At 43.9% G+C, this 250,233-nt stretch overlaps 5 protein-coding genes, 1 non-coding gene and 1 pseudogene across 21 annotated transcripts in view; 3 read left to right on the plus strand and 4 right to left on the minus strand.

Moving 5' to 3' along the window:
- Nucleotides 1-20,812: 20,812 nt before the first annotated feature.
- Nucleotides 20,813-23,845, plus strand: LOC124045346 (annotated as a pseudogene).
- A 2,303-nt stretch (nucleotides 23,846-26,148) lies between these two features.
- Nucleotides 26,149-26,231, plus strand: trnal-uaa. Its single transcript has one exon. It is a non-coding gene; the product is annotated as a tRNA-Leu (tRNA).
- A 12,720-nt stretch (nucleotides 26,232-38,951) lies between these two features.
- On the plus strand, nucleotides 38,952-45,262 carry ddo (D-aspartate oxidase). Of its 3 annotated transcripts, none has more exons than XM_046367377.1 (7): nucleotides 38,952-39,090; nucleotides 41,826-42,009; nucleotides 43,156-43,264; nucleotides 43,481-43,657; nucleotides 43,845-44,004; nucleotides 44,116-44,210; nucleotides 44,418-45,262. In XM_046367377.1, exons 2-7 carry the CDS (start codon nucleotides 41,835-41,837, stop codon nucleotides 44,746-44,748), a joined length of 1,047 nt encoding a protein of 348 aa, XP_046223333.1. In that variant the 5' UTR covers nucleotides 38,952-39,090; nucleotides 41,826-41,834; the 3' UTR covers nucleotides 44,749-45,262. The 3 variants fall into 3 exon arrangements, with proteins under 3 accessions (XP_046223333.1, XP_046223331.1, XP_046223332.1); XM_046367375.1 differs by lacking the exon at nucleotides 38,952-39,090 and adding an exon at nucleotides 39,458-39,702 and having other exon boundaries at nucleotides 41,823-42,009; XM_046367376.1 differs by lacking the exon at nucleotides 38,952-39,090 and adding an exon at nucleotides 39,460-39,702.
- Nucleotides 45,263-45,275: 13 nt separating this feature from the next.
- On the minus strand, nucleotides 45,276-148,183 carry sash1b (SAM and SH3 domain containing 1b). Of its 7 annotated transcripts, none has more exons than XM_046367380.1 (19): nucleotides 146,821-148,183; nucleotides 68,957-69,091; nucleotides 66,625-66,675; nucleotides 66,072-66,127; nucleotides 64,292-64,329; nucleotides 63,431-63,520; nucleotides 63,014-63,129; nucleotides 61,525-61,626; nucleotides 54,884-55,016; nucleotides 54,296-54,580; nucleotides 53,851-54,065; nucleotides 53,391-53,465; nucleotides 53,118-53,264; nucleotides 52,790-52,928; nucleotides 52,415-52,584; nucleotides 52,131-52,337; nucleotides 48,479-48,629; nucleotides 48,280-48,390; nucleotides 45,276-46,422 (listed from the first exon to the last, which is right to left on the minus strand). In XM_046367380.1, the coding sequence occupies exons 1-19, from the start codon at nucleotides 147,397-147,399 to the stop codon at nucleotides 46,322-46,324; spliced, it is 2,901 nt and encodes a 966-aa protein (XP_046223336.1). In that variant the 5' UTR covers nucleotides 147,400-148,183; the 3' UTR covers nucleotides 45,276-46,321. The 7 variants fall into 7 exon arrangements, with proteins under 7 accessions (XP_046223336.1, XP_046223337.1, XP_046223334.1 ...); XM_046367381.1 differs by having other exon boundaries at nucleotides 53,941-54,065; nucleotides 54,884-55,019; XM_046367378.1 differs by having other exon boundaries at nucleotides 54,884-55,019; nucleotides 146,821-148,182.
- A 3,011-nt stretch (nucleotides 148,184-151,194) lies between these two features.
- LOC124046974 lies at nucleotides 151,195-157,279 on the minus strand. The gene is made up of 3 exons (XM_046367725.1): nucleotides 157,178-157,279; nucleotides 154,601-155,178; nucleotides 151,195-153,784 (listed from the first exon to the last, which is right to left on the minus strand). The coding sequence occupies exons 1-3, from the start codon at nucleotides 157,277-157,279 to the stop codon at nucleotides 153,379-153,381; spliced, it is 1,086 nt and encodes a 361-aa protein (XP_046223681.1). The 3' UTR covers nucleotides 151,195-153,378.
- Nucleotides 157,280-157,574: 295 nt separating this feature from the next.
- stxbp5b (syntaxin binding protein 5b (tomosyn)) lies at nucleotides 157,575-227,782 on the minus strand. 4 transcript variants are annotated; one of them, XM_046367386.1, is made up of 29 exons: nucleotides 227,046-227,782; nucleotides 226,192-226,289; nucleotides 213,771-213,852; nucleotides 212,994-213,094; nucleotides 212,538-212,672; nucleotides 211,763-211,826; nucleotides 211,541-211,624; nucleotides 187,452-187,575; nucleotides 187,168-187,246; nucleotides 186,913-187,067; nucleotides 185,167-185,239; nucleotides 184,800-184,947; nucleotides 184,611-184,678; nucleotides 182,911-182,951; nucleotides 182,309-182,535; nucleotides 176,339-176,526; nucleotides 175,947-176,072; nucleotides 170,129-170,280; nucleotides 167,517-167,606; nucleotides 166,619-166,684; nucleotides 166,396-166,455; nucleotides 166,226-166,273; nucleotides 164,406-164,456; nucleotides 163,042-163,281; nucleotides 162,204-162,555; nucleotides 161,917-162,082; nucleotides 158,679-158,790; nucleotides 158,210-158,430; nucleotides 157,575-157,960 (listed from the first exon to the last, which is right to left on the minus strand). In XM_046367386.1, the coding sequence occupies exons 1-29, from the start codon at nucleotides 227,181-227,183 to the stop codon at nucleotides 157,919-157,921; spliced, it is 3,531 nt and encodes a 1,176-aa protein (XP_046223342.1). In that variant the 5' UTR covers nucleotides 227,184-227,782; the 3' UTR covers nucleotides 157,575-157,918. The 4 variants fall into 4 exon arrangements, with proteins under 4 accessions (XP_046223342.1, XP_046223343.1, XP_046223344.1 ...); XM_046367387.1 differs by lacking the exon at nucleotides 167,517-167,606 and having other exon boundaries at nucleotides 227,046-227,781; XM_046367388.1 differs by lacking the exons at nucleotides 166,226-166,273; nucleotides 166,396-166,455.
- A 15,450-nt stretch (nucleotides 227,783-243,232) lies between these two features.
- Nucleotides 243,233-250,233, minus strand: part of LOC124046699 (metabotropic glutamate receptor 1-like) — a 44,566-nt gene continuing 37,565 nt past the window's right edge. For 4 of the 5 annotated variants that reach the window (XM_046367392.1, XM_046367394.1, XM_046367393.1 and 1 more), the window contains 3 exons: nucleotides 247,693-248,081; nucleotides 246,658-247,184; nucleotides 243,233-245,841 (listed from right to left, as the gene is read on the minus strand). In XM_046367392.1, the coding sequence (XP_046223348.1) occupies nucleotides 244,854-245,841; nucleotides 246,658-247,184; nucleotides 247,693-248,081 (1,904 nt within the window). In that variant the 3' untranslated portion in view covers nucleotides 243,233-244,853. The remainder of the gene's footprint in view (nucleotides 245,842-246,657; nucleotides 247,185-247,692; nucleotides 248,082-250,233) is intronic. The other variant, XM_046367395.1, reaches the window with a different exon arrangement.

Here is a 250,233-nt window from a genome sequence, read left to right on the forward strand (position 1 = left end):
AGACGGTGTGTACTGTATCAACATGTAGAGGGTTGGTACTGTATCAACATGTAGAGTGTTGGTACTGTATCAACATGTAGAGGGTGTGTACTGTATCAACATGTAGAGGGTTGGTACTGTATCAACATGTAGAGGGTTGGTACTGTACAACATGTAGAGGGTTGGTACTGTATCAACATGTAGAGGGTTGGTACTGTACAACATGTAGAGGGTTGGTACTGTACAACATGTAGAGGGTTGGTACTGTATCAACATGTAGAGGGTTTGTCCATGTAGAGGGTTTGTACTGTATCAACATGTAGAGGGTTGGTACATGTAGAGGGTGTGTACTGTATCAACATGTAGAGTGTTGGTACTGTACAACATGTAGAGGGTTTGTCCATGTAGAGGGTTTGTACTGTATCAACATGTAGAGGGTTGGTACATGTAGAGGGTGTGTACTGTATCAACATGTAGAGTGTTGGTACTGTACAACATGTAGAGGGTTTGTCCATGTAGAGTGTTGGTACTGTATCAACATGTAGAGGGTTTGTCCATGTAGAGGGTTTGTACTGTATCAACATGTAGAGGGTTGGTACATGTAGAGGGTGTGTACTGTATCAACATGTAGAGGGTTGGTACTGTATCAACATGTAGAGGGTTTGTCCATGTAGAGTGTTGGTACTGTACAACATGTAGAGTGTTGGTACTGTATCAACATGTAGAGGGTTGGTACTGTATCAACATGTAGAGGGTTGGTACTGTATCAACATGTAGAGGGTTTGTCCATGTAGAGTGTTGGTACTGTATCAACATGTAGAGGGTTGGTACTGTATCAACATGTAGAGGGTTTGTCCATGTAGAGGGTTTGTACTGTATCAACATGTAGAGTGTTGGTACTGTATCAACATGTAGAGGGTTTGTCCATGTAGAGGGTTGGTACTGTATCAACATGTAGAGTGTTTGTCCATGTAGAGGGTTGGTACTGTACAACATGTAGAGGGTTGGTACTGTATCAACATGTAGAGGGTTTGTACATGTAGAGGGTTGGTACTGTATCAACATGTAGAGGGTTGGTACTGTATCAACATGTAGAGGGTTGGTACTGTATCAACATTTAGAGGGTTGGTACTGTATCAACATGTAGAGGGTTGGTACTGTATCAACATGTAGAGGGTTTGTACTGTATCAACATGTAGAGGGTTGGTACTGTATCAACATGTAGAGTGTTGGTACTGTATCAACATGTAGAGGGTTTGTACTGTATCAACATGTAGAGGGTTGGTACTGTATCAACATGTAGAGGGTTGGTACTGTATCAACATGTAGAGGGTTTGTACTGTATCAACATGTAGAGGGTTTGTACTGTATCAACATGTAGAGGGTTTGTACTGTATCAACATGTAGAGGGTTGGTACTGTATCAACATGTAGAGTGTTGGTACTGTATCAACATGTAGAGGGTTTGTACTGTATCAACATGTAGAGGGTTGGTACTGTATCAACATGTAGAGGGTTGGTACTGTATCAACATGTAGAGGGTTTGTACTGTATCAACATGTAGAGGGTTTGTACTGTATCAACATGTAGAGGGTTTGTACTGTATCAACATGTAGAGGGTTGGTACTGTATCAACATGTAGAGGGTTGGTACTGTATCAACATGTAGAGGGTGTGTACTGTATCAACATGTAGAGGGTTTGTACATGTAGAGGGTTTGTACTGTATCAACATGTAGAGGGTTTGTACTGTATCAACATGTAGAAGGTTGGTACTGTATGAACAAGTTATGGGCCTTCGCTCTGTCAGCTACTCTTCAAAGATATATATTATTATTATCCTAAAACACTTGTGAATGTTTAGATGATCTCAATACGATTATTGTGTCTTCTGATCACAACAGACTTCTGTTCCAGACAGACGTACATTTTTAATTGAACCTTTATTTAACTAGGCATAACAGTTAAGAACAAATGACGGCCTACCCCGGCCAAACCCTACCCCGGCCAAACCCTAACGACGTTGTGTGCCGCCGTATGGGACATCCAATCACTGCCGGTTGTGATACAGCCTGTAATCGAACCAGGGTCTGTAGTGATGACTCTAGCACTGAGATGCAGTGCCTTAGACCACTGCACCACTCTCGTGACCATACATCAGACAAGGAAATTAAATTACAAGAGCAAGCAAATAATAGATTAAATCACCTCAGGACCAGTGATATATTCTATAATCTATAATTATATAAGTTTCCTGAAAGTAAACCAAATGAATTGCTTTTACTATAAATTGGATTTTGTAATCACAAGGGTGAAATGACTCAAGGTCAGATAATGGTCAGCGGAATCCATGAAAATGGAATGTAGGAAGATAAATCCGCTAAAGCAGTACAACTACAGCCTGAACTATTGAGCTCTCGTGAGGAGGGGTGATGGTGGCCTCTGATACAGAGGGTGAATCACACCTCCCTCTGCAACTGGATCCTGGACTTCCTGACGGGCCGCCCCCAGGTGGTGAGTGTAGGTAGCAACACATCTGCTACGCTGATCCTCAACACTGTTCTCTCTACTACCGCATGCCAAGCAGTACCGGAGTGCCACGTCTAGGACAAAAAGGCTTCTCAACAGCTTTTACCCCCAAGCCATAAGACTCCTGAACAGGTAATCAAATGGTTACCCAGACTACTTCCATTGTGTGCCCCCACCCCTCTTTTTATGCTGCTGCTACTCTCTGTCTATCATATATGCACAGTCACTTTAACTATACATTCATGTACATACTACCTCAATTGGGCCGACCAACCAGTGCTCCCACACATTGGCTAACCAGGCTATCTGCATTGTGTCCCACCCACCACCCGCCAAACCCTCTTTTATGCTACTGCTACTCTCTGTTCATCATATATGCATAGTCACTTTAACCATATCTACATGTACATACTACCTCAATCAGCCTGACTAACCGGTGTCTGTATGTAGCCTTGCTACCTTTATAGCCTCGCTACTGTATATAGCCTGTCTTTTTACTGTTGTTTTATTTCTTTACCTACCTATTGTTCACCTAATACATTTTTTTGCACTATTGGTTAGAGCCTGTAAGTAAGCATTTCACTGTAAGTTCTACACCTGTTGTATTCAGCGCACGTGACAAATAAACTTTTATTTGATTTGATTTGGAATTGTGTTTCCTTGATTCCTTTGTGTCCTCTCTCCTCGCCCTTTTTCTGAAAAGGCATTGAAGGAGAAGGTCAGAGGGGAGGAATCTTGGATTTTTAGAAGGATGTGAGGAGAGAGGACACAAAGGAATCAATAAAATACAATTGAGATTCACCCAGAGAAGAGATTTTAAAAATCCCACCAACTAGACAATCAACAGCTGAGACACAGTTCCACACATCACGGCTGTGGGCACAATATGACACATTCAATGGCTGAAACAATGTAACTATTTAAACTGTAATACAACATAGTATGTACCACTGCACAGCAGGCCAATGATGTTCGTTTTGTGGTCAGTGGTACTCAGTACCGTAGTAAAGTCATCTCTCATATAGACAACCTTATTTGAATGGAAAAGCACAAATGTGTAAAGTAATTTCTCATGATAAAATGGTAAACAAGCCCATGGGACCACTCAGTAAACATTAATGCCAAAATAACCTTCTTATTGTAGGAGAGGGTTGGGGTAAAGTGTCACTGAGAAACACAGCAGGTAACAGAGTTCACATGATCATAACAGAAAGGCTGATATCCCAGGGGAAAGGAATTGGATATCTAACACTCGTGATGCAGGACTCAGGAACACCGTTTCCATCAATCAATAACATCATCGGTATCATCTGACTGAAAATAACTAATCTGATTTGGATTAAACCACCAGAGTGCATGTCAGTTGATTAATGCAATTAGATTAATTTATGCTCCTTGAGATATTAGAAGTTGTGAAAGTGCAGAGGAGAGGAAAGGGAGGGGTAGGGGAGGGAGGGGGGAGAGGAGAGTAGGGAGATGAGAGAGAGGGAGGGGAGGAGAGGAAAAGGAGGGGGAGAGGGAGGGATGGAGGGGAGGAGGGAAAGGAGAAGAGAGGAGGAGAGGGATGGAGGGGAGAGAGAGGGAGAGGAGAGGAGAGGGAGGGGAGGAGGGCGGAGAGGAAAGGGAGGGGAAGAGGAGGGAGGGAGGGGGAGAGGAGAGGAGGAAAAGGAGGGGGAGGGAGGGGAGAAGAGGGATAGGGGGACGGGAGGGAGGGGGGGGAGAGAGGAGAGGAGGGAAGGGGGAAGGGAGGGAGGGGGGAGGAGAGGAGAGGGAGGAAAAGGGAGGGGGGAGGGAGGGGATTGAGGAGGGAGGGGGGAGGGGAGGGGGAGGGGGGAGGGAGGGGGGAGGGGGAGGAGAGGAGAGGGAGGGAGGAGAGGAGAGGAGGGTGGGGGACGGGAGGGGGGAGGAGGAGGGAGAGGAGAGGAGAGAGAGGAGAGGAGAGGAGAGGAGAGGAGAGGAGAGGAGAGGAGAGGAGAGGAGGAGGAGAGGAGGGAGGGGAGAGGAGGGAGAGGAGAGGGAGGAGGAGAGGAGGGAGGGGGAGAGGAGGGAGGGAGGGAGGAAGGGAGGAGAGGGAGGGAGGGAGGAGAGGAGGGAGAGGGGGATATGGGAGAGGAGGGGGGGGGGAGAGGAGGAGAGGGGGAGGGGAGGGAGGGAGGAGAGGAGGGAGGAGAGGAGAGGAGAGGAGAGGAGAGGAGAGGAGATGGAGGGGGATATGGGAGAGGAGGAGAGGAGAGGGATGGGAGGAGAGGGAGGGGGAATGGGAGAGGGAGGAGAGGGGAGAAGAGGAGGAGGGAGGGGGAGAGGGAGGAGAGGAGGGGGAGGGAGGGGTGAGAGGGAGGAGAGGAGAGGTGGGAGGGTGGAGAGGAGAGGATCTCTTTGTGCTCTTCCCAACTCCATTGCTCATTGGCATGACAAATGAGTGACAAGGAGTTTCTTGATAGCACAACCAGACTGGCACTCAGACTAGTTCAACATCTAGTTTTGATTTACATTTGGTTGAGTTGTTAACTAACGTGAATTCAATGTGAACTCAACAACAAAAAAATCTTCATGTAAATGGGTCTTTGTAAAAAATGGTTAAAAAGTTTGACGAAATGCCCTTACATTGATGAATTTTTCCCAAACTTTTTTCAAGTTGATTCCACGTCATCACATTGATTTTTGGGGTTGAAATTATGTGGAAACAACATTGATTCAACCAGTTTTGCCCAGTGGGCTGTGATTACATACATGGGTCTAGAAATGTTTCAGTCAATCCTGCTGATATCAATTGTCAGCAATGAGAAGTTAGTCCTGAAAAATACATCAACATTAACTTTGTTTTGAAATTACAGTTGAAAATGTAATTTAGCTTGAGGAAAAAGTTATGAATGCCACCCCTGTGCAGTTATGTAGACAAACAGTGCAATTAGTGCAACCAATGACAATAATGAGGGGTGTGTCATAATTGTTAAGTTAATTAGAATGAATTTAGTGAAACTGTTAAAAAAAAACAATAATTTACAGCACATTGAATATATTAGGCTATTGTTATCATATGGAAACATAATTAAATATTGTAGATAATATTTCACATTATATTTAGTTTCCTATTTTATACATTTTTGGGTTACATGCATCTTTTGGTTCAACCATAATGCATAATAAGCATCATCAACAGGCGGATCATATTGGCTGTTCGCTGATAAGCTGTACAAAGAATATATCCATTTATAAGACTTGTTCATGTTTTAAATTCCTCGGCGTACACATCACAGACAAACTATAATGGTCCACCCACACAGACAGTGTGGTGAAGAAGGCGCAACAGCGCATCTTCAACCTCAGGAAGCTGAAGAAATTTGGCTTGTCACCCAAAATCCTGACAAACTTTCACAGATGCACAATCGAGAGCATCCTGTCGGGCTGTATCACCGCCTGGTACGGCAACTGCACCGCCCTCAACCGCAAGGCTCTCCAGAGGGTAGTGAGGTCTGCACAACGCATCACCGGGGGCAAACTACCTGCCCTCCAGGACACCTACACCACCCGATGTCACAGGAAGGCCAAAAAGATCATCAAGGGCACCAACCACCCGAGCCACTGCCTGTTCATCCCGCTATCATCCAGAAGGTGAGGTCAGTACAGGTGCATCAAAGCAGGGACTGAGAGAATGGAAAACAGCTTCTATCTCAAGGCCATCAGACTGTTAAACAGCTTCTATCTCAAGGCCATCAGACTGTTAAACAGCTTCTATCTCAAGGCCATCAGACTGTTAAACAGCTTCTATCTCAAGGCCATCAGACTGTTAAACAGCTTCTATCTCAAGGCCATCAGACTGTTAAACAGCTTCTATCTCAAGGCCATCAGACTGTTAAACAGCTTCTATCTCAAGGCCATCAGACTGTTAAACAGCTTCTATCTCAAGGCCATCAGACTGTTAAACAGCAATGACTAACTGACTAACTGCTGCCTACATTGAGACCCAATCACTGTCCACTTGGATCACTAGTCACTTCATACAATGCCACTCTAAATAATACCACTTTAATATTAATAATGTTTACACATCTTACATTACTCATATCACATGTATGTAATGTATTTTATACCATCTATTGCACCTTGCCTATGCCACTCATCTCTATACCTACATGTACATATTCTCATTCACCCCTTTAGATTTGTGTGTATTAGGTAGGTGTTGGGGAATTGTTAGATTACTTGTTAGATATTACTGCACTGTCGGAACTAGAAGCACAAGCATTTCGCTACACTCACATTAACATCTGCTAACCATGTGCATGTGACCAATACCATTTTATTTTACTTTATTTGAGAAGGGCCTGAGAGCAAGGTCAATATTCAGACCACTAGGGGTCACTGTTTTTATATAGGTTATCCAGTAAGCCTCCCTTTGTAGTAGTAGGGTCTCAATTGACCTCCTCTTCTTGGTAGAGCAACATGCTCAATGCCTGTGTATTGGAGGGAAGAGATGGGATGGTTAGCTTCAACAAAGTGAGCTGCTACTGGACAGTCAATGTTCTAACAGCTGATTGAGCTGCGGTGTTCAGCTATGCGTTGTTTTAATTGTCTTTTTGTTTGTCCTATGTAGGCTTTCGCACATTTTTACAAATATTTTCATCATTGCAGCGTCAAGAGTTTTGTCCTTGTAACCTCCATTTTTTTTAGCATTGCTGTTGGCCACATATTTGTTTAACCCTGAATAACTGTCTATATGGTAGACCATTCTGGAGGGGAATGGGATGCATACTAGGGTATTGCGGTGTGTGGGCTTTGTGTATAAGTCTGTGTGTAATGAATGATCCATAAGTCCAGGTTTCTCTCTCATCAGTCTGCATGGTACATTAGAGTTATTCAGAGTTGTTGTTTAGAAGAGTTTGGAATTCATTCATTCATTCATTTCCTGCTGACTTTCTTCCCAGAGCACAAAGACATAGTCTATGTATCTCTTCCATAGGAGGATTTTAGAAAGTAGGGGGTGTGTCTCTGTTTTGTGAAGGAGTGCTTCCTCAAATTGTCCCACATACAGGTTTGCATAGTTGGGGGTCAAAGGGGAGCCCATGGCAACTTTGAAACAGATGTCCGTATTCAAATTAGTTGGAGCTGATTTGCTGGTGTTTTTACAGTCTTCATTTTGTTTGCTCAGAAAACTTGGGGGGCCAATAATATCACTGCCAGTTGGGGAACCCTGGTTTTAATGGTACAATTATTCTCTACACTCTACATTGCTTTTTTTGTAACATAAACTGAAATTAGGCAAACTATTACAAAATGTTCAACCAGGAAATGGTGGAGCGATTTCTGCATATTAAGTCGCTCTGGATAAGAGCGTCTGCTAAATGACTTAAATGTAAATGTAAATGTTAAGAACAGTCTCTTTTGGTAGGCCAATAATTACATACACAAAATACTGTTGCGATGGTAATCTATCTTCCCAAAACAAATAAACTAATTTATTCACTAAAGTCAGGGTCATTGTTAGGTCACCTGAGGTGCATTCAGTTCACTTGAACATTTGCTACGTTGCCGAATGGTTTGTACTGAACGTCACGTTTCCCCAAAACGTTCTGGTACTTTCTTGATCAGACCTTTTCTCCCATTTGTTGGATGTGGCAAAGTGTGGCTTGAAGCAACGAGTGACGTATTTAAAGGACAGTGGGAGGACGGGCTCATGGTAATGGTTGGAGCGGAATCAGAGTAATGGTAGCAAATACATTGATCACATGGTTTCCATTCCATTCGCTCCATTCCAGCCATTATTATGAGCTAGCCTCCCTTCAGCAGCCTCCACTGAAAACAGCTTCCAGTGAATAAAACATTGTTGCTATTTGGTCCGCTTGAACACAATCCTGGTCCAACTGAACACAATCCTGGTCCAACTGAACACAATCCTAGTCCAACTGAACACAATCCTGGTCCAACTGAACACAATCCTAGTCCAACTGAACACAATCCTGGTCCAACTGAACACAATCCTAGTCCAACTGAACACAATCCTAGTCCAACTGAACACAATCCTAGTCCAACTGAACACAATCCTGGTCCAACTGAACACAATCCTAGTCCAACTGAACACAATCCTGGTCCAACTGAACACAATCCTAGTCCAACTGAACACAATCCTGGTCCAACTGAACACAATCCTGGTCCAACTGAACACAATCCTAGTCCAACTGAACACAATCCTAGTCCAACTGAACACAATCCAGTCCAACTGAACACAATCCTGGTCCAACTGAACACAATCCTAGTCCAACTGAACACAATCCTGGTCCAACTGAACACAATCCTAGTCCAACTGAACACAATCCTGGTCCAACTGAACACAATCCTAGTCCAACTGAACACAATCCTGGTCCAACTGAACACAATCCTGGTCCAACTGAACACAATCCTAGTCCAACTGAACACAATCCTGGTCCAACTGAACACAATCCTAGTCCAACTGAACACAATCCTGGTCCAACTGAACACAATCCTAGTCCAACTGAACACAATCCTAGTCCAACTGAACACAATCGTGGTCCAACTGAACACAATCCTGGTCCAACTGAACACAATCCTAGTCCAACTGAACACAATCCTGGTCCCTGTTCCTGGAGAGCTACCCTCCTGTAGATTTTCACTCCAACCCCAGTTGTATCTTACCCGAATCAGTTTCAGTGGTGTTAAAATACTTTTAAGTACTACTTAAGTAGTTTTTTGGGGTATCTGTGTAACGGATGTGAAACGGTTAGCTTAGTTAGCGGTGGTGCGCGCTAAATAGCGTTTCAATCGGTGACGTCACTTGCTCTGATACCTTGAAGTAGTAGTTCCCCTTGCTCTGCAAGGGCCGCGGCTTTTGTGGAGCGATTGGTAACGATTCTTAGTGGGTGTCAGTTGTTGATGTGTGCAGATGGTCCCTGGTTCGCGCCCGGGTATGGGTGAGGGGACGGTCTAAAGTCATAGTGTTACATCTGTACATTACTATATATTTTTTTTACAACTTTTACTTTTACTCCACTACATTCCTAAAGATAATAATGTACTTTTTACAACATACATTTTCCATGACACACAAAAGTACTCGTTACATTTAGAATGCTCAAGCAGGACGGAATTATGGCACTGATCAATATAACACTTTGTCATCTCTACTGCATCTGATCTGGCGGACTCACAAAACACAGCTACTGTGTTTGCAAATTATGTCTGAGTTTTGGAGTGTGAGTTTTGGAGTGTGAGTTTTGGAGTGTGAGTTTTGGAGTGTGAGTTTTGGAGTGTGAGTTTTGGAGTGTGAGTTTTGGAGTGTGCCCCTTTCTGGCTGTAATTAAAAAATAATATGAAAATAGTGCTGTCTATTTTGCTTAATATAAGGAATTTGATGTACAGCGTTTACTTTTACTTTGTACTTTTACTTAAGTATGACAATTTAGTTTTTTTTGACTACTGTACTTAAATACATTTAAAACCAGATACTTTTATACTTTTACTCAAGTAGTATTTTACTGGGTAACTTTCACTTTTACTTGAGTCATTTTCTATTAAGTTATTTGTACTTTTACTCAAGTAGTATTTTACTGGGTAACTTTCACTTTTACTTGAGTAATTTTTGATTAAGTTATTTGTACTTTTACTCAAGTTTGATAATTGAGTACTTTTCCCACCACTGTTCAGTTGATCAACCAGCTAATTATTAGTAGAATCATGTGTGTAATCTAGGTGTGCTGGATAAGGAGGATTGGAGTGAAAACCAATAGCACTGGTTTTCACGCCAACCCAAATCTAGCACACCTAGATTACACACATGATTCTACTAATAATTAGCTGGTTGATCAACTGAATTGGGTTAGCTAGGACTGTAGCTCTTCAGGAACAGGGTTGGAGAGCCCTGGCCTAGAGTAACAAGTTGGAAGGGGATCACTTTTTTCTTAAACCTAAAGCTTGATAATAATAATAATAATATATGCCATTTAGCAGACGCTTTTATCCAAAGCGACTTACAGTCATGTGTGCATACATTCTACGTATGGGTGGTCCCGGGGATCGAACCCACAACCCTGGCGTTACAAAAAGGCATTCTGAAATAATACATAAACACATATTCATTAAGGTAGAAGGACCATGATATATGTTTTCTTCTTTGTTCTATTCCCAGCAATGGCTTCCTCCAGCATTGTCCCGCTGAAGAGCACTCCACTGCTCTATCTGTCTGGATGTGTTCACTGAGCCAGTCTCCACCCCATGTGGACACAATTACTGCAAGTCCTGTATCAGAGGATACTGGGATAGCACTGACCTGCGCCTGTGTCCACTGTGTAAAAATATCTTTGATAAGAGACCAGATTTCTTTGTCAATACTTTCATTTCTGAAATGGCTGCTCAGCTCAAGAAGTTAGCTCCAGTTGAAGCCACACCTATCACCCCGGGACAAACCCAAACCCTCTCCAAACCTGGAGCAGTGCCATGTGATGTCTGTACTAATAGGGAGCACATGGCCTTGAAGTCCTGACTTGTGTGTCTGGCCTCTTACTCACCTGGAGCCTCATCAGAAAGTGGCTTCCTTCAAGAAACACAAGCTGATTGACCCTGTTCATTAGATGATCCAGGAGTGACTAAAGAAGTTTAAGGAGATCAAACAGGCAGTAGAGCTCAACAAGAGACATACAGAGAGAGTGGTAGCAGACTGTGTGCAGGTCTTCACTGCTCTTGTGCGTTCCATTGAGAGAAGCCAGGCTGAGCTTATTGGGGTGGTTGAAGAGAAGCAGAAAGCAGCTGAGAAACAGGCTGAAGGGCTCATTGAATAGCTGGAGCATAAAATCCCTGAGTTACAGAGAAGAAGCACTGAGTTGGAGCAGCTCTCAGATATTGAGGACCACCACCACCTCCAGAGTTCTCCATCCCTCTGTAACACTGTTCCACCTACCAAGAACTGGTCTGAGATCATTTTTCACACATGTCTGGATGCGGGGGATGTAAGGAGAGCTGTGTCTCAGCCGGAGGAGACACTGAATAAAGAGATGGAGAAGTCTTCTGAAATCAAGTGGAAGGGGATGCAGCAGGGTGCAATGGATGTGACTCTACTATGAGATGCAGGTGAAAGGGAAGACTGTTTGGGCTTTAGAAGTGGCTAGAGAGTCCATCAACAGGAAGGGAGATACTCCGCTGAGCCCTGTAAATGGATACTTGACTGTGGGGCTGTCGAAATGAAATGGAGCTCACACAGAGTCTGGAGTCCCCCTCTCCCTGAGAGAGAAGCCCCAGAGGGTGGGGGTGTTTGTGGATTATGAGGAGGGTGAGGTCCCATATATACTCTTTCACTGGCTGCAACTTCACTGAGAGACTATCCACTCTTCTCTACAGCCTGTGATCCTTCTGGTGATAACTCAGCTCCACTTATCATCTCTCCCATCAAGTCTGAATGAGTTTAGGTAACAAGGAAATCAGTCTCGAGCAAGCACATAAATGTGCCTTAATTAGTGTTGATATTTGCGATAGAGACTATTAGCGTTAGTATCAGTTGATCAGTTTTTATAATGAAGAATCATTCTCGTCCAAATACTGCATATTACAATGTAAATTAAAACAAGTTACTTGTGAGTCTGTGATGTTTTGTTTTTCTCTTGCGTTACATATGACTACTCCTACATACCATTTATTTCTCCTCTCACTTCAAGGTGTGTATCCCTTTTCAAACGCACAGCATACAAAGATAGTTCAGATGGTGTAATGCTACTGATGATGAGCCTTCACCAAGATTAAAGCTCCTTGGACTTAACCAATCCAAGCTCTAGAACACAGGAGGCTGCTGAGGGGAGGACGGCTCATAATAATGTCTGGAACGGAGCAAATGGAATGGCATCAAACACCTGGAAACCATGTGTTTGATTTACTGGATACCATTCCACGAGCCCAGTCTTCCCAATTAAGGTGCCACTAACCTCCTGTGCTCTAGGATAACCTATAATGTCCCATACAGTAATCCATAAAGTAATGACTCACTCTGTCTCATGATTCTTAGTAGGACATTGTTGTTTTGGTAATCATCCCTATGAAGTCTACCTGCCACAACACATATAACAACACATGAGTGAAAACAGTATGAAAGCTGTCACGGTGGTATTACAGGAAGACTTATTAGTGCTCTTGACCTGAGGAAGGGGTTCCACTGGAACAGTGGAAGCCGTGTTTTGGACACAAATCATTTGTTTATTAAGACCTGGTTGAAATTAGGGTGATATGGGCAGACTGGAATCAATCTAAAAGGTCGGAGGTTAACAGTGAAATGTACAAAAGGCACTAAACATAATGTAATAGACGTCTTTCAAAACAATAGCTTTCAGATAGCATGTAGGCTTTGCCTGAAACCCACCCTCATTCCATGGAACCATGTAATGTGAGACAGTGACATGACTGGAATGTTGAGTATAGAATGGAATTGAACCTGGCCAATCAGAATAGCTCACCTGTTTCTTCCACTTTCATCACGGGACATATTTCACACAGTGACTTTAGCTGTGTTGGCAGATAGAGTATTATGCATTCTTGAGGACAGTTTACAGTGAAAGAGAAGGAAAGCAACCAAACATATTTGGCCACCATCCTTCATCATATTGAAAAGATAACCAAACTGAACTCATTCTGATTGAAATATGTTGATTTGGAATATTATTTTGACTATTCAAAGCAGGTCAAATGTTGAGTCCTAGAGTTACATGAGCACAGTCATTGCTTTCATTCAATGATTATTTGTGATCCCTTTCCTTCCTCTATATATTAGGCTACTGTGTGAAAAGGTATATGATAATAATCTTTGACAAATAACTTCTCACGTCTTGTTAGTAGTAATTTGCATGCTCATAATGTGTGTTAAAGAACTAAGTGTGTTAAATAGTATAAAAATGTGTTCATTTTGTGGTTAATTTGCATTAAAGCAACAATTTGCCTGTAGTAAGTAAGACAAGCTTAAGTACGCAGTAGTACTGTAAACTACTTTATCACTAACCTCAACCCATTGTCTCTAATGTTGTTAGATAATGTTGTTATGGTCTAATGTTGTTATGATCAGTCTAAGTCCACTGACATGGTCCTCTAATCAGATCACAGCAAAATCTAATGGTCATTCTACTTGAACAGAGCTTTGCTCAATCATGGTCTAAGTTATGGTCTAAGTTATGGTCTAATGGTTGTTATGGTCTAATGGTCTAATGTTGTTTGATCTAATGTTGGGAATATTCAGAGTCTAATGTTGTTATGGTCTAATGGAAACTTTCTGTTGATCTAATGTTGTTATGATCTAATTGTTAACCCTGAATATATGGGAATTAAATCAAATCAAAATCAAATCAAATTTATTTATATAATGGTCTAAGCTGTTATGGTCTAATGGTCTAATGTTGTTATGGTCTAATCAGCTGATATCTCAAAGTGCTGTACAGAAACCCAGCCTAAAACCCCAAACAGCAAACAATGCAGGTGTAAAAGCATTAACGGGAATAAAGGGGAATTAACAGGAATATATGCAAATGAAAATTAATACAATTTCAATGTAGATGTTTTTTGCATTGGATATATTTAACATTATACAGAGACAGAAACATAAACCTTTTACCTTCTTATAAGTAGACAGAATTGCAAATGAAAAAAAAAAGTTAGTTACGAATTTAACTTTAATTAAATGAGTTGACTGTTCACATGGAATGATTTCACTGAACAACAAAATAAAGGGAATATTGAATGATCCATCACATTTTTAAAAAATGTTTTCAACATACATCTGTAAAATGATAGTCTAGAAACTAAAGCTTTGGTTGTCTTCCTCTCAGGCTTCCATGTCTTCTCTCTGGACCTGCTCAATGTCCAGCTCTTGAATATCAGACTCTGAGGCCTCATCTGGGGTTATATCATTCCTGTTTGGCCCTGTCCGGGGGTATCATCGGATGGGGCCACAGTGTCTCCTGACCCCTCCTGTCTCAGCCTCCAGTATTTATGCTGCAGTAGTTTATGTGTCGGGGGGCTAGGGTCAGTTTGTTATATCTGGAGTACTTCTCCTGTCTTATCCAGTGTCCTGTGTGAATTTAAGTATCAACTGAGTCAAAAAAAACTTCTGATTCCAGGAAGACCACGAGCTGTTGTTATCGATAAGGTGTCTGATTTATAATTTTCACCTCAAATAGAAGTAGAGGGACTTTTGTCAGAGGTTGCTTGTGAGCACTGAGGGAACTTTATGAACTTGGCCAGATGATTCTGCATTTTTGTTGCATTCTTCACATATGATTTGGCACAGTGTTTGCAAATGTACACAGCTTTTACTTTTACATTAGCTGTAGTGAAATGTCTCCACACATCAGATAGTGCCTGTGGCATTTTCCTGTAAAGATTAGAAAATAAAATGTAAAAAAACAACAAATACAATTCCATGTACTAATAAATAGTTAAGCAGTTAGAGTAAAACAACTCCTTTGTAAGATAAATGTTTTAACATGTAATATGTATGGAAACAGGTGAAATAACACTCCTCAGTTAGCAGGCTCAAGCAAGCTAAAACCCACATGGTAGCAAAAACTTACTAGCAGAAATTGTTAACAAGTTAGAAATGATTTAAAACACACTTTGCTGTAGGCTACTATTTGCTAGTTAGCCGAAAATAATGTATGTCATAAAATATATTCACTGCAGCCAGTATTGTAATCAAAACTTACCAGAAAGCATGTAGTCCTTGATTTAGACAGTGTAGTAGTGTGGGCTCAATAGCATCTCATTAGTGTGTTAGATCTTGAGAATCAGCTGTGCATGTGATGGAATAATGCACAGTGCATGCAGAGGGTTGCAATACCATTCAATTGGGGATAGTTTAACCATAATATGCCACAAGACCTAGAATATCCTTATGTGTATCCCACAAAAAAAAGGTTCACTATTATAAGCTAATGTTTTTGATGAATTCAAATAAAATTCCCTAAATTCCCAGGCTTAACTTCCCACGGGAAATTTCCGGAATAAATTCTGAAAATTTACCAGAATGTTTCCCACCCTTTGAAACACTAAACATGAGGCATCAAAGCCAAAGGATGTAAATAATATTCAGAAATGCTGCAGATGGAAGGAAAGCAGTATGAAAATCTAGCAAAAAAATAATTAGACAACACATTCCATCCCATCTAGACAATTTCCTGGACAAAATGTTTTACAGTAATAGTGGAGGTATAAATTTGGCAGTAGAAAAACTAAACAGTATATTTGACTTCTCAGCTTCCCTATCAAATCTAAAAATATCAAGCAGACAAACTAAGAAAATGAACAACAATGACAAATGGTTTAATGAAGAATGCAAAAACCAAAGAAAGAAATTGAGAAACCTGTCCAACCAAAAACATAGAGACCCAGAAAACTTGAGCCTACGCCTTCACTATGGTGAATCACTAAGGTGAATCACTAAAACAATACAGAAATACACTATGGAAAAAGAAGGAACAGCACGTCAGAAATCGGCTCAATGTAATTGAAGAATCCATAGACTCTAACCACTTCTGGGAAAATTTGAAAATTCTAAGAAAAACAACAACACAAAGAATTATCTATCTAAAACGGAGATGGATGGATAAAACACTACTCCAATCTTTTGGGCTCTATAACAAATAACAAACAGCAAAAATAGATACAGTACCCAGGGCTCTACGCTGACCTTTTTTACAAGGAGCATGTGTGCGCCTAAGTTGAAAAATGTAGGAGGACAAAAATAAAGTTAGGAGCACAATTAAAAATGTAAAAAAATAATTTAAAAACAAGCCAGGTTCTTTGTAGTAATGGTGCAAGCATGACGGTCATGATTCTGAGCTCAGTGTATTTTCCACAGCATTTGGGGGGCAGCGGTATAGTGCAACAATATCATCTGGGTGATTTTATTTTATGCTCCTACATTAAAATTCAAGGTTGCACAGCAAAATACTCAGGCGCATATGCAAGTAAAAATGGTCGCACTGTAGAGCCCTGACAGTACCAGTCAACAGTTTAGACACATGTACTCATTCCAGGGTTTTTCTACATTGGAGAATAATAGTGAAGACATCAAAACTATAAAATGACACATATGGAATCATGTAACCTTTTTTTTAACAAATCAAAATATATTTTATATTTCAGATTCTTCAAAGAAGCCACCCTTTGCCTTGCTGATAGCTTTGCACAATCTTGGCATTCTCTCAACCAGCTTCATGCGGTAGTCAACTGGAACGCATTTCAATGAACAGGTACCTTGTTAAAAGTTAATTTGTGGAATTTCTTTCTTTCATAATACGTTTTAAATAGGGCAACTTTCTGTACACCACCCCTACCTTGTCCCTACCTTGTCACAACACAAATTATTGGCTCAAAGACCAAGTCCATATTATGGCAAGAACAGCTCAAATAAGCAAATAGAAACAACAACAATAGAAACAACATTACTTTAAGACATTAAGGTCAAGTCAATCTGGAATATTTCAAGAACTTTGAAAGTTTCTTCGAGTGCAGTCTCAAAAACCATCAAGCGCTATGATGAAACTGGCTCTCATTGTTATGCAGGTGAATGAGGACCCAAAAGCGACTTAACAGAAACAGAGTTTATTCCAGTCCAAACAGAAAACGACTAATCCTGAATTCTTAACAGGTAATGTCCAAACGGGGAATAACAGAAATCCTCTAGTCTGTAGAGAGGAATAACAGGAGAAGCGGCCACAGACTGCAGGTCGCTTCGGGTAGGCGCAGGCCGTAGCTGATTGAGACACCTGCTCACACGCAGCATCTGATGAAGGCAAAAACACGACAGGACGGAACAAGAACACAGTACAGCAAACAAGGATCCGACAAGGACAGAAGCAGAAACAGAGAGAGAAATAGGGACTTAATCAGAGGGCAAAATAGGGGACAGGTGTGAAAGAGTAAACAAGGTAGTTAGGACGAATGAGGAACAGCTGGGAGCAGGAACGGAATGATAGAGAGAGAGAGGGATAGAGAGAGGGAAAGAACCTAATAAGACCAGCAGGGGGAAACGAATAGAAGAGAAAGCACAGGGACAAGAGATGACAATATATGACAAAACATGACACTCATGTGGACCGCCACAAGCCCAAATAAATGCTACACCAAGATCAAGTAACAGACACATCTCAACATCAACTGTTCAGAGGTGACTGTGGGAATCAGGCCTTCGTGGTTGAATTGCTGCAAAGAAACCACTACTAAAGGACACCAACAATGAGAGACTTGAGCAATGGACAATAGACCAGTGGAAATCTGTCCTTTGGTCTGATGAGTCCAATTTGAGATTTTTGGTCCCAACAGCCATGTCTTTTTGAGATGCAGAATAATTGTTTTCTTTTTATTTGTTGTATTTAATCTTTATTTAACTAGGCAAGTCAATTAAGAACAAATTCTTATTTACAATGGCGGCCTAACCTGGACGACGCTGGGCCAATTGTGCGCCTCCCTATGGGACTCCCAATCATGGCCGGTTGTGAAACAGCCTGGAATCTAACCAGCGTCTGTAGTGACGCCTCTAGCATTGAGATGCAGCGCAACTCGGGAGTCCGTGATCAAATACAAATCCTAGAATCAACTATTAAAGACTACCAGAACCCACTGGATTCTCCAATTACATTGAATGAACTACAGGACAAAATATAAACCCTCCAAACCACAAAGGCCTGTGGGGTTGATGGTTTCCCAAATTAAATGATAAAATATATAGACCACAAATTCAAATTGGCTACACTTAAACTCTTTAACATCATCCTCAGCTCTGGCATCTTCCCCAATATTTGGAACCAAGGTCTGATCACTCTAATCCACAAAAGTGGAGACAAATTTGACCCCAATAACTACCAGGAGATATGCATCAACACCAACATTGGGAAATTCCTTTGCATTATCATTAACAGCAAACTCGTATATTTCCTCAGTGAAAACAATGTACTGAGCAAATGTCAAATTGTATTTTTACCTAATTACCGTACGACAGACCATGTATTCACCCTGCACACCCCAATTGACAAACAAACAAACCAAAACAAAAGCAAAATCTTCTCATACTTTGTTGATTTCAAAAAAGCTTTTGACTCAATTTGGCATGAGGGTCTGCTATACAAATTGATGAAAAGTGGTGTTTGGGGAAAAACATAATATGACATAATGAATCCATGTACACAAACAAGTGTGCGGTTAAAATTGGCAAAAAATGTATACGGTTTCTCTCTCTGTCTCCCACCTCACTCTCTCTCTCCCTGTCTCCCACCTCTATTTCTCTATTTCGCCACATCTCTCCCCTCACTAACTCCTCTCTCTCCCGGTCTCCCACCTCACTCTCTATTTCCCATCTCACTAACTTCTCTCTCCCCGTCTCCCATCTCACCCTCTCTCTCTCTCCCACCTCACTCTCTATTTCTCTCTCTCCAACCTCACTCTCTATTTCTCTCTCTCCCACCTCACTCTCTATTTCTCTATCTCCACCCTCTGTCTCCCACCTCAATCTCTCCCTTCGACTCCCATCTCACCCTCTCTATCTTTCTATCTGTCTCCCACCTCACTCTCTATTTCTCTCTCTCCCACCTCACTCTCGATTTCTCTCTCTCCCACCTCACTCTCGATTTCTCTCTCTCCCACCTCACTCTCTATTTCTCTCTCCCACCTCACTCTATTTCTCTCTCTCCCACCTCACTCTCTATTTCTCTCTCCCCCACCTCACTCTCTGTCTCCTACCTCACTCGCTGTCTCCTACCTCACGCTCTCCCTCTGTCTCCCACCACCCTCTGTCTCCCATCTCTATTTCTCTCTCTCTCCAGATGAAGGACAGATTCTGAAACTGCAGGATGCGTTAGATGAGCCTGGAGGAGGATGACATACCAACGGAACCTTCAACACTGTGGACCTGGATGACCTGTCTGCCCATACGGGCAGTGATCAGGCAGCAGCGACCCCTGACCTCGACCTGAAAAGCATTCTCCTGGAGACCCAGCATGTCTGACAGGAGATCCAATAGATCCAGGAAGACCGTGCCCAGCTCCCGGACCAGAACTACCACGTTTTGAACCACACATTGTCAGACGCCACCAGTGATGTGATCCGGGACGCCAACGGCATCGCAGCAGACATCAAGGCCAGAGGAGAGGCCTTCTTAGAGGCTACACAGGATGAACAGGGAGCTGGAGGTTCAGCGAGGTAGCATTGACCACGTGGTACACATTGCCCAGGAACAGTACACCAACCTGAGCACCACCTTCAGGGAGGTGATGTTCAGCTACAACGAGATGGAGCTGGTGCGCAGGGAGAACTGTAAGAGACAGATCCAGAGACGGATGAATATTGACTATCTTCAATGCCCTGGCTGATGGGAAGACGGCCCAGTCAGTGCTGATGCAGATCGCTAGTAGACACACAGAGCTGCTGGACCTGGAAAAAGGGATCCAGGGGGTTTAGGAGTTTTTTCTGAATGTGCCTATTCTGACAGAGGAACAGGGAGACCAACAACATGGAGACCAACGTACAAAAGACAGAGGCAAGTATCGAGGATGTCAGGGTTCAAATGGACAAAGCCAAGAGATATGACCAGAACAATCCCATAAATAAACTGTTCTGTGGCTGCTTTCCATGTTACAAATGATTGTATATCTGATACAATTGTGTATGTGATACATTGAGTATCTTGATTTGAACGTAAATTATACATTTATTTAAGAAAGAACACTTAAAAACAGCTTTGCAATGTCTGCAATGGGACAGGGAGGTACTATAGGTCTACAAATTAGGCCAGGTACACATAAACAACATGCAGAACCATTCCGAAGCATCAAATATCAATTTGTGATCCATCTCAAGATATCTACCCATAGAACAAGCATTTATTGGAAACAAACAGAAATAATTCAGAGACTGGAAGTGGCTCTGGAAATCACACCGTGGTGCGCAGCAATAGTGGACCTACCTTCATTGAAAATTCGCAACGGCCCACGCACTACCTATAGTATCATATCACACCAATATCATTTAAATATATGAGCGGTATAAAGTACAAAAACAACAATTAAATAGCTGGTGACATAAAACAACCACAAGGTGAAGTGACTAATGTTTCGAGAGTTTTCAATATGAAAACGTGATCATATTCTTCTGCTTGTTACACCTGCTACTGTTGCCATGAATAAACAGCGGTGGGGAACTCCCTCCCAGGGATGCATTTACTAGGAATCAAACGGAACCAAACGGGGAGGGAGCTACCTGAATATGTCCAATAAGAAACGTTTTGCCACGGGTTTCTACAGTTTGCCCCAATGAATATACCCAATAAATTAGGTAGTGGGCTGGTTCCTGGCAGACGCAGCTAGATGACAACACAAAGCATAAAGGGGAAATGATTCTCCGACTTTTTGTCTGTTCTGTTTGAATGCCTTTGTTCTTATAGGGAAGTCTACGGAGGAGATATCAGGTAACGTTTTTTCTGATTAAGTTTTACAATGATTCAGTCCTGTTGTAATGTTATCATAGAAGTACGAACGTTTGATGAGTTGAGTTTGGGTTGTTGTGAGCAAGTGAAATTGTGGGCAGCATTATTTAATTTGAATGTTAATTATTCCTTAGATGTAATGTGTTGCTCTCTGTTGCAATAAATACTGTCGCCAATATTCGTGTCGAGGTTACCTTCACATGTGCTTTGGCCAGACACTTTTGCCAAGTTCTGTTTCGGCACAAACAAACTTTACATTTTTAAAGAAACTGCTGACAGTAATTTTGCGTTCTCTGTTGTACTGTAACAGTAAAACACATGTAGCAACATGAAATATATTATAGAGCGCTGATTAGTCATAACCTACGCCTATAATTAAATGTCTGTAAAGGGTTAAAGGGAGGTAATTAAACGCCACACATTTGCTCATCCATGTCTTTCAGTGATCAAATTATTGTGAAAATCGTCACTTGTTTTGTTAGAAATATCCTGTGAGTCATTGGCCTGTAATCTAATACGAACTGGTGTGTGTGTGTGTGTGTGTGTGTGTGTGTGTGTGTGTGTGTGTGTGTGTGTGTGTGTGTGTGTGTGTGTGTGTACTAGGAAGTCTCCTCCGCCCAGTGTATGTTCACATTGTTCTATTGGTTTAGGGATGAGATCCTCAATAGGTGCCACTTCATTTCCTCTTGTAGGATGATAATTGCCTCCTTGTTTTCTCTGTTTTAAATCAGAAATATACTACTCTTAGTTTATGTAGCTAGCTTTTTGAGGAAACAAAATATCAACTTTACTTAAAGTTTCTTGTATAACCATGAAGAATTAACTGTATTGCTTGTGTATGATGCACTGCAATATAAATAGGATGGTGATTTGGAGATGACTTACTGCAGTAAACCTCAAACCTTTTCCTCCCATTCCAGGTAGTATGAGAGACAGACTAGTTGACCTGCAGGGGGTGGCCCCCACTCCTCCAGACACAGATGAAAGGGGTCAGGGTAGCGATGATGAGGGAGAGCTGGAGCAGCAGTCAGTGGTGTTTGAAAATGAAGATCGGATGGACAGCATCTTCACAGAAGCCCAGTCCATGAGGAAGGAGATTGCTCTGCTCCGGATGGAAGTGAAGCGCCTGGGCAAGCAAAACAGCAGATTCCTCACCTCTGTCCGGCGGATCAGCTCCATCAAACGAGACTCCAACACCCTGGCCAGGGGCATCAAGACCCGGGGGGAGGGCATCTACAGACGGCTGGAGAAGATCAGCATGCAGCACAAACAGCTGGAAGAAGAGAACGGGGCCAATTCTACCCTGGTCCGCATGGTGCGTTCTCAGTATGTTTCTCTCACCGGGGCCTTCCACCAGGCCATGTCTGAGTACAACCAAGCAGAGATGAGCCAGAGGGAGAACTGCAAGACCCGGATCCAACGCCAGGCAGAGATCATGGGCAAGGAGGTGACCGGTGAACAGATCGAGGAGATGGTCGAGACGGGGAAGTGGAATGTGTTCTCTGACAACCTCCTGACGGACGGGCGGACAGCACGCTCAGCGCTCACAGAGATCGAGAAGCGGCACAAGGAACTGTTGGAGCTGGAGAGTCGAATCAAGGACATCCATGAGCTGTTCTTCCAGATGGCTCTGCTGGTGGAGGACAGGGGGCCACGGTGGACAACATAGAGGCCAACGTGGCCGCCACTACAGACTTTGTGGGCAAGGCCCAGGTTCAGATCAAGAGGTGTGTGACGTACCAGAAGAAGAGCCTCTGTAGGAGAATGTTCTGTTGTTGTTTCCCTTGCTGCAACAAGTGAGACCGACAGAGACATCAGTGTTGTATTTCAAGTCACTCTTAGAAAAAGGTTTCTTCAAAGGGTTCTCCCATGGGTACAGCTGAAGACCGCTTTTGGGTTCTAGGTGGCACTTGTTTTTCTTCCTAAGTGTAGGCTGCCTTTTCCTATCAAGTGTTTTCATGGCCATGAAAATGTACTTGTTTACACAAGCCACCTGCATGTACTTGATGCTGAAGATTTTCAGATGTACAGTATGTTTGTTTCATACACTGATTGTACAAAACATTATTGATGTCACTTGTTATCCACTTCAATCAGTGTAGATGAATGGGAATAGACAGGTTAGAAGCGTTGATACATGGATTGTGTACGTGTGCCATTCAGAGGGTGAAAGGGCAAGACAAAAGATTTAAGTGCCTTTGAACGGGGTATGGTAGTAGGTGCCAGGTGCACTGGTTTGTGTGCCAAGAACTGCAACGCTGCTGTGTTTTTCCACACGTGTATCAACAATGGTCAACCACCCAAAGGTCATGAACTCTTTCTAGCCAACTTGACACAACTGTGGGCAGCATTGGAGTCAACATGGGCCAGCATCCCTGTGGAATGCTTTCGACACCTTGTAGAGTCCATGCCCCGATTGGCTTGAAGGCAGTTCTTCGGGCAAAAGGGGTGCAACTAAATATTAGGCTGGTGTTCCTAATGTTTTATGCACTCAGTGTGCATTTAAAAAAAATATGTATTTATACTGTTTTTGAATGTGACATTTTGTCATGCAGCCTTCACTTCCTCTCACTGTAGAAGACACAGTTGATATTAACGCCCTTGCCTAGCTGATGTTAGGAAAAAAGACTTGATATCTTGATGTCATACCGCAGACGCTAACATGCAAATGAATAGTGTGATGGGGTGTTCAATGTCTCTGTTGGAAAAAGCTATCTGATGCTACAGGCTTTCAGTTAAAATAATAGCGTGCAGTTCCAATGCTTGTTGCTCCCACTTAGATGCCCTGTAACTTTCAGCTGTATTGAATTTAGGATTTTACAAATTATTTATGTTTTATGAGGATATATATATAATTTTTTTAAATAAATAATAAATTCTGTATAATGGCCCTTATATTTGTTTTGTTGTTACATTTCAGTTCCTTTCTTTAGAATTTGAGACGTTGAGGAAACAAGAATATGCCTCTCAATGTAGTATATCGTCCTGTACAGTGACTTCAGAAAGTTTTCATACCCCTTAACTTATTCCACATTTTGTTGTTACAGCCTGAATTCAAAATGAATTAAATTGATATACTTTCTCATCCATCTACACCCTGCCCCATTTTTATGACAGTCAGAACATGTTTTTAGAGATTTGTGCAAATGTATTAAATAGAATGCAGAAATATCTCATTAACATAAGTATTCACACCCTTGAGTCAATACTTTTTAGAAGCACCTTTGACAGCGATTACAGCTTTGAGTTGTCTTGCACATCTGGATTTGAGGATTTTTCTTCCTAGCGTGCTAGCAGATACCCATAGACTTACTCACTGTGTTAATGCTAGTTAGTAGTTTTGCAAGCCAATGCTAACTTCCTTCATACTGGACACAAATGGTATGCACAAGTTCATCTGACTATGAGGAAGTAGATAAAGGGCCTCCCTGCCAAAATCCTGTAGTATTATTTTTAGAGGGGGAGAGGTGGTGACCAGCAAGTCTTTCCAAAGATGTTTAATGGGATTCAAGTCTTGGTTTTGGCCACTCAAGAACTCACATTCTTGATCTGATGCCATTCCAGTGTTGCTTAGGGTCATTGTATTGTTGGAATGTAAATCTTCCCACCAGTCTAAAGTTGTTTGAACTCTGAAGCAGGTTCTCATCAGGGATTTGTATTTGGCTGTATTCATTGTTCCCTCTATCCTTACCAGTCTCCCAGTCCCTGCTGCTGGAAAGCATCCCCATAGCATGATGCTGCCACCACCATGCTTCACAGTAGGGGTGGTGTTAGACAGGTGATGAGCTGTGCCTGGTTTTCTCCAGACATAACACTTTGCATTCAGGGCAAAGAGTAAAATGTGTGTCTCATCAGACCACAATATTTATCCTTAAGATCTGTCTTTCACGTGACTTTTTGCAAACTCCAGGTGTTTTTTTTTTTCTTATGAGTGGCCTTCTTGCCCAGTTTGATTGGACGGCCAGCTATGGTAGAGTCTGGGTAGTTCCATATTTTCTCAATTTCCCAGTGATGGGAGACCAATGTGCTCTTGGAAACTTTCAACACAACAAATAGTTTTCTACCCTCCCCCAGATATATGCCTCAACCCCATTCTATCTCAGAGATCTACAGACGGGTCCTTGGACTTCATTATATAGTTTCTGCTCTGACATGCACTGTCAACTGTACGACCTTATATAGACGGGTGTGTTTCTTTCTAAAAACATGTCCAAATGGCCGCAGGTCCAATCAAGTTGTAGTGAGCTCAGTATGAAGTGTCAGCAAAGGTATGTAAATACTTATGTAAATTCGATATTTCTGTATTTCATTTTCAATCAATTAGAAAACATTTCTACAAACATGTTTTCACTTATTGTGTGTAGATGGATGAAATTTAAAAAACATGTTGTTAATCTAATTTTAATTCAGGCCGTAACACAGCCAAATATGGAATAAGTCAAGGGACATGAATACTTTCTGAAGGCAAGGTATATGATCCAAGAGGCCATTGCTATTTTTACAGTGTCCAGAATGAGTTAAAAACAGAGTAATAGAGTCCTCCACAGATTGCAGTGACAATTTTTAACATCTGTGTTCCATCACCAGCAAACTCTAAATCAACCACTGCCCCTTCCCCATAGATATGTAACGGCCGTGTCCACGTACAAGGATTGTATGTGTAAACTGTATAGTAATAATTACACTAGTCTGGCTACAGTATATCAGTATAGGGGCTACAGTATATAATATATAGCACTAAATTCAATTCCACAATGCAATGTGTGCCTGATGTTTTAGAACGTGAACTGAAGCAATACATACAATGCTGCTGAAGCCTGTGTTTTTGGGATAGATATACTCTGTGTAGAACCCCGTTTAAATAGGCTTGGGCTAGGCTACGGGTAGGCTACCTCCCTCCTTGGTAGGCTAGTCACAAAGTTCTCACCAATGAAATAATTTCCTATATGTTGACTTTAGATCAAGAGAAAATAAGACAACTGTATAATTGACTATTAGTTTGATAGAACACATTGTCAAACGTCAGACGAGCTATCTGCTTTGATGATCACAGTGGTAGCCGCAGCGTAGACGTGATATCATTCGATTGTTGTTACGATGGATTGTTACATTGTTGCGGATAATAAAACAAAATAACATTTTGCAATATAATATATAACGTGTTATTTTGACATAATACTACGCCAACCAGGATGGCCGAGTGGTTAAGGCGTTGGACTTAAGATCCAATGGACATATGTCCGCGTGGGTTCGAACCCCACTCCTGGTATAGTGCATAACATTTTTATGAAATAGTTCAGCTTACTGATGTCAAGATGATTGTCAACGTTCACACGAATTTAAACGTACTACTTAATGTGCGGAAAATCTATCAACAAGCTGAAAGCTACAGCGTTTTGGATGACACGGCCGGACAGTAGATCAAGCCACGCCCCTCGACTGCAGAAAACACGCTAACAAACAAAAGTACCATACTATTATTCTCATTAATGTGCGCTGATGTAAGAGGTATTGGGTTTGAATTGTATTAGTTGGTACAGTTTAAAAAACAAAACAAAGCTGAACAATGCGTTTATTAGACCCCAGAATATATTATTGGATGACATGACTATCTTCTAAATAACTGACATGGTCCATGCACACAGACAGTGTGGTGAAGAAGGTGCAATAGCGCTTCTTCAACCTCAGGAGACTGAAAAAAAGTGGCTTGTCACCAAAAACCCTTACTAACTTTTACAGGTTCACATCACTGCCTGGTACTGCAACTCTCCCAAGGGTGGTGCGGTCTGCACAACGCATCACCGGGGGCAAACTACAACCCCCGATGTCACAGGAAGGCAAAAAAAGATCATCAATGACAATAACCACCTGAGCCACTACCTGTTCACCCCGGCGAGGTCAGTACAGGTGCATCAAAGCTGGGACAGAGAGATTTTTTAAAAACAGCTTCTATCTCAAGGCCATCAGATTGTTAAACAGCCACCACTAGCACAGAGATATCATTGGCCACTTTAATAAATGGAACACAAGTCACTTTAATAATGCCACTTTAAGAACATTTACATATCTCACATTTATTCATCTCATATGTATATACTGTATCCATCACTATCTATTCTTTACGATCTATTGCATTTTAGCCGCTCTGTCACTGCTCATCCATATATTTTATACTTATATATTCTCATCCCATTCCTTTACTAGAGTGTATGCATTAGGTTTTGTTGTGGAATTTGTTAGATATCACCTGTTAGATACTGCTGCACTGTCGGATTTAGTAGCATAAACATTTTGCTACACTTGCAATAACATCTGCTATCCATTTGTTTGTGACAAATAAAATAAATTATTTGATTTAACTATTTAACTATTTTATTGTAGCCTGAAATAATAGGTCAGTGAGCTTTAATTTATTGACATCGTGTGAGCCAGAAGATGTCAGTGTTACACAGAATAACCTTCTAGTTGGAATCATAGTTTCTCTACCTCAGACAGTGACATTTTAACATCAACATCCTGCTTTTACTGCATAACTTAACCATTGTGAGAAATGCCTTTTACATTCATTGTCCTGCCAACATGAATTTGAACTAAGGCAAAGTCAGTTATGTTGTGCCAGAAATGGTTCTCCAGTCAGCTCTGCTGTGCCCGTACATACAGCCTATGACTGGGCTAGCCCTGATACATGCCAGTTGACTGCTTTGCGGCGTCTACTTCGGCCACGTATCAGGGCTGGGCTACACTGGTGTCCTAATGTTACACCAGTAGCGGTAGGAGACCGTTCTCACCCATTCAGTCAGTTGTGCTGGGCCTAAACATTATATGGCTGGACTAGCCTGTATCTGGAAGGTCTGGCCCTGGATGTGGTGGCTGGGGATTTGTTCACTGGTCTGACTCATTGAGATGGGCTGGCTGCTCTGACTGTTGATGTGGATAGCCTGGGCCTGACCCTTCTGCTCTCTGGTCATCTGATCCAATATGGTGCCGTGGTCCTGGATGGGTGTCCCTTCGCAATCCGTGATAGTTTGCAAGCCCTGCCACACCCGACGAGTGTCAGTGCCGGTATAGTAGGTTTAGATCTCATTACAACACAGGGCGAGACCCAGATGCAGACACAGGAGGCAGATGGTTTGAATCTCTGATATTTATTAGAATACAAGGGGCAGGCAATAGGCAGGTTGAGGAGAACCAGAAGTTAATCAAATCCAAATTAAACTTTGTCACATGCACCGAATACATTAACCAGGTCAGAGTCCGAAAGGTACAGGGAGGGGGACAGGCAGGCTCGAGGTCAAGGCAGGCTGAATGGTCAGGCAGAATGGGCAGGCAGGTGGGCTCAGTGTCAGGGCAAGCAGAACAGCTCAGAACCCGGAGGGCTAGAAAACAGACTAGGAAAAACAGGAGTACAGAAAAACACGCTGGTAGGCTTGACAAGACAAACTGGGAACAGACAGAGAGAACACATGTATAAATACTCAGGGGAAAATGGGGGAGATGGGCGACACCTGGAGGGGGTTGGAGACGAGCACAAAGACAGGTGAAACAGATCAGGTTGGAGTGGAGACAAGCATAAAGACAGGTGAAACAGATCAGGGTGGAGTGGAGACAAGCACAAAGACAGGTGAAACAGATCAGGGTGGAGTGGAGACAAGCACAAAGACAGGTGAAACAGATCAGGGTGGAGTGGAGACAAGCACAAAGACAGGTGAAACAGATCAGGGTGGAGTGGAGACAAGCACAAAGACAGGTGAAACAGATCAGGGTGGAGTGGAGACAAGCACAAAGACAGGTGAAACAGATCAGGGTGGAGTGGAGACAAGCACAAAGACAGGTGAAACAGATCAGGGTGGAGTGGAGACAAGCACAAAGACAGGTGAAACAGATCAGGGTGGAGTGGAGACAAGCACAAAGACAGGTGAAACAGATCAGGGTGGAGTGGAGACAAGCACAAAGACAGGTGAAACAGATCAGGGTGGAGTGGAGACAAGCACAAAGACAGGTGAAACAGATCAGGGTGGAGTGGAGACAAGCACAAAGACAGGTGAAACAGATCAGGGTGGAGTGGAGACAAGCACAAAGACAGGTGAAACAGATCAGGGTGGAGTGGAGACAAGCACAAAGACAGGTGAAACAGATCAGGGTGGAGTGGAGACAAGCACAAAGACAGGTGAAACAGATCAGGGTGGAGTGGAGACAAGCACAAAGACAGGTGAAACAGATCAGGGTGGAGTGGAGACAAGCACAAAGACAGGTGAAACAGATCAGGGTGGAGTGGAGACAAGCACAAAGACAGGTGAAACAGATCAGGGTGGAGTGGAGACAAGCACAAAGACAGGTGAAACAGATCAGGGTGGAGTGGAGACAAGCACAAAGACAGGTGAAACAGATCAGGGTGGAGTGGAGACAAGCACAAAGACAGGTGAAACAGATCAGGGTGGAGTGGAGACAAGCACAAAGACAGGTGAAACAGATCAGGGTGGAGTGGAGACAAGCACAAAGACAGGTGAAACAGATCAGGGTGTGACAGATCTTTCTCCTTTATTGACGCTTTGGCTGTTTGATGGTTTGTCGGAGGGCGATTTCTTCTTAGTGGCCCGCTCCTTGAACATGGCAGTTCTAACCTTTAGCTCAGTGCGGTTGTTGCCTGTAATCCATGGGCTCTGGTTAGGATATGTACGTACGATCACTGTGTGGATTACTTTGTCGACTGATGTGGAAAACACCTCAATGCTATCGGATGAGTCCCCGGAACATATTACCAGTCTGTGCTAGCAAAACAGTCCTGTAGCTTAGCAACCGCTTCATTTGACCACTTCCATAATGAGCTGGTACTTCCTGTTTATGTTTTTGCTTATAAGCAGAAATCAGGAGGATAGAGTTATGGTCAGATTTGCCAAATGGAGAACGATGGAGATCTTTGTATGTTCTCTGTGTGTGACGTAAAGGTAATCTTCCTGTCAAGTGAGCACAGAACAAAAAATTGAGTCTAAAAATAGTATTGTATGCCGCTGCATAAATGATGTAATATGCCAGGGAGATATGTATACTGTAGCTAAGAAAGTAATACTAAGTGTATGGTGTGGAGTGAGCTGTTAGTAGCCCACGTGACTCACCCTAATAATTTGGCCCTTCATAACTTAGCCTACTGTTCTGACTTGGTGGTGCACATGTAGCCTATAGCCTGTTTTAAAGAAATGTAATCATTGAATATTGTAAGAGCTTTCAATGTCTGCTTTATATGCCTCCTTTATTCATCCTATGGGTTCCAACTTGGTTTACAAGGAGAATACTGAGCGAATGGCCCATGTTCTGAATTATGTTTCTGTACATTTCAAAAGTGCCAAACAAGTAGTTACATTGACTACGTCTGTCCTAGCTCGCTTATTAATGTCATTAAGCCAATGTAGGCTAAATATCCCAAGCAGAGCTAAAGCAACTTCCAGAGTGTCCGGCTCCTGGGCTTTGCGCTGGTGGTCACTGATTTGGGTGTCCTCGGCAGAACGGTGTTGCCATAACTAAGTGGTCACATATTGTTCTGGGTTTCACTGCGCAAGAGTAGAGGACCCGCAAGAGTAGAGGGGGGTCCGTGGAGTTTTATTAACGTGAAGGCAGACGCATGGTAAATTAGGATTTTTTCAATGCTCTGATTGGCCAAAGTGGTCAAGCCTCCGAAGCCCTCCGCAGTGCACACATGTAGCCGATATACACAGTGCCTTAAAAATATTTGCCCTCTTTCCGATTTTCTCTATTTTTGACACTGAACGTTATATTAGATAAAGGGAAGCCGAGTTTACAAAAAAACGAAAAAAAGTATATTTGATTTAATTAACAAAGTTACGCAACACCCAATTCGCCTGTGTTAAAAAAAATATATTGATGTGCATCAGTTCTAGCGTATTAATATGTTTTATAGAAAAAGGTGTCTCCATAATGAATCTAAATCGCCTACCTACATCTGGTAAAAAGGTGTGCCTCTCGCTTACGTGACTCTGTCAATAGCCGTAGTACTCGCTCAAGAAACACAAATATGGGGGGTGATAAGTGTCAGAATTAAGCTAATGATACCTCTCACCAAGTTACCTAACTTCTTCCTAGCAATAAAATACCGCCATGAGTTAACATGGACAATCAATGGAGACACGTTTTTTTCCTAAGGCATCAAACTGCCCGACGTGGTGTCAGTGTTATGCAGGTGAATGAGGACCCAAAAGCGACTTGGCGAAAACAGAGTTTTTAATCCAGTAAGAAACTTTACAAAACAAAAAGCATAATACTACTCGTAAAGACGAGAACAGACTGGAGACTTGATCGAGAACTGCAGGTTGCCTCGGGAAGGCACTTGAACCTAGCAGACTCAGACACCTGCTCACCACGCAGCATCTGAGGGAAACACGACACGACAGGGCAAAACATAGACACAGCACGGTGAATTATAGATGAGGATCCGACAGGGCAGGTACGGAAAACAAGGAGAGAAATAGGGACTCTAATCAGGGAAAAGGATCGGGAACAGGTGTGGGAAGACTAAATGATGATTAGGGGAATAGGAACAGCTGGGAGCAGGAACGGAACGATAGAGAGAAGAGAGAGCGAGAGAGTGAGAGAGGGAGGGGGAGAGAGAGGGATAGAAAGAGGGAAAGAACCTAATAAGACCAGCAGAGGGAAACGAATAGAAGGGGAAGCACAGGGACAAGACATGATAATTAATGACAAAACATGACAGTACCCCCCACTCACCGAGCGCCTCCTGGCGCACTCGAGGAGGAATCCTGGCGGCAACGGAGGAAATCATCAATGAGTGAACGGTCCAGCACGTCCCGAGACGGAACCCAACTCCTCTCCTCAGGACCGTAACCCTCCCAATCCACTAAGTATTGGTGACCCCGTCCCCGAGAACGCATGTCCATGATCTTATGTACCTTGTAAATAGGTGCGCTCTCGACAAGGACGGGAGGGGGAGGGAAGACGAACGGGGGTGCGAAGAAAGGGCTTGACACAGGAGACATGGAAGACAGGATGGACGCGACGAAGATGTCGCGGAAGAAGCAGTCGCACAGCGACAGGATTGACGACCTGGGAGACACGGAACGGACCAATGAACCGCGGAGTCAACTTACGAGAAGCTGTCGTAAGAGGAAGGTTGCGAGTGGAAAGCCACACTCTCTGGCCGCAACAATACCTTGGACTCTTAATCCTGCGTTTATTGGCGGCTCTCACAGTCTGTGCCCTGTAGCGGCAAAGTGCAGACCTCACCCTCCTCCAGGTGCGCTCACAACGTTGGACAAACGCTTGAGCGGAGGGAACGCTGGACTCGGCAAGCTGGGATGAGAACAGAGGAGGCTGGTAACCCAGACTACTCTGAAACGGAGATAACCCGGTAGAAGACGAAGGAAGCGAGTTGTGAGCGTATTCTGCCCAGGGGAGCTGTTCTGCCCAAGACGCAGGGTTTCTGAAAGAAAGGCTGCGTAGTATGCGACCAATCGTCTGATTGGCCTCTCTGCTTGACTGTTAGACTGGGGATGAAACCCGGAAGAGAGACTGACGGACGCACCAATCAAACGACAGAACTCCCTCCAAAACTGTGACGTGAATTGCGGACCTCTGTCTGAAACGGCGTCTAACGGGAGGCCATGAATTCTGAACACATTCTCGATAATGATTTGTGCCGTCTCCTTAGCGGAAGGAAGTTTAGCGAGGGGAATGAAATGTGCCGCCTTAGAGAACCTATCGACAACCGTAAGAATCACAGTCTTCCCCGCAGACAAAGGCAGACCGGTAATGAAGTCTAGGGCGATGTGAGACCATGGTCGAGAAGGAATGGGGAGCGGTCTGAGACGACCGGCAGGAGGAGAGTTACCCGACTTAGTCTGCGCGCAGTCCGAACAAGCAGCCACGAAACGGCGCGTGTCACGCTCCTGAGTCGGCCACCAAAAGCGCTGGCGAATAGACGCAAGAGTGCCTCGAACACCGGGATGACCAGCTAACTTGGCAGAGTGAGCCCACTGAAGAACAGCCAGACGAGTGGAAACAGGAACGAAAAGGAGGTTACTAGGACAAGCGCGCGGCGACGCAGTGTGCGTGAGTGCTTGCTTAACCTGTCTTTCAATTCCCCAGACTGTCAACCCGACAACACGCCCATAAGGAAGAATCCCCTCGGGATCAGTAGAAGCCACAGAAGAACTAAACAGACGGGATAAGGCATCAGGCTTGGTGTTCTTGCTACCCGGACGGTAAGAAATCACAAACTCGAAACGAGCGAAAAACAACGCCCAACGAGCTTGACGGGCATTAAGTCGTTTGGCAGAACGGATGTACTCAAGGTTCTTATGGTCTGTCCAAACGACAAAAGGAACGGTCGCCCCTCCAACCACTGTCGCCATTCGCCTAGGGCTAAGCGGATGGCGAGCAGTTCACGGTTACCCACATCATAGTTGCGCTCAGATGGCGACAGGCGATGAGAAAATAAGCGCAAGGATGAACCTTATCGTCAGACTGGAAGCGCTGGGATAGAATGGCTCCCACGCCTACCTCTGAAGCGTCAACCTCGACAATGAATTGTCTAGTGACGTCAGGAGTAACGAGGATAGGAGCGGACGTAAAACGTTCTTTTAGAAGATCAAAAGCTCCCTGGGCGGAACCGGACCACTTAAAACACGTCTTGACAGAAGTAAGAGCTGTGAGAGGGGCAGCAACTTGACCGAAATTACGAATGAAACGCCGATAGAAATTAGCGAAACCTAAAAAGCGCTGCAACTCGACACGTGACCTTGGAACGGGCCAATCACTGACAGCTTGGACCTTAGCGGAATCCATCTGAATGCCTTCAGCGGAAATAACGGAACCGAGAAAAGTAACGGAGGAGACATGAAAAGAGCACTTCTCAGCCTTTACGTAGAGACAATTCTCTAAAAGGCGCTGTAGAACACGTCGAACGTGCTGAACATGAATCTCGAGTGACGGTGAAAAAATCAGGATATCGTCAAGATAGACAAAAACAAAGATGTTCAGCATGTCTCTCAGAACATCATTAACTAATGCCTGAAAAACAGCTGGCGCATTGGCGAGACCAAACGGCAGAACCCGGTACTCAAAATGCCCTAACGGAGTGTTAAACGCCGTTTTCCACTCGTCCCCCTCTCTGATGCGCACGAGATGGTAAGCGTTACGAAGGTCCAACTTAGTAAAGCACCTGGCTCCCTGCAGAATCTCGAAGGCTGATGACATAAGGGGAAGCGGATAACGATTCTTAACCGTTATGTCATTCAGCCTCGATAATCCACGCAGGGGCGCAGAGTACCGTCCTTCTTCTTAACAAAAAGAACCCCGCCCGGCCGGAGAGGAAGAAGGCACTATGGTACCGGCGTCAAGAGACACAGATAAATAATCCTCGAGAGCCTTACGTTCGGGAGCCGACAGAGAGTATAGTCTACCCCGAGGAGGAGTGGTCCCCGGAAGGAGATCAATACTACAATCATACGACCGGTGAGGAGGAAGGGAGTTGGCTCGGGACCGACTGAAGACCGTGCGCAGATCATGATATTCCTCCGGCACTCCTGTCAAATCGCCAGGTTCCTCCTGAGAAGTGGGGACAGAAGAAATGGGAGGGATGGCAGACATTAAGCACTTCACATGACAAGATACGTTCCAGGATAGGATAGAATTACAAGACCAATTAATAGAAGGATTATGACATACTAGCCAGGGATGACCCAAAACAACAGGTGTGAAAGGTGAACGAAAAATCAAAAAAGAAATAGTCTCACTGTGGTTACCAGATACTGTGAGAGTTAAAGGTAGTGTCTCAAATCTGATACTGGGAAGATGACTACCATCTAAGGCAAACATGGGCGTAGGCTTGTCTAACTGTCTGAAAGGAATGTTATGTTTCCGAACCCATGCTTCGTCCATGAAACAACCCTCAGCCCCAGAGTCAATCAAGGCACTGCATGTAGCACCCGAACCGGTCCAGCGTAGATGGACCGACATAGTAGTACAAGATCTAGATGAAGAGACCTGAGTAGTAGCGCTCACCAGTAGCCCTCCGCTTACTGATGGGCTCTGGCCTCTTACTGGACATGAATTAACAAAATGTCCATCAAATCCGCAATAGAGGCACAGGCGGTTGGTGATCCTCCGTTCCCTCTCCTTAGTCGAGATGCGAATCCCTCCCAGCTGCATGGGCTCAGTCTCAGAGCCAGAGGAGGGAGATGGTTGCGATGCGGAGCAGGGAAACACCGTTGATGCGAGCTCTCTTCCACGAGCCTGGTGACGAAGATCTACCCGTCGTTCTATGCGGATGGCGAGAGCAATCAAAGAGTCCACACTGGAAGGAACCTCCCGAGAGAGAATCTCATCTTTGACCACTGTGTGGAGTCCCTCCAGAAAACGAGCGAGCAGCGCCGGCTCGTTCCAGTCACTAGAGGCAGCAAGAGTACGAAACTCTATAGAGTAATCCGTTATGGATCGATCACCTTGGCATAGGGAAGCCAGGACCCTAGAAGCCTCCCCACCAAAAACTGAACGGTCAAAAACCCGAATCATCTCCTCTTTAAAGTTCTGGTAATTGTTAGAACAATCAGCCCTTGCCTCCCAGATAGCTGTGCCCCACTCTCGGGCCCGGCCAGTAAGGAGTGAAATGACGTAAGCAACCCGAGCTCTCTCTCTAGAGTATGTGTTGGGTTGAGAGAGAACACAATCTCACACTGGGTGAGAAAGGAGCGGCACTCAGTGGGCTGCCCGGAGTAGCAAGGTGGGTTATTAACCCTAGGTTCTGGAGGCTCGGCAGGCCAGGAAGTAACAGGTGGCACGAGACGAAGACTCTGGAACTGTCCAGAGAGGTCGGAAACCTGAGCGGCCAGGCTCTCCACGGCATGGCGAGCAGCAGACAATTCCTGCTCGTGTCTGCCGAGCATGGCTCCTTGGATCTCGACGGCAGTGTTACGAGCCTCTGTAGTCGCTGGGTCCATTCCTTGGTCGGATCCTTCTGTTATGCAGGTGAATGAGGACCCAAAAGCGACTTGGCGAAAACAGAGTTTTTAATCCAGTAAGAAACTTTACAAAACAAAAAGCATAATACTACTCGTAAAGACGAGAACAGACTGGAGACTTGATCGAGAACTGCAGGTTGCCTCGGGAAGGCACTTGAACCTAGCAGACTCAGACACCTGCTCACCACGCAGCATCTGAGGGAAACACGACACGACAGGGCAAAACATAGACACAGCACGGTGAATTATAGATGAGGATCCGACAGGGCAGGTACGGAAAACAAGGAGAGAAATAGGGACTCTAATCAGGGAAAAGGATCGGGAACAGGTGTGGGAAGACTAAATGATGATTAGGGGAATAGGAACAGCTGGGAGCAGGAACGGAACGATAGAGAGAAGAGAGAGCGAGAGAGTGAGAGAGGGAGGGGGAGAGAGAGGGATAGAAAGAGGGAAAGAACCTAATAAGACCAGCAGAGGGAAACGAATAGAAGGGGAAGCACAGGGACAAGACATGATAATTAATGACAAAACATGACAGTCAGTTTGCTTGTAAGTTTATTGTGATGCCCTGGGTGCCCTGAAGCCTTCTTCACAACAATTGAACCGCTCTCCTTGAAGTTCTTGATGATCGATAAATGGTTGATTTAGGTGCAATCTTACTGGCAGCAATATCCTTGCCTGTGAAGCCCTTTTTGTGCAAAGCAATGATGATGGCACATGTTTCCTTGCAGGTAACCATGATTGACAGAGGAAGAACAATGATTCCAAGCACTACACTCCTTTTGAAGCTTCCAGTCTGTTATTCAAACTCAATCAGCATGACAGAGTGATCTCCAGCCTTGTCCTCGTCAACACTCACACCTGTGTTAACGAGAGAATCACTGACAAGATGTCAACTGGTCCTTTTGTGGCAGGGCTGAAATGCAGTGGAAATATTTTTGGGGGATTCAGTTCATTTGCATGGCAAAAAGGGACTTCGCAAATTAATGGCAATTTATCTGATCACTCTTCATAACATTCTGGAGTATATGCAAATTGCCACCATACAAACTGAGGCAGCAGACTGAAAATTAATGTGTCATATTCAAAACTTTTGGCCACGACTGTACATTTATTCACTCTGTGATAGGGTTGGATCCTACATGCTACTTTTATTGTCCTGTACATGGTTCAGTGCCTATAATTTAGGCTGTGTGTAGAATGAGGCATAAAGGAAATTACCTCTAATAAATTACTACTAGAATATAGCAATAAGGAAAACAGCATACAAATGTGGCTTGTGTATTAATTTGCCTATAACTAATCATAATTCCATTATTTTTACATTAAAAAGAGAATACTTCAAAATGAGAAGATCCTGCCATGGAAAAGACGACTGGGTGGCCATAAAGTGGAAATAACTCCCACCATGCAGCAGGACACCTTCAGCTGAGGAGTCTTTGTAATGCAGGTTTGATAGTTATATTTTCAATAATGAATGGTTAGCTGTTGTGACAATTATATAAAACAAAAAAATCTTATTTGTTGGTGTAGATGGCCAAGGAAGTTGCACAGAACTTCCCCAACATCCCCTCCCAAATTGATATGGAACCTTCAAAAACACATGGAGCAACTGCGAAAAGAAATAGCTGAGGATATACTAAAAATGTCTTGTATGGAATTACATTTAATTCAAAATAAATGTAAATTCAAAATAAATATGTAGTTGTGTGGGACGGCCATATGTTCAGATCATGCCTATGATTTCAGAGTTCAACAAAGTCAACAACTGCTTCATTTGTGCCACTGATAAAGAACCTGGATGTAGCCCAAAAAACAGACTGGGTTATTAACTTTATTTGACATGTTTATAATCTTTTGACAGCATGTAAGAAAATGTATGATATAACACAATGGATGGCTAATTCATCATACTGCGTTTGGTTTTGATTGAATGCAAACCAGGGACCTTCTGCACACATCAACAACAGTCACCCACGAAGCATCATTACCCATCGCTCCACAAAAGCTGCGGCCCTTGCAGAGCAAGGGGAACTACTACTTCAAGGTCTCAGAGCAAGTGACGTAACCGATTGAAACGCTATTTAGCGCGCACCACCGCTAACTAAGCTAGCCGTTTCACATCCGTTACACATGAACAGCAGAAAGAAAACCTTGCCGAATGGTGCGTTTAAAACAACTGGGAACTCAATCTCCGATTTCCTTGTGTTCAATAGAGCTGGGAACTCTGGAAAAAAAACTAGCTCCGACTTGGAAAAACATATTCCCAGTTGGACTTCGTGCTAGAAGGTCGAGGGTTCGAGACCTGTTCCCTGCCTGTTTCATTACATTAGTGTCAGAAGTGATCGGACCTTGTGTAACGGATGTGAAACGCTAGTTTAGTTAGCGGTGGTGCTCGCTAAATAGTGTTTCAATCGGTGATGTCACTTGCTCTGAGACCTTGAAGGAGTAGTTCCCTGCGGCTTTTGTGGAGCGATGGGTAACGATGCTTCGTGGGTGACTGTTGTTGGGCGAGGGGACGGTCTAAAGTTATACTGTTACACTTGCATCCACGACAATGCGTGTGCTTGACAGGTGTGCGCGTTCCTGTAAAACGTAATCCCAAATTAGCGCGAGGACGCGCTCTTTGAAAAGAGGGAGAAGTGCAACGACCCTGGGTTTATAAACGCGGATATCAACTGCAGTACGAGCATGCGTGTTTTCATTACAATACACACAAACTGTCGTCAAATGGGAAACATGTTTCTAGTAGTTACTACTGTCAAAGTCAACATGAGCAAAATTGTAATAATTCACGAAAAAATTGCTTTATGGTCTTAATTGAAGGTTAGGCACAAGGTTAGCAGTGTGTTTAATTAAGGTTAGGTTTAAAATCAGATTCTAAAATGATGAAACGGTAGAAATGGGCGGGGTTTGTGATTTTGTGGCTGTAGTAAACTAGTGACGACCAGCATGCGGAGCTGGGTTTATCATAGACCAACAAGTGTACGCACACCAACAGTAGTGGTCTTGGATATTGGACCGTTGGCTTTTATACTTGTCGAAGTCTCAGCGCAGCTCAAGTAATTTCTCCAACTGTCAACACCTTCAAATGAACATTGGACGTGTACCCGAGACGCGTTGGTTGGGAATTGTGGGGAGGTGCGTGTTCGGGCAGTAGTAAGCAGTAGGCTCCCTGGGGCGGCAGGGTAGCCTAGTGGTTAGAGCGTTGGACTAGTAACCGGAAAGTTACAAATTCATATCCCCGAGTTGACATAGTACAAATCTGTCGTTCTGCCCCTGAACACTGTTCCTAGGCCGACATTGAAATTAAGAATTTGTTCTTAACTGACTTGCCTAGTTAAATAAAGTATTGAGTGCCTTGTGGATTGTGGTCTCAGAGCCGCGTTCACGTGCTAGCCGTTACTCGGAAATGTTCGACTTGCTAACTGGTTGTCCATAAATGTCAGTCCTAGTTCCGACTGGTATTTCAAGGCAGTATGTGGCAATGGGACGCCGGGAAATTGCGTCTGTGGACTATGTATGAGTGTGCTTAAAATATCAGGCATGCGCAGCAGTGAGCCACTGATCATAATACGATCCCTTGTTGTTGTCTCGCAAACAACTGTTTTTGTAGTCACGTAATTGTTTGAAATTTAGTTCAGGTTCTTGTTTAATTGTAGGCGAATCTTTGTATTATAGGCGATATGATGTCTGCTCTCTAAGGTCAACTTGAAGAATGTTGGACAACCTTTTACAAGAGACATGCAGTCGGTTAGTAGCCTTTTTCTATGTCATAACTGTGTTTGTAGTTCTCCTACAGTACACTTTGAACACTATGGTTATTAACAGATGATTAAAAAAAATACTTCACCGCTTCATAGAGCATCAGTAGTTGGCTGGATGCAAACTCATAAAGGCACACGGGATTTATTTGAATCCTTTCAGGATTCCTCAGAGTAGGGTGGTTGCCTCTAGACTCTGATCTTGGGTCAGTTTTGCATTTCCCCCACTGCTGTTTTAAGGTTGGGGGAGGGGAACTGATCCTCTATCTGCACATCCCACAGATACAAACTAGCCCGATGGAGAATTCTATTACAGAATGATTTGGCTGTTCATTATGCAGAGTAGTAAGTTAGTTTGATACATTGTGACCTTGCACAGCCTGCAGGTAGGCCAAAACATTCGTTGGAGAAGTTCTGTTAGGCAATCATAATAGAATATGGGCAAATGGCAGTGTTTTATGTAAATGCCCTTAAGAAAAAATATTGTAGTCAGAATGCGGTATAACAGCAGTATCCTGCAATTACTGCATCCCAAATACCACAGGTGACTGGTTACTGAAGCTTCAAAGGGGTGATTATAATATTTTTCAACTTGCTCTATTTCACTTCAAAATCCCAAGCAGTGTTGGATACATTTAATCCAGATAAATCAAAATGTTGATTAAAAAAGGTTGAATGTTTAACACTTGAGTCAAGTGGAGTGGTTAGTGTATGTACAAATAACCCATTGTCATTTAATTGACATTAACCAACCAACGTATCCTTAAACTTTAGCCCCATGTTATATATATATATATAAATGTAACCTTTTAACTAGGCAAGTCAATAAAGAACAAATTCTTATTTACAATGATGGCCTTACCAAGAGGCAAAAGGCCTGATGCAGCGACATGGCTGGGATCAATAATAAACACGTAGGATTGGAACACTGCAATGCTGTTTCAGTTGTTCTTCCATCCCTTTCTCCCCCCACACCCTCCCCTTTATCCCCTACACCCTCCCCTTTCTCCCCCCACACCCTCCCCTTTATCCCCTACACCCTCCCCTTTCTCCCCTACACCCTCCCCTTTCTTCCCTACACCCTCCCCTAACCCGGACGACGCTGGACCAATTGTGAGCCACCTCATGGGCCTCCCAGTCGCACTGCGACACTTGCACTGCTATTTTGATATGGATTTTGCATTTGATCATACTCCCCTTCCTGTATCACCTGCAGGTGCTTTAACAAGGTAAACAGTGCCTTCGTAAACTAGTCAGACCCCTTGACTTTCCACATTTTGTTAGGTTACAACCTTGTTCTAAAATGGATTAAATTGAGGCCAAAGAGTTCAATCTTGGTTTCATCAAATCAGATAATCTTGTTACTCATGGTCAGAGTCTTTAGGTGCCTTTCTGGCTAATTCCAAGCGGGCTGGCATGTGCCTTTTCCTGAAGAGTGGCTTCTGTCTGGCCAGTCTACCATAAAGGCCTGATTGGTGGAGTGCTGCCTTCTATCTCCACATAGGAACTCCAGAGCTCTGTCAGAGTGACCATCAGGTTCTTGGTTACCTCCCTGACCAAGGCCCTTCTCCCCCAATTGCTTAGTTTGGCTGGGCGGCCAGGTCTAGGAAGAGTCTTGGTGGTTCAAAACTTCTTCCATTTAAGAATGATAGAGGCCACTGTGTTTTTGGGACCTTCAATGCTGCAGAAATGTTTTGGTACCCTTTCCCAGTTCTGTGCCTCGACACAATCCTGTCTCGGAGCTCTACTGACTATCCCTTTGACTTGTTTTTTTCTCTGACATGCACTTGTGGGACCTTTTATATAGACAGGTGTGTGCCTTTCCAAATCATGTCCAATCAAGTTCTAGAAACATCTCAAGGAGGATCAATGGAAACAGGATGCAACTGAGCTCAATTTCAAGTCTCATAGCAAAGGGTCTGAATACTTATGAGGTATTGTGAGTAGATTGCTGAGGAAATTATTTTGTTTAATCCATTTTAGAATAAGGCTGTAACATAACAAAATGTATAAAAAGTCAAGGGGTCTGAATACTTTCCGAAGGCACTGTATACACAGTATAACGCAGTACAAGTATTACAACTTTCCCTTATGACGTTTTTCTCCCAGCAGAATCATCCTATGATGAAGAGTATGACAGTCGTGGTGGTGGGTGGAGGTGTGGTTGGCTTCTCCACAGCTGTGTGCATCGCTGAGGCCCTCCCCTACTGCTCTGTGACCCTCATAGCCGACAGGTTTACCCCAGACACCACCAGCGACGTGGCTGCTGGGATCCTGATTTGCTCACCGTTCCCAGGTATGGGCATCTCTTTATCCAGTGAATTAAGTTCATGAACAGTCATTCTTTTTTTTCCTCCCTCCCTCCCCCTCTGTCCCTCTCCTCCCTTTCTCTCTCCCTTCCCACCTTTCCCTCTGCCTCCCTCCCATTCCCTTCCTCCATTCCACTCTCTCCATTCCTCCCTCCCTTCCTTCCTCTCCCCTTCTCCCTTCCTCCATTAATTCCTCACCCCCTCCATTCCTCACTCCCTCCAATTCCCCTCCATTCCTCTCGCCTCCCCCTCCATTCCTCTCGCCCCCCCCCCCCCCATTCCTCCATTCCTCTCGCCCCCCCTCCATTCCTCTCGCCACCCCCCTCCTCCATTTCTCTCGCCCCCCTCCATTCCTCTCGCCCCCTCCATTCCCCCCTCCATTCCTCTCGCCCCCCCCCTCCCATCGCCACCCCCCTCCACCCCCTCCTCCATTCCTCTCGCCACCCCCCCTCCCTCTCCATTCCCTCTCGCCCCCCCCCTCCATTCCTCTCGCCCCCCCCCTCCTCCATTCCTCTCGCCACCCCCCCCCATTCCTCTCGCCACCCCCCCCCATTCCTCTCGCCACCCCCCCATTCCTCTCGCCATTCCTCTCGCCCCCCCATTCCTCTCGCCACCCCCCCATTCCTCTCGCCACCCCCCCCATTCCTCTCGCCACCCCCATTCCCTCGCCACCCCCCCATTCCTCTCGCCACCCCCCATTCCTCTCGCCACCCCCCCCCCCCATTCCTCTCGCCCCCCCTCTTCCCTCGCCCCCCTCCATTCCTCTCGCCCCCCCCCCTCCTCCATTCCCTCTCCGCCCCCCCCTCCCCCCTCCTCCATTCCTCTCGCCCCCACCCTCCATTCCTCCCTCCCCCCCTCCATTCCTCTCGCCTCCCCCTCCTCCCTCCACCCCCTCCTCCATTCCTCTCCATTCCTCTCGCTCTCTCCCTCCATTCCTCCCCCTCCCCTCCATTTCTTCTCCCCTCCATTCCTCCCCCTCCTCCATTTTCTTTCCATTCCTCTCGCTCTCTCCCCTCCACCCCCTCCATTCCTCTCGCTCTCTCCCTACATTCTGCTCGCTCTCTCCCTACATTCCTCTCTCCCTCCCCCCCTTACATTCCCCTCTCCTGCTCTACATCCCTCTTTCCCCCCAGATATCCCTCTGGAACAGCAACAGAGGTGGTTCAAGGAGACGATTGATCACCTGCTGGCTATTGCCCAATCAGAACAGGCATCAGAGGCTGGGGTGTTGCTCAGCTCAGGGTAAGGATCCTCAACCATAAAGGAATGGATGCTGTATAGTGCACTATTTTTGACCGGAGCCAGAAGAAGTGCACTATAGGGAATAGGGTGCCATATGAAACACAAGTTACAGCCAGTTCAATAGTTCTGACATGTATTCATAAGTTCTACTGGTTGAAAATGCTCACCACTGTGAAGGGGTTTGGTTATAACTGGTATTGATAATATATTTTTTAGATGGCAAATACACAAGGAGCTCCCTGTGGATAAGGTGCCATTCTGGTCTGCATTTGTGCTGGGTTTCCGAATCATGACAGACCGTGAAATGAAACGGTTTCCTGATCACAAGTTTGGCCAGGCGTTCACCACAGTGAAATGTGAATGTTCCAACTACCTGCCATGGATGGAGAAGAGGTCAATTCTTGGTCTTAGCTTGTTTTTACTTCTATACTAGTCTTGTGTTAATCTCTTAACAGTTTTACTGTATCAAAAACATTAACAGCTACTCTATGTACTTCCTGAATTAAAATATAGATTGCTTTTGCTTTTTTTTCCTTAGTTTCAAATCTTTTATCACTGACTTTAAAAAGTGTTGTTTTAGGTTTAGAAAAGCAGGAGGCCAGGTTGTGAAGCAGAAAGTAAACGACCTCCAGGAACTAAGCAGCCAGGGATACGACGTCATCGTCAACTGCTCCGGTCTGGGCGCCAAGTCTCTAGTAGGGGACTCTCAGGTCTACCCTGTCAGGGGGCAGGTCCTCAAAGTGTGTACACACACACACACACACACACACACACACACACACACACACACAGCTTGTAAATAAGCATTTCATTGTGCTGTATATGACCATAAACGTCCATATGATTTGAAGGTCCAGGCCCCTTGGCTCCAACACTTCATCCGGGATGGGGAAGGGCAGTCATACATCTACCCAGGGATGCACAGTGTGACAGTGGGCGGCACCAGGCAAGTCAAGTTTATTAGAAAACAGAATTGCGTCATGAAATAAGATGCCCATTACCCAAGGAATGCTCTGGAAAAACACATTACATAATGATAATGTAGAAAGTGGGCTGCACGAATTACCACAAAACATCACGTTCACTACAAGTTCAGTCTGTATGCTCTGTAGAACAGAGACTTATCTTTTTGTGCGGCTGATTGGCTCTGTAGGCAGGTGGACGACTGGCGCCTGGAGGTTGACCCAGAGGACAGCCAGGACATCCTGGAGCGCTGTAGCAGCCTGGAGCCGTCCCTGAGCAGGGCCAGGGTCCTGGGGGAGTCTGTGGGGCTGAGACCCAGTAGGAATAACGTCCGGGTGGAGAGAGAGATGGTCCTCCTGGGGAGCCGACAGGTACCGGTGGTGCATAACTACGGCCATGGGGGCTGGGGGGTCAGTCTGAGCTGGGGTACAGCCCTGGAAGCACTGGGGCTGGTCAGGAAGTGTCTCCATGAGAGGCCCCCAGGGCCAGGCTGTGAACACTACGCAGATACTCTGCCATAGAAATAATTTCTGAATAATGTTGATATAATTACTTGATCTGCACTGTTTTTTCACACAATTAGTGATACCTGCTGGCATTGCACATTAATGAAATGAAAGCAATGCGATTTTGCTCACTTGATATGATGCAAATTATTTCATGAAATCTCCACAGTGAAAAGTTATTTTAATTGTCATCTGAATGTTATGGAAGATACCAAGATGAATGGTGCTTTTACACCTGCATTGTTTGCTGTTTGGGGTTTTAGGCTGGGTTTCTGTACAGCACTTTGAGATATCAGCTGATGTACGAAGGGCTATATAAATACATTTGATTTGATTTGAATGACATTGACTTTTCCGTTTTAGAAAAAGTGGCAAAACCCCCGAGAGAATGATATTTCAGACAAGAAATTGTTAATGGCTGAGGTAGAATAGTTAAAGTTACAGGGACTTGACATTTCACTAAGTATTGTCTTATGTTCAGATTTAATCAATTCTAACTTTACAGAAAAATAAAAATCAAAAGACCTTGTTTTTTGTATTCCTTTAATGACACTCAAATCTTAAAACAAATTCTGTCGTCCTCAGTCACAGTATTTCATATACAGTATTAACATAACTTACTGCTTGGCAATGTTCATACTAGTTTAGAATCAAACAGGGTTAAAGGTGAAATATGATAGGAAACCCAGTAAGCTGCAGTAAGATCTATTTTTGTCAGTTATCAGTCTGTGAACCTCCAGCTGTGGTCTTTGACACATCTGGTCCTTCTTAGTACTACCATAGTACTGTGTATGTGGTGAGAGCCCATTTATCTCGTCAGATATCTCCAGTCTTTCCTCCAGGATGGATCCCGACCTGACAGGTGTAGTTTTCCTTCCCACAGCAGGCTGAGTCCTTGTCGGCTTCAGACTAAGGAGGAGTGTCTGCACGGTCAGTCTGAGGTGCAGGTCTGGGTTGCTGCTTGTGTCATAACTATATACATTCTCCAAAGAGGTGCTGTCTAAAGACTAGTGTTCAGAGGCACAATCCTAGTCACTTGTCATTGCTGGGGGGTGATGATGCACATGGGTTTGGCAGGGAAGGCTTGGCAAAACAATGCTTGGGCCTACATCCCCGCGATGGAGAGGATACTAAGGTGTGTTAACCTGGGAACTTCTATGTTCAACTAACATACAAGACAGAACACTACAAGGTGTGTTGAGCAGTGGTTGTGAGGGTGGGTAGGGTCCTTCTGAGTGTCTTAGTAGGTGTGGTAGAGACTCTTGTGTAGGTTCTCCCTGCACCCCGGCCTTGGACATGGTGGTATGAGCTGGCTCTAGGTCTTCCAGGGTGTGTTCAGTGGTGTGGAGGCTCAGGTCTGAGTGGAGCTCCCCCAGGGAGAGGCAAGGCCGCATCAGCCCCAGGGCTGTGGGACTAGGCCTACCTCCCAGCCACAGCTCCTCACAGCTCCAGCTCCTCAGCGTGGCTCTGTGATGGCTCTGGCCCCGCTCTGGTCTCAGGTTGTAGCTGGTCATGGGGACTATTAGAGATGGTAAGGTAGAAGCCTGGTTCTCTGATCTGGTCTGTAGGGTGGTTTTGCTGGGTTGAGTCAGGGGAGGCTGAGGCTGGGGTTCTCTGGTGAAGGGAGGTGACTGGACTCACAACCTGACGAGGACCTGCTCATGGAAGATGTCTTCTTGCCCCTCCCTCCTGAAACAAACAGGCATTGTTAATGGATTAAGATGCCGGCCTTTTCAGAGGAGCTGAAATACATGGATGGAAACAGAACTGTAAAAAAAAGAAGCATTTCTTGTATTGTGAAAGCTGACAGGAATATGAAGCATAAGGTCCAGTAGAGATGACTGATAAGGGAAATAAGCAGGCAGACCGGTCTAGTAAACCACGGAGTAGTTTATTCCATTCTCGGGCTCTCACTATGCCAGTGGCACACTTTAGAACTGTTCGGTTAGAACGGTTATGTCCCAAATGGCGCCCCATTCCCCAATGTAGTAATCGCACCATGTAGTGCACTATTGGTCTTGATTAAAAGCAGTGTACTACATATGGAATAGGGTTCCATTTGGGACAGACAGATATACCAGTATAACTCCTAGCATCAGAAGAGCTATAGGAAGAGCTGAGCTGTATGTAACACTGATTTTAAGGTATCGTCAGTTATAACACACAGCTTATCTTATAAACATTTGTCTTTTTTCCCCCAGTCACAACTATGGTCTTTGGATGCGCCCACAATTAGTGTACAAAAATGTTGCGGCACCATTTTAACCAGTAAATATTTTTTATTTTTTTTACCCTTTGTCTCCCCAATTTCGTGATATGCAATTGGTAGTTACTCTTGTCCCATCGTTGTAACTTCCTGTACAGACTCGGGAGAGGCAAAGGTTGAAAGCCTTGTGTCCTCCGAAACACGACCCTGCCAAATCACACTGCTCGCTGAACCCGGAAGCAAGCTGCACCAATGTGTCGGAGGAAACACTGTCCAACTGGTGACCGTGTCAGCGTGCATGCGCCCACAGGAGTCGCGGCCAGCTGCGACACAGCCCGGGATCTTTAATTGAACCATTTACTAACTCTGAATCTTGCATTAAGCATGTCTGTCTTTATGCACATCATATTGTTCTACATTACATGATTCTGAACTAGAAAAATATACACACAAAAGCAGCACATCTTGAGAAATATACAGGTGTGGAAAGTCCTCGTCATAAACTCTCCACCAGGGCTGATGACATTCACAACAGCCTTCATATATCACTAATTTTAAAGACTAAAACCAAAGCAAATAACCACAATAAGAAAGGTACAGTTATCAAATAAAGCTTCCATAGTAAATATATGTAAGTAGTACTGAAGTCTTTTTTTTTTTACTACAGCAGTCATCATTTTCAGCCAATGCAAAGACAGATCTATTCCTGTGTAGGTCCAGAAGCAGCTCTACAGAACACATTGTACAGGTCTCTGGAGATAGTGGAGTGAGTGAGTGTAGGAGCATGAGAGTTAGCTCTCCTCTCCCTTCTACACAGGCAGAGCTAGATCGATACCCTCATCAGTTCTACTCTGTTTTGGTTGAATGAAAAAAAGAGCCAGAAGAACAGGGCCCGTATTAAAAAATAGTCTCAGAGTAGAAGTGCTGATCTAGGATCTGGTCCTCCCTGCTGTGTATTAAATCAGATCTAAATGTCAAAACTGATCCAATATCAGCAGTCCTACCCAGAGACACTGAATACAGGCCCAGATGACTAAAGATGCCTGCAGATGGAGGGAAGTAGAGTATAGAGTTGATGAGAAGAGCACTGTCTGATGATAAGAGAGTCCTTTACTCCCACGGTGCAGAGAAACAAAAGAAAGTCACATTGAAAAAAAATGAGCTATAGCAAAGTCTCTCTCAGGGGCCTTAGAACTCAGTTTGGAATGCTCAAGCTATGAGTGAAGAATGGAGCCCATGGCATCCCTTAGAGGATGAGGAGGCTGGAGAAGAGTCATGGCAGCAAGAAGTGGTTGAAGATGGGAAAGAGGAGAGTCAGAGTCGAGTCAGGCTGCCGTTACCATTCTCCAGGTTCTCATTGCTCTCATAACAGCCAGAGTCTCGTGGGAAGTCCCCCAGTAGGCCGCTATGGTCCAGTAACAGCTTCTCCTGAGAATCCTGGTCGCTGCTACCTGTAGGATACAACACCCCCAGCAGAGGGACATCAGTCATACAACAAATTGTGTTTGTGGGGGTATGTGTGGGGATGTGTGTACTAACCATCGTACTCCTGAATTAGCTCCACAGCGGTGAGCAGCACAGCTCTGTGTTGAGGGTCTCTGATGTTGAGCTCATCTAGATCTTCCTCTTCTAAAAGCTTCAAGGTGTCCAGGTCCTCATAGCCGTTAAACAGGAAGGTAGGCAGGTGCTCCTGGGGGAGGGGTGAGAAGGACAGAGGGGTGACAGGGTAGGGTTTGGTCACGTAGCCAACTTAAAATAAACATCAAAAGGAGGAGGAACTTAACAGCATTCAAGTGTGAACGTCTGTATATACAGTGCCTTGCGAAAGTATTCGGCCCCCTTGAACTTTGCAACCTTTTGCCACATTTCAGGCTTCAAAGATATAAAACTGTATTTTTTTGTGAAGAATCAACAACAAGTGGGACACAATCATGAAGTGGAACGACATTTATTGGATATTTCAAACTTTTTTAACAAATCAAAAACTGAAAAATTGGGTGTGCAAAATTATTCAGCCCCCTTACTTTGTAGTGCCACCTTTTGCTGCAAGTCGCTTGGGGTATGTCTATCAGTTTTGCACATCGAGAGACTGACATTTTTTCCCATTCCTCCTTGCAAAACAGCTTGAGCTCAGTGAGGTTGGATGGAGAGCATTTGTGAACAGCAGTTTTCAGTTCTTTCCACAGATTCTCGATTGGATTCAGGTCTGGACTTTGACTTGGCCATTCTGGATATGTTTATTTTTGAACCATTCCATGTAGATTTTACTTTATGTTTTGGATCATTGTCTTGTTGGAAGACAAATCTCCGTCCCAGTCTCAGGTCTTTTTCAGACTCCATCAAGTTCTCTTCCCATCAATTTTAACCATCTTCCCTGTCCCTGCTGACGAAAAGCAGGCCCAAACCATGATGCTGCCACCACCATGTTTGACAGTGGGGATGGTGTGTTCAGAGTGATGAGCTGTGTTGCTTTTACGCCAAACATAACGTTTTGCATTGTTGCCAAAAAGTTCAATTTTGGTTTCATCTGACCAGAGCACCTTCTTCCACATGTTTGGTGTGTCTCCCAGGTGGCTTGTGGCAAACTTTAAACAACACTTTTGATGGATATCTTTAAGAAATGGCTTTCTTCTTGCCACTCTTCCATAAAGGCCAGATTTGTGCAATATACGACTGATTGTTGTCCTATGGACAGAGTCTCTCACCTCAGCTGTAATTCTCTGCAGTTCATCCAGAGTGATCATGGGCCTCTTGGCTGCATCTCTGATCAGTCTTCTCCTTGTATGAGCTGAAAGTTTAGAGGGACGGCCAGGTCTTGGTAGATTTGCTGTGGTCTGATACTCCTTCCATTTCAATATTATCGCTTGCACGGTGCTCCTTGGGATGTTTAAAGCTTGGGAAATATTTTTGTATCCAAATCCGGCTTTAAACTTCTTCACAACAGTATCTCGGACCTGCCTGGTGTGTTCCTTGTTCTTCATGATGCTCTCTGCGCTTTTAACGGACCTCTGAGACTATCACAGTGCAGGTGCATTTATATGGAGACTTGATTACACACAGGTGGATTGTATTTATCATCATTAGTCATTTAGGTCAACATTGGATCATTCAGAGATCCTCACTGAACTTCTGGAGAGAGTTTGCTGCACTGAAAGTAAAGGGGCTGAATAATTTTGCACGCCCAATTTTTCAGTTTTTGATTTGTTAAAAAAGTTTGAAATATCCAATAAATGTCATTCCACTTCATGATTGTGTCCCACTTGTTGTTGATTCTTCACAAAAAAATACAGTTTTATATCTTTATGTTTGAAGCCTGAAATGTGGCAAAAGGTCGCAAAGTTCAAGGGGGCCGAATACTTTCTCAAGGCACTGTACATAGTCTAGTGCAAGTCGTCACTGTGACTTAGTCTAGACCAGTGGTTCCCCAACTTTTTATAGTCCAGTACCTCTTCAAACATTCAACCTCCAGCTGCGTACCCCCTCTAGCACCAGGGTCAGCGCACTCTCAAATGTAGTTTTTTTGCCATCATTGTAAGCCCGCCACACACACACTATACGAAACATTTATTAAAAATAAGAAGGAGAGTGAGTTTGTCACTTCCCACGAGCCAGGTTGTGACAAAGAGCTCTTATAGGACACAAATGTAATATAGGCACAAATGATAACAATCAATAATTTTGCTCTTTATTTAACCATCTTTTATCAAAAACTGTGAATAACTTACCATAGGTTAATGAGAAGGGTGTGAATAACTTACCATAGGTTAATGAGAAGGGTGTGAATAACTTACCATAGGTTAATGAGAAGGGTGTGCTTGAAAGGATACACATAACTCTGTTATGTGGTTGTATTGGAGAGTCTCAATTCATTTTCCACACACAGTCTGTGCCTGTATTTAGTTTCATGCTAGTGAGGGCTGAGAATCCACTCTCACATAGGTATGTGGTTGCGAAGGGCATCTGTGTGTTAACAGGGCGATTTGCCAAGGCAGGATACTCTGAGTGCAGCCCAATCCAGAGATCTGGCAGTGGCTTCTGATTAAATTACATTTTCACAGAACCGCTTGTTGCAATTTTTATGAGGCTCTCTTGTTCAGATATCGGTAAGTGGACTGGAGGCAAGGCATGAAAGGGCTAACGAATCCAGTGGTTTGTGTCATCCGTTTCATAAAAGTACCTGTGTAATTGTGTACCCAACTCACTCAGGTGCTTGGCTATATCACATTTGACATTGTCCGTAAGCTTGAGTTTGCACACAAATAAATCATATAAATGATGGAAAGACCTGTGTGACGTCCTTGTTAATGCAGACAGAAAAGAGCTCCAACTTCTTAATCATAGCCTCAATTTTGTCCCGCACATTGAATATAGTTGGAGAGTCCCTGTCATCCTAGATTCAGATCATTCAGGCGAGAAAAAACATCACCTAGATAGGCCAGTCGTGTTAGAAACTCGTCATCATGCAAGCGGTCAGACAAGTGAAAATTATGGTCATTAAAGAAAAAACTTTAAACTCGTCTCTCAATTTTAAAAAAAGTGTCAATACTTTGCCAATGATAACCTGCACACTTCTGTATGTTGTGAAAGCATTACATGTCGCTGCCGATATCATTACATAGTGCAGAAAATACACGAGAGTTCAGGGGCCTTGCTTTAACAAAGTTAACCATTTTCACTGTAGTGTAAAAAGTCTTTCAAACTGTCAGGCATTCCCTTGGCAGCAAGAGCCTCTCGGTGGATGCTGCAGTGACCAAAGTGGCGTCGGGAGCAAACTGCTTGCATGCGCATTACCACTCCACTATGTCTCCCTGTCATGGCTTTTGCGCCATCAGTCCAGATACCAACATGAGCAGCAGCTACGCTTGGCTACATGCGGACCGTTAGTGGAATTCCCACGAGAGAGTAACGGTTGATGTGATTGGATGTTAATTATTTGACAAGGCCACCTGATTTGACATTGTGTTGTTATTTTGCTGAACACTAGATGGTATAAAAATAAAAAAAATTCGGCGGTGAAACGAGGCTATATATTATTTATTAAAATGAAGAGTGAATTACATTTTTATTTGGCATCCCCCCCAACGGCATTGCGCATACCCCAGTTTCTGAATACCTGTACTACTAGTCATGACTGAGTTAGTCTAGTTCTAGTCATGACTATGAGTTAGTCTAGTAGAAGTAAAGTCATTACTTTGAGGTTGATGCGCGCCAGGAGTTCCTCTACAGAGGTGGGTTTGGGCTGCCCTCCCTTCCTCCTACGTCGGGTGTGTTTAGGTTTGTCTTCCTCCTCAGCCAGAACGTCCACGTAGATGAACTTAAACGTCCCCACCTTATTGTTCAGCAGGCCCATCCACGTCCCCATTGGAGGCTTGCTGATGATGTCAATGACATCCCCTCTCTGCAAATCAGGAACAGTCACTGTGATTCGTTCGTTTGGATAATGTGTGTGTACGTGCATGCGTACGTGCATTTTACCTTCAGTTTGAGAGAGTCAGTATCGTAGGGGCTGGGGGTGGAGTCCGTGTGCACCATGGCTCGACCACAGAAGGGTCCTCTGTAGGGAGGCTCATCCTCCTCTCCATCCTCAGACTTCACACTCCCTCTGTTGCTGTTAGAGGAGTCGGTGGTGCCCACCGTATGACCACCTGTAAACAATAAGAAATGAGAGGAGCCATTCAAATAATCTCTAAACCACATTGAGATCTATAGTAAATGAACATGCAGTTGGTAGGGGGCTAGAGTTTTCTGTTCTGCCTGCTGGCCACTGTAAATAACAGTTTCACTTTGGAATATATGACAAATGTGGACAACACAGACCCCCCCCCCTCCACACACACACACAGTACTTACTTATGGAGCTCTGTCCACTGAGGGAGCTCCTCAGGCTCTCCACTGACCCTCCAGCCTTCAGCTTGGGTTTCCCCAGAGAGTCGCTGTCTGTGAGGCTGTGGGGGGACTGGGGCCCTCTGGAAATAGCATCTGGGCTTGACTGGAGGGGGTTCAGAAACATGGTTATTACATGTTTACTAAATATTTAGTCCAGCTTAACCTCTTGATGATCATCATGAACCAATTTCAATTAATTGCCACCAGGGACACTAGCTAGAGAGTAGGTACGGTTTGACCACTGGAGCGTTTAGTATACATAGATAATTGAATTGCATAGAGTCTGACATACCTGCTCGGGGAGAGAGCAGTGGTATCTCTTGGAGATGTGCTTTCTCATGGTCTCTTTTACAGACTTCACTTTCTTGCCCAAAGAGATTTGAGGGTTTGTCGGTGGAGACTTGACTACATCTTTCACACTGGCATCCCCATCTTTAATCTAAAGTTAGTATTTGATTTGATTTGAGTATGCAGTGTGAGGAGACAGAAAAGCTTCATGAAACGAAGGTACTGAAAAACAAAAAAATACCAATTCAATGAATCAAATGAATATTAACCTACTTACAGTGAGGTCAGGGTCACTGTTGACCATGTGCAGGGACCGGTTGGTCAGATCAAATCCTCCAAAGCTACAGGTTCTCTGTGAAACAAAGGATGAAATCAATAAAATCACCTTATAAATATCACTTTCAAATGATAGACATATTGACAGGTTCATCAACCAAACATATAGGACTTTGTGGTTCTGTGTGAAGACAGTTTTGGACTGAGGGAACATCCAACCGCTCCTAGCCTGGTCCCAGATGCTAACTCAATTGCGGTCATTGTTGAGCCAAACATTAATATCAATAAGGAGTTGGCAAGGGAGCAGAACTAGACTAGTACCCAGGCTAGACTGGCCATGACTAAAGCTATAGACTACACAGTCCACACATAAAGGCTTGCGTCCCAAATGGCACCCCATTCCCTATATAGTGCACTACTATTGATGGTCGCCATTACCAAACCAGCTAAAGACTACTCACGCCATGGTAGCTGAGTGGGCTGAGTACTCTCCTGATCTCACCATCCGTGACCGACCGGGCCATCCTAGGTCCATCCCCTCTACCACCAACCTCTATCTCTGACATGGAGGAACCAGTACCGCCGGCCCCCGTCGCTCTCCCCTCTCCGCTGGGGCCAGTGTCCGGGTGGCTCCCTGGGCTACAGGCCGGGCTGGAGCACCTGGGGCTGGATCCTCCTATACCGGGTACAGGGAGAGAACATGCGCAACTCTTATCATCTTGCTTATACAAATGTAGTGTGCTAAAAATAGATCACATCAACAAAAAAAAAATGAAGAAAAAAAACATCCAGCACTGGGATATAAGTAGCAATTAAAAGCTTAGTTTTAATAATCTCATAGCAACACCACATCTGAAGAAAAACAATAATTTTCCTGAAGACAAATTGTGTGACTTGCTTCTTCACCTGTCTTACTGAAGGCCCTGAAGAGCTGCTGGCTGGTGATGGAGACTGTATCCAGACTGTGGGTGTGTGTGGCACTGCTGCAAGCGTCCAAGGAGGAGGAGGATGGGGAGGTGGTCAGGTTGTCGGAGTCTTGAAGGTCATAGGTCAGCTCGTTGTGCAGGGTGGAGGCCAGGGAGTCAACGTGGCGACACCCCCCAGACATAGGCTGTTTCTTCTCAACCCCAGAGTACAGGGGCAGAGAGGACATGGTATCACCCAGGATAGGCCCGTCCATGCTCAGAGATTCTGGGAGAGACAGGGGGGGTGGCAGGAGTAGTAAGGACAGGTTTGTGGCAGAGTCAGGGAATGTCAAGACAATGCGATGTGTAATGGATGACAACTCAACTTGTATTAGAAGTAGGTATTTTATTTTTCTCACACTAAGTGACCAACAAAACAGTTTTTTTGGTATAGTCTGTAGTTTATGTAAAGGCATCACATCTACGCCCTAATGGGACTTGTCCCAATCACATCTAATTTGAGATTCTTTATGTAATAAATAGCACTGTAGTTTAATAAATGAAAGACTACTGCAGTGATCCGTCTCACCCTCAGACCCAGGGTTCTTGGACTCGTCGATCCTGATGAGCTTCTTGCGCACCCTGCGACTGGAGGTGACCAGCTTATGGAGCCGTCTAAATGTCCCAGACTCCTCCTGTTCACTATCTGACTGCTCACACAACTGCTGGAGAAGAGAGGCGAACCAGGTTAGAAGGCCAGCAGCGGGGAACATGAGGAGACCCAGTTAGAGGTGGAGGGGGCGGGGACCCAGTTAGAGGTAGAGGGGGCTGGGACCCAGTTAGAGGTGGAGGGGGCGGGGACCCAGTTAGAGGTAGAGGGGGCGGGGACCCAGTTAGAGGTAGAGGGGGCGGGGACCCAGTTAGAGGTAGAGGGGGCGGGGACCCAGTTAGAGGTAGAGGGGGCGGGGACCCAGTTAGAGGTAGAGGGGGCGGGGACCCAGTTAGAGGTAGAGGGGGGCAGGGACCCAGTTAGAGGTAGAGGGGGCGGGGCGGGGACCCAGTTAGAGGTAGAGGGGGCGGGGACCCAGTTAGAGTAGAGGGGCGGGGACCCAGTTAGAGGTAGAGGGGGCGGGGACCCAGTTAGAGGTAGAGGGGCGGGGATCCAGTTAGAGGTAGAGGGGGCGGGGACCCAGTTAGAGGTAGAGGGGGCGGGGACCCAGTTAGAGGTAGAGGGGGCGGGGACCCAGTTAGAGGTAGAGGGGGCGGGGACCCAGTTAGAGGTAGAGGGGCGGGGACCCAGTTAGAGGTAGAGGGGCGGGGACCCAGTTAGAGGTAGAGGGGGCGGGGACCCAGTTAGAGGTAGAGGGGGCGGGGACCCAGTTAGAGGTAGAGGGGGCGGGGACCCAGTTAGAGGTAGAGGGGGCGGGGACCCAGTTAGAGGTAGAGGGGGCGGGGACCCAGTTAGAGGTAGAGGGGCGGGGACCCAGTTAGAGGTAGAGGGGGCGGGGACCCAGTTAGAGGTAGAGGGGGCGGGGACCCAGTTAGAGATAGAGTAGGGGCGGGGACCCAGTTAGATAGAGGGGCGGGGGTAGAGGTAGGGGTGGGGACCCAGATAGAGGTAGAGGGGGCGGGGACCCAGATAGAGGTAGAGGGGGCGGATGATAATAGTAGTCAGTAGTTCTCAAGCCTTGAAATCAGTGAAAATAATGTTTATTTGGCTTGCTTATAAAGTTTGTATAAGAACAATATTTCACCCTTTCTGGGAAATGCACAATAAAATGTTTTATTTAACTAGGCAAGTCAGTTAAGAACACATTCTTAATTACAATGACGGCCTAGGAACAGGGGGGTTAACTACCTTGTTCAGGGGCAGAATGAAAGAGGTTTACCTTGTCAGCTCAGGGATTCGATCTAGCAACCTTTTGGTTACTGGCCCAATGCTCTAACCACTAGGCAAACCTAACTAACTATTATTGTTGAGGTAGAGACCACATGCAGCATATGAGCTCAATATAAGTACTGATGGGTCAAACCGGAGTGTAGACTTGCAGTCGATGTAAAGGCATGGGTCAGGTACGGATCAGGCACGGGTTAGTCGATGCAAAGGCACAGGTCAGGTACGGGTCAGTTGATGTAAAGGCACGGGTCAGTCGATGTAAAGGCACTGGTCAGGTACGGGTCAGTCGATGTAAAGGCACGGATCAGGCACGGGTCAGTCGATGTAAAGGCACGGGTCATTCGATGTAAAGGCACTGGTTAGGCACGGGTCAGTCGATGTAAAGGCACGGGTCAGTCGATGTAAAGGCACTGGTTAGGCACGGGTCAGTCGATGTAAAGGTACGGGTCAGTTGATGTAAAGGCACGGGTCAGTCGATGTAAAGGCACGGGTCAGTCGATGTAAAGGCACTGGTCAGGTACGGGTCAGTCGATGTAAAGGCACGGGTCAGGCATGGGTCAGTCGATGTAAAGGCACGGGTCAGTCGATGTAAAGGCACGGGTTAGGTACGGGTCAGTCGATGTAAAGGCACGGGTCAGTCGATGTAAAGGTACGGGTCAGTTGATGTAAAGGCACGGGTCAGTCGATGTAAAGGCACGGGTCAGGCACGGGTCAGTCGATGTAAAGGCACTGGTCAGGCACGGGTCAGTCGATGTAAAGGCACGGGTCAGGTCAGGCACGGGTCAGTCGATGTAAAGGCACGGGTCAGTCGATGTAAAGGCACTGGTCAGGCATGGGTCAGTCGATGTAAAGGCACGGGTCAGGTAAGGGTCAGGCACGGGTCAGTCGATGTAAAGGCACTGGTCAGGCACGGGTCAGGTACGGGTCAGTCGATGTAAAGGCACTGGTCAGGCACAGGTCAGTCGATGTAAAGGCACGGGTCAGTCGATGTAAAGGCATGGCTCAGGTATGGGTCAGTCATGTAAAGGCACGGGTCAGTCGATAAAGGCACGGGTCAGTCGATGTAAAGGCACGGTCGGTAAAGGCACGGGTCAGGCACGGTCAGTCGATGTAAAGGCACGGGTCAGTCGATGTAAACGGGTCAGTCGATGTAAAGGTCACGGGTAAAGGTCGATGTAAAGGTCACGGGCAGTTGATGTAAAGGCACGGGTCAGTCGATGTAAAGGCACGGGTCAGGCACGGGTCAGTCGATGTAAAGGCAGTGGTCAGGCACGGGTCAGTCGATGTAAAGGCACGGGTCAGGTACGGGTCAGGCACGGGTCAGTCGATGTAAAGGCACGGGTCAGTCGATGTAAAGGCACTGGTCAGGCATGGGTCAGTCGATGTAAAGGCACGGGTCAGTCGATGTAAAGGCACGGGTCAGGTAAGGGTCAGGCACGGGTCAGTCGATGTAAAGGCACGGGTCAGGTACGGGTCAGGTACGGGTCAGTCGATGTAAAGGCACTGGTCAGGCACAGGTCAGTCGATGTAAAGGCACGGGTCAGTCGATGTAAAGGCATGGCTCAGGTATGGGTCAGTCGATGTAAAGGCACGGGTCAGTCGATGCAAAGGCACGGGTCAGTCGATGTAAAGGCACGGGTCAGTCGATGTAAAGGCACGGGTCAGGCACGGGTCAGTCGATGTAAAGGCACGGGTCAGGCATGGGTCAGTCGATGTAAAGGCACGGGTCAGTCGATGTAAAGGCACGGGTTAGGTACGGGTCAGTCGATGTAAAGGCACGGGTCAGTCGATGTAAAGGTACGGGTCAGTTGATGTAAAGGCACGGGTCAGTCGATGTAAAGGCACGGGTCAGGCACGGGTCAGTTGATGTAAAGGCAGTGGTCAGGCACGGGTCAGTCGATGTAAAGGCACTGGTCAGGTACGGGTCAGGCACAGGTCAGTCGATGTAAAGGCACGGGTCAGTCGATGTAAAGGCATGGCTCAGGTATGGGTCAGTCGATGTAAAGGCACGGGTCAGTCGATGCAAAGGCACGGGTCAGGTACGGGTCAGTCGATGTAAAGGCACGGGTCAGGTACGGATCAGGCACGGGTCTGGCACGGGTCAGTCGATGTAAAGGCACGGGTCAGGCACGGTTCAGTCGATGTAAAGGCACGGGTTAATCGATGTAAAGGCACGGGTCAGGCACTGACTAACAGTTGTGCGCCAGAAAACGAAAGGTTTGCAAACTGGAATTTCCCATGAAATGAATAGATGTCAGAGTAGGCCACAGCAGATAGAACGTATTTGGTCTCATATTTAGGATCTGTGGCATTGGTCAGAAAAAAACACATTTGCTCACAGTGGATCAACAGTTTATGTACTACACCACAGCTATAAGATCAGAAGCTTTTCCACATCTGTCTTTTTACATGCTCATGATGACATGTGCTAAAGCTAGCCATAGTTACAGAGAAATAAACCATACAGTGCCTTGGAAAAATATTCGGCCCCCTTGAACTTTGCGACCTTTTGCCACATTTCAGGCTTCAAACATAAAGATATAAAACTGTATTTTTTTTGTGAAGAATCAACAACAAGTGGGACACAATCATGAAGTGGTACGACATTTATTGGATATTTCAAACTTTTTTAACAAATCAAAAACTGAAAAATTGGGCGTGCAAAATTATTCAGCCCCCTTAAGTTAATACTTTGTAGCGCCACCTTTTGCTGCGATTACAGCTGTAAGTCGCTTGGGGTATGTCTCTATCAGTTTTGCACATCGAGAGACTGAAATTGTTTCCCATTCCTCCTTGCAAAACAGCTTGAGCTCAGTGAGGTTGGATGGAGAGCATTTGTGAACAGCAGTTTTCAGTTCTTTCCACAGATTCTCGATTGGATTGGACTTTGACTTGGCCATTCTAACACCTGGATATCTTTATTTTTGAACCATTCCATTGTAGATTTTGCTTTATGTTTTGGATCATTGTCTTGTTGGAAGACAAATCTCCGTCCCAGTCTCAGGTCTTTTGCAGACTCCATCAGGTTCTTCCAGAATGGTCCTGTATTTGGCTCCATCCATCTTCCCATCAATTTTAACCATCTTCCCTGTCCCTGCTGAAGAAAAGCAGGCCCAAACCATGATGCTGCCACCACCATGTTTGACAGTGGGGATGGTGTGTTCAGGGTGTTGCTTTTACGCCAAACATAACGTTTTGCATTGTTGCCAAAAAGTTCAATTTTGGTTTCATCTGACCAGAGCACCTTCTTCCACATGTTTGGTGTCTCCCAGGTGGCTTGTGGCAAACTTTAAACAACACTTTTTATGGATATCTTTAAGAAATGGCTTTCTTCTTGCCACTCTTCCATAAAGGCCAGATTTGTGCAATATACGACTGATTGTTATCCTATGGACAGAGTCTCCCACCTCAGCTGTAGATCTCTGCAGTTCATCCAGAGTGATCATGGGCCTCTTGGCTGCATCTCTGATCAGTCTTCTCCTTGTATGAGCTGAAAGTTTAGAAGGACGGCCAGTTCTTGGTAGATTTGCAGTGGTCTGATACTCCTTCCATTTCAATATTATCGCTTGCACAGTGCTCCTTGGGATGTTTAAAGCTTGGGAAATCTTTTTGTATCCAAATCCGGCTTTAAACTTCTTCACAACAGTATCTCGGACCTGCCTGGTGTGTTCCTTGTTCTTCATGATGCTCTCTGCGCTTTTAACGGACCACTGAGACCATCACAGTGCAGGTGCATTTATACGGAGACTTGATTACACACAGGTGGATTGTATTTATCATCATTAGTCATTTAGGTCAACATTGGATCATTCAGAGATCCTCACTGAACTTCTGGAGAGAGTTTGCTGCACTGAAAGTAAAGGCGCTGAATAATTTTGCACGCCCAATTTTTCAGTTTTTGTTTTGTTTAAAAAGTTTGAAATATCCAATAAATGTCGTTCCACTTCATGATTGTGTCCCACTTGTTGATTCTTCACAAAAATATACAGTTTTATATCTTTATGTTTGAAGCCTGAAATGTGGCAAAAGGTCGCAAAGTTCAAGGGGGCCGAATACTTTCGCAAGGCACTGTATGTAAAAGCTACAGCTAGCCATAGAGTTAGTAAGAAAGAAACCATATGTGAAAGCTACAATTGTGGACCAGAAATAGAAACCATAGCTATGATTTCTTAAAATATAGCCAAGCAGACATCTGACCACGAGCGCTAATCTTGTAATCTTGTCACAGCAGAGCGAGACTCTGGGTCTTGGTGAGCTGTGAGCACTTAATGTCCACCTCATTCACTGGTTTTATACTGGCTACATCATAGTATGCATAGCATCTTGAACCATTAAATATTATGCCTATTCTGCATAAGAGGTACAGCAACGTCTTGAGCACGCAGGTTTCATCTTGGTAAAAAGAAACGAGAGTTAAGATTCTAATGATTATGAGAGTAATTCTTTACAGCACTATAGTTGTGTAGTGCCGTTGTTCTTGAGTGTGCAAAGAAAGGGAATTGCGCACAATATAGTCTTACGTAATCACTGGAAGATTATGTTGATGTTAGAAGCCGCAGATACACGGAGCCAAGAACTAGCAGGAAAATAACCGATACCGCCAGGAACATCTGCCTCAATTTCAAAAGATCGATTCATAGAGAGCATGTGGTCAAAAAGAAGGGTAACAGTGAGAGGATGGATAGAACGACTGGAGAAATGACGAGAGAGAAACCGAATGAGGCCATCCAGATTCAATCTGAAATATGTTGGCTGGACCGGAACCCCCTAATCACTGCAACCCCCTAATCGCAACCATGCAGAAAAGAGCTGTGGCCGGCATAATGCAGCACAATAGGGGTTAGCAGGCGCTTTGACTGGGATGAATAGCGGTCTGCCTGGATGGCATGCCTTTTGGGAGAGGGTCTGGAGAGGGGGAGTAGGTTACAGGGGCCCGGTTCATGGAGAGAGGGAGAGAGGGGAGAAGGCGGGTGAGAGAGGGGAGAAGGAGGGTGAGAGAGGGGGGAGGGGAGAAGGCGGGTGAGAGGGGAGAAGGAGGGTGAGAGGGGAGAAGGAGGGTGAGAGAGGGGAGAGGAGGGTGAGAGAAGGAGGGTGAGTGAGGGGGAGGAGGGGGAGGAGGGTGAGAGGGAGGGAGGAAGGAGGGTGAGAGGGAGGGGAGGAAGGAGGGGAGAGGGGGATGGAGGGTTTGGGAGCGAGGGGTGGTGAGAGGGAGCGAGGGGGGGTGAGGGAGGGTGAGAGGGAGGGAGGGGGTACGGAGATACTCATACTATACATATCATAAACCAAAGAATAGAGAGCGACACTTATATCAACGAGTTTATATCAACACTTACATTGCTGGTGGAGGACTCATTCAAGGTCGGACTGGGAGCTTCAGACCATTCTGTAAGATCAGTCCTGCAGGTCTGTCTGCTCTGGGTCTCAAACTCCTTCAGCTGTGAGGAGGAGAGGAAAGGAGAGAGCAGGAGAGGGGAGAGGAAAGGAGAGATGAGGAAAGGAGATAGGGGAAAGGAAAGGAGAGAGGAGGAAAGGAAAGGAAAGGAGGAGGAGGAAAGGAAAGAGGAAGAGAGAGGAGGAAAGGAGAAAGAAGAGAGGAAAGGAGAAAGAAGAGAGGAGAGGAAGAAATTCAGTTTAAGCTAGTTATGTTTTTTTAAACATTTGGATGCATTTCAATCCACCACATCCGCGTTGAAAGGTGGCAGAGCGAGAGCGAAAATCGGTCTTCTCAGGAAAACACCTGTAGCATCGGAACGGTTCGACTTACAGGCGTCACTGGACTGAATGGAAGTCTGAAGGTAGTTTTGTGCCTACGCGGTACCTCGTTTAACCCCCTGCAGTACCTCGTTTAACCCCCTGCAGTACCTCGTTTAACCCCCTGCAGTACTACTTTGAAAACCCCTGCTATATAGTATACAGTATAGAGTATGACATACGGTTATCAATGATTTGTGACACCGTGATGGATGCTCCATGACGCCTTTACGGATGCTCCTCCAATGACGCCTTTACGGATGCTCCTCCAATGACGCCTTTACGGGTGCTCCATGATGCCTTTACGGGTGCTCCATGACGCCTTTACGGATGCTGCTCCAATGACGCCTTTACGGGTGCTCCATGACGCCTTTACGGGTGCTCCATGACGCCTTTACGGGTGCTCCATGACGCCTTTACGGGTGCTCCATGACGCCTTTACGGGTGCTCCATGACGCCTTTACGGGTGCTCCATGACGCCTTTACGGGTGCTCCATGACGCCTTTACGGGTGCTCCAATGACGCCTTTACGGGTGCTCCAATGACGCCTTTACGGGTGCTCCATGACGCCTTTACGGGTGCTCCATGACGCCTTTACGGGTGCTCCATGACGCCTTTACGGGTGCTCCATGACGCCTTTACGGGTGCTCCATGACGCCTTTACGGGTGCTCCAATGACGCCTTTACGGATGCTCCATGACACCTTTACGGGTGCTCCAATGACGCCTTTACAGGTGCTCCAATGACGACTTTACAGGTGCTCCAATGACGCCTTTACGGGTGCTCCAATGACGCCTTTACGGATGCTCCAATGACGCCTTTACGGATGCTCCATGACGCCTTTACGGATGCTCCATGACGCCTTTACGGGTGCTCCATGACGCCTTTACGGATGCTCCATGACGCCTTTACGGATGCTCCATGACGCCTTTACGGATGCTCCATGACGCCTTTACGGATGCTCCAACGACGCCTTTATAAGTTGTACTTTGTTTGAAGTGGGACCGTACATTCTGAGAAGAGAGTATGTGGAAGAAAACACAAACTGTAGGAAGACAGGAAGTGACATACCCTTGCGAGGGCCTCCTCCACGCTGATCATCTTCTCTTTCACCATCATCATCAGCTGGATACGCTCTTCATCACTCATAGTGATGTCACTGGCCACAAAGCCTATGTCCTCGCCGCCTGGGGAACAGCAGTATCATAGCAGTGGAGGGTTAGATAGCGGGACAGATAAGATAGAAAGCCGCTGCCCACCCAGGACATCATGCCTGTGTGGGATCGAATCCCAGTTCCACCTCTCGTCTCTACATTATCGCTTCTATCCGTCTTCCTTTCAATAAGCACATGGAAAATACTAAAGATACATTGAGACTAAGACTGTTTCAGTGGAGTGGGATGCTGTGCGGCTAGGACACAGTTTCCTGATTTGTGCGATCAGAAATATGTTGGGTAGAGAGAGAATATTTACAAAACAAAAACATACCTTTTGAGTTCTGACGCATGACATCTTTCTGCGACTTCCGAAAATTCTGCCAGAAAGACTTGTTTTTATGTCTCTTTTCATCCCATTTTCCTAAACAAGCACATACAGTAGGGCTGAATGAAACATGACATCCAATATAACATCAAATTGTAACTCAATTGTGATAAGAACAAAACTGCCTAAATTCAAATCTTCAAATGAGGTACTAGTTAATTTGTAATAACACAATAACAACCGTTACTGTGTATGTAGTTACACATACATTTCAGAGCCAGGCCCAGCCAATCAGTGTGAGTTTTCCCCCACAAAAGGGCTTTATTATAGACAGAAATACTCCTCAGTTTCATCAGCTGTCCGGGTGGCTGGTGTGAGACAATCCCGCAGGTTACGAAGCCAGATGGAGGTTCCTGGGCTGGCGTGGATACACGTGGTCTGTGGTTGTGAGGCCGGTTGGACCTACTGCCCAAGTCTCTAAAACGACGTTGTGGTGGCTTATGGTAGAGAAATTAACATTAAATTCTCTGGCAACAGCTTTGTCGGTTGGACGTACTGCCAAATTATCTAAAACGACCGCAGACCACATGTATTCCTGCAGTCAGCATGATAATTGCACGCTCCCTCAAAACTTGTGGCATTGTGTTGTGACACAATCGCACATTTTAGAGTGGCCTTTTATTGTCCCCAGCACAAGGTACACCTGTGTAATGATCATGCTGTTTAATCAGCTTCTTGGATATGCCACACCTGTCAGGTCGATGGATTATATTTTTGTTCAGTATATATGTGACCAAGTACACTATACCTCATAATATTTAGACCAATCAAATTACAGAACTGATGATTATTTAATTTTTTACTTACCCCCTGATCCATCATCAGATGATTTATGCATGGCCAACCTACAAATCAACCAAGAATCAAAAACAAAAAAACAACCCAAGAAATAGAAGATTCAGAGTCTGGTAAGATAACAGACAAATCTCACCTGTTTTCTGATGCAATTCTCTTCATTGCACTGCTGCTATCCTACTGTACCATCTTTGACAAAACACCAATTTATCCACAGTTCTCTCTCCAAGAATTACAGACGTGTACTGTCCCCCTCACAAACATGCACGGTCCCCAACAAACCAAACGTGCACTGTCCCCCTTACCACCAGGCCAGTATAGTGTTAGTGGGGACCGTTCCCAGTAGTCAGTCAGTCCAGATGGTAAAACATGCTGCTGGACAGAGGTCAGACCACAGTGGCTAGCTTAACAACAATAGGGGCTTTTCACACCCTGACTGCACTCAATGCAACATCGTCGCTCCTCACGTGGCCTTTGTTTCTCTCCCCACTCCCTCTCATTTTCCCTCGTCTCTCTCCTCTGACATCAGCTGATAGTTGTTGCTGATGCTACTGACACATTTCTACACGTGGCCACAAGGGGGCACCCTGCCTAGTCACTGCCAGCCCAGTACTCTACTACTAACCATGCTGACGGAAAGGTTGTAATCGAGGCTTGTGTTCTTCTGAAAGGAACCAACTCTCAGAGGTGGCTACCCAAGACCAGCATATTGTATGAAGTAATGTGACTTTGAGGTGACTTGGGCTTGATTTTTAGAGCACACTAACAGGAGGTACTACTTCTCCCATTGTTTTAGACTGGACAATGACAAAGCTAAGGTGTAAACAAACCTAAATCTTGTGTCGCCGACACCCCGCTGACTCAGTGTATAGTACCATGTTTACTCATGACCAAGATTCCTCCCTTATTCTGCTTTGTTTACAATATGACCATTCATCCTTCCAAACTCACAATCGGGGGATGGAGAGGAAGTGTTAAATTGGTTTACTAGTAGAGGAAGTGTTCCGTTGGTAGACTAGTAGGCGGAAGTGTACCTGGTCAAAAGTAGTGCACTAAATAGGGAATAGGGTGCTATTTAATAGGGGGCCATTTGACACGCACACTTGGAGAAGGTGTATGGAAGTGCTATGACTGTCCCACTCACTGTCCTACCTAAACCTGTCCTAACTTCAACAATTTATAGTTACGCAATAAGGCACGAGGGGGTGTGGTATATGGCCAGTATACCACGGCTTAGGGCTGTTCTTGGGCACAACACAACGCGGAGTGCCTGGATACAGTGCTTAGCCGTTGTATATTGGCAATATACCACAAACCCCCAAGGTGCCTTATTGCTATTATAAACTGCTTACCCACGTAATAAATGTTTTATTGTTTTGTCATACCCAATCAGCATTCAGGGCTCAAACCACCCTGTTTATAATAAGATAACTACCTCTAGGACAGGAAAACAATGTATGGAACTGCTATAACTGTCCTACTTCCACCAATTGAACTACATATAAGAACATAATAATAATATATATAATAATAATAATAATAATAATAATATATGCCATTTAGCAGACGCTTTTATCCAAAGCGACTTACAGTCATGTGTGCATACATTCTACGTATGGGTGGTCCCGGGGATCGAACCCACTACCCTGGCGTTACAAGCGCCATGCTCTACCAACTGAGCTACATTACAATATAGTCCACAATACACTCCACACAAAGGAGAGATGATGCCAGTGACAGATCTAGAATAACAACAGTTTAAGTGTTATATACAGCATCTCTATGGTCTTACCTTCTCTCAGTCTCGGGAGTGGACGCTGCGTTACTGCAACTCAGCCCTAGCGACTCCTGTAGAGAAGAGAACACTGGAGTCAGACAGGCAGGCAATGGAATCTGACAAACACACTTGGAGAACTACATTCTAGTGCACAGACAGGCAAGTTGGTTTGGAACTCCTAATGTGCATCTCATTGACCACAAAAGGCTACAGTAGACATTCCTCAGTCAAATTTTTTTAACCATTTTTCCAGGACACACATTATAACACCATGTATTACAAAATCACAAGGCCACAGTCTCCACTATAGACAGTGAAACGTGACTTTGTAGCATTAAAACAGCTCTCCTTGAGACCCCAATAACAGAGCAGTGTTCTGACTCACAGCTGCTCTATGATGTCTGTGATGCAGAGGGAATCCGTCCTCCCAGAGAGTAAACATACAATAGGGGAGGCGTGTGTGTCTGTACTCACTCACCTGGATCTGAGCTGGGGGAATCAGTCCTCCCAAAGAGTAAACATACAATAGGGGAGGGGCGTACGTCTGTGTGCGGGAACATTCACCCACCTGGATCTGAGAGCGAAGCTGCAGTGATGTCGGGGCTAAGTCCACCTTTTCCTGAAAACCCAGAAGGCACAAGTGAAGCAGTAAAAAATAGAACTATATCCAGAACCATCACACTGTACTGATGTTAAATACGTCACACTGTTACTGATGTTAAATAGTGATGAAGGACAACGTGTCACACTGTTACTGATGAAGGACAACGTGTCACACTGTTACTGATGAAGGACAACGTGTCACACTGTTACTGATGAAGGACAACGTGTCACACTGTTACTGATGTTAAATACAACGTCACACTGTTACTGATGAAGGACAACGTCACACTGTTACTGATGTTAAATACAACGTCACACTGTTACTGATGTTAAATACAACGTCACACTGTTACTGATGAAGGACAACGTCACACTGTTACTGATGTTAAATACAACGTCACACTGTTACTGATGAAGGACAACGTGTCACACTGTTACTGATGAAGGACAACGTGTCACACTGTTACTGATGAAGGACAACGTCACACTGTTACTGATGAAGGACAACGTCACACTGTTACTGATGAAGGACAACGTCACACTGTTACTGATGAAGGACAACGTCACACTGTTACGGATGAAGGACAACGTCACACTGTTACGGATGAAGGACAACGTCACACTGTTACTGATGAAGGACAACGTGTCACACTGTTACTGATGAAGGACAACGTGTCACACTGTTACTGATGTTAAATACAACGTGTCACACTGTTACTGATGTTAAATACAACGTCACACTGTTACTGATGAAGGACAACGTCACACTGTTACTGATGAAGGACAACGTCACACTGTTACTGATGAAGGACAACGTCACACTGTTACTGATGTTAAATACAACGTCACACTGTTACTGATGAAGGACAACGTGTCACACTGTTACGGATGAAGGACAACGTCACACTGTTACGGATGAAGGACAACGTCACACTGTTACTGATGAAGGACAACGTGTCACACTGTTACTGATGAAGGACAACGTGTCACACTGTTACTGATGTTAAATACAACGTCACACTGTTACTGATGAAGTACAACGTCACACTGTTACTGATGAAGGACAACGTCACACTGTTACTGATGTTAAATACAACATCACACTGTTACTGATGAAGGACAACGTCACACTGTTACTGATGAAGGACAACGTCACACTGTTACTGATGAAGGACAACGTCACACTGTACTGATGTTAAATACAACGTCACACTGTTACTGATGAAGGACAACGTGTCACACTGTTACTGATGAAGGACAACGTGTCACACTGTTACTGATGAAGGACAACGTGTCACACTGTTACTGATGAAGGACAACGTGTCACACTGTTACTGATGTTAAATACAACGTCACACTGTTACTGATGAAGGACAACATGTCACACTGTTACTGATGTTAAATACAACGTCACACTGTTACTGATGAAGGACAACGTCACACTGTTACTGATGAAGGACAACGTCACACTGTTACTGATGTTAAATACAACGTCACACTGTTACTGATGAAGGACAACGTCACACTGTTACTGATGAAGGACAACGTCACACTGTACTGATGTTAAATACAACGTCACACTGTTACTGATGAAGGACAACGTGTCACACTGTTACTGATGAAGGACAACGTGTCACACTGTTACTGATGAAGGACAACGTGTCACACTGTTACTGATGAAGGACAACGTGTCACACTGTTACTGATGAAGGACAACGTGTCACACTGTTACTGATGTTAAATACAACGTCACACTGTTACTGATGAAGGACAACGTGTCACACTGTTACTGATGAAGGACAACGTCACACTGTACTGATGTTAAATACAACGTCACACACTGTTACTGATGAAGGACAACGTGTCACACTGTTACTGATGAAGGACAACGTGTCACACTGTTACTGATGAAGGACAACGTGTCACACTGTTACTGATGAAGGACAACGTGTCACACTGTTACTGATGAAGGACAACGTGTCACACTGTTACTGATGAAGGACAACGTGTCACACTGTTACTGATGAAGGACAATGTGTCACACTGTTACTGATGAAGGACAACGTCACACTGTTACTGATGAAGGACAACGTCACACTGTTACTGATGAAGGACAACGTGTCACACTGTTACTGATGAAGGACAATATCACACTGTTACTGATGAAGGACAATATCACACTGTTACTGATGAAGGACAACATCACACTGTACTGATGTTAAATAGTGATGAAGAACAACATCCGATTGTAAAATTGCAACCGTTAGGTTAAACCTAATAAGTAGAATATTATTTACCATCGCTGATTGTGCATCTTGTACAACCTTGCGTTTCCTAATCTCCTCCATTCTGTCTTGGACGTCACTTAGAGAGGCACTGTAATAGTCAGAGTACTCCTGAGCCAAGTCCGCAAATGTTCCCAATGAGCCATCCTAGAGGAGAAGACATGGTCTGTATGAACAGAGATGAAGACCTACCTCATCACATAGTAAGGATCAACATATCACAGAGCAATAGAGGGCTGGCACAAGCTATCACATCACAGACCCGCATCCGGGGCATAGTACAACAGGAAAACAGTAGACAAGTAAACTGACCATTGTTTTGCGACATCAACATCAGATGTCGTAAAGTGCCGTGGTAGAGAACCGGGGGACTGTGGGAGACCAGGGGCCAGAAAGACTAGTGTGTGTGTGTGTGTGTGTGTGTCTGAGCTACTGGCTCTCCCTCTCCACCAGTAATACAATGCCTACACACTCTCCAGACCTCCTCAGGAGTCACCCCAGAAGCATTGTATGTACAGTCGTCTTTGACCTGACCACTGTCAACAGTATCAACTTTAGAAGTTTTTGTACAAGTACACAGCTCTTTGTACCAGAAATAACCAGGAATACTAGTGAGATGGCTTTTCCTCAATAGAAACCCAGGATCTCCAGACCTACAGAACACTGCAGAGACATCCTACTATTGTGTTCTTTAGTGCCCTTTGTTGTGTGGGCTGAAGAAAATTAAAAAGATAGGAAAAGGTTCAGGACTTTTGCAGACTCATCTCCTGCAAATGTCTTCAAAGTATTGTTGATGATTTTCCTCTCGCAAACTGGAAATACAAAATAAATAATATAGTGATATCTGTCCTGTCCTACATAGCCAGGCTGATACCATTTACTCTTACAACCCTGTTCCTCTCTGTAATCTGATATGACATTGTACTCTTCCTTTATGTTTACATGACATGGACTAGGTGAGGGCTTCATGGATATCGACTACGCTGCTGAATCACATGTTGATATCCCCATATCAGTACTGTTATGGGGACACTCACGAGTTTTCGCAGAGCTGCCTGGAGAACATGCTTAGTCACTGTTTTTCTTCCAAAGAGAAAATAATTATATGAAACATTGGCCAGATCAGCTGTAACCTTGAGCTTCTCACTGATAAGCAGTTTGTGCTGAAGAAGAATGTCTGAGTCAGTGAAATTAAACACCAGGGATGTATCCCAAAGTACACCTTATTCCCTTTATAGTGCACTACTTTTGACCAGGGCCTATAGGGTTCTGATCCAAAGGTGTACCCTATATAGGGAAAGAGGGTACAATTTGAGATGCATCACTGGTCTTTAATTTCACTGACTCAGACATTCTTCAATATTTCATATCATTATTTTCTCTTTGGAAGAAAAACAGTGATTAAACATGGTCCCCAGCTCTGCAAAAATTCTGAGGAATGCAAAGCTGACAAGCAGCTGCTGTTACAGTTGAAGTCAGAAGTTTACATACACTTAGGGTGTAGTCATTAAAACTTGTTTTTCAACCGCTCCACGTATGTCTTGTTAACAAACTGTAGTTTTGGCAAGTCATTTAGGACATCTACTTTGTGCATGACAAGTCATTTTTACAACAAATGTTTACAGATTATTTCACTTAATTCACTGTATTATAATTATTTCACATAATTCACTGTATCACAATTCCAGTGGATCAGAAGTTTACATGCACTAAGATGACTTTGCATTTAAACAGCTTGGAAAATTCCAGAAAATAATGTCATGGCTTTAGAAGCTTGGAGGTGTACCTGTGGATGTATTTCAAGGCCTACCTTCAAACTCAGTGCCTTTTTACTTGACATCATGGGAAAATCTAAAGAAATCAGCCAAGACCTCAGAAAATAATTGTAGACCTCCACAAGTCTGGTTCATCCTTGGGAGCAATTTCCAACCGTCTGAAGGTACCACGTTCATCTGTACAAACAATAGTACGCAAGTATAAACACCATGGGACCACGCAGCAATCATACTGCTCAGGAATGAGACGCGTTCTGTCTCCTGGAGATGAACGTACCTTGGTGCGAAAAGTGCAAATCAATCCCAGAACAACAGCAAAGGACCTTGTGAAGATACTGGATGAAACAGGTACGAAAGTATCTATATCCACAGTAAAACAAATCCGATAGAGGACTTTTTGATGTACAAAACACATTTTCTAAAACGACATTTGAGGCAACTTTTGGTAGAGAAATCAACATTCAATTCTTTGACGACAGCTCTGGTGGACATTCCTGCAGTCAGCATGCCAATTGCATGCTCCCTCAAAACTTCACATTTGTGGCATTGTGTTTTGTGAGAAGACTATACATTTTAGGAGTGGCCTTTTATTGTCCCTAGCATAAGGTGCACTTGTGTAATGATCATGTAGTTTTATCAGCTTCTTGATATGCCACACCTGTCAGGTGGATGGATTATCTTTGCAAAGGAGAAATGCTCACTAACATGGATATAAACAAATTTGTGCATCAAATCGGAAAGAATTCAGCTTTTTGTGTATATGGAACACTTCAGGGATCTTTCATTTCAGCTCATGAAACATGAGACCAACACTCTACATGTTGCATTAATATTTTTGTTCAGTATATATTATTTTTATTTATTTAAAAGGATAATGTAGTACTATAGTTTAATGTTAGACTTCAAAGTAATATTTCATGCAGTTAGCGGAAGTTCCTAACTGTACTGTATGTACAATATATCCTCTTTAGGATCACAAAGTCTTACATTACATGACATGTAACATCTAATGGGGCTGTTAATGTCATCAGCCAGAACATAATATTTATTTTTATTTGTCACATGCGCCGAGTACAACAGTTGCAGACCTTACAGTGAAATGCTACGATGCAAAAAAACGCGATCTCAGCCCCAAGAAGTTAACGAGATCGATATGACAACAGTCAGTGAAAGTGCAGGGTGCCAAATTCAAAACAACAGAAATCTCATAATTACAACTCCTCAATCATACAAGTATGTTATACCATTTTTAAAAAGGTAATCTCGTTGTTAATCCCACCACAGTGTCCGATTTCAAATAGGCTTTACAGCGAAAGCACCACAAACGATTATGTTAGGTCAGAGCCAAGTCACAGAAAAACACAGCCATTTTTCCAGCCAAAGAGTGGAGTCATAAAAATCAGAGAGAGATTAATTCTATCACTAACCGTTGATGATCTTTATCAGATGACACTCATAGCACTTCATGTTACACAATACATGTATGTTTTGTTCGATAAAGTTCATATTTATATAAAAAATTCTCAGTATACATTGGCACGTTATGTTCAGTAGTTCCAAAACATCCAGTGATTTTGCAGAGAGCCACATCAATTTTCAGACATACTCATTATAAATGTTGATGAAAACACAAGTGTTATGCATGGAACTTTAGATAATGCAACCGCTGTCAGATTTCAAAAAAGCTTTACGGAAAAAGCAAACCATACTGCACCATGAGTGAGTACTGCACTCAGAGACCCAACAAGCCAAAAAGATGTCCACTATATTGTGCAGTCAACAGAAGTCAGAAATAACATTATAAATATTCACTTACTTTTGATGATCTTCATCAGAATGCACGCCCAGGAATCCCAGTTCCACAATAAATGTTTGATTTGTTTGATAATGTCCATCATTTATGTCCAAATAACTACTTTTGTACGTTTGGTAAACAAATCCAAAGTCACGAAGGGCGTTCACTAGGAGCAGACGAAATGTCAAAAAGTTCCATTACAGTCCGTAGAAACAGGTTAAACGATGTATAGAATCAATATTTAGAATGTTTAACATAACACTTCAATAATGTTCCAACCGGAGAATTCCTTTGTCTGTAGAAAAGCAATGGAGCGCGAGCTACCTCTCATGTGAATGCGCGTGACCAGCTCGTGGCAATCTGCCAGACCACTGCCTCAGAGACCTTATGAGCCCCTCCTTTACAGTAGAAGCCTCAAACAAGTTTCTAAAGATGGTTGACATCTAGTGGAAGCCTTAGGAGGTGCAATATCCCACTGTATCTTCAATAGGGAATGAGTTGAAAAATCGACCAACCTCAGATTTCTCACTTCCTGGTTGGATTTTTTCTCAGGGTTTTGCCTGCCATATGAGTTCAGTTATACTCACAGACATCATTCAAAGAGTTTTAGAAACTTCGCTGTTTTCTATCCAAATAATATGCATTTATTAGCAACTGCGACTGTGGAGCAGGCAGTTTACTCTGGGCACCTTATTCATCCAAGCTACTCAATACTGCCCCCAGCCATAAGAAGTTTTAAGAGCCAATAAAACAACAGCCATTCTCTCCGGCGCCATCTTCCATATATCTCCTGTACTAAGCTATCCATACACTGCCGGTCAAAAGTTTTAGAACACCCACTCATGCAACGATTTTTCTTTATTTTTTTTTACTATTGTCTACATTGTAGAATAATAGTGAAGACATCAAAACTATGAAATAACACATGGAATCATGTGGTTAAAAAAAAGTGTTAAACAAATCAACATATATTTATATTTGAGATTCTTCGTTGCCTTGATGACAGCTTTGCACACTCTTGGCATTCAAATCAGATCAAATTTATTTATATAGCCCTTCGTACATCAGCTGATATCTCAAAGCGCTGTACAGAAACCCAGCCTAAAACCCCAAACAGCAAGCAATGCAGGTGTAGAAGCATTCTCTCAACCAGCTTCATGAGGTCGTCACCTGGAATGCAGTTCAATTAACAGGTGTGTCTTCTTAAAAGTATATTTGTGGAATTTCCCTAATGCATTTGAGCCATTCATTTGTGTTATGACAAGGTGGGGGAGGGGGAGGGTATACGGAGGATAGCCCTATTTGGTAAAATATCAAGTCTACAGTCGTGACAAAAAGTTTTGAGAATTACACAAATATTAATTTTCAAAGTCTGCTGCCTCAGTGTCTTTAGATATTTTTGTCAATGTTACTATGGAATACTGAAGTATAATTACAAGCATTTCATAAGTGTCAAAGGCTTTTATTGACAATTACATGAAGTTGATGCAAAGAGTCAAAATTTGCAGTGTTGACCCTTCTTTTTCAAGACCTCTGCAATCCGCCCTGGCATGCTGTGAGTTTGTCAGAATTTGTGGGTTTTTGTTTGTCCTCCTGCCACTTGAGGATTGATCAAGTTCTCAATGGGATTAAGGTCTGGGGAGTTTCCTGGCCATGGACCCAAAATATCAATGATTTGTTCTCCGAGCCACTAAGTAATCACTCTTGCCTTATGGCAAGGTGCTCCCTCATGCTGGAAAAGGCTTTGTTCGTCACCAAACTGTTCCTGGATGGTTGGGAGAAGTTGCTCTTGGAGGATGTGTTGGTACCATTCTTTATTCATGGCTGTGTTCTTAGTCAAAATTGTGAGTGAGCCCACTCCCTTGGCTGAGAAGCAACCCCACACATGAATGGTCTCAGGATGCTTTACTGTTGGCATGACACAGGACTGATGGTAGCGCTCACCTGGTCTTCTCTGGACAAGCTTTTTCACCGGATGCCCCAAACAATCGGAAAGGGGATTCAGAGAAAATGACTTTACCCCAGTCCTCAGTAGTCCAATCCCTGTACCTTTTGCAGAATATCAGTCTGTCCCTGATGTTTTTCCTGGAGAGAAGTAGCTTCTTTGCTGACCTTCTTGACACCAGGCCATCCTCCAAAAGTCTTCGCCTCACTATGCGTGCAGATGCACTCAGACATGCCTGCTGCCATTCCTGAGCAAGCTCTGTACTGGTGGTGCCCCGATCTCGCAGCTGAATCAACTTTAGGAGACGTCCTGGCGCTTGCTGGACGTTCTTGGGCGCCCTGAAGACTTCTTCACAACAATTGAACCGCTCACCTTGAAGTTCTTCATGATCTGATAAATGGTTGATTTAGGTGTAATCTTACTGGCAGCAATATCCTTGCCTGTGAAGCCCTTTTTGTGCAAAGCAATGATGACGGCACGTGTTTCCTTGCAGGAAATCATGGTTGACAGGAAGAACAATGATTCCAAGCACCACCCTCCGTTTGAAGCTTCCAGTCTGTTATTTGAACTCAATCAGCATGACAGAGTGATCTCCAGCCTTGTCCTCGTCAACACTCACACCTGTGTTAACGCGAGAATCACTGACATGTCAGCTGGTCCTTTTGTGGCAGGGCTAAAATGCAGTGGAAATGTTTTTTGGGGATTCAGTTCATTTGCATGGCAAAGAGGGACTTTGCAATTCATCTGATCACTCTCAAATTCTGGAGTATATGCAAATTGCCATCATACAAACTGGAGGACCAAAAAAGCCGATACCGATCAATTAGCCGCTTTACATTTTAAAAAATTATTTAAATAATGACAATTACAACAATAATGAATGAACACTTATTTGAACTTAATATAATACATCAATAAAATCAATTTAGCCTCAAGTAAAAAATTAAATGTTCAATTTGGTTTAAATAATGCAAAAACAAAGTGTTGGAGAAGAAAGCAAAAGTGCAATATGTGCTATGCAAGAAAGCTAACGTTTCAGTTCCTTGCTCAGAACATGAGAACATATGAAAGCTGGTGGTTCCTTTAAACATGAGTCTTCAATATTCCCAGGTGAGAACTTTTAGGTTGTAGTTATTCTAGGAATTATAGGACTATTTCCCTCTATACCATTTGTATTTCATTAACCTTTGACTATTGGATGTTCTTATAGGCACTTTAGTATTGCCAGTGAAACAGTATAGCTTCAGTCCCTCTAGTTAGCGCACGCTAACTAGCTAGCCATTTCACTTCGGTTACACCAGCCTCATCTCGGGAGTTGATAGGCTTGAAGTCAAACAGCGCAATGCTTGACGCACAACGAAGAGCTGCTGGCAAAACGCAACAATGTGCTGTTTGAATGAATGTTTATGCGCCTGCTTCTGCCTACCACCGCTCAGTCAGATACTTGTATGCCCAGTCAGATTATATGCAACGCAGGACACGCTAGATAATATCAACCATGTGTAGTTACCTAGTGAAACTAGTTAACTAATACAATTTGATTTGATTTGATTTAGTGATTATGATTGATTGTTTTTTATAAGATAAGTTTAAATGCTAGCTAGCAACTTACCTTGACTTACTGCATTCGCTTAACAGTCAGTCTCCTTGTGGAGTGCAACGAGAGAGAGGCAAGTCGTTATTGCGTTGGACAAGTTAACTGTACGGTTGCAAGATTGGATCCCCTGAGCTGACAAGATGAAAATCTGTCATTCTGCCCCTGAACAAAGCAGTTAACTCTCTGTTCCTAGGCCATCATTGAAAATAAGAATGTGTTCTTAACTGACTTGCCTAGTTAAATAAAGGTAGAAAAAAAACACTTTTTTTGTCTAATCGGTGCCCCAAAATACCGATTTCCGATTGTTATGAAAACTTGAAATTGGCCCTAATTAACCGGCCATTCCGATTAAATCAGTCGACATCTAATACAGCAGACTTTGTGAAAATTAATATTTGTGTCATTCTCAAAACTTTTGGCCACGACTGTAGAATATGGCAAGAACAGCCCAAATAAGCAAAGAGAAACGGTCCATTGCTTTCAGACATGAAGGTCGGTCAATACGGAAATATTTCAAGAACGTTGAAAGTTTATTCAAGTGCAGTCGTAAAAACGATCAAGCATTACGATGAAACTGGCTCTCACGAAGACCGCCACAGGAATGGAAGACCCAGAGTTACCTCTGCTGAAGAGGATAAGTTCATTAGCATTACCAGCCTCAGAAATTGCAGCCCAAATAAATGCTTCAGAGTCCAAGTAACAGACACATCAACATCAACTCTTCAGAAGAGTCTGTGTGAAATCAGGCCTTCATGGTCGAATTGCTGCAAAGAAACCACTACTAAAGACCACCAATAATAAGAAGAGACTTGCTTGGGCCAACAAACATGAGCAATAGACATTAGACCGGTGGAAATTTGTCCTTTGGTCTGGAGTCCAAATGTGAGATTTTTTGTTCCAACCGCCGTGTCTCTGTGAGACGCGGTGTGGTTGAATGGATGATCTCTGCATGTTTATTTCCCACCGTAATACATGGAGAACGAGGTGTTGTGCTGTGAGAGTGCTTTACTGGTGACAATGTCTGATTTATTTAGAATTCAAGGCACACTTAACCGGCATGGCTACCACAGCATTCTGCAGCGATACACCATCCCATCTGGATTGGATTTAGTGAGACTATCATTTGTTTTTCAACAGGACAATTACCCAATACACCTCCAGGCTGTGTAAGGGCTATTTTACCAAGAAGGAGAGTGATGGAGTGCTGCATCAGATGACCTGCCCTCCACAGTCCCCCGACCTCAGCCAAATTGAGATGGCTTGGGATGAGTCGGACCGCAGAGTGAAGGAAAAGCAGGCAACAGGTGCTCAGCGTGTGGGAATCCAAGACTGTTGGAAAAGCATTCCAGGTGAAGCTGGTTGAGAGAATGCCCAGATGGTGCAAAGCTGTCATCAAGGCGAAGTTTGGCTATTTGAAGAATCTCAAATAAAAAATATATTGAATTATTTAACTTTTTTGGTTACTACATGATTCCATGTGTTATTTCTTAGTTTTAATGTCTTCACTATTATTCTACAATGTAGAAAATAGTACAAATAAAATAAAACCCTTGAATGAGTAGATGTTCTAAAACTTTTGACCGGTCGTGTAAATCTCCCATACATGCTATACTCAACTGCCTCTTTACCCCAAACCTACAACCACAAAGCATGCAGACAACATAAATAAATCTGAAAATATTGCATCTGTTATTATGAATCATTTAAAAAGAGTATGCATCCCTCACACTAGCCATTTGAGTGGACTTAAAATGTATACTCTGCCTAACCTTATCTCTCTAAACTAAATCAGAAATGTTCAACACATTATGTTATAATGAATTTAAAAAGGGTATGTATTCTAGTGTCTTTTCCCCAAACAATCTTGAGTTGTGACCAGTAACTGAAGGCTCACTGGTCTCCTCCTTGTGGTATGATACTAACCCTAACCCTCGTGGTATGATGCTGTGACCAGTAACTGAAGGCTCACTGGTCTCCTCCTTGTGGTATGATACTAACCCTAACCCTCATGGTATGATGCTGTGACCAGTAACTGAAGGCTCACTGGTCTCCTCCTTGTGGTATGATACTAACCCTAACCCTCATGGTATGATGCTGTGACCAGTAACTGAAGGCTCACTGGTCTCCTCCTTGTGGTATGATAACCCTCGTGGTATGATGCTGTGACCAGTAACTAACCCTCGTGTATGATACTAACCCTAACCCTCGTGGTATGATGCTGTGACCAGTAACTGAAGGCTCACTGGTCTCCTCCTTGTGGTATGATACTAACCCTAACCCTCGTGGTATGATGCTGTGACTGACTGGCTCAAGTATCCAGAAAAAAAGAACCATTCATTCGGTTAAATGACATGATGCCCCGGAGGTCAGAAACAGTCAAATCTAGATGCTTGGCTGCATGCAACCCAAATGGTACCCCATTCCTTATGAAGTGTATTACTTTTCACCAGGGCCCTTTGACCAGTAGTGCACTATATAGGGAACAGGGTGCAATTTGGGACGCAGACCTTTTCATTTCAACCGTCGAGTTGAGAAATGAATGAACAAATGATCTAGACTGTTGTCCATTGAGAGGCATAGCAGTGTCAGACCACAGACAGATCGCCACTGCGTGCTTCTCATAAACATTCCATTGTGGGGTGACCACATGATATCTCATGCCTCCCAGCGCTTATTTTGCATGGTATGTTCAACACAACACGTCCTACGTCATTGTAAGCTGCTATGAAAAACAGCTGTCTTGATGTCTTCACTTCTATGAAAAATACCTTCTTACATTATTATGCTCGTGAATGTAATGGCCAGAGTTACACTCCCCATCCAAGATCCTGCTTAATACTTCACTTTGTATACAACCGTCTGATGCTCGTCAGTCAGAGTAGAGGGCACCTTTGTTACAGTATGACCCCCAGACAAACGGAACAGATGGGTTGCAGATGCCCTGTGCACGTCCTGACAGGGGGAATCTCCATTGAAACTACTGAACTATAGCATCAGTGCTTCTCTCCCTCTCTAAGCAGTAACTGAGGCAGTCCCCTGTAACAGGTCTCACCAGATCAGAGGAGTAAAGGACAGTCACATTACCAGTTGACAATTGGTCCGGAAGGTATCTGAAGACAAAACATCTTCCTCGTCTCGTGTCCTGAGGCCTCTGTATGTCTGGTGATAAGAGATCTGTCTTAAGGTGCTCCTTTCAGAAACAATGCTACAGTGGATAATTCACCTGACTGCTTATGGTGGAGCTGGAGCTATCTGGGGATGCTCTCACTAATACACACACTTCAGATAAAGCATTGCATATAACGGTCAAATATAGGCTTGAGCGGTATCCACATTTTTATATTGTCATACCATCCTCTCATCCTTGGATTTATGCCATTACCCGGTTTGGTACACAAGGGGGCAGAAAAGTACACAAAAACCACAGAAAAGCCCATTGCGTGTCTATTACCAGAATGCTAACAAAAATTCCACAAGTTATATAGAATTTACATCCACAACCATATGTAGGAGCTACTGAATGTCAAGATAGCAGTGGCAGCTGTACGGAGAGCTCATTGAAAGGGCTTTGTCTTTGACACGGCAAAGGTAACAATGATGCCCCGTCTAGTTATTAATTCAGCCACTTCGATGCAGTGCATTCGGGAAAGTATTCAGACCCCTTGACTTTTTCCACATTGTTAATTTACAGCCTTCTCTCAAATTGATTCAATTGTTTTTCCCTCATCAATCTACGCACAATACCCCATAATGACAAAGTGAAAACAGTTTTAGACATGTTTGCAAATGTATTAAAAATCAAAACAAATACCTTTACATAAGTATTCAGACCCGTTGCTATGAGATTTGAAAATTAGCTCAGGTGCATCCTGTTTCCATTGACCATCCTTGAGATGTCTCTACAACTTGATTGGAGTTCACCTGTGCTAAATTCAATTGGTTGAACATGATTTGGAAAGGCACACAATTGACAGTGCATGTCAGAGCAAAAACCAATCCATGAGGTCGAAGGAGTTGCCCGTAGAGCTCCGAGACAGGATTGTGTCAAGACAGATATGGGGAAGGGTACCAAAAAAATGTCTGCAGCATTGAAGATCCCCAAGAACACAGTGGCCTCCATCATTCTTAAATGGAAGAAGTTTGGAACCACCAAGACTCTTCCTAGAGCTGGCCGCCCGGCCAAACTGAGCAATCGGGGGAGAATAGCCTTGGTCAGGTGACGAAGAACCCAATGGTCACTCTGACAGAGCTCCAGAGTTCCTCTGTGGAGATGGGAGAACTTTGCAAAAGGACAACCATCTCTGCAGCACTCCACCAATCAGGCCTTTATGGTAGAGTGGCCAGACAGAAGCCACTCCTCAGTAAAAGGCACATCAGCCTGCTTGGAGTTTGCCAAAAGGAACGTAAAGGACTCTCAGACCATGAGAAACAAGATTCTCTGGTCTGATGAAACCAAGATTGAACTCTTTGACCTGAATGCCAAGCCTCATGTCTGGAGGAAACCTGGCACCATCCCTACGGTGAAGCATGGTGGTGGCAGAATCAGAACAGAGAGATCCTTGATGAAAACCTGCTCCAGAGCGCTCAGGACCTCAGACTGGGGGCGAAGGTTCACCTTCTAACAGGACAAGAACCCTAAGCACACAGCCAAGACAATGCAAGAGTCTCTAAAAATGTCCCAGCCAGAACCGGGACTTGAACCCGATCGAAAATCTATGGAGAAACCTGAAAATAGCTGTGCAGCAATACTTCCTATCCAACCTAAAAGAGCATGAGATGATCTGCAGAGAAGAATGGGTTAAACTCCCCAAATACAGGTGTGCCAAGCTTGTAGCGCCATACCCAAGAAAATGATGCTGTAATTGCTGTGCTTCAAAAGGGTCTGAATGTGATATTTCAGTTTTTTTTATACATCTGAAAAAATGTTGCTTTGTCTTTATGGGGTATTGTATGTAGATGGATAAAAAAATATATAATTTGAATCAATTTTAGAATAAGACTGTAAGGTAACAATGTGGAAAAAGTCAAGGGGTCTGAATATTTTCCAAATGCACTGTCACTAGCAAGTTAAACTTAGGGGTCATGTTCTGTGATTTTCACGCAGGAAAAATATATAAAATGCAAAAATATTGTTTTGTAAACACAGCTCTAAAATGCTTATTGTAATTTCTGCTCGGCAACAGACAAATTTTATGCTTCAGTTGCACTTCTCCACTCGGATGAGAATTCCCAAAGGGGCATTCTAACAGCAGGCAGCGCTCTGACTGACGGGTAGCTTCTTTTCGCGGTGTAGCCAGCCTAATTCTTTGTAAAAATGCAAGATTAACTTGAAGCAAAGAAAATTGAAATGTAGCTGGCTACAATCTTCCTATGACATGCTGTAAATTTTGTAAATTTTTAAATAAAAAAAACATAAAAAAATAATACATTCCATTGTTGTCATCTGATGAAAATGAAGCTATTTTCTGCCAGGTGTGTTGCACTGTGTATTTTCTGTGAAGGAAAACTACAGTTGCACGTCCCTGATCACTCTACCGAAGCAAAAAAAAACACTTGACTTTCAATATAAAACACGACCCCTGTAAATACACAGCTGGACTCACCTGCTCCTGCTTTCTCCCGTTGTGCTATTTAACAAACAAAACACACGTGACTGGCTCGTCTGCATAATGATGCTAAGTCATGTGACAGGTGAAATTAACACGATATGCTTTATCTCCTAACGTATTGCACAAGTTGACTGAAGATATTTACTTAAATTGATACAAATATTCACATTTATTGAACAACTTTAAAGAAATAGTTTCAACGGTATTGACAGTATTGAAAAACCATCCCGTGGCTATTTCCAAATATCTCGGTTTACCGCCAAAAGCTAGTCAAATAGGGGGCACTTATATTTGTCCTGTTTTACCCATGTACAACCTCTTAATCTGTACAATTATGGTAAAATGGACATTTTGTTTTTTTGCATATCCCTCCCCATGAGACACCCTCAGAAAGTGTGGTCATGGCCAGGGATCAACCATTATTAACGGAGACCCTGGAGCCATTAGGGTTAAGTGCCTTGCTCAAGAGCAGGGATCGAACAAGCAACCTTTCAGTTACTGGCCCAACGCTAACCACTAGGCTACCTGTCGCCAATATAGAGATATAAATCCGCACATCTCTTATCTCCTCAGATCGCTCCTCTATATCAATTCCTATTTCTGTGTCAATCATCTCAGCCTAATAAGAGTTAGCAAACACAGGCCTTCACATTCACTCCTTCAGTCGGACAACCATCAACCATTCAGCAGACACCCATTATGTGCAATAGGCCTGCTACAGTACATATCCCTTTGTCATGCATCAGCACAGTCTAACAATAGGGGACTGGGTCATATCATACATCATAGCTATCATGTCCATCACAACAATCTCTTAGCAGGGTCATACTGTACACACACACGGCTTGGTGAAAACAGGACGACACTAAAGGAACCAGAGACACAGCAAATAACAGCAGATCAATTATTATGATAAAACTTCTCCACAGCCACGAAAGAGGTCTATTATTACAGATCAACGTTGTTGATCCTATGAAAGAAGGCCAACATCAGCAAACCAACACTAAACTAACAGGCATTAGTTCACCAGGTCCTCCAGTTGAGCGTGAGGGTAACGGGAAAAGTAAAGATCTCTTACAATTCTCACCACAAGTTGGCAGCCTGTTTCTTATGTCTCCTCCTCTCCCCCTCCTCCTCCCCCCCCGGCTTGACAGGAGGAACGACAGTCCGGTTCCTCGTTGTCTTTTCAGACTTGACTGACTTACTCCTCAGAACACTCAGTGGAGAACAATGCAACTTCAACTGAAAGGAGGAGGAGTGTCCATCAAACAGAAATATAGCCAGGGGGCTGTGTGGGTAGGGCTGTGTGGGTAGGGCTGTGAGGGTAGGGCTGTGAGGGTAGGGCTGTGAGGGTAGGGCTGTGAGGGTAGGGCTGTGTGGGTAGGGCTGTGTGGGTAGGGCTGTGAGGGTAGGGCTGTGTGGGTAGGGCTGTGTGGGTAGGGCTGTGAGGGTAGGGGATGTGTGGGTAGGGCTGTGTGGGTAGGCCTGTGGGTAGGGCTGTGGGTAGGGCTGTGAGGGTAGGGCTGTGTGGGTAGGGCTGTGTGGGTAGGGCTGTGAGGGTAGGGCTGTGAGGGTAGGGCTGTGTGGGTAGGGCTGTGAGGGTAGGGCTGTGAGGGTAGGGCTGTGAGGGTAGGGCTGTGAGGGTAGGGCTGTGAGGGTAGGGCTGTGTGGGTAGGGCTGTGAGGGTAGGGCTGTGGGTAGGCCTGTGGGTAGGGCTGTGTGGGTAGGGCTGTGAGGGTAGGGCTGTGTGGGTAGGGCTGTGTGGGTAGGGCTGTGTGGGTAGGGCTGTGTGGGTAGGGCTGTGTGGGTAGGGCTGTGTGTTACCAGCTGGGTCTTTCTGCTCACTACCACACACACACACACTGACTAACTGTTCATTCATTAGATAACATAAACCACTCTCTGCTGAGTGTTAGGGTGTGTGTGTGTGTGTGTGTGTGTGTGTGTGTGTGTGTGTGTGTGTGTGTGTGTGTGTGTGTGTGTGTGTGTGTGTGTGTGTGTGTGTGTGTGTAACACACCGTTTCACAAGTTTGAACCACGAAAGTTTGTTCAAGCATGAATAAGGAATTGATACCACAAATAGGTGACGCTCAATGAGTATGGGGCTAAATCAACTCAGACACAGAAGGAGCAAGGTTTAGTGATGATCATTCAGCCCAACGTCTCACTGACTACCAGCAGAGGGCAGCAAAAGGCAAGTGAACTAGCCCATCCATACATTCTCCCCTTCTTGGTTCACAGGGTGAAGGAGACGGAGGGAATCCTAAAAAGTTCATTTATATTAGGTATTCTAACAAAAACATACTATCCATGATGACAAGGCATCCTGTGTCTTCATAAGATCTTGGACAATCTACTCATGATCAATATTTAACAAGGGTAGCCATCTGAAACTCCCAATCCTCCTAAAACAATCCTAATCAAATGAACGTGTACATGTAAACACAGTCCCATGACTCTGGAAATTAACAATAATGCCCCCCCCCCCCCCCATGGACTAAATTCAAAATGTTTTAACAGAACAAAAATGCAGCTCTTAGTCTGACCTTTGACTGGCCCCAATATAAGCCCACTCGCCCTAGTATGAGATTAGGGTGGTTAAATCCTGTGTCTGTCTCCTAATATTAACCTCATTGTCTCCAGTGTACAGAGCTATGGCAGGGCAGCCAGGAACACTATCATTAGATCAGTGGTAGTGCTTCTAGTGCAGGGGCAGATGGATGAGTGAGGTAGGTATGTGCTGCACCCCCCCCTGAGGGTGACTGGGGATGGACAGGAGGAGGAGGTGTGCTGTCTGTCTGGGTCTGCCAGTTCCTCCTGAATATGATCATAACAGACAGCTACACACATACACTGAGTACTCGTTCAATCTGACCTTGTTTGGAATCACATTACATTAAAAACGGCATCCCTCTCCTCCCAAGATGATTATAATTGTGGCTTTAAATTAAAGCTGCAATATGCAACTTTTTGGGTGGTCAAACCAAATTCATTCTCATATACTTGCTTTCAAAGTGGTAGATCTGTTCTGTGTGTGCTATTTCTATGCTTCTCGTTCCTAAATTTCGTTTTTGCGTCTTTTACTTTCGGTTTTGTACAACAGTTTCAGAAGAGCTGAAAATACAATGTTTTTGGTTATGGAAAATACATTTCACACCGGTTAAGATGGTACAATGATTCTCTACAATATACTTGTTTGTTTTGTCACATACTGAAATTAGGCGAACTATTATAATTTTAGCAACAAGCAAACATTTCTATTTCGTTTTTATATTTACGAAGTAAAACAATAACAATTTCCGCAACAACTAGGAGGATTGAAGCGCGAGGCTAAACTTCCCCACTAATGGTCCCGTTAAGGTCCCATTAGCTACCATGTTGTAGCAGTATGAAGCGCACATGTGCAGACACTCTGTGCAAAGTCTTGCATCAAACTCATCTCAAATGGGCCGTTCCTCTGCTCAGACGTAAGATCTGAGCAACACCTGGATAGGTATTTTAGGTATCAGCTAACCACATCAACGTGGTGTTCCCCTGAATTGATGTTGCATGCATCCACCAATGGTTGGGTGCCACGTCATTAACAGGTTTGTTAATGATTTTATTTCCGTTTACAAAATAGCTTCTTCATGATTCGTTTTGATTAGGTTTACTATAATAACCTTGGCTCCCACCCTCCTCTCTCCCCTTCAATCTTTCCTCCCACCATCTCCCCTTCCTTCCCTCTATTTATTGACCGACAATAGACCATCATTACCACACAGAAAGAACAGTAAACTAGACCTTCTAATGTTGAGACGTGTGCCACTGATGCTCTCTCCTGTATGAGCTTCCCCGCATAGAGACTGTTGCTACAAGGAAGTGGAAGAGGCTAAACTAAACCGATCGACCACATCAGAACGCCGCAGAGCGGGTGTCTGCTCAGACATTTATTATGTAATATAATTTATTTCTAAGATTCACGGATGAAACGTAACGGCGTTGTAAAGGATCTGAATGACACTTTAAAAGAGGATGGGAATAATCAGAACGAACGCCGAGCATTCATCTTTATCAGTAGGCTAACTGCCCTAGCCCAGGGGATTGGGACATTGACCTTAAATCCATTAGCAGGGACTTTCATAGCAGGCTGACAAACGTCCCCCCCCAAAAAAAAATCTCCAGACAAGAAGAGATCCCCTTTACAATTCAACAGCAAAGAGCTAGGGGGAGATGGGGAGAGACAGACAGTGAGAGATAGCAACCAAGAGGGAGTGATGAAAGAGACCGAGGGAGATGATCACCTTTTTTTTAAGATGGAGAGAGCAAGAGGGTGACAGGAGAGGGGGTCGTTTTCCCTCTATGGTTGAGGAGCCTGTCTGTCGATTGTTCCTGGCCCCTGAAGCATGTTTAATTCAGAGATTCTGAAATAATTGCATCCAGCTTCATGCATTGGTAATTAACCCACATGGCGTCTCCACATGACACACTCATCCCCATGTTGGCCACTACGTTTGACCAGGGAAGACATCAATCATGGAACATCATGATAGATTTTAGGACTGCTGAATGGGGTGGGAGAAAATGGATAAACATTTTCATAAAGATTCAATGACACCTGCATTGAATTAATAAATGATTGTGCTTTAAACATACAACATATTATACATTTGCTTCCTCTCGGTTGTAAAAAATAATGTCTGATTAGTCTCCAGTTGTCACAAACCACCTGTGAAGCAGAAGCAGTGGATCGGACAGTGAGGAGACAGACAGGATCTTCTGGTACCGGATGAGACGGGTTCAGGACCAATTGGCCAATAAACTTAATACAGAAAATAACAAACAGGACTTTGACAAATACTTGAATAAATCAAAGATATTCTCAGTATAAACTATTCCGGTAACAACCGTCTATAGCCAAACACAGGTGTAACTCTACTCTCGCCAACTTGTTACCTGCCCAGCCTGCTCTCGCCCAGGCAAAGGCCAACTGACCACCTAAATACTCTATCCAGGAACTCTCGGCCGCTATGAATGTCCCATCATGATAGCCCCAAAACACATATCTACCATAAATGCGTAATTTCCCATGGACATGTACCATAAAACAACAGTTTTACATAAACACCCACTTCAATAAATTGCACAATAATGCATCAGGTAGGTTAAATTAAATGATTATTCTCTACCAACACTTAAATCGTTATTCTAATAATATATTTCACAGTGCTAAAGCATGTATGTTTAAAATGGCCAGCTTTATACACAGTAGAAACCTGGTTAACAAGTGACATTGTTTTAGTAACTGGCGTGCACAACTAACAATTGACTTTGGCACCTTATGTCAATGTATGGTTGGCAAATGGAATGCGCAACCCTATACAACGTTCTCTTTTGTTTCAGGATTCTTGACTATACCTTGAATAGAAACAGAGTTTCTCCAACCAATCATTTGTTTCAGGATCACGGTCTATAAGTCACGGACATGCGCTCCATGACACCACCCCTCTGAAAGATGTGAGGCTCCCTTAAATATTACAGTGTATATGGCAACTGTGTACAATACAATTGTGTTTTATTTTCTAGTTTCTTAGCTACCAGACTCAAGATATTGCTCATAAATCCTCAAAAACTTTGAAATGACTGACTGTTCCTCATCAAAACTTCACTTACATTTTAGAGCCATTAAATGTGTGTTTGATACAAGCTGTGCCATACTTGGAGGAATATGACTTATAATTCATGACTAATTATTACATTTTCAAAGTATTTCTGCTTAAATCCTTTTGGTTTAACCATTCTGCATTATTCAGGTTAAGATGATTTTTTCATAACCTGGTCACTGAGTTATATCTTATCCAGCTCGTTTGGAAACATCATGTTCCTCATTTATGCATGTATGTGAAGCACCATCTGCACAGCATTTCACTCTATGAAATGTGCCACATAAATAACATTTAAATTGGATTTGATCATGGAAATATGAAACGGAATGCATCTCACTGAATCCTCCTTTGAGCCTCAATCTCAACCAACACTAACTGGACACATAGCAGGAGACTGGTGTGGCGTCTGTGCATTCAGGTGGCTGAACACAAATTGACAGGGCTGGGAAACGTTGTCATGAGGGTGTTAAAACCACTCCATGTGTGAGCTGCCCACATAGAGAGTAAGGCTAGATATTGACTGAAAGAATCAATGGGATTCCCGGTGCATATTGAAATCGCTACAACAGTATTCTGTTCTCTTATTTCTTCTGCATGATGTTCTGCCCTTTGCCAATGTGCTCAGAATTATTTTTAAGCGTACAAAATATGCCGGTTTCAATGAGCATGAGTACAGAGCTCAACTGCCCTAGGAGGCTCTATTAGCGGGCCTGTGAGCTGCCGTTAGTGGGAGAAGGATCAGACAGGTTCAATGCTCCATACTGTAATGTAAAAGGTCAATAGTAGCCGATCAGACTCTCACCTGACAAGAGTGGCAGACTAGGTACAATACAGATACAGTATAAAACATAACACCTTGTCCTCTGTGATTTATTGTGAAACCATAACCAGTGTTCAAAGTCACTCTGGGTCTCATGCAATTCTTCTGATAGAAGTAAGAGAATGCTGCTAGCTTGGCTAATTGCTTTAATGACTCATTTACATTACATTACATTTAAGTCATTTAGCAGACGCTCTTATCCAGAGCAACTTACAAATTGGTGCATTCACCTTATGACATCCAGTGGGACAGTCACTTAACAATAGTGCATCTAAAACTTAGGGGGGGTGGGGTGAGAGGGATTACTTATCCTATCCTAGGTATTCCTTAAAGAGGTGGGGTTTCAGGTGTCTCCGGAAGGTGGTGATTGACTCCGCTGTCCTGGCGTCGTGAGGGAGTTTGTTCCACCATTGGGGGGCCAGGGCAGCGAACAGTTTTGACTGGGCTGAGCGGGAGCTGTACTTCCTCAGTGGTAGGGAGGCGAGCAGGCCAGAGGTGGATGAACGCAGTGCCCTTGTTTGGGTGTAGGGCCTGATCAGAGCCTGGAGGTACTGAGGTGCCGTTCCCCTCACAGCTCCGTAGGCAAGCACCATGGTCTTGTAGCGGATGCGAGCTTCAACTGGAAGCCAGTGGAGAGAGCGGAGGAGCGGGGTGACGTGAGAGAACTTGGGAAGGTTGAACACCAGACGGGCTGCGGCGTTCTGGATGAGTTGAAGGGGTTTAATGGCACAGGCAGGGAGCCCAGCCAACAGCGAGTTGCAGTAATCCAGACGGGAGATGACAAGTGCCTGGATGAGGACCTGCGCCGCTTCCTGTGTGAGGCAGGGTCGTACTCTGCGGATGTTGTAGAGCATGAACCTACAGGAACGGGCCACCGCCTTGATGTTGGTTGAGAACGATAGGGTGTTGTCCAGGATCACGCCAAGGTTCTTGGCGCTCTGGGAGGAGGACACAATGGAGTTGTCAACCGTGATGGCGAGATCATGGAACGGGCAGTCCTTCCCCGGGAGGAAGAGCAGCTCCGTCTTGCCGAGGTTCAGCTTGAGGTGGTGATCCGTCATCCACACTGATATGTCTGCCAGACATGCAGAGATGCGATTCGCCACCTGGTCATCAGAAGGGGGAAAGGAGAAGATTAATTGTGTGTCGTCTGCATAGCAATGATAAGAGAGACCATGTGAGGTTATGACAGAGCCAAGTGACTTGGTGTATAGCGAGAATAGGAGAGGGCCAAGAACAGAGCCCTGGGGACACCAGTGGTGAGAGCGCGTGGTGAGGAGACAGATTCTCGCCACGCCACCTGGTAGGAGCGACCTGTCAGGTAGGACGCAATCCAAGCGTGGGCCGCGCCGGAGATGCCCAACTCGGAGAGGGTGGAGAGGAGGATCTGATGGTTCACAGTATCGAAGGCAGCCGATAGATCTAGAAGGATGAGAGCAGAGGAGAGAGAGTTAGCTTTAGCAGTGCGGAGCGCCTCCGTGATACAGAGGAGAGCAGTCTCAGTTGAATGACTAGTCTTGAAACCTGACTGATTTGGATCAAGAAGGTCATTCAGAGAGAGATAGCGGGAGAGCTGGCCAAGGACGGCACGTTCAAGAGTTTTGGAGAGAAAAGAAAGAAGGGATACTGGTCTGTAATTGTTGACATCGGAGGGATCGAGTGTAGGTTTTTTCAGAAGGGGTGCAACTCTCGCTCTCTTGAAGACGGAAGGGACGTAGCCAACGGTCAGGGATGAGTTGATGAGCGAGGTGAGGTAAGGGAGAAGGTCTCCGGAAATGGTCTGGAGAAGAGAGGAGGGGATAGGGTCAAGCGGGCAGGTTGTTGGGCGGCCGGCCGTCACAAGACGCGAGATTTCATCTGGAGAGAGAGGGGAGAAAGAGGTCAGAGCACAGGGTAGGGCAGTGTGAGCAGAACCAGCGGTGTCGTTTGACTTAGCAAACGAGGATCGGATGTCGTCGACCTTCTTTTCAAAATGGTTGACGAAGTCATCTGCAGAGAGGGAGGGGGGGGAGGGGGCGGAGGATTCAGGAGGGAGGAGAAGGTGGCAAAGAGCTTCCTAGGGTTAGAGGCAGATGCTTGGAATTTAGCGTGTAGAAAGTGGCTTTAGCAGCAGAGACAGAGGAGGAAAATGTAGAGAGGAGGGAGTGAAAGGATGCCAGGTCCGCAGGGGAGGCGAGTTTTCCTCCATTTCCGCTCGGCTGCCCGGAGCCCTGTTCTGTGAGCTCGCAATGAGTCATCGAGCCACGGAGCGGGAGGGGAGGACCGAGCCGGCCTGGAGGATAGGGGACATAGAGAGTCAAGGGATGCAGAGAGGGAGGAGAGGAGGGTTGAGGAGGCAGAATCAGGAGATAGGTGGGAGAAGGTTTGAGCGGAGGGAAGAGATGATAGGATGGAAGAGGAGAGAGTAGCGGGGGAGAGAGAGCGAAGGTTGGGACGGCGCGATACCATCCGAGTAGGGGCAGTGTGGGAGGTGTTGGATGAGAGCGAGAGGGAAAAGGATACAAGGCAGTGGTCGGAGACTTGGAGGGGAGTTGCAATGAGGTTAGTGGAAGAACAGCATCTAGTAAAGATGAGGTCGAGCGTATTGCCTGCCTTGTGAGTAGGGGGGGAAGGTGAGAGGGTGAGGTCAAAAGAGGAGGAGTGGAAAGAAGGAGGCAGAGAGGAAAGAGTCAAAGGTAGACGTGGGGAGGTTAAAGTCGCCCAGAACTGTGAGAGGTGAGCCGTCCTCAGGAAAGGAGCTTATCAAGGCATCAAGCTCATTGATGAACTCTCCGAGGGAACCTGGAGGGCGATAAATGATAAGGATGTTAAGCTTGAAAGGGCTAGTAACTGTGACAGCATGGAATTCAAAGGAGGCGATAGACAGATGGGTAAGGGGAGAAAGAGAGAATGACCACTTGGGAGAGATGAGGATCCCGGTGCCACCACCCCGCTGACCAGACGCTCTCGGGGTGTGCGAGAACACGTGGGCGGACGAAGAGAGAGCAGTAGGAGTAGCAGTGTTGTCTGTGGTGATCCATGTTTCCGTCAGTGCCAAGAAGTCGAGGGACTGGAGGGAGGCATAGGCTGAGATGAACTCTGCCTTGTTGACCGCAGATTGGCAGTTCCAGAGGCTACCGGAGACCTGGAACTCCACGTGGGTCGTGCACGCTGGGACCACCAGAGTAGGATGGCCGCGGCCACGCGGTGAGGAGCGTTTGTATGGTCTGTGCAGAGAGGAGAGAACAGGGATAAACAGACACATAGTTGACAGGCTACAGAAGAGGCTACGCTAATGCAAAGGAGATTGGAATGACAAGTGGACTACACGTCTCGAATGTTCAGAAAGTTAAGCTACATAGCAAGAATCATATTGACTAAAATGATTAAAATGATACAGTACTGCTGAAGTAGGCCAGCTGGCAGTGGGTGCGTTGTTGACACTACACTAATCAAGTCGTTCCGTTGAGTGTAATAGTTTCTGCAGTGTTGCTATTCGGGGGCTAGCAGGCTAGCTAGCAGTGTTGTTTACGTTACGTTGCGTTAAAAGAACGACAATAGATGGCTAGCGAACCTAGAAAATCGCTCTAGACTACACAATTATCTTTGATACAAAGAGCTATGTAGCTAGCTAAGTAGCTAGCTACGATCAAACAAATCAAACCGTTGTACTGTAATGAAATGAAGTGAAAATGTGATACTACCTGTGAATGCGACCGGGTAGTTGAGTTCTATACAGAAGACGTTGGCTAGCGTTGGCTAGCTAGCAGAGTCACCTACGTTAAGGACGACAAATAGCTGGCTAGCTAACCTCGGTAAATGGCTAGCTAACCTCGGTAAATTAAGATAATCACTCTAAGACTACACACTCTAAACCTAAACAACACAATTATCTTGGATACGATGATACGAAGACAGCAAAGACAGCTATGTAGCTAGCTAACACTAAACTAATCAAGTCGTTCAGTTGAGTGTAATAGTTTCTCCAGTGCAGCTAATCAGTGGACGTTAGCTAGCTGGCTAGTGAAGACTACGTTAGGACGGCGAAATACGATAATTACGCAATTATCTTTGATACAAAGACGACTCCCCTCCACAGTGGAATCAGTATTGGATCATGTAGCTAAGGATGTCCTTGGAAAGAGGGACAGACGGAGGAGATGGGGAGTTTGAGTCAAAGTACACTGAAGAACTAAATGAAGTCAGACAGAAGACAATGTTCCCAGCGCTGTAGTGATGTCTGTGGGAGCTTTTGGTTGTCAAGTGGAGTCGAGTGTAATTAGTGGAGAGATAGTGTAGAGGGTGGAGTAGTTGGTTAGAGAGGAGGTTAGTAGAGATTAGAGAGGAACATTTGAAGTTGAAGTACATGAGCAGTTTGTTAGATTCAGTCTCTTGAAAAGATTATCTCCCATAGGGCAGACAGGCCATCACTCAGAACACTCCCACAGTTAAGAACCCTTAGAACAAAAATAAAAGAACACTTAGAACAGCTCCTTTTCAATCACTATGAGCGCCACGCTCTCTTTCTCCTTCACACCACAGCCAAAAGCACTGAGCGCTTTACATTTACTTCAGTCAGTTAATGCTCTACTTAGACAATAGGCTTTTAGTGATGAGGGCTCTGTTAAAACAAGTCATTTTGTCTCTGGTGCAACAAACCACTCAAATGGCCCCTCTCTCTAGTTCTCAGCACACCTACCTGTGTGTCACCAATGACACCCTATTCACTATATTATTGCACTACTTTGACCAGAGCCCTATGGGCCCAGGTAAGGGAATAGGGCGCCATTTTGGAAGGCGCCATTGTATAGCTTCAATGGAATTTCGGGACCACAAAGGAAATACTGTAGAAATACTGTAGAAATACTGTAGAAATACTGTAGAAATACTGTAGAAATACTGTAGAAATACTGTAGAAATACTGTAGAAATACTGTAGATATTATTTTGGTGATATCCCAGTCACGTTGATAACATTCACTGTGAGTATGTCTTTTATTTGATTTTTTTTAAACTGGCAAATAAAATCAAAAAGGCCACAGTTAGTATCTCTGTCCTGATTGATATCTCCATCACCTGTTTGTCTTCATGTGCTACCCTGTCTCTTAACATCCCCACTCACCGTCTCTCGCTTCCCTTTCTTCCATCCCCCCGGCTCACTTTTCCCCCCTCATCTCTGGATCGCTCTCTCCTCCGGAATATTTCTTTGTCCTTGTCAGACATCTTCCTCAACTGTTTCCAAGAATAGACAAAATAGGTCCTTTACATCAGAAAACACAGCAAGTGAAGTAAAAATATGAAATGGGATGCATGAATAAATACTAATGTAGACTAATGGCCTTAAATGGAGGTTGTGACTCAGTCACAGATGTTTCAGCACTGTGGCTAGAAGCATGTCAGTCACAGATGTTTCAGCACTGTGGCTAGAAGCATGTCAGTCAGCGAGAGAGGTCACGTATAGTACAGTGCACACATTCTCAGTATGTGTAGGTTATCCCTGCGGGAATTAAACCCACAACCTTCGAATGGCTAGAGCAGACATGGGCAAACTACGGCCCGGGGGCCACATACGGCCCGTTAGGCTTTTTAATCCGGCCCGCCGAACTTGTCCAAATTATAGTAAAAACCTCCTTTTTTCCCCCTTTCCCTGCAATGCCCACGTTTCCCCAATAGATGGCACACTCAAAACACATTGACCGTTGTTGGAGTGGCGCGTATTTCTCTTTATTTCACTTTAATTTTCACTTCGTTTCACGTCACCATTAAGCCCAGTACACGTGTACTGTTTGCGCGTGAAGGCGAGGGCGTCCGTGGCGAGTTTGTAGAGCGCGCGGTCAGGACAATCCATCCATGATTTTGCGGAGTTTAACACAAGTAGATATTATTGAGCTTGAGTATTTCGTTGTGTAATAATATGTTTTGAATGTTGAAAGTGATTCCATTTTTCAATAAATGTTGATTTCTTTAACTTTGCACCTTCGATTGAAACTTATTAAAAACAGACGCAATCTTGATAAATCACAGTGCGTATGTTATTTTAATCTATTTACATTTCCTCCTCCCAGTATCTGCGAAATAGTATGTAAATGCCATATCTTGCATATTCCTTGAGACAAATTTATTAACTGATAAGGGCTATTTTTCACATTTGAAAGACAGTTAATAAATTGGGTTGTAGTGTTCTTACTGTGCTATGAGGTTTGCACACACTACATTTAATGCTTTAGTATATCCGGCCCAAACACTCCCTCCAAATGCTCCTGGCCCGGCCCCTCTGTCAAATTTTAGAACCCATTGTGGCCCGCGAGTCAAAAAGTTTGCCCACCTCTGGGCTAGAGCCATGCTCTTACCAACTGAACCAAAGAGGTAGAAACCACCCTCAGTTTAAAAAAAAGCACCAGATTAAAAAAAAGAGGAAACAGAGGATTTATTTGCTGTACCCCATCCTGTAAAATGAAACTAATTCAGGAGAGGAGCAGATAGGGGAAATCCCTGGGCCCTAGCCTTAAAAAGGTGCAATCTGCAATATCCCTCAGATTTACAGCAGGGATGCAGTTTCTCTGAAAAACGAATTACATACTGTAGCTTTAAAGCAAATCAGATTAAAGGAGGAAGTGGAGGATTTATTAGCAGTGTCTCATCCTGCAGGGAGGGACAGGTTAACACTACCTGTCCACCCGTTTCCTCTCATTCCTCATAAAACATTCTGCACATCCTGCATTTCCCCTATCTGAGCTATCATTATGGACACCCACCCACCCTTCCTGTTTATATGCTGACTGGCTGAGACACCAGTGCACATGACGTAGAAGATGCATTTCTGGTTTGATTGTGGGTTTACAGTCCTAATAAATATATAAGAAATAAAAACAATGGTAAGAATAAGAGGATCAAGACAAAAGGTAGACAGAAAGAGTCCTTATGCTGCTCATCATTAGACAAACTACTGAGACCAATTTACAGTGTTTGTTACCCAGTGTAGTAGAGCTCAATAGTAGTAGATACTTGTGAATTGTTTATTTTTTAATTTTACCTTTATTTAACTAGGCAAGTCAGTTAAGAACAAATTCTTATTTTCAATGATGGCCTAGGAACAGTGGGTTAACTGCCTGTTCAGGGGCAGAACGACAGATTTGTACCTTGTCAGCTCGGGGATTTGAACTTGCAACCTTCCGGTTACTAGCCCAACGCTCTAACCACTAGGCTACCCTGCCGCCCCGTGAATGAGTCAGACAAGGACACAGTGGTGCTCCACTGCTCCCATGGACGACATGTATTGGAGAACAGCTATGGGAAGTCATCTCTCATTCACTGACCAAAAGCCATCAAAGCAATAGCAGATTCTGTCTATTCTGTGCATGATCTTCTGTAGCTCAGTTGGTAGAGTAGGGCGCTTGCAACGCCAGGATATTGGGTTCGATCCCTGACTAAGTGACTTTGGGTAAAAGCGTCTGCTACATGGAATTCTCCCCATCCCCTTTTTTAAACTATTAATAGTAGCTTTCCAACAAACATCAACTGTCCTACCTGGTTAAATAAAAGGTGAAATAAAATAAATAAAACTGACAGTGCAGGAAGATTAGTGTCTGGCAATAGATGGCCAAACCACCCAAGTGCATCCATCTAGCCACACGAAAGCATAAAGACTGCTCTCTGAAAATCAAACAATAGCCTGAGTACTTAACCCAGACATACCGAACCCAGAAATGCTAGACGACTTAACCAGACATACCGAAACCAGAAACGCTAGACGACTTAACCCAGACATACCGAAACCAGAAACGCTAGACGACTTAACCCAGACATACCGAACCCAGACATACCGAACCAAGAAACGCTAGACGACTTAACCCAGACATACCGAACCCAGACATACCGAACCCAGAAACGCTAGACGACTTAAGCCAGACATACCGAACCCAGAAACGCTAGACAACTTAACCCAGACATACCGAACCCAGACATACCGAACCCAGAAACGCTAGACAACTTAACCCAGACATACCGAACCCAGACATACCGAACCCAGAAACGCTAGACGACTTAACCCAGACATACCGAAACACCAAAAGAGATGACTTGTCCTACCGCATACCACTTGTCCTACCGCATACCACTTGTCCTACCGCATACCACTTGTCCTACCGCATACCACTTGTCCTACCGCATACCACTTGTCCTACCGCATACCACTTGTCCTACCGCATACCACTTGTCCTACCGCATACCACTTGTCCTACCGCATACCACTTGTCCTACCGCATACCACTTGTCCTACCGCATACCACTTGTCCTACCGCATACCACTTGTCCTACCGCATACCACTTGTCCTACCGCATACCACTTGTCCTACCGCATACCACTTGTCCTACCGCATACCACTTTGGGTAAAAGAGCCACAACCGCTGTTGTTTGAGCCTCTTCTACACTACTATGGTACTATGGATTAAAACTGGAAGAGCTGGTAGATTTGCTTGTGCTGCATTATAGTGTACATTCACAGGATCACCTCAGGATAAGATGAATGTAGTACACACGCACGCAGAAACTTTAACTGTGTTTTTCATTTGCAAGAATCTCCTCCACTGCAAACATAAATCTCCACTGCAGTAGTATCTCGATAGAGGCCCACAGTGTAATAAACACACACTACTAACCACCATCCACCCCAACATGCCCATCCAACACTTTATAATTCACAGGGGACTCTTTTGACCTTGAGTGTTAATTGTTCTGCTGTCTTTTGGGTGGTGTGTATGTGTGTCACTCGTTACGTGCTCCTCTCCAGGCTGTGATGGTATTACTTCAGGGGGAGATGACAGGGAGACCCAGATTAGTCTTGATAGCACTTGACCTTTACTATGTCCTATACCTAGAAACTGCCCTATTACTAATATACATATATTCAGGGCCACTGTTCTTGTTGCTTTCCAGGACTGAACATACTGCAGCCCACAGATATATTGACCTAGAGATATTGGACATTATGCTATACATACAGTCCCAAAAGTTTGGACACCTACTCATTCAAGTTTTTTTTGTACATGTTTAACCATTTTCTACATTGTAGAATAATAGTGAAGACATCAAAACTATGAATTTTTTTATTTTTTTATTTTACCTTTATTTAACCAGGCAAGTCAGTTAAGAACAAATTCTTATTTTCAATGATGGCCTAGGAACAGTGGGTTAACTGCCTGTTCAGGGGCAGAACGACAGATTTGTACCTTGTCGGCTGGGGGGGTTTGAACTTGCAACCTTCTGGTTACTTGTCTAGCTCTCTAACCACTAGGCTACCCTGCCGAAATACCACATGTGGAATCATATAGTAACCAATAAAATGTGTTTAACATATCAAAATCTATTTTATATTTGAGACTCTTTAAAATAGCCACCCTTTGCCTTGATTACAGCTTTGCACACTCTTGGCATTCTCTCATCCAGCTTCACGAGGAATGCTTTTTCAAGTCTTGAAGTTCCCACATATGCTGAGTAATTGGTGGCTGCATTCTGCAGTCCAACTCATCCCAAACCATCTCAATTGGGTTGAGGTCGGGTAATTGTGGGGGCCAAGTCATCTGATGCAGCCCTTCATCACGCTCCTTGGTCAAATAGCCCTTACACAGCCTGGAGGTGTGTTTGGGGTCATTGTCCTGTTGAAAAACAAATGATAGTGGGACTAAGCGCAAACCAGATGGGATGACGTATCGCTGCAGAATGCTGTGGTAGCCATGCTGGTTAAGTGTGCCTTGAACTCTAAATAAATCAGACTCACCAGCAAAACACCCCCACACCTCCTCCATGCTTCACAGTGGGAACCACACATGCAGAGGTCATCTGTTTACCTACTCGGCTTCTCACAAAGACACGGTGGTTGGAACCAAAAATTTCAAATTTGGACTCATCAGACCAAAGGACAGATTTCCAATAGTCTAATGTCCATTGCTTGTGTTTCTTGGCCCAAGCAAGTCTTATTATTATTGGTGTCCTTTAGTAGTGCTTTCTTTGCAGCAAATTGACCATGACGACCTGATTCACACAGTCTCCTCTGAACAGTTGTTGTTGAGATGCGTCCTTTACTTGAACTCTGAAGCATTTATTTGGGCTGCAATTTCTGAGACTGGAACTCTAATAAACTTATACTCTGCAGTAGAGGTAACTCTGGATCTTCCTTTCCTGTGGCGGTCCTCATGAGAGCCAGTTTCATCATAGCACTTGATGGCTTTTGCAACTGCACTTGAAGAAACTTTCAAAGTTCTTAGTTTTCCGGCCTTGACTGACCTTCATGTCTTAAAGTAATGTTGGACTGTCGTTTCTCTTTGCTTATTTGAGCTGTTCTTGCCATAATATGGACTTGGTCTTTTACCAAATAGGGCAATCTTCTGTATACCACCCCTATCTTGTCATAACACATCGGATTGGCTCAAATGCATTAACGAAATAAATTCCACAAATTAACTTTTAACAAGGCACACCTGTTAATTGAAATGCATTCCAGGTGACTTCCTCATGAAGCTGGTTGAGAGAATGCCAAGAGTATGCAAAGCTGTCAAGGCAAGGCAAAGGGTGGCTATTTGAAGAATCTCAAATATAACATGTATTTGGATTTGTTTAACACTTTTTTGGTTACTACATGATTCCAAGTGTTACTTAGTTTTCATGTCTCCACTATTATTCTTCAAATGTAGAAATTAGTAAAAATAACAAAAAAAACGTGGAATGAGTACTGTAGGTGTAACTTTGACTGGTACTGTATATTGACCTAGAGATAGACAGGCCTAGACTACAAACATTGACTTGTACTAACAATATATTAAGCTAGACCAAAGATGTTGACCTACAGGAAATATATTGACCTCACTTTTGACACGCCATCTCCATCAAAAATGATTGATCTCATGAAGCAAGCAATCTTTATTGTAGAGTGTTTTTGAAAGAAGTATGCTCAACTGTCTAGAATGCATGAACACTGGAACTGTAGCAAAGCCAGTGAAGAAATCTCTCAAACTCATGTTTGAATCGATTTGTTGTCTACCCTGTAACAGTTTTTTCTACTTTGAATCAATGTTTCTGCTAGGCTGAATCTAGCGAGACGGACGAATCTGTAAAAAAAGCTACCATCTAAATGTCAACGAGTTAGACATCACATCTCGCTCTGTTCTGCTCCTCTGGGCTCTCCCTTTATTCACAGTAAATAGATTTTGTGTGGAAGAAGAATGTTCTATAACTTTTCTGAATCTCTTCCTGACCTGAGGTATAGTGCATCAAGACAAACCTTTCATATTTTTCAAATCAACTTGGTCACAATAAATCTTTTTGCACACAAATGTCAAAATGTGTCAACAGAAAATGCAATGTAAAGAATTTCACAGGAGAGAGTCAATCATACATGGGCATCACTGGGCATGATGTCAAACAACACTAAAAGGAGAGCGAGATGGAGAGAGCGATGACACTAAATTTAACACACCTGCTCCCCATTCACACCTGAGACCTTGTGACTCGTTAGTGTTTACATGACACCGGGGAGGGAAAATGGCTAATTGGGCCCAATTTGGACATTTTCACTTAGGGGTGTACTCACTTTTGTTGCCAGAGGTTTAGACATTAATGGCTGTGTGTTGAGTTATTTTGAGGGGACAGCAAATTTACACTGTTATATAAGCTGTACGCTCACTACTTTACATTGTAGCAAAGTGTCATTTCTTCAGTGTTGTCACATGAAAAGATATAGAAAAACTAAAATGTGAGGGGTGGACTCACTTTTGTGATAAACTGTATATCTCGCTCTTTTGTCCTAAAAAAACTAATGAAGGAGTGGGCTCACTCACTACAGAAAGCTGAGAAAACCATTAGTAGAGTTGAAAATGCGATGGAAACCTTACGATAAAAAGCTGTTTCCAGCTACAATAGTCATTTACAACATTAACAATGTCTACACTGTATTTCTGATCAATTTGATATTTTAAAAATGGACAAAAAAAATTCATGCTGGAGGGTCATGTCAGGATGAGCAGGAAGAGTACCACAAGAGAGGAGGATGTCTTCCCTGTAACGCACAACGTTGAGATTGCCTGCAATGACAACAAGCTCAGTCCAATGATGCTGTGACACTCTGCCTGAGACCATGATGGACCCTCCACCTCAATCCCGCTCCAAAGTACAGGCCTCTGTGTAACGCTCATTCCTTCGACGATAAACGCGAATCCGACCATCACCCTTGGTGAGACAAAACCGCGACTCGTCAGTGAAGAGCACTTTTTGCCAGTCCTGTCTGGTCCAGCGACGGTGGGTTTGAACCCATAGGCAACGTTGTTGCCGGTGATGTAAGGCAGGTCCTCAACAGACAACAGGCCTACAAGCCCTCAGTCCAGCCTCTCTCAGCCTATTGCGGACAGTCTGAGCACTGATGGAGAGATTGTGCGTTTCTCGTTTAACAGGTACAGTTGTTGCCATCCTGTCCCGCAGGTGTGATGTTCAGATGTACTGATCCTGTGCAGGTGTTGTTACACGTGATCTGCCACTGCGAGGACGATCATCTGTCTCTCTGTAGCGCTGTCTTCGGCATCTCACAGTCCTGACATGACCCTCCAGCATGACAATGCCACCAGCCATACTGCTCGTTCTGTGCGCGATTTCCTGCAAGAAAGGAATGTCAGTGTTCTGCCATGGCCAGCGAAGAGCCCAGATCTCAATCCCATTGAGCACGTCTGGGACTTGTTGGATTGGAGGGTGAGGGCTAGGGCCATTCCCCACAGAAATGTTCGGGAACTTGCAGGTGCCTTGGTGGAAGAGTGGGGTAACCACTCACAGCAAGAACTGGCTGTCTCCAGCCTTATTATTATTCGACCATGCTGGTCATTTATGAACATTTGAACATCTTGGCCATGTTCTGTTATAATCTCCACCCGGCACAGCCAGAAGAGGACTGGTCACCCCACATAGCCTGGTTCCTCTCTAGGTTTCTTCCTAGGTTTTGGCCTTTCTAGGGAGTTTTTCCTAGCCACCGTGCTTCTACACCGGCATCGCTTGCTGTTTGGGGTTTTAGGCTGGGTTTCTGTACAGCACTTTGAGATATCAGCTGATGTACGAAGGGCTATATAAATCAATTTGATTTGATTTGAACTGGCAAATCTGGTGCAGTCCATGAGGAGATGCACTGCAATCCAGCTGGTGGCCACACCAGATACTGACTTACTTTTGATTTTGAACCCCCCTTTGTTCAGGGACACTATTCCATTTATGTTAGTCACATGCCTGTGGAACTTGTTCAGTTTATGTCTGTTGTTCATACAAATATTTACACGTTAAGTTTGTTGAAAATAAAACGCAGTTGACAAGAGGACGTTTCTTTTTTTGATGAGTTAATTTGGAGGCACCATGTGGATGACTTGGGTGCGCCACGTCGGCCTAATTGTGCCATAAGGACATCTAGACTAATTACTGTACAGTATGGGGTGTACCAACCCTTTAACCTGCTGGTGCAGAGGTGAGCCCCAGGCAGGGTTTACCCAGGCAGGCAGCAGCTGTCAGGTCCAGGCCAGACAAGTCCTTGACATCTCAGCCACTCATGTCTCAGCCCCTCAGCCCAGTAGGCAGCCAAGCAGCATAGTCCACTGAGGCCAGTGTCCGTCTGGTGGCACAGAGCTGCTTCTGGCAACAGGGTAGTGAAAGGACACAGCATGGGGCCCAGAGCCCGGGGCCCACCAGTCTGGCTGCTCAAACACACACCACCTTCCTGCTGTGTCACTGAGCTAATGACTACTCACAATGCACCAATCAAAACACCAGAGGAGCAGTGCAGTGTTCAGAATACTACCAGAAAGACTGGTAAAGAACAAAAGTCCCTTCTTTAAAAAGGCCATCACTATTACTAGTAACATTACACTGGAATAGAGGCTCAGCTCAGCATTGCTTTAGGCCTACAGATTTCAATTTACCATCTTTACTGATGAGATTCAGAAGTACCCAAAACTGTTATGTTAGCTTGCTTTTCTATTATGTCGCTATCGGAGGTAGTTGATAAAAGTTGGATGAATGATGTCATACGGATGTAATCGTCTATTGAACGTGGGGGAAAGGGGATGGGTAAAATGGTGGGGACTGTCCATTACACCATGAATAATATAAACAGTGGTCCATCCCATTAGCAGAGGTGTAATAACATTAGGGCTGGCACAATACAAATTGTATATATATATATATAATACAAATTATATATATATATAAAAATTATAATATATAAACAAGTTTTAATATACAGCTGACTAAAGACAGGACAGTCAGGCATTCGTGTGGTTGAGTCAGTTTCTGTGGTACCGGACTCTTAAAGTGATGAAACTATGTTTCTCCTTGCTGAAGCAAGGTGTTGTAGCAAACAAGCAAAGAAAAGGTGCAAGCAAGGTGCAACTGCACACAGAAAAATAAATCTATGGCAACACATGCAGTCAGGAGAACAAGAGGACAAAAATGTGTCTATTCAAACAGTTATTACGGAGACCACGTTCATTTGGCTGGCAAATTACAGTCATCCAAACTTCCATGACCGTCAAAGCCCTAAATAACATCAATAAATATAGCTGCGAGCAGCAATGAACGGGGTTCACATAGGGGACAACGACTGTCCCCTCTTATTGAAGCCACTGCAGTACTGCAGGGCTTGTTAGCAGAAAACAGGATCCCCCTTACAGTGAATGGAAATATATATTTTTTAACAATCATGGTACCAATAATTGCTTCTAATACAGAAGATTTAATATATATGTTCAAGGACATACAGTGCCTTCATAAAGTATTCATACCCCTCGACTTATTCCACATTTTTGTTATTCTGAATTCAAAATGTATTATACTGATTAAAATGTTCTCACCATCTACACAGAATACCCCATAATGACAAATTGGAAACATGTTCAGACATGCTTGCAAATGTAATGAAAATTAAGAAGGAAAAAAAATCCAATTTACATAAGTGTTCCCACCCCATAGCCAATACACGTTAGAAACCACCTTTTGCAGCCATTACTGCTGTGAGTCTTTCTAGGTAAGTCTAAGAGCTTTGCACACCTGGATTATACAATATTTCCAGATAATTCTTGTAAAAATTATTCAAGCTGGTTGTTGATCATTGTTAGACAGCCATTCAAGTCTCGCAGTCGATTTAAGTAACAATTGTAAATAGGAACATTCAATGTCGTCTTGGTAAGTAACTCCAATGTATTAGGTTACTGTCCTGGTGAAAGGTGAGTTTGTCTCCCAGTGTCTGTTGGAAAGCAGACTGAACCAGGTTTTTCTTTCAGATTTTCCCTTGGAGAATTGTTTCTTTTTATCCCCCAAATCTTCCAAGTCCTTGCTAATGACAAGCATACGCATAACATGATGCAACCTCCACCATGCTTGAAAATATTTAGACTGGTAGTCAGTGATGTGCTTTCCCCAAATAACACTTTGTATTCTGGACATTTCTTTGCCACATTTGTAGCAGTCTTACTTTACGTGCCTTTTTGCAAACAGGATTTTGGAAATATTTGTATTATGTTTATGCTTGCTTTCTTCCACTCTGTCATAGGTTAATATTGTGGATGAACTACAATGTTGTTGATCCATCCTCAGTTCTCCTGTCACAGCCAATAAACTAACTTTTTAAAGTCAACATTGGCCTAATTGTGAAATGCCTGAGTGGTTTCCTTCCTCTCCGGAAACTGAGTTAAGAACGAGGCCTGCATCTGTGTAGTGACTGGGTGTATTGAAGCAGCATCCAAATTGTAATTTATAACATTACCATGGTAGAAGGGCTATTCAATATCAGCTTTTTTGTTTACCCTTCTACCAATAGGTGCCCTTCTTTGCAAGGCATTGGAAAACCTCCCTGGTCTTTGTAATTGAACCTGTGTTTGAAATTCAATGCTCGAACAGGGACCTTAGATAATTGCATTGATAAAGACATTTCATCTTTTAATTTGTAAAAATAATTAACATAATTCCGCTTTGACATTATGGGGGTAGTGTGTGTACACCAGTGACAAAATCTCAATTTAATCCATTTTAAATTCAGGCTGTAACAAAATGTGGAAAAGGTCAAGGTGTGTGAATACTTTCTGAAGGCACTGTTTGTCCTTGAACACACACAAACATTACCGGTAAAACGTTCTAGAACACCTACTCAGTCAAGTGTTATACTTAATTTTTTAAAACTATTTTCTACATTGTAGAATCATAGTGAAGACATCAAAACCATGAAATAACATATGGAATCATGTAGTAACCAGAAAGTGTTAAACAAATCAAACTATATTTTAAGATTCTAAAATGGTTTATTGTGTATAACGCTTCAAGCTTGGCACAGCTGTATTTGCAGAGTTTTCCCATTCTCTGCTGATCCTCAAACTCTTTCAGGTTGCATGGGGAGCTGCTGCCACCACCATGCTTTACCGTTGGGATAGTATTGGCCAGGTGATGAGCGGTGCCTGGTTTGCGTCAGATGTGACGCTTGGCATTCAGGCCAAAGAGTTCAATTTTGGTTTCATCAGACCAGAGAATCTTGTTTCTCATGATCTGAGAGTCTTTAGGTGCCTTTTGGCAAACTTCAAGGGGGCTGACATGTGCCTTTTACTGAGGAGTGGCTTCTCTCTGGCCACTACCTTAAAAGGCTGATTGGTAGAGTGCTGCAGAGACAGTTGTCCTTCTGGAAATTCTTCCCATCTCCACAAAGGAACTCTAGAGCTCTGTCTGAGTGACCATCGGGTTCTTGGTCACCTCCCTGACCAAGGCCCTTCTCCCCCGATTGCTCAGTTTGGCTGGGTGACCAGCTCTATGAAGAGTTTTGGTGGTTCCAAACTTCTTCCATTTAAGAATGATGGAGGCCACTGTGTTCTTGGGGCCTTCAATGCTGCAGACATGTTTTGGTACCCTTCCCCAGATCTGTGCCTCAACACAATCCTGTCTTGGAGCTCTATGGACAATTCCTTAGACCTCATTGCTTGGTTTTTGCTCTGACATGCACTGTCAACTGTGGGACCTTACATAGACATCTAGAACTAGCATCTCCGTTTGGTCAGAGTTTAAAAAGTTAAACATTGGCCGCCATCCACCTTCTTATGTCTGAAACAGACTTCCAGGGTAGGCAATTTTGGGGCTACAATGTTTCAATGAAATGTACAGCAATGTGTCTGCAGAGCTGTGAAAAATTTACATTGTGTTTCAGAATGAAATCACCAAAAGGTAGAATACGGTGGATTTGGAAAGTATTTTTTTTTCCTAGCCACCATGCTTCTACATCTGCCAGTGGCATTGCCAAACCAACAAACAATACAAAAACTGAAAATACTCTCAATGTTCAACAGAGTCACTATAGTACAGTCAACATTAAACAATCCCAGCTTGAGAAAGTACAGTCTCTTGACTCTTTTTGTAGATCAGGTCTGTACATTTACTCTACTGATGCTTATTGTCCAAGAGGACACACAGACAGTTGTATCCTCTATAATCTCTTATGTTCTGACTTCTGATAGATGTTGCAGAGGTACAGTTGAAGTCAGAAGTTTACATACACCTTAGCCAAACAAATTTAACTCAATTTTTCACAATTCCTGGCATATAATCCTAGTAGAAATTCCCGGTCATAGGTCAGTTAGGATACCACTTTATTTTAAGAATGTGCAATGTCAGAATAATAGTAGAGTGATTTAGTTCAGCTTTTATTTCTTTCATCACATTCCCAGTGGGTCAAAAGTTTACATACACTCAATTAGTATTTGGTAGCATTGCCTTTAAATTGTTTAACTTGGGTCAAACGTTTCAGGTAGCCTTCCACAAGCTTCCCACAATAAGTTGGGTGAATTTTGGCCCATTCATCCTGACAGAGCTGGTGTAACTGAGTCAGGTTTTTAGGCCTCCTTGCTCGCACACGCTTTTTCAGTTCTGCCCACACATTTTCTATGGGATTGAGGTCAGGGCTTTGTGATGGCCACTCCAATACCTTGAATTTGTTGTCCTTAAGCAATTTTGCCACAACTTTGGAAATATGCTTGGGGTCACTGTCCATTTGGAAGACCCATTTGCGACCAAGCTTAAACTTCCTGACAGATGTCTTGAGATGTTGCTTCAATATATCCACATAATTTTCCATCCTTATGATGCCATCTATTTTGTGAAGTGCACCAGTCCCTCCTGCAGCAAAGCACCCCCACAACATGATGCTGCCATCCCCGTGCTTCATGTTTGGGATGGTGTTCTTTGGCTTGCAAGCCTCCCCCCTTTTCCTCCAGACACAATGATGGTCATTATGGCCAAACAGTTCTATTTTTGTTTCATCAGACCAGAGGACATTTCTCCAAAAGTATGATTATTGTCCCCATATGCAGTTGCAAACCGTAGTCTGGCTTTATGGCAGTTTTGGAGCAGAGGCTTCTTCATTTGCTGAGCGGCCTTTCAGGTTATGTCAATATAGGACTTTTTTTACTGTAGATATAATTTTGTACCCGTTTCCTCCAGTATCTTCACAAGGTCCTTTGCTGTTGTTCTGAGATTGATTTGCACTTTTCGCACCAAAGTACTTTCATCTCTAGGAGACTGAACGTGTCTCCTTCCTGAGCGGTATGACGATTGCGTGGTCCCATGGTGTATATACTTGCGTACTATTGTTTGTACATATGAACATGGTACCTTCAGGCATGTGGAAATTGCTCCCAATGATGAACTAGACTTGTGGAGGTCTACAATTGTTTTTCTAAAGTCTTGGCTGATTTCTTTTGATTTCCCATGATGTCAAGCAAAGAGACTCAAATGATATCAATTAGCCTATCAGAAGCTTCTAAAGCCATGAAATCATTTTCTGGAAATTTCCAAGCTGTTTAAAGGCACAGTCACCTTAGTGTATGTAAACCTCTGACGCACTGGAATTGTGATACAGTGAATTATAAGTGAAATATTCTGTCTGTAAACAATTGTTGGAAAAATTACTTGTGTCATGCACAAAGTAGATGTCCTAACAGACTTGCTAAAACTATAGTTTGTTAACAAGACATTTGTGGAGTGGTTGAAAAACAAGTTAATGACACTAACCTAAGTGTATGTAAACTTCTGACTTCAACGGTAGGTATTGTACCGTATTGTTCCTGAAGTCTATGCACATCCCTTTGATCTGGTTGGTATTGACGACTAAGTGTGATTCGTCACACCACTCTACAAAGTCCTTTAGGACCGGGCCATGGCATTCCTTGTCATCATGCAACAGGCTGATTAGTGTCATTAGCGAAATTAACAAGGTGTCTGTCAGGATGGAAACTAGTACAGGAATGGGGATAAAACACATCCCTGAGGAGAGCCTGTGTTGGTGGTGCGCATGTCCAACACATTTCATACCCAAACCACGTCCATGCGACTGAAGTAGCCCCTCTTTTAGGCACGAACTCAGTGTCTCTGTACTCTGTGTCACGTTCACTCTCCTCCATGTTTGCTTGTGTTGCAAATTTCCTTCCACACGGCATGTTTTTCTATCGTCACACGATATATCTATCTATCTATCTATCTATCTATATCTATATCATCATATTTTCCAGCCCTAACAGAGGGTGGTGGGGCCGAGCTCCCTGCCATCCAAGACCTCTATATCAGGCGGTGGCCCGAAAAATCGTTAAATAATCCAGCCACCCAAACCATCGACTGTTCTCTCGGCTTCAGCACAGCAAGTGGTACCGGTGCAGCAAGTCTCACATCAACATGCTCCGGAACAGCTTCTATCCTCAAGCCATAATACTGCTAGATAGCTAACAGTATGGCAACATGCACCGTGTTGACCCTTGTATTTTATTTTTGCACTGCCTATGTACTCACAGGACCACACACACACACACACACACACAATTTACGCTGCTGCTACTCATTTTATCATATATCCTGATGCCTAGTCACCTTACATCTCACTACACACAGTACTGAATCTACACATATCACTCCAGTATCAGTCACTCCCTGCACATTGTAAATATGGTTTTTGAACTGACCCTGAATAGAGCTTCTTACGTTCTCGTTTTCTTATTTTTCATTTGTGTGTTTTTGTTCTACCTTATGTTATTTTTAGTGGTATATTGATATTGATTACTGCATTGTTGGGTTTGGAGCTTGCAAGAAAGGCATTTCACTGTACTTGTGCACCTGACATTAAAACTTTGAGTAGCTCAAACCGCATGTTACATCTCCATGAGACGCCATCTTAAGTTGGGATATGCAAAGAAATACATTTCCATTTCACACCTCACACTCGTACAGGTTAGCCACTTGTACTTTAAATGAAACAGGAGAAATATAAACAACCCCTATTTGACCAAGGAATGAACGGTGTCACATGACCAATGGCTTTTGTTCATTGATTTATACAGTCGTTGGCTTCCGAGGATGACAGACAGGATCAGTTGGATAACAAAGCAAGCACTCACGGTGGAGTGGATTTACAGTGGTTTAAAATGGACATGCAAAATCAGATTTTGGATTTGTCAATAATTCTGCCATCTTTTCAATCCCTCATCTTTTCTCAAAGTTTAGACATCTACCATGGGCCTATTTGGTCCTTTGGTTCATCATAACATTTTTGAAATATTTTTTAATATTTTAGCATTAGTGTATTAGATTCTCTGGCAAAAGTGATGATTTAGTCCACAAACATGTTCCTATAGGAGGAGGAATTAAACTGACTTAAAAATGAATTAAAACTGAAGTATAAAAAGTATATTTTCAATCTGGAAGAGAGATATTGACTAAGCCTATAGGTCTACTGTACGGTATGACTCCACAACGGGACAGTGTTGGAATAGACTGATTAGAACAACGAGCCATGGCCACCAGTAGGAGAGGTCAAGTGGTTCCAGCACTATACATCTCAATATATACAGCATCCCAAATTGGTCCTTAATCCTTAAAGACCACTACTTTGACCGAAGCCCATAAGTATTTTTACTTATTTAACTGGGCAAGTCGGTTAAGAACAAATTCTTATTTACAATGACGGCCTACACCGGCCAAACCCGGACAGCGCTGGGTCATCTGTGCTCTGCCCTATGGGACTCCCAATCACCACCGGTTGTGATACAGCCTGGAATCGAACCAGGGTCTGTAGTGACACCTCTTGCACTGAGATGCAGTGCCTTCGACTGCTACGCCACTCGGGATTATTTCACTATATAGGGACTAGCGAGCAATTTAGGACGCACCCATAGGTTTCATCCCACTCCACTTACCGTCAACAGACATTATGTTGGGTGTTTATAACCGCTATATTACCAAGTTTTTCCACCGGTGCTGGGACTTCCCCTCTACTACGGTACTGTACTTTTGTATCTGGGGAATGACCAATAGATGGACACCAGAGTGAGTGTGGAGAGATCCCAAAAGCGAAATGGGAAGAGCTTAGGATGGCTAGAGGGAGCAGTGAAGGAAATGCTCATACTATCTTGGATAAGGTTGAATGACTTGCCAAGAGACGGAGAGACGCCAAATAACATGGTTTTCTAAGATGACCAGTGTTTCCCCTTAAGATTTTTATCAGCGGGGGGGGGGGGGTGTAGTGGGCATAGCCAATGGCACCGTTTGAGGCTGCACAGACGATTTTGTCGTTTTAACAGCTAATTTCCTGCAATTCTACACATTTTGCCATGGCTTATGATGTGTTATTATGCTATCTGACACAAACGGCACACTGAGCCCGTTCCCACACACACACACACACACACACACACACACACACACACACACACACACACACACACACACAGAGGCTGTCCCCACACACACACACACCCGTTACACTGAGGCCGTTCCCCACACACACACACTACACTGAGCCCCCCACCCCACACACACTACACTGAGCCCGTGTGGTGCAGGGACAACAACCTCTCCCTCAACGTGATCAACGTGACTACAGGAAAATGAGGACCGAGCACACCCCCATTCATCGGCAGGGCTGTAGTGGAGTAGGTTGACAGCTTCAAGTTCCTTGGCATCCACATCAACAAACTAACGTGGTCCAACCACACCAAGAAAGTTGTGAAGAAAGCACAACAAAACCTATTCCCCCTCAGGAGACTGAAAAGATTAGGCATGGGTCCTCAGATCCTCAAAAGATTTTACAGCTGCACCATCGAGAGCATCCTGATGGGTTGCATCACTGCCTGGTACGGCAACTGCTCAGCCTCCGACCGCAAGGCACCACAGAGGGTAGTGCGTATGGCCCAGTACATCACTGAGGCCAAGCTTCCTGCCATCCAGGACCTCTATACAAGGCGGTGTCAGAGGAAGGCCCCAAAAAAATGGTCAGATTCCAGTCACGCTAGTCAGACTGTTCTCTCTACTACCGCATGGCAAGCGGTACCGGGGCGCCAAGTCTAGTTCCAAAAGGCTACTTAACAGCTTCTACCCAAGTCATAAGACTCCTGAACAGCTAATCAAATGGCTACCCAGACTATTTGCATTGTGTGCCCTCCCCCCCAACCCCTATTTTTACACTGCTGCTACTCTTTGTTTATCATGTATGCATGGTCACTTTAACTATACATTCATATACATACTACCTCATACTACCTGCAGGTCTGCTTGAAACATGTTGGTATTACAGACCAGGGACAAGTTGAAAATGTCAGTGAAGACACCTGCCAGTTGGTCAGCACATTCCCGGAGCACACGTCCTGGTAATCCGTCTGGTCCCGCAGCCTTGTGTATGTTGACCTGTTGAAAGGTCTTACTCACGTCGGCTACGAGAACGTGATCACACAGTCGTCCGGAACAGCTGATGCGCTCATGCATGCCTCAGTGTTGCTTGCCTCGAAGCGACCATAGAAGTGAATTAGCTCGTCTGGTAGGCTCTTGTCACAGGGCAGCAAGTAGCGGTGCTTCCCTTTGTAGTCTAATAGTTTGCAAGCCCTGCCACATAAGACGAGCGTCGGAGCCGGTGTAGTGTGATTGAATCTTAGCCCTGTATTGACGCTTTGCCTGTTTGATGGTTCGTCGCAGGGCATAGCAGGATTTCTTGTCCCACACCTTGAAAGTGGCAGCTCTACCCTTTAGCTCAGTATGAATGTTGCCTATAATCCATGGCTTCTGGTTGGGGTATGTACGTACAGTCACTGTGGGGACGACGTCCTCGATGCACTTATTGATAAAGCCAGTGACTGATGTGGTGTACTCCTCAATGCCATCGGAAGAACCCCGGAACACATTCCAGTCTGTGATAGCAAAACAGTCCTGCAGTTTAGCATCTGCTTCTTCTGACCACTTTTTTTTATAGACGGAGTCACTTGTGCTTTCTGCTTTCCTTTTTGCTTGTAAGCCGGAATCAGGAGGATAGAGTTGTGGTCGGATTTACCAAATGGAGGGCGAGGGAGAGCGTCTCCGTGTGTGGAGTACAGGTGATATAGAATTTTTTCCCCTCTGGTTGCACATTTAACATGTCGATAGAAAATTGGTAGAACTGATTTAAGTTTCCAACTGCGACCTGGCCAAGATAAAGCAAAGCAGTGCGACAAACAGCAACACGGAGTTACACATGGAATAAACGAGCGTACAGTCAATAACACAATATAACATTGAAAAAAGTCTATATTCAGTGTGTGCAAATGGTGTGATGAGTTAAGGCAATAAATAGGCCACAGTAGCGAAGTAATTACAATTTAGCAAATTAATACTGGCGTGATAGATTAGCAGATGGTGAGGTGCAAGTAGAAATACTGGTGTGCAAAAGAGCAGAAAACTAAATAAATAACAATATGGGGAGGAGGTAGTTGGGTGGGATATCTACAGATGGGCTGTGTACAGGTGCAATGATCAGTTAGCTGCTCTGACAGCTGATGCTTAAAGATAGTGAGGGAGATGTACATCTCCAGCTTCAGTGATTTTGCAATTCGTTCCAGTCATTGGCAGCAGAGAACTGGAAGGAAAGGCCGGCCAAAGTAGGAGTTGGCTTTGGGGGTGACCAGTGAAATATACCTGCTGGAGCGCGTGCTAACGGGTGGGTGCTGCTATGGTGACCAGTGAGCTGAGATAAGGCAGAGCTTTACCTTGCAAAGACTTAGATGACCTGGAGCCAGTGGGTTTGGTGATGAATATGAAGCGAGGGCCAGCCAACGAGCGCATACAGGTCTCAGTGGTGGGTAGTAGATGGGGCTTTGGTGACAAAACGGATGACACTGTGATACACTGCATCCAATTTGCTGAGTAGTGTTGGAGGCTATTTTGTAAATGACATCGCTGAAGTCAAGGATAGTCAGTTTTACGAGGATATGTTTGGCAGCATGAGTGAAGGATGCGTTGCTGCGAAATAGGAAGCCGATTCCAGAAATAAGTTTGGATTGGAGATGCTTAATGTGAGTCTGAAAGGAGAGTTTACAGTCTAACCAGACACCTAGGTATTTGTAGTTGTCCACATATTCTAAGTCAGAACCATCCAAAGTAGTGATGCGAGACGGGCGGGCAGCGATTGGTTGAAGAGCATGCATTTGGTTTTACTTGCATTTAAGAGCAGTTGGAGGCCACGGAAGGAGAGTTGTTTGGCATTGAAGCTCGTCTGGAGGTTTCTTAACACAATGGTTCTGTTGTTGTGGGGATGTGACACGTTAACAGAATGGCTCTATGGTGTTGTGGGGATGGGACTAAAGGGTTTATAAAACTATGGATGTATGTTGTAGTGGGGATGGATTAGATGGCATTCAGGGAGCTAACATAGCAGCTGTTCACCAATGGTATGTAATGTCAGTCTGCCTGAGGATTTACACTGTTATACACCATGTAAAGACAACATGTACTAAACTCAGCAAAGATTCGTAAAAATCCAAATAACTTTACAGACCTTCATTGTAAAGGGTTTAAAAACACTCCCATGCTTGTTCAATGAACCATAAACAATTCATGAACATGCACCTGTGGAACGGTCGTTAAGACACGAACAGCTTACAGACGGTAGGCAATTAAGGTTCCAGTTATGAAAACTTAGGACACTAAAGAGGCCTTTCTACTGACTCTGAAAAACACCAAAAGAAAGATGCCCAGGGTCCCTGCTAATCTAAGTGAATGTGCCTTAGGCATGTTGCAAGGAGGCATGAAGACTACAGATGTGGCAAGGGCAATAAATTGCAATGTCCATACTGTGAGATGCCTAAGACAGCTCTACAGGGAGACAGGACGGACAGCTGATCATCCTCGCAGTGGCAGACCACGTGTAACACCTGCACAGGATCGGTACATCCGAACATCACACCTGCGGGACAGGTACAGGATGGCAACAATTGCCCAAGTTACACCAGGAACGCACAATCCCTCCATCAGTGCTCAGACTGTCCGCAATAGGCTGAGAGAGGCTGGACTTAGGGCTTGTAGGCCTGTTGTAAGGCAAGGCCTCACTAGCACAAACCCACCATCGCTGGACCAGACAGGACTGGCAAAAAGTGCTCTTCACTGACGAGTCGCAGTTTTGTCTCACCAGGGGTGATGGTCGGATTTGCATTTAACGTTTGAGGAAACAGCATTACACCGAGCCCTGTAATTTGGAGCGGGATCGATATGGAGGTGGAGGGTCCGTCATGGTCTGTGGCGGTGTGTCACAGCATCATCGGACTGAGCTTGTTGTCATTGCAGGCAATCTCAGCGCTGTGTGTTACAGGGAAGACATCCTCTTCCCTCATGTGGTACCCTTCCTGCAGGCTCATCCTGACATGACCCTCCAGCATGACGATGCCACCAGCTCTACTGCTTGTTCCCTGCGTGAATTCCTGCAAGACGGGAATGTCAGTGTACTGCCATGGCCAGCGAAGAGCCCGGATCTCAATCCTATTGAGCACGTCTGGGACCTGACTAACCGGTGTCTGTATGTAGCCTCGCTACTGTATATAGCCTGTCTTTTTACTGTCGTTTTATTTCTTTACTTACCCATTGTTCACCTAATACATTTTTTGTACTATTGATTAGGGCCTGTAAGTAAGCATTTCACTCAAAGGTCTACACCTGTTGTATTCTGCGCACATGACAAATAAACTTTCATTTGATGGATCGGAGGGTGAGGGCTAGGGCCAATCCCCCCCAGAAATGTCCGGGAACTTGCAGGTGCCTTGATGGAATAGTGGGGTAACCTCTCACAGCAAGAACTGGCAAATCTGGTGCAGTCCATGAGGAGGAGATGCACTGCAGTAGTTAATGCAGCTGGTGGCCACACCAGATACTGACTGTTACTTTTGATTTTGACCCCCCTTTGTTCAGGGACACATTATTAAATTTCTCTTAGTCACATGTCTGTGGAACTTGTTCAGTTTATGTCTCAGTTGTTGAATCTTGTTTTGTTCATGTTTTTGTTCATAACTGGCCGCGACCGGGAGGTCCATAGGGCGACGCACAATTGGCCTAGCGTCGTCCGGGTTAGGGAGGGCTTGGTCGGTAGGGATGTCCTTGTCTCATCGCGCACCAAGCGACTCCTGTGGCGGGCCGAGCGCAGTGCGCGCTAACCAAGGTTGCCAGGAGCACGGTGTTTCCTCCGACACATTGGTGCGGCTGGCTTCCGGGTTGGATGCGCGCTGTGTTAAGAAGCAGTGCGGCTAGGTTGGGTTGTGTATCGGAGGATGCATGACTTTCAACCTTCGTCTCTCCCGAGTCCATACGGTGAGACAAGATAGTAGCTACTACAACAATTAGACACCACGAAATTGGGGAGGAAAAGGAAGAAGAAGCTCAGCTTATGAAGTGTTTGCCCTTTGCTCTTCTTTAAGTGATAACGTTATGGTTTGCATATTTCATTTTGCAACTATGAATAGCCACCATATTGCTTAGTACGCATGTCAGAATGAACCCAATAGATAAAACACACACATTGTAAGGCGCAGCCTACAGCCTAGCCTCAGTTTACAGTTCATTACACTGCTGTATCCAGCAAGTGTCATACAACTTGTCATGGTAAATTTAAATACATGGAAGACGCGCCAGAGTGTTCCAGCTGTGTGGAGAAGGATGTGTAGACTAAAAGACCGAAGGGTTGTGTCCAAAACAGTACCATATTCCCTATATGGTGCACTACTTTTGACGAAGGCCCATAGGACTCTGGTCAAAAGTAGTGCACTATATAGGGAATAGGAAGCCATTTCAGACACAGCTTCCGAAAAACGTTAAAGTAGGTCACAATAATATGATGCATTTTATGCACAAGGGATCTCTGACATTTTTGCTTTCAGCTTGTGTAATTGGCCATGTGGTGCCTGAGGCTGTGGGAGTGATGTTATTACAGCATAAAAGCACCTCCAGTTATGTTGACAGACCCTCTCAGTCCATTTAAGTAGGCAAGACCAACTACACAATTATGACCGAGTGCCCGTTTTAAGATCCATCCAACGACCCTCTGGTCTCAACGACCTCTTCAGATCTGCTCTATCCAAGAGACTATGGCTCTGTGCGTGGGGGAGCCTCTGACAGCACATTGGGACTGATGGAATTAGCTGGAGAAGAGATTGTTCAACTCAAACATTTGTTTTATACCTTTATTTAACTAGGCAAGACAGACAAACATACAGTACTCTGTATTTAACTAATGTCAGTGTAAATTGCCATTGGTTAAATAAAATGGACAGTCAATGTGCAAAGTTTAAAGTTCAGAGAATCAAAGATTAACACAGTGGCATAGAGATATAATCCATACTGTATGCCCTGCAGTGGAACAGACTAAAAGTGCCAACATATCACACAGATGGGATGAGCAACACAGAGATAATCTCCTATACAGTAAGTAACATTCTGAAGCATCTGTTTGGCTTTATGACATCTTCACTCAACATGTCTCTCTTATCCATTCACTAGCTCACAGCCAAATCCGGCACTATATTTACACATATACAGTATCCATGTCTTGCTGCGCTCTTTTACTTGCCCAAAATGCACAAAGGATTGGAGGCTGCTTAGCAGTGTATCAAGAAAGGGGCTATGGTGAAATAGCCCCCAATCTAATGACAATATTATCTTCCCACAGTCGCTCTAGCTTGGGTAGAGAGTAGTTTCCGTTTGCCCAGTGCCCTTGGCAGAGCTTACACATTAGGACCAATGGGGTTGTCTAAAATATGCTAACTTATCCCACCCAGTGCCTCAGGAAAGCTAAAGCGAATGCACCGACTTACAAAACAGGGTTATTAGCGCTATACCATACAACATTTGACAGATCCGTCGATTCATGTTTAGGCCATATTACTTTACCATGTCTGTCGTACTTTCCAACGTCAATGTAAACTGTGCCTGGAGCAACGCATCAGAGAAGATAGAGATTATCTTCCATTGTGTTCGAGTCACAACGCCACTAGAAAGATCTCCTGGTACATTTTATATTCATTAGACGGCTTCATAGTGATGGCTGGACAGGACTGAATGGAGTTGTAAATCAAACTCAAAACGCATGGTTTCCATGTGTTTTATACCACTCCATTCCAGACATTATTATGAGCCTTCATCCCCTCAGCAGCCTCCTGTGATATTTAATGTATTGGCTATAAACCCAACGTGACCTATTTTTCCAGAACTGACAAACAAAAGGCACGATACAAAGCAGACGTTATAGTTCATAAATCTACATCACAAATCAAAGTGGACAAATCTCCTAGGCAAATCCAAGCCAAAAGGAAAATACAGTTATTTAATTGGGATTCACCTCAGAATCGGTGATGATTTGTTGTTGAACTGGAGAGTATATATTAAAAATAGTTCTTTTTTGGAAGAAAAACAAATTACTAAAAAAGCCTTCATACGACCAGTAGTAGTTTGAGGCTAATACTTTGTGCTAGCCCCTGAACACATCTGTAAATATAGGGTAGCCTAGCTCCACTCAGAATTTACATTTGCCATGAGATCCCCATGTGCTTTCTACAAAACGCTGTCATCATCATCAGAGGATACCAGCCAGTGCTTGACTTGGGCAGGATCTCACTAGAGTCAAGTACTGGCACCTCACATTTTCTCCTGCTTGAGCTCCCATTCCTCTTATAGAATATTAACTTTAAAGTATTGTGGAGCTCCCATTCCTCTTATAGAATATTAACTTTAAAGTATTGTGGAGCTCCCATTCCTCTTATAGAATATTAACTTTAAAGTATTGTGGAGCTCCTGTTCCTCTTATAGAATATTAGCTTAAAAGTATTGTGGAGCTCCTGTTCCTCTTATAGAATATTAACTTTAAAGTATTGTGGAGCTCCTGTTCCTCTTATAGAATATTAGCTTAAAAGTATTGTGGAGCTCCCGTTCCTCTTATAGAATATTAACTTTAAAGTATTGTGGGGCTCCTGCAACTTCAATTTAAACAGTATAGGCATCCGAAAAGAGCACTGGTGACCAAACTCCAATGTACTGATAGAGGATAAACCTATTTTCTTGGAGAATGTATAAGGTTTCACGTTTATGAATTACATTGTAAACAACGACGGTAAAATTGTCATATAACCAATTAATTCATGTGTGTGGAGATGTCTGCTCAATACAATATTACAACCAACTCATTGCAGCGTTTGCCACAAAAATGGAAAAGGCAATTACTTAATTCAGAGAAAGGAATGAATTTGTTTGTCAGCCACCAAATAAAAAATCATAAATGACTAATATCAACAGTAAAACGTGTCAATTTCACTTACGATCAAGAGTGTTGACAACTATTCCACATAAAATTAAAACAGATTGCGATGTCCCAATAAATACCATAGCATCAGGATTATGAACTGAAACACAAAACAATTGATGCATAAATGTTATTTTCAATTTCAACGTTTATGTAAAATTCTAGCTACAAAAAGAATGCTCAGTATTTGTGATATTCAACAACAGTCAGACAGTCTTGCAGAACCAGAATCAATAGAGCATCTCTTTAGGCGCAAGTCGTTGGCTTGTTGTTGGAGTCAGGTCCAAGTGTGGTTGTTATGCCATAATATCAGGGTGAGGTTGGACATGTAAACTGTATTGCTGGGGGACTTGAAGAACCACATTCATTTTAAAAGAAAACATCATTGTGCTCTTGAATAAGCCATTTATTTAAGGGGACATTTGGGCAAAAATGTTGCGGGAGGTTCAAGTCCCTAGTGAGACATGGGAGAATGGAGGGTATTGTGAGAAAGAAAAATGGTGGAATGATGATTTATTTAGAAAGACTGATTGATCTGTGGCTGTCTGAAGGGTGAAATTGAGGAGTGTTGGAATAATTATATACACAAAATGTACAGTATACATTTATGCGGTCCTCCAATCAGGGGTGAGGGTGAGGATGGGATTATTGCATGTTTTGTGTTTCACCATTTATGTTTTGTGGTTTGGATTCATGCTGTGATCGGTGTGTGTGCTGCCCCTGGTAGTTATGGGTAGTTTCATGCTGTGATCGGTGTGTGCTGCCCCTGGTAGTTATGGGTAGTTTCATGCTGTGAGCGGTGTGTGTGCTGCTCCTGGTAGTTATGGGTAGTTTCATGCTGTGAGCGGTGTGTGTGCTGCCCCTGGTAGTTATGGGTAGTTTCATGCTGTGAGCGGTGTGTGTGCTGCCCCTGGTAGTTATGGGTAGTGTCATGCTGTGAGCGGTGTGTGTGCTGTTCCTGGTAGTTATGGGTAGTGTCATGCTGTGATCGGTGTGTGCTGCCCCTGGTATTTATGGGTAGTGTCATGCTGTGATCGGTGTGTGCTGCCCCTGGTATTTATGGGTAGTGTCATGCTGTGAGCGGTGTGTGTGCTGCCCCTGGTATTTATGGGTAGTGTCATGCTGTGATCGGTGTGTGCTGCCCCTGGTAGTTGTGGGTAGTGTCATGCTGTGGGCGGTGTGTGCTGCTCCTGGTAGTTATGGGTAGTGTCATGCTGTGATCGGTGTGTGTGCTGCTCCTGGTAGTTATGGGTAGTGTCATGCTGTGATCGGTGTGTGTGCTGCCCCTGGTAGTTATGGGTAGTGTCATGCTGTGATCGGTGTGTGTGCTGCTCCTGGTAGTTATGGGTAGTGTCATGCTGTGAGCGGTGTGTGTGCTGCTCCTGGTAGTTATGGGTAGTGTCATGCTGTGAGCGGTGTGTGCTGCTCCTGGTAGTTATGGGTAGTGTCATGCTGTGAGCGGTGTGTGCTGCTCCTGGTAGTTATGGGTAGTGTCATGCTGTGAGCGGTGTGTGTGCTGCTCCTGGTAGTTATGGGTAGTGTCATGCTGTGATCGGTGTGTGTGCTGCTCCTGGTAGTTATGGGTAGTGTCATGCTGTGATCGGTGTGTGCTGCCCCTGGTTGTTATGGGTAGTGTCATGCTGTGATCGGTGTGTGCTGCTCCTGGTAGTTATGGGTAGTGTCATGCTGTGAGCGGTGTGTGTGCTGCTCCTGGTAGTTATGGGTGCACTCGCTTACATGCTCTGGTTTTTCTCGCCCTTGGAAAATCTATTTGGGCCGGGGGCAGGCCTGGCCGGCCTCTCAGGGCGGGTGCACCCACTGACTGGTGCACCCACTGACCAGACGAGCCATTTGTATTGTATTGGTTTAAAATAAAATCAAATAAAATCAAAGGCATAATCACAAATCATTCTGTAACCACAATTTGCATCTGCACTGTTCAAGTAAATGTGTTTTTGTGAAAGGTTCAGTGGGAAATTGTTAAAAGTTGTCCTTGTGTATAGAGTTACGGATAATCATTGGTTTAGCTTTGACATAGGCCTACATTTTAACATTAAAAATCAGTCTCTGCATCACTCTGATACCGTGGAATTGACTACTGAACAAGATAGAAGAGTTGCAGTGTCATGTTCGTTCATGTAAAAAAACATGACTCATCTATCCACTTAAACACTGATGCTTACATACCGGAATCTATTTTGCTTATTCAGTATAAAACAAATACACGCCAAGATTCAACTCCCCCCAATAATTCAATACCTTATGAAATATACATAGTATAAATAAATGAAAACAAAACTAATGTGTGGAAACGGATGAGTGCAGTCTGGATTCCAGTAATGGTGCTTGATCTGCAGTATGGCCCCTGGCTGTATTCGAGGCTGCTTTCTGCTCCACTGACTGAAAACACTCTACTATATCCCACTCTCTAACCCTGCTAAAACGGCCCATCTCAAACCTAATAAATATATCTCTGGAGGGAAGTAGGAGAGAGAAAGAGAAGAGAGGGGAAGAGAAGAGAGACTCCATTATTAGTGAGTAGTTGGAACTTCACCAAGGTCATTGTAGCAGGCCTCAGACACCATCAGGCAGAAGGTCATTGTAGCAGGCCTCAGACACCATCAGACAGAAGGTCATTGTAGCAAGCCTCAGACACCATCAGACAGAAGGTCATTGTAGCAGGCCTCAGACACCATCAGACAGAAGGTCATTGTAGCAGGCCTCAGACACCATCAGACAGAAGGTCATTGTAGCAGGCCTCAGACACCATCAGACAGAAGGTCATTGTAGCAGGCCTCAGACACCATCAGGCAGAAGGTCATTGTAGCAGGCTTCATACACCATCAGGCAGAAGGTCATTGTAGCAGGCTTCAGACACCATCAGGCAGAAGGTCATTGTAGCAGGCCTCAGACACCATTACATAGAGGCTGCATGGCAAAGTTGCACCCCATCACCTACATTGTGCACTATTTTTGCTGTTAAATTAATGTATCAAGACTTGTCTGTTTGCCAGATGGGTACAGTCTCACAATACACAAACTACACTATCAGCTGAGCAGATGCAGAAAGGGGATTACAGTCAAGAGGAGGCCGAGGAATTATAGTCATAATGCGTAGTTCACTTAAAAACCTGACCTCCAGTGTCCTCGTTAGACAGAAATATGCATTAACATATTTGTCTTTACAATATTATATACTAGGTCTACTTATAACTGTATTTATTATTTTTTTATTTTACCTTTATTTAACTAGGCAAGTCAGTTAAGAACAAATTCTTATTTTCAATGACGGCCTATGAACAAGGGGTTAACTGTTCAGGGGCAGAACGACAGATTTGTACCTTGTCGGGGGTTTGAACTTGCAACCTTCCGGTTACTAGTCCAACGCTCTAACCACTAGGCTACGCTGCCGCCCCTACAGGGATAGTAATTAAAACAAAACTATTGCACTGATGGTGTCGGGTGACTGACAGGGGGCGCTGTATTGAAACCACTGCACAGCTATCTGGGTACACTTCCATCCACTGATGTGTCAGGAGACTGACAGGGGGCGCTGTATTGAAACCACTGCACAGCTATCTGGGTTCACTTCCATCCACTGATGTGTCAGGAGACTGACAGGGGGCACTGTATTGAAACCACTGCACAGCTATCTGGGTACACTTCCATCCACTGATGTGTCAGGAGACTGACAGGGGGCACTGTATTGAAACCACTGCACAGCTATCTGGGTACACTTCCATTGTAAAATATGTATTAATGTCTACATTCGATTTCTACATGTTTGTTCTATCACAGACACCTTAATGCATACTTTTAAATATTATGTGAGCCGAATATAAAAATAAATATAAAAACAGTTTCCTGAAAGTATTGTCTTGGAAGGACTACCTCTGCTGGTTCTTTGGTTATTTTCCCTTACTGTATCTCTTGGAATGTTATGTTACTGTCACTACTACGTCAACAACAACATGTCATTTTTGTCCTAAACTATTGTAGAATTCCCTTCATTCCTATGGAGGACTGCTGCATCAGAGACCCGGCAGGAAACTTACTGTGCTGCAGACCCAAACACCCACGTGAAGGGTTTATGATAGTTTGGGATTCAATCCAATGCAGATTAATGACCCGCACACAGAGAGAGATATTTTCCCAGACAATTTTAAAGACAATTTGTCAGGAGATTTGCGGAGAGCACATTTACTGTTACTGCAGGGGACGTGGGCTCAAAAATCCTGACCACATGCCAAGAGATACAGTAAGGAAAAGGAACCAAAGAACCAGCAGAGGTAGTCCTTCCAAGCCATTGTGTCGGAGCATTTTGTTTAATGCTACATTACTACACAGCTGCTTTCAGAGATGCCCAAGGACTGGGAATATTTCTAGATGCTGGCAGAATTCTACTTACATTATGCAAGACTAAGAATCAAAGTCACTGATCTATATCTGTGCATTGAACAGACTATGAAGGTATATTCAGAAAGGATTCACAATCCTTAACCCCCCCCCACAAAAAAGCAGATATTCAATATCCCTTTGAGCATAGTGAATTACTTTGGATGGTGTATGAATACACCCAGTCACTCTACAATACACAGGTGTCCTATCAAACTCAGTTGCTGAGAGGAAGGGAACCGCTCTGGGATTTCACCACGAGGCGGGGATTTTAAAACAGTTCCAGAGTTTAATGGCTGATAGGAGAAAACTGGATGGATTGTAGTTACTCCACAATGCTAATCTAAAATGACAGAGTGAAAAGGCCTGTACAGAATAAAATTGTTCCACAACATGCATCCTGTTTGCAATAAGGCAATTAAGTAACACTGCAAAAAATGTGGAAAGAAATTAACTTCATGTCCTGAATACAAAGTGTTACATTTGGGTCAAATCCAACACGTCACTGAGAAGGAGTACGTTTGTCGGCAAGGACTAGGAAGCTTTATAGGGTAAAAAAAATGGAAGAGAGCCAAGCACAGGTAAAATCCAAGAGGAAAACCTGGTTCAGTCTGCTTTCCAACAACCACCGAGACAAAATCACCTGTCAGCAGGACAATAACCTAAAACACAAGGCCAAATATACACTGGATTTTCTTACCAAGATGACATTGACATTTCACGAGTCGCCTAGTTAAGGTTGAGAGACTTACATTTATTAGAATTATTCTATTTTTTAAATCAGCTTGAAAATGATTGTCTAGCAATGATCAACAATCACTGCCAGAGGTGATTCTAACATGTATTGACTCAGGGGGTTGTGAAGGTGGTAAATGACATTTTAATGGCATCGGACCGAGGCTCTGCATCTGTCCTCGTGCTCCTAGACCTTAGTGCTGCTTTTGATACCATCGATTACCACATTCTTTTGGAGAGATTGGAAACCCAAATTGGTCTACACGGACAAGTTCTGGCCTGGTTTAGATCTTATCTGTCGGAAAGCTATCAGTTTGTGAATGGTTTGTCCTCTGACAAATGAACTGTAAATTTCGGTGTTCCTCAAGGTTCCGTTTTAGGACCACTATTGTTTTCACTATATATTTTACCTCTTGGGGATGTTATTCGAAAACACAATGTTAACTTTCACTGCTATGCGGATGACACACAGCTGTACATTTCAATGAAACATGGTGAAGCCCCAAAATTGCCCTTGCTAGAAGCATGTGTTTCAGACATAAGGAAGTGGATGGCTGCAAACGTTCTACTTTTAAACTCGGACAAACCAGAGATGCTTGTTCTAGGTCCCAAGAAACAAAGAGATATTCTGTTGAATCTGACAATTAATCTTAATGGTTGTACAGTCGTCTCAAATAAAACTGTGAAGAACCTCGGTGTTACTCTGGACCCTGATCTCTCTTTTGAAGAACATATCAAGACCATTTCGAGGACAGCTTTTTTCCATCTACGTAACATTGCAAAAATCAGAAACTTTGTCCAAAAATTATGCAGAAAAATGTATCCATGCTTTTGTCACTTCTAGGTTAGACTACTGCAATGCTCTATTTTCCGGCTACCCGGATAAAGCACTAAATAAACTTCAGTTAGTGCTAAATACGGCTGCTAGAATCCTGACTAGAACCCCAAAATTTGATCATATTACTCCAGTGCTAGCCTCTCTACACTGGCTTCCTGTCAAAGCAAGGGCTGATTTCAAGGTTTTACTGCTAACCTACAAAACATTACATGGGCTTGCTCCTACCCATCTCTCTGATTTGGTCCTGCTGTACATACCTACACGTACGCTACGGTCACAAGACGCAGGCCTCCTAATTGTCCCTAGAATTTCTAAGCAAACAGCTGGAGGCAGGGCTTTCTCCCTATAGAGCTCCATTTTTATGGAACGGTCTGCCTACCCATGTCAGAGAAGCAAACTCGGTCTCAACCTTTAAGTCTTTACTGAAGACTCATCTCTTCAGTGGGTCATATGAATGAGTGTAGTCTGGCCCAGGAGCGGGAAGGTGAACGGAAAGGATCTGGAGCAACAAACCGCCCTTGCTGTCTCTGCCTGGCCGGTTCCCCTCTTTCCACTGGGATTCTCTGTCTCTAACCCTATTACAGGGGCTGAGTCACTGGCTTACTGGGGCTCTCTCATGCCGTCCCTGGAAGGGGTGCGTCACCTGAATGGGTTGAGTCACTGATGTGGTCATCCTGTCTGGGTTGGCGCCCCCCCCCCCTTCCCCTTGGGTTGTGCCATGGCGGAGATCTTTGTGGGCTATACTCAGCCTTGTCTCAGGATGGTAAATTGGTGGTTGAAGATATCCCTCTAGTGGTGTGGGGGCTGTGCTTTGGCAAAGAGGGTGGGGTTATATCCTTCCTGTCTGACCCTGTCTGGGGGTGTCCTCGGATGGGGCCACAGTGTCTCCTGACCCCTCTTGTCTCAGCCTCCAGTATTTATGCTGCAGTAGTTTATGTGTCGGGGGGCTAGGGTCAGTTTGTTATATCTGGAGTACTTCTCCTGTCCTATTCGGTGTCCTGTGTGAATCTAAGTGTGCGTTCTCTAATTCTCTCCTCTCTTTCTTACTCTCTCTCGGAGGACCTGAGCCCTAGGACCGTGCCCCAGGACGACCTGACATGATGATTCCTTGCTGTCTCCAGTCCACCTGGCCGTGCTGCTGCTCCAGTTTAAACTGTTCTGCCTTATTATTATTCGACCATGCTGGTCATTTATGAACATTTGAACATCTTGGCCATGTTCTGTTATAATCTCCACCCGGCACAGCCAGAAGAGGATTGGCCACCCCACATAGCCTGGTTCCTCTCTAGGTTTCGGCCTTTCTAGGGAGTTTTTCCTAGCCACCGTGCTTCTACACCTGCATTGCTTGCCGTTTGGGGTTTTAGGCTGGGTTTCTGTACAGCACTTTGAGATATCAGCTGATGTACGAAGGGCTATATAAATCTATTTGATTTGGGTTGAATATTTACATATTCAAGAGTTGTTTTTATTATTATAATTGTTATACAAATGTTAGAATTAGTTTTCCACTTTGACAGAATATTTAGTGTTGACAAAAAAATGTCAATTTAATCCATGTTAATCCCACTTTGTAACATGTAGAAATAGTCACCCATACGTAGAATGTATGCACACATGACTGTAAGTCGCTTTGGATAAAAGCGTCTGCTAAATGGCATATATTATTATTATTAGTCAAGGCGTGTGAATACTTTCTAAAGCACTCAGACTACAGAATGTGCATGTGTAACAGTATTGCTTCCGTCCCTCTCCTCGCCCCCTCTGCACACATCAACAACTGCCTCCCACGAAGCATCGTTACCCATCGCGCCACAAAAGCCGCGGCGCTTCAGGCATACTTCCAGGCCTGAGAGCGAGTGACGTCATCGCTTGAAACTAGCTAGCCACTTCACATCAGTTACACGTGGGGTTTTAGATATAATCATTAAAACATTGTTAAAGATTTTATATATAACTCAATTTCTGTCATTTGGGATTGAAATGATTTTGTTCTGTACCATCCGATGTAAAAACACATAATATATACACACACGCATATATTTGCTGTTTAAGAGAGCCAAGAAAATACAACTTTTCAAATGATAAATTGTATGTAATCTAATGTGATACACTTTCCAGCCTGTTCCCTGTCTGTGGGTGTTTATTCATGGTGCAACAATGCTAACCAGGCCTTTAGAACAAGCTTCCCAAACACACATCAATCAGGGCAGAAGAAAAGCTAGACTACTGCCATTCACTCATAAGACATTGAATTGAGAAAGGAGGAGAAGTGCACTAAGAGGTTGGTCTTTAATGAGAGATAGAATTCTTCTGAATGCTGTTTTAGGGGTGCCTCTAGATGTAGAGACTCAGGGTGTATATTTTAAATATCACCAGGGTTTAGGAGGAAACAGTCTCCTACCTGCAGGTTTTGCTGAATGGGATGTTAATATTCTTTGCTGTATGAAGAAGAGGCTTGTGACATTTGGTAAATGTGATTAAGCTTCCTTTGGGTCAAGCACCTAGGCTTGCGACTCAAATGGCAACCTATTTTCTACTTAGTGCACTACTTTTTCCCTTAGGCTGATGTTGTTCAATAGAGGACTAGTGCTCAGCCATTAAACTACTTTTTTTTTTTTTTTTTTACAACTAATTGACCGACTTTGGTTAAAATTATTTGAATATCCATTTGGTTCTGTATTTTTCTGTGAGCTCAATGCAGTTTCTCAACAGATAAATTAGATAAAGCCCAAGCTGTACGATGTAGTAGAATTGTAGTTTCCAACAGGAGAATATTATTCATAGTTTAGTGCAAAAAACATGGTAATTAACTGCAATTAAAATGATCCATTGCTCGCCTACTTGTCCAGTGTTCTATGACTGTAACCATAGTGTTCTATGACTGTAACCATAGTGTGCTATGACTGTAACCAGTGTGCTATGACTGTAACCAGTGTGCTATGACTGTAACCAGTGTGCTATGACTGTAACCATAGTGTGCTATGACTGTAACCAGTGTGCTATGACTGTAACCATAGTGTGCTATGACTGTAACCATAGTGTGCTATGACTGTAACCAGTGTGCTATGACTGTAACCAGTGTGCTATGACTGTAACCAGTGTGCTATGACTGTAACCATAGTGTGCTATGACTGTAACCATAGTGTGCTATGACTGTAACCATAGTGTGCTATGACTGTAACCAGTGTGCTATGACTGTAACCAGTGTGCTATGACTGTAACCATAGTGTGCTATGACTGTAACCAGTGTGCTATGACTGTAACCATAGTGTGCTATGACTGTAACCATAGTGTGCTATGACTGTAACCATAGTGTGCTATGACTGTAACCAGTGTGCTATGACTGTAACCATAGTGCTATGACTGTAACCATAGTGTGCTATGACTGTAACCAGTGTGCTATGACTGTAACCAGTGTGCTATGACTGTAACCAGTGTGCTATGACTGTAACCAGTGTGCTATGACTGTAACCAGTGTGCTATGACTGTAACCAGTGTGCTATGACTGTAACCAGTGTGCTATGACTGTAACCAGTGTGCTATGACTGTAACCAGACTGTAACCAGTGTGCTATGACTGTAACCAGTGTGCTATGACTGTAACCAGTGTGCTATGACTGTAACCAGTGTGCTATGACTGTAACCAGTGTGCTATGACTGTAACCAGTGTGCTATGACTGTAACCAGTGTGCTATGACTGTAACCAGTGTGCTATGACTGTAACCAGTGTGCTATGACTGTAACCAGTGTGCTATGACTGTAACCAGTGTGCTATGACTGTAACCAGTGTGCTATGACTGTAACCAGTGTGCTATGACTGTAACCAGTGTGCTATGACTGTAACCAGTGTGCTATGACTGTAACCAGTGTGCTATGACTGTAACCAGTGTGCTATGACTGTAACCAGTGTGCTATGACTGTAACCAGTGTGCTATGACTGTAACCAGTGTGCTATGACTGTAACCAGTGTGCTATGACTGTAACCAGTGTGCTATGACTGTAACCAGTGTGCTATGACTGTAACCAGTGTGCTATGACTGTAACCAGTGTGCCATGACTGTAACCAATGTGCCATGACTGTAACCATAGTGTGCCATGACTGTAACCATAGTGTTCCATGACTGTAACTCAACCAGTGTTCCATGACTGTAACTCAACCAGTGTTCCATTACTGTAACTCAACCAGTGTTCCATTACTGTAACTCAACCAGTGTTCCATTACTGTAACTCAACCAGTGTTCCATTACTGTAACTCAACCAGTGTTCCATTACTGTAACTCAACCAGTGTTCCATTACTGTAACTCAACCAGTGTTCCATTACTGTAACTCAACCAGTGTTCCATTACTGTAACTCAACCAGTGTTCCATTACTGTAACTCAACCAGTGTTCCATTACTGTAACTCAACCAGTGTTCTATTACTGTAACTCAACCAGTGTTCTATTACTGTAACCATAGTGTTCTATTACTGTAACCAGTGTTCTATTACTGTAACCAGTGTTCTATTACTGTAACCAGTGTTCTATTACTGTAACCAGTGTTCTATTACTGTAACCAGTGTTCTATTACTGTAACCAGTGTTCTATTACTGTAACCACAGTGTTCTATTACTGTAACCAAACCATAGTGTTCTATTACTGTAACTAAACCATAGTGTTCTATTACTGTAACTAAACCATAGTGTTCTATTACTGTAACTCAACCATAGTGTTCTATTACTGTAACTCAACCATAGTGTTCTATTACTGTAACTCAACCATAGTGTTCTATTTCTGTAACTCAACCATAGTGTTCTATTACTGTAACTAAACCATAGTGTTCTATTACTGTAACTAAACCATAGTGTTCTATTTCTGTAACTAAACCATAGTGTTCTATTTCTGTAACTAAACCATAGTGTTCTATTTCTGTAACTAAACCATGGTGTTCTATTACTGTCACTAAACCATGGTGTTCTATTACTGTCACTAAACCATAGTGTTCTATTTATGTAACTAAACCATAGTGTTCTATTACTGTCACTAAACCAGTGTTCTATTACTGTAACTAAACCATAGTGTTCTATTACTGTCACTCAACCATAGTGTTCTATTACTGTCACTCAACCATAGTGTTCTATTACTGTAACTCAACCATAGTGTTCTATTACTGTAACTCAACCATAGTGTACTATTACTGTCACTCAACCATAGTGTTCTATTACTGTAACTCAACCATAGTGTTCTATTACTGTAACTCAACCATAGTGTTCTATTACTGTAACTCAACCATAGTGTTCTATTTCTGTAACTCAACCATAGTGTTCTATTACTGTAACTAAACCATAGTGTTCTATTACTGTAACTAAACCATAGTGTTCTATTTCTGTAACTAAACCATAGTGTTCTATTTCTGTAACTAAACCATAGTGTTCTATTTCTGTAACTAAACCATGGTGTTCTATTACTGTCACTAAACCATGGTGTTCTATTACTGTCACTAAACCATAGTGTTCTATTTATGTAACTAAACCATAGTGTTCTATTACTGTCACTAAACCAGTGTTCTATTACTGTAACTAAACCATAGTGTTCTATTATTGTCACTCAACCATAGTGTTCTATTACTGTCACTCAACCATAGTGTTCTATTACTGTAACTCAACCATAGTGTTCTATTACTGTAACTCAACCATAGTGTACTATTACTGTCACTCAACCATAGTGTTCTATTACTGTAACTCAACCATAGTGTTCTATTACTGTCACTCAACCATAGTGTTCTATTACTGTAACTAAACCATTGTGTTCTTACATATTGCTATTTATTTTATGGAGTCAGATTAAGCAATTAGCCCATGAAATGAATTACCTTTGTCTTATTACAAGTCTCATGTGATGTGTATATATAATATACTGTATATTCACATAAAATATTACTGCCCACTGCACAACTTGTATATTTTATTAAAGTAAAGGGAATACATGATGGTTAAGTGATAAGCATTAATAGGCAGTCACTACTATCTTGTATTGACTGGTATTGTTTTATTCTGTGTTGTTACAGCATTCAACCTACATAATGCATTTGTAATCTAACCAGACAGACCTCAAAAAAGCACTAAATCGCTCAGCACTACTAAGCAGTGAATATAATTCCTTTATCTACTCTGATTGCAATCCCTTGTTCTACATCTGCTCAGTTCATAGTGCAGTTTGTGTATCATGTGGGACTGTGCCAGATGACATCTTTAGGGGCCCACCTCCAGAGAGACTAGTGAGTACCATACAATCTAGTGGGACTGTACCAGATGACATCTTTAGGGGCCCACCTCCAGAGAGACTAGTGAGTACCATACAATCTAGTGGGACTGTACCAGATGACATCTTTAGGGGCCCACCTCCAGAGAGACTAGTGAGTACCATACAATCCAGTGGGACTGTACCAGATGACATCTTTAGGGGCCCACCTCCAGAGAGACTAGTGAGTACCATACAATCTAGTGGGACTGTACCAGATGACATCTTTAGGGGCCCACCTCCAGAGAGACTAGTGAGTACCATACAATCTAGTGGGACTGTACCAGATGACATCTTAAGGGGCCCACCTCCAGACAGACTAGTGAGTACCATACAATCTAGTGGGACTGTACCAGATGACATCTTTAGGGGCCCACCTCCAGAGAGACTAGTGAGTACCATACAATCTAGTGGGACTGTGCCAATAAGTGACATATAAAATGCACTGATTCACCTCAAATAAATAAAAACCTGGAAAGGAATGTGTGTGGGGGGGGGGGGGGTTATCCCCGCAGGAGGGCCTGTACCTGAACAAGATGTGATTGGTGGCATGACGAATAATCATCAAAAAACAGGCCCAAAACCATAAAAGCACAAGGCCAGGTATGACTTGTATACAGACTGACTAATGCACTGTGATGGGATGTAGCCTTCTGGCTATACACAGGACACACGTGCACATACTCTCTGCGTTGCCATGGTTACGTGTTATGTACACGTTGCACAACATGAGAAACACAGGAATGGCTTCCTGTCACGAGCAGCTCGATCAGAGCAGGTGCATTGGTTGGTCTGGCAGAAAGTCTAAAGGCTGCTATTCAGCTATGGGTCCTTCCGTAACTAAAACACTTCAGACAATCAACAGAGTTAGGCTACATTATGTCTGGCAGGCTATTGGTCTACTGGTAGGGAGGTACAGAGGTAGTGTATATTATAAATGTCTGGCACGCTATAGGCCTACTGGTAGGGAGGTACAGAGGTAGGCTACATTATGTATGGCAGGCTATAGGTCTACTGGTAGGGAGGTACAGTGGTAGGCTACATTATGTATGGCAGGCTATAGGTCTACTGGTAGGGAGGTACAGAGGTAGGCTACATTATGTCTGGCAGGCTATAGGCCTACTGGTAGGGAGGTACAGAGGTAGGCTACATTATAAAATGTCTGGCAGGCAATAAGTCTACTGGTAGGCAGGTACAAAGGTAGGCTACATTATGTCTGGCAGGCTATAGGCCTACTAGTAGGGAGGTACAGAGGTAGGCTACATTATGTCTGGCAGGCTATAGGCCTACTGGTAGAGAGGTACAGAGGTAGGCTACATTATAAAATATCTGGCAGGCTATAGGTCTACTGGTAGGGAGGTACAGAGGTAGGCTACATTATAAATGTCTGGCAGGCTATAGGCCTACTGGTAGGGAGGTACAGAGGTAGGCTACATTATAAATGTCTGGCAGGCTATAAGCCTACTGGTAGGGAGGTACAGAGGTAGGCTACATTATGAGGTAGGTCCTTCTGTAGCTCAGTTGGTAGAGCATGGCGCTTGTAACGCCAGGGTAGTGGGTTCGATCCCCGGGACCACCCATACGTAGAATGTATGCACACATGACTGTAAGTCGCTTTGGATAAAAGCGTCTGCTAAATTACATATATTATTATTATTATTAGGTAGGCTACATTATGTATGGCAGGCTATAGGCCTACTGGTAGGGAGGTACAGAGGTAGGCTACATTATGTATGGCAGGCTATAGGCTAGAGACAGAACTACTGAGTGAATTGTCAGTTATACAGTAGTGTATATTTAGACTAAACACTTAGAGCAGTTCCGTTAGTTTGAGTTCATCCAGGTCTGGCCTGAGGGACATGAGTGTGAGAGCAGAGTTGTACACAGACACTCCATTGTCATTCCAAGCCAAACTTGTGTTAGAAGCAGTGGGAAAATGTGGAAATAACGGTTTGACACACACAATTTGACAGATGCGCAAATTCTATGAGATTCCCATGAGAAGTTATGGAAGCAAGTTCACATTTGGTCAGATGAGTCTTCATTTAAACATGCACAACTCTTTACATTTGTATCTGACAATGGATATCCCCACTGCTGCAAAGGCTCTCACAAAGAGCACAGTATAACCCAGTAGCCAACACCTGTTTTAAGAAACACATGCATTTTAAACAAGACCAACAAAAAAAATGTAATCCTGCATTTGTTTTGTAACAAAGAGATCTGTCTGTCGGTTTCTATAGCGCTGTGTGTTTGTGAGGTCCTATTCAGCCAGACTATCTTGGGCCAAAATGTCTAAAAAGAGCCTGCTGGTTTTGTTTGTGCTCGAGAGCCTCAAGGCCAAAACAGCCCTACCCCTTTCTGGAGGAAGGCTTTAGAATTTATACAACTCATTACAATTCTATGGTAGAACTGTTGTTAGCCATTATGTTCTAAGAATGTGCCAGAGTACCAGTCCAGGTTCTGGGCTAGAGGTCTGGTGGGACAAACAACTTCCCATATGCAGCCTCACAATGGAATGACAAACAGCAAATATTTCCATGTCAATTAAATCTGAGAAATCTCATGATGTACACTGTTAAGTCCTCACAAAACCCCAGGTTCTCTACCATGCCTGCCTGCATGTAGAGAACTAAAAGGTTTGAATGGAGTGGATGGAATGAAATCAGGTAAACATCAACAAGGTCGCTTTATTGCAAATTTCAACTAAAAACAAACTGCACGGGCTATATTTACATGAGCTCTTAGTTCTCAAAGTCTCGTCTTTGTCAAAAGAACGATAAAAACCTAAACAAAAGTATTTCTACAGATTAACTGCACTGTGGGAAAGTGGAACCAGAGGCTGCGGTCGTATAATTTCGACCGAGATTACAGCAATATTTGAATAGCCTCTTTAATGCTCGTCATTTTCTGTAAGACAGGTTGTCCATTCCAGACACCGGGCAGTAGTTAGGTCATTTACAAGGTTATTTAATCGTATTAATGGTTTCCCCTCCAACAGTAAATAATAGGTTGGCTGCCTGGACATGTGAACTGACCAATGGCTGCAGAACAGAATGTCCGCATTCCAAATGGCATCCTATTCCCTTTATAGTGCAATCATTTTGACCATGGCCCACAAGGGCTCGGACAAAAATTAGTGCAATATATAGAGAATAGGGTGCCATTTGGAGAGTAGACAGGTACCAAATTATAGGGCTCAGTTAGGATTGATTGTACTATGCTGCTATTGAACACATCGGAACAAGCCAACGGTTAGGAATTCCAGCACACATCTATTTTTCATTGATCCAATTAGGACATCAAAAACAGCAGCATGGACTTTATAATGCTGTCAGATAGTAATAAATCTTGGGGCGGCAGGGTAGCCTAGTGGTTAGAGCATTGGACTAGTAACCGAAAGGTTCATATCCCCGAGCTGACGAGGTACAAATCTGTCGTTCTGCCCCTGAACAGGCAGTTAACCCACTGTTCCTTGGCCGTCATTGAAAATAATATTTTTTTCTTAACTGACTTGACTAGTTAAATAAAGCTAAAATAAAAATTACAAGCCTATGCAATAACAATGCAGATTATTTTTGCACAAACACTAGCTGTTACCATGCTGAAGTCTAACAAAATGTATTATTATTTGAACTAAACAGTTCTGATTGATCCCATTATCCCCTTCCATAGAATTAGAATTCATGTAATTCTACGATTCACAGCATTTTAATTTGGTGGTCCTTTCTCTGGTTGTGGAAACTGGCCTGTAGCCTATAACTGCATCAACTAACTTAATGGAATACCCTGGTCTTTTGTCCTGGTTTCCCGAGGAATCCACCAAATTAAACTGCTGACTCGGTTCCAAAATGCTCTAATCAGAACATGGATCACTCTCTCTGTGACTGTGTCCTTTTCCAAGTACCAGTTAGCTGTCTGATATCAGCAGGCAGATACGAAAGAGCAAACAATGCCAGATTCCTAAGAATAAAGGTTATCAGAGACCATACCAAATAAGTTAGGGTAGCATCAAATTAGGCTGACCGAGTAAACCACAAATGGTGTGATTATGGCAGACATCTTTTTGACCTAGTTTTCTGCCTCCATTTCTCCACTATTTTCCTGTTTTGCTCTTCTATTTAACGTCTCGTTTTAAAACTCTATGATCTCTGCCAATGATCGGGCTGACTAAACCATCTGTGCAGCAACTCCACACCAGCTTAGCCCATACATTCTCAAATAGAAATTTCCTTGCAAAGATGTTTGACATTATTTGTATCACAAACCATTTATTTGAAAAACATGATGAAAGTGGCCATTTTATGCGCTTTGTAGACCTATACATGCCTCCTGAAAGACCATATGATCTATGAACCATCCATGATAGACAGCATCTTGGTGTAATTATACTCTATAGTGTATAGCTCTAACATATGGAATATATCTAGATTCTGAAACACAAATGTTCATATTTACAGTGGGGAGAACAAGTATTTGATAACACTGCCGATTTTGCAGGTTTCCTACTTACAAAGCATGTAGAGGTCTGTAATTTTTATCATAGGTACACTTCAACTGTGAGAGACGGAATCTAAAACAAAAATCACTCCGTAGTTGCCCTGGCTGTGTGTTTCGGGTCATTGTCATGGTGGAAGACCCAGCCACGACCCATCTTCAATGCACTTACTGAGGGAAGGAGGTTGTTGGCCAAGATCTCGCGATACATGGCCCCATCAATCCTCCCCTCAATACGGTGCAGTTGTCCTGTCCCCTTCGCAGAAAAGCATCCCCAAAGAATGATGTTTCCACCTCCATGCTTCAGGTTGGGATGGTGTTCTTGGGGTTGTACTCATCTTTCTTCTTCCTCCAAACACGGCGAGTGGAGTTTAGACCAAAAAGCTATATTTTTGTCTCATCAGACCACATGACCTTCTCCCATTCCTCCCCTGGATCATCCAGATGGTCATTGGAAAACTTCAGACTGGCCTGGACATGCACTGGCTTGAGCAGGATTTTAATCCATGACGGCGTAGTGTGTTACTAATGGTTTTCTTTGAGACTGTGGTCCCAGCTCTCTTCAGGTCATTGACCAGGTCCTGTCGTGTAGTTCTGGGCTGATCCCTCACCTTCCTCATGATCATTGATGCCCCACGAGGTGAGATCTTGCATGGAGTGAGGGAGATGAGAGGTGCTTCGGAGCGGGGAACATCTCGGGATAACTGCTGCAAAAGGCATGGATTTCTTTTAGGGTGCATTATGGCCACGTAAGGGGGATGCTGCCGGGAACTTTGAGGCATTTAAATTATTTATTAAAAAACGTATTTCACCTTTATTTAAGTAGGTAGGCCAGTTGAGAACAAGTTCTCATTTACAACTGCAACCTGGCCAAGACGAAGCAAAGCAGTGCGACAAAAACAACTGTTACAAACATACATAGTCAATAACATAATATAAATCTATGTACACTGTGTGCAAATATATATGAGTAGGGAGATAAGGCAATAAATAGGCCATAGAGGCTAAATAATTACAATTTAGCATTAACACTGGAGTGATAGATGTGCAAGTAGAGATACTGGGGTACAAAAGAGCAAGAGGATAAGTAACAATATGGGGATGAGGTAGTTGGGTGTTCTATTTACAGATTGGCTGTATACAGGTACAGTGATTGGTAAGCTGTTCTGACAGCTGATGCTTAAAGTTAGAGAGGGAGATATAAAACTCCAGCTTCAGTGATTTTTGCAATTCGTTCCAGTCATTGGTAGCAGAGAACTGAAAGGAAAGGCAGCCAAGGGAAGAGTTGGCTTTGGAGATGACCAGTGAAATATACCTGCTGGAGCGAGTGCTACGGGTGGGTGTTGCTATGGTGACCAGTGAGCTGAAATAAGGAGGGGCTTTACCCAGCATAGACTTATAGATGACCTGGAGCCAGTGGGTTTGGCGATAAATATTTAGTGAGGGCCAGCCGACGAGAGCTTACAGGTCACAGTGTTGGGTGGTATATGGGGCTATGGGACAAAACGGATGGCACAGTGAGACCGCATCCAATTTGCTGAGTAAAGTGTTGGAAGCTATTTTGTAAATTACATCGCCGAAGGGGAGTGGATCAGGAAACCAGTCTGTATCTGGTGTGACCACCATATGCATCATGCGTTATGACACATATCCTTCGCATAGAGGGGATAAGGCTGTTGCTGGTTATTGGCGGGAACTGGAACACTCTGTCTTACACGTTGATCCAGAGCATCCCAAACATGCTCAATGGGTGACATGTCTGGTGAATATGCAGGCCATGGATAAACTGAAACATTTTCAGCTTCCAGGAATTGTGTACAAATCCTTGCGACACGGAGTTCATTCAATTTGCCATTGATAAAATGCAATTGTGTTCGTTGTAACCCCACCGCCACCATGGGGCACTGTGTTCACAATGTTGACATCAACAAACCACTCTCCCACACAACGTCATGCTTGCTGTTTGACATCTGCCCAGTGCAGTTGAAACCGGGATTCATCCATGCAGTCAGGTCAAGACCCTTATCTTATTGATAAGCCACACTGTATTGTGGATGGATTATCTTGGCATAATGTCTGAGTATAACAGAACTCATATGGCAGGCAAAAACCTGAGAAAAAAATCCAACCAGGAAGTGGGAAATCTGAGGTTTGTAGTTTTTCAAGTCATTGCCTATCGAATATGCAGTGTCTATGGGGTCATATTGCACTTCCTAAGGTTTCCACTAGATGTCAACTGTCTTTAGACCCTTGTTAGAGGCTTCTACTGTGAAGGAGGGGAAATGAGAGCTGATTGAGTCAGGGGTCTGGCAGAGTGCCATGAGCTAATCACGCGCGCTCATGTGAGAGTTACCTGTGTTCCCGCCTCGTGAGTTTGGATTGTGTACTAAACGTGCGAAGAAAAAGGAGGTATTTGGACATAATTGGACATTAGCTAAAAAAATCTAACATTTATTGTGGAACTGGGATTCCTGGGAGTGCATTCTGATGAAGATCAAAGGTAAGTGAATATTTATAATGCTATTTCTGACTTCTGTTGGTGGATATCTGTATGGCTTGTTTTGTTGTCTGAGCGCTTTACTCAGATTATTGCAGGGTGTGCTTTTTTGGTAAAGCTTTTTTGAAATCTGACACAGTGGTTGCATTAAGGAGACGTGGATCTAAAGTTCCATGCATAACACTTGTATTTTCATCAACATTTATGATGAGTATTTCTGTAAATTGATGTGGCTCTGCAAAATCACTGCATGTTTTGGTAGCAAAACATTACTGAACGTAACGCGCCAATGTAAACTGAGATTTTGGGATATAAATATGAATTTTATCGAACAAAACATACATGTATTGTGTAACATTAAGTTCTATGAGTGTCATCTGATGAAGATCAAAGGTTAGCGATTAATTCTCTCTATTTCTGCTTTTTGTGACTCCTCTCTTTGGCTGGAAAAATGGCTGTGTTTTTCTGTGACTAGGTACTGACCTAACATAATCGTTGGTGTGCTTTCATCGTAAAGCCTTTTTGAAATCAGACACTGTGGCTGGATTTACAACAAGTTTATCTTTAAAATGGTGTAAAAATACTTGTATGTTTGAGGAATTTAAATTATGGGATTTCTGTTTTGAATATGGCGCCCTGCAATTTCACTGGCTGTTGGCGAGGTGGGACGCTACCATCCCACATATCCCAGAGAGGTTATTAAACCACAATTTATTTAAAAATGCATTGGTTTGTTACACATTTGCATTTAAAGTATTACTTTTTAAATGTACATAAACAAAGTGCATATAAATGTAACCATTCAAAACTAATACAATCTGAACAGTAAAATAGAATATTGCACCATATCAAAGACAAATACATTCTGTGCAAAAATGCAGCATCCCACTTAAAACATTGAACTGGTCCCTCTTTTCGGACTCTTCTTTATTGCCATGTTATAACCAGCAGCACACCGCAATGCTGACCATATTTAGCTTTTATGAGAGATTTGCATTCAGAAATACAAGCTGCCTCACTTTCGAGGGGCTGATGCAGTTTCTTCTCTCAGTAATTAATCATATCTCAGTTATTGTTTTCACATCTACAAAAAATAAGCTATTTTCTTTACTTCAGAGTGCGAGCTGATCAAGGGGTGGAAAATGTAGATGTTGCCAGGAGGTTCACTGTCCGAGGAACAGGCCGTGGAAGCTTTATTGCAAAAGTGTCCATAACCAGAGGCAATTAAACAGTTGTGTTATTTCTCTCTTCCTCTCTGTCTGTCTTGTTGTACAACCTGAACCTGTCTCACATGCATTATTTTTTTTTTTTTACTTAAGATGTCAGCTGCTAATTTTCAGATTTACACCAAATAAAACACTCCGCCATTTTCACGGGACTCTCTGTTGCTGCCAAGTCATGATTTCCCTGGGGTTAGCCTTGCAATAAAGTGGTGAGACACATAGCCCTCTATATTTAAATGTTTCAGGTACACTCCGATAGGTGTCTGCACCACATACAGTATTTTCTATTGACATTATCTGCTATTGTTTGTCCTCGTGTGCATGTTTTTCAGCATAAAGTACTCTGTAGACACTTTGAGGGAGAGCATGATTAAGAAGAGCATGATTAAGCCTCTCTCGTCTGCAGGTATGTTTTGATGCGAGAGAGGAAGCCAGTCCCGTGATCGCCACCTCACCCGCTCTTAAGATAACCGTCGGGCCAAGGCTGGTTAGGAGACCCCGCTAGAGACACTGTAATTGTGATGAACAAAGAATATGAAGGTAGCACTGTAATTCATTAATCCTATGCCGTCTGCCTCTGTTCTCACCTCTTTCCCGTTGTCTTCTACACCTCTCTGCCCACCTCGTCTTATAATGCATTGAAGTACAGATTGAACTTATAATATTACAATGATCATAATTATAATGCATGTATTATTAAAGCAGATGAAGGGAATTAGATATGCATATTTTTTCTTCTTCCTCTGTATATATGAATTACAAGTCAGCCTTTACTTGAATCATGTTTCTAGTCTATTGCATAGTTACAATGTGTAATCATTGATGTCCCAGGAGAAGGAGAGGTAAACACTGTTGAAGTATATAATCGTAATACATACATGTAGACACAGCATCATTCTAAGAAGGGAGTTTGATACACCTGGTCTTGGATATGACTAAATAATGTCTCACAGAAATTCATACCTGAACCGCACCTTTATTTGCCAAGGAAGAGTACATGATCAGTGAATATACTCAATGTACAGACTACAATGTGGGGACCTCATATGCGTGGTAATAACTACAGTGCATGTATTTAGGGCTTGCATAATTTGCACAATACAGTTATTATATTCTACTCAATCATTAGGCTTCATTAATGCCATTCAGACTTGAAGTTGATACAACAACTATGACAGCTGAGGTTCATAGATTGGTATGAATATTAGTTCAGAACCTATAGTTTTAGGGTCCATACGCAGATCGGCTACATACTGTAGCTAGCTACACATCCATAGGCATGCAGTTATTTTTATCCTCCACTACACAATAAGCAAGTAAATAGTTAGTCATCTATATTTCGTTAGCTGCATGGCAAGGCAAGCTTACACAATTGTACATTCAATTTGCAGTAAATGTTTTAGCTAGATAGATTCTTTACATCCACTGTTTCCCAAGATGACAGCCTGGTTTGCTGATTCTCAGGAGGCCCTAAAACAATAAACACGAATTACAATGTCATACTCATGTTATAACACCTGCTAGCTAACTGGCTAATATTAGCTAGTCAGCTAACATGCTAAATAGCGATTTTCTCGTTTGTCTCTACATTAACTAACATATTCCTCTCAATTGAACAGGTTTTGCTTGACTCGTTATGACGTTATAATTACATACATTTGCTTCCACCGTAATGTTTTGTCAGCCATCTTTGCTGAAGAAAGTCACCAGGGACGGGTGGCTTGCGTCAAATTCGTCATTGGAACCACTCGATATGATTGGTCATATAAAAACAGTGAGACCCAAAAGTATAATGAGTGCTCTACCTCCCGCTTGTGGAGCAATGACGCTGGGTACCTCTAAGTCCCGCGGTGTAAGCTCGCAACTTTTGAAGGAGGCACCACTGTATTTAATCGCTCCCTATCCCAGTTTGTTGTTCCCACATGCTTCAAGATGGCTATCATTGTTCCTGAACCCAAGAAGGCAAAGATAACTAAATGACTACCACCCCATAGCACTCACTTGTCATCATGAAGTGCTTTGAGAGACTAGTCAAGGCTCATATCACCTCCACCTTACTGGCCACCCTAGACCCACTTCAGTTTGCATACCACCCCAACAGGTCAACAGACGATGCAATCGCTATCACACTGCCTTACCCCACCTGAAAAGGAATACCCATGTAAGAATGCTGTTCATTGACAACAGCTCAGCATTCAACACCATAGCACCCTCCAAGCTCATCATCAAGCTGGAGGCCCTGGGTCTCAACCCAGCCCTAGGAAATTAGGTCCTGGACTTCCTGACAGGCCGCCCCCAAGTGGTGAAGGTAGGAAACAACATCTCCACTTCACTGACCGTCAACACTGGGGCCCCACAAAGGTGCGTGCTCAGCCCACTCCTGTACTCCCTGTTCACCCATGCACACCTCCAACTTGATCATCAAGTTTGCAACAGTAATAGGCCTGATTACCAACAATGACAAGACAGCCTACAGTGAAGAGGTAAGGGCCCTGGGATTGTGGTGCCAAGAAAATAACCTCTCACTCAACATCAACAAAACAAGGAGATGATCGTGGACTTCAGAAAACAGCAGAGGGAGCACCCTCCTATCCACATCAAAGGGTGTAGAAGGTGGAAAGTTTTAAGTTCCTCAGCATACTCATCACAGACAAACTGAAATGGTCCACTCAGACAGTGTGGTGAAGGCGCAACAGCACCTCTTCAACCTCAGGAGGCTGAAGAAAATGTGCCTTGTTACCCAAAACCCTGACAAAAATTTAACAGATGCACAATCAAGATCATCCTGTCGGGCTGCCCTCCATGACATACAACACCCGATGTCACATGAAGGCAAAAAACATCATCAAGGACATCAACCACCCGAGCCACTGCCTGTTCACACTGCTACCATCCAGAAGGCAAGGTCAGTACAGGTGCATCAAAGCTGGAAACGAGAGACTGAAAACAGCTTCTATCTCAAGGACATCGGACTGCTAAACAGCAATTGACTAACTCCGAGAGGCTGCTGCCTACATTGAGACCCAATCACTTGTCACTTTATACAATGCCACTCTAAATGATGCCACTTTAATATGAATCATGTGTACATATCTTACATTACTCATATCATGTATATATACTGTATTTTATACCATCTATTGCACCTCGCCTATGCCGCTCGGCCATCGCTCATTCATATACATATTCTCACTCAACCCCTTAGATTTGTGTGAATTAGGTAGTTGTTGGGGAATTGTTAAATTACTTGTTAGATACACTGCACTGTCCGAACTAGAAGCACAAGCATTTCGCTATACTCACAATAACATCTGCTAACCATGTGTATGTGACAAATAAAATTTGATTTGACCACTTAATTGGTAAACTATAGGGTAATGTAAATGTTGTCTTCTAAATGATCCAATACATACTGTGGTACACTTTTCATAATTTGGTTTGAGTTCAGAGAGGCTAGATAAATGATCTAGACCCTCCACTGTGCAGTGATCAAGATGGCGGACTTTGGGAAGTCTCGAGTCATCGGCATACATTGACAACCTAGTTTAACTCCTCTTGACAGTTCAATGCTTGAAGTAACCTTTATTTAATATTTTACACTTGGGGTTACTATACATACTGTATCTAACCCATTGAATAAGAGATTCTCCCAAATTAAAATAGTCCAGGCATTTATATAAAAATTCTAGTCATAACTAAACAAAAGGCCTTTTCTAAATCTGCTATGAAGACCAGGTCTGGTGTCTTTGGTGTTTCATAGTTTTCTATTTGTTTCAAGTAATATTATCTCCAATGTTTCATCCATGTAAAAAAAAATATATATATATAAAAACTGATCAGGATGAATAATAAGTATCTGATAAACCTCTCATTCTATTAAGGGGATTCCAGGGGTTGCACATTCTATTAAGGGGATTCCAGGGGTTGCACATTCTATTAAGGGGATTCCAGGGGTTGCACATTCTATTAAGGGGATTCCAGGGGTTGCACATTCTATTAAGGGGATTCCAGGGGTTGCACAGACTTTGATACAGCACTGAAATTAGTGTCAACATAACCACCTATTGTTTCACTAAAATGGATCAGCGGCTGATCATTAGAATACATTTTGATTTCCTACAGAATGGATTTGAATCTGTGGCAAGGTTTTTCATACATTTTTGGGAAAAGGAGAAATGTGATTTGTTGTTTATGGGTCTGAATGAGATGCGCATCAGGCTGCTTCGGTTCAGTGGCTCCTCTTGGGTGGGTGTGTACGAGTTAAAGAATTAGCTATGTCCATTCAGAAGGTTTCCCAAAATAAGCCTTTCTGGACTTCATCTCTTTAAATAAATCCATCATGATGTGTGCGAGGAACAACAACAGGCATGTGCGAGGAACAACAACAGGTGCCAGTTTTGCATTTCCTAGCCCAAGGATGAATAGCCTATCATAATATTCCGTAGCATAGAATTCTCATTACTGCATCCTCTCTAGCCCCTTTGAACATTTTGCCACAGAGAATGACTGCACCAGCGCTGGTGACATTATGAATTTATTTGGTAAAAGTGGAGGGAAAAACAGTGTGTGACTGTAGACAGAGACTGTAGCCCGAGACTGTCCATTCAGAAGGCCCGAACTGTAGCCCAAGACTAAGCCCTGGACTGTCATCCGAGACTTTAAATAAATCCATCATGACTGTAGCCTAAACACGCAGCCCGAGACTGTAGCCTAGGAACAACAACAGGCAGCCGAGTTGTAGCATTTCCTAGCCCGAGACTGAATAGCCTAAACATATTCCGAGACTGTAGAATTCAGCCCAGACTGCAGCCTAAACACTAGCCCCTTTGAACATTTTGCAGCCCGAGACTGAGCCTAAACACGCAGCCCGAGTGACATTAGCCTAAACACGCAGCCCGAGACTGGAAAACACAGCCCGAGACTGTAGCCAAACACTGCAGCCCGAGACTGTGGCCTAAACACGCAGCCCGAGACTGTGGCCTAAACACGCAGCCCGAGACTGTAGCCTAAACACGCAGCCCGAGACTGTAGCCTAAACACGCAGCCCGAGACTGTAGCCTAAACACGCAGCCCGAGACTGTAGCCTGAACACGCAGCCCGAGACTGTAGCCTAAACACGCAGCCCGAGACTGTAGCCTAAACACGCAGCCCGAGACTGTAGCCTAAACACGCAGCCCGAGACTGTAGCCTAAACACGCAGCCCGAGACTGTAGCCTAAACACGCAGCCCGAGACTGTAGCCTAAACACGCAGCCCGAGACTGTAGCCCGAGACTAGCCTAAACACACAGCCCGAGACTGTAGCCTAAACACGCAGCCCGAGACTGTAGCCTAAACGCAGCCCGTAGCCTGAACAGCCCGAGACTGTAGCCTGAACACGCAGCCCGAGACTGTAGCCTGAACACGCAGCCCGAGACTGTAGCCTGAACACGCAGCCCGAGACTGTAGCCTAAACACGCAGCCCGAGACTGTAGCCTAAACACGCAGCCCGAGACTGTAGCCTAAACACGCAGCCCGAGACTGTAGCCTAAACACGCAGCCCGAGACTGTAGCCTAAAACAGCCCAGACTGTGACTAGCCTAAACACGCAGCCCGAGACTGTAGCCTAAACACGCAGCCCGAGACTGTAGCCTAAACACGCAGCCCGAGACTGTAGCCTAAACACGCAGCCCGAGACTGTAGCCTAAACACGCAGCCCGAGACTGTAGCCTAAACACGCAGCCCGAGACTGTAGCCTAAACACGCAGCCCGAGACTGTAGCCCGAGACGCAGCCTAAACACGCAGCCCGAGACTAGCCTAAACACACAGCCCGAGACTGTAGCCTAAACACGCAGCCCGAGACTGTAGCCTAAACACGCAGCCCGAGACTGTGGCCTAAACACGCAGCCCGAGACTGTAGCCTAAACACGCAGCCCGAGACTGTAGCCTAAACACACAGCCCGAGACTGTAGCCTGAACACGCAAAAGCCGCAGCCCGAGACTGTAGCCTAAACACGCAGCCCGAGACTGTAGCCTAAACACGCAGCCCGAGACTGTAGCCTAAACACAGCCCGAGACAGCCCCAGAGACTGTAGCCTAAACAAAGCCCGAGACTGTAGCCAGCCCGAGACTGTAGCCTAAACACGCAGCCCGAGACTGTAGCCTAAACACGCTAAAACACAGCCCGAGACTGTAGCCTAAACACGCAGCCCGAGACTGTAGCCTAAACACGCAGCCCGAGACTGTAGCCTAAACACGCAGCCCGAGACTGTAGCCTGAACAAACACGCAGCCCGAGACTGTAGCCTAAACACGCAGCCCGAGACTGTAGCCTAAACACGCAGCCCGAGACTGTAGCCCGAGACTGTAGCCCGAGACTGTAGCCCGAGACTGTAGCCCAAACACGCAGCCCGAGACTGTAGCCTAAACACGCAGCCCGAGACTGTAGCCTAAACACGCAGCCCGAGACTGTAGCCTAAACACGCAGCCCGAGACTGTAGCCTAAACACGCAGCCCGAGACTGTAGCCTAAACACGCAGCCCGAGACTGTAGCCTAAACACGCAGCCCGAGACTGTAGCCTAAACACACAGCCCGAGACTGTAGCCTAAACACGCAGCCCGAGACTGTAGCCTAAACACGCAGCCCAAGACTGACTAAACACGCAGCCCGAGACTGTAGCCTAAACACACAGCCCGAGACTGTAGCCTAAAAACACGAGACAGCCCGAGACTGTAGCCTAAACACGCAGCCCGAGACTGTAGCCTAAACACGCAGCCCGAGACTAGCCTAAACACACAGCCCGAGACTGTAGCCTAAACACGCAGCCCGAGACTGTAGCCTAAACACGCAGCCCGAGACTGTAGCCTAAACACGCAGCCCGAGACTGTAGCCTAAACACGCAGCCCGAGACTGTAGCCTAAACACGCAGCCCGAGACTGTAGCCTAAACACGCAGCCCGAGACTGTAGCCTAAACACGCAGCCCGAGACTGTAGCCTAAACACGCAGCCCGAGACTGTAGCCTAAACACGCAGCCCGAGACTGTAGCCTAAACACGCAGCCCGAGACTGTAGCCTAAACACGCAGCCTAAACACGCAGCCCGAGACTGTAGCCTAAACACGCAGCCCGAGACTGTAGCCTAAACACAGCCCGAGACAGCCCGAGACTGTAGCCTAAACACGCAGCCCGAGACTGTAGCCTAAACACGCAGCCCGAGACTGTAGCCCGAGACTAGCCTAAACACACAGCCCGAGACTGTAGCCTAAACACGCAGCCAGAGATTGTAGCCTAAACACGCAGCCAGAGACTGTAGCCCGAGACTAGCCTAAACACACAGCCCGAGACTGTAGCCTAAACACGCAGCCCGAGACTGTAGCCCAAGACTAGCCTAAACACACAGCCCGAGACTGTAGCCTAAACACGCAGCCTAAGCAGGTATTCTTCATCTGTTGCAACATCTCAGCTCCAATAAGACTTTGTGGAAAGGCAGAGTCATTTTTGACAGCCATGTCTGGCTCACAGAGTCAGGAAATCAAATTCATACAGTATAGGTCTAACCACTATCCACTGACACAGAACCAATTTTAGAACACCACGAGACAGCAATCCAAATCAAAAATCTGCTCAACCCCATACTGGAGAATAGGAGTTGGCCTTTGCTGCAATGTGGTGCTGATTCCAATGACTAAATAGACCTATACGTTACGCCACAATGAAGGTTAAAGCCAATACTACAGTCTACAACTGCAGACCCTGCCTAGCTCTCTGACCGTGAATAAGCATTAATCTGAGGGGATGTACACAGAGCATCTGTACCGTATGTAATGTCATCAGACCTGGTTTCTTTGGCGTTTCATCGTGTTCTATTGTTCCAAGTAATTGTCTTACATTATCTCCAATGTATCATCCATGTAAAACACCCATCTGATCAGGATGAATAATATCTGATAAAACCTTTTATTCTATGTGCTATGCATTTTGCGTCACAACAGTAAAGTGACGCCATACTCCGTAAAACAACTGTCAGAGCAGAGGGATGGAATGAGAGGTAGACATAGATACACTGTCTGAATACTCTGTGTCAAATCCAAATGGCAATCAAATGGAAACTAATCCCTATTTAGTGCACTACTTTTGACCAGGGCCCATAGGGTTCTGGTAAAAATGAGTGTACTGTGTAGGGAATAGGGTGCCAATTGGAACGCACACTATGTCTCCAACGCTACAGTGACAGACAATGGAAGCTATCAGATTAACCAACAGTAAGATACAGTTAAGTAACAATGATATAGCTGTTAGCTCAGAAAGTCTGAAAGATCTGAGCTCATTAACCCAGCCAGGTCAATAATGTGTCCCATAGGAATTATCAATTAAATGGACTCTCACAACAGAGCATCTCAGACCTATAAACCCAAAATCACTTCTGAGTAGATACATTTCTAAATGTGTGTGTGTATTGAAGTCCATGACTGCCCATAAGGCCTCGAGCAGTAGTCATCCTGACTCTGAAAGTGTCAGAGCACAATTGCTGGTATACAGCAACAAAGAAATTGACCATACTATTCATCACAGCGGACAGAGGGAAGAGTGCAATTGAATGTGACAGTCTATGAACAAGCATTCTAATGATCAACATCAATAAATGACATAGGAGCCTACCTTGTGGGTGTATGGCGGCTCACTGAGGTCGATTCCATCTTTCACAAGTTTATCCCTGATCAAGAGCTTCAGTTTCAGTTTTGGGTAAGTCACCAACTCTTTACAATCAGTGAAACTCAAATTGTTGTTTTTAGGACATGATGACTCTTGGTGAAATCTTTGGTGAGCCCCAATTCCAACTTCCTCCTGGTTGGATTCTGTCCATGAACTTGACCCCTGGAGGTCATTCTCGCACTCTGTGATGTGCATTATGTTGGTGCCCAACGAGGGTCTACAGGAAGAGGGATACAGGGGATTCAGGGGCTCGAGGGTGAAGTAATGACCCGGAGATTTTTCCTTCTCCTGCGCTCTCAACCTCTTCACTGCGTCGAGCAATTTTTGTCGGTGGTGCTGGACGTGGACCCCTATGGCGTCCAGATCGGGGTCACCAATTTGCTTACAAACTTCGAGATCATCGTATCCATTGTCCACAAATCCCTCCAAGTATTGAGGCAGTTTAAGATTCTGTAGCCACTCATAGACAAGGCCGGGACCGGTGCGCATCATTTTGACATACGATGAGCAATGTTTTCCATGCATAGGCTGTGTTAGAAATGGTTCCGTTATCTCCAAAATGTAAACCTCAGGAGCGCCGGTATCTTTGACACATTTTTACATCCGCCACGGCCTCGGTCATTCTTATTGGATCCAAAATTACAAACGCATGCAGAGGTTATTAAACTGATGAAGAATACAAAACGAAATCTAAAAAGATCCGAGTCTACTACTGTTACAATAAAATAAAGGTAATGTAAAACGCTGCAATATTGGTGTTCCCAAAATTCGGGATAACAAACAATGCAAATATTTTATTATGAATAGACCATGGCGTCCAAAAATCCAACCTGGTAGGTGTGGTCTGGTCATCAATTAATCCAAGCAGGTGAGAGAAAGAGAAGGCATGATATCCAACCAAAGAAACACAACATATACATGAGATAAACAAAACGGAAGGAATTGGGCATTAAGTGTCCACGAGCTGAATTTCAAACATTCTTTGTTCCTCACCGCTTTTGTTTGTTTTATTGCTGCGGTTTCGAAAAGGGCACTCCTGGCGCGGCAACGTCCAAATATCGTTGTTTTTAATCACTCAGTACTGCAAACTTCAGAGTGGCGGTAAATGCGAGATGAAACGCTTTTCACTGCTTATCTGTATGCCTAGTTCCGGATACACTTGTTGTAGCACATGGTACAAAGCACCCTCTCTCTCTCCCCGGAATTAACTTTGTCTCTCTGGTCTAGAGTTGGTCCAGAGTGCCATTCCATCCAAGCGAATTCTGCTTCGCGTTTGTTAAAAAAAAGAAGGCAATTGAGCATTATCTGTACTCTGGCGCCCTCTGTTCAACATATACCACAATTGACTGATTGAGTACATGTCAGATCAATCAACGCTGTAATTGTCAGCCGCTGAAGTGAATCGATTCCAGTAGCTCTCTCGGACCAGTACTGTAGCTCTCTCCAGGAAGACTGTTGGACCAGTAACTCTTTCCAGGAGGACAGTTGGACCAGTAACTCTCCAGGAGGACTGTTGGACCAGTATTGTAACTCTCTCCAGGAGGACAGTTGGACCAGTAACTCTCCAGGAGGACAGTTGGACCAGTAACTCTCTCCAGGAGAACAGTTGGACCAGTAACTACCTCCAGGAGGACAGTTGGACCAGTAACTCTCTCCAGGAGGACAGTTGGACCAGTAGCTCTCTCCAGGAGGACTGTTGGACCAGTACTGTAGCTCTCTCCAGGAGGACTGTTGGACCAGTACTGTAGCTCTCTCCAGGATGACAGTTGGACCAGTACTGTAGCTCTCTCCAGGAGGACAGTTGGACCAGTAACTCTCCAGGAGGACAGTTGGACCAGTAACTCTCTCCAGGAGAACAGTTGGACCAGTAACTACCTCCAGGAGGACAGTTGGACCAGTAACTCTCTCCAGGAGGACAGTTGGACCAGTAGCTCTCTCCAGGAGGACTGTTGGACCAGTACTGTAGCTCTCTCCAGGAGGACTGTTGGACCAGTACTGTAGCTCTCTCCAGGATGACAGTTGGACCAGTACTGTAGCTCTCTCCAGGAGGACATTTGGACCAGTAACTCTTTCCAGGAGGACTGTTGGACCAGTAGCTTTCTCCAGGAGGATTGATGGACCCCTGTGATGATGAATTGTGTGTTTTATCAACCCTTAAAACATGGAATGGTAATTTTGAAAAAAAGACAAACAATTTGTTTTACATAGATTTTATTTCTATTGCACAACTAATATATACACTTAAACAACACAATGTAACTCCATGTCAATCACACTTCTCTTGAAATCAAACTGTCCACTTAGGAAGCAACACAGATTGACAATAAATTTCACATGCTGTTGTGCAAATGGAATAGACAACAGGTGGAAATTATAGGCAATTAGCAAGACACCCCCAATAAAGGAGTGGTTCTGCAGGTGGTGACCACAGTCCACTTTTCAGGTCCTATGCTTCCTGGCTGATGTTTTGGTCACTTTTGAATGCTGGCGGTGCTTTCACTCTAGTGGTAGCATAAGACGGAGTCTACAACCCACACAATTTGCTCAGGTAGTGCAGCTCATCCACGATGGCACATCAATGCGAGCTGTGGCAAGAAGGTTTGCTGTGTCTGTCAGCGTAGTGTCCAAATCATGGAGGCGCTACCAGGAGACAGGCCAGTACATCAGGAGACGTGGAGAAGGCCGTAGGAGGGCAACTACCCAGCAGCTGGACTGCTACCTCCGCCTTTGTGCAAGGAGGAGCAGGAGGAGCACTGCCAGAGCCCTGCAAAATGACCTCCAGCAGGCCACAAATGTGCCTGTCTGCTCAAATGGTCAGAAACAGACTCCATGAGGGTGGTATGAGGGCCCGCCGTCCACAGGTGGGGGTTGTGCTTACAGCCCAACACCGTGCAGGACGTTTGGCATTTGCCAGAGAACACCAAGATGGGCAAATTCGCCACTGGCGCCCTGTGCTCTTCACAGATGACAGCAGGTTCACACTGAGCACATGTGACAGACGTGACAGGAGGAGATCCCTCAGGATACCATCCGCCACCTCACCAGGAGCATGCCCAGGCGTTGCAGGGAGGTCATACAGGCACATGGAGGCCACACACACTACTGAGCCTAATTTTGACTTGTTTTAAGGACATTACATCAAAGTTGGATCAGCCTGTATTGTGGTTTTCCACTTTAATTTTGAGTGTGACTCCAAATCCAGACCTCCATGGGTTGATACATTTGATTTCCATTGATAATTTTTGTGTGATTTTGTTGTCAGCACATTCAACTATGTAAAGAAAAAAGTATTTAAGAATATTTCATTCATTCATATCTAGGATGTGTTATTTTACTGTTCCCTTTATTTTTTTGAGCAGTATATATATATATATATATATATAAACGGAACAGAAAAATTAAACGCAAGATGCATCAATTCCAAAGATTTTAGTGAGTTACAGTTCATAGAAGGAAATCCGTCAAATGAAACATTCATTAGGCCCTAATCTATGGATTTGACATGACTGAGCAGGGGTGCAGCCATGGGTGGGTCTGGGAGCCCAAATGCTCACCCACTTGGGAGCCAGGTCCACCCACTTGGGAGCCAGGTCCACCCACTTGGGAGCCAGGTCCACCCACTTGGTAGCCAGACCCTGTCAATCAGAATGAGTTTTTCTCCACAAAAGTGCTTTATTACAGACAACAACCCCCCTGACCAAGGCCCTTCTCCCCAAATTGTTGTTTGGCCAGGCGGTCAGCTCTAGGAAGAGTCTTGGTGGTTCCAAACTTCCATTTCCATTTAAGAATGATGGAGGCCACGGTGTTCTTGGGGAACTTCAATGATGCAGAAATGTTTTGGTACCCTTCCCCAGATCTGTGCCTCGACACAATCCTGTCTCGGAGCTCTACGGACGGTTCCTTCAACCTCATGGCTTGGTTTTTGCTCTGACATGCACTGTCAACTATGGGACCTTATATAGACAGGTGTGTGCCTTTCCAAATCATGTTCAATCAATTGAATTCACCACAGGTGGACTCCACAATTACTTTGTAGAAACATCTCATGGATGATCAATGGAAACAGGATGCACCGGAGCTCAATTGAGTCTCATAGCAAAGGGTCTAAATACTAATGTAAATAAGGTATCAGTTTTTTACTTTTAATACATTTGCAAAAATGTCTACAAACCTGTTTTTGCTTTGTCATTAAGGCGTATATGTTGCAACCTGACTGAATGGCTTCTAGTGAATTAAAATATACCGGGAGCTCATTCAACAGACAATCTCCAAAAATGCGATATATATATATATAGCTGAATCTGAGATGCACACATTAAATATACCACCAGAAATGTTTATTTTCATGTTTGTATAATGGGCATTATGTACAAGCATTGTTTTGGAGACATCTTAAAATGCACAATTCTATTCTTCTTAAATTATACATTAAAAGTATTTATTTGCAATATATTTAAATGAAAATTATATACTTTCTTCTGAAATATATAAATAGAATATCATTAATGGGCAATGAAAACAAATCTGAAAACGAAGCCAGTCAGTATATTATTGGCGTATCACACAGTTAACATGTCCAACATGTTTTTGTACTTCAGAGAAATAAACAAGAAAAAGGAAAAAAATATAAACAACAAACTTAAACGGAAAAAAGTGATTCTAGGAAGGAAAAATAGTGCAAAAACAGCTAACAAGTCAGTAGTATAAGTAAGGTCAAATCCGCTCAACTGAAAATCCAATGTCCTTGGTCTTCTGGATAAAGCAGTGACATGGATGGAGAAGCTTTTCCACCATTTCTCACACTGCATGATCAGGCCTATAGAGTTATGTAGTTATCATCACATCCAGACAGACGGTCATTTCTCACACTGTATGATCAGGCCTATAGAGTTATGTAGTTATCATCACATCCAGACAGACGGTCATTTCTCACACTGTATGATCAGGCCTATGGAGTTATGTAGTTATCATCACATCCAGACAGACGGCCATTTCTCACACTGTATGATCAGGCCTATGGAGTTATGTAGTTATCATCACATCCAGACAGACGGTCATTTCTCACACTGTATGATCAGGCCTATAGAGTTATGTAGTTATCATCACATCCAGACAGACAGTCATTTCTCACACTGTATGATCAGGCCTATGTAGTTATCATCACATCCAGACAGACGGTCGGAGATTGGTCAATCAAGACGACAGTTTAAAATGAAGGATCCCAAATGGCACCTTATTCCCTAGAGTATGTCGTGCACTACTTTTGAATAAGGTGTAATTTGGGATTCATCCTGCGTCACTTTGCCAAAACCAGCACTATCAGATTTGCCTCCAGTTGTCTTGTCCCACTACGTGTTTATATACAGCTGTTGGCAGCCACCTGGAGTGAAAACATAACCTTCAGTTACCATAAATTACTCTACCTCAACACAAATGGCAGCATCTCCTTGCACGTCGAACAAAACAACATTAAATCAAATAGTCGCACTGAAAAACACCATTAAGGAAGAAAATAAAAAAAATCTCTACACATCTTTTGAAATATACTGCATCTATGGCTTCAAATATAAATACATGTGCCCATACACATATTCCTGAATATATGGATGTTGACAAACACAGATACACACATAAATAGGTAGAGGTTAGCATATATGCATCATGATAAGCAAAGGCAGAAGAGAGTTGTCTTTTAAGATAGTGGTTGATTCAGAAAATAATGACCAATTAATGTTTTACTGAACATTACATGGCACTTGGTCACTTCTTCTGCTGACACTACGAATACAAAGACAGCTTTATATGTTTGCTTGTGCTATAAGAGACATGCTTTCTTCTCTAAACATTCAAAACGATTTTAAACGAATGAGCCATGAGAAAATTGTATTAGAATCACTATGGAAGGATTGTGAGAAGACTAAGAGAGTAACCTAACCTGTAACGCAATATTACCACATTGTTCGGTAGGTGGAGGTAAAGATTTGAATGCCTTCACGTTTCCCCTAGGTACAGATCTAGGATCAGCTATAATCCCCTCCCCCAATCCTAACCTTAACCATTAGTGAGGACAATGCAAAACTGAACCAAGATGAGTGTCCAGGGGTATCTTCACCTTAGTCTGTTGTACATAACTCTCAACTCTATCTCTGAGCCAATCATAACCCAGAAGATTAACATCAACGCTATGTCTCAGCCAATCGGAGCTGAGAACAAAGTAGAAAACTGGCCCTGACGTCATCTATGACCATCACTCTATAACCTCGTAAGAGATAACTATATTTAAGCTGCACAGTGTTTCCAACATATTAACAACCTTTCTGGTTTTGATTATATCCATGTTTGGCTAAAAATGTCCTGCACATGCCTGTCAAGTGGGTTCAGTTTAGTGGATACTGTAGTAAGAGCCCGTAATGTCTACACTGACAACACACAACTGAAATTCCATGATAAACAATACAACAAAAAAAGGAAGAACTTTCAGTAAACAAACAAGGGAACTGTGTTCTATTTGACTTCTTGGTTCAAAACAAATATGATGTGCAAACTGACCGTATGAATGATAAGTGATAATAGTGTATAGCCAGGCCTACTGTTCAAACTGACCGTATGAATGATATATGATAATAGTGTATAGCCAGGCCTACTGTTCAAACTGACCGTATGAATGATATATGATAATAGTGTATAGCCAGGCCTACTGTGCAAACTGACCGTATGAATGATAAGTGATAATAGTGTATAGCCAGGCCTACTGTTCAAACTGACCGTATGAATGATATATGATAATAGTGTATAGCCAGGCCTACTGTTCAAACTGACCGTATGAATGATATATGATAATAGTGTATAGCCAGGCCTACTGTTCAAACTGACCGTATGAATGATATATGATAATAGTGTATAGCCAGGCCTACTGTTCAAACTGACCGTATGAATGAGATATGATAATAGTGTATAGCCAGGCCTACTGTTCAAACTGACCGTATGAATGATAAGTGATAAGTGTATAGCCAGGCCTACTGTTCAAACTGACCGTATGAATGATAAGTGATAAGTGTATAGCCAGGCCTACTGTTCAAACTGACCGTATGAATGATAAGTGATAATAGTGTATAGCCAGGCCTACTGTTCAAACTGACCGTATGAATGATAAGTGATAGTGTATAGCCAGGCCTACTGTTCAAACTGACCGTATGAATGAGATATGATAATAGTGTATAGCCAGGCCTACTGTTCAAACTGACCGTATGAATGATAAGTGATAATAGTGTATAGCCAGGCCTACTGTTCAAACTGACCGTATGAATGATAAGTGATAATAGTGTATAGCCAGGCCTACTGTTCAAACTGACCGTATGAATGAGATATGATAATAGTGTATAGCCAGGCCTACTGTTCAAACTGACCGTATGAATGATAAGTGATAATAGTGTATAGCCAGGCCTACTGTTCAAACTGACCGTATGAATGATAAGTGATAATAGTGTATAGCCAGGCCTACTGTTCAAACTGACCGTATGAATGATAAGTGATAATAGTGTATAGCCAGGCCTACTGTTCAAACTGACCGTATGAATGATAAGTGATAATAGTGTATAGCCAGGCCTACTGTTCAAACTGACCGTATGAATGATAAGTGATAGTGTATAGCCAGGCCTACTGTTCAAACTGACCGTATGAATGATAGGCCTACTGTTCAAACTGATGAATGAGTGTATAGCCAGGCCTACTGTTCAAACTGACCGTATGAATGAGATATGATAATAGTGTATAGCCAGGCCTACTGTTCAAACTGACCGTATGAATGATATATGATAATAGTGTATAGCCAGGCCTACTGTTCAAACTGACCGTATGAATGATAAGTGATAATAGTGTATAGCCAGGCCTACTGTTCAAACTGACCGTATGAATGATAAGTGATAATAGTGTATAGCCAGGCCTACTGTTCAAACTGACCGTATGAATGATAAGTGATAATAGTGTATAGCCAGGCCTACTGTTCAAACTGACCGTATGAATGATAAGTGATAATAGTGTATAGCCAGGCCTACTGTTCAAACTGACCGTATGAATGATAAGTGATAATAGTGTATAGCCAGGCCTACTGTTCAAACTGACCGTATGAATGATAAGTGATAGTGTATAGCCAGGCCTACTGTTCAAACTGACCGTATGAATGAGATATGATAATAGTGTATAGCCAGGCCTACTGTTCAAACTGACCGTATGAATGATATATGATAATAGTGTATAGCCAGGCCTACTGTTCAAACTGACCGTATGAATGATAAGTGATAGTGTCTAGCCAGGCCTACTGTTCAAACTGACCGTATGAATGAGATATGATAATAGTGTATAGCCAGGCCTACTGTTCAAACTGACCGTATGAATGATAAGTGATAATAGTGTATAGCCAGGCCTACTGTTCAAACTGACCATATGAATGATAAGTGATAATAGTGTATAGCCAGGCCTACTGTTCAAACTGACCGTATGAATGATATATAATAGTGTATAGCCAGGCCTACTGTTCAAACTGACCGTATGAATGATATATGATAATAGTGTATAGCCAGGCCTACTGTTCAAACTGACCATATGAATGATAAGTGATAATAGTGTATAGCCAGGCCTACTGTTCAAACTGACCGTATGAATGATATATAATAGTGTATAGCCAGGCCTACTGTTCAAACTGACCGTATGAATGATATATGATAATAGTGTATAGCCAGGCCTACTGTTCAAACTGACCGTATGAATGATAAGTGATAAGTGTATAGCCAGGCCTACTGTTCAAACTGACCGTATGAATGATAAGTGATAATAGTGTATAGCCAGGCCTACTGTTCAAACTGACCGTATGAATGATAAGTGATAATAGTGTATAGCCAGGCCTACTGTTCAAACTGACCATATGAATGATAAGTGATAATAGTGTATAGCCAGGCCTACTGTTCAAACTGACCGTATGAATGATATATGATAATAGTGTATAGCCAGGCCTACTGTTCAAACTGACCGTATGAATGATAAGTGATAAGTGTATAGCCAGGCCTACTGTTCAAACTGACCGTATGAATGATAAGTGATAAGTGTATAGCCAGGCCTACTGTTCAAACTGACCGTATGAATGAGATATGATAATAGTGTATAGCCAGGCCTACTGTTCAAACTGACCGTATGAATGATAAGTGATAATAGTGTATAGCCAGGCCTACTGTTCAAACTGACCGTATGAATGATAAGTGATAAGTGTATAGCCAGGCCTACTGTTCAAACTGACCGTATGAATGATATATGATAATAGTGTATAGCCAGGCCTACTGTTCAAACTGACCGTATGAATGATAAGTGATAATAGTGTATAGCCAGGCCTACTGTTCAAACTGACCGTATGAATGATATATGATAATAGTGTATAGCCAGGCCTACTGTTCAAACTGACCGTATGAATGATATATGATAATAGTGTATAGCCAGGCCTACTGTTCAAACTGACCGTATGAATGATATATGATAATAGTGTATAGCCAGGCCTACTGTTCAAACTGACCTTATGAATGATATATGATAATAGTGTATAGCCAGGCCTACTGTTCAAACTGACCGTATGAATGATAAGTGATAATAGTGTATAGCCAGGCCTACTGTTCAAACTGACTGTATGAATGATAAGTGATAATAGTGTATAGCCAGGCCTACTGTTCAAACTGACCGTATGAATGATATATGATAATAGTGTATAGCCAGGCCTACTGTTCAAACTGACCGTATGAATGATATATGATAATAGTGTATAGTCAGGCCTACTGTTCAAACTGACCGTATGAATGATATATGATAATAGTGTATAGTCAGGCCTACTGTAGCAGTAGTAAAAAATATGGGAAAAAGTTAATCACACCATCAATATGACTCATCAATAAACTCATGTTTAATTAATTAAGTGCTTGGATGGAATTTCTTGAAAAACAAAAAACAGCAAATAAAGATGACAAATATAGATGTAAATCCAACATAAGAAAGAAAGAAATGGAGAAACCAGAGATAAAACACAGAGGGGATGAATCAATCGTTGATACATTATAACCATTGCTATAGATATTAGGACTTCAGGAGCAGAGATGGTTCCACTGGCTGGTTTACATGGAGTTTTCCTCCACACACAGGAGACTCCCCTTAGAGGTCCATTGTGATTGGTTGACACTGTGAAGAGCAGACAACACCTCACCTGGCCCCTGCACAGGTAATCTCACAGATAACTATACACAATGAGTACTGTTAGAGGTTATCTTACCTCTTGGAGAACCAAACAGCTGAACAGATAAGAGCATGACTGATGAAACACAGGATCAGTCCCCTTAACGCAGAGGAGAGGGACTAAGGGAGTGAGCATCATCTCCTCAGATGACATAGAAAGAAAGATCCAGAATAACTCTTCCTCCTCCTCTGTCCGTCCGAGTCGGCCTGTCTGTGTCAGTCAGTCAGTCAGTCGGTCTGTGTCAGTCAGTCAGTCAGTCGGCTGTGTCAGTCAGTCGGTCTGTGTCAGTCAGTAGGTCTGTGTCAGTCAGTCAGTAGGTCTGTGTCAGTCAGTCAGTAGGTCTGTGTCAGTCAATCAGTAGGTCTGTGTCAGCTTCAGTCAGTCAGCTTCAGTCAGTCAGCTTCAGTCAGTCAGCTTCAGTCAGTCAGCTTCAGTCAGTCAGCTTCAGTCAGTCTGCTTCAGTCAGTCTGCTTCAGTCAGTCTGCTTCAGTCAGTCAGTTTCAGTCAGTCAGTTTCAGTCAGCCTGCTTCAGTCAGCCTGCTTCAGTCAGCCTGCTTCAGTCAGCCTGCTTCAGTCAGTCTGCTGTAACCAGGTGACTGAGGTAATGCAGTGTTGTATTGTGCTGCTAGGAAGAAAGCCTCTCAGTCTGTCATACAACACCTCTTCCTCCTGCAGAGAGATGAAGGAGAAGAGGAGGAGGAGGAGGAGCTGCATCTCCTGTAGATAATAAAGTGGTGCAACAAAACAACTGCGTCCCACTGTCTCCCCTCGCTGCCATCAGAGCTGGTACCACTTCTTATCTTTGTACTTCAGCATCATCTGAGAAAGGGAAGGAAGTGAGAGAAGACGATGAGACAGTACACGACTCATAGACAACACCTGGGTTCAGGTAGTATTCATTTTCTTTCAAATACTTGAGTCGTGCTCGATTTAGCCCAAAAGTGCAAACCCTGTCCATCATGCACTCAAGGTAGGCTCAATCAAACAATGAAAGTATTTGGGGGAAACAAATACTAGTTGAACCCAGGTTTGCACCTCACAGATGACCTGGTAGAGCATTGGCCTTACATCATGAGCGTGTTTAGAGAAGGAGTCAGCGCTGGCCATCATGGCTGCGGTTCTGTCCTCCAGCTCACCCAGTTTCTGCCCCCTCTCATCCAGGGCTATCCTGGCACGGGCCAGGTCCCCCACCACCCCAGAGGCTGCTCCCTTCATACCCTCCATGCCCTGGGGCCCGGGGATGTGCTGCGCCAGGCTACGAGATGCCTTACCCGCCGCAGTCTCACCAACTGTAGAGGACAGAGGGAGAGAAACCAAGATGTGCCACAAAAACAGGCTTTATAACTGCAACGCCATTATCGCTGTGTCCAATAACACTGTGTCATTAGTAATCATATGCCAAGCATATTGTACGGCATTATCTATGTCCAAATAAATCAGATGTGTCCTCAAAATGCTCTAGAATGTCAGTCACAGGTAAATAGAACACGATTCTATAGCTACTGAAGGAGAGGTGTATTGTGGGAATGATACTCACACAGATCTTCTCTATCCAGCGACTGAGCTCCTCCTCCAAACAGGCCCTTGAAGAAACCTCTATTAGGAGCTTCAGGTGTCTCTAACGGTGTAAACAGCTCTCCCATCATCTCCTAAAGATTCATATGTAGCACTATATGTCAAAAATAACTTCAGTATTTATCATACCCACAAACACAAAATGTGATATCTCTCTCTCTCACACAGACACACACGGCACAAGCGCACACATACACGGGCTGGGCGATATGGCCAAGATATCATATCACAATATTTGTTCCTTTTTATTTTTTTTATAGTAACATTACTATATTTGACTGTATTTTATGATTTTTAATAATACAAGTTCTGAATAAGCTTTATAAATAGTGTGTGACTAAGGTGATAGTGTGTGATCCGAAGTGATTTCAATGGGTCTTTCTCTATTTTGATTGTTTTTTATACTGTTCAATTCAACTTCAACCCAAAATCATTTTCTGCATTTTCATCCATTTCTGCACTCATTTGTTATCCTTTCTACACTGTGCTACAGAGGGCAGCATGATTATGGACAACAACAAAAATCTAGGCTCAATTGCAATTTCTTTTTGAACAAATATTGCGATTGGGCTTGAGATTTAGGTCAAAACACTTGGGTAAACTGTTGGAATCATGGAAATACAGGCATGCTGAAATGTGTTGGTACACTTCCTGAAAAGAGATGACATTAAAAGCTATTTTATCATGTATACTTGCATGCCTTTGGTTTGCCATAGAATAAAGCAAAGAAGCTGTGAAAATAGATGAATTATTGCTTATTCTACAAAGATATTCTAAAATGGCCTGGAAACATTTGTTAGTACCCCTAAGAAAATATAATAAATACTTGGATTATAGTGATATTTCAAACTAATAGTTTATTTAATTAGTATCACATGTCTCCAATCTTGTAATCATTCATTCAGCCTATTTAAATGGGGAAAAGTAGTCACTGTGCTGTGTGGTATCATTGTGTGCACCACACTGAACATGGACCAGAGAAATCAAAGGAGAAATTTGTCTGAGGAGATCAGAAAGAAAATAACAGACAGGCATGGTAAAGGTCAAGGCTACAAGACCACCTCCAAGCAGCTCGATGTTCCTGTGACAACAGTTGCAAATATTATTAAGAAGTTTAAGGTCCATGGAACTGTAGCCAACCTCCCTGGGTGCAGCCGCAAGAGGGAAATCAACCCCAGGTTGTACAGAAGGAGAGTGTGAATGGTAGAAAAAGAACACAGGATACAAGCTGAACTCCAAGGTGAAGGTACGTCAGTTTCTGATCGCACCATCCATCGCTTTTTGAGCGGAAGAGGACCCAGGACTTCACTTTTGAAAACATAAAAAAGCCAGACTGGAATTTGCTAAAATGCATATTGACAAGACACAATATTTCTGGGGAATGTCTTTTGGACAGATGAGTCAAAACTGGAGTTTTTTGGCATGAGCTCTATGTTCACAGATGAAATCCCTGCGAGGAAGGGGGATTCAAAATAAAAATGAATAAAATATAACACAAAACACGACAAGAGAGACAACACGACATAAAGAGAGACTTAAGACAACAACATAGCAAGGCAGCAACACATGACAACGCTCCATGGTAGCAACACAACATGACAGCAACACGGTAGCAGCACAAAACATGGTACAAACATTATCGGGCACAGACTACAGCACAAAGGGCAAGAAGGTAGAGACAATAATACATCACGCAAAGCAGCCACAACTGTCAGTAAGAGTCCACCCACACAGACAGCGTGGTGAAGAAGGCGCAGCAGCGCCTCTTCAACCTCAGGAGGCTGAAGAAAATCGGCTTGTCACCAAAAACACTCACAAACTTTTACAGATGCACAATCGAGAGCATTCTGTTGGGCTGTATCACCGCCTGGTACAGCAACTGCAACTGCAACGCCCTCAACCGCAAGGCTCTCCAGAGGGTAGTGGGGTCTGCACAACGCATCACTGGGGGCAAACTACCTGCCCTTCAGGACACCTACACCACCCGATGTCACAGGAAGGCCATAAAGATCATCAAGGACGACAACAACCACCCGAGCCACTGCCTGTTCACCTCGCTATCATCCAGAAGGCGAGGTCAGTACAGGTGCACCAAAGCTGGGACCGAGAGACTGAAAAACAGCTTCTATCTCAAGGCCATCAGACTGTTAAAACAGCCATCACTAACATTGAGTGGCTGCTGCCAACATACTGACTCAAATCTCTAACCACTTTAATAATTCAATATTGGATGTAATAAATGTATCACTAACCACTTTAAACAATGCCACTTTATATAATGTTGACATACCCTACATTACTCATCTCATATGTATATACTGTACTCTATACCATCTACTGCATCTTGCGTATGCCGTTCGGCCATCGCTCGTCCATATATTCATATGTACATATTCTTATTCATTCCTTTACACTTGTGTGTATAAGGTAGTTGTTGTGAAATTGTTAGATTACTTGTTAGATATTACTGCATGGTCGGAACTAGAAGCACAAGCATTTCCCTACACTCGCATTAACATCTGCTAACCATGTGTATGTGACAAATAAAATTTGATTTGAGTGTCCATGATTGAGTCTTTGAATGAAGAGATTGAGATAAAACTGTCCAGTTTGAGTGTTTGTCGCAGCTCGTTCAAGTCGCTACTGAAAAGACGAGCGACCCAAGGATGTGTGTGCTTTGGGGACGTTTAACAGAATGTGACTGGCAGAACGGGTGTTGTATGTGGAGGATGAGGGCTGCAGAAAATATCTCAGATAGGGGGGAGTGGGGACTAACAGGGTTTAGCTAGCGAGCCAGCTAACTAGCGATTAGCATTAACACGTTTTATTTTAGCCACAACTTGCTAAGACACGGTCAGCAAACAGCTACTGTAAGATACATAAACTAATATTGTAACTATAGAACACTTGTGGATTTATATTAAGAAGCAAAGTGTCATCGTTGTCACCAACATCTTGTTGTTTCTGACCATGCAGACAGAGTGAACAGCAAGTGTTCGTGACTTCGGAGGCGGAGGGAGGAAAATGACTAGCAAGTAGCAAAAAGAGTAAACTATAAAAATAGATGTTACACGTGGCGTATCACATGTAACAAACCATACATTGAAATACCGTTTATAGAAGTTCAAGTTTAAAAAACGAAGTGGTATATAGTAAAATACAGTATCCCGCCCAGCCCTAACACAGAGACACACGCACACCTGCAGATTGTCGCAGGTCTCCTGGCTGTATGTGATCCTCTGAATCTCGGTGGGGGAGGTGAGGTACATGGCCTGGCCCAGGTTGGAGAAGCAGAAGGTCCGGGCTATCCTCATGTCTGTCAGGGGAAGGTAGTTCACATCCAGGAGTGGTCTGAGACTGGGTAGACTGGGAGAGGGGAGAGAGACAAACAGTATGAATGAAGTAGGCACTGTGTAGTATTTCAGACTGGGCCTTTCAGAGTATCTCAGAGTAACTACAGTTCCACAGACTGGACCTTTCAGAGTACCTCAGAGTCATGATGTGTCCATTAGCACAGAAGCAGGCGAGGCAGAGTCCAGCGGCCATCTGCACCACGTCAGCTCTCAGCACGAAAGAGTTCTCTGTTATGTTGTGTTTGAAGAAGCAGGACTGGGAGGGCAGACCCACCACCTTGGCCTGTTTCTCTGAACACACCACAGCGTACTGGCTGTCCTGACCCTCATGGGTGGGGGGTGGGGAGGCCGGCCTGCGCCTCCTCGTCTTCTCCTCGTCTGGAGCGTTGGGCTCGGACCATGGCTCGTAGGAAGTGGGTAGGACCGCCCCAAGGGAGTCCAGGAAGGCCATAGTCAGGATACCTCCTTTTAGTCTGACCAGAGTACCTGGACGACATAGAAAGAGACATGTTAGACCTCTTGCTTCATTATAAACACATTTATAAGGCCTTATACTGGATCTCTCTCTCTCATTAATAATATATAGGTTTGCTGACAACCTTCAGTAAACATGCAGATGACTAGTGCTACCCGAACCACAGTTTGGGAACCACTGCTTTAATGCAAAGAAACTAATACATATTTGGAACATTTGTGAGAGTATATGTCGCCGCAAACTATTTCTTCCAGTTCCATCCAGATTCAGCCACCACAGTCAAGGTGGTGCTAATGCTTCTGCTGTCACAGAGATGGGTCAGTGAACCGGCTAACCTTGTCCGAGACCTGAAATGTTGAATGGGCTCCACTGTGTCATTTATTGTTATTAAGGTTACCATGGCTGCCCTACGGGCCCTGGTCAAAAGTAGTACACTACATAGGGAATAGGGTTCAATTTGGGACGCAAACCTAACTCATATCAGCAATCACACTTACCACAGGAAGAGACTCCGACAGGTTGCTGCAGCCTCTGGTCCCCTGTAGGTGGCAGGCTGAGGGAGAGGACCAGGACAGTGCCCTGGGTAGTACCCAACCACAGGCTGGGGCTGGGGCTGCTGTCCGTCTTCCTGGGGAAACTCTCACTGAAGTGGAAGGAGGAGATGGCTTCGCGGGACTCCCGCTCTATACTGGTCACACTGGAGCTCCTCGAGCGGCTGAACGAACTGTCCTTGGCATCTGGATGGTATAGAGAGAGGACAAATAGAGAGAGAGGATAAGTGAGGGATAATATGAAAGTGGATGCTTTGATATAGTTGGAAAAGGAAAGGAAAATAGGATTGGTTAATAACCCAACGGAAGGTTAGACCTGTGTACTTTCATGTAGACACTGAAATTCAGGAGAAGTCCTGCATTGTCTCATGAGCAAGTTAGTTATGCAAAGGTATATCCAAGATAGAGAAAAAAGCATCACATTTCTTCACAATGCACACAAGGAGCAGCACATGAAACACCCATCTTAAGAACTACAGTAGCACCAAATAAAGGTAATTCCAGAAGAACCACATGGTGTTTCATCATTGAGAGATCACATGAGATCTGGTGTTAATTTAGTTTTCAAAACGACAAATAAGTTTAGCACCTAATTTACATACAGTAGGACCATGGGCATTTGACCAAAGATGAAGGTGTGTTCTCAATGTGAAACATCTAGAAAAAGCCATACCTTCCTTATGCAGTATTTAACTTAAGGAGACAGGAGGGGACAATACTTTACCACATGTTTAGCAGTTTGAATAGCATGGCAAGCAAAACAAGGGAAAGGGAGATATCTAGTCAGTTGTACAACTGAATGCATTCAACTGAAATGTGTCTTCCGCATTTAACCCAACCCCTCTGAAACAGAGAGGTGCAGAGGCTGGAACCAACAAGTCTGTCAGTCAGTTAGTATCAAAAGTCAAAGGTCAAAGTTCTGGACTCCTTGCCCTCCTTCATACAACAAAAGATCCTCTTATATGGGAGAGAGCGCTGCTGTCGCACCCTCTCCTCTGCTTATGGAGAGGACGAGGCCAAACAGAGAATACACGTGTCTCAGTTTACAAGATAACAGAATTTGAATTTTACACATTCAGTGTCACGTCTTTCTTACAGGTGGAACCAGCCTGATCGTGAGATAGCACACAATTCTGATGCACAATGGAGAACGCAGCTATTAGGCTGGTAGCACCAGGCTAGGGCTACACTCTCACAAACAAACATTGAAACTGTAAGGAAAGTTTGGTTTAATTAGGAAGTGGCAATAGAACCTGAAAGGTAAAAGGGCTACTATGGAATGTAATCAACACAAAGTGATAAGGGCTTACCCAGGCCTGTCTTTTGCTCTGTAGGTGAGCTCATTTTCTTTGACATCTTGGCTGCAAGGAAAATAAATACAAATAAATAAATGAAATAAAACATGCCCTCTTTACAAATGAATACTTTGGAATCAAGCAAAATGAATGTCAAATAAAATGATCTCCGTTAAAACGCTACTTGTTTTGATCACTTTCAGCAATTTGTGTCATCCATCATTCATTGGCAAAAAGTTTGAGGAGACTGTAGAATTAGAATGTAGAATTCGACTGTAGAATTAGAATGTAGAATTAGCATTGAGACTCGGAGGCAGCCGGTCATTGAGTGCATCACACACGCACAAAGCAAGAGGTAGACAAGAAAAAGAGATTGATTATTGGTTATTTTTTCAAAAAATGACTGGGGAGGAATGGGAGGGAAAATCATTAAAGTGAATAATCAAGTATCAAAGCTCTGTAATAAAAACGTTTTTTTTTTTAGTAGGACAAACCGAATCTTGCGTTTTCTACTGATGAACATTCCCAATACCTCAATTTGTTAGAAATTAGTTAAGAGATTAATGGTCAGAGGTTAGTGGTTAGTATACATGGTTAGTATACATTTGAACCAGTGAAAACATACACCACTTTTAGATGAGTGATAAAATAAAATAAAATGTTTTTAGTGTCTTTATTTGACATTATATTCCCTCTAGAAAGAACAGGTACAACAATGCAAACAAGCATAATTAGTGCAAAAAAGCATAATACATTTGGTCCTAAGAGATACAAGTGGATACCCCTCTATCAATCATGCATTTGACAAAGTGCAGAGGATCACTTTAATAGACATCAGCAACCTTGTGATTGACAAAAACAACCCACAGATTGAGTATGTTTCTTCTCCATCACCTTCATTAGCACATGATGCATAGGCGGCCATGTTGGATTGGGGCACAACCTCTTGTTTAGAAACCCAGTGAGGTCGGCCATGTTGGTTAGGGCACAGCCTTGGTTAGAAGCCCAGTGAGGTCAGCCATGTTGGATTAGGGCACAGCCTTGTTTAGAAACCCAGTGAGGTCGGCCATGTTGGATTAGGGCACAGCCTTGTTTAGAAACCCAGTGAGGTCGGCCATGTTGGATTAGGGCACAGCCTTGTTTAAGAAACCCAGTGAGGTCGGCCATGTTGGATTAGGGCATAGCCGTGGTTAGAAGCCCAGTGAGGTCGGCCATGTTGGATTAGGGCATAGCCTTGTTTAGAAACCCAGTGAGGTCGGCCATGTTGGATTAGGGCATAGCCTTGTTTAGAAACCCAGTGAGGTCGGCCATGTTGGATTAGGGCATAGCCTTGTTTAGAAACCCAGTGAGGTCGGCCATGTTGGATTAGGGCATAGCCTTGTTTAGAAACCCAGTGAGGTCGGCCATGTTTGATTAGGGCATAGCCTTGTTTAGAAACCCAGTGAGGTTGGCCATGTTGGATTAGGGCATAGCCTTGTTTAGAAACCCAGTGAGGTCGGCCATGTTGGATTAGGGCATAGCCTTGTTTTGAAACCCAGTGAGGTCGGCCATGTTGGATTAGGGCATAGCCTTGTTTAGAAACCCAGTGAGGTCGGCCATGTTTGATTAGGGCATAGCCTTGTTTAGAAACCCAGTGAGGTTGGCCATGTTGGATTAGGGCATAGCCTTGTTTAGAAACCCAGTGAGGTCGGCCATGTTGGATTAGGGCATAGCCTTGTTTAGAAGCCCAGTGAGGTCGGCCATGTTGGATTAGGGCATAGCCTCGGTTTGAAGCCCAGTGAGGTGGGTGAGAGAAAGAAAGCAGTAGAGTTTATAACACAGGGATCATACACTACCAAAGTCATTGGCAACCGTCTTGGAAAAGCGCCTGCTTTTGGACTTCACTGCAAATGTGTTTTAAAAAGACAAAGGCAAATGTAAAATTGCATTGCATTTCTGACGGCCAGAACGTTTGGGAAGAATGAAGCTCTGTAGATGTTGTTGATTTATCAGTGTTATACAGTACCCATTTCTATAAACCTTTTCTGTTTGTGTTCATCGTCTGAATTGGTGGGTGTCGTAGAGCCTGGTAACAAGAACACTTCAGTGGACATCTCATTCAACACTCCTTGATACTGAAAAGCAGCTAAATGGATAAACATGTATATCGAACATGTCCTTTTCGTACTTTCTCAAGAAAAAGGTAGATTGCGTTTTGTATTATGCAGTAATGGAGAATTAAATGTTACCTGACGTTGGTGATTTGCTGCTTTTCTCCTCTGAAATGTTGTTTCCATCGCTGTTATCACTGAGAGCTGTGGAGAACAGACATGTCTTAGACCAATGTGATATTATCACAGAGCTGTGGAGAACAGACATGTCTTAGACCAATGTAATATTATCACAGAGCTGTGGAGAACAGACATGTCTTAGACCAATGTGATATTATCACAGAGCTGTGGAGAACAGACATGTCTTAGACCAATGTGATATTATCACAGAGCTGTGGAGAACAGACATGTCTTAGACCAATGTGATATTATCACAGAGCTGTGGAGAACAGACATGTCTTAGACCAATGTGATATTATCACAGAGCTGTGGAGAACAGACATGTCTTAGACCAATGTGATATTATCAGAGATGTGGAGAACAGACATGTCTTAGACCAATGTGATATTATCACAGAGCTGTGGAGAACAGACATGTCTTAGACCAATGTGATATTATCACAGAGCTGTGGAGAACAGACATGTCTTAGACCAATGTGATATTATCACATAGCTGTGGAGAACAGACATCTCTTAGACCAATGTGATATTATCACAGAGCTGTGGAGAACGAACATGTCTTAGACCAATGTGATATTATCATAGAGATGTGGAGAACAGACATGTCTTAGACCAATGTAATATTATCAGAGATGTGGAGAACAGACATGTCTTAGACCAATGTGATATTATCACAGAGCTGTGGAGAACAGACATGTCTTAGACCAATGTGATATTATCACAGAGATGTGGAGAACAGGCACGAAATAGACAGTGAGAGGAATCTGCATTGACAGAAAAGGCAGATTGAAGAGAAAGAGAGAGGTGGAGATAGAAAGAGAGAAGACAAAGATTGTGATAAACATGAGATGACTTACGGGAGTTAGAAGTATGATAGGTCTTTTTCATAGACGTATAAAATATAGAAAGGCGGGACATGCAAGATGTCACAGGCGGAATGTCTTTGTCTTTACAAGGCCATAGAGAGAGATCAACAGAGGAAAATAGGTGAGACAAAACAATGATAGTGAATCAGAACAGAAAAACAGCTAACTCACAGAGGCTAGCAACTGCATTCACTCCAATAGTACTGCAGATCAGTATGTATGGGTTTAAAAACAATTCCACCGTTTTTGAGACTAATTAATTAAATATAAATTAACTCATATACATTTTTACAGTAAATCAAATGATGACAAGATGACTCGATTTGTGAGTGAATTGAAATTGTAGGCTTAGTTATCCACATTTGAGTCAAGGCATGACTGAAGAGCACTATTGAACCCAGTCCTACTGAGCCCCTGGAGGCTCACTAAGCCAAGGATGACATGACCACAATGAGAAACATGAGTGGTAGGACGACAAGATAAAGAAAGAGCATAAGAGGAAGTATGGCAAGACAGAGAGAGATAGCATGTATTGGTGACAGAAATGACATGGCAGTCAGAAGCAACAACAAGCGTGAAGCCCTACTCTAATGTGTTTGTGTACAGTGCTCCAAAATGTACATTTACTTTCGACCAGCGGACGCAAAAGGCAGGGCACTCCAAACACGGCACAGACAGAACCCAGTCGTGATGAGCATGTTTCTCTGTGGCTTCTATAGTGGCACTGAACAGATGGACAGTCCACCAGGGATGCCTCCTGTTGAGAGACAAATGCTACTGCAGGGGGTGGCGCACTCAGGGGTGTGAAGCCAAACTGGCTGCCAAGTGTGTGAGGTAGGCTTGGGTGGTATACTGTATATAGAGTATACCGGGGGTATTTTGAAAAAAAGTTTTTTAATAAGTTTGAATATTTGTAGTTACTTTTTAAGTTAATACAGGCAGTCAACTTGTGCAATACCTTTTACACCTAGAACATTATTTTGTATTATGAAGTTTACTGTAGTTCCCCAGAACAGTTGAGCCAGTCACGTGTTTGCTTATAAATTGCCCAATGGAGAAAGCAGAAGCTGCTGAGTCCATAGCATTCTATATCTATGAGCGACTCTGTTGTGAGGTGATGAAGTTACACTTGTATGCAAATCACTACTAAATGATTGCTATCAAATATCTTATAATGGCTTACCATCGGAAGTCAAAGAGCTCTGAATGAGATCTGTACAGATGCCATTTTTTCCCTGTGCTTCCTACTGTCCCTTTTCTTCCTCCTCTATTCTTCTCCTCTATTCTTCTCCTCTATGCTCCGTATACACATGCTGCTCTTCCTCCTCTATTCTTCTCCCCTATGCTCTGTGTACACATGCTGCTCTTCCTCATCTATTCTTCTCCCCTATGCTCTGTGTACACATGCTGCTCTTCCTCCTCTATTCTTCTCCCCTATGCTCTGTGTACACATGCTGCTCTTCCTCCTATATTCTTCTCCTCTATGCTCTGTGTACACATGCTGCTCTTCCTCCTCCTCTATGCTCCGTGTACACATGCTGCTCTTCCTCCTCTATTCTTCTCCCCTTTGCTCCGTGTACACATGCTGCTCTTCCTCCTCTATTCTTCTCCCCTATGCTCTGTGTACACATGCTGCTCTTCCTCCTCTATTCTTCTCCCCTATGCTCTGTGTACACATGCTGCTCTTCCTTCAACAAAGCATGCATCACCTCTTCGTCCATTTGCACCGTTTATCTCGTTCACTTTCGCTTGTAAATGTCAACAGTCAATGAAACTGACATTTGGTAGTGCTACTAGCTATGGTAGTGCTACTAGCTATGGTAGTGCTACTAGCTATGGTAGTGCTACTAGCTATGGTAGTGCTACTAGCTATGGTAGTGCTACTAGCTATGGTAGTGCTACTAGCTATGGTAGTGCTACTAGCTATGGTAGTGCTACTAGCTATGGTAGTGCTACTAGCTATGGTAGTGCTACTAGCTATGCTTGTATAACTTTATGAGCTGGATTTGCCGGTTTTTAAAATTAGTTTGCTTGTTTTCACTCGTTAGCATTTATGCGATTTCTCTAGTATTTTGTGCCAATTTTTTCAGCATTCTGGTAATAGAGGACCAATGGGCTTTTCTTGTGTTTTTATCACCCCCTTGTGTGCTATGTCGGTAGTATTGTAAATCCCGGGATGAGAGAAGAACTGTATGACGAAATGAAAATCTGGTTACCGTCCAAGCCTAGTGTGAGGCCTGCTCCTCTCGCTAGCTTACTGGCTTTAATAGGTCAGGCATACAATGGACCACAGAGATCTCCGTTATATACAGTAGTTGTGTTCTCATTCTATACTCTGGACTATCAATACCTTTCAGTCCAAACTACAACTCACTTGACAACACACTACTACACTAATCACTTTCATGACACTATCAGGTAGGGGTTCTAGAGAACATACTTAAGTTTGGGGGGGGGGACATTTAAAACAACACAAGGAAGATATTGTAGTCTTTTTGACACGACATTCTGTGTGAACATACTTCCTTTAATTTCTGTGAACATAGCTACATGCCGTAGCCCACTCAACTGAACATTAAGATGTGAACGCATGCTCCCTTCACCTCCAGATGGCTGGCGTGTCTTGCGAGGCGACCGAGGCTGTCTCTGGTAGGGGTCTGAGGGACTGTACAGCTCTGACGTGCTCATGTTCAGGAGGAGGCTCTTCTGAAGGTAGTCCACGACAGCCAGACCGCTGCTGTTGCCAAACACCACACTGTGGGAGGAAAATAAAAGGTTCATCATTTTTACTGAACTCGGGTCACCTGCAGTTTTAGAAACAACACAAACTGTTTTAAGTCCAACATACAACCAATAAAGCCTTTGATTCAGTTACAGCAGGGCCTAAAATTAACACCCGCCACCTGCAGGTAGATTTAGGCAATTTGTGGGTAAAATGTCTATTTCACCAGCCATGTTGCCTTGTGGTCAGGGCTCCACAGTGCGAGCATTTCACTCACATTTGTTAATAAAAAATATTTTTAAATAGTCAAGTACGATCACATTTATAGTAAAATAAATGCTGCAGTAGCTGTTTTCAAATGATTTCTGCCGTTTTGTTTCATAGCTGGTAAATTAATCGCACAAAGTCAAATAACTACAAATCCTATATAGTCTAATTCCACCTCTCCCTGTAACACTGCCTGGCTGGGGGAAGTGTATGGAGGGGAGATCGCTGACAAAAGGTTGAACGTACGCTTCGTTAGGATCGTAAAAAACATCCAGAAGTAAATTGTAAGAAAAGCCAACACTAAACGTAAATGTTGAATTCGATTTGTAAACACCCTTTACTTCTCCCTTCACTTGGTTAACAGATATTTTTTATACGCACAAACTTTTGTCAGTGATGTGGCATCTGCAACGGACATAAACCGAATGTTGCTAGTCTATCGAGAAACTCTAACCCAGACGTAAGTGTTGCTATGCAGCTTCAGGTTTCATTTCCAAAATAAAAGTCAAGAGCTTGTTTTAGAACTGCATTCAATAACGCCGTTATACAAGTACATGGCGTATTATAGGCTTGGGCCTTCAGCAAATGACTTGTGTGAGAATGATAAAGTCACAGAAGAGCCTCGTCTAGAATAACTGCCTGCGCTGGGCCTATTCCACTATCTAAATATACCATGCTGTGTTGCGTGTTATTTAATGGCCATATTTCAGAATTAATTTTTATAGCCACGTGCAGCGACTGTGGTGATCATGTATTCTAATGAATCACACTTTTCCCAGTATTTGGGAGCACGGACTGTAGACCTTATACTAGGCCTTTTGACTGTTGTATTTGTAAATTCCACTCTGTATGGAGGCATGTTATAGCCATTTACATTGCACAACCCCATCACGTAGAGGCTATATCCTTGTCAAAAAATGAGACAAAACGACATATTGGTTAAGTCTGGACTGTAACCTGTCCTGAGCGAACTAGCCAAGGGGTCCCAATGGTCAAGATGATCTATAGCCTATTCAAGGAGCAGCAGGTAGCCTAGTGGTTAGAGCGTTGGACTAGAAACCAAAAGGTTGCAAGATCGAATACCCGAGCTGACAAGGTAAAAACCTGTTGTTCTGCCCCTGAACAAGGCAGTTAACCCCAAAAAGGCCTATTTTGTATTTGGATAGGCCTAAATTAAACATTGAAATATGAAAGAACTTTGGAGAATTTAGATACATTTTTAATACACACACTGATTTCAATAAACAAAAGAATAAGACTGTTCTGTTCTCTTGAATTTAGTTCTTATTGCAACTCAGACAAATTACTGAATGGATGACATACTGAAGATTGAATGAAATGTTCAAATATGTTGGAATGACGAGTTGCAGGCATCATGCATGCTAGGCACTATTTGGCTAGTCGGCAAATAGGCCTGGAGACTACCTAAAACCACTGCAACAGAGTTATTATAAAGTGTCAAGTGTGGGAGGAAGCTTATGCTAGACTTAGCCTACGTTTAACCTCTTGTTAATTTCAAAGTCCATATGTTCATGACCCTGTTCACATAAATCATGTCAAATTATTTTACATTCATATTTACCTCTCCTACAGAATTTGAAAGATTGAGTGATTAAATAAATATCAAAATATTCTATAAAAAATATGTTGAGTGGCGATGACTCCAGTGATCATACATCATTAATAGATTCACCAAACAGCTATTACTATGATTCATTATTCCTGTTAGATTCTACTGGTTATGATTCATTATTCCTGTTAGATACTATTACTATGATTCATTATTCCTGTTAGATACTACTGGTTATGATTCATTATTCCTGTTAGATTCTACTGGTTATGATTCATTATTCCTGTTAGATACTACTACTGGTTATGATTCATTATTCCTGTTAGATACTACTACTGGTTATGATTCATTATTCCTGTTAGATACTATTATTGGTTATGATTCATTATTCCTGTTAGATACTACTACTGGTTATGATTCATTATTCCTGTTAGATACTACTACTGGTTATGATTCATTATTCCTGTTAGATACTACTGGTTATGATTCATTATTCCTGTTAGATACTATTACTGGTTATAATTCATTATTCCTGTTAGATACTACTACTGGTTATGATTCATTATTCCTGTTAGATACTACTACTGGTTATGATTCATTATTCCTGTTAGATACTATTATTGGTTATGATTCATTATTCCTGTTAGATATACTACTGGTTATGATTCATTATTCCTGTTAGATACTACTACTGGTTATGATTCATTATTCCTGTTAGATACTACTGGTTATGATTCATTATTCCTGTTAGATACTATTACTGGTTATGATTCATTATTCCTGTTAGATACTACTACTGGTTATGATTCATTATTCCTGTTAGATACTACTGGTTATGATTCATTATTCCTGTTAGATACTACTGGTTATGATTCATTATTCCTGTTAGATACTACTGGTTATGATTCATTATTCCCATTAGATACTATTACTATGATTCATTATTCCTGTTAGATACTACTGGTTATGATTCATTATTCCTGTTTGATACTACTACTGGTTATGATTCATTATTCCTGTTAGATACTACTACTGGTTATGATTCATTATTCCTGTTAGATACTATTACTGGTTATGATTCATTATTCCTGTTAGATACTATTACTATGATTCATTATTCCTGTTAGATACTACTACTGGTTATGATTCTGGTTATGATTCATTATTCCTGTTAGATACTACTACTGGTTATGATTCATTATTCCTGTTTGATACTACTGGTTATGATTCATTATTCCTGTTAGATACTATTACTATGATTCATTATTCCTGTTAGATACTACTACTGGTTATGATTCATTATTCCTGTTAGATACTACTGGTTATGATTCATTATTCCTGTTAGATACTATTACTATGATTCATTATTCCTGTTAGATACTATTACTATGATTCATTATTCCTGTTAGATACTATTATGATTCATTATTCCTGTTAGATACTACTGGTTATGATTCATTATTCCTGTTAGATACTACTGGTTATGATTCATTATTCCTGTTAGATACTACTACTGGTTATGATTCATTATTCCTGTTAGATACTACTACTGGTTATGATTCATTATTCCTGTTAGATACTACTGGTTATGATTCATTATTCCTGTTAGATACTATTACTATGATTCATTATTCCTGTTAGATACTACTACTGGTTATGATTCATTATTCCTGTTAGATACTACTGGTTATGATTCATTATTCCTGTTAGATACTACTACTGGTTATGATTCATTATTCCTGTTAGATACTACTGGTTATGATTCATTATTCCTGTTAGATACTACTACTGGTTATGATTCATTATTCCTGTTAGATACTACTGGTTATGATTCATTATTCCTGTTAGATACTACTGGTTATGATTCATTATTCCTGTTAGATACTACTGGTTATGATTCATTATTCCTGTTAGATACTACTGGTTATGATTCATTATTCCTGTTAGATACTACTGGTTATGATTCATTATTCCTGTTAGATACTACTGGTTATGATTCATTATTCCTGTTAGATACTACTGGTTATGATTCATTATTCCTGTTAGATACTACTGGTTATGATTCATTATTCCTGTTAGATACTACTGGTTATGATTCATTATTCCTGTTAGATACTATTACTATGATTCATTATTCCTGTTAGATACTACTACTGGTTATGATTCATTATTCCTGTTAGATACTACTACTGGTTATGATTCATTATTCCTGTTAGATACTACTACTGGTTATGATTCATTATTCCTGTTAGATACTACTGGTTATGATTCATTATTCCTGTTAGATACTACTGGTTATGATTCATTATTCCTGTTAGATACCACTGGTTATGGTTCATTATTCCTGTTAGATTCTACTGGTTATGATTGCAGACAGACCCCAGAGAATGGGATGGTGCGATACTGAGTCATATTTTGATAAGGTGCATGAGGATGTCCATGTCACCCAGAGATATGTCCATGCTGTAGAGATACAACTAGCAGACTGAAACTTAACTGTCGGCTTAATACAGCTAGTGCTATCTAGACTTGCGCTGGTAAACAGATCCATTACATTAGCAACCTAAATGTGAAGTAAACTCAACTGAAGAGTACGAGAGGACGGAGACTCTTAACTTGAAAACGTGCAAGATGCCTCTTTCCGGTTTCCCTTATTTCTACACAGGCCGTTTGTGTACATTTTTTTTGGTTGGTGAGATGAAACTGCCAAAACTCTGAAAGGTATTATTGTACGTCAGAATTGGAACACTAGATTTGTTCAAGTCTAAAATGTTCTTCCGTAATCGTAACCTGGTGTTCGTATGTTCACAGATTCAATTTCATGTTTACGTTTCACACATGGCTTTTCTTACGATCCTAACAATTTCCGTATGGATTTTCTTACTATCCTATCCCAACCTTTTGGCAGGTATCTCGCTCCATAGCTGTGCGCATCAAGTGAAGAGCTGAGTGAAAATTAATTTAGAAGTGCTAGCACAGGCATAAAAGTTGGTCTAATTTACTTGAAACCAAAGTCTACTGAAGTGAGTCTTTGTCCTAGTGTTTCTTGGTTTGTTTCATTGTTTTGTTCACAAGCTAGGTCGTATTTCTATGTTTGAGTTTCAACTGCTAGGGGAAGAGAAGACAACGCCTCTATTAGTCAGACTCAATCGGTAAACTCACGCCCTTAAAGGGGCAGGTTAACATTTTTGTCTCACATGATATTTTGGTTAATAAAAATGTAATTAAACAATATACCACAATACTTCTTACTAGTAATACATGTATTGCGCCAGCAGCATACCAGCCACTGCTGGCTTGCTTCTGAAGCTAAGCAGGGTCAGTCCCTGGATGGGAAACCAGATGCTGCTGGAAGTGGTGTTGGAGGGCCAGTAGGAGCCACTCTTTCCTCTGGTCTAAAAAATATCCCAATGCCCCAGGGCAGTGATTGGGGACTCTGCCGGGTGTAGGGTGCCGTCTTTTGGATGGGACGTTAAACGGGTGTCCTGACTCTCTGAGGTTTAAAGATCCCACAGCACTTATCGTAAGAGTAGGGGTGTTAACCCCGGTGTCCTGGCTAAATTCCCAATCTGGCCCTCAAACCATCACGGTCACATAACATTACAAAGCATGCTCATCCTTTTGTGTGTGTTTTGTTGGTGTAATTTTAGCAGGAAAAAAAAACATTTTGGCTAGTAAAACATCTGAGTGGCTGGTAGATTTGTCCTGATTGACCAAAAAGTAAATGATATGCCCTGAGTTCCAGTATATTCCATTTGTCTGTGATCTCTGCATGAATACAACTGTAGATGATGTGTCTCATGTACACCTTGACCATCAAGAGAACAGAGGTTCATGCTGACAGATGGACGGACAGACTTACAGTCCGTCTGACGAGCTGACGGCCAGGCTGGTGATCTGCTGCGGCGGCTCACCACTAACCCAGACCAGTTGAATGACCAGCTCCACCTGGTAACCAGGAGACTGCTTCAGAGGGGCGCTCCAGACCCTGCAGACACGACACATCAAACAACATGCAGTGAACAGTCCTTACTATACCTAGATTCAATGCTACACCATCACCTATTGTTCACGGTTTATAATGCATTTGTACGTGCATTAATCTTACATACAAATAGCCTACTTATCATGATCTTGTCTTTTCTTCATGATGACACTTCTTGTAATAAAACAGAATACTGGAGTTTTGAAGACTACAATAGAAAATGTCAATGCCTGGCAGGAGAAGAACATGCACTGTCTGTTGGTCCATACTTAAGGCCTGGTACGTTATCCCTGGGCCGGTCATCAGAGGTGAAGGGCTGGGCCTCGGGGGGCTCTCCCTCCTGGGTAGGGCTGGAGGAGGAGGGGGGTACTGGGGTAGAGGGGGTGGGAGGATGGTCTCCTGCTGGGTCTGGAGAATCCACATCGTTCAGCTCACCCTGCATACGCACCTCCAACAGCTGAGGAGAGAGAGTAATAATACCTAGAAACAGAAAGACTAATAGCTGGGAAACATCTGGAAAACGATAATAAAAGGCATATCAAATAAATTAGGAATTTATTTTTTAAATTATTTATCAATGCCAGAAAATAAGGAATTTCTGATTAGTCAGGTAAAAAACACATTGCTGGTAGAGTATACATCCTCACATTGCTGGTATAGTATACATCCTCACATTGCTGGTATAGTATACATCCTCACATTGCTGGTATAGTATACATCCTCACATTGCTGGTATAGTATACATCCTCACATTGCTGGTATAGTATACATCCTCACATTGCTGGTATAGTATACATCCTCACATTGCTGGTATAGTATACATCCTCACATTGCTGGTATAGTATACATCCTCACATTGCTGGTATAGTATACATCCTCACATTGCTGGTATAGTATACATCCTCACATTGCTGGTATAGTATACATCCTCACATTGCTGGTATAGTATACAGCCTCACATTGCTGTTATAGTATACAGCCTCACATTGCTGTTATAGTATACAGCCTCACATTGCTGTTATAGTATACAGCCTCACATTGCTGTTATAGTATACAGGCTCACATTGCTGGTATAGTATACATCCTCACATTGCTGGTATAGTATACATCCTCACATTGCTGGTATAGTATACAGGCTCACATTGCTGTTAGCGTATACATCCTCACATTGCTGGTATACATCCTCACATTGCTGGTATAGTATACATCCTCACATTGCTGGTATACATCCTCACATTGCTGTTATAGTATACAGCCTCACATTGCTGTTATAGTATACAGCCTCACATTGCTGGTATATTATACAGCTTCACATTGCTGGTATAGTATACAGCCTCACATTGCTGGTATAGTATACAGCCTCACATTGCTGGTATAGTATACAGCCTCACATTGCTGGTATAGTATACAGCCTCACATTGCTGGTATACATCCTCACATTGCTGTTATAGTATACAAGCCTCACATTGCTGGTATACACCCTCACATTGCTGTTATAGTATACAGACTCACATTGCTGTTATAGTATACAGCCTCACATTGCTGGTATATTATACAGCTTCACATTGCTGGTATAGTATACAGCCTCACATTGCTGGTATAGTATACAGCCTCACATTGCTGGTATAGTATACAGCCTCACATTGCTGTTATAGTATACAGCCTCACATTGCTGGTATACATCCTCACATTGCTGTTATAGTATACAAGCCTCACATTGCTGGTATACACCCTCACATTGCTGTTATAGTATACAGACTCACATTGCTGGTATAGTATACAGCCTCACATTGCTGGTATAGTATACAGACTCACATTGCTGGTATAGTATACAGCCTCACATTGCTGGTATAGTATACAGCCTCACATTGCTGGTATAGTATACAGCCTCACATTGCTGTTATAGTATACACCCTCACATCACTGGTACACACCCTCACATTGCTGTTATAGTATACAGCCTCACATTGCTGGTATACATCCTCACATTGCTGTTATAGTATACAGCCTCACATTGCTGGTATACACCCTCACATTGCTGTTATAGTATACAGACTCACATTGCTGGTATAGTATACAGCCTCACATTGCTGGTATAGTATACAGCCTCACATTGCTGGTATAGTATACAGACTCACATTGCTGGTATAGTATACAGCCTCACATTGCTGGTATAGTATACAGCCTCACATTGCTGGTATAGTATACAGCCTCACATTGCTGGTATAGTATACAGACTCACATTGCTGGTATAGTATACAGCCTCACATTGCTGGTATAGTATACAGCCTCACATTGCTGTTATAGTATACAGCCTCACATTGCTGTTATAGTATACAGCCTCACATTGCTGTTATAGTATACAGCCTCACATTGCTGTTGTAGTATACAGCCTCACATTGCTGGTATAGTATACAGCCTCACATTGCTGTTATAGTATACAGCCTCACATTGCTGTTATAGTATACAGCCTCACATTGCTGTTATAGTATACAGCCTCACATTGCTGTTATAGTATACAGCCTCACATTGCTGTTATAGTATACAGCCTCACATTGCTGTTATAGTATACAGCCTCACATTGCTGGTATACATCCTCACATTGCTGTTATAGTATACAGCCTCACATTTCTGGTATACATCCTCACATTGCTGTTATAGTATACAGCCTCACATTGCTGGTATAGTATACAGGCTCACATTGCTGGTATAGTATACATCCTCACATTGCTGGTATACATCCTCACATTGCTGTTATAGTATACAGCCTCACATTTCTGGTATACATCCTCACATTGCTGGTATAGTATACAGGCTCACATTGCTGGTATAGTATACATCCTCACATTGCTGTTATAGTATACAGCCTCACATTTCTGGTATACATCCTCACATTGCTGGTATAGTATACAGGCTCACATTGCTGGTATAGTATACATCCTCACATTGCTGGTATAGTATACATCCTCACATTGCTGTTATAGTATACATCCTCACATTGCTGGTATACATCCTCACATTGCTGTTAGCGTATACATCCTCACATTGCTGGTATACATCCTCACATTGCTGTTAGCGTATACATCCTCACATTGCTGGTATACATCCTCACATTGCTGTTAGCGTATACATCCTCACATTGCTGGTATACATCCTCACATTGCTGTTAGCGTATACAGCCTCACATTGCTGTTAGCGTATACATCCTCACATTGCTGGTATACATCCTCACATTGCTGTTAGCGTATACATCCTCACATTGCTGGTATACATCCTCACATTGCTGTTAGCGTATACATCCTCACATTGCTGGTATACATCCTCACATTGCTGTTAGCGTATACATCCTCACATTGCTGGTATACATCCTCACATTGCTGGTATAGTATACATCCTCACATTGCTGGTATAGTATACAGCCTCACATTGCTGGTATACATCCTCACATTGCTGTTAGCGTATACATCCTCACATTGCTGTTATAGAATACAGCCTCACATTGCTGGTATACATCCTCACATTGCTGGTATACATCCTCACATTGCTGTTAGCGTATACAGCCTCACATTGCTGTTATAGAATACAGCCTCACATTGCTGTTTTAGAATACAGCCTCACATTACTGGTATAGTATACAGCCTCACATTGCTGGTATAGTATACATCCTCACATTGCTGGTATAGAATACAGCCTCACATTGCTGGTATACATCCTCACATTGCTGGTATACATCCTCACATTGCTGGTATACATCCTCACATTGCTGTTAGCGTATACAGCCTCACATTGCTGTTATAGAATACAGCCTCACATTGCTGTTTTAGAATACAGCCTCACATTACTGGTATAGTATACAGCCTCACATTGCTGGTATACACCCTCACATTGCTGGTATAGTATACAGCCTCACATTGCTGGTATAGTATACAGCCTCACATTGCTGGTATAGTATACACCCTCACATTGCTGGTATAGTATACACCCTCACATTGCTGGTATAGTATACAGCCTCACATTGCTGGTATATTATACAGCTTCACATTGCTGGTATATTATACAGCTTCACATTGCTGGTATAGTATACAGTCTCACATTGCTGGTATAGTATACAGCCTCACATTGCTGGTATAGTATACAGCCTCACATTGCTGGTATAGTATACAGCCTCACATTGCTGTTATAGTATACATCCTCACATTGCTGGTATACACCCTCACATTGCTGGTATACACCCTCACATTGCTGTTATAGTATACAGACTCACATTGCTGGTATAGTATACAGCCTCACATTGCTGGTATAGTATACAGACTCACATTGCTGTTATAGTATACACCCTCACATCACTGGTACACACCCTCACGTCGCTGGTATACAACACACTGAGTGTACAAAACATCAGGAACACCTTGCTCATATTGAGTTGCGCACCCCATACACACCACCCCCTTTTGCCCTCAAAACAGCCTTGATTCATTGGGACATGGTCTCTACAAGGTGTTGAAAGCATTCCACAGGGATGTTGGCCCTATTTCTAAGCAAACAGCTGGAGGCAGGGCTTTCTCCTATAGAGCTCCATTTTTATGGAACGGTCTGCCTACCCATGTCAGAGAAGCAAACTCGGTCTCAACCTTTAAGTCTTTACTGAAGACTCATCTCTTCAGTGGGTCATATGATTGAGTGTAGTCTGGCCCAGGAGTGGGAAGGTGAACGGAAAGGCTCTGGAGCAACGAACCGCCCTTGCTGTCTCTGCCTGGCCGGTTCCCCTCTTTCCACTGGGATTCTCTGCCTCTAACCCTATTACAGGGGCTGAGTCACTGGCTTACTGGGGCTCTCTCATGCCGTCCCTGCAGGGGGTGCGTCACCTGAGTGGGTTGATTCACTGTTGTGGTCATCCTATCTGGGTTGGCGGTCATCCTATCTGGGTTGCCCCCCCCCCCCACTTGGCCTGTGCCGTGGCGGAGATCTTTGTGGGCTATACTCAGCCTTGTCTCAGGATGGTAAGTTGGTGGTTGAAGATATCCCTCTAGTGGTGTGGGGGCTGTGCTTTGGCAAAGTGGGTGTGGGGTTATATCCTTCCTGTTTGGCCCTCTCCGGGGGTGTCCTCGGATGGGGCCACAGTGTCTCCTGTCCCCTCCTGTCTCAGCCTCCAGTATTTATGCTGCAGTAGTTTGTGTCGGGGGGCTAGGGTCAGTTTGTTATATCTGGAGTACTTCTCCTGTCCTATTCGGTGTCCTGTGTGAATCTAAGTGTGCGTTCTCTAATTCTCTCCTTCTTTCTTTCTCTCTCTCGGAGGACCTGAGCCCTAGAACCATGCCCCAGGACTACCTGACATGATGACTCCTTGCTGACCCCAGTCCACCTGGCCATGCTGCTGCTCCAGTTTCAACTGACCTGAGCCCTAGGACCATGCCCCAGGACTACCTGACATGATGACGACTCCTTGCTGTCCCCAGTCCACCTGGCCATGCTGCTGCTCCAGTTTCAACTGTTCTGCCTTACTATTATTCGACCATGCTGGTCATTTATGAACATTTGAACATCTTGGCCATGTTCTGTTATAATCTCCACCCGGCACAGCCAGAAGAGGACGGGCCACCCCACATATGCTCTCTCTAATTCTCTCTTTCTTTCTCTCTCTCGGAGGACCTGAGCCCTAGGACCGTGCCCCAGGACTACCTGACATGATGACTCCTTGCTGTCCCCGGTCCACCTGACTGTGCTGCTGCTCCAGTTTCAACTGTTCTGCCTTGTTATTATTCGACCATGCTGGTCATTTATGAACATTTGAACATCTTGGCCATGTTCTGTTATAATCTCCACCCGGCACAGCCAGAAGAGGACTGGCCACCCCACATAGCCTGGTTCCTCTCTAGGTTTCTTCCTAGGTTTTGGCCTTTCTAGGGAGTTTTTCCTAGCCACCGTGCTTCTACACCTGCATTGCTTGCTGTTTGGGGTTTTAGGCTGGGTTTCTGTACAGCACTTTGAGATATCAGCTGATGTACGAAGGGCTATATAAATACATTTTATTTTGATTTGATTTGATTTGACTGAAGTGCATTTATCAAGTGACATCAATACAGGATCATAGTTTCCACCTGGTCAGTCTAAGTCATGGAAAGAGCAGGTGTTCATAATGTTTTGATATAATATTGAGAAACTGTTTACATTATAATACGGTACAGATATTATATAAAACATTGCATAAACAGAATATTGAAACTGGTTGCTATGGTTACCTGCACCATCTCTGTGGTTATTTCCTGTTTGCTGAACCTATAGATGATGACGTGGGCAGAGACTCCGGCCACACACAGCATTCTGCTCTCTGGGCACCACGACAAAGTCTGGATGGCAAAGGGATCCTCATCCACTATCTCTGTGCTCGGCTTCTCCTCCTTACCGCCCTTTAGAGCCTTCTCAAACACCTTGGCAGTCTTCAGCTTGTACAGTACTTGGAGCATTACTAGGACAGAGGAAGGGAGACAATGGGAATCGCAGTTAATCTGGTGTGGTTAAAAGCATTGGGAAAGTAACTGAAAGGGTCGCTGTTTCAAATCCCAGAGATGACTATGTGAAAAATCTGTCCATGTGCCCTTGAGCAAGGCACTTAATCCTAATTGTTCCTGTAAGTCGCTCTGTATAAGAGCATCTGCTAAATGAATGAACTGTAATGTTAATATATATTATAATGAAATATGAGCATTGATCTACAGGTATCATTGGCTCTACATACTATATACAAATTAATGACATTTCTTCACAAAAGGGACGAACCGTCGTGGTATTCTTATTTCATCCAATTATATATCAAAGGAATCCAATGAAAAAGCATACTCACTTGCAGAAGCATCCCAAAACTTGATTGATCCGTCAGCATGTCTGTTCATGGCAAAGAAGGAAAATGGGATCAGCTGTGTTGGTAAACTCCTATGGTAAATACAGTGCCTTCGGAAAGTATTCGGAACACTAGACCTTTTCCACATTGTTACGTTACAGCCGTTTTCTAAACATTTATTACATCTCCCCCCATCAATCAACACACATAATGACAAAGCAAAAATAGGTTTTTAGAAAATGTTGCTAATAAATGTCGCAACTACAAATAAAAAACTGAAACATTACATTTACATAAATATTCAGACCCTTTAGTCAGTACTTTGTTGAAGCACCATTGGCAGCGATTACAGCCTCTAGTCTTCTTGAGTATGACGCTGAAAGCTTGGCACAACTATATTTGTAGAGTTTCCCCAATTCTTCTCTGCAGATCCTCTCAAGCTCTGTCAGGTTGGATGGGGAGCATCACTGCACAGCTATTTTCAGGTCTCTCCAGAGATGTTCGATCGGGTTCAAGTCCGGGCTCTGGCTGGGCCACTCAAGGACATTTAGCCACTCTTGTGTTGTCTTGGCTGTGTGCTTAGGGTTGTCCTGTTGTGGACTTTTGCCCCAGTCTGAGGTCCTGAGTGCTCTGGATCAGGTTTTCATCAAGGATCTCTCTGTACTTTGCTCCATTAACCTTTGCCTCGATCCTGACCAGTCTCCCAGTCCCTGCCGCTTCACCGTAAGGACGGTGACAGGTTTCCTCCAGATGTGATGCTTGGCATTCAGGCCAAAGAATTCAACCTTGGTTTCATCAGACCAGAGAATCTTGTTTCTCATGGTCTGAGTCTTTAGGTGCCATTTGACAAACTCCAAGCGGGCTGTCATGTGTCTTTTGCAGAGGATTGGTTTCCATCTGGCCACTTTACAATAAAGGCCTGATTGGTGGCGTGCTGCAGAGATGGTTGTCCTTCTGGATAGAGGAACTCTAGAGCTCTGTCAGAATGACCATCAGGTTCTTGGTCACCTCCCTGACCAAGGCTCTCCTCCCCAGATCAGTTTGCCAGGGTAGTCAGTTCTAGGAAGAGAATTGGTGGTTCCAAACTTCTTCCTTTTAAGAATGATGGAGGCTACTGTGTTCTTGGGGGTCTTCAATGTTGCAGAAATGTTTTGTTTTCGTCTTGGAGCTCTACGGACAATTCCGTCGACCTCATGGCTTGGTTTTTTGTTCTGACAAGCACGGTCAACTGTCAACAACCTTATATAGACAGGGTCATGCTTTCCAAATCCTATCTAATCAATTTAATGTAACACAGGTGGACTCCAATCAAGTTGTAGGATGAGCAATGGAAACAGGATGCACCTGAGCCTAACTTTAAGTCTCATAGCAAAGGGTCTACTTATGGAAATAAGGTATATGTTCTTTTTTAAAATATATTTGCTAAAATCTCTAAAAACCTGTTTTCGCTTTGTCATTATGGGGTATTGTGTGTAGATTGCTGAGGATTCCTTTTTTGTTTAATCCATTTTAGAATAAGGCTGTAACGTAGCAAAATTTGGAAAAAGTCAAGGGGTCTGAATACTTTCCGAAGGCACTGTACATAATTGTAATACAGTTTGTTAGGTAAGTGTTGTGCACACTCCGAAAGACTTACGTATAGAAGTGCATTTTACAATCTCTATGGTTGTGTTTCAGCCCTCAGGTGTTCGGTAGCTACTCACCCAGTGACGATGATCTCAGGGTAGCTCAGTGTGCCTTGGCCCCAGTTACCACCACTTATAGGCCATTCCTGGAAATACAAAAAAAATACCTTTACTACACAACAATAACCGTGTGACCATATAGATACAACCAAAATATAGAACTACTTACTCTAGAACAGTTTTTTTTTTTTAAGTGGGACACATTACCTTCTTACTGTAGCCCTGTCTCTTTTGCCGGGAGCCCACAGAGTAAAGTGCAGGTATGAGTTCAGGAGGGCAGTCGGCAAAGTACTCCACGCACGTCACTGGAGACTCGTGGATCGACAGAGGGTACGGGTTCTCAAATATTGGGTACCTGTCAATCAAAAGGGGGAAAAAGCTGTGGTTGTAAGACCCAGATTCAGAAGATGACTTTATTGTCTAACGTACGCTGATGTCCAATAGAAACTTGTCTTCTGCTTTTATTCCAACCCCTCTACCCTACTACTGAAGTTAGCTAACAGCAGGACATTGTTCCATGTATTGTGCCAGCATTAGTAAGCATAATGTAGCATATTGTCACTACAAGACTCACCCAATTTGTTCAAGGTCGATGACAACTAAATCCTTTTCCAAGAGGACAACTACAGCATAAGGCTCCTGGAAATCTGTGATGAAGCAGCAAAAACAACAACATTCAACTGTCTTCATAAAACATTTTAAAATCCTTATGACAGTGTTAGATATGGAAGCATAAGCTGCCAAAATGTATCACTATCCAATTTGTATTTCAAACTTAATTTCCCATTAGGATATGTTGCTTCCGTAACAGTGCTATAATACTGTAACTTACCGTTAGGATATGGTGCTTCCGTAACAGTGCTATAATACTGTAACTCACCATTAGGATATGTTGCTTCCGTAACAGTGCTATAATACTGTAACTCACCATTAGGATATGTTGCTTCCGTAACAGTGCTATAATACTGTAACTTACCGTTAGGATATGGTGCTTCCGTAACAGTGCTATAATACTGTAACTTACCGTTAGGATATGGTGCTTCCGTAACAGTGCTATAATACTGTAACTCACCATTAGGATATGTTGCTTCCGTAACAGTGCTATAATACTGTAACTCACCGTTAGGATATGGTGCTTCCGTAACAGTGCTATAATACTGTAACTCACCATTAGGATATGTTGCTTCCGTAACAGTGCTATAATACTGTAACTTACCGTTAGGATATGGTGCTTCCGTAACAGTGCTATAATACTGTAACTCACCATTAGGATATGGTGCTTCCGTAACAGTGCTATAATACTGTAACTCACCATTAGGATATGGTGCTTCCGTAACAGTGCTATAATACTGTAACTCACCATTAGGATATGGTGCTTCCGTAACAGTGCTATAATACTGTAACTCACCATTAGGATATGGTGCTTCCGTAACAGTGCTATAATACTGTAACTTACCATTAGGATATGGTGCTTCCGTAACAGTGCTATAATACTGTAACTTACCATTAGGATATGGTGCTTCCGTAACAGTGCTATAATACTGTAACTTACCATTAGGATATGGTGCTTCCGTAACAGTGCTATAATACTGTAACTTACCGTTAGGATATGGTGCTTCCGTAACAGTACTATAATACTGTAACTTACCATTAGGATATGGTGCTTCCGTAACAGTGCTATAATACTGTAACTTACCGTTAGGATATGGTGTTTCCGTAACAGTGCTATAATACTGTAACTTACCGTTAGGATATGGTGCTTCCGTAACAGTGCTATAATACTGTAACTTACCATTAGGATATGGTGCTTCCGTAACAGTGCTATAATACTGTAACTTACCGTTAGGATATGGTGCTTCCGTAACAGTACTATAATACTGTAACTTACCGTTAGGATATGGTGCTTCCGTAACAGTGCTATAATACTGTAACTTACCATTAGGATATGGTGTTTCCGTAACAGTGCTATAATACTGTAACTTACCGTTAGGATATGTTGCTTCCGTAACAGTGCTATAATACTGTAACTCACCATTAGGATACGGTGCTTCCGTAACAGTGCTATAATACTGTAACTCACCATTAGGATATGGTGCTTCCGTAACAGTGCTATAATACTGTAACTCACCATTAGGATATGGTGCTTCAGTAACAGTGCTATAATACTGTAACTTACCATTAGGATATGGTGCTTCCGTAACAGTGCTATAATACTGTAACTCACCATTAGGATATGGTGCTTCCGTAACAGTGCTATAATACTGTAACTCACCATTAGGATATGGTGCTTCTGTAACAGTGCTATAATACTGTAACTCACCATTAGGATATGGTGTTTCGCAGAGCGTGAGGAAGTCTACGATGGGATAGTCCATCTCCAGGACAGCAGTACTCTTCCCATGCATCACCGTCAGACAGGACCTCCTGCACCCCGTGTCATAGGACAGGCCTCCAGACATGACCACGAAGGCGTCCCTGGATATGAAATAAAGACATTCATTCAATAAATGACCTAGACAGATCACATGGTCAAGCCTTTATGGATGATTGTTTACTAGGACAAACAATCACTCACCCAGCTCTAGTCGTTTTATACTCCACTTTGAGGATAGGTTTACATGGTTCTGGCTTCTTTCCATCCTTGGGCTGCTTACCTGGGAGGGAATTTTGCAGAGAAAAAAAACTCAATTTTCTGTACACTGATAAATACAACTGTACTAAGCACATGCGATTAAAAGCACACATTAACATATTGTACCATAGCCTATTATCTGACTGATTTGGGCATGCTTTCGTATGTTTTCCATCCATCTTTGTCTTCCTGAGGCCATTGTTGTCTGTGTGTGCATCAGAACCTACCGTGTGGTGTGATGGTGATTGTAGGCTTGGCGGGGACACGTACGTTCCATGTGGTCAGAGTTCCATCTGAGTGGCTGCAGGTGAACTGTTTTCCCTCATGGTGCCAGGCTACAGAGTGGATGGCCTGGAGGAGGGGAGGATACTAAGGGTTGACACGGGTCTTCTGGCAGGAATGGGAGTGAAGTTCTAGAGTCAAGTGCAGAACAGAACGGGACAGGATCGACAGTCCACAGGAATGGGCAGCAGTACACAAATAATTCTGAACTGAGTATTTTTTTGGGGGGGGGTAGAAATGTGTAATGTGTGTAGGATTTCATCAAAATAAAATACACTGTGTGTAGGCCTATTATAGTTCATTAAAATCTATTTGAAAAAATATGGTGATTTCTCCCCTTCCGTTGGCTCACTCTCGCTCCAGTTGTAGCCAGTCACTACTTTACAGATGCCAACGTACGTCAGGGAATGATGATTCCTTCAAGAGAGGAATTGCAACGTCTTGTTACAGCCAAGGACCCATCAATAACATTAAAGCCAATAAAAAGAAAGAGCAATGTTGTAACAAAATGTATTAGAGTTGTCTTTGGCATGAAGGAACCGGGTACGCGGCAGCGGTTTAATCAAATACCAACCGGAGAGCGGGACACGCGCCCTGAAGCGGCATAGCTAGCTGTTCTACAACAAACAATGTTACTGTTTAGGCCTAGATGTTCCTTCAAAATGCACTCGAAGACAGTACCAGTTAAGTTTGAACACACCAACTCACAGGGGTTTTTCTTTATTTTTACTATTTTCTACATTGTAGAATAGTAGTAGTAACACATATGGAATCATGTAGTAACCAAAAAAGTGTTAAAACAAAATATATTTTAGAATTTAGATTCTTCAAAGTAGCCACCCTTTGCCTTGATGACAGCTTTGCACACTCTTGGCATTCTCTCAACCAGCTTCATGAGGTAGTCACCTGGAATGCATTTCAATTAACAGGTGTGCCTTGTTAAAAGTTAATTTGTGGAATTTCTTTCCTTCTTAATGCATTTGGGCCAATCAGTTGTGTTGTGACAAGGTAGGGGTGGTATACAGAAGATAGCCCTATTTGGTTAAAGACCAAGTCCATATTATGGCAAGAACAGCTCAAGAGAAATGACAGTCCATCATTACTATAAGACATGAAGTTCAGTCAATCCGGAAAACTTGTGCAGTCTCAAAAACCATCAAACGCTATGATGAAACTGGCTCTCATGAGGACCGCCACAGGAATAGAAGACCCAGCCAGAGTCACCTTTGCTGCAGAGGACAAGTTCGTTCGAGTTATCAATCTCAGAAATTGCAGCCAAACTAAATGCTTCACAGAGTTCAAGTAACAAACACATCTCAACGTCAACTGTTCAGAGGAGACTGCGTGAATCAGACCTTCATGGTCGAATTACTGCAAAGAAGAGACTTGCTTGGGCCAAGAAACATGAGCAATGGACAATAGACTGGTGGAAATCTGTTCTTTAGTCTGATGAGTCCAAATTTGAGATTTTTGGATCCAACCACTGTGTCTTTGTGAGACGCAGAGTAGGTGAACGAATGATCTCTACATGTGTGCTTCCCACCCTGAAGCATGGAGGAGGAGGTGTGATGGTGCTTTGCTGGTGGCACTGCACACTTAACCAGAATGGCTACCACAGCATTCTGCAGCGATCCGCCATCCCATCTGGTTTGCGCTTAGTGGGACTATAATTTGTTTTTCAACAAAACACCTCCAGGCTGTGTAAGGGCTATTTGACCAAGGAGAGTGATGGAGTGCTGCATCAGATGACCTGGACTCCACAATCACCCAACATCATAGTGAAGGACCGCAGAGCGAAGAAAAAGCAGCCAACAAGTGCTCAGCATACCTGGGAACTCCTTCAAGACTGTTGGAAAACCATTCCAGGTGAAGCAAGTTGAGCAAATACCAAGAATGTGCAAAGCTGTCATCAAGTCAAAGGGTGGCTACTTTGAAGAATCTCAAATATATTTAGATTTGTTTAACACCGTTTTGGTTACTACATGATTCCAAAAGTGTCATTTCATAGTTTTGTCTTCTATTATTCTAGAAATCTAAAAAATAAAGAAAAACCCTTGAATGAGTAGGTGTGTCCAAACATTGACTGGTACATTGACATTGACTGGTACTGTACACATGTCCATATCATGAGTTCATCTGCCTCTGACTAAGTAGAAGAGGCCTGCCTTCATTGCCAAAATCTGGTAATGTTGTTGTTATCAGCTGTGTGTTTAGGGCAGGCTACTGTCTGGTGATTAGTGAGCAGCAGCCAAACAGAGCAGTTGCTATGGTTACTCACATGCAGAGCGGGGGACAGACAGACGAGCAGCTAACGGAATAAGTTATTTCTGCACGTAAAAATCAGCACAGGAGGGGAGTGATTTTTATCGGGACAGGACAGGAAAGTTCCGGGGTTATAGAACTGTTGCGGGATCAGGACAGAACGGGAAAAATGGTGACAGGACAAGACCGATTTGAATTTTCATTCCCGTGTCAACCTGTAGTCCTTTAGCAGATACACAGAGAAGAAAAAACACAGTGTGTACTGAGTGGATAGCCTGGAGGATAAAGATGCACAGAGAGAAGAAGAAACACAGTGTGTACTGAGTGGATAGCCTGGAGGATAAAGATACACAGAGAGAAGAAGAAACACAGTGTGTACTGAGTGGATAGCCTGGAGGATAAAGATACACAGAGAGAAGAAGAAACACAGTGTGTACTGAGTGGATAGCCTGGAGGGTAAAGATACACAGAGCAGAGAGAAGAAGAAACACAGTGTGTACTGAGTGGATAGCCTGGAGGGTAAAGATACACAGAGAGAAGAAGAAACACAGTGTGTACCGAGTGGATAGCCTGGAGGGTAAAGATACACAGAGAGAAGAAGAAACACAGTGTGTACTGAGTGGATAGCCTGGAGGGTAAAGATACACAGAGAGGAAGAAACACAGTGTGTACTGAGTGGATAGCCTGGAGGGTAAAGATACACAGAGCAGAGAGAAGAAGAAACACAGTGTGTACTGAGTGGATAGCCTGGAGGGTAAAGATACACAGAGAGAAGAAGAAACACAGTGTGTACTGAGTGGATAGCCTGGAGGATAAAGATAAAGATACTGAGTGGATAGCCTGGAGTAAAGATACACAGAGAGAAGAAGAAAACAGTGTGTACTGAGTGGATAGCCTGGAGGGTAAAGATACACAGAGCAGAGAGAAGAAGAAACACAGTGTGTACTGAGTGGATAGCCTGGAGGGTAAAGATACACAGAGCAGAGAGAAGAAGAAACACAGTGTGTACTGAGTGGATAGCCTGGAGGGTAAAGATACACAGAGCAGAGAGAAGAAGAAACACAGTGTGTACTGAGTGGATAGCCTGGAGGGTAAAGAGACACAGAGCAGAGAGAAGAAGAAACACAGTGTGTACTGAGTGGATAGCCTGGAGGGTAAAGATACACAGAGCAGAGAGAAGAAGAAACACAGTGTGTACTGAGTGGATAGCCTGGAGGGTAAAGATACACAGAGAGAAGAAGAAACACAGACTGAGTGGATAGCCTGGAGTAAAGATACACAGAGAGAAGAAGAAACACAGTGTGTACTGAGTGGATAGCCTGGAGGGTAAAGAGACACAGAGCAGAGAGAAGAAGAAACACAGTGTGTACTGAGTGGATAGCCTGGAGGGTAAAGATAAAGAAGAAACACAGTGTGTACTGAGTGGATAGCCTGGAGGGTAAAAGATACAGACAGAGAGAAGAAACACAGTGTGTACTGAGTGGATAGCCTGGAGGGTAAAGATACACAGAGCAGAGAGAAGAAAAACACAGTGTGTACTGAGTGGATAGCCTGGAGGGTAAAGATACACACAGAGAGAAGAAGAAACACAGTGTGTACTGAGTGGATAGCCTGGAGGGTAAAGATACACAGAGAGAAGAAGAAACACAGTGTGTACTGAGTGGATAGCCTGGAGGGTAAAGATACACAGAGCAGAGAGAAGAAGAAACACAGTGTGTACTGAGTGGATAGCCTGGAGGGTAAAGAGACACAGAGCAGAGAGAAGAAGAAACACAGTGTGTACTGAGTGGATAGCCTGGAGGGTAAAGATACACAGAGCAGAGAGAAGAAGAAACACAGTGTGTACTGAGTGGATAGCCTGGAGGGTAAAGAGACACAGAGCAGAGAGAAGAAGAAACACAGTGTGTACTGAGTGGATAGCCTGGAGGGTAAAGAGACACAGAGCAGAGAAGAAGAAACACAGTGTGTACTGAGTGGATAGCCTGGAGGGTAAAGATACACAGAGCAGAGAGAAGAAGAAACACAGTGTGTACTGAGTGGATAGCCTGGAGGGTAAAGAGACACAGAGCAGAGAGAAGAAGAAACACAGTGTGTACTGAGTGGATAGCCTGGAGGGTAAAGATACACAGCAGAGAGAAGAAGAAACACAGTGTGTACTGAGTGGATAGCCTGGAGGGTAAAGAGACACAGAGCAGAGAGAAGAAGAAACACAGTGTGTACTGAGTGGATAGCCAGTGTGTACTGAGTGGATAGCCTGGAGGGTAAAGATACACACAGAAGAAACACAGTACTGAGTGGATAGCCTGGAGGATAAAGACACAGAGAGAAGAAGAAACAGTGTGTACTGAGTGGATAGCCTGGAGGGTAAAGATACACAGAGCAGAGAGAAGAAGAAACACAGTGTGTACTGAGTGGATAGCCTGGAGGGTAAAGATACACAGAGCAGAGAGAAGAAGAAACACAGTGTGTACTGAGTGGATAGCCTGGAGGGTAAAGATACACAGAGCAGAGAGAAGAAGAAACACAGTGTGTACTGAGTGGATAGCCTGGAGGGTAAAGATACACAGAGCAGAGAGAAGAAGAAACACAGTGTGTACTGAGTGGATAGCCTGGAGGGTAAAGATACACAGAGCAGAGAGAAGAAGAAACACAGTGTGTACTGAGTGGATAGCCTGGAGGGTAAAGATACACAGAGCAGAGAGAAGAAGAAACACAGTGTGTACTGAGTGGATAGCCTGGAGGGTAAAGATACACAGAGCAGAGAGAAGAAGAAACACAGTGTGTACTGAGTGGATAGCCTGGAGGGTAAAGATACACAGAGCAGAGAGAAGAAGAAACACAGTGTGTACTGAGTGGATAGCCTGGAGGGTAAAGATACACAGAGAGAAGAAGAAACACAGTGTGTACTGAGTGGATAGCCTGGAGGGTAAAGATACACAGAGAGAAGAAGAAACACAGTGTGTACTGAGTGGATAGCCTGGAGGGTAAAGATACACAGAGCAGAGAGAAGAAGAAACACAGTGTGTACTGAGTGGATAGCCTGGAGGGTAAAGAGACACAGAGCAGAGAGAAGAAGAAACACAGTGTGTACTGAGTGGATAGCCTGGAGGGTAAAGATACACAGAGAGAAGAAGAAACACAGTGTGTACTGAGTGGATAGCCTGGAGGATAAAGATGCACAGAGAGAAGAAGAAACAGTGTGTACTGAGTGGATAGCCTGGAGGGTAAAGATACACAGAGCAGAGAGAAGAAGAAACACAGTGTGTACTGAGTGGATAGCCTGGAGGGTAAAGATACACAGAGCAGAGAGAAGAAGAAACACAGTGTGTACTGAGTGGATAGCCTGGAGGGTAAAGATACACAGAGCAGAGAGAAGAAGAAACACAGTGTGTACTGAGTGGATAGCCTGGAGGGTAAAGATACACAGAGAGAAGAAGAAACACAGTGTGTACTGAGTGGATAGCCTGGAGGGTAAAGATACACAGAGAGAAGAAGAAACACAGTGTGTACTGAGTGGATAGCCTGGAGGGTAAAGATGCACAGAGAGAAGAAGAAACACAGTGTGTACTGAGTGGATAGCCTTGAGGATAAAGATACACAGAGCAGAGAAGAAGAAACACAGTGTGTACTGAGTGGATAGCCTGGAGGGTAAAAAGACACAGAGCAGAGAGAAGAAGAAACACAGTGTGTACTGAGTGGATAGCCTGGAGGGTAAAGATACACAGAGCAGAGAGAAGAAGAAACACAGTGTGTACTGAGTGGATAGCCTGGAGGGTAAAGAGACACACAGAGAGAAGAAGAAACACAGTGTGTACTGAGTGGATAGCCTGGAGGGTAAAGATACACAGAGCAGAGAGAAGAAGAAACACAGTGTGTACTGAGTGGATAGCCTGGAGGGTAAAGATACACAGAGCAGAGAGAAGAAGAAACACAGTGTGTACTGAGTGGATAGCCTGGAGGGTAAAGATACACAGAGCAGAGAGAAGAAGAAACACAGTGTGTACTGAGTGGATAGCCTGGAGGGTAAAGATACACAGAGCAGAGAGAAGAAGAAACACAGTGTGTACTGAGTGGATAGCCTGGAGGGTAAAGATACACAGAGCAGAGAGAAGAAGAAACACAGTGTGTACTGAGTGGATAGCCTGGAGGGTAAAGATACACAGAGCAGAGAGAAGAAGAAACACAGTGTGTACTGAGTGGATAGCCTGGAGGGTAAAGATACACAGAGCAGAGAGAAGAAGAAACACAGTGTGTACTGAGTGGATAGCCTGGAGGGTAAAGAGACACAGAGCAGAGAGAAGAAGAAACACAGTGTGTACTGAGTGGATAGCCTGGAGGGTAAAGAGACACAGAGCAGAGAGAAGAAGAAACACAGTGTGTACTGAGTGGATAGCCTGGAGGGTAAAGATACACAGAGCAGAGAGAAGAAGAAACACAGTGTGTACTGAGTGGATAGCCTGGAGGGTAAAGAGACACAGAGCAGAGAGAAGAAGAAACACAGTGTGTACTGAGTGGATAGCCTGGAGGGTAAAGATACACAGAGCAGAGAGAAGAAGAAACACAGTGTGTACTGAGTGGATAGCCTGGAGGGTAAAGAGACACAGAGCAGAGAGAAGAAGAAACACAGTGTGTACTGAGTGGATAGCCTGGAGGGTAAAGATACACAGAGAGGAAGAAACACAGTGTGTACTGAGTGGATAGCCTGGAGGGTAAAGAGACACAGAGCAGAGAGAAGAAGAAACACAGTGTGTACTGAGTGGATAGCCTGGAGGGTAAAGAGACACAGAGCAGAGAGAAGAAGAAACACAGTGTGTACTGAGTGGATAGCCTGGAGGGTAAAGATACACAGAGCAGAGAGAAGAAGAAACACAGTGTGTACTGAGTGGATAGCCTGGAGGGTAAAGAGACACAGAGCAGAGAGAAGAAGAAACACAGTGTGTACTGAGTGGATAGCCTGGAGGGTAAAGATACACAGAGAGAAGAAGAAACACAGTGTGTACTGAGTGGATAGCCTGGAGGGTAAAGATACACAGAGAGAAGAAGAAACACAGTGTGTACTGAGTGGATAGCCTGGAGGGTAAAGATACACAGAGCAGAGAGAAGAAGAAACACAGTGTGTACTGAGTGGATAGCCTGGAGGGTAAAGAGACACAGAGCAGAGAGAAGAAGAAACACAGTGTGTACTGAGTGGATAGCCTGGAGGGTAAAGAGACACAGAGCAGAGAGAAGAAGAAACACAGTGTGTACTGAGTGGATAGCCTGGAGGGTAAAGAGACACAGAGCAGAGAGAAGAAGAAACACAGTGTGTACTGAGTGGATAGCCTGGAGGGTAAAGATACACAGAGCAGAGAGAAGAAACACAGTGTGTACTGAGGGGATAGCCTGGAGGGTAAAGAGACACAGAGCAGAGAGAAGAAGAAACACAGTGTGTACTGAGTGGATAGCCTGGAGGGTAAAGAGACACAGAGCAGAGAGAAGAAGAAACACAGTGTGTACTGAGTGGATAGCCTGGAGGGTAAAGATACACAGAGCAGAGAGAAGAAGAAACACAGTGTGTACTGAGTGGATAGCCTGGAGGGTAAAGAGACACAGAGCAGAGAGAAGAAGAAACACAGTGTGTACTGAGTGGATAGCCTGGAGGGTAAAGATACACAGAGCAGAGAGAAGAAGAAACACAGTGTGTACTGAGTGGATAGCCTGGAGGGTAAAGAGACACAGAGCAGAGAGAAGAAGAAACACAGTGTGTACTGAGTGGATAGCCTGGAGGGTAAAGAGACACAGAGCAGAGAGAAGAAGAAACACAGTGTGTACTGAGTGGATAGCCTGGAGGGTAAAGAGACACAGAGCAGAGAGAAGAAGAAACACAGTGTGTACTGAGTGGATAGCCTGGAGGGTAAAGATACACAGAGCAGAGAGAAGAAGAAACACAGTGTGTACTGAGTGGATAGCCTGGAGGGTAAAGAGACACAGAGCAGAGAGAAGAAGAAACACAGTGTGTACTGAGTGGATAGCCTGGAGGGTAAAGATACACAGAGCAGAGAGAAGAAGAAACACAGTGTGTACTGAGTGGATAGCCTGGAGGGTAAAGAGACACAGAGCAGAGAGAAGAAGAAACACAGTGTGTACTGAGTGGATAGCCTGGAGGGTAAAGAGACACAGAGCAGAGAGAAGAAGAAACACAGTGTGTACTGAGTGGATAGCCTGGAGGGTAAAGAGACACAGAGCAGAGAGAAGAAGAAACACAGTGTGTACTGAGTGGATAGCCTGGAGGGTAAAGATACACAGAGCAGAGAGAAGAAGAAACACAGTGTGTACTGAGTGGATAGCCTGGAGGGTAAAGAGACACAGAGCAGAGAGAAGAAGAAACACAGTGTGTACTGAGTGGATAGCCTGGAGGGTAAAGAGACACAGAGCAGAGAGAAGAAGAAACACAGTGTGTACTGAGTGGATAGCCTGGAGGGTAAAGATACACAGAGCAGAGAGAAGAAGAAACACAGTGTGTACTGAGTGGATAGCCTGGAGGGTAAAGATACACAGAGCAGAGAGAAGAAGAAACACAGTGTGTACTGAGTGGATAGCCTGGAGGGTAAAGAACACACAGAGCAGAGAGAAGAAGAAACACAGTGTGTACTGAGTGGATAGCCTGGAGGGTAAAGATACACAGAGCAGAGAGAAGAAGAAACACAGTGTGTACTGAGTGGATAGCCTGGAGGGTAAAGATACACAGAGCAGAGAGAAGAAGAAACACAGTGTGTACTGAGTGGATAGCCTGGAGGGTAAAGAGACACAGAGCAGAGAGAAGAAGAAACACAGTGTGTACTGAGTGGATAGCCTGGAGGGTAAAGAGACACAGAGCAGAGAGAAGAAGAAACACAGTGTGTACTGAGTGGATAGCCTGGAGGGTAAAGATACACAGAGCAGAGAGAAGAAGAAACACAGTGTGTACTGAGTGGATAGCCTGGAGGGTAAAGAGACACAGAGCAGAGAGAAGAAGAAACACAGTGTGTACTGAGTGGATAGCCTGGAGGGTAAAGATACACAGAGCAGAGAGAAGAAGAAACACAGTGTGTACTGAGTGGATAGCCTGGAGGGTAAAGAGACACAGAGAGAAGAAGAAACACAGTGTGTACTGAGTGGATAGCCTGGAGGGTAAAGAGACACAGAGCAGAGAGAAGAAGAAACACAGTGTGTACTGAGTGGATAGCCTGGAGGGTAAAGAGACACAGAGCAGAGAGAAGAAGAAACACAGTGTGTACTGAGTGGATAGCCTGGAGGGTAAAGATACACAGAGCAGAGAGAAGAAGAAACACAGTGTGTACTGAGTGGATAGCCTGGAGGGTAAAGATACACAGAGCAGAGAGAAGAAGAAACACAGTGTGTACTGAGTGGATAGCCTGGAGGGTAAAGAGCACAGAGAGAGAAGAAGAAACACAGTGTGTACTGAGTGGATAGCCTGGAGGGTAAAGATACACAGAGCAGAGAGAAGAAGAAACACAGTGTGTACTGAGTGGATAGCCTGGAGGGTAAAAGACACACAGAGAGAAGAAGAAACACAGTGTGTACTGAGTGGATAGCCTGGAGGGTAAAGATACACAGAGCAGAGAGAAGAAGAAACACAGTGTGTACTGAGTGGATAGCCTGGAGGGTAAAGATACACAGAGCAGAGAGAAGAAGAAACACAGTGTGTACTGAGTGGATAGCCTGGAGGGTAAGAGACACAGAGCAGAGAGAAGAAGAAACACAGTGTGTACTGAGTGGATAGCCTGGAGGGTAAAGATACACAGAGCAGAGAGAAGAAGAAACACAGTGTGTACTGAGTGGATAGCCTGGAGGGTAAAGAGACACAGAGCAGAGAGAAGAAGAAACACAGTGTGTACTGAGTGGATAGCCTGGAGGGTAAAGATACACAGAGCAGAGAGAAGAAGAAACACAGTGTGTACTGAGTGGATAGCCTGGAGGGTAAAGATACACAGAGCAGAGAGAAGAAGAAACACAGTGTGTACTGAGTGGATAGCCTGGAGGGTAAAGAGACACAGAGCAGAGAGAAGAAGAAACACAGTGTGTACTGAGTGGATAGCCTGGAGGGTAAAGAGACACAGAGCAGAGAGAAGAAGAAACACAGTGTGTACTGAGTGGATAGCCTGGAGGGTAAAGATACACAGAGCAGAGAGAAGAAGAAACACAGTGTGTACTGAGTGGATAGCCTGGAGGGTAAAGAGACACAGAGCAGAGAGAAGAAGAAACACAGTGTGTACTGAGTGGATAGCCTGGAGGGTAAAGATACACAGAGCAGAGAGAAGAAGAAACACAGTGTGTACTGAGTGGATAGCCTGGAGGGTAAAGAGACACAGAGCAGAGAGAAGAAGAAACACAGTGTGTACTGAGTGGATAGCCTGGAGGGTAAAGAGACACAGAGCAGAGAGAAGAAGAAACACAGTGTGTACTGAGTGGATAGCCTGGAGGGTAAAGAGACACAGAGCAGAGAGAAGAAGAAACACAGTGTGTACTGAGTGGATAGCCTGGAGGGTAAAGAGACACAGAGCAGAGAGAAGAAGAAACACAGTGTGTACTGAGTGGATAGCCTGGAGGGTAAAGATACACAGAGCAGAGAGAAGAAGAAACACAGTGTGTACTGAGTGGATAGCCTGGAGGGTAAAGAGACACAGAGCAGAGAGAAGAAGAAACACAGTGTGTACTGAGTGGATAGCCTGGAGGGTAAAGAGACACACAGAGAGAAGAAGAAACACAGTGTGTACTGAGTGGATAGCCTGGAGGATAAAGATGCACAGAGAGAAGAAGAAACACAGTGTGTACTGAGTGGATAGCCTGGAGGGTAAAGATACACAGAGAGAAGAAGAAACACAGTGTGTACTGAGTGGATAGCCTGGAGGGTAAAGATACACAGAGCAGAGAGAAGAAGAAACACAGTGTGTACTGAGTGGATAGCCTGGAGGATAAAGATGCACAGAGAGAAGAAGAAACACAGTGTGTACTGAGTGGATAGCCTGGAGGGTAAAGATACACAGAGAGAAGAAGAAACACAGTGTGTACTGAGTGGATAGCCTGGAGGGTAAAGAGACACAGAGCAGAGAGAAGAAGAAACACAGTGTGTACTGAGTGGATAGCCTGGAGGGTAAAGAGACACAGAGCAGAGAGAAGAAGAAACACAGTGTGTACTGAGTGGATAGCCTGGAGGGTAAAGATACACAGAGCAGAGAGAAGAAACACAGTGTGTACTGAGGGGATAGCCTGGAGGGTAAAGAGACACAGAGCAGAGAGAAGAAGAAACACAGTGTGTACTGAGTGGATAGCCTGGAGGGTAAAGAGACACAGAGCAGAGAGAAGAAGAAACACAGTGTGTACTGAGTGGATAGCCTGGAGGGTAAAGATACACAGAGCAGAGAGAAGAAGAAACACAGTGTGTACTGAGTGGATAGCCTGGAGGGTAAAGAGACACAGAGCAGAGAGAAGAAGAAACACAGTGTGTACTGAGTGGATAGCCTGGAGGGTAAAGATACACAGAGCAGAGAGAAGAAGAAACACAGTGTGTACTGAGTGGATAGCCTGGAGGGTAAAGAGACACAGAGCAGAGAGAAGAAGAAACACAGTGTGTACTGAGTGGATAGCCTGGAGGGTAAAGATACACAGAGCAGAGAGAAGAAGAAACACAGTGTGTACTGAGTGGATAGCCTGGAGGGTAAAGAGACACAGAGCAGAGAGAAGAAGAAACACAGTGTGTACTGAGTGGATAGCCTGGAGGGTAAAGATACACAGAGCAGAGAGAAGAAGAAACACAGTGTGTACTGAGTGGATAGCCTGGAGGGTAAAGAGACACAGAGCAGAGAGAAGAAGAAACACAGTGTGTACTGAGTGGATAGCCTGGAGGGTAAAGATACACAGAGCAGAGAGAAGAAGAAACACAGTGTGTACTGAGTGGATAGCCTGGAGGGTAAAGAGACACAGAGCAGAGAGAAGAAGAAACACAGTGTGTACTGAGTGGATAGCCTGGAGGGTAAAGAGACACAGAGCAGAGAGAAGAAGAAACACAGTGTGTACTGAGTGGATAGCCTGGAGGGTAAAGAGACACAGAGCAGAGAGAAGAAGAAACACAGTGTGTACTGAGTGGATAGCCTGGAGGGTAAAGATACACAGAGCAGAGAGAAGAAGAAACACAGTGTGTACTGAGTGGATAGCCTGGAGGGTAAAGAGACACAGAGCAGAGAGAAGAAGAAACACAGTGTGTACTGAGTGGATAGCCTGGAGGGTAAAGAGACACAGAGCAGAGAGAAGAAGAAACACAGTGTGTACTGAGTGGATAGCCTGGAGGGTAAAGAGACACAGAGCAGAGAGAAGAAGAAACACAGTGTGTACTGAGTGGATAGCCTGGAGGGTAAAGATACACAGAGCAGAGAGAAGAAGAAACACAGTGTGTACTGAGTGGATAGCCTGGAGGGTAAAGATACACAGAGAGAAGAAGAAACACAGTGTGTACTGAGTGGATAGCCTGGAGGGTAAAGATACACAGAGAGAAGAAGAAACACAGTGTGTACTGAGTGGATAGCCTGGAGGGTAAAGATACACAGAGCAGAGAGAAGAAACACAGTGTGTACTGAGGGGATAGCCTGGAGGGTAAAGAGACACAGAGCAGAGAGAAGAAGAAACACAGTGTGTACTGAGTGGATAGCCTGGAGGGTAAAGAGACACAGAGCAGAGAGAAGAAGAAACACAGTGTGTACTGAGTGGATAGCCTGGAGGGTAAAGAGACACAGAGCAGAGAGAAGAAGAAACACAGTGTGTACTGAGTGGATAGCCTGGAGGGTAAAGATACACAGAGCAGAGAGAAGAAGAAACACAGTGTGTACTGAGTGGATAGCCTGGAGGGTAAAGAGACACAGAGCAGAGAGAAGAAGAAACACAGTGTGTACTGAGTGGATAGCCTGGAGGGTAAAGAGACACAGAGCAGAGAGAAGAAGAAACACAGTGTGTACTGAGTGGATAGCCTGGAGGGTAAAGAGACACAGAGCAGAGAGAAGAAGAAACACAGTGTGTACTGAGTGGATAGCCTGGAGGGTAAAGAGACACAGAGCAGAGAGAAGAAGAAACACAGTGTGTACTGAGTGGATAGCCTGGAGGGTAAAGAGACACAGAGCAGAGAGAAGAAGAAACACAGTGTGTACTGAGTGGATAGCCTGGAGGGTAAAGATACACAGAGCAGAGAGAAGAAGAAACACAGTGTGTACTGAGTGGATAGCCTGGAGGGTAAAGAGACACAGAGCAGAGAGAAGAAGAAACACAGTGTGTACTGAGTGGATAGCCTGGAGGGTAAAGATACACAGAGCAGAGAGAAGAAGAAACACAGTGTGTACTGAGTGGATAGCCTGGAGGGTAAAGATACACAGAGCAGAGAGAAGAAGAAACACAGTGTGTACTGAGTGGATAGCCTGGAGGGTAAAGATACACAGAGCAGAGAAGAAGAAACACAGTGTGTACTGAGTGGATAGCCTGGAGGGTAAAAGACACAGAGCAGAGAGAAGAAGAAACACAGTGTGTACTGAGTGGATAGCCTGGAGGTAAAGATACACAGAGCAGAGAGAAGAAGAAACACAGTGTGTACTGAGTGGATAGCCTGGAGGGTAAAGATACACAGAGAGAGAAGAAGAAACACAGTGTGTACTGAGTGGATAGCCTGGAGGGTAAAGAGACACAGAGCAGAGAGAAGAAGAAACACAGTGTGTACTGAGTGGATAGCCTGGAGGGTAAAGAGACACAGAGCAGAGAGAAGAAGAAACACAGTGTGTACTGAGTGGATAGCCTGGAGGGTAAAGATACACAGAGCAGAGAAGAAGAAACACAGTGTGTACTGAGTGGATAGCCTGGAGGGTAAAGATACACAGAGCAGAGAGAAGAAGAAACACAGTGTGTACTGAGTGGATAGCCTGGAGGGTAAAGAGACACAGAGCAGAGAGAAGAAGAAACACAGTGTGTACTGAGTGGATAGCCTGGAGGGTAAAGATACACAGAGCAGAGAGAAGAAGAAACACAGTGTGTACTGAGTGGATAGCCTGGAGGGTAAAGAGACACAGAGCAGAGAGAAGAAGAAACACAGTGTGTACTGAGTGGATAGCCTGGAGGGTAAAGATACACAGAGCAGAGAGAAGAAGAAACACAGTGTGTACTGAGTGGATAGCCTGGAGGGTAAAGAGACACAGAGCAGAGAGAAGAAGAAACACAGTGTGTACTGAGTGGATAGCCTGGAGGGTAAAGATACACAGAGCAGAGAGAAGAAGAAACACAGTGTGTACTGAGTGGATAGCCTGGAGGGTAAAGATACACAGAGCAGAGAGAAGAAGAAACACAGTGTGTACTGAGTGGATAGCCTGGAGGGTAAAGAGACACAGAGCAGAGAGAAGAAGAAACACATTGTGTACTGAGTGGATAGCCTGGAGGGTAAAGATACACAGAGAGAAGAAGAAACACAGTGTGTACTGAGTGGATAGCCTGGAGGATAAAGATGCACAGAGAGAAGAAGAAACACAGTGTGTACTGAGTGGATAGCCTGGAGGGTAAAGATACACAGAGAGAAGAAGAAACACAGTGTGTACTGAGTGGATAGCCTGGAGGGTAAAGATACACAGAGAGAAGAAGAAACACAGTGTGTACTGAGTGGATAGCCTGGAGGATAAAGATGCACAGAGAGAAGAAGAAACACAGTGTGTACTGAGTGGATAGCCTGGAGGGTAAAGATACACAGAGAGAAGAAGAAACACAGTGTGTACTGAGTGGATAGCCTGGAGGGTAAAGAGACACAGAGCAGAGAGAAGAAGAAACACAGTGTGTACTGAGTGGATAGCCTGGAGGGTAAAGAGACACAGAGCAGAGAGAAGAAGAAACACAGTGTGTACTGAGTGGATAGCCTGGAGGGTAAAGATACACAGAGCAGAGAGAAGAAACACAGTGTGTACTGAGGGGATAGCCTGGAGGGTAAAGATACACAGAGCAGAGAGAAGAAGAAACACAGTGTGTACTGAGTGGATAGCCTGGAGGGTAAAGAGACACAGAGCAGAGAGAAGAAGAAACACAGTGTGTACTGAGTGGATAGCCTGGAGGGTAAAGAGACACAGAGCAGAGAGAAGAAGAAACACAGTGTGTACTGAGTGGATAGCCTGGAGGGTAAAGATACACAGAGCAGAGAGAAGAAGAAACACAGTGTGTACTGAGTGGATAGCCTGGAGGGTAAAGATACACAGTGTGTACTGAGTGGATAGCCTGTAGGGTAAAGATACACAGTGTGTACTGAGTGGATAGCCTGGAGGGTAAAGAGACACAGAGCAGAGAGAAGAAGAAACACAGTGTGTACTGAGTGGATAGCCTGGAGGGTAAAGATACACAGTGTGTACTGAGTGGATAGCCTGTAGGGTAAAGATACACAGTGTGTACTGAGTGGATAGCCTGTAGGGTAAAGATACACAGTGTGTACTGAGTGGATAGCCTGTAGGGTAAAGATACACAGTGTGTACTGAGTGGATAGCCTGTAGGGTAAAGATACACAGTGTGTACTGAGTGGATAGCCTGAGGGTAAAGATACACAGTGTGTACTGAGTGGATAGCCTGGAGGGTAAAGATACACAGTGTGTACTGAGTGGATAGCCTGGAGGGTAAAGATACACAGTGTGTACTGAGTGGATAGCCTGGAGGGTAAAGAGACACAGTGTGTACTGAGTGGATAGCCTGAGGGTAAAGATACACAGTGTGTACTGAGTGGATAGCCTGGAGGGTAAAGAGACACAGTGTGTACTGAGTGGATAGCCTGGAGGGTAAAGAGACACAGTGTGTACTGAGTGGATAGCCTGGAGGGTAAAGATACACAGTGTGTACTGAGTGGATAGCCTGGAGGGTAAAGATACACAGTGTGTACTGAGTGGATGGATAAAGCCTAGGAGGGTAAAGATACACAGTGTGTACTGAGTGGATAGCCTGGAGGGTAAAGATACACAGTGTGTACTGAGTGGATAGCCTGAGGGTAAAGAGACACAGTGTGTACTGAGTGGATAGCCTGGAGGGTAAAGAGACACAGTGTGTACTGAGTGGATAGCCTGGAGGGTAAAGATACACAGTGTGTACTGAGTGGATAGCCTGGAGGGTAAAGAGACACAGTGTGTACTGAGTGGATAGCCTGTAGGGTAAAGATACACAGTGTGTACTGAGTGGATAGCCTGTAGGGTAAAGATACACAGTGTGTACTGAGTGGATAGCCTGTAGGGTAAAGATACACAGTGTGTACTGAGTGGATAGCCTGTAGGGTAAAGATACACAGTGTGTACTGAGTGGATAGCCTGTAGGGTAAAGATACACAGTGTGTACTGAGTGGATAGCCTGGAGGGTAAAGATACACAGTGTGTACTGAGTGGATAGCCTGTAGGGTAAAGATACACAGTGTGTACTGAGTGGATAGCCTGTAGGGTAAAGATACACAGTGTGTACTGAGTGGATAGCCTGTAGGGTAAAGATACACAGTGTGTACTGAGTGGATAGCCTGGAGGGTAAAGAGACACAGTGTGTACTGAGTGGATAGCCTGGAGGGTAAAGATACACAGAGCAGAGAGAAGAAGAAACACAGTGTGTACTGAGTGGATAGCCTGGAGGGTAAAGAGACACAGAGCAGAGAGAAGAAGAAACACAGTGTGTACTGAGTGGATAGCCTGGAGGGTAAAGAGACACAGAGCAGAGAGAAGAAGAAACACAGTGTGTACTGAGGGGATAGCCTGGAGGGTAAAGAGACACAGAGCAGAGAGAAGAAGAAACACAGTGTGTACTGAGTGGATAGCCTGGAGGGTAAAGATGCACAGAGCAGAGAGAAGAAGAAACACAGTGTGTACTGAGTGGATAGCCTGGAGGGTAAAGAGACACAGAGCAGAGAGAAGAAGAAACACAGTGTGTACTGAGTGGATAGCCTGGAGGGTAAAGAGACACAGAGCAGAGAGAAGAAGAAACACAGTGTGTACTGAGGGGATAGCCTGGAGGGTAAAGATACACAGAGCAGAGAGAAGAAGAAACACAGTGTGTACTGAGTGGATAGCCTGGAGGGTAAAGATACACAGAGCAGAGAGAAGAAGAAACACAGTGTGTACTGAGTGGATAGCCTGGAGGGTAAAGATACACAGAGAGAAGAAGAAACACAGTGTGTACTGAGTGGATAGCCTGGAGGGTAAAGATACACAGAGAGAAGAAGAAACACAGTGTGTACTGAGTGGATAGCCTGGAGGGTAAAGATACACAGAGCAGAGAGAAGAAGAAACACAGTGTGTACTGAGGGGATAGCCTGGAGGGTAAAGATACACAGAGCAGAGAGAAGAAGAAACACAGTGTGTACTGAGTGGATAGCCTGGAGGGTAAAGAGACACAGAGCAGAGAGAAGAAGAAACACAGTGTGTACTGAGTGGATAGCCTGGAGGGTAAAAGACACAGAGCAGAGAGAAGAAGAAACACAGTGTGTACTGAGTGGATAGCCTGGAGGGTAAAGATACACAGAAGAGAAGAAGAAACACAGTGTGTACTGAGTGGATAGCCTGGAGGGTAAAGAGACACAGAGCAGTGGATAGAGAAGTAAGAAACACAGTGTGTACTGAGTGGATAGCCTGGAGGGTAAAGATACACAGAGCAGAGAGAAGAAGAAACACAGTGTGTACTGAGTGGATAGCCTGGAGGGTAAAGAGACACAGAGAGAAGAAGAAACACAGTGTGTACTGAGTGGATAGCCTGGAGGGTAAAGAGACACAGAGCAGAGAGAAGAAGAAACACAGTGTGTACTGAGTGGATAGCCTGGAGGGTAAAGAGACACAGAGCAGAGAGAAGAAGAAACACAGTGTGTACTGAGTGGATAGCCTGGAGGGTAAAGATACACAGTGTGTACTGAGATAGAGAAGAAGAAACACAGTGTGTACTGAGTGGATAGCCAGAGCAGAGAGAAGAAGAAACACAGTGTGTACTGAGTGGATAGCCTGGAGGGTAAAGAGACACAGAGCAGAGAAGAAGAAACACATTGTGTACTGAGTGGATACTGAGGGGATAGCCTGGATAGCCTGGAGGGTAAAGATACACAGAGAGAAGAAGAAACACAGTGTGTACTGAGTGGATAGCCTAAAGATACACAGAGGGAAGAAACACAGTGTGTACTGAGTGGATAGCCTGAGGGTAAAGATACACAGAGAGAAAAGAAACACAGTGTGTACTGAGTGGATAGCCTGGAGGGTAAAGATACACAGAGAGAAGAAGAAACACAGTGTGTACTGAGTGGATAGCCTGGAGGGATAACTGAGTGGATAGCCTGGAGGGTAAAGATACACAGAGAGAAGAAGAAACACAGTGTGTACTGAGTGGATAGCCTGGAGGGTAAAGAGACACAGAGCAGAGAGAAGAAGAAACACAGTGTGTACTGAGTGGATAGCCTGGAGGGTAAAGGACACAGAGCAGAGAGAAAGAAACACAGTGTGTACTGAGTGGATAGCCTGAGGGTAAAGAAACACAGTGTGTACTGAGTGGATAGCCTGGAGGGTAAAGATACACAGAGCAGAGAGAAGAAGAAACACAGTGTGTACTGAGTGGATAGCCTGGAGGGTAAAGAGACACAGAGCAGAGAGAAGAAGAAACACAGTGTGTACTGAGTGGATAGCCTGGAGGGTAAAGATACACAGAGCAGAGAGAAGAAGAAACACAGTGTGTACTGAGTGGATAGCCTGGAGGGTAAAGAGACACAGAGCAGAGAGAAGAAGAAACACAGTGTGTACTGAGTGGATAGCCTGGAGGGTAAAGATACACAGAGCAGAGAGAAGAAGAAACACAGTGTGTACTGAGTGGATAGCCTGGAGGGTAAAGAGACACAGTGTGTACTGAGTGGATAGAGAGGGTAAAGAAACACAGTGTGTACTGAGTGGATAGCCTGGAGGGTAAAGATACACAGAGCAGAGAGAAGAAGAAACACAGTGTGTACTGAGTGGATAGCCTGGAGGGATACACAGAGAGAAGAAGAAACACAGTGTGTACTGAGTGGATAGCCTGGAGGGTAAAGAAGAAACACAGTGTGTACTGAGTGGATAGCCTGTAGGGTAAAGAAGAAACACAGTGTGTACTGAGTGGATAGCCTGTAAAGATGGGAAAAGAAACACAGTGTGTACTGAGTGGATAGCCTGAGGGTAAAGGGTAAAGAAACACAGTGTGTACTGAGTGGATAGCCTGGAGGGTAAAGATACACAGAGAGAAGAAGAAACACAGTGTGTACTGAGTGGATAGCCTGGAGGATAAAGATGCACAGAGAGAAGAAGAAACACAGTGTGTACTGAGTGGATAGCCTGGAGGGTAAAGATACACAGAGAGAAGAAGAAACACAGTGTGTACTGAGTGGATAGCCTGGAGGGTAAAGTAGTGGAAGAAGAAGAACACAGTGTGTACTGAGTGGATAGCCTGGAGGGTAAAGAGACACAGTGCAGAGAGAAGAAGAAACACAGTGTGTACTGAGTGGATAGCCTGGAGGGTAAAGATACACAGAGCAGAGAGAAGAAACACAGTGTGTACTGAGTGGATAGCCTGGAGGGTAAAGATACACAGAGCAAAGAAGAAGAAACACAGTGTGTACTGAGTGGATAGCCTGGAGGGTAAAGAGACACAGAGCAGTGGATAGAGAAGTAAAGAAACACAGTGTGTACTGAGTGGATAGCCTGGAGGGTAAAGAGACACAGAGCAGAGAGAAGAAGAAACACAGTGTGTACTGAGTGGATAGCCTGGAGGGTAAAGATACACAGAGCAGAGAGAAGAAGAAACACAGTGTGTACTGAGTGGATAGCCTGTAGGGTAAAGATACACAGTGTGTACTGAGTGGATAGCCTGGAGGGTAAAGATACACAGTGTGTACTGAGTGGATAGCCTGGAGGGTAAAGATACACAGTGTGTACTGAGTGGATAGCCTGTAGGGTAAAGATACACAGTGTGTACTGAGTGGATAGCCTGTAGGGTAAAGATACACAGTGTGTACTGAGTGGATAGCCTGTAGGGTAAAGATACACAGTGTGTACTGAGTGGATAGCCTGTAGGGTAAAGATACACAGTGTGTACTGAGTGGATAGCCTGTAGGGTAAAGATACACAGTGTGTACTGAGTGGATAGCCTGTAGGGTAAAGATACACAGTGTGTACTGAGTGGATAGCCTGTAGGGTAAAGATACACAGTGTGTACTGAGTGGATAGCCTGTAGGGTAAAGATACACAGTGTGTACTGAGTGGATAGCCTGGAGGGTAAAGAGACACAGTGTGTACTGAGTGGATAGCCTGGAGGGTAAAGAGACACAGTGTGTACTGAGTGGATAGCCTGGAGGGTAAAGATACACAGTGTGTACTGAGTGGATAGCCTAGAGGGTAAAGAGACACAGTGTGTACTGAGTGGATAGCCTGGAGGGTAAAGAGACACAGTGTGTACTGAGTGGATAGCCTGGAGGGTAAAGAGACACAGTGTGTACTGAGTGGATAGCCTGGAGGGTAAAGATACACAGTGTGTACTGAGTGGATAGCCTGAGGGTAAAGAGACACAGTGTGTACTGAGTGGATAGCCTGAGGGTAAAGATACACAGTGTGTACTGAGTGGATAGCCTGAGGGTAAAGATACACAGTGTGTACTGAGTGGATAGCCTGGAGGGTAAAGAGACACAGTGTGTACTGAGTGGATAGCCTGGAGGGTAAAGATACACAGTGTGTACTGAGTGGATAGCCTGGAGGGTAAAGAGACACAGTGTGTACTGAGTGGATAGCCTGGAGGGTAAAGAGACACAGTGTGTACTGAGTGGATAGCCTGGAGGGTAAAGATACACAGTGTGTACTGAGTGGATAGCCTGTAGGGTAAAGATACACAGTGTGTACTGAGTGGATAGCCTGTAGGGTAAAGATACACAGTGTGTACTGAGTGGATAGCCTGTAGGGTAAAGATACACAGTGTGTACTGAGTGGATAGCCTGTAGGGTAAAGATACACAGTGTGTACTGAGTGGATAGCCTGTAGGGTAAAGATACACAGTGTGTACTGAGTGGATAGCCTGTAGGGTAAAGATACACAGTGTGTACTGAGTGGATAGCCTGTAGGGTAAAGATACACAGTGTGTACTGAGTGGATAGCCTGTAGGGTAAAGATACACAGTGTGTACTGAGTGGATAGCCTGTAGGGTAAAGAGACACAGTGTGTACTGAGTGGATAGCCTGTAGGGTAAAGATACACAGTGTGTACTGAGTGGATAGCCTGGAGGGTAAAGATACACAGTGTGTACTGAGTGGATAGCCTGGAGGGTAAAGATACACAGTGTGTACTGAGTGGATAGCCTGGAGGGTAAAGATACACAGTGTGTACTGAGTGGATAGCCTGGAGGGTAAAGATACACAGTGTGTACTGAGTGGATAGCCTGGAGGGTAAAGAGACACAGTGTGTACTGAGTGGATAGCCTGTAGGGTAAAGAGACACAGTGTGTACTGAGTGGATAGCCTGTAGGGTAAAGATACACAGTGTGTACTGAGTGGATAGCCTGGAGGGTAAAGAGACACAGTGTGTACTGAGTGGATAGCCTGGAGGGTAAAGATACACAGTGTGTACTGAGTGGATAGCCTGGAGGGTAAAGATACACAGTGTGTACTGAGTGGATAGCCTGTAGGGTAAAGATACACAGTGTGTACTGAGTGGATAGCCTGTAGGGTAAAGAGACACAGTGTGTACTGAGTGGATAGCCTGGAGGGTAAAGAGACACAGTGTGTACTGAGTGGATAGCCTGTAGGGTAAAGATACACAGTGTGTACTGAGTGGATAGCCTGAGGGTAAAGATACACAGTGTGTACTGAGTGGATAGCCTGGAGGGTAAAGATACACTGTACTGAGTGGATAGCCTGTAGGGTAAAGATACACAGTGTGTACTGAGTGGATAGCCTGAGGGTAAAGAGACACAGTGTGTACAGAGTGGAAGAAGAAACACAGTGTGTACTGAGTGGATAGCCTGTAGGGTAAAGATACACAGTGTGTACTGAGGGGGATAGCCTGGAGGGTAAAGATACACAGTGTGTACTGAGTGGATAGCCTGTAGGGTAAAGATACACAGTGTGTACTGAGTGGATAGCCTGTAGGGTAAAGATACACAGTGTGTACTGAGTGGATAGCCTGTAGGGTAAAGATACACAGTGTGTACTGAGTGGATAGCCTGAGGGTAAAGATACACAGTGTGTACTGAGTGGATAGCCTGTAGGGTAAAGATACACAGTGTGTACTGAGTGGATAGCCTGTAGGGTAAAGATACACAGTGTGTACTGAGTGGATAGCCTGGAGGGTAAAGATACACAGTGTGTACTGAGTGGATAGCCTGTAGGGTAAAGATACACAGTGTGTACTGAGTGGATAGCCTGGAGGGTAAAGATACACAGTGTGTACTGAGTGGATAGCCTGTAGGGTAAAGAGACACAGTGTGTACTGAGGGGATAGCCTGTAGGGTAAAGATACACAGTGTGTACTGAGTGGATAGCCTGAGGGTAAAGATACACAGTGTGTACTGAGTGGATAGCCTGTAGGGTAAAGAGACACAGTGTGTACTGAGTGGATAGCCTGTAGGGTAAAGATACACAGTGTGTACTGAGTGGATAGCCTGTAGGGTAAAGAGACACAGTGTGTACTGAGGGGATAGCCTGTAGGGTAAAGATACACAGTGTGTACTGAGTGGATAGCCTGGTAAAGAGGGTAAAGATACACAGTGTGTACTGAGTGGATAGCCAGGAGGGTGTACTGAGTGGATAGCCTGTAGGGTAAAGATACACAGTGTGTACTGAGTGGATAGCCTGTAGGGTAAAGAGACACAGTGTGTACTGAGTGGATAGCCTGTAGGGTAAAGATACACAGTGTGTACTGAGTGGATAGCCTGTAGGGTAAAGAGACACAGTGTGTACTGAGTGGATAGCCTGTAGGGTAAAGATACACAGTGTGTACTGAGTGGATAGCCTGTAGGGTAAAGAGACACAGTGTGTACTGAGTGGATAGCCTGTAGGGTAAAGAGACACAGTGTGTACTGAGTGGATAGCCTGTAGGGTAAAGATACACAGTGTGTACTGAGTGGATAGCCTGTAGGGTAAAGAGACACAGTGTGTACTGAGTGGATAGCCTGTAGGGTAAAGAGACACAGTGTGTACTGAGTGGATAGCCTGGAGGGTAAAGATACACAGTGTGTACTGAGTGGATAGCCTGTAGGGTAAAGAGACACAGTGTGTACTGAGTGGATAGCCTGTAGGGTAAAGATACACAGTGTGTACTGAGTGGATAGCCTGGAGGGTAAAGATACACAGTGTGTACTGAGTGGATAGCCTGTAGGGTAAAGATACACAGTGTGTACTGAGTGGATAGCCTGTAGGGTAAAGATACACAGTGTGTACTGAGTGGATAGCCTGAGGGTAAAGATACACAGTGTGTACTGAGTGGCTGCTTCATAATGGATCTGAAGACCTTCAGACAGGGAGATCTCTTAACTCATTATTTTTCCAACAGAGTGTTACATAAATCAGTCTGAATCCACAATAATATCCATTGCTTACAAATGCATTGATACATTTCCAATGTATATGCTGAATTGCAATGTCTTGCAGTGAAGATTGATAGAGTCGTATGTCAAATCATGAACATAATTGTTCACCGTGTATTTCATTTCTAAATGCAAGTCCCCCTCTCCCCAGTCAGTCCCCACAGGAACTAACAGCCACAGAAAGATGCCTTACCTCATCATGATTGTAGCGGTAGTCAGCTTTTTTGCATTTCAGATCCCACAACACCACGGTCCCACATTCAAATCCAATCAAAATCTGCCACAATAACAAGCAACATGATTATTTTCCTTTTTGAGAATTGGATTTTTAGAAGCAGGTTGTAAATAATCAGCAATGTTCTGAAGCTCTGGAATGAATGAATAATTGATTGATGGTTCTTTGGAAAGTTCCTACCTTTCCCTCATCCATGGGGTTATCACTGATGTGGACCACAGGCCCAGGGTGTGACTTGGAGGACCTGAGGGGGAACGGGGAGATGGAGGGAACAGCCTCACTCTTAACATTCTTAGCTTCTACCGTCTGTGTGAATCAAACAATGCAATATTCTTATGTCCTTAACTACTTCTTCCTGGTTTCTATACCAACTTCCCAAGGGCATAGCACAAGGGCATAGCACAAGGGCGCATAGCACAAGGGCATAGCACAAGGGCATAACACAAGGGCATAACACAAGGGCATAGCACAAGGGCATAGCACAAGGGCATAGCACAAGGGCATAGCACAAGGGCATAGCACAAGGGCATAACACAAGGGCATAGCACAAGGGCATAGCACAAGGGCATAACACAAGGGCATAGCACAAGGGCATAGCACAAGGGCATAGCACAAGGGCATAGCACAAGGGCATAGCACAAGGGCATAGCACAGCAGAATAATAAACACCATCTTTGACAGACTTCTAACGAAGACATTGTACATTTTATTTAGCAGACGCTCTAATCCAGAGACACTTACAGTAGTGAGTCATTTAGCAGACGCTCTAATCCAGAGACACTTACAGTAGTGAGTCATTTAGCAGACGCTCTAATCCAGAGACACTTACAGTAGTGAGTCATTTAGCAGACACTCTAATCCAGAGACTTACAGTAGGAACAGTAATGGGGTATTATTTGGGATGTACACATACTGTAGAAACCCAAGCAGATATAAGGCAGACAGGCAGACTCACAGTTCGATGGCTTTGTTCCACATAATGACGTAGCCTGACAGTGTGAAGGACTCAACGTTGACGATGTGGATGTTTCCTTTCTCTGTGCCGATGTACAGCCATTTACTCTGGAAGGGCAGGTGACAAAACGTGATCCTGGAGGGGCAAAAAGGGAGATGAATCAATCAAGAGGTGCCTCTCAAATGACACCCTATTGTGTATATAGTGCATTACTTTTGAACAGCGACCATAAGGCTCTAGTTAAAAGTGGTGCACTACATTGGGAATAGGGTGCCATTTTGGATGCAGATATGATGATTATTTATTTATTTTATAAACTTTTTTTTCTCTCAAGTAGCCCATTCCCCAATGGTGACCAGAGTTCAACCATTTTCTCACAAAAATGAAAAGAAGAATAGAATAAAAATAAGCACGAGGCACAATCTCAACACCACTGTTTACATTATCCCTACGTACCTCTCCCGATTGAATTTGAGAGTGTGCAGGATAGCTGGCTGCTTCTGCCTCAGGTTCCACAGGTGAACGCTGTCATCAGCTAAGGCACTCACCAGCGCCCCCTGTTGACGGGGGTTATAATAGGGTTATAAGACCTCAACACAAGTAATACTATAAGAAACAGCAGTAAACATGGTAACAGGACAGGTCAGAGATGGGGTGGATTAAGAGATAATCAGGTCCATAAAATAAAGAACCACATATAGAGAGTCTTGCTTCCACAAAGCCTACAGTGTTTAATCAAAGTGTTCACTAAAAGCACATTTCAAACAGATGGTTAATATAATATAATAATAATAATAATATATGCCATTTCACTTTTAAAAGACTTACAGTCATTTCAAACAGATGGTTAACATAATGTCTGACTGTAGTGCATGCTAGTGAGATGATAAGACAGACCTATACGGAGAGGAACCTGGCTGAGGGATGGACAACTAAGGATGAAGCGAAAAGGCAATGATACAATCCAGGACATTCTCAATAGTATTTCCTCGACTCCATAATGTCTGGCTTTCTCTTCGATTACTTCTCAAAACGCAGAAGAATCCCCCCCTCTGCCGTTCTTCTTGAATGCGTTTTGAGAAGGAGGCGAGAACAAAGAGAGGACACAAGGAATCAAGTAAAGACTGTTGAGACACAGGGGAGTGTTACTGGGGAGGGGGACCATAGAGTTGGATATAGGGTGAACAAAAATGCAAAAATGTGCCCTCTATCAACTTTACCAGTGGGACTCACCTCGTTGACCAGAAACTGAAGCTGGATTACAGCTGCACCACTGTCATGCTGACAGTAACACTCCACACCCGCACGGCCAAAACTAAACAGTTCAGTCAAGGAAGAGACCATGCTACAGAGATGGACAGTGTGTACATTTATCATCAGCAGACTGATTTGAATAGGCTAAACTGTATCAATCACACAAGGGGACATTGGATTTGTCACCAGCAAGACACATACAGCATTGCACCAGGCCAGCAATAATGTAAATATTCCAAATATACAATCCTTTCTGGCAGAGGCCCAAGTAAACCATGAGATCAATGCAGATATACAGTGATTGACGTGAGGCATGGTAGGACTGTATCTAACTTGGCACATGGGGCAGGGATCCTCCTATGCTTACTGTCCATGTTGCTTTTAACTTCAGCAATGAGTCTGTATTATCTCTTTTCCCTGAGCCCAAGAGTAAAGAGCTTTAAGAGAGACATTGGTAGAGCCACACCCACCACCTTATCAAATGATCCCATCTACAGAATTTCGAAAGTCATTCAAAACAAGGCATTCACTTGTCTCCCGCCCTCAGATTTCAAAACACTGACCGACTGCTCCACACAACAACAAATCTAGTCATACAGTCCAGTCGGCCTTCACCACAGTTGCGGTCCTGTCGGCCTTCACCACAGTTGCGGTCCAGTCAGCTTTAACCAGTTACGGTCCAGTCAGCTTTAACCAGTTACGGTCCAGTCAGCTTTAACCAGTTACGGTCCAGTCAGCTTTAACCAGTTACGGTCCAGTCAGCTTTAACCAGTTACGGTCCAGTCAGCTTTAACCAGTTACGGTCCAGTCAGCTTTAACCAGTTACGGTCCAGTCAGCTTTAACCAGTTACGGTCCAGTCAGCTTTAACCAGTTACGGTCCAGTCAGCTTTAACCAGTTACGGTCCAGTCAGCTTTAACCAGTTACGGTCCAGTCAGCTTTAACCAGTTACGGTCCAGTCGACCTTCAGCACAATTGGCACAACGTTTGAGTTGGGGAGTTATAAATAAAAACCAGTGGACAATGACTGTTATTTATTCATAACCATGCACCAGTCAGCATGGAAGCCAGGCAGGCAGGAAGCCAGGCAGGAAGCCAGGAATGCCTCCGTCCTCTTGACATTCTGTAGATGGGATCATTTAATAGGGTGGTGGGTGCTGCTCTACCAATGTCTCTTTTTGCAGGCAGGCAGCAGAGAGCTACTGTGGAGTCACCGCTCTTTCTCTGGCTGAATCCAAAATGGCCCCCTTTTCACTGGAAAGAAAGATGGATAGAAAGCTGATTTCACAGAACAGAATAATGATACCGTTCCAATGAAAGGAGGAGCAGGTGCCGTGTGACAGGTGTGAAGTGGACAGCGGAATGAGGAAATTAGTGGAAGTAACATTACCTGGGTACACAGTTGTTTCAGGAAGTAAACCTAAATACTATGTGGAGTCACCAGAGGATAACATGTCTATACAACGAACACAGAAGAACAAGACCCAGGACAACACCTTGACTACTCTTCCGTCAACTGTTTTTGATCCTGTATTAGTCTATAAGGTTGTTAACTTATCAAAGCTAATGAGCCAAATTATTTTATAGTTCCGAATTAGTCCAGTCTGAATATGTATACAACTCAACCTTATTTCAAGATGGAGTTTCACTGCACCCAAAGAGATGTTGGACAAAGAGTAAGGCAACCTAAAAAGAAACATTAAAATCATAGACAGAGAGCCAGTCAAAAAGATGACAGCTGGCCCAACAGGCAGACCAGTAGGAACACAAAAGCACCCTGACTGCCAGCCTCAGCCTTACTGTACCTGGCAGTGAATATGATAAGCAAATGGAAAGCAGCAGATGGCAGACACGCTCAGAGATGAGGCCTTCTATGCATGCTAGTGCTACAGTATCCAGTTAGCTTGGATCTGACAGGCACACCGAAATAAGATCTGTATGTCCGAACAGGATTAACAAAGCTGTTATCAAACAGCCTCTGAATGCCTTGAACAAACTAGGGTGGGGTTACATTACAGCCCAACATACTTCCATTAACCTGGCTCAACTGTGTGTGGGCATCACAATATCGTTTAATCAGAGGGCCATAATGTCACTTCATCAAATTGGCCGTGCTTATATTTGTCCTGTTTCACACAAGTCCCTGTTCAAGTGTGTGGTGTGAAATGGAAATGTTTTTTTTTTTGCATATCCCACTTCCCCTGAGACACCCTTGGAGAGTGGGGTCTATTAGGGTTAAGTGCCTTGCTCAAGAGAAGATTGGTGGATTTCACCTAATCGACTCAGGATTAGAGCTCTAACCAGTAAGCTATCTGCCGCCCTGATGACCAGTGGAGGAAAAAGTACCCAATTGTCATAGTTGAGTAAAAATGTAAAAAGATACCTTCATAGAAAGGTATCGCAGCCGGCCGCGACCGGAAGACCCATGGGACGGCGCACAATAGGCCCAGCATCTTCCGCGTTAGGGGAGGGTTTGGCCGGCAGGGATGTCCTTGTCCCATCGCGCACTAGTGACTCCTGTGGCGGGCGGGCCGTGCACGCTGACACGGTAGCCAGGTATAGCGGTACTAACACCGACACATTGGTGCGGCTGGCTTCCGGGTTAAGTGGGCATTGTGTCAAGAAGCAGTGCAGCTTGGTTGGGTTGTGTTTCGGTGGACGCACGGCTCTCGAACTTCGCCTCTCCTGAGTTCATACGGAAGTTGCAACGATGAGGCAAGACTAACTACCAATTGGATACCACGAAATTGGGGGAGAAAACGGGGTCAAAATAAAATAAAATAAAATGTAAAGTATAAATCATTTCAAATGGCTTATAATAAGAAGATCAGACGACACAATTTTCTTCAATTGTTTTATTTATTTATTTACGGATAGTCAGGGGCACACTACCACACGCTTACATAATTTACAAACAAAGCTTTTGTGTAATGAGTAGTCCATATCAGAGGCAGTAGAGATGACCAGGGATGTTTTCTTGACAAGTGAGTGAATTGGACCACATTCCTTGCTGCTAAGCATTGAAAATTACTTTTGGGTGTCAGGGACAATGCATGGAGTAAAAGTGCATCATTTTATTTAGGAATGTAGTGAAGTAAGTAATTTTAAAAATATGAATTGTAAAGTACAGATACCTAAACAAACTACTTAAGTAGTACTTTAATATATTTTTACTTAAGTCCTTTACACCACCACAAACAAAACTGTGGAAATTCCTCATTGCTATTTGATGCAGTTATAAAAGGGATGTCATCTCAATTCTCTACACACAATACTTGTCATCAAGTGAGTGGTGTTAATTCTTCCAAGTCCAAAAGCACTTCATGTTGATTGTCTAGGCCCTAGTAGGCTAAACGCTAAAGCTGGATACTGGATACTACACAACCTTCAAAATCCTATCATCATTGAGCCTCTCACATTAGAACAACCATCTTTGACATGTTTTACTACAAGATTCTTCACCTGGTCGTGAGGATCCTCATTGCCATTCTGTCTTGCGAAAACCATGATGTGATTAGATTGTTACGTGGCTAGTCAGACATTCCCGCTTGCCATACAGAGTTGAAATACCTAGCCAACATACTACAATAACATTGCTTGTGAACTTCATAGCTGTAACGATGACATGTTGCCTTCGGTGAAAGGCAAGTACAAACGCATACTAGTATTTCATCGAGTCAATACATTCTGGGTGATTCTGGCTAAAAGAAAAAAAGCTCTAATTGGCTATTGCTGATCACCTTTCTCAAAACTTGTCGTTGTGCGTTTCACACTACAAGAGCATTGCAGATTGAGTGCCGGATTTCAGGACGATTGGGCCTGCTCAAAGACGAGATCGGTAAACCCTCAGATTCTGTCTTTGACCAGCTCACATTAAACGAGCGTCGGTGACGGCCGCGCGCTCCGAGTAGTCAACGACGTGGGAATTGTGTCTCCGATATCAAAAACTTGTCTGGGACGGCTAAAATGCAGCCAAAATCATGTAGTGTACACCCTGTTTAGAAAGACTCCAGCTAACATAGCTGCTGCTTGTGCTGCTGACAAGAATATGTACTATTCAACACCACGCAATCAACTTATCCAATTAGTTAATGTGCTCCACTTCTCATGAAACCCAAAACACATTCTTGTAGCATGACATGGCACAGGATGCTGAGTCACACGTAGCACCCTGGTCCCCATGATAGCATCAGCAACACTTAACTATACTTAGTAGACAGACCTGGGTTCAACTACTATTTGATCAAATTTCAAATCTGCAATGATTGAGTTTGCCTTGCTTAATTGGACAAATAGAATAGTCCCAAAACTGTAAACCCCACACATCTGGCACTCCAGGCAGGCTAGAGCAAACGCTAAAAGTTTTTGAAAGATTTCAACCAGTATTTGAACCCAGGTCTGCTCAGTGAAACAGCATTACAGAGAGAGAGAGAGAAGGATGCTGACTGATAAGACACTTCCTCATCGGTAAACCACAGCAGTTGGCCTTGCAACATTTCATAACAGCAAGAGGGTTCATATCAGATGACAGTCATAATTTGATATTTATTAGGATCCCCATTAGAAGCTGCAAAAGAATCAGCTACTCTTCTTGGGGTCCACATGACACACTGCATACTACAAAACATTATTAGTCAAGGACTGAAATACTTACATGTAAAACATCACACGTAGCCTACAATATCTAGGTCTAATACATACGCAGTGCAAATTACAATACACATATGTCTGTGTCTCTTCACAGTCCCCTTTGTCAGTAAGGTGTCCTTTTATCTGTTTTTTAAAAAACTGTTTTTATCGCTCACTTGAGTTACCTGGGTGGCAGAGAGTTCCAGGTAGTCATGGCGATATTTAATAGTGTGCAGTTCCCAGCCTCTGTTCTGCGGACTGTGAAGAGACCTCTGGTTGCACCGATAAGTGTCCGAGCTGTGTGCCAACTGCTTGGACAGTTTGGTACCTTCAACACATCAATACCTTACACAAAGACCAACAGTGATGCAGTCAATCTCTCCTCAACTTTAAGCCAGGAGACTTACATGCATGTTACTGACACTTTCCCTCTGTGTACATCTACGTGCTGCTTGGTTCTGAACCAACTGAAATTGACCTATGTCCTTCTTTGCCACACAGCTGGGCATTAGTCCAGGTGTGACAAAACTAGGGCCTGTAGGTCTGTCTGCTCAACATATGTCAAGAAGGCATAACAACGCCCTATCGTGGCCAGACCTCTTCCCATTTTAGCAACCATTGAGTCTATATGTTCTGACCATGAAAGCTTGCTATCTAGAGTTACACCCAGCAATTCAGTCTCCTCAACTTGCTCAATAACCACATTATTCAATGATAAATCTAAACAAAGGTATAGTATTGAGTGAGTGATTAGTCCCAAAAATAATGCTTTTAGTTTTTAGAGATATTTAGCACCAGCATATTGCTAGTTACCCATTCTAAAACTGGACTGCAGTGAATAAAGCCTGTATAAGGTCATTTGTAAAAACAGAAAACAATGGCCCTACCCGGCTACCCTGTGGTACACCACACTCAACTGAATTTGCATTTGAGAGGCTTCCATTAACTAAAACCCTCTGTCCCAATCATATGAACATGTCTCAAATATGTGTTCTGTTGACAAACAACAATGTGCTTCAATATAAAACAGAGAACTGGCTCTTCTGCCTTTTGATATTTGTGCAAGAATATCTAATGAATATTCACTCAATCCATCACCTCAGTTATAGGCCTGAACACCAAGTACTTATTAGCATTGAGTACTGGAGAGGATCAGGGATTTAAAAATAAGAAACAGCAATTAACAGAGAGAAACCAGTGATTGGACTGATTTTTAAAGAATGCACTACAAAAATATAGATTTTGTTAGACAATAGGTTAAATGAGCTTCCTCCAAACGACTGTATTAGTCAACCACTACTAAAGTGTTCCTATAATGGCCAAGAGCCATAGGAATACATGGATTAGATTAGTGGAAAAATCCATGAAAGAGAGATAAAAACACTGTAGTAGTAGAGACCGATCTTGTAAAAGTAGACATTTATAGTTTGTAGACAAGTTTACATCTGGTGAGCTGTGGCTGCATTATACAACTCTGGGGCCATTGAGGGGGATCGATACTGCCACTCTCATGAAAAACGGACCAACTGCCTTCAACGGCAGTATCCCCATTAGGTCAGCCACTATTAGGACATGGAGGTGTGTTAGTGATGCACGGGTTGACTCATAACCCGCAGTCCCCACGGTTTATCTGCGTGGCAAGGGTTTAGAGTCATGAAATAAAGAAAAAAACAATACATTATTTTTGTGCAATTCATATACAACGAGTATACTAACGGCCTGGCACCTACTACTATACCCCGTTCAAAGGCACTTAAATCTTTTGTCTTGCCTATTCACCCTCTGAATGGCACACATACACAAAACATATGTCATTAGTGCGTAGCATAAGCCTAAGCTTTTAGGGCCTAACTGTATGCTCGCCAATTATTTGCCAATTGCCGAATGCTTTTGTGAACTTGGGCAGAAAAAGTTCAAGTCAATCGACTGAGACAAAAAGGACAATGTCAGAGTTGAATTCAATAAGAGAAAGTTGCGAGTTGAAAATAACCAGAAGGGAGGGCCAGAACAGTAGACTAAAGTTTAGGAAAGATTTGGTGAAGTGGTAAAAGAGGATGGCAGCAGTGCCGTCTATATTATCTGTGATGATTGTGAGGTGCTATACAAATTCAACAGTCACAAGACGGGGACTTCAACATGGCACGTCAAAGGAACTACCGGCTAGCCGCTAGGCCTACTGCTTGGATGGGTTAAATGGAATAGCAGACAAACTGAAATCTGGAAACTGACTGTAGGTTTATAATCGCTCACATAATTTAATAATAATTAAGCAGTTCTTGCCGTAAAATAATACACCAAATGTACGTTTTGACTTTGGAACAGGAGTGGAGAAATATGATTTATTTATTTCAGCATCTTGAGAGAATGAATGCGTGGGTAGGGACCGTCTGAAAAGGTGCCATCTTTGTCAGCTTAATAAAAGCTGATAGTATCTCAACCACATAAAATATGCATCCAAGCCGAACAAAAATCTTATCAGAAACATGGGTCGTTTTAACAGCTTTAAAATGTCCTTAAAACCAGTCAAACTGATGTAATCTGCGGGTGGGTTATTAGCAATTGCGGGCGGGTGAAAAAACAGCTGACATTATTTTATTTAACTAGGCAAGTCAGTTAAGAACAAATTCTTATTTACAATGACAGCCTACCGGGGAATAGTGGCTTGAACAACAGATTTTTACCTCGTCAGCTTGGGGATTCGATCCAGCAATCTTTTGTTTAATGGCCCAAAGCTCTAACCACTAGGCTACATGCCGCCCCATTATTAGTGTGTGTGTGGGTGTTCTTTAGGAAGTATTAAAAAAAAATAGAGCCCACACACTCATAAGCTCCACCATGTACCTTTATTAATAAACAAAGTGTTTATATCCTGCAAGGATCTTCAGCAGGTCAACTTCTTTAGGAGTTGGCTTATAACCAAACAATAACGTCCTTAAAGGACTAGGATATGATTAGTGAAGCTTAAACCAAGTTTATTCACCCATTGGGTCATACAGCTCCCTCACTAAACCACATCTCTCCACCCTCATCAGTGCCTGCCAACATGTGATCATCTTTCCTTCACTCGGTACATTCCAAGCTTAATTACCTCCACCATATACATTCCTCTACAGATAACCATTAACTTCTGGTGTAGACCTTAGACTATAGCACTCAATATTTCAATAGGATACCTGATAATTAATACTATTCCAAGTTTAGGAGTCAGAACGCAGAATCCATAAGTATAGATTGAAAAATGCTTTCTGAATGCACTGTATCTACACACATTAACCCATAATAACAGAGCAAAACAAGTTTTTTTTGTGCACATTTTTTTTTAACACAAAAAACAGCAATACCTTATTGACATAAGTATGCAGACCCTTTTGATGTGAGAATTTAAATTGAGGTCAGGTGCATCCTGTTTCCATTGATCAACCTTGAGATGTGGGGATCAGATCTGGGGAAGATTACCTAAACATTTCTGCAGCATTGAAAGTCCTCAAGAACACAGTGGCCTCAATCATTCTTAAATGGAAGTAGTTTGGAACCACCAAGACTCTTCCTAAAGCTAGCCCCCTGGACAAACTGAGCAATCGGGTGAGAAGGGCCTTGGTCAGGGAGGTGACCAAGAACCCAATGGTCACTCTGACAAAGCTCCAGAGTTCCTCTGTGGCGGTGGGAGAAACTTTCAGGACAACCATCCTTGTAGCACTCCACCAATCAGGCATCTATAGTAGAGTGGCCAGACGGATGCCACTCCTCAGTAAAAGGCACATGAAAGCCAGCTTGGAGTTCTCTGGTCTGATGAAACCAAGATTGAACTCTTTGGACTGAATGCCAAGTGTCACGTCCATTGGAAACCTGGCACCATCCCTACAGTGAAGCATGGTGGTGGCAGCATCATGCTGTGGAGATGTTTTTCAGTGGCAGGGACTGGGAGACAAGTCAGGACCTCAGACTGGGGGGAATGTTCAGCTTCCAACAGGACAACAACTCTATGCACACAGCAAAGACAACGCAGGAGTGGCTTCGGAACAAGTCTCTGAACGTCCCCGAGTGGCCCAGCCAGAGCCCGGACTTGAACCCGATCGAACATCTCTGGAGAGACCTGAAAATAGCTGTGCAGCAACACTCTCCATCCAACCTGACAGAGCTTGAGATGATCTGCAGAGAAGAATGGGAGAAACTGCCCAAATACAGGTGTGCCAAGCTTGTTGTGTCATTTCCAAGAAGACAAGGCTGTAATCGCTGCCAAAGGTGCTTCAACAAAGTACTGAGTAAAGGGTCTGAATATTTATGTAAATGTGATATTAGGTTTTTTTTGCAATACATTTGCAAGCATTTCTAAAAACTTGTTTCTGCTTTGTCATTATGGGGGTTGTGTTTAGATTGATGGGGGAAAAAACGATTTAATCCATGTTAGAATAAGGCTGTAACGTAACAATGTTGAAAAGTTAAGGGGCCTGAATACTTCTGAATGCACTGTATATCACCCATCCCTATAGGTCACTGCTATATGCTAGATCACCCATCCCTATAGGTCACTGCTATATGCTAGATCACCCATCCCTATAGGTCACTGCTATATGCTAGATCACCCATCCCTATAGGTCACTGCTATATGCTAGATCACCCATCCCTATAGGTCACTGCTATATGCTAGATCACCCATCCCTATAGATCACTGCTATATGCTAGATCACCCATCCCTATAGATCACTGCTATATGCTAGATCACCCATCCCTATAGATCACTGCTCTATGCTAGATCACCCATCCCTACAGAACATTGCTATATGGTAATTCACCCATCCCTATAGATCACTGCTATATGCTAGATCACCCATCCCTATAGATCACTGCTATATGCTAGACCACCCATCCCTATAGGTCACTGCTATATGCTAGATCACCCATCCCTATAGATCACTGCTATATGCTAGATCACCCATCCCTATAGATCACTGCTATATGCTAGATCACCCATCCTATATATCACTGCTCTATGCTAGATCACCCATCCCTACAGAACACTGCTATATGGTAATTCACCCATCCCTATAGATCACTGCTCTATGGTCAATCACCCATCCCTATAGATCACTACTATATGCTAGATCACCAATCCCTATAGATCACTGCTCTATGGTCAATCAACAATCCCTATAGATCACTGACTGACAATAATAATAATATTATCATATTATTTAAGTAGGTAAGTTAATTGGAGACATATTTTACAATAATCACCAGACCAAGAAGGAACAATGAAAAACACCTAAATTACAGAGAACGACATGATGCAAAAACAATATTCTCTGTTCTGGGAACGATATAAACTGGTGCCATGCGTTTGCATGACCTTCAAAGTCATACGTTTTTTGCCTATCAACACGTGGTGGCGCTGTGTTTTCTGGGAAAAGACTGGGCGAGTTCGATTTGCATGTCTCGGTACCCCAGGCAGGCGGAGACGTCTTCTTTAGGAGGACCAATGGAACGGTCAAAAATGTGCAAACCCAGTCCACCCGGCGCACTGTGCAATGCAAAACTATCCCCAGACAACACGGTGTCTTTGGCAGTAGCTTGATGTGCAATGCTCAAATGGATCGGCAACTTAAAAAGCTATTCTCGTGAAAATGGCCTTCCGTAAAGTTGCTCAACAATCAGATGGCCAGGATATTGATTACATCCAACACTACCTACAAATTCTGTGAAATGTAAAACGTGAGACTGTGCCTGGTGCTGTTGGTGACGGTGAGTTGGTTACACTAGCTAGCAAGCTATATTATTTGATACCTCAAACAAGTAGGAAGATGTTGTCAAACAAGTGTCTCATTAAACACATTCCAGACACTGGTTCTTGCTACCGTGGCATAACTGTGATTTGACAGAGAAATATCATCTAGCTATTAGATGGGGCGGCTGGGTAGGTAGCCTAGTGGTTAGAGTGTTGGACTAGTAACCGGAAGGTTGCAAGTTCAAACCCCTGAGCTGACATGCTACAAATCTGTCATTCTGCCCCTGAACAGGCAGTTAACCCACTGTTCCTAGGCCGTCATTGAAAATAAGAATTTGTTCTTAACTGACTTGCCTGGTTAAATAAAGGTAAATTAAAAAGATAGGCTGCAGATAGCTATCCCCCAAGCTATGCTAACTACCAGCTTAAAGCTTGGCTAAACACAAGGTCAGCGCTGGTCAACTTACCAGGATTCAAATGTAGCTTACAGACACACTGTGTGTACAAAACATTTGGAAAACCTTCCTAAATGTTGAGATGCACCCCCCTCTTTTGCTCTCACAACAGCCTCAATATGTCAGGACATGGACTCCACAAGGAGTCTAAAGTGTTCCACAGGGATCCTGGCCCATGTTAGGTGTCTAAAGTGTTCCACAGGGATGTTGGTCCATGTTAGGTGTCTAAAGTGTTCCACAGGGATGTTGGCCCATGTTAGGTGTCTAAAGTGCTCCACAGGGATGTTGGCCCATGTTAGGAGTCTAAAGTGTTCCACAGGGATGTTGGCCCATGTTAGGTGTCTAAAGTGTTCCACAGGGATCCTGGCCCATGTTAGGTGTCTAAAGTGTTCCACAGGGATGTTGGCCCATGTTAGGTGTCTAAAGTGTTCCACAGGGATGTTGGCCCATGTTAGGTGTCTAAAGTGTTCCACAGGGATGTTGGCCCATGTTAGGTGTCTAAAGTGTTCCACAGGGATGTTGGCCCATGTTAGGTGTCTAAAGTGTTCCACAGGGATGTTGGCCCATGTTAGGTGTCTAAAGTGTTCCACAGGGATGTTGGCCCATGTTAGGTGTCTAAAGTGTTCCACAGGGATCCTGGCCCATGTTCACTCCAATGCTTCCCTCAGTTGTGTCAAGTTGGCTGGATGTCATTTGGGTGGTGGACCATTCCTGATATACACGGGTAACTTGAGTGTGAAAAACCCAGCAGCGCTGCAGTTCTTGACACAATCATACCGGTGCGTCTGACACCTACTACCATACCACGTTCAAAGGCACTTTAATCTTTTGTCTTGCCCCTTTCACCCTCTGAATGACACACATGCACAATCCATGTCTCAAGACTTAAAAATCATTCTTTCACCTGTCTCCTCCCCTTCATCTACACTGATTGAAGAGGATTTAACAAGTGACATCAATAAGGGATCATAGACTGAACAAGTGAATCCAGGTGAAAGCTATGTCATGGAAAGAGCAGGTGGTCTTAATGTTGTGTATAATAGAATAATATGCAATTTAGTAGAAGCTTTTATCCAAAGCGACAGAGTCATGCCTGCATTTTTAGTATAATGACCCTGGGAAAATAACCCACAATCCTTGTGTTGTAAGCGCCATGCCCTACCAAATGAGCTATACAACCTGCTAATATATAGCTATACAACTGAGCTATATATTTGTATTTGATAACATAAACTTGCTTCACCACGGCTCTGGTCAAAAGTAATGCACTATATAGGGAATAGGGTGCCATTTGGGACACAACCCGACTCTGCTGCTCAGACATACAGATTGTAATAGTGTTTGATCCTCTATAACCCCAGTTTCCTCCATTAACTGTATATGATGATCTTCATAGAAGCCAATATAAGGTCATATCAACTCTACCAACATAGAATCTCCATTGAGCATGTTTTTAAATCAAGGATTAAACCAAGACTTACGCCATTGTCTGGGAAATTGGTCCTAACGCAATCATCTGTATTGTGTCGGGCACTGCACTGGGACTGTCAATATTGGTAGTTTAGTTCCCTTCCTATTAAAAGAAAAAAGGATACAGTCTCACAGCTCCGCTCTGAGTCCCGATGGCCAGAATTTTTTGCACAGGGTCAAAGGCCATGGAGGAGGGCTGGTAGGGAAAGCCATGGCGCACAGTCTGGAGGAGAGAAGAACACAATCTGCATTAGCTAGCTGCTAGATTACATCCAGATGCACTATTTCACAGACAGTTAAGTATGGTTATGTCATCTCATGTTTTATATAACCAGGAAACTGTCCAACATTGAGAGGCATTAATCTTCACTTAAATACCAACGATTTATGCTCAGTTTAAATCAATATCTAGCCGAGTGTGTCGCTTTTTCTCAGAACCAAAAAAGCCAAAGATTTCTAGTACGGTAGCTATCTTGACAACAAGTTATGTTCTTTCACTGTCAGATCACTGGACAGCTGCTGTAGTTTGTTAGCTAGCTAGCCAATGTCTGGATGACCTAGCTATCTATTTATAATCCAGAGAAACTGGATTATTCAGATTTAATTTATGGCTGGCTGTTGTGGACACTAATAGTCACTAGCCTGGCGTCATTTAACTAACTAGTTAGGCAGCTCTGAAGCTATGGCAAATGGCAATATCAGAAACGGGGACCGTGGGAGGCAGTCAGTTGATTAGCAATTACATTCCTCTGCAGGTTTGACAACTAGCAACACTAGTAGCTAACTAGATGGCTACCCCCCTAGCTACAAGATCCACACCAATGCAATATCAGCATAGACACAAATAACAAAAATACAAACTACTATTGGCCACACAGAAAACTGACTAGCCGACGTCGACGTTTTAGAAATCACGCGCTGTTATCTTCAATGATTCCCAGCAAAACAATCGTCGCCGGCTTAGTTGATCGTAGCCCACCTTGCAGAGCTGGAAATGCTCCGATTGTAGCGTCTCTTGGATCACATCGTTTTGATTAGTTCCTGGTTGTGGAGATGCAGTGCCAGAGGAAGAAGCAGTCAAGCCGTCCAGCACTTTTCTGATATTGAACTTCTTCATTTTCCACCAATACAGACGAGGACAAAACACAAAAAATGGATCAACGAAGCCACCATAAATGTTATATAGCGGTAACAGTTACCTAGATAACGTAAACTGCTCTTAAGACGCACACTTGGCTAATATCTTGTTTTGATAATATCGCATGTTACGGACGGTGTAGTCACCGCACTTTCCATAGCATAATTCACAAGTACACAGTTTATGAACATTAATGCATTGTCGAAAATATTTGTTTTATCCATCGATACAATATCCAGTCGGAGTCGATCGTAGGCTCTCCTGACGACAGCCACTATCAGCTAGCCAGCCCAGCTAACACGGAAACGCAGTGAACCGCAGTGACGAGTCTGCGCGGTAGAGGCAGCAACACGGATGTAAGCTACACATTGGAGCCAGTAAAGTACAAATCTAAATAAATCTGTATTTTTGGAAACCTATGTTGGAAAACAAATTATGAATCACTGAATAAGAGAGTAACATTCGTCAATTGTGTTATCCATCGAGCTTACTAGACAAAGTCACAAACCAAGCGCTCATACTGTACAGACAGTACAGTATGAAGATAGGCTAAAACGGAAATCCACGATCACACTTATAGGCGCTGTCATGGCGACGTTGGATAAGTAGGCTCATGAGTACAAACACGTCATCGGGTCTAACGGTCGTCTCGCGCCGAACTACGCATGTGCTGGCCGTCAAATCAAAAACACACCTTCGATATAAAGTTGTTTTTGACGAAAATTGGTTGGTCACCTTTAGGAGGTTGGAGTAATAACATGTTCAACTACTTGACATTGTTTTGAATCTAGATTGAGCCTTTATGTTTCGAGAAAACAACTACGGAAGAATGTTTAATTTATCTCAAACCCCAAACAACGGCCAAGTCTGTTTGGTCTGTTTCGCGTTCCCGGAAGTCTTGCAATGTTGCAACTCTGGGTTTAGAAACTCTGTGGCTCATCATTAAAAGTATCACAAAATCGCATATGTATTCCATTGGAGTACCACGGACCAGTTATACCATAAGTAAAGTGACAAATTCAGACATGGTTTTCTTGTCATGGTCCTGAGTTTATAAGTATAATTTTCTCCACACAGATATTATATATGGAAAAGTCGGGCCATATTGTATAAAAATACTGCCTTGATTTTAGAATATATCCTATTGGTGAGCCAACTTGTAAATTCAGAGGGTCTTTTAGTTCATTTTAAGGAATTATTATCACTTTACAAGGTCCCTGTAACACCTAAAGATTTTGCAATTGTTTTAGATGCCATTCCCTCAGGTGTTTCTTCATTATTCAGGAACGTGTCAAGACCTGACCCTCAGGACATACCGATGTTCTTTTAGCAACAACAGTAGGGCTCTACAAGCCTTGTTTCAACAGGATGTTGGATCTATACCTTATGTCATGCCTTATTGAAATGGTTGTATTGATAACATGTGTTGGGAAAAAGTGTGGATGTACCTACATTCCCACTTATTAACAAAATTAAGGACGTTTCTTTTTAAATGATTCATAAATATTATCCTACCAACCACTATACGAAGAAGTAAAAGAAAAACATAAATTCAAATTGTACCTTTAGTAATGACCACCCAGAAACAGTGTTGCATTTTTTTTTTTTGCTTTGTATTCATGTAAGGAATCTGTGGCAAGACATCAGTAGATATATAATTGAACACATTTATGAAGATTTTACATTATTATGGAGAGATGTGCTGCTTGGATTCTTTACCTACAATAGAAATAAGTTGAAATAATTTTATGATGTTCATTTCATCATTCTTTTTGCCAAATTTCATATTCACAAATGTACATTTACAAACAACACACCACATTTTATTACCTTGCAAAAATAAATGTAACGGTATTTTAAGACAATTAAATACTCTGCCAACAAAAAAACTGTTAGAATTATAAATGTCTGTATGTCCCTTAAGGTCCTTGTGTAATGTGATATTGTACCCCCTAGCCCCGCCCCTAGTCCAGCCCCGCCCCTAGTCCAGCCCGGCCCCTAGCCCAATTGTCCTTGGTGTATTCTTTATATATCCTTGTTTCCCCAGGTACTTTTTGTATTGATTTGTTGTTACTAAAAATAATTAAAAAGGGGAAGAAAAAAAAGGATAAAAGTGCCAAATTCCTACCATCTTGTGTCTGCATCTCATGACCAGAGGACCGTTTTACTGATGTTCAGAGACATGCAGTAGAAGAAAAAATATATATTGTTGTTTCATTGTTATCGGCGTTGTTTTTTTAATAGTATGAAACACTATTTAACATTAAAACAGACAATTACTCATGACAGAATTCATTATATAATTATTACATTGGTCAAATATTGCTACTGGAGGTGGCTAATAGCTATTACATATGAGTTCAGAGTGAGAAAAAGATAGCCTGGTCCCTCTGTAGATGTTCTTGCCAACTCCATTGCTCAAGCCAATGTTTGGCATGTGAGTGACAAGGAGTTGGCATGATAGCACATACAGCCTGGTGCTCAGGCTATGGAAAATGTACACTAGATGGCACAATTTACCAACATTGCTACCCAGCAGTCACTCTCACAGAGTTACAGACATGGAAGGAACAACTAGAAAACGAAGAAAAGACATTGGTAATGTCGATGGGAATTGACAATATCTATCAGAAATATTGAACACGGGGTTTCAATCTCTCTCCACATCCCCCTCTCCTCACCATCTCCCTCTCTCCTCAACCTGTCCTTCTCTCCTACTGAGGACCGACAGAGTGTTTTAGGTCTGAGTGTATAGAAATCAGCACCATGGACAGTGACACATGGACCAGTTGAGGGGTCTATTGTTATGTTTTCTATGAATATCAAAACACTGAAAATCTCAATATATTATGGTCAGTGGTAGAAAAAGTACTAAATTGTCATACTTGAGTAAAAGTAAAGATCCCTTAATAGAAAATGACTCAAGTAAAAGTTAAAGTCACCCAGTAAAATACTACTTGAGTAAAAGTCTAAAGTATTTGGTTTTAAAAATACTTAAGTATCAAAAGTAAATGGAATTGCTGAAATGTATATACGTATCAAAAGTAAAAGTGTAAATCATTTCACATTCTTTTTATTAAGCAAACCAGACAGCACAATTTATTTATATTTTTTATTGACGGATAGCCAGAGGCACACTCAGACATAATTTACAAACAAAGCATTTGTATTGAGTGAGTCTGCCAGATCAGATGCAGTAGAGATGGCCAGGGATGTTCTTTTGATAAGTGTGTGAATTGGACCATTTTCCTGTCAAAATGTAACAAGTACTTTTGGGTGTCAGGGAAAATGTATGGAGTACAAAGTACATTCTTTTATTTTGGAATGTAGTGAAGTAAAAGTAAAAGTTGCCAAAAATATAAATAGTAAAGTACAGATACCCCCCCCCAAAAAAAAAATACTATTTTTACTTAAGTAATTTACGCCACTGATTATGGTTGCCTGGCTACACACACTCCTTGCTCTGGCCAACCGCTATGCCACACCCACATATGTTAATTTCTTCTCTGCATTGAGTCTGGATCTGAGTACTTCCCACGACTCTTCACCGAATGCGAACAGATTCGGGGCCGTGTGATTGGTCCAGAAACCGATGGGTTGGGCCAGAGCCAGAACACACGTGGGTAAAGCAGCAAAAATGTGTCATTGGTTTTGATAATCTGATTGGTTAGAGATTATCCAATCGCTGATGACGTTGTTTTGTACAGTGATGTCAGTGTCAGACTAAAGTACGTAACAAACGACAGAGCAGTTTTAGTTAAAGCCCACTGGTTGGTGCACAACATGCAGTACAAGAGAAAGAAGAGCCAGATAACAGAAAGTGTGTCTGCTTCATATTCCCAAAATAGTTCACTTCCCTATGGGCCCTGGTCAATAGTAGGGCTGGGATGATACCAGTATCGCAGACCTTCAGTGGCAATTCAATAAACAACATAAAGTAGTATCTGGTGCTAGCTACTACACATGCTTCCCAATTCAATAAACAGTTTGGCTCATCAGAATTCTTTATAACATTGTAACAGAAGAGGTCAATAGAATTGATCCCTGAGAAAGAGCGAATGAAAAGAGGGGAATTGAAAAAGCATTAGAACGGGTTGAATTTGTGATGGGGATGGCACTGCTGTGGATAGTGGCCGTTTTACGAAAAGCTGTACCATCGAGAACATCTTGACTGGCTGCATCACCCTTAGCATGGCAACTGCTTGGCATTGGACCGCTAGTCGCCATAGAGCATGGTGCATACGGCCCAGTACATCATTGGGGCCGAGCTCACTGCCATCCAGGACCTTTATAGCAGGCGGTGTAAGAGGAAGGCCTAAAAATGGTCATAGACTCCAGCCACCCAAGTCATAGACCGTTCTCTCTGCTACCGCACGGTTAGCAGTACAGATGCACCAAGTTTGGGACCAACAGGATTCTGAACAGCTTCTACCTCCAAACCATAAGACTGCTAAATAGTTAGTGAAATAGTTAACCAGATAGTTACCCGGTCTATCTGCATTGATCCTTTTTGCACTAACTCTTTTGACTTATCACATATGCTGCTGCTACTGTTTATTATATATCCTGTTGCCTAGTCACTTTATCCCTACCTATATGTCCTGTACATAATTACCTCAATTACCTTGTACCCCGTGTATAAACATAGTTATCATTACTCATTGTGTATTTATTCTTTGTGTTATTATTTTTCTATTATTTCTCTATTTTTCTCTCTGCTTTTTTGGGAAGGGCCCGTAATTAAGCATTTCACTGTTAGTCTACACCTATTGTTTACGAAGCATGTGACAAATACAATTTGATTTGAATAAAGGGTCTTTAATTCAAAATGTCATATTTCTGAGCATATAATCAATAATGGAAAAGTTATTCATGTGTTATTAATGAGATATTATGTGTTTGTCCAGAGTGTAACAGTATTTGGGGCAACATCTCAGCTTGATTCCTGAATCTAGGTCTCTCCTGTATCTAGGACGTAAATCCATATTTAGAAGTTGTGTTCCTTCTTCTCAGTCACTTTCCCTCAGGCACAATTAATTACCACAGGAGGTAAACTAAAAACGCAATGGATGACCATAATCATGACTGTCGTGCTGCACCAAACCTGGCCATGGTTAATATACAGTAATATACAGTATTAGCTATTAGGGTGCTGTCAGATTCACAGTTTTCAAGATGAAGTTAATTTGAAGATATAGGGTCGGTTTCTTGGACACAGATTAAGCCCAGTCCTGGACTGAACACATGCCTAGTGGAGCATCTTCATTGAAAGGGCTTTTTAGTCCAGGAGCAGGCTTAACCTTTGTCGGGAAACCAGCCCATATGTTATAGAGACAGAAACCTGAATGTGGTTGAGTGCTACAGAGTGAAGGCAGTGTATAGCACAGCAGCCCATAGCGTATATAGAACAGATCCCTAGACACACAATGAAGATTCTGAGGACACAGCAAAGTAAAACTACAGGATAGCAAAGAACAGATATGTGGTAAAAATAACCTGTCTCTAAATTACAACATGCCAGCAAATATAAGGGTCAAGGTTTCACTTTTTAAAATTAATATTCAATTAATAAACAACAAAATATAATGTGTGGGAAAAGAATCACTCCGAACTGGGAAATTAATTCAAGCAGACATACATAAGGCTGTGTCACAGGCGGCCGCGACCGGGAGACCCCTGTTGGCCCAACGTCGTCCGGCTTAGGGAAGGGTTTGGTCGGCCGGGATGTCCTTGTGTCACGACTTCTTCCGAAGTCGGTCCCTCTCCTTGTTCGGGCGGCGTTCGGCGGTCGACGTCACCTGTCTTCTCGCCATCGCTGATCCACCTTTAATTTTCCATTTGTTTTGTCTTTGTTTTCTACACACCTGGTTTCATTCCCCAATTACATGTTCATGTATTTAACCCTCTGTTTCCCCCATGTTTTTGTGCGTGATTGTTTCTTGTTCATTCGGGACGTTATGGCTGGATTTCGACAGGTGCTGTTTTCACCCGTGCGTAATTGATTACCGTTTATTGTTGGTAAAGTGTATTGTTACCTTGTGCCTTTATATTGAGTAAAGTATGTTACTTACTCATTCTGCTCTCCTGCGCCTGACTTCATGCACCAGCTACACTGACCTTCTGACAGAATCACGCACCCGACCATATGGAGTCAGCAGGAGCAGACACCCATATATTTGGGGTCAAGGATCGCGTCAGGCAGCATGTGGCCATGCTACAACATCTCGGCACCGCCATGGATCGCGTCCGGCAGACTATGGATCGCTGGGAGAGAAGAGGAGTTCCTCCAGTGCCTCCACCAGAACCACCAAGGGCACCACTACTCACCCCTCCTTCACCCGGTCCCAGTGGGATTCGGCTCGCTCTTCCGAGGAAGTAGGATGGGATGGCTGCGGGAAGTCAGGGGTTCCTACTCCAGATGGAGCTCTACCTGGCAACCATCCACCCGGCTCCTTCGGGCCGTGAGAGCGTGTCAGCCCTTGTCTCCTGTCTCTCAGGGAAATCACTGGAGTGTGCCAACGCCGTATGGGAGGAAGGAGAAGCGGTGTTGGACCAATTCAAGGATTTCACGTCTCGTACACCTTAGGCAGGGGACGAGGAGCGCACAGGAGTTCGCTTTGGACTTTCGGACCCTGACCGCCGGCGCGGGATGGAACGACAGGGCGCTGATCGATCACTACCGTTGTAGTTTGCTCGAGGAAGTCCGTCGGGAGATGGCCTGCAGGGACACCACTCTTACCTTTGACCAGCTGGTGGACCTGTCCATCTGGTTGGATAACCTGCTGGCTACCAGCGGACGTCCAGATTGGGGTCTGTCGATTCCATCCCCCAGCACCACCGCTCCTACGCCCATGGAGCTGGAAGGTGCTGCACTTAGGGAGACCGGAGGAGGAGCCGGTCCATGCGCCATCTGTGGCCGCCTAGGGCATACTGCCGGTCGGTGCTGGGGAGGTTCCTTTGGCAGTCGAGGCAGCAGAGGGCACACTGCCGGTCGGTGCTGGGGAGGTTCCTTTGGGAGTCGAGGCAGCAGGCAGGGCACTCTCGTGTCACCCCAGGTGAGTCAGCACCAGGCTCACCCAGAGCCCTCTGTTGCACACCTGTTTTTGTATATTCATTTTCATGAGATTTCCCCGCATTCCCAGCATAAGGCACTCGTAGATTCAGGCGCAGCAGGGAACTTTATTGACAGATCATTTGCCCATAGTTTAGGGATCCCTATTGTTCCAGTGGATTTGCCCTTCCCAGTTCACGCCCTAGATAGTCGACCATTAGGGTCAGGGCTAATTAGGGAGGCCACCGCTCCACTGGGAATGGTGACGCAGGAGGGTCACAAGGAGAGAATCAGTCTGTTCCTTATTGATTCTCCTGCGTTTCCTGTGGTGCTGGGCCTACCCTGGTTGGCCTGTCATCACCCCACTATTCCGTGGCAACAGAGGGTTATCACGGGGTGGTCACGAAAGCGCTCGGGGGGGTGTTTAGGGGTTTCCGTTGGTGCGACTACGGTGGAAAGTTCAGACCAGGTCTCGACCGTGCGCATCCCCTCTGAATATGCCGATTTGGCTCTCTCCTTCTGTAAGAAGAGGACGACTCAATTACCACCCCATCGACGGGGGGATTGTGCGATAATTCTCCTGGTAGATGCAGCACTTCCCAGGAGTCATGTGTATCCCCTGTCACAGGAGGAGACGGTGGCTATAGAAACATATGTCTCCAAATCCCTGGGGCAGGGATACATTCGGCCCTCCACTTCACCTGCCTCCTCAAGTTTCTATTTTGTGAAGAAGAAGTATGCAGTTCTGCGCCTGTGTATTGACTATCGAGGTATCAACCAGATACAGTTAGGTACAGTTACCCGCTACCTCTCATAGCCAGTGCGATTGAGTCAATGCACGGGGCGAGCTTCTTCACCAAATTGGATCTCAGGAGCGCTTACACCCTGGTGCATATCCAAGAGGGAGACGAGTGGAAGACGGCGTTCAGTACCACCTCAGGGCACTATGAGTACCACGTCATGCCGTACGGGTCTTCCAGTCCTTTGTAGACAAGATTTTCAGGGACCTGCACTGGCAGGGTGTAGTGGTGTATATTGATGACATCCTGATATACTCCGCTACACGCGCCGAGCATGTGTCCCTGGTGTGGAGGGTGCTTGGTCGACTGTTGGAGCATAACCAGTATGTCAAGGCTGAGAAATGTCTGTTCTTCCAACAGTCCGTCTCCTTGCTAGGGTACCGGATCCGGTGCTCTGCGTCTGGTGCTCCCCAGGGAGAACGATGGAATGTCGGCTGGGTGCCAGGGGTTCTTACTACAGCTGGAGCTGTACCTGGATACCATTCGTCCGACTCCCTCGGGGGAGGAGAGCGTGAGCGTCCTCGTCTCCTGTCTGGTGCGTCGAGCCCTGGAGTGGGCCAACGCAGTGTGGAATGGCCCAGACTCGGCGAGGGATCACTACTCCAAGTTCACCCGGGTGAACGGCTGTTTCACCTGCAACAGGAGACGAGGAGTGCGCAGGACTTTGCGTTGGAGTTCTGGACCTTGGCCGCTGGGGCGGGGTGGAACGACAGGGCCCTGATGGACCACTATCACTGTAGCCTCCAGGAGGACGTCCGCTTGGAGCTAGCTTGTCGGGACGCCACCTTCTCCCTCAAGAACTTATTGACATGTCCATCCGACTAGACAACCTGCTGGCTGCCCGCAGGCGTCCAGAACAGGCCTTATTGGTTCCACCTCCAGGCCCTCCTGCTCCAATTCCCATGGAGTTAGGAGGGGCCCCATCGAGGGGGACCGGAGGAGGAGGCTCCTCCTGCACCAGGTGTGCTGGGAGAGGACACACTGCCGATCGGTGCTGGAGGAGCTCGTCTGGGAGTCGGGATGGCAGGCAGAGCACTCCTCGTTCACCCCAGGTGAGTCAGCACCAGACTCACCCAGAGCTCCCTGTTGGTCATATGTTCCTACTAATTTGTTAGTTTTATTAGTTTTCTCCCTCTCTACAGCATAAGGCGCTAGTCGATTCAGGCTCAGCTGGGAACTTTATGGATCGTGGGCTCGCGTTAAAGCTAGGGATTCCGCTGGTGTCGTTAGACCAACATTTCCCCGTGCACTGACTAAATAGCCGACCATTAGGGTCAGGGCTGGTCGGGGACATGGTAACGCAGGGGGATCATAAGGAGCGGATTAGTCTCTTCCTTATTGATTCACCTGCATTTCCAGTGGTGCTGGGGATTCCCTGGCTGACTATTCACAATCCTGAGATTTCATGGAGGCAGGGGGCTCTCCGAGGGTGGTCAAGGGAGTGTTCAGGTAGGTGCATAGGAGTTTCCATCGGTGCGACGACGGTGGAGAGTCCAGACCAGGTTTCCACTGTGCGCATTCCCTCTGAAAATGCCGATTTGGCTATTGCCTTCTGTAAGAAGAGGGCGACCCAATTACCACCTCATCGACGAGGGGATTGCGCAATAAACCTCCTGGTAAATGCTGCACTTCCCAGGAGTCACGTGTATCCGTTGTCCCAGGAGGAGACAGTGGCTATGGAGACATATGTCACTAAATCTCTGGGACCGGGGTACATTCGGCTCTCCACATCACCCGTCTCCTCGAGCTTATTTTCTATGAAGAAAAAGGAGGGAGGTCTTGCGTCCGTGCATTGATTATAGAGGTCTAAATTCAATCACAGTGGGGTTTAGTTACCTCTCATCGCCACTGCGGTGGAATCATTTCACGGGGCGCGTTTCTTCACAAAACTGGACCTTAGGAGTGCGTATAATTTGGTGTGTATCCGGGAGGGAGATGAGTGGAAGACTGAGTTTAGTACCACATCTGGCCATTATGAGTACCTCGTCATGCCATATGGGCTGAGAAATGTGTGTTCTCTAAACATGCTGTTTCCTTCCTGGGTTATCGCATTTCCACCTCTGGGGTGGTGATGGAGTGTGACCGCATTACAGCCGTGTGTAATTGGCCGACTCTGACCACGGTAAAGGAGGTGCAGCGGTTTTTAGGGTTTATCCGGAGGTTTATCCAGGGTTTTGGTCAGGTGGCTGCTCCCATTACTTCACTGCTGAAGGGGGGCCGGCGCGCTTGCGCTGGTCAGCAGAGGCGGGCAAAGCATTCAGTCACCTGAAGGAGCTGTTTGCCGACGCTCCCGTGCTGGCTCAACCGGACCTCTCTTTGGCGTTCATAGTGGAGGTGGACGCATCCACCAAAGCTCCGCCCCTGAGCTTTCTTCTCGAGGAAGCTCGGTCCGGCGGAGTGGAACTATGACGTGGGGGACCGGGAGTTCTCGAGTATATCCGGGCAGCGCGGAGATTGAATCTGCGTCAGGCCAGGTGGACCATGTTTTTTACCCGATTTCGTTTTACGATCTCCTATAGGCCAGGCTACCTTAATACGAATGCCAACGCACTGTCCCGCCTATATGACACCGAGGAGCGGCCCATCGATCCGACTCCCATCCTTCCAGCTTCATGTCTGGTAGCACCGGTGGTATGGGAGGTGGACACGGAGATCGAGCGGGCGTTACGGTTCAAACCTGCACCTCCCCAGTGTCCAGCAGGTGTTCAGTATGTGCCACTTGGTGTCCGTGATCGGTTGATTCGATGGGCCCATACACTACCCTCTTCAGTTCATCCTGGCATCGAGTGGACAGTGCGGAGTCTTAGGGAGAGGTACTGGTGGCCCACTTTGGTCAAGGACGTGAGGTTTTATGTCTCCTCCTGCTCGGTGTGCGCTCAGAGCAAGGCTCCTCGACACCTGCCTAGAGGGAAGTTACAGCCCCTCCCCGTTCCACAACGGCCATGGTCGCATTTGTCGGTGAATTTTCTCACCGACCTTCCCCCGTCTCAGGGAAACACCACGATCCTGGTCGTTGTGGGTCGGTTTTCTAAGCCCTGCCGTCTCCTCCCTTTGCCCGGTCTCCCTATGGCTCTACAGACTGCGGACGCCCTGTTTACACACGTCTCCCGGCACTACGGGGTGCCTGAGGACATCGTTTCTGATCGTGGTCCCCAGTTCACGTCCAGAGTTTGGAGGGCGTTCATGGAACGGCTGGGGGTCTCGATCAGCCTGACCTCGGGTTTTCACCCTGAGAGTAATGGGCAGGTGGAGACAGTGAACCAGGATGTGGGTAGGTGTCTGCAGTTGTATTGCCGGGACCAGCCTGGTGAATGGGCGAGGTACGTCCCATGGGAGGAGGTGGCTCAGAATTCCCTCCGCCATTCCTCTACTAACATGTCACCATTCCCGTGCGTGTTGGGCTACCAGCCGGTCCTGGCTCCATGGCATCAGAGCCAGACCGAAGCTCCTGCGGTGGAGGAATGGGTGCAGCGCTCAAAGGACACCTGGAGAGCCGTCCAGGAATCATTAAAACAAACTAGTGTATGGCAGAAGAGGAGCGCTGACCAGCACTGCAGTGAGGCCCCCGTGTTCGCACCGGGGGACCGGGTCTGGCTCTCGTTGACAGCTTTGCAAAAAACAGGAGACACTAGGCCCTCCATGGAATGAGTTTGACACCTCTAGTGAAAAGTGAGTTTCACAGCCATAGAAATATAATAATATTCTATTCATTATTCATTATATTTCTATTGTCTCAGTAAGCCCTTTCATGGTGGTGTGCTGTATAGCCAGGAGACTGTACACACTTAGAAAAAAAGGAACTATCTAGAACCTAAAACGGTTCTTCAGCTGTCCCCATAGGATAACTCTTTGAAGAACCCTTTTTGGTTAAAGGTAGAAGAACCTTTTTGGTTCAAGGTAGAACCCTTCTGAGTTCCATGTGGAACCCTTACAACGGAGGGTTCTACATGGAACCCAAAGGGGTTCTATGTGGAACCAAAATGTGTTCTCCTATGGGGATAGCTGAAGAAACCTTTTGTTACATTCTAGTACACTCTTAGAAAAAAATGGTATGTCACAGTGGGGTGCTGTAGCCAGTAGACTGTGTAGCAGGCTGTATGTCACAGTGGGGTGCTATAGAGAGCAAACTCTATAGCAGGCTGTATGTCACAGTGCGGTTCTGTAGCCAGTAGACTGTGTAGCAGGCTGTATGTCACAGTGGGGTGCTGTAGCCAGCAAACTCTATAGCAGGCTGTATGTCACAGTGGGATACTGTAGCCAGCAAACTCTATAGCAGGCTGTATGTCACAGTGGGGTGCTATAGCCAGTAGACTGTGTAGCAGGCTGTATGTCACAGTGCGGTTCTGTAGCCAGTAGACTGTGTAGCAGGCTGTATGTCACAGTGGGATACTGTAGCCAGCAAACTCTATAGCAGGCTGTATGTCACAGTGGGATACTGTAGCCAGCAAACTCTATAGCAGGCTGTATGTCACAGTGGGATACTGTAGCCAGCAAACTCTATAGCAGGCTGTATGTCACAGTGGGGTGCTATAGCCAGTAGACTGTGTAGCAGGCTGTATGTCACAGTGCGGTTCTGTAGCCAGTAGACTGTGTAGCAGGCTGTATGTCACAGTGGGATACTGTAGCCAGCAAACTCTATAGCAGGCTGTATGTCACAGTGCGGTTCTGTAGCCAGTAGACTCTATAGCAGGCTGTATGTCACAGTGGGGTGTTATAGCCAGTAGACTGTGTAGCAGGCTGTATGTCACAGTGGGGTGCTATAGCCAGTAGACTGTGTAGCAGGCTGTATGTCACAGTGGGGTGCTATAGCCAGTAGACTGTGTAGCAGGCTGTATGTCACAGTGGGGTGCTATAGCCAGCAAACTCTATAGCAGGCTGTATGTCACAGTGGGGTGCTATAGCCAGCAAACTCTATAGCAGGCTGTATGTCACAGTGCGGTTCTGTAGCCAGTAGACTGTGTAGCAGGCTGTATGTCACAGTGGGGTGTTATAGCCAGTAGACTGTGTAGCAGGCTGTATGTCACATTGGGGTGCTATAGCCAGTAGACTGTGTAGCAGGCTGTATGTCACAGTGGGGTGCTATAGCCAGTAGACTGTGTAGCAGGCTGTGTGTCACAGTGGGGTGCTATAGCCAGTAGACTGTGTAGCAGGCTGTGTGTCACAGTGGGGTGCTATAGCCAGTAGAGTAGACAGTGGGGTGTAGCCAGTAGACTGTGTAGCAGGCTGTATGTCACAGTGGGGTGCTATAGCCAGTAGACTGTGTAGCAGGCTGTATGTCACAGTGGGGTGCTATAGCCAGTAGACTGTGTAGCAGGCTGTATGTCACAGTGGGGTGCTATAGCCAGTAGACTATGTAGCAGGCGGTATGTCACAGTGCGGTTCTGTAGCCAGTAGACTGTATAGCAGCCTGTATGTCACAAAGGGGTGCTATAGCCAACAAACTCTATAGCAGGCTGTATGTCACAGTGCGGTTCTGTAGCCAGTAGACTCTATAGCAGGCTGTATGTCACAGTGCGGTTCTGTGAGTGTAGCCTCATGGTTAGAGCGTTGGACTAGTAACCGAAAGGTTGCAAGTTCGAATCCCCGAGCTGACAAGGTACAAATCTGTCGTTCTGCCCCTGAACAGGCAGTTAACCCACTGTTCCTAGGCCGTCATTGTAAATAAGAATTTGTTCTTAACTGACTTGCCTAGTGGGGTGCTGTAGCCAGTAGACTGTGTAGCAGGCTGTATGTCACAGTGGGATACTGTAGCCAGTAGACTGTGTAGCAGGCTGTATGTCACAGTGGGGTGCTGTAGCCAGTAGACTGTGTAGCAAGCTGTATGTCACAGCGGGGTGCTGTAGCCAGTAGACTGTGTAGCAGGCTGTATGTCACAGTGGGGTGCTATAGCCAGCAGACTGTGTAGCAGGCTGTATGTCACAGTGGGGTGCTGTAGCCAGTAGACTGTGTAGCAGGCTGTATGTCACAGTGGGGTGCTGTAGCCAGTAGACTGTGTAGCAGGCTGTATGTCACAGTGGGGTGCTGTAGCCAGTAGACTGTGTAGCAGGCTGTATGTCACAGTGGGGTGCTATAGCCAGTAGACTGTATAGCAGGCTGTATGTCACAGCGGGGTGCTGTAGCCAGTAGACTGTGTAGCAAGCTGTATGTCACAGTGGGGTGCTATAGCCAGTAGACTGTGTAGCAGGCTGTATGTCACAGTGGGGTGCTATAGCCAGTAGACTGTGTAGCAGGCTGTATGTCACAGTGGGGTGCTGTAGCCAGTAGACTGTGTAGCAAGCTGTATGTCACAGTGGGGTGCTATAGCCAGTAGACTGTGTAGCAGGCTGTATGTCACAGTGGGGTGCTGTAGCCAGTAGACTGTGTAGCAGGCAGATATTCCATTAAAAATCAGCCGTTTCCAGCTACAATAGTCACTTACAACATTAACAATGTCTACACTGTATTTCTGATCAATTTGATGTTATTATAATGGACAAAAAATGTTTTTTTCTTTCAAAAACAAGGACATTTGTGACCCCAAACTTTTGACCGGCAGAGTATATATTTAAGAATGTTGAAACGTAACCCCTTTTAGTCAGAGTCAGTATCAGATTTGTATCAGTTTTTCGTTAAATTACAAAAATCCATTAGTCCCCAAACCTTTAATGAGAGTGAAGTGAGCTTTTACTAACAGAGTGAGGCCAAATGGTGGTTGCGCTGACAGCCAACTATAGTATGAACGTTAAAGTGAATGTGCACACACCGTAAACCTTTATGAGTACATTGTTACCGTGTTAAAGTTAAACAATTAACATCAGGTGACTTCCTTCCGTAACTGATATCTCCCTCACCTTTGCTGATGTGTCAAACCACCCCAGAAAGCCTTCTTCACAGTAGTTGTTAGACAGGGCAGACAGCTCCTTGTTCTCCTCTTTCTGGTCACACTTGGACAGCAAGGATAGGGGCTTCCACTGTGGATAGGGGTCTCACTTTGCTATCTAGGTCATGCTTCCACTGTGTGGCAGTCTCTAATGTCTCCATCTTCGTCACGTCAAAGACTATGAACGCCCCCATGGCCTCCTTGTAGTGCACTCTGGACATGTTCCTAATCCACTCCTAACCTTCAGGAGTAGAGAAAAACACAGTGTGTCCCTATAGACCTGGTGAAAAGCAGTGCACTATCAAGAGAATAGGGTGTCTTTTGGGACATTACGATACAGGTTGTTATCTGCTTTGCTTTCTTAAATCCTTCTTAACTTTGATTGGAAAGCTGTTCCCTACATACATATTAATCTGGCTGTACAACTTGGAAAGCTTAATGTTTGTCTACAATCCATGGGGAGATAACCTAGTAAACCTGACCAGGAGAACGCTACAACACCAGAGTGTGATCCAATGTCAGGAGACAGCAGAGGGAGCATGCACCTATCCACATCGATGGGACCATAGCAGAGAACGTGAAAAGCTTCAAGTTCCTCAGCTCACTGACAATCTGAAATGACCCACCCAAACAGACAAATCAAATCAAATTGTATTGGTCACATACACATGATTATCAGATGTTCGTTCCATTATTTTACTTTTAGACTTGTGTGAATTGTTAGACACTACTGCACTGTTGGAGTCAGGAACACAAGCATTTTGCTACACCCGCAATAACATCTGCTAAATATGTATATGTGACCAATAACATTTCATTTCATTTATCCCAAGCAGAGAAACACAGAACTGTGAAGATTATCATATTGTCAACCAACTCCACAGTGAAATATATGTGCTCTTGAATATTCACTCTAATAGGCTTTATTGAGTTGGTTCGATAATCTTATTGCTCTTTCTAGGGATAATTGTTTTATGACTGAGAAAAAAACTGGAAACATCCGTTGATAATATTTCAGCTGTGTGTCCTATAAACCTGCTTTCTTTACGTCCCAAAGCTAAAGTCTCACCACGGTCTCATCGTCCCATTCAGTCGTTTTCAATGCGAAGTTAACTCCGTTCCTTGAAACGCATGTGGACGTAACGCGAGACGAAGCTGGTTTTCCCAACTCCTCGCTCTCCAATTACCACTTTAAATGTATACTCTGTGCATGTCGTGATATAAACCAGAGAATGCCTCTACTTTATTTTTGCTGCATGTGACCAATACAGACAGGCGTCATGAATGAATGACTCCGTACACATGCTTTTTATTTAAATTGTATTTATTCTAACAAAACATATATCTTTCAGAATCTAAAGGACAATGACTTTGTTCTGCACTGCTATATTAATTACATGTTTTAAACAGAAAACCTATTCAACTCTATGAAGCCATTTCTATCAAACAGCCTATTCATATTACTGATGATAATACCCATTGTTTATTACATTGTATATAGTGAGATCTTAACAATTGTGAAAAGTAAGAATAATGTTGTACAAACCCAACTGTCACAATAAACAACACATTTATAAATTGTTAAATAAACTTTACATCGTAATGCCTTTAGTAAACTAATCTGAATCGTTACCAAAATAGGATGGATACTACATACAGTTCATTCACAAAACCAATGACGATCAAATGACATTCAATTGACATTATATTACATTTTTGGCAATCATATTATATTCTAAACTGGATGGTTTGAGTCCTGAATGCTGATTGGCTGAAAGCTGTGATATATCAGACCGTATACCACAGGTATGACAAAACATGTATTTTTACTCTTCTAATTAGGTTGGTAACCAGTTGATAATAGCAATAAGGCTCCTCAGGGGTTTGTGGTATATGGCCAATATACCACGGCTAAGGGCTGTTGCGTTGTGTGTAAGAACAGCCCTTAGCCGTGGTATATTGGCCACATACCACACCCCCTCTGGCCTTATTGCTTAAATAGAAACTGTTGCAAGTATGGGTTTAGAGGGCTGTTTATAAAATATACAAACTTGCAATTGAAATGAGAGACATAAAAAAATATATATATTGTGTAAATGGAAGCATACAGGATACATGGCACTTGAAAATCATTCTGGTTTTGTTTGCGACATTCTTACAGTAGTTATTGAATCAGTATCATAAGTTCATTCTGACGTTATCTGATGAGAACAGAGGCGGAAATAATCTTTGTTCTTTTTTCAGAATAAATACACACTTGATATGAGCAAAACAACAAAACACATTCATCTAGAATATTTTACATTTACAGGTTATTGTTCTATTGGTAAACACAGGCCTACACAGCGCATATATCATTTATACACATATTTGTGTGAACTACAGGTGGGATAGTCTGGTAGCATTATAATTGATAAACCATCTAATTTCAAGCGGTGGAAGTTTGCCTTTATGAAAACAAGCAACAAACACAATCATTATTGTAATACCTGATGATGCTGAAATGTACACTGTATTGTACCCTGAATAACTTCTACATAAATGACTTCAATAGGTAGGACTATCTTATCTTTTTGTTTTCCTAATAAGCACAAAGCCTAGAGCAAGTTCGATGCTTTTCATCTCTTGCATAAACATGGAAATGCATTTTGCGATGGTTAAATCTTTCAGTCTTTTCTCCATGATATTTAATATACAACAAAAATACCTTTTTAAAAGTGTGCCTTCAGTGTTTTTGCTCACTTTTGTCCATGTAAACACAAACACTTTCACTCATAGATTTCATGAGTCAACCAATATTGTCCAGTCAGCCACTCAATAACTTATTCAAGACATTGTTGCCATTTCTTACTGGTCATTAAATGGAACACAAACAATATGCTACAAGTCATCAGCTACAAAATGGCTTTATATTATTCTACTATATCTACAGTACTCGTTTACAGAGTTGAGGAGCTTTCTTTATAGTCCTTCAAAATGACAGAGGCGTAGTTCGGAGGGGTGCACAATATGGACTCGGACACGGGTGAGGTGTTGTGGAAAGGGCTCCCCATGCTCGCTGTATCACGGAATGGGGAGGGGGGCATCAGGGCCATAGAATCCTCCATGGCTGATTTGATCTGAACAACGTCGTCCTCTTCTTCTTCATGAATCAGGCCGTTGTCATACATGTATCCATGGAGGAGGCCAAACTGTTCCTCCTCCACCTCTACCTCCTCCTCCTCAATCTCCTCAATCTCCTCCTCAATCTCCTCCTCCTCTTCTATCTCTAGGGTGGAGTTGGGTTCCTCGTCATCAAAGGGGCCAAGTTCTAGTTGCAGGGGCAGGATTGCATGCTGCTGGATGAGATGAGCCTGGTGGTACACAGGCCTGCCATGACTGCTCCCAGACCGGCCCCCAAAACCACCAGCGCCCCCACCAGCCATAGGGCCAGGGCCGGGCAGACTGATCATGTCCATATCATTGAGCTCAGGGATGATGAAATCACTGTTGTACTGTAACAGTAGGTGGTCTGTGATGACCCTCTGTTGGGGGATCACTCTGCTCTGTGGCAGGGGCATGTGCTCAACAGGGGGATAATATTCAACCACCTCATCCACCTCTTTCATCGGCCCACCGATGGAGGGCATTATCTGCCCGTGGGCCATCATGTGGGGACTAAGGGGAGGGTTGTATCTGACTAGGTCGCACTCGTCCTCCTCGGCTACGTTGTACAGAGTTTTGGTGCTGAGGTCAGAGAACTCCATGGCCATGCTGCTGCCTGTGTTATGGTAGGTGTTAGTTAAGGGTCTGATGACAGCCATCTGATTGGAGCATCCTGCTTCCTGTCTCTTCACGTGCACAGACAGTCTGTGCCAATTGTGCTCCCCTTTTGGAGGATGATGTCTTGCACCTGGTTCAGACCATGACACAGACTTTCCATTAGAACTATAAACAGAATAAAGATGGCTGTTAGCTCTTTCACAGGAACTCAGAAAAGTGAAGACAACAACAGCATTTCTGGTTCATGTAAAAATACATTTTTTTTAAACGAACGTTAAAACGTTTTTTAAATGAACGTTAAAACGTTTTTTAAACGAACGTTAAAACGTTTTTTAAATGAACGTTAAAACGTTTTTTAAATGAACGTTAAAACGTTAAAACGTTTTTTAAATGAACGTTAAAATCAGATCAATTCTATGTTGATGGTGACGTTTTGGGTTGAACTATACCTTACTGAGGACTGTATATCTTTATTTATCTATTCAGATTAATGTATTTCCAATGTACTATAAATCATTATGGTGTGGTACAGTGTATCCTGATAGTACTCATGGGTATGCTGGTTTTCATTATATTCAGCAACAGATTTAATGTTAAGGTGTTTTTTAATTGAACATTTGACCTGGATCTGGCATAATATACTCTCTCTGTGTCCCAAATGGCACCATATTCCTTACATAGTGCAATACCTTTGGGGCCTGGTCAAAAGTAGAGAACTAACCTACATAGGGTATAGGGTGCCATGTGGGATAAAGAATCTGAGAGTTAATTACTGTAAGACAAAATCAGCATCCCATTGGTACCTCAGGAGAAAGGTCTGTACTCTCAAAGCGTCTCAGAGTACGAATTCTGATCTAGGATCAGGTCCCACCTGTCCGTGTAATCCTATTCATTATGATCTAAAAGGCTAAACTGATCCTAAATCAACACTCCTACTCTGATACTCTTTGTGAATATGGACCCAGGATTACATCAACCTACTTCTCAGAGTTCTTCTTCCGTTTGAACATGTTGAGCAGGCTGTTGCTCCGGCAAGTGCCGTCGCCCACGTGCATGCGCACGGCATCCGAGGTGGTGAAAGCGCTGCGCACGTTACGCTCCGGCTTGGCGAGGATGATGTACATCTTGGGCGAGAACATACAGCCCAACGCCACGGTGACGCTCAGGCTCACAGAGAACGACGTGGTGATGATCTTATAGTTGGAGCCGAAGTAGATGGGGACAAACGCCAGCCAGATGATACAGGTGGTGTACATGGTGAAGGCGATGTACTTGGCCTCGTTGAAGTTGGCCGGGACGTTGCGCGTCTTGAAGGCGTAGTAGGTGCAGCTCAGGATGAGCAGGCCGTTGTAGCCCAGGGGCGCCACCATGCCCAGTGTACTGGTGTTGCAGATGAGGTACACCTCCCTGATGCTGGGGTAGGACTTGACGGGCATGGGCGGCTCCAGGATGATCAGAGTAACCTCCAGGGTAAGCTGGACACTGACTAGGAGGCCAGCGATCACCAGCTGATTATACAAAATAAGAAGAAGACAGGTTTTATATGCCGTTTTTCAGACAAAAAAAATGATGCGTCTGAAATAACATTATATTCCTTGTAGTACTCTACTTTTGACCAGAGCCCTGAGAAGGCCCTAGAGCCTTGAGCATGCACTAGAGCCCTGAGCATGCACTAGAGCCCTGAGAAGGCCCTAGAGCCCTGAGCATGCCCTAGAGCCCTGAGCATGCCCTAGAGACCTGAGAAGGCCCTAGAGCCCTGAGCATGCCCTAGAGCCCTGAGAAGGCCCTAGAGCCCTGAGCATGCCCTAGAGCCCTGAGAAGGCCCTAGAGCCCTGAGCATGTCCTAGAGCCATGAGAATTCACCAGAGCTCTGAGAAGGCCCTAGAGCCCTGAGAAGGCCTTGGTCAAAAGTAGTGCACTGTTTATGGAATGTGGTGTCATTTCGAACGCATCCAAAATCAAAACCAAACAGATTAATACAAAAAAAGAGACTAAGGAATAAGTCTATATAATCACCTGGGCCCAGGCGCTCATAAAACGCGGCTTCCTGGTACAGATCTTCTTCTTGCTGCCTGCCAGGATACGTGCGATGCGGTTGGTCTTGGTGACTAACGCTGAGTAGCACATGGCGGCCGAGAGGCCCACTAGGAGGCGCTGCAGGTAGCAGGAGACCACGGTGGGCCGGGCGATCAGGGTAAAGGGGCAGATGTAGCCCAGGAAGATGCCGGCCAGGATGATGTAGCAGAGCTCACGGCTGGAGGACTTGACCACGGGCGTGTCTCGGAACAGGACGAAGATGAAAGTGACGAAGGAGGTGACTAGGATGCCCAGACAGGCAAACACCACCTGGACGATGGACTCCGGGTTCCCCCACTCCAGGTACCGCAAAGTGATGGGCTCACAACCTGGGGAGAAGACACAGATAAAGAGAAAATGTGTGAGACCTTGCTCTGAAGATGTTTCACTAGAAACAAAGGAAAAAGGCTCTAATGTAATAGGCTACTGGGTTGATTCGTTGATGAGTTGATTGGTTGATTTAACCTAGGCCCTAGTCCAATATCTTTCATAGTATGTCTTACCTGACACTTCTTAATAATTCAATATTAGGAAAATGACCCAAAATCACAAAGGTAGAAACCAATAGTGGGTCGAAATTAGAATGCTGCCCAGCTGCCCAGAATGAATGCTGCCCATGCTGCCCAGAATGAATGCTGCCCATGCTGCCCAGAATGAATGCTGCCCATGCTGCCCAGAATGAATGCTGCCCATGCTGCCCAGAATGAATGCTGCCCATGCTGCCCAGAATGAATGCTGCCCATGCTGCCCAGAATGAATGCTGCCCAGTTGCCCAGAATGAATGCTGCCCATGCTGCCCAGAATGAATGCTGCCCAGTTGCCCAGAATGAATGCTGCCCAGTTGCCCAGAATGAATGCTGCCCATGCTGCCCAGAATGAATGCTGCCCATGTTGCCCAGAATGAATGCTGCCCATGTTGCCCAGAATGAATGCTGCCCATGTTGCCCAGAATGAATGCTGCCCAGTTGCTCAGAATGAATGCTGCCCATGTTGCCCAGAATGAATGCTGCCCATGTTGCCCAGAATGAATGCTGCCCATGTTGCCCAGAATGAATGCTGCCCAGTTGCCCAGAATGAATGCTGCCCATGTTGCCCAGAATGCTGCCCAAAATAATATTAATTAAACATGGGTAGCCTATAGAATTTTACTTTCACCAAATCAACCACCAAAAAGCCTGTGTGACCGCTGTCTCCAGTTTGAAAACACACCAAGAATTAAAGTAGGTTTTTAGCTCAACTATAAATAAACCCCTTTTCTCTACTTAGGGAGGGCTAGTGCGCAGAACAGCTAGTCATGGGGAGGGGAGGAAGAGACAGGCTGGAGTACAGAGCATAACCATGGGAGGGAAGGGGAAAGGACAGGACTGTAGCAGGACTCATTAAATCACTGCAACGTATCACCAGTCCATCCAACATCACAATGGCGTCTGTTCACAGACAAACCTAACTGATGCCAAACATTTGACCAATTTTATATCGACATCAAACTGCAAATGCAAAATAATCACATAAAGGTCATTAAGTAGTTTGTGTTATGATAGTTCAAATAATTGCTATCTAAACAAAACATTTATTTTCACAAAGTTGTTGACAATTCTTTTCGGGGATAGTGTTGTCGTTTAATGTCTAATGCCTCTGGCGTAAAAGTAAGAAATGTGAATGAATTTAAAGGAGCTCGTCTGAAGGGCTTGAAAGCCGTTTGAAAGTAGAACGGGTAAGCAGCAGTGGCAGGAGGGGGGAGTAGGGCTGTCTGCAACACGTTAAACATGAGTAATGGTGCTCTGGAGCCATGGGGACACCTTAGGACAGCAGTATAGGACAGGTGGGTGATATAGTGCTGCTACTAACCATTATGGATGAATAAACTCTGTTGTGTTGAAATGAAGTGTTGTCCTGTGAAGGTTTAAGGGAACTGAACGTCAAAATAAGGGCGTAATACCCCTGGGGGAATGGAGCTTCCCCTGTGAATAAGATATCTGCTCTGATCTCAAAAATATTATGCTATTATACAGCTGAACAGAAACGCAGAGCGAAACACGTGAGCAAGGAACTCCATCTAAATACTGCAAATAGCCAATACGCTGTAGGCCTACTATAATTTCAGGTAATAATACACAAGATAAATACAATGGTAGAAGATAATATATGTCATAGAATCCTCTGATGTACTGTAACCAGGTGTATTTTGGCCCTCCTTAGCTGTGTATATGTTGCTGAAGGCACCTCTACAAAGACAAGAAAAGCTGAAACCAAACAGTATAATAATAATAATATATGCCATTTAGCAGACGCTTTTATCCAAAGCGACTTACAGTCATGTGTGCATACATTCTACGTATGGGTGGTCCCGGGGATCGAACCCACTACCCTGGCGTTACAAGCGCCATGCTCTACCAACTGAGCTACAGAAGGACCACACAGCATACCCTCCTAACAAAACCAACAGCATGATGGCACTGTTCTGTACCCTTTCGTTTGTTC

Source organism: Oncorhynchus gorbuscha, linkage group LG10 (assembly GCF_021184085.1).
Source record: "Oncorhynchus gorbuscha isolate QuinsamMale2020 ecotype Even-year linkage group LG10, OgorEven_v1.0, whole genome shotgun sequence".
In the NCBI taxonomy this organism is placed as follows: Eukaryota; Metazoa; Chordata; class Actinopteri; order Salmoniformes; family Salmonidae; genus Oncorhynchus; species Oncorhynchus gorbuscha.

Excerpts from the sequence above, each read along its gene's own strand:
- ddo (XM_046367375.1), top strand. Across the intron at positions 43,265-43,480 it reads GGGGTGTTGCTCAGCTCAGG|ATGGCAAATACACAAGGAGC; the intron begins GTAAGGATCCTC and ends TATATTTTTTAG. Across the intron at positions 43,658-43,844 it reads CTGCCATGGATGGAGAAGAG|GTTTAGAAAAGCAGGAGGCC; the intron begins GTCAATTCTTGG and ends GTGTTGTTTTAG.
- sash1b (XM_046367378.1), bottom strand. The coding sequence starts at position 147,399 with ATGCATGGAAAACATTGCTCATCGTATGTCAAAATGATGCGCACCGGT. Across the intron at positions 66,676-68,956 it reads AAGATGCACAATCAGCGATG|GAAAAGGTGGACTTAGCCCC; the intron begins GTAAATAATATT and ends CTGGGTTTTCAG. Across the intron at positions 66,128-66,624 it reads AGCTTCGCTCTCAGATCCAG|GAGTCGCTAGGGCTGAGTTG; the intron begins GTGGGTGAATGT and ends TCTTCTCTACAG.
- LOC124046974 (XM_046367725.1), bottom strand. The coding sequence starts at position 157,279 with ATGATGCTCACTCCCTTAGTCCCTCTCCTCTGCGTTAAGGGGACTGAT. Across the intron at positions 155,179-157,177 it reads GCTGTTTGGTTCTCCAAGAG|ACACTATCACTTATCATTCA; the intron begins GTAAGATAACCT and ends AGGCCTGGCTAG. Across the intron at positions 153,785-154,600 it reads ACGGTCAGTTTGAACAGTAG|GCCTGGCTATACACTATTAT; the intron begins GCCTGGCTATAC and ends TTTGAACAGTAG.
- stxbp5b (XM_046367386.1), bottom strand. The coding sequence starts at position 227,183 with ATGAAGAAGTTCAATATCAGAAAAGTGCTGGACGGCTTGACTGCTTCT. Across the intron at positions 226,290-227,045 it reads AGCATTTCCAGCTCTGCAAG|ACTGTGCGCCATGGCTTTCC; the intron begins GTGGGCTACGAT and ends TCTCTCCTCCAG. Across the intron at positions 170,281-175,946 it reads GTCAGCTCGTCAGACGGACT|TGTGGTGTTTGGCAACAGCA; the intron begins GTAAGTCTGTCC and ends TTCCTCCCACAG.